Source organism: Watersipora subatra, chromosome 3 (genome assembly GCF_963576615.1).
Source record: "Watersipora subatra chromosome 3, tzWatSuba1.1, whole genome shotgun sequence".
Taxonomy (NCBI): Eukaryota; Metazoa; Bryozoa; class Gymnolaemata; order Cheilostomatida; family Watersiporidae; genus Watersipora; species Watersipora subatra.
This window is the reverse complement of record NC_088710.1, coordinates 11,950,123-12,227,127: the sequence shown is the minus strand read 5'-3', so window position 1 is coordinate 12,227,127 and position 277,005 is coordinate 11,950,123. Positions and strand designations below refer to the sequence as shown.

At 38.1% G+C, this 277,005-nt stretch overlaps 3 protein-coding genes and 158 non-coding genes across 161 annotated transcripts; 160 read left to right on the top strand and 1 right to left on the bottom strand.

The window, feature by feature from the left end:
- The first annotated feature begins 52,652 nt into the window (after positions 1 to 52,652).
- LOC137390349 (octapeptide-repeat protein T2-like) lies at positions 52,653 to 53,216 on the top strand. The gene has a single exon (XM_068076683.1). The coding sequence runs from the start codon at positions 52,653 to 52,655 to the stop codon at positions 53,214 to 53,216; it is 564 nt and encodes a 187-aa protein (XP_067932784.1).
- A 1,937-nt stretch (positions 53,217 to 55,153) lies between these two features.
- Trnag-gcc (transfer RNA glycine (anticodon GCC)) lies at positions 55,154 to 55,224 on the top strand. Its single transcript has one exon. It is a non-coding gene; the product is annotated as a tRNA-Gly (tRNA).
- A 3,800-nt stretch (positions 55,225 to 59,024) lies between these two features.
- Trnag-gcc (transfer RNA glycine (anticodon GCC)) lies at positions 59,025 to 59,095 on the top strand. The gene has a single exon. It is a non-coding gene; the product is annotated as a tRNA-Gly (tRNA).
- Positions 59,096 to 59,800: 705 nt separating this feature from the next.
- Positions 59,801 to 59,871, top strand: Trnag-gcc (transfer RNA glycine (anticodon GCC)). Its single transcript has one exon. It is a non-coding gene; the product is annotated as a tRNA-Gly (tRNA).
- A 704-nt stretch (positions 59,872 to 60,575) lies between these two features.
- Trnag-gcc (transfer RNA glycine (anticodon GCC)) lies at positions 60,576 to 60,646 on the top strand. Its single transcript has one exon. It is a non-coding gene; the product is annotated as a tRNA-Gly (tRNA).
- Positions 60,647 to 60,962: 316 nt separating this feature from the next.
- Trnag-gcc (transfer RNA glycine (anticodon GCC)) lies at positions 60,963 to 61,033 on the top strand. The gene has a single exon. It is a non-coding gene; the product is annotated as a tRNA-Gly (tRNA).
- Positions 61,034 to 61,737: 704 nt separating this feature from the next.
- Positions 61,738 to 61,808, top strand: Trnag-gcc (transfer RNA glycine (anticodon GCC)). Its single transcript has one exon. It is a non-coding gene; the product is annotated as a tRNA-Gly (tRNA).
- Positions 61,809 to 62,124: 316 nt separating this feature from the next.
- Trnag-gcc (transfer RNA glycine (anticodon GCC)) lies at positions 62,125 to 62,195 on the top strand. Its single transcript has one exon. It is a non-coding gene; the product is annotated as a tRNA-Gly (tRNA).
- Positions 62,196 to 62,512: 317 nt separating this feature from the next.
- Positions 62,513 to 62,583, top strand: Trnag-gcc (transfer RNA glycine (anticodon GCC)). The gene has a single exon. It is a non-coding gene; the product is annotated as a tRNA-Gly (tRNA).
- Positions 62,584 to 62,901: 318 nt separating this feature from the next.
- On the top strand, positions 62,902 to 62,972 carry Trnag-gcc (transfer RNA glycine (anticodon GCC)). The gene has a single exon. It is a non-coding gene; the product is annotated as a tRNA-Gly (tRNA).
- Positions 62,973 to 63,289: 317 nt separating this feature from the next.
- On the top strand, positions 63,290 to 63,360 carry Trnag-gcc (transfer RNA glycine (anticodon GCC)). The gene has a single exon. It is a non-coding gene; the product is annotated as a tRNA-Gly (tRNA).
- Positions 63,361 to 63,677: 317 nt separating this feature from the next.
- Positions 63,678 to 63,748, top strand: Trnag-gcc (transfer RNA glycine (anticodon GCC)). Its single transcript has one exon. It is a non-coding gene; the product is annotated as a tRNA-Gly (tRNA).
- Positions 63,749 to 64,064: 316 nt separating this feature from the next.
- Trnag-gcc (transfer RNA glycine (anticodon GCC)) lies at positions 64,065 to 64,135 on the top strand. Its single transcript has one exon. It is a non-coding gene; the product is annotated as a tRNA-Gly (tRNA).
- Positions 64,136 to 64,451: 316 nt separating this feature from the next.
- Trnag-gcc (transfer RNA glycine (anticodon GCC)) lies at positions 64,452 to 64,522 on the top strand. The gene has a single exon. It is a non-coding gene; the product is annotated as a tRNA-Gly (tRNA).
- A 702-nt stretch (positions 64,523 to 65,224) lies between these two features.
- Positions 65,225 to 65,295, top strand: Trnag-gcc (transfer RNA glycine (anticodon GCC)). Its single transcript has one exon. It is a non-coding gene; the product is annotated as a tRNA-Gly (tRNA).
- Positions 65,296 to 65,611: 316 nt separating this feature from the next.
- Positions 65,612 to 65,682, top strand: Trnag-gcc (transfer RNA glycine (anticodon GCC)). The gene has a single exon. It is a non-coding gene; the product is annotated as a tRNA-Gly (tRNA).
- A 1,093-nt stretch (positions 65,683 to 66,775) lies between these two features.
- On the top strand, positions 66,776 to 66,846 carry Trnag-acc (transfer RNA glycine (anticodon ACC)). Its single transcript has one exon. It is a non-coding gene; the product is annotated as a tRNA-Gly (tRNA).
- A 1,474-nt stretch (positions 66,847 to 68,320) lies between these two features.
- Trnag-gcc (transfer RNA glycine (anticodon GCC)) lies at positions 68,321 to 68,391 on the top strand. Its single transcript has one exon. It is a non-coding gene; the product is annotated as a tRNA-Gly (tRNA).
- A 1,864-nt stretch (positions 68,392 to 70,255) lies between these two features.
- On the top strand, positions 70,256 to 70,326 carry Trnag-gcc (transfer RNA glycine (anticodon GCC)). Its single transcript has one exon. It is a non-coding gene; the product is annotated as a tRNA-Gly (tRNA).
- Positions 70,327 to 70,642: 316 nt separating this feature from the next.
- Trnag-gcc (transfer RNA glycine (anticodon GCC)) lies at positions 70,643 to 70,713 on the top strand. The gene has a single exon. It is a non-coding gene; the product is annotated as a tRNA-Gly (tRNA).
- A 1,091-nt stretch (positions 70,714 to 71,804) lies between these two features.
- On the top strand, positions 71,805 to 71,875 carry Trnag-gcc (transfer RNA glycine (anticodon GCC)). Its single transcript has one exon. It is a non-coding gene; the product is annotated as a tRNA-Gly (tRNA).
- Positions 71,876 to 72,966: 1,091 nt separating this feature from the next.
- On the top strand, positions 72,967 to 73,037 carry Trnag-gcc (transfer RNA glycine (anticodon GCC)). The gene has a single exon. It is a non-coding gene; the product is annotated as a tRNA-Gly (tRNA).
- A 317-nt stretch (positions 73,038 to 73,354) lies between these two features.
- Trnag-gcc (transfer RNA glycine (anticodon GCC)) lies at positions 73,355 to 73,425 on the top strand. Its single transcript has one exon. It is a non-coding gene; the product is annotated as a tRNA-Gly (tRNA).
- A 318-nt stretch (positions 73,426 to 73,743) lies between these two features.
- Trnag-gcc (transfer RNA glycine (anticodon GCC)) lies at positions 73,744 to 73,814 on the top strand. The gene has a single exon. It is a non-coding gene; the product is annotated as a tRNA-Gly (tRNA).
- Positions 73,815 to 74,131: 317 nt separating this feature from the next.
- Positions 74,132 to 74,202, top strand: Trnag-gcc (transfer RNA glycine (anticodon GCC)). Its single transcript has one exon. It is a non-coding gene; the product is annotated as a tRNA-Gly (tRNA).
- A 317-nt stretch (positions 74,203 to 74,519) lies between these two features.
- Trnag-gcc (transfer RNA glycine (anticodon GCC)) lies at positions 74,520 to 74,590 on the top strand. The gene has a single exon. It is a non-coding gene; the product is annotated as a tRNA-Gly (tRNA).
- Positions 74,591 to 74,906: 316 nt separating this feature from the next.
- On the top strand, positions 74,907 to 74,977 carry Trnag-gcc (transfer RNA glycine (anticodon GCC)). Its single transcript has one exon. It is a non-coding gene; the product is annotated as a tRNA-Gly (tRNA).
- Positions 74,978 to 75,293: 316 nt separating this feature from the next.
- Positions 75,294 to 75,364, top strand: Trnag-gcc (transfer RNA glycine (anticodon GCC)). Its single transcript has one exon. It is a non-coding gene; the product is annotated as a tRNA-Gly (tRNA).
- A 702-nt stretch (positions 75,365 to 76,066) lies between these two features.
- Positions 76,067 to 76,137, top strand: Trnag-gcc (transfer RNA glycine (anticodon GCC)). The gene has a single exon. It is a non-coding gene; the product is annotated as a tRNA-Gly (tRNA).
- Positions 76,138 to 76,453: 316 nt separating this feature from the next.
- Trnag-gcc (transfer RNA glycine (anticodon GCC)) lies at positions 76,454 to 76,524 on the top strand. Its single transcript has one exon. It is a non-coding gene; the product is annotated as a tRNA-Gly (tRNA).
- Positions 76,525 to 77,617: 1,093 nt separating this feature from the next.
- Trnag-acc (transfer RNA glycine (anticodon ACC)) lies at positions 77,618 to 77,688 on the top strand. The gene has a single exon. It is a non-coding gene; the product is annotated as a tRNA-Gly (tRNA).
- Positions 77,689 to 79,162: 1,474 nt separating this feature from the next.
- Trnag-gcc (transfer RNA glycine (anticodon GCC)) lies at positions 79,163 to 79,233 on the top strand. The gene has a single exon. It is a non-coding gene; the product is annotated as a tRNA-Gly (tRNA).
- A 1,864-nt stretch (positions 79,234 to 81,097) lies between these two features.
- On the top strand, positions 81,098 to 81,168 carry Trnag-gcc (transfer RNA glycine (anticodon GCC)). The gene has a single exon. It is a non-coding gene; the product is annotated as a tRNA-Gly (tRNA).
- Positions 81,169 to 81,484: 316 nt separating this feature from the next.
- Positions 81,485 to 81,555, top strand: Trnag-gcc (transfer RNA glycine (anticodon GCC)). The gene has a single exon. It is a non-coding gene; the product is annotated as a tRNA-Gly (tRNA).
- A 1,478-nt stretch (positions 81,556 to 83,033) lies between these two features.
- On the top strand, positions 83,034 to 83,104 carry Trnag-gcc (transfer RNA glycine (anticodon GCC)). The gene has a single exon. It is a non-coding gene; the product is annotated as a tRNA-Gly (tRNA).
- Positions 83,105 to 83,420: 316 nt separating this feature from the next.
- On the top strand, positions 83,421 to 83,491 carry Trnad-guc (transfer RNA aspartic acid (anticodon GUC)). The gene has a single exon. It is a non-coding gene; the product is annotated as a tRNA-Asp (tRNA).
- Positions 83,492 to 83,809: 318 nt separating this feature from the next.
- Positions 83,810 to 83,880, top strand: Trnag-gcc (transfer RNA glycine (anticodon GCC)). Its single transcript has one exon. It is a non-coding gene; the product is annotated as a tRNA-Gly (tRNA).
- A 316-nt stretch (positions 83,881 to 84,196) lies between these two features.
- Trnag-gcc (transfer RNA glycine (anticodon GCC)) lies at positions 84,197 to 84,267 on the top strand. Its single transcript has one exon. It is a non-coding gene; the product is annotated as a tRNA-Gly (tRNA).
- Positions 84,268 to 84,583: 316 nt separating this feature from the next.
- Trnag-gcc (transfer RNA glycine (anticodon GCC)) lies at positions 84,584 to 84,654 on the top strand. Its single transcript has one exon. It is a non-coding gene; the product is annotated as a tRNA-Gly (tRNA).
- Positions 84,655 to 84,970: 316 nt separating this feature from the next.
- Trnas-gcu (transfer RNA serine (anticodon GCU)) lies at positions 84,971 to 85,041 on the top strand. Its single transcript has one exon. It is a non-coding gene; the product is annotated as a tRNA-Ser (tRNA).
- Positions 85,042 to 85,743: 702 nt separating this feature from the next.
- On the top strand, positions 85,744 to 85,814 carry Trnag-gcc (transfer RNA glycine (anticodon GCC)). Its single transcript has one exon. It is a non-coding gene; the product is annotated as a tRNA-Gly (tRNA).
- A 316-nt stretch (positions 85,815 to 86,130) lies between these two features.
- Positions 86,131 to 86,201, top strand: Trnag-gcc (transfer RNA glycine (anticodon GCC)). Its single transcript has one exon. It is a non-coding gene; the product is annotated as a tRNA-Gly (tRNA).
- Positions 86,202 to 87,289: 1,088 nt separating this feature from the next.
- On the top strand, positions 87,290 to 87,360 carry Trnag-gcc (transfer RNA glycine (anticodon GCC)). Its single transcript has one exon. It is a non-coding gene; the product is annotated as a tRNA-Gly (tRNA).
- Positions 87,361 to 88,062: 702 nt separating this feature from the next.
- Positions 88,063 to 88,133, top strand: Trnag-gcc (transfer RNA glycine (anticodon GCC)). Its single transcript has one exon. It is a non-coding gene; the product is annotated as a tRNA-Gly (tRNA).
- A 317-nt stretch (positions 88,134 to 88,450) lies between these two features.
- Positions 88,451 to 88,521, top strand: Trnag-gcc (transfer RNA glycine (anticodon GCC)). Its single transcript has one exon. It is a non-coding gene; the product is annotated as a tRNA-Gly (tRNA).
- A 316-nt stretch (positions 88,522 to 88,837) lies between these two features.
- On the top strand, positions 88,838 to 88,908 carry Trnag-gcc (transfer RNA glycine (anticodon GCC)). The gene has a single exon. It is a non-coding gene; the product is annotated as a tRNA-Gly (tRNA).
- Positions 88,909 to 89,223: 315 nt separating this feature from the next.
- On the top strand, positions 89,224 to 89,294 carry Trnag-gcc (transfer RNA glycine (anticodon GCC)). Its single transcript has one exon. It is a non-coding gene; the product is annotated as a tRNA-Gly (tRNA).
- A 316-nt stretch (positions 89,295 to 89,610) lies between these two features.
- Trnag-gcc (transfer RNA glycine (anticodon GCC)) lies at positions 89,611 to 89,681 on the top strand. Its single transcript has one exon. It is a non-coding gene; the product is annotated as a tRNA-Gly (tRNA).
- Positions 89,682 to 90,383: 702 nt separating this feature from the next.
- On the top strand, positions 90,384 to 90,454 carry Trnag-gcc (transfer RNA glycine (anticodon GCC)). The gene has a single exon. It is a non-coding gene; the product is annotated as a tRNA-Gly (tRNA).
- Positions 90,455 to 90,770: 316 nt separating this feature from the next.
- Trnag-gcc (transfer RNA glycine (anticodon GCC)) lies at positions 90,771 to 90,841 on the top strand. Its single transcript has one exon. It is a non-coding gene; the product is annotated as a tRNA-Gly (tRNA).
- A 1,088-nt stretch (positions 90,842 to 91,929) lies between these two features.
- On the top strand, positions 91,930 to 92,000 carry Trnag-gcc (transfer RNA glycine (anticodon GCC)). Its single transcript has one exon. It is a non-coding gene; the product is annotated as a tRNA-Gly (tRNA).
- Positions 92,001 to 92,702: 702 nt separating this feature from the next.
- On the top strand, positions 92,703 to 92,773 carry Trnag-gcc (transfer RNA glycine (anticodon GCC)). The gene has a single exon. It is a non-coding gene; the product is annotated as a tRNA-Gly (tRNA).
- A 704-nt stretch (positions 92,774 to 93,477) lies between these two features.
- Positions 93,478 to 93,548, top strand: Trnag-gcc (transfer RNA glycine (anticodon GCC)). The gene has a single exon. It is a non-coding gene; the product is annotated as a tRNA-Gly (tRNA).
- Positions 93,549 to 93,863: 315 nt separating this feature from the next.
- Positions 93,864 to 93,934, top strand: Trnag-gcc (transfer RNA glycine (anticodon GCC)). Its single transcript has one exon. It is a non-coding gene; the product is annotated as a tRNA-Gly (tRNA).
- Positions 93,935 to 94,250: 316 nt separating this feature from the next.
- Trnag-gcc (transfer RNA glycine (anticodon GCC)) lies at positions 94,251 to 94,321 on the top strand. Its single transcript has one exon. It is a non-coding gene; the product is annotated as a tRNA-Gly (tRNA).
- Positions 94,322 to 95,795: 1,474 nt separating this feature from the next.
- On the top strand, positions 95,796 to 95,866 carry Trnag-gcc (transfer RNA glycine (anticodon GCC)). Its single transcript has one exon. It is a non-coding gene; the product is annotated as a tRNA-Gly (tRNA).
- A 1,864-nt stretch (positions 95,867 to 97,730) lies between these two features.
- On the top strand, positions 97,731 to 97,801 carry Trnag-gcc (transfer RNA glycine (anticodon GCC)). Its single transcript has one exon. It is a non-coding gene; the product is annotated as a tRNA-Gly (tRNA).
- Positions 97,802 to 98,117: 316 nt separating this feature from the next.
- Positions 98,118 to 98,188, top strand: Trnag-gcc (transfer RNA glycine (anticodon GCC)). The gene has a single exon. It is a non-coding gene; the product is annotated as a tRNA-Gly (tRNA).
- Positions 98,189 to 100,439: 2,251 nt separating this feature from the next.
- Positions 100,440 to 100,510, top strand: Trnag-gcc (transfer RNA glycine (anticodon GCC)). Its single transcript has one exon. It is a non-coding gene; the product is annotated as a tRNA-Gly (tRNA).
- A 1,864-nt stretch (positions 100,511 to 102,374) lies between these two features.
- On the top strand, positions 102,375 to 102,445 carry Trnag-gcc (transfer RNA glycine (anticodon GCC)). Its single transcript has one exon. It is a non-coding gene; the product is annotated as a tRNA-Gly (tRNA).
- Positions 102,446 to 102,761: 316 nt separating this feature from the next.
- On the top strand, positions 102,762 to 102,832 carry Trnag-gcc (transfer RNA glycine (anticodon GCC)). Its single transcript has one exon. It is a non-coding gene; the product is annotated as a tRNA-Gly (tRNA).
- Positions 102,833 to 104,310: 1,478 nt separating this feature from the next.
- On the top strand, positions 104,311 to 104,381 carry Trnag-gcc (transfer RNA glycine (anticodon GCC)). The gene has a single exon. It is a non-coding gene; the product is annotated as a tRNA-Gly (tRNA).
- A 704-nt stretch (positions 104,382 to 105,085) lies between these two features.
- Positions 105,086 to 105,156, top strand: Trnad-guc (transfer RNA aspartic acid (anticodon GUC)). Its single transcript has one exon. It is a non-coding gene; the product is annotated as a tRNA-Asp (tRNA).
- A 706-nt stretch (positions 105,157 to 105,862) lies between these two features.
- On the top strand, positions 105,863 to 105,933 carry Trnas-gcu (transfer RNA serine (anticodon GCU)). Its single transcript has one exon. It is a non-coding gene; the product is annotated as a tRNA-Ser (tRNA).
- A 701-nt stretch (positions 105,934 to 106,634) lies between these two features.
- Positions 106,635 to 106,705, top strand: Trnag-gcc (transfer RNA glycine (anticodon GCC)). Its single transcript has one exon. It is a non-coding gene; the product is annotated as a tRNA-Gly (tRNA).
- Positions 106,706 to 107,021: 316 nt separating this feature from the next.
- Positions 107,022 to 107,092, top strand: Trnag-gcc (transfer RNA glycine (anticodon GCC)). The gene has a single exon. It is a non-coding gene; the product is annotated as a tRNA-Gly (tRNA).
- Positions 107,093 to 107,408: 316 nt separating this feature from the next.
- Positions 107,409 to 107,479, top strand: Trnas-gcu (transfer RNA serine (anticodon GCU)). The gene has a single exon. It is a non-coding gene; the product is annotated as a tRNA-Ser (tRNA).
- A 702-nt stretch (positions 107,480 to 108,181) lies between these two features.
- On the top strand, positions 108,182 to 108,252 carry Trnag-gcc (transfer RNA glycine (anticodon GCC)). The gene has a single exon. It is a non-coding gene; the product is annotated as a tRNA-Gly (tRNA).
- A 316-nt stretch (positions 108,253 to 108,568) lies between these two features.
- Trnag-gcc (transfer RNA glycine (anticodon GCC)) lies at positions 108,569 to 108,639 on the top strand. Its single transcript has one exon. It is a non-coding gene; the product is annotated as a tRNA-Gly (tRNA).
- Positions 108,640 to 109,727: 1,088 nt separating this feature from the next.
- Trnag-gcc (transfer RNA glycine (anticodon GCC)) lies at positions 109,728 to 109,798 on the top strand. Its single transcript has one exon. It is a non-coding gene; the product is annotated as a tRNA-Gly (tRNA).
- Positions 109,799 to 110,500: 702 nt separating this feature from the next.
- On the top strand, positions 110,501 to 110,571 carry Trnag-gcc (transfer RNA glycine (anticodon GCC)). Its single transcript has one exon. It is a non-coding gene; the product is annotated as a tRNA-Gly (tRNA).
- Positions 110,572 to 110,888: 317 nt separating this feature from the next.
- On the top strand, positions 110,889 to 110,959 carry Trnag-gcc (transfer RNA glycine (anticodon GCC)). Its single transcript has one exon. It is a non-coding gene; the product is annotated as a tRNA-Gly (tRNA).
- A 317-nt stretch (positions 110,960 to 111,276) lies between these two features.
- Positions 111,277 to 111,347, top strand: Trnag-gcc (transfer RNA glycine (anticodon GCC)). Its single transcript has one exon. It is a non-coding gene; the product is annotated as a tRNA-Gly (tRNA).
- Positions 111,348 to 111,663: 316 nt separating this feature from the next.
- On the top strand, positions 111,664 to 111,734 carry Trnag-gcc (transfer RNA glycine (anticodon GCC)). The gene has a single exon. It is a non-coding gene; the product is annotated as a tRNA-Gly (tRNA).
- Positions 111,735 to 112,436: 702 nt separating this feature from the next.
- Positions 112,437 to 112,507, top strand: Trnag-gcc (transfer RNA glycine (anticodon GCC)). Its single transcript has one exon. It is a non-coding gene; the product is annotated as a tRNA-Gly (tRNA).
- Positions 112,508 to 112,824: 317 nt separating this feature from the next.
- On the top strand, positions 112,825 to 112,895 carry Trnag-gcc (transfer RNA glycine (anticodon GCC)). The gene has a single exon. It is a non-coding gene; the product is annotated as a tRNA-Gly (tRNA).
- Positions 112,896 to 113,597: 702 nt separating this feature from the next.
- Trnag-gcc (transfer RNA glycine (anticodon GCC)) lies at positions 113,598 to 113,668 on the top strand. Its single transcript has one exon. It is a non-coding gene; the product is annotated as a tRNA-Gly (tRNA).
- A 702-nt stretch (positions 113,669 to 114,370) lies between these two features.
- On the top strand, positions 114,371 to 114,441 carry Trnag-gcc (transfer RNA glycine (anticodon GCC)). Its single transcript has one exon. It is a non-coding gene; the product is annotated as a tRNA-Gly (tRNA).
- A 702-nt stretch (positions 114,442 to 115,143) lies between these two features.
- On the top strand, positions 115,144 to 115,214 carry Trnag-gcc (transfer RNA glycine (anticodon GCC)). Its single transcript has one exon. It is a non-coding gene; the product is annotated as a tRNA-Gly (tRNA).
- A 702-nt stretch (positions 115,215 to 115,916) lies between these two features.
- Trnag-gcc (transfer RNA glycine (anticodon GCC)) lies at positions 115,917 to 115,987 on the top strand. Its single transcript has one exon. It is a non-coding gene; the product is annotated as a tRNA-Gly (tRNA).
- Positions 115,988 to 116,303: 316 nt separating this feature from the next.
- Trnag-gcc (transfer RNA glycine (anticodon GCC)) lies at positions 116,304 to 116,374 on the top strand. Its single transcript has one exon. It is a non-coding gene; the product is annotated as a tRNA-Gly (tRNA).
- Positions 116,375 to 116,691: 317 nt separating this feature from the next.
- On the top strand, positions 116,692 to 116,762 carry Trnag-gcc (transfer RNA glycine (anticodon GCC)). Its single transcript has one exon. It is a non-coding gene; the product is annotated as a tRNA-Gly (tRNA).
- A 316-nt stretch (positions 116,763 to 117,078) lies between these two features.
- Positions 117,079 to 117,149, top strand: Trnag-gcc (transfer RNA glycine (anticodon GCC)). The gene has a single exon. It is a non-coding gene; the product is annotated as a tRNA-Gly (tRNA).
- Positions 117,150 to 117,464: 315 nt separating this feature from the next.
- Positions 117,465 to 117,535, top strand: Trnag-gcc (transfer RNA glycine (anticodon GCC)). Its single transcript has one exon. It is a non-coding gene; the product is annotated as a tRNA-Gly (tRNA).
- A 316-nt stretch (positions 117,536 to 117,851) lies between these two features.
- Positions 117,852 to 117,922, top strand: Trnag-gcc (transfer RNA glycine (anticodon GCC)). The gene has a single exon. It is a non-coding gene; the product is annotated as a tRNA-Gly (tRNA).
- Positions 117,923 to 119,397: 1,475 nt separating this feature from the next.
- Positions 119,398 to 119,468, top strand: Trnag-gcc (transfer RNA glycine (anticodon GCC)). Its single transcript has one exon. It is a non-coding gene; the product is annotated as a tRNA-Gly (tRNA).
- A 701-nt stretch (positions 119,469 to 120,169) lies between these two features.
- On the top strand, positions 120,170 to 120,240 carry Trnag-gcc (transfer RNA glycine (anticodon GCC)). The gene has a single exon. It is a non-coding gene; the product is annotated as a tRNA-Gly (tRNA).
- A 702-nt stretch (positions 120,241 to 120,942) lies between these two features.
- Positions 120,943 to 121,013, top strand: Trnag-gcc (transfer RNA glycine (anticodon GCC)). The gene has a single exon. It is a non-coding gene; the product is annotated as a tRNA-Gly (tRNA).
- A 316-nt stretch (positions 121,014 to 121,329) lies between these two features.
- Trnag-gcc (transfer RNA glycine (anticodon GCC)) lies at positions 121,330 to 121,400 on the top strand. Its single transcript has one exon. It is a non-coding gene; the product is annotated as a tRNA-Gly (tRNA).
- Positions 121,401 to 121,717: 317 nt separating this feature from the next.
- Positions 121,718 to 121,788, top strand: Trnag-gcc (transfer RNA glycine (anticodon GCC)). Its single transcript has one exon. It is a non-coding gene; the product is annotated as a tRNA-Gly (tRNA).
- A 316-nt stretch (positions 121,789 to 122,104) lies between these two features.
- Positions 122,105 to 122,175, top strand: Trnag-gcc (transfer RNA glycine (anticodon GCC)). The gene has a single exon. It is a non-coding gene; the product is annotated as a tRNA-Gly (tRNA).
- Positions 122,176 to 122,490: 315 nt separating this feature from the next.
- Trnag-gcc (transfer RNA glycine (anticodon GCC)) lies at positions 122,491 to 122,561 on the top strand. Its single transcript has one exon. It is a non-coding gene; the product is annotated as a tRNA-Gly (tRNA).
- Positions 122,562 to 122,877: 316 nt separating this feature from the next.
- Positions 122,878 to 122,948, top strand: Trnag-gcc (transfer RNA glycine (anticodon GCC)). The gene has a single exon. It is a non-coding gene; the product is annotated as a tRNA-Gly (tRNA).
- Positions 122,949 to 123,650: 702 nt separating this feature from the next.
- Trnag-gcc (transfer RNA glycine (anticodon GCC)) lies at positions 123,651 to 123,721 on the top strand. Its single transcript has one exon. It is a non-coding gene; the product is annotated as a tRNA-Gly (tRNA).
- A 702-nt stretch (positions 123,722 to 124,423) lies between these two features.
- Positions 124,424 to 124,494, top strand: Trnag-gcc (transfer RNA glycine (anticodon GCC)). The gene has a single exon. It is a non-coding gene; the product is annotated as a tRNA-Gly (tRNA).
- Positions 124,495 to 125,195: 701 nt separating this feature from the next.
- On the top strand, positions 125,196 to 125,266 carry Trnad-guc (transfer RNA aspartic acid (anticodon GUC)). Its single transcript has one exon. It is a non-coding gene; the product is annotated as a tRNA-Asp (tRNA).
- Positions 125,267 to 125,968: 702 nt separating this feature from the next.
- On the top strand, positions 125,969 to 126,039 carry Trnag-gcc (transfer RNA glycine (anticodon GCC)). The gene has a single exon. It is a non-coding gene; the product is annotated as a tRNA-Gly (tRNA).
- A 316-nt stretch (positions 126,040 to 126,355) lies between these two features.
- On the top strand, positions 126,356 to 126,426 carry Trnag-gcc (transfer RNA glycine (anticodon GCC)). The gene has a single exon. It is a non-coding gene; the product is annotated as a tRNA-Gly (tRNA).
- Positions 126,427 to 127,131: 705 nt separating this feature from the next.
- Trnag-gcc (transfer RNA glycine (anticodon GCC)) lies at positions 127,132 to 127,202 on the top strand. Its single transcript has one exon. It is a non-coding gene; the product is annotated as a tRNA-Gly (tRNA).
- Positions 127,203 to 127,519: 317 nt separating this feature from the next.
- Trnag-gcc (transfer RNA glycine (anticodon GCC)) lies at positions 127,520 to 127,590 on the top strand. The gene has a single exon. It is a non-coding gene; the product is annotated as a tRNA-Gly (tRNA).
- Positions 127,591 to 127,905: 315 nt separating this feature from the next.
- Trnag-gcc (transfer RNA glycine (anticodon GCC)) lies at positions 127,906 to 127,976 on the top strand. The gene has a single exon. It is a non-coding gene; the product is annotated as a tRNA-Gly (tRNA).
- A 316-nt stretch (positions 127,977 to 128,292) lies between these two features.
- Positions 128,293 to 128,363, top strand: Trnag-gcc (transfer RNA glycine (anticodon GCC)). Its single transcript has one exon. It is a non-coding gene; the product is annotated as a tRNA-Gly (tRNA).
- A 702-nt stretch (positions 128,364 to 129,065) lies between these two features.
- On the top strand, positions 129,066 to 129,136 carry Trnag-gcc (transfer RNA glycine (anticodon GCC)). The gene has a single exon. It is a non-coding gene; the product is annotated as a tRNA-Gly (tRNA).
- Positions 129,137 to 129,838: 702 nt separating this feature from the next.
- Positions 129,839 to 129,909, top strand: Trnag-gcc (transfer RNA glycine (anticodon GCC)). Its single transcript has one exon. It is a non-coding gene; the product is annotated as a tRNA-Gly (tRNA).
- A 701-nt stretch (positions 129,910 to 130,610) lies between these two features.
- Trnad-guc (transfer RNA aspartic acid (anticodon GUC)) lies at positions 130,611 to 130,681 on the top strand. Its single transcript has one exon. It is a non-coding gene; the product is annotated as a tRNA-Asp (tRNA).
- Positions 130,682 to 130,997: 316 nt separating this feature from the next.
- Positions 130,998 to 131,068, top strand: Trnag-gcc (transfer RNA glycine (anticodon GCC)). Its single transcript has one exon. It is a non-coding gene; the product is annotated as a tRNA-Gly (tRNA).
- Positions 131,069 to 131,773: 705 nt separating this feature from the next.
- Trnag-gcc (transfer RNA glycine (anticodon GCC)) lies at positions 131,774 to 131,844 on the top strand. The gene has a single exon. It is a non-coding gene; the product is annotated as a tRNA-Gly (tRNA).
- A 317-nt stretch (positions 131,845 to 132,161) lies between these two features.
- Trnag-gcc (transfer RNA glycine (anticodon GCC)) lies at positions 132,162 to 132,232 on the top strand. Its single transcript has one exon. It is a non-coding gene; the product is annotated as a tRNA-Gly (tRNA).
- A 702-nt stretch (positions 132,233 to 132,934) lies between these two features.
- On the top strand, positions 132,935 to 133,005 carry Trnag-gcc (transfer RNA glycine (anticodon GCC)). The gene has a single exon. It is a non-coding gene; the product is annotated as a tRNA-Gly (tRNA).
- A 315-nt stretch (positions 133,006 to 133,320) lies between these two features.
- On the top strand, positions 133,321 to 133,391 carry Trnag-gcc (transfer RNA glycine (anticodon GCC)). The gene has a single exon. It is a non-coding gene; the product is annotated as a tRNA-Gly (tRNA).
- Positions 133,392 to 133,707: 316 nt separating this feature from the next.
- On the top strand, positions 133,708 to 133,778 carry Trnag-gcc (transfer RNA glycine (anticodon GCC)). Its single transcript has one exon. It is a non-coding gene; the product is annotated as a tRNA-Gly (tRNA).
- Positions 133,779 to 134,094: 316 nt separating this feature from the next.
- On the top strand, positions 134,095 to 134,165 carry Trnag-gcc (transfer RNA glycine (anticodon GCC)). Its single transcript has one exon. It is a non-coding gene; the product is annotated as a tRNA-Gly (tRNA).
- A 702-nt stretch (positions 134,166 to 134,867) lies between these two features.
- Trnag-gcc (transfer RNA glycine (anticodon GCC)) lies at positions 134,868 to 134,938 on the top strand. Its single transcript has one exon. It is a non-coding gene; the product is annotated as a tRNA-Gly (tRNA).
- A 707-nt stretch (positions 134,939 to 135,645) lies between these two features.
- Trnag-gcc (transfer RNA glycine (anticodon GCC)) lies at positions 135,646 to 135,716 on the top strand. Its single transcript has one exon. It is a non-coding gene; the product is annotated as a tRNA-Gly (tRNA).
- A 316-nt stretch (positions 135,717 to 136,032) lies between these two features.
- On the top strand, positions 136,033 to 136,103 carry Trnag-gcc (transfer RNA glycine (anticodon GCC)). The gene has a single exon. It is a non-coding gene; the product is annotated as a tRNA-Gly (tRNA).
- A 1,480-nt stretch (positions 136,104 to 137,583) lies between these two features.
- Trnag-gcc (transfer RNA glycine (anticodon GCC)) lies at positions 137,584 to 137,654 on the top strand. The gene has a single exon. It is a non-coding gene; the product is annotated as a tRNA-Gly (tRNA).
- Positions 137,655 to 139,517: 1,863 nt separating this feature from the next.
- Positions 139,518 to 139,588, top strand: Trnag-gcc (transfer RNA glycine (anticodon GCC)). Its single transcript has one exon. It is a non-coding gene; the product is annotated as a tRNA-Gly (tRNA).
- Positions 139,589 to 140,295: 707 nt separating this feature from the next.
- Trnag-gcc (transfer RNA glycine (anticodon GCC)) lies at positions 140,296 to 140,366 on the top strand. The gene has a single exon. It is a non-coding gene; the product is annotated as a tRNA-Gly (tRNA).
- A 316-nt stretch (positions 140,367 to 140,682) lies between these two features.
- On the top strand, positions 140,683 to 140,753 carry Trnag-gcc (transfer RNA glycine (anticodon GCC)). Its single transcript has one exon. It is a non-coding gene; the product is annotated as a tRNA-Gly (tRNA).
- Positions 140,754 to 141,845: 1,092 nt separating this feature from the next.
- On the top strand, positions 141,846 to 141,916 carry Trnag-gcc (transfer RNA glycine (anticodon GCC)). Its single transcript has one exon. It is a non-coding gene; the product is annotated as a tRNA-Gly (tRNA).
- Positions 141,917 to 143,006: 1,090 nt separating this feature from the next.
- On the top strand, positions 143,007 to 143,077 carry Trnag-gcc (transfer RNA glycine (anticodon GCC)). Its single transcript has one exon. It is a non-coding gene; the product is annotated as a tRNA-Gly (tRNA).
- Positions 143,078 to 144,167: 1,090 nt separating this feature from the next.
- Positions 144,168 to 144,238, top strand: Trnag-gcc (transfer RNA glycine (anticodon GCC)). Its single transcript has one exon. It is a non-coding gene; the product is annotated as a tRNA-Gly (tRNA).
- A 317-nt stretch (positions 144,239 to 144,555) lies between these two features.
- Trnag-gcc (transfer RNA glycine (anticodon GCC)) lies at positions 144,556 to 144,626 on the top strand. Its single transcript has one exon. It is a non-coding gene; the product is annotated as a tRNA-Gly (tRNA).
- A 702-nt stretch (positions 144,627 to 145,328) lies between these two features.
- Positions 145,329 to 145,399, top strand: Trnag-gcc (transfer RNA glycine (anticodon GCC)). Its single transcript has one exon. It is a non-coding gene; the product is annotated as a tRNA-Gly (tRNA).
- A 316-nt stretch (positions 145,400 to 145,715) lies between these two features.
- Positions 145,716 to 145,786, top strand: Trnag-gcc (transfer RNA glycine (anticodon GCC)). The gene has a single exon. It is a non-coding gene; the product is annotated as a tRNA-Gly (tRNA).
- A 316-nt stretch (positions 145,787 to 146,102) lies between these two features.
- Trnag-gcc (transfer RNA glycine (anticodon GCC)) lies at positions 146,103 to 146,173 on the top strand. The gene has a single exon. It is a non-coding gene; the product is annotated as a tRNA-Gly (tRNA).
- Positions 146,174 to 146,490: 317 nt separating this feature from the next.
- On the top strand, positions 146,491 to 146,561 carry Trnag-gcc (transfer RNA glycine (anticodon GCC)). The gene has a single exon. It is a non-coding gene; the product is annotated as a tRNA-Gly (tRNA).
- Positions 146,562 to 148,038: 1,477 nt separating this feature from the next.
- On the top strand, positions 148,039 to 148,109 carry Trnas-gcu (transfer RNA serine (anticodon GCU)). The gene has a single exon. It is a non-coding gene; the product is annotated as a tRNA-Ser (tRNA).
- Positions 148,110 to 148,425: 316 nt separating this feature from the next.
- Trnag-gcc (transfer RNA glycine (anticodon GCC)) lies at positions 148,426 to 148,496 on the top strand. The gene has a single exon. It is a non-coding gene; the product is annotated as a tRNA-Gly (tRNA).
- Positions 148,497 to 148,813: 317 nt separating this feature from the next.
- Positions 148,814 to 148,884, top strand: Trnag-gcc (transfer RNA glycine (anticodon GCC)). The gene has a single exon. It is a non-coding gene; the product is annotated as a tRNA-Gly (tRNA).
- Positions 148,885 to 150,361: 1,477 nt separating this feature from the next.
- Positions 150,362 to 150,432, top strand: Trnas-gcu (transfer RNA serine (anticodon GCU)). The gene has a single exon. It is a non-coding gene; the product is annotated as a tRNA-Ser (tRNA).
- Positions 150,433 to 150,748: 316 nt separating this feature from the next.
- Trnag-gcc (transfer RNA glycine (anticodon GCC)) lies at positions 150,749 to 150,819 on the top strand. Its single transcript has one exon. It is a non-coding gene; the product is annotated as a tRNA-Gly (tRNA).
- A 705-nt stretch (positions 150,820 to 151,524) lies between these two features.
- On the top strand, positions 151,525 to 151,595 carry Trnag-gcc (transfer RNA glycine (anticodon GCC)). The gene has a single exon. It is a non-coding gene; the product is annotated as a tRNA-Gly (tRNA).
- A 316-nt stretch (positions 151,596 to 151,911) lies between these two features.
- Positions 151,912 to 151,982, top strand: Trnag-gcc (transfer RNA glycine (anticodon GCC)). Its single transcript has one exon. It is a non-coding gene; the product is annotated as a tRNA-Gly (tRNA).
- Positions 151,983 to 152,299: 317 nt separating this feature from the next.
- On the top strand, positions 152,300 to 152,370 carry Trnag-gcc (transfer RNA glycine (anticodon GCC)). Its single transcript has one exon. It is a non-coding gene; the product is annotated as a tRNA-Gly (tRNA).
- A 315-nt stretch (positions 152,371 to 152,685) lies between these two features.
- Positions 152,686 to 152,756, top strand: Trnag-gcc (transfer RNA glycine (anticodon GCC)). The gene has a single exon. It is a non-coding gene; the product is annotated as a tRNA-Gly (tRNA).
- A 318-nt stretch (positions 152,757 to 153,074) lies between these two features.
- Positions 153,075 to 153,145, top strand: Trnag-gcc (transfer RNA glycine (anticodon GCC)). Its single transcript has one exon. It is a non-coding gene; the product is annotated as a tRNA-Gly (tRNA).
- Positions 153,146 to 153,847: 702 nt separating this feature from the next.
- Positions 153,848 to 153,918, top strand: Trnag-gcc (transfer RNA glycine (anticodon GCC)). The gene has a single exon. It is a non-coding gene; the product is annotated as a tRNA-Gly (tRNA).
- A 316-nt stretch (positions 153,919 to 154,234) lies between these two features.
- Trnag-gcc (transfer RNA glycine (anticodon GCC)) lies at positions 154,235 to 154,305 on the top strand. Its single transcript has one exon. It is a non-coding gene; the product is annotated as a tRNA-Gly (tRNA).
- A 316-nt stretch (positions 154,306 to 154,621) lies between these two features.
- On the top strand, positions 154,622 to 154,692 carry Trnag-gcc (transfer RNA glycine (anticodon GCC)). The gene has a single exon. It is a non-coding gene; the product is annotated as a tRNA-Gly (tRNA).
- A 317-nt stretch (positions 154,693 to 155,009) lies between these two features.
- On the top strand, positions 155,010 to 155,080 carry Trnag-gcc (transfer RNA glycine (anticodon GCC)). The gene has a single exon. It is a non-coding gene; the product is annotated as a tRNA-Gly (tRNA).
- Positions 155,081 to 155,398: 318 nt separating this feature from the next.
- Trnag-gcc (transfer RNA glycine (anticodon GCC)) lies at positions 155,399 to 155,469 on the top strand. The gene has a single exon. It is a non-coding gene; the product is annotated as a tRNA-Gly (tRNA).
- Positions 155,470 to 156,558: 1,089 nt separating this feature from the next.
- On the top strand, positions 156,559 to 156,629 carry Trnag-gcc (transfer RNA glycine (anticodon GCC)). Its single transcript has one exon. It is a non-coding gene; the product is annotated as a tRNA-Gly (tRNA).
- A 318-nt stretch (positions 156,630 to 156,947) lies between these two features.
- Positions 156,948 to 157,018, top strand: Trnag-gcc (transfer RNA glycine (anticodon GCC)). The gene has a single exon. It is a non-coding gene; the product is annotated as a tRNA-Gly (tRNA).
- Positions 157,019 to 157,720: 702 nt separating this feature from the next.
- Trnag-gcc (transfer RNA glycine (anticodon GCC)) lies at positions 157,721 to 157,791 on the top strand. The gene has a single exon. It is a non-coding gene; the product is annotated as a tRNA-Gly (tRNA).
- A 316-nt stretch (positions 157,792 to 158,107) lies between these two features.
- On the top strand, positions 158,108 to 158,178 carry Trnag-gcc (transfer RNA glycine (anticodon GCC)). Its single transcript has one exon. It is a non-coding gene; the product is annotated as a tRNA-Gly (tRNA).
- Positions 158,179 to 159,654: 1,476 nt separating this feature from the next.
- Positions 159,655 to 159,725, top strand: Trnas-gcu (transfer RNA serine (anticodon GCU)). Its single transcript has one exon. It is a non-coding gene; the product is annotated as a tRNA-Ser (tRNA).
- A 316-nt stretch (positions 159,726 to 160,041) lies between these two features.
- Trnag-gcc (transfer RNA glycine (anticodon GCC)) lies at positions 160,042 to 160,112 on the top strand. The gene has a single exon. It is a non-coding gene; the product is annotated as a tRNA-Gly (tRNA).
- A 316-nt stretch (positions 160,113 to 160,428) lies between these two features.
- Trnag-gcc (transfer RNA glycine (anticodon GCC)) lies at positions 160,429 to 160,499 on the top strand. Its single transcript has one exon. It is a non-coding gene; the product is annotated as a tRNA-Gly (tRNA).
- Positions 160,500 to 160,815: 316 nt separating this feature from the next.
- Trnag-gcc (transfer RNA glycine (anticodon GCC)) lies at positions 160,816 to 160,886 on the top strand. The gene has a single exon. It is a non-coding gene; the product is annotated as a tRNA-Gly (tRNA).
- A 2,636-nt stretch (positions 160,887 to 163,522) lies between these two features.
- On the top strand, positions 163,523 to 163,593 carry Trnas-gcu (transfer RNA serine (anticodon GCU)). The gene has a single exon. It is a non-coding gene; the product is annotated as a tRNA-Ser (tRNA).
- A 316-nt stretch (positions 163,594 to 163,909) lies between these two features.
- Trnag-gcc (transfer RNA glycine (anticodon GCC)) lies at positions 163,910 to 163,980 on the top strand. Its single transcript has one exon. It is a non-coding gene; the product is annotated as a tRNA-Gly (tRNA).
- A 316-nt stretch (positions 163,981 to 164,296) lies between these two features.
- Trnag-gcc (transfer RNA glycine (anticodon GCC)) lies at positions 164,297 to 164,367 on the top strand. Its single transcript has one exon. It is a non-coding gene; the product is annotated as a tRNA-Gly (tRNA).
- Positions 164,368 to 164,683: 316 nt separating this feature from the next.
- Positions 164,684 to 164,754, top strand: Trnag-gcc (transfer RNA glycine (anticodon GCC)). The gene has a single exon. It is a non-coding gene; the product is annotated as a tRNA-Gly (tRNA).
- Positions 164,755 to 166,230: 1,476 nt separating this feature from the next.
- On the top strand, positions 166,231 to 166,301 carry Trnag-gcc (transfer RNA glycine (anticodon GCC)). The gene has a single exon. It is a non-coding gene; the product is annotated as a tRNA-Gly (tRNA).
- A 318-nt stretch (positions 166,302 to 166,619) lies between these two features.
- On the top strand, positions 166,620 to 166,690 carry Trnag-gcc (transfer RNA glycine (anticodon GCC)). Its single transcript has one exon. It is a non-coding gene; the product is annotated as a tRNA-Gly (tRNA).
- Positions 166,691 to 167,007: 317 nt separating this feature from the next.
- Positions 167,008 to 167,078, top strand: Trnag-gcc (transfer RNA glycine (anticodon GCC)). Its single transcript has one exon. It is a non-coding gene; the product is annotated as a tRNA-Gly (tRNA).
- Positions 167,079 to 167,395: 317 nt separating this feature from the next.
- On the top strand, positions 167,396 to 167,466 carry Trnag-gcc (transfer RNA glycine (anticodon GCC)). The gene has a single exon. It is a non-coding gene; the product is annotated as a tRNA-Gly (tRNA).
- A 317-nt stretch (positions 167,467 to 167,783) lies between these two features.
- Trnag-gcc (transfer RNA glycine (anticodon GCC)) lies at positions 167,784 to 167,854 on the top strand. The gene has a single exon. It is a non-coding gene; the product is annotated as a tRNA-Gly (tRNA).
- Positions 167,855 to 203,660: 35,806 nt separating this feature from the next.
- On the top strand, positions 203,661 to 204,398 carry LOC137390348 (probable ethanolamine permease EutH). The gene has a single exon (XM_068076682.1). The coding sequence runs from the start codon at positions 203,661 to 203,663 to the stop codon at positions 204,396 to 204,398; it is 738 nt and encodes a 245-aa protein (XP_067932783.1).
- Positions 204,399 to 256,684: 52,286 nt separating this feature from the next.
- On the bottom strand, positions 256,685 to 257,110 carry LOC137390347 (octapeptide-repeat protein T2-like). Its single transcript, XM_068076681.1, has one exon. It carries the CDS (start codon positions 257,108 to 257,110, stop codon positions 256,685 to 256,687), a length of 426 nt encoding a protein of 141 aa, XP_067932782.1.
- Positions 257,111 to 277,005: the final 19,895 nt, after the last annotated feature.

Here is a 277,005-nt window from a genome sequence, read left to right as displayed (position 1 = left end):
TAAACATATAATCTTTTCTTTCATTATTGCTGTTTGTTGTATATAATAACACCCACACCCAGTACATTACAGCTACCATTGCAGTTATCCTATTGCACTGCAGTGTCATTTGACTGCTAATATTGCATTTCTCAACCATCAGTACCCTTTCTTTTTTCCAATATCACTTTGGTCGTGGGCTGTATGACAGTGGAATTTCTAGTATGTAATATATTCATATATACATGTATATAATATATTCATGTTTTCAATATTCCTGCTTTGGTGAACCAATTCTGTATCGTAGCCCTCTGTGACGGCTACAGAAAGTGCCTGTATATCCGTGAAAGCTGCTAGCAATAGAGTCAAACCTTCACTTGCGTATATCTCATGTTTAGGTTTCTATTTAGCTAAGAATTTTATTTCAATCATGCTAAGCTATACATTTTTGGCTTCATACAGAGGTTTTCATGACTGTTCATCAATTTGGAGGTCTTTGGTGAACCAAAAACTTGCGGTAAGTCATGAAAACTTATGGTAAGTTTTTCAACGTAAATAACTGCAGGGGATTTTTTTCAATGATGATGCCGTGCCGAAATCCAAATAACTTGTGACAAGCTTGAACATTTTTATAAAGAAGTAATGCATTGGCCATTGGGTTAACTCAAAGACCCGGCAATGATTTTTTAAAACTTTGGAACTCGGCTATGTTTACTACTTCTGCCTAGCGACTAGTTTTTAATTTGAGGGAGTAGTTATTTTCCTTTGTGTTAAAAAAAAACAATTGTTTGCGGATTTGATAATTTGTGGAGTCATCTGTTCATGAAATCGTAAATTATTAAATATATCAAATATTTTCATCCTGTAAGGTATTTTGCGTCGGTTAAATTCAGCTAATATTTAACCAATGTTAGCATTTAAAATATTTAGATATAACTAAATATTTATATAACACCTTTATATCTATTTAAACATATTTAGATTGATAGATATGTCTTAATTAAATATTGGGATATAAGTAAATGTAATATTGAATTCATAATATTGAAACAATCGTTAAGCGAAATAACACAATAATAATCTAGTGAGGCATAAGTATACTTTGAAGAGAGATCTATTTACTTTGAAGAGACACCGATTTTATCACCAGGGTAATACAACTGTCAAAATTTTTTAGCATAGTATGGCATGCCATTTATTACATGATCCACAGTTGAGAAAACTAATTTTGATATGTAGTGTCAGAAGAATCAACTTGACTTGCAGAATCATCAGAAGACTTGCAACAACAAGTATGCAACCCATATTGTTTGTTTAGGACTGCCTTTATTGCTTGTTACAGCAGCAGGTTCTGCTGTTTCAACGATCATCTAAACATTATCAAGCCACAGCTGTTATATATATATAACATAAATATAATAATTATGTTACTCATATAATACTATTATATTACATTTAAAAATACATGTATTTAGGTTTATATATACACTATTTGAAACATTTAAAATCTATACATAAATTTATATCTCTTTGGCTGCAGGGTTGTTGGGGCCTGCCCCAGCTTCTCCGGACAGGTATGGTAGGGCTTAATCCTTGCTTCGCTCTGAATCGAGGACTTGCCCTGCCTCTCTGCCAGATATGTGTAGTTACTCCAGGCCCTGAGGACCTGGTATGGTCCCATAAACCTCGCCTGTAGCTTGGGGTTTTTCTCCCGCCGCCGGCGCTTGTTTGAGAGCCATACCCAGTCGCCTGATTTAGACTAGAAATAGAACTTGTTGCCCTTCGGGCTGAATTCCGCCCCACCCAGCTTGCAAAGACTCATGGAGCGTGTCTTGCACGGTCTTTATTGGAGGACGCTGCTGTAATACTTCGACGACATTATAGTCATCGGACCAAACTTTGAAACACACCTGCACCGCCTCGAGGAGGTCTTCTAGATACTCCACAAAGCCGGACTAAAATTGAAGCCCTTGAAATGCAAGCTACTACAACCCCAGGTACGTTACTTGGGCCATATAGTAAAACACAACAGGGGTTCTACGGATCCCGCAAAAGTGCAGGCAGTCATGGAATGGCCGAACCCACATGGGGTCAAAGAGCTTCCGGAATTTCTCGGGACAGTCGGTTACTACCGGCAGTATATTTTGGAGTTTGCTACAATAGCACACCCTCTACACTGACTGACGGCAAAAACAGAGACCTGGAGATGGACAGAGAACGAGCAGACCGCTTTCAACCGGCTGAAAGAAAGCATCAGGTCGGCTCTGGTCTTAGGTTATCTGGACCCCCAGAAATAATACATTCTGGATACCGATGCCGGTGGATACGGTGTAAGAGTCATGCTGTTTCAGATGCAAGAGGGCGGCAAGAGAGTCATTGCATACTACAGCAAAACTCTCATTCCCTCAGAGCACCATGACTATGTCACCAGAAGGGAACTGCTTGCAATTATCAAGGCTTTGAAGCATTTCCAGCCCTACCTGTATAAACAGGAGTTCCTTCTTTGGACAGATCATGCCAATCTCTCATGGCTGTGCAGAAGAAGGGAACCCTCAAACCAGGTAACTCGATGGCTTGAAATTTTGGCAGAATTCCGGTACACATTGGAACACTGGTCGAGAGTCCGGCTTGGGAACGCAGATGGCCTAAGTAGGCAAATCTGTGAGGACTGCCGGCAGTGCACGAGCATTGAACAGAAAGATGGAGGTCCTTCAAGGAAGGAATTGGTCAAAGAACGGGGGCTGTCAGCTACATGGGTACTGACCAGTTTCCTGAATGGGACTCTCACCCTTGACAAGGGGAGAACTTAACCTGGGCAACAATGCATACCCCGAAATGATGATCAGTAGTTCGACTGGGACTCCTGCTTCAACTAGGGTGGGATTGAACCTGGGCACACACGACGGCTCCAGAGGGCTGTCAGTCCCCTCCCTAGGCAAATTCAGGACACACGGAATCTTGAAACTAATGGCGACACAAATGACATCCGGAAAGCCGAACCATAAGGGTGAGCTAGCAATGCTACAGGCTGCTGGAAACAGGTCAGTAGCTGTCATATATCAGGTCGTCGCCATAGGGAATGAAGTGCTGACTGAACTCCTGAAAGTAGGGAGCAGAGAACTGGATGTACTGCACAGCATGCAAGGCTTTCTCCGAATTTGGCAGGACGGTGTTTTGGACGCATGTGTGGCCCCTCAGAACTGTGCGAGATGGTGTGCAATTTGCTCACCAGCTATGCGGGAAACCACTGAATGGCAAACACACAACCTGGCCCATACAGCGGTGGGAAGGACAATAAGCCGCCTCCAACTGACCTGGTACTGGCTAAGACTGACATCTACTGTCAGACGGCCTGTAAAGAGTTGCGAGGTGTGCCAAGCAGTGGAGCATGGAGATACTAGGACAGCTGGAGAAAAACAGAGGTTTTACGCAAGTAGGCCCTGACACAAAGTAGCCGTGGATCTGGTTGGCCTACTCCCTACCAAGCTGAGAGGGAACAAACGGGTACTGGTCCTCACATATCACTTTACCTGGTGGCAAGATGCGCTGGCACTGCCCGGAACAACAACATCGGGGGTAGAAAACACCCTGGATGAGCAGGTATTCTGTTACTTAGGGTTGTTGGAGCAGATCCACATGGACCAGGAGGCACAGTTCATATGCCAGCTGATGGCAGAACTTCTAAGTCTGGAAGATGGGGAAAACATCTACCACTCCGTATCAACCAAAGAAAACGGATTAGTGGAAAGGAATCATCATGGACTGGGAGACTCGCTATAGGCACTACTGCTAGCCCATGGACAGGATGACTGGGATGTGCTACTTTCAAACCTGATGAGAGCATACCGAGCTGTCCCCCACTCCGCAACCTGAGAAATAACCATTATGATAATGCTTGGACATGAGCTAAGGTTGCCAGACCAGCTAGAAAACCAATATCTGCCGGCCGAGTTCTTTCCAACTCACAAACATGCACTAATAGCACAAAAGAGACTGGCAATGGTATATAAAGCCCTGCGGCAAACTCAGATAGAAATTCAGCAAGAAGACAAAGAGGAGTCTTTGCTACACACCTGGCAACTGAATATGACTTGGAACCAAGCGCAGGCAATGATGAGTAAACCTAAAGTTGGAAGCGAAGTTCGTTGGGCCGTACCAGGTCTTCAAAGCTTGGAGCAATCACACGTACTTGGTAGAAAAGCAAAGCCAGTCATCAATACAAAGCGAGGCAAGATTAAATCCTTACCACGCCTGCCCAGAAAAGTAAAGACGGGCCAATTCAGCTTGGAGCTGAAAAAGGACTTTAACTTGAAAGGGGCCAGATAAGACAGCCTGAAAAGAATCTGGTGGAGGCTGTAAGATAATTCCTGCTAATGCTATGACCCACCAACTGAGAGAAACTGCTCATGAAAGCCGCAAAAAACCGTGAGCAAAGGACAACTCCTGCAGAAAGAGTAGCCAGGCCGAGAAAAGAAAATAGTCAAGAACCGAGCTCGGCAGAAGATCTGGCCGGACCCAAGACGACTCCAGAAAAACCTGTACATCTCCAGCTGAATTGGGAAAAGTACCGACTAAAATAGCTCCATCGAAACAAGTCCGGCACCACACTAGGCCGGCCCGAGCCACTAGGAGACCGGATCGCTACAGAGTTGGGATATGCTATTCAGTAGAGTAACCAAAAATGATCTAGAGATCGAAACGGAAAGCGGTAAAATGGCTCACTCAGCTGCTACCAAGGCCTTCCTATTAAAGAATTTGCTTACTCCGGTGGCTATCAGTATACTGGAAAACATGGACAACACCTGTGAGACCTCTCTCTAAGAACTATTGACTTTGGTCACAAAAGTTCTGGAAGATGTGGAGGAAATGATAAGTGGACCAAAACCAGCAAATATCATAGCCTATAAAGGAAATGGAGGGGAAGAGGAAACCATAATCAAAGCTAACATAGGCTGCTCTGAGTCAGTCGTTCTGGAAGTAAACGATGGGGGCTCGGAGGCACTACATTGGAGGAAAAATAAACTGAAGGAGTGGACGACGTTTGCTGAGTGGCGCCATGAGCACTGCAAAAAAACGAATAGAGCCACCATCACCGGGTCTGCCCTCATCTTCCCCTGCCAAAGCACTCTGAGCAAGCACTCTCATCAGAGAGGGTTGGCAGACAGAGAGCTACCCCTCAAGGAAGCCAATTGTCAGAATGGTTAAATACTTGTCTGCACGCACCTCGGCACGAGTAGAGGAACAAGCCACGGGAAGGAGCTGTCAGGTCTGCCAACTTGTGACCAGTCACTGGCGTAGTAAGTGTGCTACGACACCACATGTGCTACGACACCACGCCGTATTCGTTTGCTCCTGTGATTGGCAGCACATTTTTCTATACCAGGTGCTGCAACATCAAGCCACTTACTAGGTGGGGAAGTCAACCCCCATAGTGTACCTAGTGAATAGAACAATGGGGGGGGGGCAATTCTGCCTGGAGCAAGAACGAGGCTCTTTGCAAATGATTGCCTGTACCCTTACCACTAGAAAAAAGACACGGCACAGCCCAAAAAGAGAGGTACCCCACTCTACCCCAATACGCCGCCCGTCTGCCAGGACACGCCTTGCCCTTCCCACAGTAACCAAGTTGTGGAACTGGCCAAATGCTCACACTTTGGCTGAAGTTGCGGAGCACGAGCCAGCTAGCCAGGCACTACAGCAGATCGAATGTAGTCAAGCACAGTTGCTGGTTCAAGATGCCAAGGATTAGGAGAAGGCGGCCGAGGCTATGCAGACTTGGCTGCAGAAGGAAATATTGAGGAACAACGATCAACAACTCCTCTGAGAAGAAATAGACTGCCTCTACTGTGGTGCTCGCCAACACAAGGCTCTGGCCCAGTTGAATCTTCTACAGGACATGAATTGGAGACCATAGTCGCCAATGGAGGGGAGTATGTTGTAGACTGTACGAGTCATTCTGAGCCAGACTTATTCAGAGCTAAGCTAAACTGAGCCGAGTCAGGCCAAACCAGCCGAGTTTAGTCAGGTGGAGCGGGAGGCGGGTGCCTCACACTACATAAGAGCACGCGCTCTGATCAGAAGGAAGAGCTGTTCTGCCCCTGTAAATTACCTGTTGTATGCTTTCTTTTGTAACCCTTTATAAACAAAGCACACAAATATATGAATAAACTCTTTGCACTGAGTCTTGTACTTGTGGAGCAGTGAAGGTAGCGCAAGAAACCTTTACAGTATGTTATGTTGTGAATCGCTTATCAAAAACAAAGTAAGGCTCTCATCAGAGCACTTCAATACAGTTCGTGGTAATCTGAATTTACTGTAGCAATTGCTGTAAAATGTTACCTTTTCTTCAAATATGGTTATTTAACTAGGAAATGAGTTTGCAGAAGTCAGCACAATAAGAATACAACAACTCATAACTAAAAATTTTAAATTAGCAAGAATGAGTGTCTTTTGCCAAAAGGCCAAGTTTAAACTTAGAGACGTGGAAGGTTTGCTTCGTAAAATTATCAGCACCCACCATAACAAAAGCCACAATAATAGGCTCTTTGATTGATTATATTATTAGGGAATTTGCAAGATAGTGTATGCCTAGAAACTGGCTTACCAGAGCATTGCCTATCTTATATTCTGCAGCGACACAGTTCTACTGTCTTTATAACACTGTAAAACATTTAAACTTCATCAAATTACCCATAAATTAAAATCAAAATTGAGTGAAAATTAAGTGTTTGCACGATCCAAAATGTTTTTCGCATATTTCTTACAGTAATAGATTAAATTTAGACTCTTTTGAGTCAAGCACTGTTGAACTTGCGAGAAGATTATTTAAATATTTTTAACGCATGGAAGCATGAAGTTCACATGTTAACACTTCTTTACAGCACATCACACAGTAATTGAGCGTAATGGGAAACTTATTGCTCAGTGCCAAGTGCTCAGGGGAATATTAATACCTGGACTAACCTATGAAGCAAAAGCTAGGACAAAAGCAAAGGCTGTTCGGGGCAAAAAGAGTTTATTTAGTAATACAACATATACCGGGACAGGTAAGTTTATTAGATATTATATAATAGTTGCGTGGCTTGTTGAGTGATTACATCGTCATAAAAACTCTGTAATGAATAGTTGGGTTTTCATAATTAGCATAATTATTCGCTTGTAGCTTCAAAAAAACCAAGAATAGAAATGATAACTTTAAGTCCTTATTCAAGTGGAGACTCAACATTTCAAGTTAATTTACTGATAAGGTACCCGGCTAACTCATTTCACAATACAGTACATCTGAGCTGCTACACCGTACCTCTGAATCTTTCCTGCGCTAGAGCTAATTATCAAATTTTAACACACCGTCTAAAACTTCGATCTACTGGTAAGTTTGCTTGCATATTTACTGCTAATCTATTAGGCCGTTTATTATTTATGCTAACAATAAAGTGATACTAAAAAAACAGCCATAAATGAATTGTAAAAAATGACAGCTAATCTCCCCGTCGGACGACGACACAGCCAATCGCAAAGCGCACAGAGCCAAAAAAATCAGCCAGCTGGCAGTAAGGATTGGAGGGAACTGGTCCAATTCTACTGGACTGAACAAAGGGAAGATCTGCTCGGCCGAGAGCATGAACTGCCAGCTATCGGTCGGCGATGAGATGACTGATCAGTTACCAAGTCGCACTGAGAAAACAGTCTGACCCAAAAAAAGAAGGTGGGGCTTGGCCTATATATAAGGTGGTGCAATGAGAAAGTGGGGGCATAGGAAGGAAAAGCCTCATTCTATGCAGTTAATTGTCTGCAAAAACTATTGACTGTATATTATATATTTATTACCTGTACGACCTGGCATCGCCCGGGTAATAAAAAAGTTTTTGAACAGAAAACATTTTTGCATTTAACATATAACAAAATTTGCCATTTTAACTTCTAAACTACATATCATGAGAAAAGTGTTCTGTGTAGTTGAAATAAATTAGGAAAGAAAATAAAAACAGCTGTAAAAATCTTCAAACTTTGCCAAACATTTTTTAAACTTCATATCATGAAGAAAATATTTTGTGCATGTCAAATAATTTAAAAAAAACAGATTGACTATAAAAAGGTTTAGATATAAATGTGAAATAGTTAACAAGCAATGGCTAAATTGAATCGGTTTCGCGATGATTTCAATAAAAGTTGATTCCGTAATGATGCAATTAATACAAACTGAGAAAAGAAAAATATGAGAATGAATATATGTGGAATTATTAATAACAATTTTTGCATAGAATTGTGTGTGAGACTGTGAGTATAAAAAGGTTACCGTTTTACCCAAAGCTATCCATCAAAACTTTGTGTATGACGATACTGGTACCTCTAGATATCGGTACAAGTGAAAAATGAGATATCGTAATGTCTTTGTCTGACCAAACAGAGAGATAATTTTGAGGTTTTCCCATGAAGACAACATAATTGTCCGCATGAGAAGAATTGGCCTGAACCTCAGATAAATTATTTGAACTTTACGAAAAATATTTCCTAACAGGGCATAAATAACGTGTGGGCGAATTACTAAAATAATTAACGCGCGCGATAGTTATAGCTATAGCCAAAGCAACGCACACATATTTTGAGAAATATATATCTAAATTAAATAATATATACTTTATACTAAAAATAATTGCTTGTTCTAAGCAGAGCAGCAAAAGTTCACGACAAATTCTTTACACTGATGGCAGCAGTGGAATCTATTGAATTCGGGTAGGGGCAGTATTGCCTACGTGTAGGATGGGGCAAAAAGAGTGATTGCTTACTTCAGCTTACTACAGCTTACTTCGCTTACTTCGTGCCTGCAGAAAAAGGCTACTGTGTTACCCAGATAAAGTTGCTGGCCGCAGTTAAATCTGTTAAGTGCTTCTAACCTCACTTGTATGGCTGGCAGTTTCTGATCCAAACCAACCATTCCTCACTCTGCAGACTGTGCAGAAAGAAGGAGCCATTCAACCAGGTAAATTCGCTGTTGGAGATAGTGATAGAGGTTGGAGGGAACTCAGAAGAAGTTGAGTTTTGGGTTGCCAGGAACACGCGTGAGATGACCGGTCATTTTGATCAAGACACTACTTTCAAAGTTGCAGCCCGCAGCATACTCGAACAGTGCGGCTGCCTCTAAGTGGAGCAAATAAAGGATCACAGCGAATTCTTTACAGTATTTTATTTTTTGCAAAAATTGCATCACTCTGCTTATAGATTTATATGTTTTTGCAAAGTGGTCAGGTTTTCGTACGTAAATAGTGCAGTATTTACATAATTATAAAATTGAACTTTTTAATAATAATCTCTCAAGTTTTTGCACAGAGTAATACTTTTGGTATCCGCAATTTAAGTCACTGTTCTACTTCATGTTTTGATCTTTGATGTTTTGTCTAAGTACCTTCATGTGAATATGATAACACTTCATTAATATTTAGAAAAACCTCTGCTTGTGGCAACACACCTGTGCTGGTTCTCTTTGTGCTCTTAATCTTTCCACTCTACGTTGATTAACAAAGTTTGTTGTTCTTATTGATCTTGTGTCCAGTTGTTTAAATAAAGTTCCGTGAGGAAATTGTCGATACAGTAATGGTTTTTTAAGCTAATGCTTTAAATGAAAACTTGATAAACCTTTAAACTGTTAGACCAGATCCTCACACAAGGAAAATTGTTCTTGTGTCGCTATTCAGTCAGCCTGGCGCTTTAGCCGAATCAAAAACATCCAAGTTGATTTCTTTAAATATTATGCGAGATATCTTACTAAATTATGGTTTTTTTACAATTTAAATAAGTTTGCATTTGCAGCAAGAAAGACTGCAAGTTTCTGTGATGCGAAATTTCTCTTATCAACTGTTTTAGAAATAACTGGAAAATGGAGCATGCCTTTAATTATCTCTGCTAAACAAATTTTAGACCTGATGCCGATAGTTTATACATTGTTGTGTATTTTTAATTAGTTCTAACTCAAATGTTACAATAGACACCGATTGTGCAGTTATTAACAGGGCTAGCCGCTTAGCTTCTCACTTTGTGTAGATTATTATCTTGGCCAAGATGGCTTTTTAATAATGACTAGACTTTTCTTCTTCTAGCATGTTTTTTTCATCCCAAGTAATATATGTGAGCAAATTGCATGCAAATTCTAACAGTATCACCACTACCTTTTTTGCAACGCTTTACTTGATATTCACTACCTTAACTGAAAAGTGCATTGTACAAGTTAAATTTATGCTCTATGCCAAACCTTATATTTGACTTGATTGACTAACTGTTGGCCTTCTTTATCATTCTTTATAAAGGAAATCTTAGAAAAAATTTCTGTCTGAATTGAAATTTTTACAAATAAATTAAAAAAAAGGACTTAAGAAAAGTCCTTTCGGCAATCTTATCATTGGGCTAAAATTACTAAATCTACGTAGTTGAATTGTGTGACACAGTTTCGTTAAGTATAATCAACTTTCTTCTTTAGCTTTAAGACAATATGTTGACTGGCAGAAAGCTTCATGTGGTGCATTTTCAAATTTAGGGTAAAAATTGTGCTTTGCAGTTGAGTCTGTCATATCTGTGAGTCATATTCATTAAAATAGAATAATGATAAAATAACAGAGTTGTTTTGTCTATTTACTCTAGAGCAGTTCAGAACAGTCTACGATATTCAAGGATCAGAAGGTAATAATTACACAATAGCAGTAAGACTCAGCACTAGTGATGTTGTTTCACCTGGTGATGACACTAAAAGACGCTACTCAGAATTTGCATCGCAAAGTTTCTACATACCCCGTAAGTTTTGATAAAATACATCATTGGATGTGTAGACCCTTTGTTTAATCCACTAGCATCACAGCTAAATTTTTCAGTCCTTTATTTTCTAGAATCTTTGTGATTTCTTATTAAAAGAAAAATTTAAAATCTCATATCTATAAAATTTCATATTAAAAGCCTACTTATATAAAATGTGCAATCTTTGCGTATCATGAAGGCATTATAGCTGAGTTGTTCTGCAATTTACTTTGAGCTTAATTTAATTTTTTATACATTCATTACTTTCCAATTGAATATGTGCATTTTAGAGGCACCGCTATTTAATACGTGTGAAAATGAATCAAACTAAATATGTGAGAATAGCAAAAAGTGTGCTTCACCCTGTTTTTACGCCAGTAAAACAAAAACCTAACAAAACAAATTGTTACTATGCTCAAACGCAGGCTATTTTTAGCACCATTATTTTCAGTAAACAATGCATGTCAACTGCGTCTCTCCTTTCTAGAACTCCTTTTATTCCTTCGTGTTGTCATACTGTATTCACTCTATTATATTTATATCTCATATCACTACTATCCTTGGCTCTATAATTCCCAAAGATAATATCTCACACTCTAATAAACCTTCCTTTGTTGATAACTTGACCAACATGCTTTCCCTACAGCTTCACTTAGAGATTATTGCTACTATACTAACACATTGTAGTACTATGTCTGTCATACTTACTTTAATGTCCTCTACTATGAATCACAGCCGCACACCTATACATGCATTTTTTATACATGTCATGTCTGTTCACAAAAAAGCATTTAATGAAAAAAAATCTTTGCATTTATGACCATTATCCTTTTACTTGTAGTCAATTTTTTTCTTACTATGTTCCTTAATTTCCGCTAAAATTTTAAGGGCTCTTCTTTATTATCTGTTTACCTCTTTTCACTGTATCTTTTCTTACCTAGAAACATTTCTCTCACCACTATTATCTCTACTGTTCTTTCTACCTTTTCGTGAACAATCTTTTAAACAATACTGACAAGCCAAAAATAGGAGAGTTAAACTTCATCCTTACTAAATGTACCTCTCACTATTAGTCAAAACCTAACAATATCTCTTCACAAATAATTAATAGATTATAATAGCTTGCCTCAGCTCTACTTCTTTTACACCGAAGTTTATTTTACACTTCCTGTTACCTTGAACCCACCTTTGCTGCTTGCCTTTTGAACAACACCTAAAATGCTATTCCTTAACAAGTATCAACACTTATACTCATTACTTACTGATTGCAAAAATAGTTAGACTTTTTAAATTGCTCTATTTTTGTATAAAGTAATATGCCCTTGTTACATATATGGTACATGTGTAAAGAAAAACAGCCATATATTTTTACTATTTTCTCATATACCACATAATACTAATACACCAGTAACTTCTTGCTACTGTTGTAAATACTTACATTTTGGTTCCCTCAGACACCAATCTAGCTTGAGCTTCACAACAAAAATTATATAACAAACCTACCATCTGATATAAGATTAATAGCTTTAATTATATTATTCAAAACTGACAAAAAGATTATCGAGCTTGAGATCGCAAACTAGATAAAAAAACAGCACATCACTTGCATGCTTCTGAGTAGACTCTAAGAACGATGTTAGATAATAACTGGCTTTTCAAAATCTAATGACTGACAATCAAATATACTAAAAACTGCAAAATGATTTTGTCAAGAGTTGAATTTAATGTGTGAATTTGTGAAACCTTTTTCTGTATGGTAATGCCAAAGTTTATAATGATAAAATTAATTGTAATATTATTATGCAAGCTTTAAATTAAATTATGTTCTATTGTTTTTTTGCAACTAATATTATCTACAGTGATGGACAATTAGATATAATATTGAAAATGATTGAAACTTTAGCTGATGTTAACTATTGGATTTATGAGAAAATTATCGTTTTCTAGCTGTTGGGTCTTAAGTTTTACTGAAAACCTTGAGGTTTCATGACAATTAACTTTCTAATTTGATGTTAATAATTTTTAAGACAAGTCCACACATTTTACTAGCCCTACTACAAAACCTTCTAATGCATTCATCTTTACAAATGATAAGAAATGGCTTTATTGCAAAAATGTTTTTATAAATAAACTCTCTGCATTACCAACCTACAAGAACAGATTCACATGCAGCATAAGGTTTATTGAGAGTTGTCTTTCATACTGTAAAACAACTCCAATAATGCAGTCTACTGAAATTGTTGTCCTGATCAGTGTATGCATACACATAATATGTGTATGCATACACTGATCAGGTTATGCAAACCTATGTTTCTGCACATCTAGAAAATGCAGTAGCTATTCTGTTTTGTTGTAGGCGTAGCTGTGTTTGCTCTGCAGTTTCTGCACTTCTAGCAGCTGCAGTAGCAGTTCTGTTTTGTTGTGGGCGTAGCTGTGTTTGCTCTGCAGTTTCTGCTCATCTAGCTGCTGCTTTGAGAATTCGATCTCTTTCTCTACCGGAATCAATCTGTTCTTGTGTTTGGGCAGTAGGCTTTTTGGGAAGCATTGTACTTCTTCAAGTGTTTCTAAAGGTGAATGAGGTGGTGTGATTTTTGTAATATACGCTGCTCGCTTTCTTTTTACCGTTGCCTATCACAACGCTTGAAGTGCCCGTGCAAGTTCTGTAGTAGCTGTAGTTCTGTGGTACTCGTAGCTAAAAAAAAGTAAAAGTAAGTCAGCTGTGGAAGGAAATGAACATGTTTACTATCACTAACGGTTACAAATCCAACATTGTGAGTAGTGGAGGTGTGGCAATTCATAGACAATAGAACATTGAATAAGAAAGACTAACCTTTTCGATGTAGAAATTTAGTAGGTAAAACGCAGTAGCAGTACCCGTGCAAGTTCTGTAGTAGCTATAGTTCTGTAGTACCCGTAGCTGGAAAAAAGTAAAAGTACCTCAGCTGCGGAAGGAAATGAACATGTTTACTTACTATCACAAACAGTGGCAAATCCAACATTTTCAACCCTTTCACTGAAGTCGACTCATGCGTTTTTTTATGGTCGACCGCTGTAGACACATTTTTGCGACTTTCCCAGCAATTGCTAGTAACTGAATTTTATTATCCGTTGATAACATAACCAACTATCTTTGAGACTTTTATGGTAGTGACAGCGTTGTCCTAAAATTTATTTATAAAATTAGCCTAAAATTTAATTTTAAATCTTTGTTCGCGAATTTCCAACTTGAAAACAACCATTTTTTGTGCAAGTTCATTAATTGTGTCCTAGTTAGAAAAAAAAACTACTTATGTTGATGACATTATAGCCGATTCAGATTTTTGTGATTACACAGATAATTAAAATAGCAATAGCATCCCTTACTCTGATGGCGATGAAGGTAATGGTTTTGTAAAAATAAGGAACATTGTAGAGGATCGTTTTAGCTTTGTAGCTTAACATCGTAATATCAATGCACAAATTATAGGTACAACAAATTTTTTGCATAACAGTGCTTGTTAACATGTTGGCAAAATGAAATATATAACCAAAACAAACGTTCTAGATAGAGTTTAAAATTGAAAAAATATTGTATACATATGAAGCAATATTGGCAAAATGGCTGGCAGTAGGCCGATAGCTAAATTTGTACATGGACACAAGTGATAGGGTTATGTATTGGAAGTGTGGCAATTCATAGACAATACAACATTGAATAAGATGTACTTACCTTTTTGATGTGTAAATCTAGTAGGTGAGAACTGCGTTTTTTCCAGTGACCGCAAGAAACAAACGTTTACGTGACCTTCTCGGTAAACAATTGACAGTAAATATTAATCGCATGTAAATTACTACTCATTAATTTATTGTATTTAATGAGTAGTACATTTGTATAGCTGTATAGACACTTTTGTATAGGCCGCAGAACTCAGGATGGTGCTTTTTAGCACGGCAGCAACTTTGCTTTGTAAAATTTTGTAAAGAAGAGTGCTAACCCGAAATCACGCGATTTTTGTGCAAAAACGATGAATAGCTTATGTATAGAGGCGCACTAACCGGAGATTCCTGTTAATGCGCCCTAGCGATGAAAGAATAAACCCCCGAATGGTACAGTACTTTATAAGGCGGACACACAATTACACACACAGACAACGATTGCCATTTATATAGTACATGCTGTCTCTTTGACTAATATTTTAATAGTTACTTCAGTAATGTACAACCAAGTATGTGTACATGTACGTTCACCAAATTTATTCAAGAGTCATAAAAATTATTTGCATGAAACCAATCCGATCAGAGGAGTGAGATGATTTAGTGTTATAAGGCTAGCTCTGTAGTGTATCATGTAATTTAACTGTGTTAACTTTAGGGCTAATGCAGCATTTTAGAATAAGTCTTTAAACCAATACATTGCAAGCTAGTTTTAAAACACCCAATTTAAAGCACAAAATAACAAAACTAACTAAAAACTACAAGGTTCTGAGTTGTTAATCTGTTTACCCGAAACAACACAAAACTAGATTAACAACTATTGTAAAATATATTTTGTATTAAATTTATCATAGCAACAGCAAACCAGAAACTATATTGATGCCAAGACTTCCTCGACATACTGTGGAAAAAAGTGATCAAGTTGTGAATATACTCGTTTATCAAATTATTACCTGGTAGTTATCTTAAGCCTCAATATAACGTAGAGTGACTATACAACTAAGAATACTGACGCTTTTCTTTAATTATATCTTTGGATATCAGAAGTTGTAGTTGAAAAGTTTAATTTTCAATTACGATTGTAAGCTCACCTTCCTAATATAATCTTCTAGTAAAACCTCTACAGCACTTTTATAAATATAATGCTTCTTATCTAAACATAAATCTAACCTTTTCTACTACTAACAATGACTATCATCAATATCAACCTCTGCACGGCTTGACACTTCTGTACTACTACACCCAACAGCTCTCAGTTGTGACACTAACTGACCTCTAACCTTTATAATAAGTCATTTATTAACGCATACACTTTCATCACATTCTCTCTTAAGTTCACTCTTGATGCACAACTTGATCTCTTCTACTAACTTTTTCTTACAAAACAATGCCATGCTGCCTCAAACAAGGTCTGGATAACCAAACTCCATCTCGCTTAACTGCACCTGCCATTTCTCGTAACAATCCAAACTAATATACACTTCCTCCCAATTTTCTTCTTTTTCTATTTCATTTTTTTAACTATGTACAAATAATACACAAATCTGAATAGTTTGCCTCACCCACCCTTTCCTTACACCACACCTACACCTTACATCACCTCATGTTCATGTCTCTGCTTCAGCTCAAGTCATCTCTTTTGAACGGTTATGAAAAGTTGCCAAAAACTTTAAATGAGCTCCTCAGTGTTGATAATCACTAATCAAAAGTTTCAATAAAGCTTCAATGCAAAATATTTTAATTAAAAAGTTATAAAATTAATGGGACTTTTTATTCTGCACTGGCACTGCATTATACCAATGACGGAACAGGCAGTTGAGCCTGAGGCACCTACTGTTAATTTTAAAACCATGAATGAAAATGATAACAACAACATCAATAATGTTATACTGATATTGTTGTATGCCATATTGTATTAAAAATATTTTTAATAGAAAATTTGCTTTTGAAAAATGTTGCAAACACTCATAGTCTTGTGTTCCTAAGGACTTGACCAAGCAGCAAGTTAACTACTATAGCAGCAGGACATCTGATCTTAAACCGCTATCTCGGCAGAATCACAAGAAATATTAGTTTATTGTAGCTACCTTGAAGATGGGCTATTGAAAGGTCTTTTGCATCAAAAGGGTGTGAGATAAGTGAGCAACGTAAAGAGCAGACAATTCATAAAGTATGGCACTCAACTTGTCTACATAGGCTTACATGTATGCTGCAGTACAATAAACTGAGCATTTCTACATTTGAATCTCCCATTTTTCACAGGTTTTTAGTTTAAAGATCAACTTGAACAGCATTTTAGTAGAGTTTATTAGAAAGTATCAGTATCTCTCTATGATTTGAAATGGTTTTTGATGTGTGAGGTGACTTAACTGCTAGGTTTAACTTGACTTGACTGCTAAAAAGTTTAAAGTTGAAAAGATTTGATTGTGGTTAAAATGCTCAAAAAAAGAATTACATGCAAAGTTATGTCACTAGTTGTTATCGTTGGTATAATTAATATCGGCAATTGCATTCCAGTTGCATCACCATCTTTTCTGTTGGTCTCTTTAAAATTATAGACATCATAATCACACTTTTGCTTGATTTGAGCATTTCAACTGACACTAAGCTTTGTCAATTTTAATTGACAAAACTTGAAACACTCTAACACTCAAATCACCTCAAACATCAAAAACAATCGCAAATGATAGAAAGATTTTGATACTTTCTGATAAAATCTACTAAAATTTTGTGTAAATTATTTTTTAAGATAGACACACAATAAAAAATTAGAAAAATTAAAAATAGGGCGTCAGTCTTGCTATTCAGATTTTTCATTGATCTATTTTTGCAATGAAAGCATCATTTCGTTTTACACAATTTTCACTACTTCGCTATATGCGGTTTATTGATTGTATTATTTTTATATCAAATCCATATCCTTAAAAATATTTAATCCTCCTTGTTTTGTACAAAAAATCACTCTACCAACATATTTCTATGAAAAACACACTTATTTCTGTACATGTATATAGATTTCCATGTCAACATATACAGTGATACTCTATAGCCCTGTTTCTACTATTTGAACATCACTTTTGTTTCTATTCTAGTTCTCCAGTGACTAGTCTGTCAATATATGTATGTCTAAACCATAGAGTTATCTCCCCCTAGAGTGATAACTGTGAATTCAACAACACGAGAGTTTCCGGTGCCAACAAGGAGCGTTTAGGCCACGCCCATTTTTTGTGCTAGTCACTCGTAGTGATTGACAGAACAATAACATCAGCCATGAGAATGATCATGAATTTGCACAGTTAAGATATTAATTATTGCTCATATTAAAAAGATGATGATTATAGTTTATTACTCTAATATACGCTTACTATTTAAAGCAATTCAATACTTAGATGACTTGCAAAGACACTGAATAGATAGTGTTAAGTAAGTGAGTTAATGAAATCAGTAGATAGATGCTCAGATACTGCATCCCGATACATCATATATATATATATATATTACTGGTGTTTATAAATTATTAGTCGTGAGAGAACTGATCTTTCCTTCCCCTTCCCTCCCTCTACAATCAGCCTGTTGTGCTTTGTGATGTAGTGCTTTATCCTGATGTCAATATATTTGCTGGCTACCATTCTCACAAGCTGGAGCCTATGTTCCAACTCCATCTCAACCAGCTCACATTGGTGTGTAAAAAGCCTGGCTGGTTGATCCTCCATCAGACTTTTGAACACCAATGCTTCTAGCTTAGCGACTACACACCTTTGAGTCAAAAACATAGGGTCCAGGAATGTGAGAATGACCTGCTCACACCGCTGCGGAATGGTTGTTACTGGCTGTGACGGAATGATAAGACCCCCTATCTTTCATCTTGATAAGGCGATAATGGCTATCAATGATAGCAAAAAATCCATCATCACAATGTGTGGGTGGTTTGAGGTAGGTTAGAGCAGAAGCACAGGTATCACATTTGACTCTACCACTCAGTGATCTTACAATATAACCTCATATGTATACAATAATGTTTTCCCTGTGAGTGTTTGACCGGGAAACAAGAGTGCTGAGTCGGTCAACTAAATCTTGAGAAAGCTGGCAATCTTGGTTTGGTAGGGGAGCAGACCATTTGCTCCATTCAAGGGAAAAAACCCCAGATGTTGACCCGCAATCAACAACACAGGCTGCTTTGGAGGCTTTGATGGATTGATTGCACAACAGCTTGCGCAGTGCAGTCTTGAAGTGTTGAGCTGAAGGATTGGAGTTATGGCCACCCATTCTCCTAACCTTGCTGAAAAGGGTTTCAACAAAATCTTGACTTATCCTAAATGTAGGAAAATAACCTAGACCTTTAGCAAACATTTCCTCCGTCAAAATTAACACTGCCTTGAATGTACAAAGGAAACCAACAACAAAAGTTTTCCTTCTTGAAGTGTGAAGTGGCTGCCCTTCGATTGTTTTCAGACCCAGTAAGTAATTTTTGAATCTATCGTAGAACTGCTTCGTGGACTCTAGATTAGATGGTGTGAGAGGTTCCTTGGTCTACTTTCCATAAACACTCTTTGAATTGAGACAGTCAAATGCCTGATCAATCTACAAAAATATATTAGTGTTGAATCAATGGTGAACAAAATGTATGAGAAAAATTTCTTGAGCTTGGATGAGCTGAGTAGGTTATAGCTGGGTGGATTAAAAGTTAGAGGAAGAATAGTGAGTCAGGTTCAAAACAAAGAGGGATAGATAAATATTTAGGTTCATAGCTAGAATCAGTGAGTGGATAAACACTTACAGAGGGTAAAGTCAGTTAGATTTGTAGTTTGGTAGGCATAAAGCAGATTGTAAGTTGGTACAAAAAAATAGGCTTCTGACCTGTTTGGTAAACTTGATAGTAGGGCCACAATCCAAAAATCCTTCAATCTTGCTATCCTGTAGATACTGTAGAGCATCAGCCACAGACTGACTAAATGTTTGGGCCGCTAGCTTGACCTTCATCTTCTGTTTCCTCCAAGATATATGGCAAGAGTTGAGCTTGTTTCCTAGGTGGAGGCATATGTTATCCTGAAGCTCTGACAGACTGGCGAAGTAGCTCCAACAAATCTTCTCATCACCACACTCAAAAGATCCTGCATCAGCTAGAGCATTCCTGGCAAGCTTTAACATGTGACATATATCTAATGTACAATATATGTTGTAGTTTAATATAGGGTGCATGAAGTAGGGTTTAGGGTTGAGGGGATCTAGATTGGCACCAAGCTTGGCCAACATAGACTGATTAGCTGCAGCACCATCACATGTAATGTTACGGATTTTGATGCCTTTCTCTGCTGTTATACTGAGCAAAGTGTTTACAAGTTCAAGTTGGACTTGAGCATTAACCTTATCAACTAAAAAGTAGCCAATAGGATACTGCATCCGACTGGAGTGCAATGGAACTAGCAGGAAAACAAGAGCTTCTGTGGCAAGATTGACGCTGTCTTCACCTACCAGCCCACCATAATCACAATAACCTGTGAAATTTCCATTCGAGTATAAGGTGCCTTTTATAAGGGACATGCTGTCTACTACATGCGAGAAATCCTTACAGGTGGACTGAGAATAAACTTCAACAACATTTGCAAAAAAACCTGGCTCACAATCAATGTTACTGAGCCAGTTGCGCAAGGATGAAGAGTGGGGTAAGGATAGGATGGAGCGGCAATACTCATATGCCTGAGGACTATAGTAGTAAAGGGTCATAGCAAATTGTTTTACTTGCTGTGAATACCTCCTTCCCTTCAGAGCTTTACAGGTGTTGTTGAGCTCACTCTTGACCAAATCCAAAATATCTCCATCAAATGCATTCTCAATGACTGATGCTTGCTCCATTTCAACCAGATTCTTTTTTTTGAGCTCCAACATCAAGTCTTTAAGCTTCGTGAGTGTTTGGCTTTGCCTTCTGATTTTGTTGGAAAGTGTCTTAGCCTTCTTAGTAAGTTTTTCTTTTGACATTTTCAGCTTCAGGAGAGATTCATCTGAAATTACAGTCAGTTGTATCCAAACAGACTCGCATATTAATAATAATAACCTTTATACAAAATAGATTTACTGCCACGTAACTTTCATGATGATGGATTATATTTCTTCCAACTAATATTTGTTGGGCAGGATGACTCCGACAAGTAACATAAATGAAGACTTTTGTCATGCGTCTAATTGGTCATGGTATGATGACTACTGCAATAGTGATTTTGCAAACCTTTATCAGCAAAGTAGTCATGTTCTGATGCTATAGAGGGAGATGGGTCAATAAAGCTAGCTGTTGCGGAGTCTTCTACTGTCTCATCACCGGAGCTCGAGAGTGGTCTCTTCTTCCTTGGTTAAGATTTCTTCGGACATAAACATTGTATTAAACTAATACTATGTAATTTGCGTCTTGGGCAATCAATATTGAAAATTATGTTGATAATTCCGTGATAATTCATGGGTCTCCACCTGGTATGGATACACTACAAGAATACCAAAGATTTAAGCCAAATCGAGTGCATACATAAAAGCATTTATAAAGAATCAAGAAGCTTTACATGCACAGTCTATTTTGGAAGTTGTGTTCTGGGAAGTTGAAGATAGTAGGAACAGCAGTTGGAAACAATCTTGATTGTTTTGGAGGATCTGTGTAGTCGGCATCTGTGAAATGATCTGAGCACAGTTTGGTTGACGGAGTAAGTTTTTAATTTACTCTCTTGGTTGCAAGAACCCATCTATTTGCCATCTTCTCATTCTTCAGCGGAAATCTGTATACATTATAAAAAATGAACTGAATAGTGAATGAGTGACAAATGAAGGAGGGTCAGTCGCATTAGGTCATATATAACACAAACTAACAGTAATCAACTCTAGTGGCTGGTAGTGGAAGGACACAGACAAAGGGTAGTGAGGGTTCAGAATCAAACAAGTAACTGACTTGCTTGCATACCTACTACACCATGATTGATAGAACAAGGGACATGATTCAAATCAATCATCTCTCTAGGTACACCTCTGATCATTCATTTCAGTTGTTGATACAGCTAAATCAAGCCTTTTTAATTTCAACTACTGATGATATTATTGTGTGAATATAAAATATACCGGAAAAAATGAATGAGTAACTTGACAAAACTAAACTACAACGACTCACCCATGGAATTTTCTGTCTGGTGTCTTGCTACTAGAATTGGAGCAGCCAAAGGCTTCACAAAGACTACCATTTGGCATACTGTTAATGTGATGATCACAGTCATAGAATAAGCAAAGCAAACGTAGAAGAAATAACAGTACTAAAGAACAGGCCCGTCTTCTCTGGAACGGCTGGGCGGCTGAGCCGCCCCAACTTTTTAGTGATTGTCGGCGGCTATGTATTAAGAATTACGTTCTAAGCTCATTCACTTGGGATTTCCAAGTTGGAAATTCCAAGACCGGTTGGAAATTCCCATAACTAATCTATTAGCTACTAGCATTCTACTACTAATGTCTCCGTGGTGATTTCGCCAAATGAGTGATCTTGTAAGACTTTGTTAAGACTTATAAACTGAACTTTATTGCTTTTAATTTGGGAGAAGGGGTGTGAAAACCCCAAACTTGCATTTTCACTAATTTCCAGGCTCACTAATCTAGTATTGGTTTTGACTGCCAGTAATGTAGTGAGTGAGAGATCCTTTTCTGCATTGAAGCGAATCAAAACATCGACGAGGAGCACCATGGAGCAGGCTCGCTAAATAATCTTCTAATATTTTACATATATAAAGATGTTGAAAGAGATACAGAATCAGTTATGAAATATTTGTGTCATCGACACATTGACAGAACTAGAGCTATTGCAATAAATAAGTAATAGCTCTTGTTCTGTCAATGTCCCTTACAGAAATCTGTGATGTCATGAGTTTTATATTGGTCGTTGAATAAAAAAAAACGTTTTGCCTACTATGAACCATAAACAATATATTTATATAGATTTTGATACAATTGATTGCCTTTATGCATACTTTGAGGGTTGTTGATGCTTAAAAGGTCTAGAGCTTCGGGGCGCTGCCCCGAACCCCATTGGGGACTGCCACCGCCCCCAAACCCCCAGGTGTTCATAACGAGTTGCCTAACATTTACAGTTCCAACTTGCAGCCAGGGAATACAGTTCAAAAGTTAGAATGGTAAATGTTGTATACAGTATGTTATAATATGTAAAAATAAATTTTATGTCCAAAGACTTCTTTATTACTCGGGGAACGCCGGATAGTACAGCTCATGGTTGATAGCAGTCAATTAGCTTTCCATCACACTAATGTAATACAACCCCAGTATGACCATCTATCATATCTATGAGTAACTGATTGCATTAACTCACTTACTTAACACTGTCTATTCAGTGTCTTTGCAAGTTATGTGAGTATTGAATTGCTTTAAATGATAAGCATATATTAGAGTAATATACGGTAATCATCATCTCTTTAATATGAGCAATAATTAATATCTTAACTGTGCAAATTCATGATCAATCTCATGGCTGATGTTATTGTTCTGTCAATCACTACGAGTGACTAGCACAAAAAATGGGCATGGCCTAAACGCTCCTTGATGGCACCGGAAACGCTAGGGTAGTTATCACTCTAGGGGGAGATAACTCTATGGTCTAAACAGTTGTAAAAGGTCTAAGCCCTCGTTTAGTAAAAATACAGACAAGAGAACTGTATTTAGAGTTTAGTTTGTGATTCTCTAACAAATACCAAAAAAGCTTTTATTTCTGAAACTGTAAGTTTATATTTAAAAATGTTCTCATCAAGAATTGACTTCAATGTTGTACAAAATTTCAAACTTTTAGCTATAGTATAATGGTGAAGTTTATAATGATATAACTTTAATTATATTAATTAAATAATTTGAAATTCTAATGGTTGAAAACTGTAAAGATGACAACATGCAAAATGATCCTGTCAAGAATTGAATTGAATGTGTGCAAAATGATCCCGTCAAGAGTTGAATTGAATGTGTAACATAGTGAAACTAATCAATGTGTGTACGTGTGAAGCCTCTAGCTGTAAGGTAATGCTGAAGTTTATAATGATAAAACTCATTCTGAAATTCATATTCAAGTTCTTAACCAAGTTACGTTTTATTATTTCCTTGAAATTAAACATATATACAACTGTTAAAAATTAGATGCAGTATTTAAATTAAGATAGAATTTAGTTGGATTGAACTAAAATACTTTTTCAATATATTTCTGAGCAATCTATTCTTTTGTAGCCATTGGGCTTTGAGTTCTTGCAAAAAACTGAGTTGCCCTGACAATTAATTTTCTATTTTAATGATAAACTTAATTTTTAATTTTTAATTTTTTAATACAATTTTTAATAATAAACTTTTTAAGGAAAGCCTACTACAACCCCTACCATAACACTAACCACAACACTAACCACAATGGCTACAATAACGCCAACCACAACGCCAACCACAATGCCTACCGCAACACCTACCACAATGCCTGCCACAACGCCTACCACAACACCCACTGCTACACCTACCACAATATCTATGGCAACGCCTATCAATACGGCTACCACAATGCCTACCACAATGCCTACTACAATGCCTACTACAGCGTCCACCCTAACGCCTACCACAACACCCAACACGATGCTTTCCAGAATGCCCACTAAAACACCCACCACGACGCCCACCACAACGCCAGCTGCAATGCCCACTGCTACGCTTACCACAAGACCTACCACTACGCCTTCCACAATGCCTACCACAACGCCTTCTACAACACCTATCACGACATCTATTATAATGCCTACCACATCATCTACCACAACACCCACCACGACGCCCACCGCAATGCTCGCTACAATGCCCACTGCAACGCCTACCACAACACCTTCAACAACACCTTCCACAATGCCCACCACAATGCCCGCTGCAATGCCCACTGCTACGCTAACCACAAAACCTACCACTACGCCTTCCACAATGCCTACCACAACGCCTTCCACAACGCCTACCACGACATCTATAATAATGCCTACCACAGCATCTACCACAACACCTACCACAATGCCTGTCATAAGACCCACCTCAACACTCACCGCTAAACCTACTTTTACACCAACCACTTTCATAATGAAGTTTATGAAAACTACCACAGCATCTACCACAACACCTACCACAATGCCTGTCATAAGACCCACCTCAACACTCACCGCTAAACCTACTTTTACACCAACCACTTTCATAATGAAGTTTACATCAGGTATGTATTATGAATGGTAAGAATGGGCATTATATGTGAGCGTAGTTTTGATAAGTATACACTGTCTCATCCCTGACCAATATTCTATTAATCTATAATTATTTAATTAATCTATATTAATCTATATTAATCTAGTATAGATTTTTCAAAGTTGTTGTGTGTGTATTTTTCATTTTGATTATCTAGCTATAGCTATTATTAGAATAGCATAGCTGAACAACAATGCTGAAGCAATGTTATGGCCTACCGGCATTAGAAGTTTACCATATTAACTAGCTTAGTGGAATTTACCATTGGCAATGTGCCAGGCCACTTGGCAATAGCCTGCCACTTGCTGGAAAGTTGCCTGCCAGCAAATGGGAGACAACTTTCATTACTTCTCATTGTTTATAAACTGATTGTTAATACAAATTCTGTTGGCAATGTGCCAGGCTAATAGCAGGTGGTAAGCAACTTCCATGACTTCTCATTGTTTATAAGCCGATTTTAATACCTGGAAAATGCCGGGAAGCACAGCTAGTTCATTAAGTATAATCAAGTACTCGAATGTTGACCAGTTCTCACCCAATTTCACTCTGGAGTCATAAACTCTTTTTGTACAGAACCATTCTGACTAGAAGCGCGAGGATGATCCTTCTAAGATTGAAAAACTAAATGGATTTTTACGGTAGGTTTGAGATATCAGTACTCAAATGACAGGATTACAATTATGATGAAACAGACGCGTAAGGACAATAGACATGGTTTTATTGAATGCGTGAAGTGTATTTGTGAGAATGTTTCGACGAATAAGGTTGCATGAATGTGTAAAAAGAAGCCATCTTGTTCAGTTATGCCCCATTCCTGCCGTTTTAAAAAGGGATTCTAATATATGACAGTTTTGTCATGGCGGCGCTTAACTGTTCGTTTTTGAGCTTTTAAGAGCTTGTAATCACATTTTCACATATTTTGCACCTACAACACAGCAGAGTTAGACATGGTAAATCTTTTGATACCAAATAAATGTGATTTGAATTTTGTTGCAAGCCAACCTTTAAAGAAATATCCACACTAAAATATAAAGCAAACTTTGGAAAAACAATTTCCTATTTAAAAGTTTGATGATATTAACAAATATCGTTTCATGGAATTAAACTGACCAATCAAACAGAGAGTGTTCCTATTACTAAAGTTTAGTAATTATGGTTGGAGTAGACTTGTAATACCTTTAGATCATTTGCTAAATGTAACACATTGTAACTGTAGCAACGATGTTATAGTTTGCTACTGTATCAATGGCTTCTTTTTGAAAATAAATTGATGACAAATTGGTCGGTGAACTAATTCATCAGGGTATCGAGAATAGTGTTCAATCCTGTTTCTATTGCCCATATAAGTTTGCTTTGTTACTAGCTTTTTCAGTTTTATGCCATAAAACATATACAGTAATAACAATGGCAGTTTAATTCTTTTTTGGTTTTCTATGCAATGATTTTTAAATACACTAAATATATTCTGTTAGGATATTATGAATGGAAAAAAAAAGTTAAAACGCTGAAGTTCTCCATAAATGCTAAAGCAAACTTATGCAGTTTTAATTTCTATTTTGCTTAAAATTGTGGTCTCTGTCCTTTTGTTGATTTAGTTGAAGCCTGTTAAACTTCTACGCTAAATAGTCTGGTAAACGCTGTGAAATAACTCCAACTATTTTAATTTATCAGACAATCATGGATACAACTGAAATTTTTGATGAAGTTGTTTGGAAATCATAACCTTTACTAGAGATATAAAACATAGTTTTTTGCAGAGAACTCAATAAATTGGCTGGTATTAATTGCAGAGGATGAATTTCTTGTCACAAATTCGGATCAGCAACCAAGTAGCACTTTATTAAGACTGGCGTTAGTATGTGGAACCTTGACCCTGCTCAATGTACTTATTGCAACTTCTTGGTTTCTAAGATGGACAGGTTAGTCACATGTTATTAGGTTGCGTTCTCATAAGTCTTTTACTCACACTAAGAATTTGAGAGCAAGGCATGCAGTAGGATGCATGTTAGTTTTGAGTGACCTTTAAAGTAATCTGATAATACGTTAGCTGACAGTTGTTAGTTTGTTACAATAACAAACCAATCACTTTTCAGCAGTGCTTATAAATTTTGTTTGCATCAAAGATGCAGAGTCAAATAATTAAGCTCTTGTTAATAATGTCTAAGCATCTAAGCTACTGAGACAACTAATCAAGCACCTGCCAATAGAGTCCAAGCATCTGAACAGCCAAGTCTAATAATCGAGTACCTGTAAGTGGTGCCCAAGCATCTAAACGACTGAGTCAAATAATCAAGCACCTGCTACTAGTGCCTTGGCATCTAGGCTATGTAGTAAATCACTCTATGAAACTGAATATTTATATAAGAGATAAAACAACTAGTCAACATACTTCTTTAAGATTAGAATATGGTATAGAGCTTGCTTTAATCATTTGTTTTGTCCTTATAAAATAGTATAATTGTTCTTAATATCTTAATTATGAATTTTTCTGCTTGTTTGTAGTTAGAGATATTGACACGGCTGATATGACTTCAAACAGTATTAATAATCCTAACTAAACCTATGGCACTAGCTACTGTTAAATATCATCATAACTGCTACAACTACAGTTTCTGGTTTATTTTCACAATTCTGTATTTTAGTAGAACTATGATAAAACTGACAAGATGCGTAACTAGCTTTAGAAGAGTATGGTTAAGCTCTCTCTCTCTTCTCACTTTTTTACATATCCTTCTGAAGCTATCCTTCATTAAGCATGGAGCTCCTTGTCTACTATATAAATGGCAATCGTTGTCTGTCTGCGTGTTTGATTGAGTGTCCGCCTTATAGAGTACCGTACCTTTCGGACTATCAGCGGCTACTAGGTATCTAGGGCGCATTAACGGGTATCTCCGGTTAGTACACACCTCTTTAGTCTATACAACCTATTCATCGTTTTTACACAGAACACGTCATATCTGGTTAGCGCGCCTCTTTATGGCGCCCAACAACATTGGTGCATTTGAAACAGAAAAATTGCTGCGGTGTTAGAAAGCAACGTCTTGAGTTCGGCGGCCTATACAGCTATACAAATGTACTAATCATTAAATAAAATAAATTTATGAATAGTAATTTACATGCGATAAATATTTACTGCCAACGTGTACCAAGAAGGTCACGCGAACGTTGGTTTCTTGCGGCCACTGGAAAACGCAGTTCTCACCTGTTACATTTCTACATGAAAAAGGTAAGTATTACTTAATCAACGTTGTATTGTCTATGAATTGCCACACTTCCACTACATAAACCTTTCACTTGTGTCCGTGTACAAATTTCGGCCTACTGCCAGCCATTTTGCCGATATTGCTTAATATGTATACGATATTTTTTCAATTTCAAACTCCATCTATAACGTTTGTTTTGATTATATATTTCATTTTGCCAACATGTTAACAAGCACTGCTATACAAAAAATTTGTTGTATCTATACTTTGTGCATTTTAATTATCTGTGTAATCACAAAAATCTGAAATGGCTATAGTGTCATCAACATAAGTAGTTATTTGATTTTTAACTCGGACGCATTTAATGAACTCGCATAAAAAATCTTTGTTTTTAAGTTGGAAATTCTCAAACGAAGATTTAAAATTAAATTTTAGGCTAATTTTATAGAGAAATCTTTGGACAACACTGTCGCTACTATAAAAGTCTTAAAGATCGTTGGTTATGTTATCAACGATTAATAAAATTTAGTTGCTAGCAATTGCTGGGAAAGTGGCAACAATGTGTTTACGGCGGTCGACCATGGAAAGCTCATGAATGAGTCTACTTCAGTGAAAGGGTTGAAAGCGTTGGATTTGCCACTGTTTGTGATAGTAAACATGTTCATTTCCTTCCGCAGCTGAGTTAGTTTTACTTTTTTTCCAGCTACAAGTACTACACAAGTACTTGCACGGGCACTCCGAGCGTTGCGATAGGCGACGGTGAGAAGAAAGCGAGCACTGTATATTACAAAAAAACACACCATCTCATTCAATTTTAGAAATGCTTGAAGCCGTACAATGCCTTCCAAAAAGCCTACTGTCCAAACGCAAGAACAGATTGATTCCCGTAGAGAAAGAGACCGAGTTCGCAAAGCAGCAGCTAGATGAGCAGAAACTGCAGAGCAAACACAGCTACGCCCGCAACGAAGCGGAACTGCTACTGCATCTGCTAGAAGTGCAGAAACTGCAGAGCAAACACAGCTACGCCTACAATGAAACAGAATAGAAGCTGCTAGAAAAGCAGAAACCGCTGAACAAACACAGGTACATCGAGAGCAGGCCAGAATAGATGCTGCAGCCGCTAAAAGTGCAGAGACTACTGAACCGACTCAGCAGCGACTCAAACGGCTCAGAGCAGCCGCTACATTGGCCAGACATGCAGAAACCTCCAAGCAGAAGCAGCGGCAACAAGAACATGATGCACTAGCTACAACAGCTGTTGGTGAGCTGAATTTTCTGAGCAGATGAAACGACGACAACAGCGGAATGCACTAACTACAGCAGCTGCTACCAGGCGCCGTGTATGGACAGAAAACTTTGCACTTGACTACAGTCCTGCAACATAGTATAGGGTCAAATTTTTCTATGGGATGAATGTCCAAAAATGCTCCAGATGTAATGCCTTACGTTGAAAAGGCCAGAGACCATATATGTAGTTTATATAGTAGATTTTATTGATAATAAATTTTATCAACACGACCACATTACTGCGGCACAGTTTGTATATACCATGTCAAAACACAGGCTATAGTCGAAGAACTGGTGAGTCATGATTAGTGTTTCAAGCGTGTAGAAGTCTCAATTCAATAAATACTGGTGATAGCTAAGCAGTGCAATAGGAAAATATTTTCTAGAATTTCTTAAAATATGTAATTTAAAATATGTAAAACTTTTCAATACTGCCAGTTTGAAGAACGTCAGTTTGCCTAGCAATGTCAATTTCTTTATCAGTTCTGTGTACAAAATTAGGACAATTCCGATTTGAGTGGTTCGAGACTGATGCATTGTAGACTAGCTGTAAAACACATTGCATATTTCCATTGGTCTCTCTCCAACATTATTGACATGTGCAACTGCATATGTGTATGCAGTCAGATCAGCACAAAAATTTCAGTAGATTGCATATTTGGAGCTGTTTTACAGTATGAAAAACAACTCTCAATAAAACTATTGCTTTACGTAAATCTGTTCCCGAACACGGGTAATGCAGCTAGTGTCAACATAAGTAGTTGTTCATAGAGTTGAACCCCAACATGTCACACACTCTAGACCATTTGACCAAGCTTTCTCTCAATTTTAAGAACTGGTTTTCAAGCAGTTACCCAATATAGTTTTATCAAATTTTGAAAAAAGATTGCGAAGTGTATCAGTCGGGAATTAAACTAAGACCTCTCAATTGGCAAGATAATTAATAATCAGCCAAGCATTACATACCTAAAAGATCAAGTTTTATAATAATCTTATGAAAGGGTAATAGCAGAAAAGGATAAAGAGTAATTAAATGAGACTGCTTGAGAGCTAGCAGAAAAAATAATTCCCTTCTCAATAGGCTTTGAAGTGTAAATTGACTTATTGCAAAATATTTACCGTGAATCCTTTTCTTCTTCACTTAGAATCAATCGCTTTGTTTGGGTGTAAAGTATATATTTGTATTGAGCATACATATGTAATATAGTTAATAGCTGGTGCATACATATAATTACACAGGTAAGGCTTTTTCTTGCTCTGTCTCTCTTCTGTTTGGACACCACTTTTTATGTGCTAGACTCTGCAATTCTCTTTTAAGGGTCGACTGCTTTTTTCAATGTTGGTCCCGGAGTAGGCAGTTTTCCTGGGCACCAGCCCGGTACATGGCCAGTAGCTCCTTCCTTGGCTGACAGCCAGCCGGCCATACCTTCATCATCTGGAAACTAACTGGTTGTACTCTTGGCTGGCTTGGTCTTCTTTTGGCTAGACCTAATAAGACCATACATGGCTGACTTCCTCTCAGCATGGTTTGGCCGAGCCATTCTGCCAGCTGGCTTGTGTGTTGCCGGCTGGCTGTGTTGCTAGCAATCGGTTGATTACTGCGATAGGTTAGGGTTAAACAAGTGTCTAGGTAAAGTTTTAGCAATCATCTATGACACTATTTTAGATAGAAGCAAACAAACACTCCTATTATTGAAAACATGATATATTCTCATGTTTTCAATGTTTTCTCATGTTTTATATTTCTCATATAAAACATGTTCTCATTTTAGTTTAATTCGTATCCTTTCTAATCTCTCTCTCTCTTTCACTCTCTCTCTCTCACTCTCTCTCTCTCTCTCTTTCACTCTCTCACTCTCTCACTCTCTCACTCTCTCACTCTCTCACTCTCTCACTCTCTCACTCTCTCTCTCACTCTCTCACTCTCTCACTCTCTCACTCTCTCACTCTCTCACTCTCTCACTCTCTCACTCTCTCACTCTCTCACTCTCTATCTCTCTCTCTCTTTCTCTCTCTCTCTCTCTCTCTCTCTCTCTCTCTCTCTCTCTTGCAGTCAGTCAAAGCGGGTAAGACCGTATTATGGCTTTGGCTTTGTGTTGATTGAGGCTCTCCAGGACAGTCTGTTGTCTGCTGTTGTTTGCCAACATGTTATCTGAGTGTTTCTCCGTGACATATTCCAATTCGCTATGTCCTCGAGTGTAGGCTTTTCCTGATTTTGTTCTCCTCTCACAGCGCTGTGAGTATAGCAGCTGTCTAGTGAGTATGTTTTCTTTTTATTGTTTACATAGCTAAGCCAACGACGGTTCCTTTTGACCAGGATGTTAGTCATTGAATATAGACTACCACAATTAAGAACTTCTTTGTTTGTATCCTTGGTGTATCACTTTATCCTCATAATTTCTCTCAGTTGTCTAATCATGTACGCATGTAGTTTCTTAATCTGAGTTCTGTATACTATCCAGCTTTATGATCCATAGAGTAAAGTTGATAGTATCATCGCTCTATAGATTTTACACTTTGGTTTTATGGAAACATTGGTGTTATTCCAAACCTTTCCCGGGTTTGCCAAAAGCTCCACTTACTTTTCCCATTCTGTTACAAAACTACTGGTCAATTCCGGAGTAGCTTAAACAGTGCTGCTTTGATAGATGAAGTCCGTTGTATGAACAGCCAAAAACTTTTGTAAAATCTATAAATACAGCATACAATTCCATGTTCCATTCTGGACATTTTTCTTGAGTTTGTCTGCGTCTGAAACCCATGATGATAGTAATCAAGTAGCTTTTGAAACTAATTTGCGTCTCAAGGAAATGTTTTATGGGATCTTCGCATTTAGTTTTTTATATATTATACGAGTCATTATCCTTCCTGGAACCGATAAGAGTGAGATGCCTTTATAGTTCTCACATTTTTCTACTACCTTTTTTTGAAAATAGGCACAATGTTAGCATTCTTCAAGTCTTGAGGCATTTGCTTTGACTTTCAGGTGTCAACAATCAGTTTGTTCAGTTGCTTTTGCACATTCAAACCACCATATTTCCATACTTCAGCAGTGAATCCACACCTTGCTTTCTTTAGCCTGGTTTTCTTTAGCTGTGGCTATTGCCACTAAAACTTCCTCACGACTAAGTATGTTATCCAAGCTTATATCGGTCAGTATGTTTGGCAAGTTGTCCAGTGCTGTTTAATTGATCCGCAGTTCCAGGTACATTTAGGAGCTGTTCGAAGTGTTCTGTACATCTCTCCAAGATTTCATATCTTTTAATATTGTATTCCGATCCTGTGAAGTAAGTTGAGCGGTTCCTTTTTTCTGTTGTTCATACGCCTTTCTCAGGTCATTGTAGAATGCTTGCATATCACCTTTGTCCTTGTCCTTGTAAATCTTCTGCTTTCTTCTTCACCATTTAGACTTCATATCTCAATTGTATTTCTGGCAATCACTTCTAGCCTTGGTAAGATTGTGAAAGTCGATTTGTGAAATCGACTTTCAAGGACATTTGTAAACGCCACTCTACTGAGCTAAGCAGCTGCATATGGAACCTTAAAGAAAGCAGCACTGACTACCACATTACCTGAAAGATTTTATCACACGCCAAGCCTTACTCTAAAAACAGCAGAAATTGCAAATTATGTACTTTGGAAAAATATTTCACGTCATTTACCGACATGAAAAGGCAACTCTAAACAAACGTAGTGAACTAATATCTACGTGTAGACATTCTAAGAAACATCTTTTACGAAATAGCGTTACATAATAGACCCTATTCATCTAGCTTTTAATACCTGAGCTTTTATTTCTGTTTACCAGCTAATGCAGAATTTTGTGTATAGTCCTCAGTAAGAATTTTATCTGATGAGTGTTACACATCTTTTGTGTAATATGAAACTTTTAGTAATTTTTATGCTTAGTCAAATTTTAATCAATTTCTTACCAAATTTATATGTAATATTATATATATAATATATATATGTATATATAATTTATTAAAACTAATATTATATAGTGATATCAATAAACAAATATAATAATTATATTATTGAAATATATAGATTTATATATATATATATATATCTCTATATATATATTATATATATATATATATCTCTATATATAAATATATGTTAATATATACCAATTCCTATAATGACCCTTTTTTATATTTTTAGGTAGACGTCGACTAATTCGTGCAGAGATTGAAGCAATGACCAAGGTAATAACTCTACAATAACGTTTCTAAATTACCTTTAAAACAATTTAATGCATTATTATTATTATTATGCTTTATGAACTAAACTCAACAGTCAAGTTGGAATATTTTTCTCAATTATTTCTTATATGTTGAAAGTGTTTGGATGCAACATGTTTTAGTCTTGCTGATCATACTAAAAGAAAAGCACTGCTAACTTGGTACCTCAATTTTTTATGACTTTTACAAATCTATTTCTATTACTCACAGTCATCAAATTAACAAACTGAATTAATATAGTAATATAATTCTATTTTATGAAGGAAAATGAAAAAAAGTTGACAACTAGCAAAGATAAACTGTCTGAAAAGACTGTTAACAATACTTTGGAAGTCATCAGCAAAACTTAGAAGAAAGCAAAGGTACAAACTGAATGTAAGACAATCTACCTAATGGTTCCATTATAACGATTAAATATGAACATCCACAAAAACTTTCTTTGAAATTTTTGAGTGTAAAGTTTAACATTTACTATTGGTTTTGGTGTTTCAGGTGATTTCAATGCCAGGATGTTTTAAGATAAAAATCAATAAACTTGATCATTACTAAAAGGCCATCAATTGAAAGTGTGATTATGGCGTCTGTAATAGAAAACAATTGGCAGAACAAAGACGCGTAACGCTGCAACTTGAACACAATATTATAGCCAATAAGCTTTCGCAACAGCAACAACTAGTGACATTTTTTGCGTAGAGTTGTCTTCTGAGCGCTTCATTCATACTCAAGTTTTGCTGATTTTAATCTAGAAACATCCTAAAATTCATATCACCTCAAACACAAAAAAGATTGCAAACAATGTTAAATTATCGTTATTTCTGATCTAAATTATAAAATCTATAAGAATTTGTGTATGTTCTTTTCTAAGACTAATGTTGTAATTATCCGTATAGTTACACATGCCATTTTGTATAACAAACAGATTTTGAGGCGCCAAACGAGCGCCTGTCCTTGACACCTGTCCTTGGCACCTGTACTGAGCTACTCCAACCTGAACCAGCCATGCATTCTGGAAATAAATTCCAGCGACTGCTGCATAGGTGCCATGCTGTCAGAATTACAAGATAGGACTGAAAGGGCCATTGCTTTCCTTAGCCAGACTCGGACACCGGCAGAGAAAAAATATTTGTCACACGGAAAGAGCTGCTGGCCGTGTTCAAGGTTGTAAAGCACTTCCATCTGTGCCTTTGCAGACAACAGTTTCTTCTCCGCACCGACTTTGCCTCTTTCCAAATGGCTGTGCTAGAGGCAACAGTTTTCAAATCAGGTAGCAAATTGGCTAAAGATTTTAGCTGAGTTCCAGTACACTATGGAGCACCAAGCCAGACTATGTCACATGCATGCCAAATGTCTCAGTAGACAGATGAGCTCAAGCGAGCTCATAAAACTGAAGGAAGGTAGACCAACTAGAGTCTCTCGAGTTCACCCAATAAGGCCAAGCTTTGTTGGGTGGACTTGAGAGAAGTCAATCAGCATTGTCAATGATTGCCAAGACTGAGCACAAGGCGGTTAGTCGCATCGGCAAGCCCGTTGCCATCATGACAGTCAGAGGAAAGGGGTCAATGAGGCCACTCTGAAACTTTGTAACACGTCTCAGACGATGATTCAAGAGGATAGTGATCAAGAACCAGCCTAATTGCAAGCAACTTACCACGGACGAGTGGCCACCCTGTACTGCACTATCACTTGCGCAGAGGAACGTAGCAAGGATCAGCTGGAGCTAGGAGATCAAAAGCTTTAAACAGCAACAAAGGATCTGGCCATTTCTCCAGCTTTGACCAAACGAAGTATTAAAGGCTTGGGCATCCCTCGTGGCCAACCTCGTGGTTTGCAGTCTGCTAGCCATCTATCAGAGAAACAACTGTTTGGCAAACCTAGACCCTTGCCTATTCTGGGGCAGGTAAAACAATCAGCCGGCTCTGATTGATCTTGTAATTGCCAAGGTTGACAGTTATGGTAAGAAGACTGGTAAAGTGCTGAGAAGTTTGGCAGGCAGAAAGACACCCATACACAAAGATGGCTGGCTGCAAACAAAAGGTATGCGTAGCAGGGCTTTAGCAAAAAGCAGCCATAGATCTGGGAAGATTGAGTTTAGAAAAACACCTTGAGGAAGCAAAAAATCTTGATATTGACAGGTATGTGCTTCAGAAGGCAGGATGATTTAGCCTTCATGGAAGCCATGGCTCTAATAGTGGCCAATGCGTTAAACGAAGAGATTTTTGTTACATGGGCCTGCTAAACCAAATCTTTAGCAACCAAAGAACAAGTTTAAGAAGCAACTAATGACCAAGCTGTGTTGGCACTGGCAGGTCAGGAAGACACATACCACACTCTCTACCACGTGTAGTTCAACAACATAGTAGAGCACAACAACTGACAGCTAGATGGCTCCCTCTGAGCAATGCTGCTGACACAAAACCAAAAACATTAGAACACACTGCTTCCTTAACTGATGAGAAAATACCAAGGTACACCCTACTTGACAACAAGAGAGAGTGTCAATTTACTGATTTTTGACCAATAATTGTGTCAGGAAGATCAGCTTAAATTTTATCTACCATATAAAAAATCTCACCCAATGCAAAAGTAAATGATAGAGTTAGTCAAGATGCTAGAAGAGGTACACCCAACTTTAAGGAAAGGACAGAAAGGAACGACCACTCTACACTTGGGGAAACTGGTTTTGGCTGCTGAACAAAAAGCGCAAAAGAAAACACAACCCAAAGTTTTAAGCAAAGTTTGTAGGGTCTTACATGGCCAATAAAACTTTGCCAAACTATATTTGAGTGATTGACCATTGAGGATAAACTTTAGTACAAAGTGATAGCTTACTCAAAACATTCCAAACTTGCTTGGAAAAAAATCGATTTAACACCAGCTATGACAGAACTTGCAGAAACACTAATATATAAGGGTCCAGGGCCATGAAGCAAAAAGCCTGGGCTGAGCTGAGAGCCAAGTTGAAATTCACAAAATTGAAAGCCTAGGCTCCCAAGAACTCTTTGTTCCAAAAAGAACTCAATGCTTGGTTGAAGAAATTTTGGAAACAATTAAATAAGCTGGGATTCAATGCTCTGAAGGAACCAGCTTGTCCTCAGAGCCAAGAGCCAACAATACATACAAATATATATAAAACAAAATTGTTTTCTCACCCTGGATACTCCGTATGGGTGGTAATTTCTGCTTTAACTCGGGTCTCCTACCAGAGACCTGGGAGTTTGAGCACTTGCCTCAAGATCTTAGCTGTTCCCAATAGCGCACTTTTCTGCAACTCACCTGAGTTGATTGCTGTTAGTATTTGGGCAAGCCATATACAGTGCAACCTCAATATACGATGTTAATCCGTTCCAAGGATGGCAACGTATGGCGAAAAATCGTATGTCGGGGTATAGAAACAATTGTAATTATACAATACAATGGAAAAATGCAAGGTAAAAATCATCCAAAATTTTATGAAAATGCGGTACATATTGAAAATTAGTAACAAAATAGTATGTTAATTTGTGTTTTAGCATGTACTCTGAGTTAGTTTACTGAATTTCAGCTTATTATCACGAAATTTTATCCTTCATAAGTTTCTGTCTTTACTTTCATTATAAAATTTAGCGTGTCTGGTTGAAATATTTTCAACCAGAATTCAATAAGTAAGGCCGAGCAATGCAGTTATCGAAAGCGACCTCTCACACACTTGAAAAATGTGAAAATGCGGTACATATTGAAAATTAGTAACAAAATAGTATGTTAATTTGTGTTTTAGCATGTACTCTGAATTAGTTTACTGAATTTCAGCTTATTATCACGAAATTTTATCCTTCATAAGTTTCTGTCTTCACTTTCATTATAAAATTTAGCGTCTGGTTGAAATATTTTCAACCAGAATTCAATAAGAAAGGCCAAACGATGCAGTTATCGAAAGCGGCCTCTCACACACTTGACCATTTAATGGCTACCAAAAAGAAAAATGAAATTTTATTTACTATTATACAGGACGTACATACCTTTGGAGTAACGTGACTTTAGCTGGTACATGTAGCGAATACATCAGAGAGGAGGTAAAAACGTATCAATGTTAATTATGGTGCTGTACACTTGAAGGTTGATTTAATACGTAAAGAAATGGAATTTTTATCATGCGAAAGAAAGTTGTCTAGTCCTGTCCAATTTTTCTTCTGATTTAAAAAAAAAAAAAGCTCGTGAAATGCATAAAACTACTAGCTAGCTATTGCTTGTAGAAGGATCCAGAAAAGGTGCTACAGTAGTTTTTCTTGTATGAAACGTGCACAAGAATCAATGTAACCGTACGTATTTATACACTAGAGGACAAGGCTTTAACAAGTTTTAAAAAGTAATGTGAACGCATCAACTATCTTGAGTAGCTAGTTATACGAGTTACATACATACGATGAATTGTATTCGCAAAGGAGATAACAAGCCCATCTGCAAAGAGATGGTTAAACAAGAAAATAAAACAAAATCAAAAGGAAACAAATAAAATGAGTAATATATGAAAAACGTGCCACACAAGAGATAAATAATATTTATTATACATGTATTGTTTTAATGTACCATTGCACATCAGTAAATTAAACACTTGAAACATTTCTGCCGATGTGGGAGTTTTCTTTATCTTCCACCTCCTCGCCCTTACTAATTGGTTGCTCCTTTTGAATGCTGATCGCGTGCATGGCAGCTTCTTCTTGTGCTTGCTTTAATGGAGTTCTAGTTCTGATGATAATTGCAAATGCTGATTGGTTGCAATCATATTCCTTGACAATGTTAATAATACAGGTGCCTTCTTCTTATTTACGACATTCAACTTTGTTGACATAGAAATCATTTTTCCTTCGTTTTGTATCAGTCTCAGATTCCATAGCTAACGAATTAAATGTAGATACTCGTAGTTATATACGTATGCTGACTAAAAGTTTATAGTAAAAAATATTATAACGCTACAAATGAGTATTTCCTCTGCCTTGAATATTTTACACAAAATTTCCAACGCGGAATTCTGACATGAGAAAAGTCGGTCATCGTGTTTCTTCTAAACGTTCTGAAAATGTTTTCGGCACAATATGTTTCGGTGTCTTTTTTTTATTTTGACATGCATTATGAGCACACCGACCGCCAAATTTTAACTCGGGCAAAACTTTTCTCACAATCGTATGGTGAAATAAAATTCGTATAGCGAGGTAAAGATCTCACAATGTTTGACTTCGTAAGGTGAAAAAATCTTACATCAGGGTAATCGTATCTCGAGGGTACACTGTATATATATGTATATATATATGTATATATATATATTTATATATATATATATATATATATAAATATATATATATATATATATATTTATACTTATAATAATTTATATAAATATACATATTCATATATTAATTTATATATATATTATAAATACATATATATATATATATATAATTTATATATTTATATATAAGGTGTATATACACAGTATATATATATATATATATATATATATATATATTGTATACATACATACTACTGTGGTGGATTTTACCGTGCCAATTTCACTGTTCCCACAAGCTGAGTAATCACGAAGACCGAGTTTTTATCTGAGCATACAATGTATATTCACATAATAAATATAGTTGTATTATTATAAAAATGTCATGCATACATAAATATTACACAGTATAGGGATAAAATGTCTCTTGTATGCAGAGAGCTGCGCTGCTCTCCTTGCTTCTCCATCGCGTCTGTTCTTTTATCTGCTTCGTATGTTTGGTGGTTACGTGACCCGCGTTACTCCTGCCTTATCGCCAGCTCAGCCTCCAGGCGAGAGAGCAGGAGGTCTGGGCTGTCACTTGGTCGTCACGCTAGCACCGGCTCTGCTCGCGATGCGTTTTCCTCACACTCTCTCCCCCAGGACTGGCCATGGGGGCCATCCGACCGACGCCGGAGGGAGAGAGCACTTGGGCCCAGAGCCGGTGCTGTCGAGCTTTTTTTTCTTACTGAGAGATCGTGTCCTCTAGGAACAGGGCATCCTGGTCTCAATGTTGGGCACCCTTAACGAGTCCTCGAGCCCGGATGGCCATCCAATGCCAACGGCGACCATCCTCTTGTAACCGGTCACAGTGGCCCTCTTGCAGTTGGAAGTGGAAGTCGGTCCACTCTGATGGGTAGGGTTAGCACCGGCGGAGAGTTTTGCTTTTCCTTATAGGAGCGGGAAGGCCATCTGTCTGCGGGTCCAACCTTCTCTTCCCTAGGTGCAGGTCGCTTTCGTCCTGGCTTCTCTTGTCGTGGCTCCTTCCGGTGGTGGTTGTTTTTTGCCCAAATGGTCGAAGCCCTGGCCAGCCTTTTTGGTAGGGTGAGTGTGGGCTAACACTCCTGCATGGGCAGATTTGCCGGCCATCCGCGTAGGCACAAAAAAGACTGCCTGCGGACAGTCTTCACCGTCTTCGGAGGTCTTCCTGTGTGACATCAGCGGGTTGGCAGGGGTACGCAAAGACAGCGAAGTGTTGCATGACATGCTGCCGGATCCTCCGCGTGCTTGTCTCGATCTGGCAGAGGTTACAGGACCTGGGTGCTAAAATGGCAGCCCGTGTCTTCTCCCAAGTGGTCCCGTTCATGAAACGTTCGGTCCTTACGATTGGCTTTCTGCTGGGCTTGGAAAATGCCGGCGACTGATTAGACTTGTTCTCTAAAATGTATGAGACCCGAGCCGCCTCAGCCGTCTTGACCACATCAATCTCGGCCACCCAATCCAGCCTCTCGTGTATCTTGAGTACTTCCTTGGTAGACGCTGTTGAGTCGATCGTGTCCGAGTTACCGGTGTAATCCTGGCTGTTGGAGATAGATTTGAAACCAAATATCTCCGCAGGTCGAGACTGGCCGATGACTGGCAGAGTGTCAACCAGGTGTGACTCAACTCGAGCAGAGCTCGAGGAAGCAGCCTGGCCAGAGCACTGCGTCACTCGGTCGCTGGATGCACCTACCGGCTTGTCAGAAACAGTTTAGCTCGAGAGTGCAAACTCCTCCTTCTCTGGGGCCAACAAGTCCACCAGCCTTGCTTCCTTGTCGTTTTCCATGGGTTCGGACGGGTAAGGCTCGGTAGATAGCAAACTAGCGAGCCCACCTGTTTTAGCCATGTTGATAAGAGTGTTCGTAGTAGTAGCAGTGAAAAGATCCTAGAAACTGTCTGTGTAGCTGCAGGGTGTAAACGTAAGTGACCCCTGTTTTACTCCCATCTTGGCTCCTCTACATGCCTGTTTGCTGTCTGAAGGCAGGCTTGGATTGACTACTAATCGTTGGAGCCACACCCACTCGCCATACCTGTCCGGTGGCCCAGTAGCTCGTGTCGGCCGGAGGTTATGTCATACGGCTCCCTAGTCTCTTACCCATGGTGAGCTGGGGAAGAGCACTCAGTCCGAGCTGGGTTGATTGATAGATCTGCTAAGTCCTCACTAATCGACTCTTCTGTGGTCGGCTCTGAGTTACCATCAGCTATTATCTCTTGATTGGATTGGAGGAGCTGCTCTGCCTGCTATCGAGCCAACTCTGACTGGCTTTCCTTTTTACTGCTTAGTGTCCTTCACTGTTAAATTTCTTCTGCTTGCCTTTTTGCCAGCTCGAGCTGGAAGTCCCTCTTTTGCCTTTTTGCGCGGGCCCCTTTCATGTTTAGACCGTGTCACGGCTCTAGTGTAGCTGGTGCTTGGCCTAGCTTTTCCTCGCAGGCATAGTAAGGCTTGAGCCGGCCTTCATTTTGGATAGAGGACTGGCCCTGTCTCTCGATCAAATAGGTATGGTTTGCCCAAGCCTTTATGCCTTTAAAAGGGCCTACGTATTTAGCCTGTAATTTGGGGTTTATCCCTTTTGCCGGCGCTTGTTCCGAAGCCACACCCACTTTCTTGACGTGTATAGGGGTGGCTATTCCTGGTCCTCCTGTCTCACCACCTGTTGGGCCTCTCTCAGTATCTCGTGAGCCGCTTTTAACCTCTTCTGTGTTGCCTGCACGTACTGGTGGGAAGGCCTCTCCTCCAGCGGAGGCGGGCTGATTTCCAACAGGTCAGGGAGGCGTAACTCTCGGCCGAACATCAGCAGGTTTGCTGTTTTGCCCGTAACAGAGTGTGGCATACCTCTGAAAGGCTGCATCAGCTGGGGCAGCAGTCTGTTTCACTCCTCCTGTCCTTGTGTTAGCAGAAACGCTCGTAGCGAGTCTTCCAGTCGCCGGTTGTTTCTCTCCACAATGCCGTTAGCCTGAAGGTGGTATGGTGTGGTGCGCGTTTTTTCCACTCGCCATAGCAGGCACAGTTCTTCCATCAGTTGGCTCTCAAACTGTGCCCCTTTGGTCCATATGTATTTGCTCCGGCAAGCCAATGTACCAAAATACCTGCTCGTCCAGTGCATTGGCAGCTGCAGGTGCCATGGCAACCGGGAGGGCCAGTGCATCCTGCCACCGAGTGAAATGGTCTGTTAGCACCAGGATCCACTGGTTCCCTCTCGGTGTCTCTGGCATGGGTCTAACTAAGTCCACTGCCACCTTTTGCTTGGGGCGACCTGCGTATAACCTCTGCCGGCTACCTGCTCTCTTGTTGCCACTGTGCTTAGGTGCCTGGCAGACCTCACAGCACCTCACCATTTTCCTTACCATGGCCGTCATACCTGGCCAATAGCAGGTCAGTCGGATCCTGCTGACCTTTCTACTCACCCCAGAGTGGGCCAGGGCGTGAGTCTGCCAAATCGCTGTTTTTCGGACTGGTTGGTGACAGACCGAGCACCACCTTGGCTGGCCCTGTGGAACAGTATGCGCCTCCAGTACCTCGCTCTGCAGCCAGAGGATTGGGCAAATGCGGTGTAGCTGCCGCAGTTCAAATCCGCCCAATTTCAATTGCTCGGGAGTTAATTCCGTTGCCTGCTGCATAGAGAAGTACATGGAGGCCACTGGTCCACGTCCGGCAGCCTGCACGCGTACCAACTCTCCTGTGGCGGTTTCTCTAGTGCTTATCCGAGCTGTCCCACAGAGCTTCGGGGTGGCCTTGACTGACCTCGAGCTGATCCCCAATGCCTTTAGTGGCAGTGGCGAGCTCGAACGATTGGCCGTTTTGCGCTCCGTTCCGGAGACTTTCGGGTCAAGACTCGGGTGCTTTCCTGGTTGGTTCTCCAGGGCCAACTCCTTGTGGGTTGGTCCTCCATCCCGTAATTCAATCAGCTCGCACTGTCGACAATCTTTGCAGGTCTGTCGGCTGAGCCCATCTGCGTTGCCGTGTCGGAGGCCAGCCCTGTGTTCTAGGGTAAGCCGGAATTTGGCAAGGATCTCCAACCATCTGGCCACCTAGTTGGAAGGCTCCTTGCATCAACACAGCCATTGGAGGGACAGCCCATAGAGGTAAGGCCGGAAGAGCTTTACGGCCCTCACCACGGTGAAAAGTTTCCTTCGAGTCACACAGTACCTCCGCTCCGCTGGATGCAGTGTTTTGCTGAAATATGCGATGACTCTCTCAACTCCTCCTTGTACCTGAGACAACACTGCACCGATTCCGCAATTACTAGCGTCCGTGTCCAGTATATATGGCTTAGTTGGGCCTGCGTAACCCAGTACAGGAGCTGAGGAAAGCACCTCTTTCAGCTTATCGAAGGCCTCTCGCTCCTTTTGGCCCCAAGACCAGGCCTCTCCCTTGCTTGTGAGTCGGTTCAGCTGATGGGCTGTGTCAGCGAAGTCGGGCACGTACTGCCGGTAGTAACCCACGGTTCCCAGGAAGCCTTGTAGCTTGCGGAGACCTCTTGGATTCGGCCATTGCCAGACTGAAAAGGTCTTTTCAGGGTCAGTGGCTACCCCTTCCTTGCTGACTACATGTCCTAAGTACCGAACTCGTGGCTGCAGGAGCTCGCACTTAGAAGGCTTGAGCTTTAGTCCAGCTCCCTTCAAGTGCTGCAATACCTCCTCCAGCCGTTGCAAGTGGGTATCAAAGTCCAGGGTGACGGTGAAGATGTCATCTAGGCATAGCAAAAGTGTCTTCCAGTGCAGCCCGCGCAGGACCCGCTCCATAAGCCACTGGAACGTGGCCGGTGCCGAGGTCAGACCAGATGGCAGCACCTTCCATTTCCAGAGCCCAGATTGGGTTGTGAAAGCAGACTTTTCCTGCGCGTCTGCGTCCAGGGGGTACCTGCCAATACCTGCTCACCAGGTCGAGTGTGCTAAAATAATGGCTGCCGGAGAGGGAATCGAGGCTGTCGTCGATCGCGGGAAGGAGGAATGCAATCTGTGTGGTCAAAGCGTTAAGTCGCCGGTAGCTGACACAGAACCGCCATTTCCCATCTTTTTTCGAACTAATACTACCGGGGAGCTCCAAGCTCCCCCAGATGGCTCGATTAACCCCCTGCCCAGCACCTCCTGTACCTGCCGCTCGGCCTCTGCCTCTTTTTTTGGCCCCAGCCAATGGGGTGGCTGTCGGTTGGGGTGAGTACTTTCCTTCAGTGGAATGGAGTGCTCCACCTCGGAGGTATGACCAACATCTTCGTCTCCCCTGTTAAAGGTGTACTGATAACGCACCAGTAGCTGCCCCAGCCGTGCCAGCTGGTCTGGCCCTTGGCAGTTCTTCTCGCCAGATGCGTAAAGATCCTTCAAGTGTGCTGGCACCTTTACACCCGGCATCGATTTCACGCCTCCTAAGGCGAGCACGGATTCGGGGGAAGGTGGTTCGTCGTCCACCTAACGGTCCTCTACTCCCGTGTAGCTGCCGACGACCAACCCTGCCTGCAAGTGATAGAGTTGGTTTGTGAGGTTGAGACACCTAGCTGTCACGCCTTCCTTCGACCCAGGCCGGTTCAAACTGGCGGCCAGGGGCAGTCCACCGGGGAAGACTCTCTATTAATCCAAGTGGGCAGTGGTTCTCCATGGTGACTCGGCAAGGCACTGTCATCTCCGTCTTGGTGGGTACTAAAACATCGCAAAATATGTGAACTTTACTCAGGAGCAACCGGCCCTGTCGGTCTGTGCAGGTCAAAAGATGACCTCGCACGGTCACGACGGGGTGCTCGAAGTTCATTGCGCACTGGTGAGCCACCAGGAAGGGCATCTCTAAGATAGCGTCCACGCTGATCTGACTCCCCACAAAGAGCTCTTCGGTCTTTAGGTCCCGCAGTCATACTGGCAGGCGTACAACCCCGTAGAATATCAGCAGGGTCCCATCAGCCATGAAACTCTCACTGTCACTCTCTTCCAACAAGCTCCTCATGGCCGGAGAGAGCTTATCAAACATCTGTTTGCTCAGGAGGCTCGTGGTGCACCAAGTGTTGATCAGAAACTGGGCGGGCTTCCCCTCCACCTTCCTTGTAAGGAAGTAGCTCGTGGAGTGATGCTGGCTCAGTGCCTGGGCTCTGATCAGCTCAGCGCCAGTACAGGTACCTGCAACAGACCCGGATACTCCTGGGCCCGAGCCCTTTGCTGGGGGTCAGCCCTGCCGCCTTTAAGGCGGGCTTCTCACCGGGTAAAGGGGGTCTCTTCCTTTGATCCACCCTACAGGGCTGTCCGAGGTCCCTCAGGTGGGAACTCGTTCTTGTGTCTTTCCACCGGGTTGCAGGAATACCAACAGGTTCAGCTAGCTGCTTCTCCTGTCTCCCTGGGTTCCTCGGTTTTCGACCTCCCCGGTGTCTGGGTGCACTGGGGTATGTCTCTTCTTCTTTGTGGACATGAGTTTGGTCCAATCCTCCCAAATACTCACAGTAGTTCTGAAGAGGGACAAGTCCGGGTTGGTCTAGCTATGAGGGTAGCACAGCACGACCCTGCCTGTCCTGTCTTTGCTGTCTTGGAGTCGGTCCCTCTTCCTGTCGACTTTTAAGGGCCGAGGCTCGACCAGAGGGGCCAGGTCTCGCCTGCTGGTATTTTCCGGGTGGTGGAGACTTTGGGGCTTTGGTGCAGGCAGTAGTTGGCCCTACTGCTGCGGCCCCTTCCCGTTTTCCGAAACAGTGGGTCTACCCCGAGGGCACCCATTTCGGACAAGCCCTATATTCCCAAACCCTTAACATTGCAGGGGTCGCTTTATGGGAACATATTCCCAGGGTGTGTGTTCCTCCGTAATCTTCTGTACTTGTTGGGTGAGGAGTTGGACCAATTGAGTTAGATGGTTTAGTGTGGCATCCTGGATCACCGCGGCCTAGTCTCCGGTGGGCTCCTCGACGCTTCGCACTTCCGGCTGGTTTCTCCTTTCCGGCCGGATCTGCAAAAATTCCCAGCCAGATTGCACAGCGTCTGTTAAAGTCACCGTTGGCACAGCCAACAGATGCGGCTGTAGATTGGTGTCATTAGACAAATTGCAAAATTTTTTTTTGGCCATATCGGCCTAGGAAGGTACTGGCAATTCCCCATAGGCCACCTTAACTAGGCCTTTTACTTGACAGGTGTGCTCCGGTAGCGAGGCGGTCGCTGTTTTCCGAAGGCTGTTTAGCCGAGTCCTTGCCTGTCGAGGGAAAAGTCTGAACCGAGCCCGGAGCATCTCAAAGATGGCTCCCACCTCGCCTGCATCTCCGCAGTTCTCAGCATCCTCTTGGAGCGCCTCTCTTAGATGCAACAGGCTGGCTCCATTCGTCGATCGGTTGGCCTCCGTCACCTCTCGGAACCGGCGGATGAAATACTACACGTTGCCGGTCCCGTTGTACTGAGGCGCCTTGAACTGTGGCCAGGGGGCCTCAGTACGTGGGGCCATTGCTAGGTGCTCTAGTACTTCGGCCAATCGGTCAGTGCCGCTCTCTGCGCTCCGCGCTTTGTGCTCTCCTTTGCATCTTGTTCGAGAGTATGCCTGTTTACTGGGGGCCGACTGCGTGCCTCAGCATAGTCTGCCTGTAGCAAGGAATAACGTCTCGTTGTTCTTTCCTAGCCGAGAGTATGCCTGTTATTGGGAATCGACTGCGTGCATCAGCAGGGTTGGCCAATAGCAGGAAGTACCGTCTCGGTAATTTCTTATTATTCTGAGGCCTTCACCAATCCGGTGTGTCCGAGCAATGCTACAGCAAAGTCGGCAGCCAAATCCGGTGTGCTTTTTTCCATTCGAGTGCTGGCTAACCTCGGTGTACTCAATCAATGCTTGTAAGCAAGGTTGGCAGCGGAAATCAGGTTTGCTCATCGTAGTGCTTACTCGGTTGTTGTGGATTCGGGCTAAGTACCCCATTTCTGCCATCAGTGTGGTGGATTTTACCGTGCCACTTTCACTGTTTCCCACAAGCCAAGTAGTCACGAAGACCAAGTTGTTATCTGAGCATACAATGTATATTTACAAAATACTTGTAAATATAGTTGTATTAATATAACAACGTCGTGCATATATAAATATTACACAGTATAGGGATAAAGTGTCTCTTGTATGCAGGGAGCTGCGCTGCTCTCCCTGCTCTACCATCGCGTCTGTTCTTTTATCTGCTTCGTTCTTGTTGGCTCCGCCCACTTGCGGTTTCGCTTCCCGCCATATGTTTGGTGGCTACGTGAGCCGTGTTACTCCTGCCTTATCGCCGGCCCAGCCTCCGGGCAAGAGGGGGGAGGCCTGACTGGCCTGTCACTTGGCCGACGTGATGCGTTTCCTTCGCACTACAATATATATATATATATATATGTATGTATATATACATACATGCTACAGACAGTACTTTTTCGGCTATTGAAGCGTCATCAGTGCAGCTCAGAGCTTAGGCAAGGGACACAAATCCCATTACCAATAAGAGTTGACTTCCTGCCATGAAACAACTATGTTGCCTCACAGACTTTAAGAAAGTCAATGTGCTGGTACCAGAGTGCTCAAATCACAAAGGTGATGAGCTTTTCACAAAGGCTAATAGTGCCGCACCTCTCACAGAGTGCTCAACCAAACCGAAGTAAGGGAGCATATACTCAAGCTACAGACAGTACTGTTTCGGCTATTGAAGCCTCATCAGTGCATCTCAGAGCTTAGGCAAGGGACACAAATCCCTTACCCATGAGAGTTGACTTCCTTCAAATATATATATATATATATTTACATATATATATATTTGATAAAATATACGTATATAACTTGAAATATAATTTTATTGCCTTGCACTCAATGGTTTGTTTCCTTGTGGAGTAGTAAGGAGAATTTTTTAGGAACCTTTACCGAGCGACGCCCAATTCTGAAACATTATGAAGTTTGATATTTTTCATTTATTCATCTATGCCAGTGGTTCTTTACCAGTGAGGGGAATCCCCCCAAGAGGGAATTTTGGGATTTTAAGGGGGGAATTTGGCAGTTTGCCAAAGGGGATATCTGTGGCACCAGGTTTTCTCATATTAAGGGCAGCGAGGCATGAATGAATTTCAGTAGTTTCAACAAAGCCAAAATCTAAAACTGTGGAAAAGGTAAGGATTGCTACACTACATGCATATACATACTTGCAATATTAATTGTTCAGTTACCGATTTGGTTTGCATAAACGTATAACATTTTGACAATTTGCTCTGTAGCCTAACATATGTATGATGTTTTGCTCATGTAGATATTGAACATATTCAAATATTTTGATTTCATATCCCATATTGTAGGTGTTAGAAATGTCAAAAAAAGGGCGAACATATGATGATTCTTACGGTAACTATTGAATCACTTGAATGATTAAAAGCGGCATCAAAGTAGCACAATGTGTTTTGTGAATGAAATTGCTCACTAACGACTCCATGAAACCACATCAACTTAAGCAACACTTAAGAAATAAACATGCAGAACACATGGATAAACGCATGGATATTCTTTAGCTTCTTTGAAGCTAAAGAAATATAACTCAAGCGGACAAAACTGGATTCCACTGGCAGCTTTCATATCCAGGCACAGGCAATTACCGAGGCATCCTATGCTCTGTCTTACCGTATCACCAGAGATAAGAAGCCACACACCATTGGTGAAACATTAGTTAAACCTTGTCTGCTGGAGTGTACTAAGCTTATTCTTAGAGACACATCTGCTCAAAAGATAGCTGATTTATCCCTCTCAGACAGCACAGTGAAATCGAGGATCGATGATATGTCTGTGGACATAAAGAGGCAAGTAATTGAAAAGATCAAGTCATCTCTCTTGTTCGCCATTCAACCTGTTGAGTCCACTGATGTTGCTAGCATTTCACAACTGATGGTGATTGCACGCCATGTACACAGAGAGAAAATTGAGGAAAAATTTCTGTTCTGTATTCCTTTAACAGAGACCACCACAGCTGCTGATGTTATGTACCTGGTTTCTGACTTCTTCAGCAAAGAACATCTGGACTGAGGCAAACTAATTCGAGTTTGCACTGATGGTGCTTGAGCCATGCTTGGCTGTCATGCTGGATTTGCACAGTTGGTAAGAGAAAAAAGTCCTTTAGTGGTGAGTACCCATTGCTTCATTCACAGACAAGCGCTAGCAGCAAAAACTCTTCACAAAAGATTGCAGTAGCACTTTTCTTCAGTGATTAAAGTAGTAAACTTTATCAAAGGCTCTGCCTTGAAAACACGTTTCTTCCACAAGTTATGCAAAGGTATGGATGCTGTGCACTCATCACTATTGTTCCAAACCAAAATTCGATGGTTATCAAAGGGTAACATGCTTCTGCGTTTCTTCAATCTACAAGTACAGATCAATGATTTCTTGAAAACTCATAACAAACCCAAACTACTGGCTTCAATGCAGGTGGAAGGTTTCCATCAGTGTTTTGTTATCTGGTTGACATAGTTGGTACAATCAATGAAGTGAACACAAATATGCAAGGTAGCGACAGAAATGTGTTGAATGTAACTGATAGTATCAAGGCATTCAAGAACAAGCTCAAACTCTGGGTGGAAAGACTGGCTACTGGGAATGTAAGAGTTTTATTTCCAGTTCTGCATTCATTAGTTGACAAGAAAGCTCCTTCCGCTTCTTTGCTAACCGACATAAAACATCTCTTGAACAGCTTGATGGCAGAGTGTGAGAGATATTTTTCAAAGTTAGATCCTAGGACAGAGCAATTGATGAGCCGGACCCGAGACCCTTTCAGGCGCAATGTCCACGAGATTTCTGAACAACTTCAGGAAAAGTTTTTGGAGCTGACCAACCACTCTGCATTAAACGATGACTTCAAGGAGCTATCAATAAAGCACTTTTAGGTTCAGGCCTAAAGATAGTATCTCAACATAAGCCTGGCCGCTTTCAAGATGCTCATACAATTTGCTTCCACATATCTTTGCGGCTCAGCATTTTCAGCAATGCTAACCATAAAGAGCAAATCTAGAAACCTTCTGGAAGTATAAGCTGACCTACAGTGTGCCCTATCTACAACAACTCCTAACATCAAAATTCTGGTCAGCTCAAAACAAACACAGATATCGCACTAGTCTGCTGACTGTCTTACAATGATAGATATATTGAGTTTCAATATACATTCATTTTTAATATTCAATGTAAATATGACTGTAATAAATGCATATATACATGTATATATATGTATATAGGTTATATATGTAAATAAAGTTCACTATCTAGTTGCAGTGCATTATTTGAAGGAGTTGGGAAGGGAGAATTTCTGTCTTCAGGTTTGGAAAAGGGGGAATGGGGCAAAAAAGGTTAGGAACCACTGATCAATGCAGTATCCTCCACAATACTTGCATATATTTGGGGTTGTAATATATTGCTATGCGGGTCTCATCGCACCATACTAGACATTTTCCATGATAATTGACTATAATTGACTGAGATCATGACTCTCATGGGTCTGCATTGTTTTGTCAAACAGTTCAAGTTCCTAATTAAGGTCCACATCACCCCGATATGGAATTGCTAGCACTTCATTTCATATAATTGTAAGCAACACATAGCGATTCTCCCACCACATAGTGCCAACCAGTTTACGACACAATAAAATGCAACACTTTCTGCTATGCAATGCTGACTCATACTACTAAATATGTGCTCACCTATATTGCTGCCTACCGCTTTAAACGCCAAAACATGAGCATCTATGAATATCGTCCATCCTTTGGTAACTAAGTCCTACTTCGAAATGTCTAAGAATTTTTCTACATTCCCAAATAGGTTCATATACTGGAATATCATAATATTATTTATCCGCACCAGGGTATACCTATATGCCAGAAACCAAAACTCTGCAAAAACCTTGGTCATTGTTTAAGGTGCAGCATTTAACCCAAATCCCATACCTATCATGACATCAATATGTAATCTCCCATTACGCTTTTCTACCTGAAATCTTTACAGATCTTCACTGACATGAAATTGCAAATACACTTTACTTGAGCCTAGCATAAATATTGTAACAAATGTAGATAACCGGGTTCAAAGCCAAGTATAGTAAACCCAAGTAATTCCATAAATAATAAATAATTCCTGATGATTATAATTCACTTTTCAGCTTCTACTAATCTAATACTTAAGTTTGTTTTCAAATACAGTATATTCCACATAATTATTGCCTAATTCTGTATCAATACTTTTCCATCCTAATTCACAACCTATTTTCTTTCTACCATCAAAATGAGCTTTGACATACTTATTTTCTTTTCCCATTGTTTTGTATTTTTGACAACCTTTGTCACACCAAATTTTATGGTTGCCCAAAATTTAACTTTTAGAGCTAGGCTCACACAAACTTCACTCAAACATCTCATTAGGTTTATTTTTAAAAAGGTTTTAAGAGTTGTTAGGCAACTAAAAACACATAGATACATGATTTCTGTCATTAATCTAAGTCGGTCGTTGTAAAAAATTATACATAACAATTTTTCTTTTCCATTCAGCATTTTAATTTCTTTTGTGGCATTTATGGCTGCAGACAAAAATTCATTTCTACATAAATTCTTTTTAGACTTCGTCTGCTCATATTCAGTATCTGTAAAAACTTTAAAACTATTGTTATCTGTTTTTACTGTTACAGTTGGAAGCATCAAACTTATTACTGTACAGAGGCAATTACCTGTGTTAAGGGTCTTCTCTGTTGGTTTCTGTGTTTGTTTTGACGCCGCTAAGCTAAATGACTTTCATCAACGCAAGAATAACACATTCGAGATTTTTGTGGATAACCAATACCCAGATGCTTCTGAGATGCCAAGACATTAAAAGAATGGCTATGACTTCAATAGAACTAACCAATGTTCATACTTCTCTAGCCCGTCACACACAAAATACATGTATATTATTGAAAAAACTTATACTCTTAGCTTTGGCTACTGAAGAGCTCAGATTGTGCAATTCTCCTGAGCTTATATACTTTCACATGCGATGAGGTTATTGATGGTAAATCTGTCTGTGAAAGCGTGCTTGATCAATTGTTCAAGTGATTTTTGTTGATCAATGTCAATAACTTTTTTAAGTCAAACAAATACACATCTACAAGTTCTCCTTTTCATTACATTTCCTATTAAACCAGATTAAATGCTAAATAACTGTCAGTACAAAAAACATTGAAAAAAAAAAGTTTCAATTTGGTATAGTTGTTTCTTTTTTCTGTCGACAATGGTTTGTATACAACAAATGCTAGCCCACTTAAAAAGAGCAATAAAAATGATATCAAATCAGTTATTCTTTCAAGTTTGACAATGAAATGTAACTTTTCATAATATTGCGCTAAATCTGAAAATATACATGTAGGTTCATTAATTTACTCTGCATATATGTTTGATAATTTGCCATACTACCCATGGCGCTAGCCAGGGTTTTTGATATGCCACAATAGCTTGTAATTATAATTTTTTGTTATTCCCTTCTAAAACTGTACCACTTCTAACCTGGCATAACCCTCTTAACAAAAAAGGTTATGAATGGAACACAGATGACTATTTAATCGTTAATAGGATAGCCCAAACTATATAGTTTTAGTGGGAGAAGCAAAAAGCAGGGAGCTGTGAGTACAAAAAAATAATTAGTCATATTACAAAGTTTTTCTATAAACATCTTTTGAATGTCTGTTACTTTACTAACACTTACACATGATTACTTATGTGCATGCTGCAAATTACCTTAAAACTACAATAAAAGAAAACTTTACAGTTGCTTCTGATCTTTTATATGTAGGCTGCAATGTGTTGTATATGATTAAAAAAAAGAGAGAGAGAGACAGAGAGAGAAGGAGAGGGAGAAAGAGAGGGAAAGAGAGAGAGAGAGAGAGAGAGAGAAAGAGAGAGAGAGAGAGAGAGAGAGAGAGAGAGAGAGAGAGAGAGAGAAGGAGAGGTGCAGAGGGGGAAATGAGGAAAGGGGAAGAAGAGAAGAGGGGAAGAGGGGAAGAGGGGAAAAGAGGAAAAAGAGAAAGGGGAAAAGGCGAAGAGGGGAAGAGGGGAAAGGGGAAGAGAGGAAAGATGGGAGATTGGGAGAGGGAGAGAAAGAGAGAAGGAAAAAGGGGGAAAGGGGAGGAGGGGAAGAAGGGGAGAGGAGAAGAGGGGAAGAGGGAAAGAGGACGAGAGAAGAAGAGGAAAAAGGGGAAGAGGGGAAGAGGGGAAAAAGAGAAAAGGAGTAGAGGGAAAAAGGGGAATATGGGTATAGGAGAAGAGGGGAAAAGGGGAAATAGGAAAGAAGGGGAGATGAGAGCGATAGGAGAAGGAGAGAAGGGAACAGGAGAAGAGGGGAAGAGGGGAAGAAGGGAAGAAGTGAAAAGGGGAAAAGGAGAAGAAGGGAAGAGGGGGAGAGGGGAAAAGGGGAAGAGGGGAAGAAGGAAGAGAGGAAAAGGGGATGAAGGGAAGAGGGAAAAAGGGGAAGAGGGGAAGAGGGGAAAATGGGAAAATGGGAAAAAGGGAAAAGGGGAAGAGGAGTAGAGGGAAGGAGGGGAAGGGGTAGAAGGAAAGAAAGGAAACGGGAAAAAAGGGGAGATGGGAGAGATGGGAAAAAGGGGGAGGGGAGAAACAAAGAGGGTAAGAGGGTAAGCGGGTAAGAGGGTAAAAGGGTAAAAGGGTAAGAGGGTAAGAGGGTAAGAGGGCAAGAGGGTAAGAGGGTAAGAGGGTAAGAGGGTGAGAGGGTAAGAGGGTAAAAGGGTAGGAGGGTAAGAGGGTAAGAGGGTGAAAGGGTAAGAAGGTTACAGGGTAAGAGGGTAAGAGGGTATGAGGGTATGAGGGTATGAGGGTATGAGGGAATGAGGGTATGAGGGTATGAGGGTATGAGGGTATGAGGGTATGAGGGTATGAGGGTATGAGGGTATGAGGGTATGAGGGTATGAGGGTATGAGGGGATGAAGGTATGAGGGTATGAGGGTAAGAGGGTAAGAGGGTAAGAAAGTAAGAGGGTAAGAGGGTAAGAAAGTAAGAGGGTAAAAGGGTAAGAGGGTAAGAAGGTAAGAGGGTAAGAAGGTAAGAGGGTAAGAGGGTAAGAGAGTAAGAGGGTAAGAGGGTAAGAGGGTAAGAGGGTAAGAGGGTACGAGAGTAAGAGGGTAAGAGGGTAAGAGGGTAAAAGGCTAAGAAGGTAAGAGGTAAGAGGGTAAGAGGGTAAGAAGGTAAGAAGAGAAGAGGGGAAGAGGAGTAAAAGGGAACAAGGGGAAGAGGGGAGATGGGAGAGATGGGGAGAGGGGGAGAAGGGGAAAGATGGATAGAGGGAAGGATGGAGAGCGGGAGAGGGGGAGAGGGGGAGAGGGGGAAAGGGGGAGAGAGAGGGAAAAAGAGGGAGATGCAGAAAGAGTTGCTTGATCAGCCATTGACCATGCCATGACCACCAAGTGAGTATACAAAAAGTGATTATGTAATTTCTATGATTATGCTTTCGGTAAAACATCAATTCGCATTATGAAACTGGCAGGAAAACTTTCCAAGCAAATATACTTCTGCCGTTGGGATAAATAATGAGCTGTTGTGTTGATGTGATTGGGTGAAAAAGTTGCTGACTAGTGTGAGGACATCTCGAAGTGGTGGCTGGGTAACTGAAATCATGGGTTTTTATCATACTAAAATCATACGCAATGGCAAAAACGTTTTAGTTTTGTTACGAAACAGCATCGGTTGTTCAGTGGCAGAATTCTCGCCTGCCACGCGGGAGGCCCGGGTTCGATTCCCGGCTGATGTATTTTGTTGCCTAATTAGCCAATGACAATGCCTTGACCACCAAATGAGATTGCAAAAAGGTGTATATGAAATTTGTATTATTATGCTTTCGTTGAAACATTAGTCTGCATTACGAAAATGTCAGGGTAAATTACAGAGCTCATATTCTTCCACCGTTGGGATAACAAATGAACTCTTGTTTAAAAGCGATAACAGAAAACATTTGGCGATGACTCGTGAAATAGCTCGACGCGGTGGCTGTGGAACTGGATTCATCTGATTTTATTCCATGGTTACTACACAAAAAAACTAGTATATTTTTGCTTTGCCATAAAACAGCAATGGGGGCTTGGTAGTACAACTCTTGCGTGCCACACATGAAGCCGCGTTCGCATCCCGATTTATGAATTTTAATGCTTACTTAGCTATTGACAACGCCGTGACCACCTAGTTGGCATCGAAATGATTGTTTTTCTTAATGGTATGATTGTGCTGTTTTTAAAATATCAGTCTGCATTACAAAACCGACAGTAAAACTTTCCAAGCAGTTATGCTTCCGTTGTTGGGACAATTGATGAACTGTTGTTTGAATGCATTCGGGTGAAAAAATTGGTGATAAGTCTGAAAACATCTCGGGGAGGTGGCTGCGTAACTGAAATCATTGGGTTTCATCATCTTAAAAATTATACGCAATAGCAAAAACATTTTAGTTTTGTCATGAAACAGCATCGGTGGTTCAGTGGTAGAATTCTCGCCTGCCACGCGGGAGGCCCGGGTTCGATTCCCGGCCGATGCATTTTAGTGCCTAATTAGCCAATGAAAACGCTGTGACCACCGATTGAGTATACAAAAAATGTTTATGTAGTTAGTATGATTATGCTTTCGTTAAAACATCAATTCACATTATGAAACTGGCAGGAAAACCTTCCAAACAAAGATTCTTCTGCCGTTTGGATAAATAATGAACTGTTGTATCAATGTGATTGGGCAAAAAAGTTGCTGATAAGTCCAAAAAACATCTCGGGGTGGTGGCTGCGTAACTGAAATCATTGGGTTTTATCATCTTAAAATTTATACGCAATAGCAAAAACATTTTAGTTTTGTCATGAAACAGCATCGGTGGTTCAGTGGTAGAATTCTCGCCTGCCACGTGGGAGGCCCGGGTTTGATTCCCGGCCGATGGACTTCGTTGCCTAATTAGGCAATGAAAACGCTGTGACCACCAAGTGAGTATACAAAGAGATGTTTATGTAGTTTGTATGATTATGCTTTCGTTAAAACATCAAGCCGCATTATGTAACTAGCAGGAAAACTTTCCAAGCAAATATGCTTCTACCGTTGGGATAACTAATGGACTGTTGTATTAATGTGATTGGGCGAAAAAGTTGCTGATGAGTCTGAAAACATCTCGAGGTTGTGGCGGTGTAACCAAAATCATTGTTTTTCTTATTGCAGAACACATTCAATAGCAAATCCATTTTTGTGATGTCACAAGACAGCATCAGTTGTTCGGTAGTAGAACTTTCGCCTGCCACGTGGGAGGCCCAAGATTGAATCCCGGCCTATGCATTTTTTTGCCTAATGAGCCAATGACAACGCCGTGACCTCCAAGTGGGTATGCAAAAAATATGTTTATATAGTTTGTATGATTATTCTTTCGTTAAAATATCAATTCGGATTATGAAACTGGCAGGAAAACATTCCAAGCAAATATGCTGCTGCCATTGGGATAAATAATGAACTGTTGTGTTAATGTGATTGGGAGAAAAGTTGCTGATCAGTCTGAAAAAATCTCGAGGTGGTGGCTGTGTAACAAAATTTATTTGTTTTTATTATACTAAAAATTATACGCAATGGCAAAAACATTTTAGTTTTGTCATGAAACAGCATCGGTGGTTCAGTGGTAGAATTCTCCCTTGCCACGCAGGAAGCTTGGGTTCGATTCTCGGCCGACGCATTTTGTTGCCTAAATAGCCAATGAAAACGCTGTGACCACCAAGTGAGTATACAAAAAATTTTTATGTAGTTAGAATGATTATGCTTTCGTTAAAACATCAATTCACATTATGAAACTGGCAGGAAAACCTTCCAAGCAAAGATTCTTCTGCCGTTGGGATATATAATGAACTGTTGTATCAATGTGATTGGACAAAAAAGTTGCTGATAAGTCTAAAAACATCTCGGGGTTGTGGCTGTGTAACCAAAATCATTGGGTTTTATCATAGTAAAAATTATACGCAATGGCAAAAACATTTTAATTTGGTCATGAAACAGCATCGGTGGTTTGGTGGTAGAATTCTCACCTGCCAGGCGGGAGGCCTGGGTTCGATTCCCGGCCGATGCATTTTGTTGCCTAACTAGCCAATGAAAACGCTGTGACCACCAAGTGAGTATACAAAAAGATGTTTATGTAGTTTGTATGATTATGCTTTCGTTAAAACATCAAATCGCATTATGGAACTAGCAGGGAAACTTTTCAAGCAAATATGCTTTTGCCGTTGGGATAAATAATGATTTGTTGTATTAATGTGATTGGGCGAAAAAGTTGCTGATAAGTCTGAAAACATCTCGAGGTGGTGGCTGTGTAATTAAAATCATTGGTTTTATTATACTAAAACTTATACGCAATGGCAAAAACATTTTAATTTTGTCATGAAACAGCATCGGTGGTTCAGTGGTAGAATTCTCCCTTGCCAAGCAGGAAGCTTGGGTTCGATTCTCGGCCAACGCATTTTGTTGCCTAAATAGCCAATGAAAACACTGTGACCACCAAGTGAGTATACAAAAAGATGTTTATGTAGTTTGTATGATTACGCTTTTGTTAAAACGTCAATTCGCATTTTGAAACTAGCAGGAAAACCTTCCAAGCAAAGATTGTTCGGCCGGTGGGATATATAATGAACTGTTGTATCAATGTGATATGGCAAAAAAGTTGCTGATAAGTCCAAAAACATCTCGGGGTGGTGGCTGCGTAACTGAAATCATTGGGTTTTATCATCTTAAAAATTATACGCAATAGCAAAAACATTTTAGTTTTGTCATGAAACAGCATCGGTGGTTCAGGCGTAGAATTCTCGCCTGCCACGCGGGAGGCCCGGGTTCGATTCACAGCCGGTGGAGTTTGTTGCCTAATTAGGCAATGAAAACGCTGTGACCACCAAGTGAGTATACAAAAAGATGTTTATGTAGTTTGTATGATTATGCTTTCGTTAAAACATCAAGTCGCATTATGTAACTAGCAGAAAAACTTTCCAAGCAAATATGCTTCTACCGTTGGGATAACTAATGGACTGTTGTATTAATGTGATTGGGCGAAAAAGTTGCTGATGAGTCTGAAAACATCTCGAGGTTGTGGCTGTGTAACCAAAATCATTGTTTTTCTTATTGCAGAACACATTCAATAGCAAATCCATTTTTGTGATGTCACGAGACAGCATCAGTTGTTCCGTAGTAGAACTCTCGCCTGCCACGTAGGAGGCCCAAGATTGAATCCCGGCCTATGCATTTTTTTGCCTAATGAGCCAATGACAACGCCGTGACCTCCAAGTGGGTATGCAAAAAATATGTTTATATAGTTTGTATGATTATTCTTTCGTTAAAATATCAATTCGGATTATGAAACTGGCAGGAAAACATTCCAAGCAAATATGCTGCTGCCATTGGGATAAATAATGAACTGTTGTGTTAATGTGATTGGGAGAAAAGTTGCTGATCAGTCTGAAAAAATCTCGAGGTGGTGGCTGTGTAATAAAAATTATTTGTTTTTCTTATATTAAAACTTATACGCAATGGCAAAACATTTTAGTTTTGTCATGAAACAGCATCGGTGGTTCAGTGGTAGAATTCTCTCTTGCCACGCAGGAAGCTTGGGTTCGATTCTCGGCCGACGCATTTTGTTGCCAAAATAGCCAATGAAAACGCTGTGACCACACAGTGAGTATACAAAAAGATGTTTATGTAGTTTGTATGATTACGTTTTTGTTAAAACATCAATTCGCATTTTGAAACTAGCAGGAAAACCTTCCAAGCAAAGATTGTTCGGCCGTTGGGATAAATAATGAACTGTTGTATCAATGTGATTGGGCAAAAACGTTGTTGATAAGTCCGAAAACATCTTGAGGTGGTGGCTGTGTAACTGAAATCATTGTGTTTTATCATACTAAAAATTATACGCAATGGCAAAAACATTTTAATTTGGTCATGAAACAGCATCGGTGGTTCACTGGTAGAATTCTCGCCTGCCACGCGGGAGGCCTGGGTTCGATTCCTGGCCGATGCATTTTGTTGCCTAACTAGCCAATGAAAACGCTGTGACCACCAAGAGAGTATACAAAAAGATGTTTATGTAGTTTGTATGATTACGTTTTTGTTAAAACATCAATTCGCATTTTGAAACTAGCAGGGAAACATTCCAAGCAAATGTGCTGTTGCCGTTGGGATAAATAATGAACTGTTGTATCAATGTGATTGGGCAAAAAAGTTGCTGATAAGTCTGAAAACATCTCGGGGAGGTGGCTGCGTAACTGAAATCATTGGGTTTCATCATCTTAAAAATTATACGCAATAGCAAAAACATTTTAGTTTTGTCATGAAACAGCATCGGTGGTTCAGTGGTAGAATTCTCGCCTGCCACGCGGGAGGCCCGGGTTCGATTCCCGGCCGATGCATTTTAGTGCCTAATTAGCCAATGAAAACGCTGTGACCACCGATTGAGTATACAAAAAATGTTTATGTAGTTAGTATGATTATGCTTTCGTTAAAACATCAATTCACATTATGAAACTGGCAGGAAAACCTTCCAAGCAAAGATTCTTCTGCCGTTTGGATAAATAATGAACTGTTGTATCAATGTGATTGGGCAAAAAAGTTGCTGATAAGTCCAAAAAACATCTCGGGGTGGTGGCTGCGTAACTGAAATCATTGGGTTTTATCATCTTAAAATTTATACGCAATAGCAAAAACATTTTAGTTTTGTCATGAAACAGCATCGGTGGTTCAGTGGTAGAATTCTCGCCTGCCACGTGGGAGGCCCGGGTTTGATTCCCGGCCGATGGACTTCGTTGCCTAACTAGCCAATGAAAACGCTGTGACCACCAAGAGAGTATACAAAAAGATGTTTATGTAGTTTGTATGATTACGTTTTTGTTAAAACATCAATTCGCATTTTGAAACTAGCAGGAAAACCTTCCAAGCAAAGATTGTTCGGCCGTTGGGATAAATAATGAACTGTTGTATGAATGTGATTGGGCAAAAACGTTGTTGATAAGTCCGAAAACATCTTGAGGTGGTGGCTGTGTAACTGAAATCATTGTGTTTTATCATACTAAAAATTATACGCAATGGCAAAAACATTTTAATTTGGTCATGAAACAGCATTGGTGGTTCAGTGGTAGAATTCTCGCCTGCCACGCGGGAGGCCTGGGTTCGATTCCTGGCCGATGCATTTTGTTGCCTAACTATCCAATAAAAACGCTGTGACCACCAAGTGAGTATACAAAAAGATGTTTATGTAGTTTGTATGATTACGTTTTTGTTAAAACATCAATTCGCATTTTGAAACTAGCAGGGAAACTTTCCAAGCAAATATGCTTTTGCCGTTGGGATAAATAATGATCTGGTGTATTAATGTGATTGGGCGAAAAAGTTGCTGATAAGTCAGAAAACATCTCGAGGTGGTGGCTGTGTAACTAAAATCATTGGTTTTTATTATACTAAATATTATCCGTAATGGCAAAAACATTTTAGTTTTGTCATGAAACAGCATCGGTGGTTCGTTGGTAGAATTCTCGCCTGCCACGCGGGAGGCCCGGGTTTGATTCCCGGCCGATGCATTTTGTTGCCTAATTAGGCAATAAAAACGCTGTGACCACCGAGTGAGTATACAAAAAATGTTTATGTAGTTAGAATGATTATGCTTTCGTTAAAACATCAATTCACATTATGAAACTGGCAGGAAAACCTTCCAAGCAAAGATTCTTCTGCCGTTGGGATATATAATGAACTGTTGTATCAATGTGATTGGAAAAAAAAGTTGCTGATAAGTCTAAAAACATCTCGGGGTTGTGGCTGTGTAACCAAAATCATTGGGTTTTATCATAGTAAAAATTATACGCAATGGCAAAAACATTTTAATTTGGTCATGAAACAGCATCGGTGGTTCAGTGATAGAATTCTCGCCTGCCACGCGGGAGGCCCGGGTTCGATTCCCGGCCGATGCATTTTAGTGCCTAATTAAGCAATGAAAACGCTGTGACCACCGAGTGAGTATACAAAAAATGTTTATGTAGTTAGTATTATTATGCTTTCGTTAAAACATCAATTCACATTATGAAACTGGCAGGAAAACCTTCCAAGCAAAGATTCTTCTGCCGTTGGGATATATAATGAACTGTTGTATCAATGTGATTGGACAAAAAAGTTGCTGATAAGTCTAAAAACATCTCGGGGTTGTGGCTGTGTAACCAAAATCATTGGGTTTTATCATACTAAAAATTATACGCAATGGCAAAAACATTTTAATTTGGTCATGAAACAGCATCGGTGGTTCAGTGGTAGAATTCTCGCCTGCCACGCGGGAGGCCTGGGTTCGATTCCCGGCTGATGCATTTTGTTGCCTAACTAGCCAATGAAAACGCTGTGACCACCAATTGAAAATACAAAAAGATGTTTATGTAGTTTGTATGATTATGCTTTCGTTAAAACATCAAATCGCATTATGGAACTGGCAGGGAAACTTTCCAAGCAAATATGCTTTTGCCGTTGGGATAAATAATGATCTGTTGTATTAATGTGATTGGGCGAAAAAGTTGCTGATAAGTCTGAAAACATCTCGAGGTGGTGGCTGTGTAACAAAAATTATTTGTTTTTATTATAGTAAAACTTATACGCAATGACAAAAACATTTTAATTTTGTCATGAAACAGCATCGGTGGTTCAGTTGTAGAAGTCTCCCTTGCCACGCAGGAAGCTTGGGTTCGATTCTCGGCCGACGCATTTTGTTGCCTAAATAGCCAATGAAAACGCTGTGACCACCGAGTGAGTATACGAAAAATGTTTATGTAGTTAGTATGATTATGCTTTCGTTAAAACATCAATTCACATTATGAAAGTGGTAGGAAAACCTTCCAAGCAAAGATTGTTCTGCCGTTGGGATAAATAATGAACTGTTGTATCAATGTGATTGGGCAAAAAAGTTGCTGATAAGTCCTAAAACATCTCGGGGACGTGGTTGCGTAACTGAAATCATTGGGTTTTATCATCTTAAAAATTATACGCAATAGCAAAAACATTTTAGTTTTGTCATGAAACAGCATCGGTGGTTCAGTGATAGAATTCTCGCCTGCCACGCGGGAGGCCCGGGTTCAATTCCCGGCCGATGCATTTTAGTGCCTAATTAGGCAATGAAAACGCTGTGACCACCGCGTGAGTATACAAAAAATGTTTATGTAGTTAGTATTATTATGCTTTCGTTAAAACATCAATTCACATTATGAAAATGGCAGGAAAACATTCCAAGCAAAGATTCTTCTGCCGTTGGGATATATAATGAACTGTTGTATCAATGTGATTGGACAAAAAAGTTGCTGATAAGTCCGAAAACATCTCGGGGTGGTGGCTGCGTAACTGAAATCATTAGGTTTTATCATCTTAAAAATTATACGCAATAGCAAAAACATTTTAGTTTTGTCATAAAACAGCATCGGTGGTTCAGTGGTAGAATTCTCGCCTGCCACGCGGGAAGCCCGGGTTCGATTCCCGGCCGATGGATTTTGTTGCTTAATTAGGCAATAAAAACGCTGTGACCACCGAGTGAGTATACAAAAAGATGTTTATGTAGTTTGTATGATTATGTTTTCGTTAAAACATCAAGTCGCATTATGTAACTAGCAGGAAAACTTTCCATGCAAGTATGCTTCTACCGTTGGGATAACTAATGGACTGTTGTATTAATGTGATTGGGCGAAAAAGTTGCTGATGAGTCTGAAAACATCTCGAGATGGTGGCTGTGTAACCAAAATCATTGGGTTTTATCATACTAAAAATTATACGCAATGGCAAAAACATTTTAGTTTTGTCATGAAGCGGCATCGGTGGTTCAGTGGTAGAATTCTCGCCTGCCACGCAGGAGGCCTGGGTTCGATTCCCGGCCGATGCATTTTGTTGCCTAATCAGCCAATGAAAACGCTGTGACCATCAAGTTAGTATACAAAAAGATGTTTTATGTAGATTGTATGATTATGCTTTCGTTAAAACATCACTTCGCATTATGAAACTGGCAGAAAAACCTTCCAAGCAAAGAATCTTCTGCCGTTGGGATAAATAATGAACTGTTGTATCAATATGATTAGGCAAAAAAGTTGCTGATAAGTCCGAAAACATTTCGAGGTGGTGGCTGTGTAACTGAAATCATTGGGTTTTATCATACTAAAAAATATACGCAATGGCAAAAACATTTAAATTTGGTCATGAAACAGCATCGGTGGTTCAGTGGTAGAATTCTCGCCTGCCACGCGGGAGGCCTGGGTTCGATTCCTGGCCGATGCATTTTGTTGCCTAACTAGTCAATGAAAACGCTGTGACCACCAAGTGAGTATACAAAAAGATGTTTATGTAGTTTGTATGATTATGCTTTCGTTAAAACATCAAATCGCATTATGGAACTGGCAGGGAAACTTTCCAAGCAAATATGCTTTTGCCGTTGGGATAAATAATGATCTGGTGTATTAATGTGATTGGGCGAAAAAGTTGCTGATAAGTCTGAAAACATCTCGAGGTGGTGGCTGTGTAACTGAAATCATTGGTTTTTATTATACTAAAAATTATCCGTAATGACAAAAACATTTTAGTTTTGTCATGAAACAGCATCGGTGGTTCAGTGGTAGAACTCTCGCCTGCCACGCGGGAGGCCCGGGTTCGATTCCCGGCCGATGGATTTTGTTGCTTAATTAGGCAATGAAAACGCTGTGACCACCAAATGAGTATACAAAAAGATGTTTATGTAGTTTGTATGATTATGCTTTCGTTAAAACATCAAGTCGCATTATGTAACTAGCAAGAAAACTTTCCAAGCAAATATGCTTCTACCGTTGGGATAACTAATGGACTGTTGTATTAATGTGATTGGGCGAAAAAGTTGCTGATGAGTCTGAAAACATCTCGAGGAGGAGGCTGCGTAACTGAAATCATTGGGTTTTATCATCTTAAAAATTATACGCAATGGCAAAAACATTTTAGTTTTGTCATGAAACAGCATCGGTGGTTCAGTGGTAGAATTCTCGCCTGCCACGTGGGATGCCCGGGTTCGATTCCCGGCCGATGCATTTTGTTGCCTATTTAGGCAATAAAAACGCTGTGACGACCGAGTGAGTATACAAAAAATGTTTATGTAGTTAGAATGATTATGCTTTCGTTAAAACATCAATTCACATTATGAAAGTGGTAGGAAAACCTTCCAAGCAAAGATTTTTCTGCCGTTGGGATAAATAATGAACTGTTGTATCAATGTGATTGGGCAAAAAAGTTGCTGATAAGTCCTAAAACATCTCGGGGAGGTGGCTGCGTAACTGAAATCATTGGGTTTTATCATCTTAAAAATTATACGCAATAGCAAAAACATTTTAGTTTTGTCATGAAACAGCATCGGTGGTTCAGTGGTAGAATTCTCGCCTGCCACGCGGGAGGCCCGGGTTCGATTCCCGGCCGATGCATTTTAGTGCCTAATTAGCCAATGAAAACGCTGTGACCACCGAGTGAGTATACGAAAAATGTTTATGTAGTTAGTATGATTATGCTTTCGTTAAAACATCAATTCACATTATGAAAGCGGTAGGAAAACCTTCCAAGCAAAGATTGTTCTGCCGTTGGGATAAATAATGAACTGTTGTATCAATGTGATTAGGCAAAAAAGTTGCTGATAAGTCCCAAAACATCTCGGGGAGGAGGCTGCGTAACTGAAATCATTGGGTTTTATCATCTTAAAAATTATACGCAATAGCAAAAACGTTTTAGTTTTGTCATGAAACAGCATCGGTGGTTCAGTGGTAGAATTCTCACCTGCCACGCGGGAGGCCCGGGTTCGATTCCCGGCCGATGCATTTTAGTGCCTAATTAGCCAATGAAAACGCTGTGACCACCAAGTGAGTATACAAAAAGATGTTTATGTAGTTTGTATGATTATGCTTTCGTTAAAACATCAAGTCGCATTATGTAACTAGAAGGAAAACTTTCCAAGCAAATATGCTTCTACCGTCGGGATAACTAATGGACTGTTGTATTAATGTGATTGGGCGAAAAAGTTGCTGATGAGTCTGAAAACATCTCGAGGTTGTGGCTGTGTAACCAAAATCATTGTTTTTCTTATTGCAGAACACATTCAATAGCAAATCCATTTTTGTGATGTCACGAGACAGCATCAGTGGTTCCGTAGTAGTATTCTCGCCTGCCACGTGGGAGGCCCAAGATTAAATCCCGGCCTATGCATTTTTTTGCCTAATGAGCCAATGACAACGCCGTGACCATCAAGTGGGTATGCAAAAAATATGTTTATATAGTTTGTATGATTATTCTTTCGTTAAATTATCAATTCGGATTATGAAACTGGCAGGAAAACATTCCAAGCAAATATGCTGCTGTCATTTGGATAAATAATGAACTGTTGTGTTAATGTGATTGGGCGAAAAGTTGCTGATCAGTCTGAAAAAATCTCGAGGTGGTGGCTGTGTAACAAAATTTATTTGTTTTTATTATACTAAAACTTATACGCAATGGCAAAAACATTTTAATTTTGTCATGAAACAGCATCGGTGGTTCAGTGGTAGAATTCTCGCCTGCCACGCGGGAGGCCCGGGTTCGATTCCCGGCCGATGCATTTTAGTGCCTAATTAGCCAATGAAAACGCTGTGACCACCGAGTGAGTATACGAAAAATGTTTATGTAGTTAGTATGATTATGCTTTCGTTAAAACATCAATTCACGTTATGAAAGTGGTAGGAAAACCTTCCAAGCAAAGATTATTCTGCCGTTGGGATAAATAATGAACTGTTGTATCAATGTGATTAGGCAAAAAAGTTGCTGATAAGTCACAAAACATCTCGGGGAGGTGGCTGCGTAACTGAAATCATTGGGTTTTATCATCTTAAAAATTATACGCAATGGCAAAAACATTTTTGTTCTGTCATTAAACAGCATCGGTGGTTCAGTGGTAGAATTCTCGCCTGCCACGCAGGAGGCCCGGGTTCGATTCCCGGCCGATGCATTTTGTTGCCTAATTAGGCAATAAAAACGCTGTGACCACCGCGTGAGTATACAAAAAATGTTTATGTAGTTAGTATTATTATGCTTTCGTTGAAACATCAATTCACATTATGAAAATGGCAGGAAAACCTTCCAAGCAAAGATTCTTCTGCTGTTGGGATATATAATGAACTGTTGTATCAATGTGATTGGACAAAAAAGTTGCTGATAAGTCCAAAAACATCTCGGGGTGGTGGCTGCGTAACTGAAATCGTTAGGTTTTATCATCTTAAAAATTATACGCAATAGCAAAAACATTTTAGTTTTGTCATGAAACAGCATCGGTGGTTCAGTGATAGAATTCTCGCCTGCCACGCGGGAAGCCCGGGTTCGATTCCCGGCCGATGGATTTTGTTGCTTAATTAGGCAATAAAAACGCTGTGACCACCGAGTGAGTATACAAAAAGATGTTTATGTAGTTTGTATGATTATGCTTTCGTTACAACATCAAGTCGCATTTTGTAACTAGCAGGAAAACTTTCCAAGCAAGTATGCTTCTACCGTTGGGATAACTAATGGACTGTTGTATTAATGTGATTGGGCGAAAAAGTTGCTGATAAGTCTGAAAACATCTCGAGGTGGTGGCTGTGTAACTAAAATCATTGGTTTTATTATACTAAAAATCATACGCAATGGCAAAAACATTTTAGTTTTGTCATGAATTTGCATCGGTGGTTCAGTGGTAGAATTTTCGCCTGCCACGCAGTAGGCCTGGGTTCGATTCCCGGCCGATGCATTTTGTTGCCTAATCAGCCAATGAAAACGCTGTGACCATCAAGTTAGTATACAAAAAGATGTTTTATGTAGATTGTATGATTATGCTTTCGTTAAAACATCAATTCACATTATGAAACTGGCAGGAAAACCTTCCAAGCAAAGATTCTTCTGCCGTTTGGATAAATAATGAACTGTTGTATCAATGTGATTGGGCAAAAAAGTTGCTGATAAGTCCAAAAAACATCTCGGGGTGGTGGCTGCGTAACTGAAATCATTGGGTTTTATCATCTTAAAATTTATACGCAATAGCAAAAACATTTTAGTTTTGTCATGAAACAGCATCGGTGGTTCAGTGGTAGAATTCTCGCCTACCACGTGGGAGGCCCGGGTTCGATTCCTGGCCGATGGACTTTGTTGCCTAATTAGGCAATGAAAACGCTGTGACCACCAAGTGAGTATACAAAGAGATGTTTATGTAGTTTGTATGATTATGCTTTCGTTAAAACATCAAGCCGCATTATGTAACTAGCAGGAAAACTTTCCAAGCAAATATGCTTTTGCCGTTGGGATAACTAATGGACTGTTGTATTAATGTGATTGGGCGAAAAAGTTGCTGATGAGTCTGAAAACATCTCGAGGTTGTGGCGGTGTAACCAAAATCATTGTTTTTCTTATTGCAGAACACATTCAATAGCAAATCCATTTTTGTGATGTCACAAGACAGCTTCAGTTGTTCGGTAGTAGAACTTTCGCCTGCCACGTGGGAGGCCCAAGATTGAATCCCGGCCTATGCATTTTTTTGCCTAATGAGCCAATGACAACGCCGTGACCTCCAAGTGGGTATGCAAAAAATATGTTTATATAGTTTGTATGATTATTCTTTCGTTAAAATATCAATTCGGATTATGAAACTGGCAGGAAAACATTCCAAGCAAATATGCTGCTGCCATTGGGATAAATAATGAACTGTTGTGTTAATGTGATTGGGAGAAAAGTTGCTGATCAGTCTGAAAAAATCTCGAGGTGGTGGCTGTGTAACAAAATTTATTTGTTTTTATTATACTAAAAATTATACGCAATGGCAAAAACATTTTAGTTTTGTCATGAAACAGCATCGGTGGTTCAGTGGTAGAATTCTCCCTTGCCACGCAGGAAGCTTGGGTTCGATTCTCGGCCGACGCATTTTGTTGCCTAAATAGCCAATGAAAACGCTGTGACCACCAAGTGAGTATACAAAAAGATGTTTATGTAGTTTGTATGATTATGCTTTCGTTAAAACATCAATCGCTTATGGAACTGGCAGGTAAACTTTCCAAGCAAATATGCTTTTGCCGTTGGGATAAATAATGATCTGTTGTATTAATGTGATTGGGCGAAAAAGTTGCTGATAAGTCTGAAACATCTCGAGGTGGTGGCTGTGTAACTAAAATCATTGGTTTTTATTATACTAAAAATTATCCGTAATGGCAAAAACATTTTCGTTTGGTCAGGAAACAGCATTGGTGGTTCGGTGGTAGAATTCTCGCCTGCCACGCGGGAGGCCCGGGTTCGACTTCCGGCCGATGCATTTTGTTGCCTAATTAGGGAATAAAAACGCTGTGACCACCGAGTGAGTATACAAAAAATGTTTATGTAGTTAGAATGATTATGCTTTCGTTAAAACATCAATTCACATTATGAAAGTGGTAGGAAAACCTTCCAAGCAAAGATTGTTCTGCCGTTGGGATAAACAATGAACTGTTGTATCAATGTGATTGGGCAAAAAAGTTGCTGATAAGTCTTAAAACATCTCGGGGAGGTGGCTGCGTAACTGAAATCATTGGGTTTTATCATCTTAAAAATTATACGCAATAGCAAAAACATTTTAGTTTTGTCATGAAACAGCATCGGTGGTTCAGTGGTAGAATTCTCGCCTGCCACGCGGGAGGCCCGGGTTCGATTCCCGGCCGATGCATTTTAGTGCCTAACTAGCCAATGAAAACGCTGTGACCACCGATTGAGTATACAAAAAATGTTTATGTAGTTAGTATGATTATGCTTTCGTTAAAACATCAATTCACATTATGAAACTGGCAGGAAAACCTTCCAAGCAAAGATTCTTCTGCCGTTTGGATAAATAATGAACTGTTGTATCAATGTGATTGGGCAAAAAAGTTGCTGATAAGTCCAAAAACATCTCGGGGAGGTGGCTGCGTAACTGAAATCATTGGGTTTTATCATCTTAAAAATTATAAGCAATAGCAAAAACATTTTAGTTTTGTCATGAAACAACGTCAGTGGTTCAGTGGTAGAATTCTCGCCTGCCACGTGGGAGGCCCGGGTTCGATTCCCAGCCGATGCATTTTGTTGCCTAACTAGCCAATGAAAACGCTGTGACCACTGAGTGAGTATACAAAAAATGTTTATGTAGTTAGAATGATTATGCTTTCGTTAAAACATCAATTCACATTATGAAACTGGCAGGAAAACCTTCCAAGCAAAGATTCTTCTGCCGTTGGGATATATAATGAACTGTTGTATCAATGTGATTGGAAAAAAAAGTTGCTGATAAGTCTAAAAACATCTCGGGGTTGTGGCTGTGTAACCAAAATCATTGGGTTTTATCATAGTAAAAATTATACGCAATGGCAAAAACATTTTAATTTGGTCATGAAACAGCATCGGTGGTTTGGTGGTAGAATTCTCACCTGCCAGGCGGGAGGCCTGGGTTCGATTCACAGCCGGTGGAGTTTGTTGCCTAATTAGGCAATGAAAACGCTGTGACCACCAAGTGAGTATACAAAAAGATGTTTATGTAGTTTGTATGATTACGTTTTTGTTAAAACATCAATTCGCATTTTGAAACTAGCAGGAAAACTTTCCAAGCAAATATGCTTCTACCGTTGGGATAACTAATGGACTGTTGTATTAATGTGATTGGGCGAAAAAGTTGCTGATGAGTCTGAAAACATCTTGAGGTTGTGGCTGTGTAACCAGAATCATTGTTTTTCTTATTGCAGAACACATTCAATAGCAAATCCATTTTTGTGATGTCACGAGACAGCATCAGTTGTTCCGTAGTAGAACTCTCGCCTGCCACGTAGGAGGCCCAAGATTGAATCCCGGCCTATGCATTTTTTTGCCTAATGAGCCAATGACAACGCCGTGACCTCCAAGTGGGTATGCAAAAAATATGTTTATATAGTTTGTATGATTATTCTTTCGTTAAAATATCAATTCGGATTATGAAACTGGCAGGAAAACATTCCAAGCAAATATGCTGCTGCCATTGGGATAAATAATGAACTGTTGTGTTAATGTGATTGGGAGAAAAGTTGCTGATCAGTCTGAAAAAATCTCGAGGTGGTGGCTGTGTAACAAAAATTATTTGTTTTTCTTATATTAAAACTTATACGCAATGGCAAAAACATTTTAGTTTTGTCATGAAACAGCATCGGTGGTTCAGTGGTAGAATTCTCTCTTGCCACGCAGGAAGCTTGGGTTCGATTCTCGGCCGACGCATTTTGTTGCCAAAATAGCCAATGAAAACGCTGTGACCACCAAGTGAGTATACAAAAAGATGTTTATGTAGTTTGTATGATTACGTTTTTGTTAAAACATCAATTCGCATTTTGAAACTAGCAGGGAAACTTTCCAAGCAAATATGCTTTTGCCGTTGGGATAAATAATGATCTGGTGTATTAATGTGATTGGGCGAAAAAGTTGCTGATAAGTCAGAAAACATCTCGAGGTGGTGGCTGTGTAACTAAAATCATTGGTTTTTATTATACTAAATATTATCCGTAATGGCAAAAACATTTTAGTTTTGTCATGAAACAGCATCGGTGGTTCGTTGGTAGAATTCTCGCCTGCCACGCGGGAGGCCCGGGTTCGATTCCCGGCCGATGCATTTTGTTGCCTAATTAGGCAATAAAAACGCTGTGACCACCGAGTGAGTATACAAAAAATGTTTATGTAGTTAGAATGATTATGCTTTCGTTAAAACATCAATTCACATTATGAAAGTGGTAGGAAAACCTTCCAAGCAAAGATTGTTCTGCCGTTGGGATAAATAATGAACTGTTGTATCAATGTGATTGGGCAAAAAAGTTGCTGATAAGTCCTAAAACATCTCGGGGAGGTGGCTGCGTAACTGAAATCATTGGGTTTTATCATCTTAAAAATTATACGCAATAGCAAAAACATTTTAGTTTTGTCATGAAACAGCATCGGTGGTTCAGTGGTAGATTTCTCGCCTGCCACGCGGGAGGCCTGGGTTCGATTCCCGGCCGATGCATTTTGTTGCCTAACTAGCCAATGAAAACGCTGTGACCACCAATTGAGTATACAAAAAATGTTTATGTAGTTTGTATGATTATGCTTTCGTTAAAACATCAAATCGCATTATGGAACTGGGAGGGAAACTTTCCAAGCAAATATGCTTTTGCCGTTGGGATAAATAATGATCTGTTGTATTAATGTGATTGGGCGAAAAAGTTGCTGATAAGTCTGAAAACATCTCGAGGTGGTGGCTGTGTAACAAAAATTATTTGTTTTTATTATAGTAAAACTTATACGCAATAGCAAAAACATTTTAGTTTTGTCATGAAACAGCATCGGTGGTTCATTGATAGAATTCTCGCCTGCCACGCGGGAGGCCCGGGTTCAATTCCCGGCTGATGCATTTTAGTGCCTAATTAGGCAATGAAAACGCTGTGACCACCGCGTGAGTATACAAAAAATGTTTATGTAGTTAGTATTATTATGCTTTCGTTAAAACATCAATTCACATTATGAAAATGGCAGGAAAACCTTCCAAGCAAAGATTCTTCTGCCGTTGGGATATATAATGAACTGTTGTATCAATGTGATTGGGCAAAAAAGTTGCTGATAAGTCCTAAAACATCTCGGGGAGGTGGCTGCGTAACTGAAATCATTGAGTTTTATCATCTTAAAAATTATACGCAATAGCAAAAACATTTTAGTTTTGTCATGAAACAGCATCGGTGGTTCAGTGGTAGATTTCTCGCCTGCCACGCGGGAAGCCCGGGTTCGATTCCCGGCCGATGGATTTTGTTGCTTAATTAGGCAATAAAAACGCTGTGACCACCGAGTGAGTATACAAAAAGATGTTTATGTAGTTTGTATGATTATGTTTTCGTTAAAACATCAAGTCGCATTATGTAACTAGCAGGAAAACTTTCCAAGCAAGTATGCTTCTACCGTTGGGATAACTAATGGACTGTTGTATTAATGTGATTGGGCGAAAAAGTTGCTGATGAGTCTGAAAACATCTCGAGGTTGTGGCTGTGTAACCAAAATCATTGGGTTTTATCATACTAAAAATTATACGCAATGGCAAAAACATTTTAATTTGGTCATGAAACAGCATCGGTGGTTCAGTGGTAGAATTCTCGCCTGCCACGCGGGAGGCCTGGGTTCGATTCCCGGCCGATGCATTTTGTTGCCTAACTAGCCAATGAAAACGCTGTGACCACCAATTGAAAATACAAAAAGATGTTTATGTAGTTTGTATGATTATGCTTTCGTTAAAACATCAAATCGCATTATGGAACTGGCAGGGAAACTTTCCAAGCAAATATGCTTTTGCCGTTGGGATAAATAATGATCTGTTGTATTAATGTGATTGGGCGAAAAAGTTGCTGATAAGTCTGAAAACATCTCGAGGTGGTGGCTGTGTAACAAAAATTATTTGTTTTTATTATAGTAAAACTTATACGCAATGACAAAAACATTTTAATTTTGTCATGAAACAGCATCGGTGGTTCAGTTGTAGAAGTCTCCCTTGCCACGCAGGAAGCTTGGGTTCGATTCTCGGCCGACGCATTTTGTTGCCTAAATAGCCAATGAAAACGCTGTGACCACCGAGTGAGTATACGAAAAATGTTTATGTAGTTAGTATGATTATGCTTTCGTTAAAACATCAATTCACATTATGAAAGTGGTAGGAAAACCTTCCAAGCAAAGATTGTTCTGCCGTTGGGATAAATAATGAACTGTTGTATCAATGTGATTGGGCAAAAAAGTTGCTGATAAGTCCTAAAACATCTCGGGGACGTGGTTGCGTAACTGAAATCATTGGGTTTTATCATCTTAAAAATTATACGCAATAGCAAAAACATTTTAGTTTTGTCATGAAACAGCATCGGTGGTTCAGTGATAGAATTCTCGCCTGCCACGCGGGAGGCCCGGGTTCAATTACCGGCCGATGCATTTTAGTGCCTAATTAGGCAATGAAAACGCTGTGACCACCGCGTGAGTATACAAAAAATGTTTATGTAGTTAGTATTATTATGCTTTCGTTAAAACATCAATTCACATTATGAAAATGGCAGGAAAACATTCCAAGCAAAGATTCTTCTGCCGTTGGGATATATAATGAACTGTTGTATCAATGTGATTGGACAAAAAAGTTGCTGATAAGTCCGAAAACATCTCGGGGTGGTGGCTGCGTAACTGAAATCATTAGGTTTTATCATCTTAAAAATTATACGCAATAGCAAAAACATTTTAGTTTTGTCATAAAACAGCATCGGTGGTTCAGTGGTAGAATTCTCGCCTGCCACGCGGGAAGCCCGGGTTCGATTCCCGGCCGATGGATTTTGTTGCTTAATTAGGCAATAAAAACGCTGTGACCACCGAGTGAGTATACAAAAAGATGTTTATGTAGTTTGTATGATTATGTTTTCGTTAAAACATCAAGTCGCATTATGTAACTAGCAGGAAAACTTTCCATGCAAGTATGCTTCTACCGTTGGGATAACTAATGGACTGTTGTATTAATGTGATTGGGCGAAAAAGTTGCTGATGAGTCTGAAAACATCTCGAGATGGTGGCTGTGTAACCAAAATCATTGGGTTTTATCATACTAAAAATTATACGCAATGGCAAAAACATTTTAGTTTTGTCATGAAGCGGCATCGGTGGTTCAGTGGTAGAATTCTCGCCTGCCACGCAGGAGGCCTGGGTTCGATTCCCGGCCGATGCATTTTGTTGCCTAATCAGCCAATGAAAACGCTGTGACCATCAAGTTAGTATACAAAAAGACGTTTTATGTAGATTGTATGATTATGCTTTCGTTAAAACATCACTTCGCATTATGAAACTGGCAGAAAAACCTTCCAAGCAAAGAATCTTCTGCCGTTGGGATAAATAATGAACTGTTGTATCAATATGATTAGGCAAAAAAGTTGCTGATAAGTCCGAAAACATTTCGAGGTGGTGGCTGTGTAACTGAAATCATTGGGTTTTATCATACTAAAAAATATACGCAATGGCAAAAACATTTAAATTTGGTCATGAAACAGCATCGGTGGTTCAGTGGTAGAATTCTCGCCTGCCACGCGGGAGGCCTGGGTTCGATTCCTGGCCGATGCATTTTGTTGCCTAACTAGTCAATGAAAACGCTGTGACCACCAAGTGAGTATACAAAAAGATGTTTATGTAGTTTGTATGATTATGCTTTCGTTAAAACATCAAATCGCATTATGGAACTGGCAGGGAAACTTTCCAAGCAAATATGCTTTTGCCGTTGGGATAAATAATGATCTGGTGTATTAATGTGATTGGGCGAAAAAGTTGCTGATAAGTCTGAAAACATCTCGAGGTGGTGGCTGTGTAACTGAAATCATTGGTTTTTATTATACTAAAAATTATCCGTAATGACAAAAACATTTTAGTTTTGTCATGAAACAGCATCGGTGGTTCAGTGGTAGAACTCTCGCCTGCCACGCGGGAGGCCCGGGTTCGATTCCCGGCCGATGGATTTTGTTGCTTAATTAGGCAATGAAAACGCTGTGACCACCAAATGAGTATACAAAAAGATGTTTATGTAGTTTGTATGATTATGCTTTCGTTAAAACATCAAGTCGCATTATGTAACTAGCAAGAAAACTTTCCAAGCAAATATGCTTCTACCGTTGGGATAACTAATGGACTGTTGTATTAATGTGATTGGGCGAAAAAGTTGCTGATGAGTCTGAAAACATCTCGAGGAGGAGGCTGCGTAACTGAAATCATTGGGTTTTATCATCTTAAAAATTATACGCAATGGCAAAAACATTTTAGTTTTGTCATGAAACAGCATCGGTGGTTCAGTGGTAGAATTCTCGCCTGCCACGTGGGATGCCCGGGTTCGATTCCCGGCCGATGCATTTTGTTGCCTATTTAGGCAATAAAAACGCTGTGACGACCGAGTGAGTATACAAAAAATGTTTATGTAGTTAGAATGATTATGCTTTCGTTAAAACATCAATTCACATTATGAAAGTGGTAGGAAAACCTTCCAAGCAAAGATTTTTCTGCCGTTGGGATAAATAATGAACTGTTGTATCAATGTGATTGGGCAAAAAAGTTGCTGATAAGTCCTAAAACATCTCGGGGAGGTGGCTGCGTAACTGAAATCATTGGGTTTTATCATCTTAAAAATTATACGCAATAGCAAAAACATTTTAGTTTTGTCATGAAACAGCATCGGTGGTTCAGTGGTAGAATTCTCGCCTGCCACGCGGGAGGCCCGGGTTCGATTCCCGGCCGATGCATTTTAGTGCCTAATTAGCCAATGAAAACGCTGTGACCACCGAGTGAGTATACGAAAAATGTTTATGTAGTTAGTATGATTATGCTTTCGTTAAAACATCAATTCACATTATGAAAGCGGTAGGAAAACCTTCCAAGCAAAGATTGTTCTGCCGTTGGGATAAATAATGAACTGTTGTATCAATGTGATTAGGCAAAAAAGTTGCTGATAAGTCCCAAAACATCTCGGGGAGGAGGCTGCGTAACTGAAATCATTGGGTTTTATCATCTTAAAAATTATACGCAATAGCAAAAACGTTTTAGTTTTGTCATGAAACAGCATCGGTGGTTCAGTGGTAGAATTCTCACCTGCCACGCGGGAGGCCCGGGTTCGATTCCCGGCCGATGCATTTTAGTGCCTAATTAGCCAATGAAAACGCTGTGACCACCAAGTGAGTATACAAAAAGATGTTTATGTAGTTTGTATGATTATGCTTTCGTTAAAACATCAAGTCGCATTATGTAACTAGAAGGAAAACTTTCCAAGCAAATATGCTTCTACCGTCGGGATAACTAATGGACTGTTGTATTAATGTGATTGGGCGAAAAAGTTGCTGATGAGTCTGAAAACATCTCGAGGTTGTGGCTGTGTAACCAAAATCATTGTTTTTCTTATTGCAGAACACATTCAATAGCAAATCCATTTTTGTGATGTCACGAGACAGCATCAGTGGTTCCGTAGTAGTATTCTCGCCTGCCACGTGGGAGGCCCAAGATTAAATCCCGGCCTATGCATTTTTTTGCCTAATGAGCCAATGACAACGCCGTGACCATCAAGTGGGTATGCAAAAAATATGTTTATATAGTTTGTATGATTATTCTTTCGTTAAATTATCAATTCGGATTATGAAACTGGCAGGAAAACATTCCAAGCAAATATGCTGCTGTCATTTGGATAAATAATGAACTGTTGTGTTAATGTGATTGGGCGAAAAGTTGCTGATCAGTCTGAAAAAATCTCGAGGTGGTGGCTGTGTAACAAAATTTATTTGTTTTTATTATACTAAAACTTATACGCAATGGCAAAAACATTTTAATTTTGTCATGAAACAGCATCGGTGGTTCAGTGGTAGAATTCTCGCCTGCCACGCGGGAGGCCCGGGTTCGATTCCCGGCCGATGCATTTTAGTGCCTAATTAGCCAATGAAAACGCTGTGACCACCGAGTGAGTATACGAAAAATGTTTATGTAGTTAGTATGATTATGCTTTCGTTAAAACATCAATTCACGTTATGAAAGTGGTAGGAAAACCTTCCAAGCAAAGATTATTCTGCCGTTGGGATAAATAATGAACTGTTGTATCAATGTGATTAGGCAAAAAAGTTGCTGATAAGTCACAAAACATCTCGGGGAGGTGGCTGCGTAACTGAAATCATTGGGTTTTATCATCTTAAAAATTATACGCAATGGCAAAAACATTTTTGTTCTGTCATTAAACAGCATCGGTGGTTCAGTGGTAGAATTCTCGCCTGCCACGCAGGAGGCCCGGGTTCGATTCCCGGCCGATGCATTTTGTTGCCTAATTAGGCAATAAAAACGCTGTGACCACCGCGTGAGTATACAAAAAATGTTTATGTAGTTAGTATTATTATGCTTTCGTTGAAACATCAATTCACATTATGAAAATGGCAGGAAAACCTTCCAAGCAAAGATTCTTCTGCTGTTGGGATATATAATGAACTGTTGTATCAATGTGATTGGACAAAAAAGTTGCTGATAAGTCCAAAAACATCTCGGGGTGGTGGCTGCGTAACTGAAATCGTTAGGTTTTATCATCTTAAAAATTATACGCAATAGCAAAAACATTTTAGTTTTGTCATGAAACAGCATCGGTGGTTCAGTGATAGAATTCTCGCCTGCCACGCGGGAAGCCCGGGTTCGATTCCCGGCTGATGGATTTTGTTGCTTAATTAGGCAATAAAAACGCTGTGACCACCGAGTGAGTATACAAAAAGATGTTTATGTAGTTTGAATGATTATGCTTTCGTTACAACATCAAGTCGCATTTTGTAACTAGCAGGAAAACTTTCCAAGCAAGTATGCTTCTACCGTTGGGATAACTAATGGACTGTTGTATTAATGTGATTGGGCGAAAAAGTTGCTGATAAGTCTGAAAACATCTCGAGGTGGTGGCTGTGTAACTAAAATCATTGGTTTTATTATACTAAAAATCATACGCAATGGCAAAAACATTTTAGTTTTGTCATGAATTTGCATCGGTGGTTCAGTGGTAGAATTCTCGCCTGCCACGCAGTAGGCCTGGGTTCGATTCCCGGCCGATGCATTTTGTTGCCTAATCAGCCAATGAAAACGCTGTGACCATCAAGTTAGTATACAAAAAGATGTTTTATGTAGATTGTATGATTATGCTTTCGTTAAAACATCAATTCACATTATGAAACTGGCAGGAAAACCTTCCAAGCAAAGATTCTTCTGCCGTTTGGATAAATAATGAACTGTTGTATCAATGTGATTGGGCAAAAAAGTTGCTGATAAGTCCAAAAAACATCTCGGGGTGGTGGCTGCGTAACTGAAATCATTGGGTTTTATCATCTTAAAATTTATACGCAATAGCAAAAACATTTTAGTTTTGTCATGAAACAGCATCGGTGGTTCAGTGGTAGAATTCTCGCCTACCACGTGGGAGGCCCGGGTTCGATTCCTGGCCGATGGACTTTGTTGCCTAATTAGGCAATGAAAACGCTGTGACCACCAAGTGAGTATACAAAGAGATGTTTATGTAGTTTGTATGATTATGCTTTCGTTAAAACATCAAGCCGCATTATGTAACTAGCAGGAAAACTTTCCAAGCAAATATGCTTTTGCCGTTGGGATAACTAATGGACTGTTGTATTAATGTGATTGGGCGAAAAAGTTGCTGATGAGTCTGAAAACATCTCGAGGTTGTGGCGGTGTAACCAAAATCATTGTTTTTCTTATTGCAGAACACATTCAATAGCAAATCCATTTTTGTGATGTCACAAGACAGCTTCAGTTGTTCGGTAGTAGAACTTTCGCCTGCCACGTGGGAGGCCCAAGATTGAATCCCGGCCTATGCATTTTTTTGCCTAATGAGCCAATGACAACGCCGTGACCTCCAAGTGGGTATGCAAAAAATATGTTTATATAGTTTGTATGATTATTCTTTCGTTAAAATATCAATTCGGATTATGAAACTGGCAGGAAAACATTCCAAGCAAATATGCTGCTGCCATTGGGATAAATAATGAACTGTTGTGTTAATGTGATTGGGAGAAAAGTTGCTGATCAGTCTGAAAAAATCTCGAGGTGGTGGCTGTGTAACAAAATTTATTTGTTTTTATTATACTAAAAATTATACGCAATGGCAAAAACATTTTAGTTTTGTCATGAAACAGCATCGGTGGTTCAGTGGTAGAATTCTCCCTTGCCACGCAGGAAGCTTGGGTTCGATTCTCGGCCGACGCATTTTGTTGCCTAAATAGCCAATGAAAACGCTGTGACCACCAAGTGAGTATACAAAAAGATGTTTATGTAGTTTGTATGATTATGCTTTCGTTAAAACATCAATCGCTTATGGAACTGGCAGGTAAACTTTCCAAGCAAATATGCTTTTGCCGTTGGGATAAATAATGATCTGTTGTATTAATGTGATTGGGCGAAAAAGTTGCTGATAAGTCTGAAACATCTCGAGGTGGTGGCTGTGTAACTAAAATCATTGGTTTTTATTATACTAAAAATTATCCGTAATGGCAAAAACATTTTCGTTTGGTCAGGAAACAGCATTGGTGGTTCGGTGGTAGAATTCTCGCCTGCCACGCGGGAGGCCCGGGTTCGACTTCCGGCCGATGCATTTTGTTGCCTAATTAGGGAATAAAAACGCTGTGACCACCGAGTGAGTATACAAAAAATGTTTATGTAGTTAGAATGATTATGCTTTCGTTAAAACATCAATTCACATTATGAAAGTGGTAGGAAAACCTTCCAAGCAAAGATTGTTCTGCCGTTGGGATAAACAATGAACTGTTGTATCAATGTGATTGGGCAAAAAAGTTGCTGATAAGTCTTAAAACATCTCGGGGAGGTGGCTGCGTAACTGAAATCATTGGGTTTTATCATCTTAAAAATTATACGCAATAGCAAAAACATTTTAGTTTTGTCATGAAACAGCATCGGTGGTTCAGTGGTAGAATTCTCGCCTGCCACGCGGGAGGCCCGGGTTCGATTCCCGGCCGATGCATTTTAGTGCCTAACTAGCCAATGAAAACGCTGTGACCACCGATTGAGTATACAAAAAATGTTTATGTAGTTAGTATGATTATGCTTTCGTTAAAACATCAATTCACATTATGAAACTGGCAGGAAAACCTTCCAAGCAAAGATTCTTCTGCCGTTTGGATAAATAATGAACTGTTGTATCAATGTGATTGGGCAAAAAAGTTGCTGATAAGTCCAAAAACATCTCGGGGAGGTGGCTGCGTAACTGAAATCATTGGGTTTTATCATCTTAAAAATTATAAGCAATAGCAAAAACATTTTAGTTTTGTCATGAAACAACGTCAGTGGTTCAGTGGTAGAATTCTCGCCTGCCACGTGGGAGGCCCGGGTTCGATTCCCAGCCGATGCATTTTGTTGCCTAACTAGCCAATGAAAACGCTGTGACCACTGAGTGAGTATACAAAAAATGTTTATGTAGTTAGAATGATTATGCTTTCGTTAAAACATCAATTCACATTATGAAACTGGCAGGAAAACCTTCCAAGCAAAGATTCTTCTGCCGTTGGGATATATAATGAACTGTTGTATCAATGTGATTGGAAAAAAAAGTTGCTGATAAGTCTAAAAACATCTCGGGGTTGTGGCTGTGTAACCAAAATCATTGGGTTTTATCATAGTAAAAATTATACGCAATGGCAAAAACATTTTAATTTGGTCATGAAACAGCATCGGTGGTTTGGTGGTAGAATTCTCACCTGCCAGGCGGGAGGCCTGGGTTCGATTCACAGCCGGTGGAGTTTGTTGCCTAATTAGGCAATGAAAACGCTGTGACCACCAAGTGAGTATACAAAAAGATGTTTATGTAGTTTGTATGATTACGTTTTTGTTAAAACATCAATTCGCATTTTGAAACTAGCAGGAAAACTTTCCAAGCAAATATGCTTCTACCGTTGGGATAACTAATGGACTGTTGTATTAATGTGATTGGGCGAAAAAGTTGCTGATGAGTCTGAAAACATCTTGAGGTTGTGGCTGTGTAACCAGAATCATTGTTTTTCTTATTGCAGAACACATTCAATAGCAAATCCATTTTTGTGATGTCACGAGACAGCATCAGTTGTTCCGTAGTAGAACTCTCGCCTGCCACGTAGGAGGCCCAAGATTGAATCCCGGCCTATGCATTTTTTTGCCTAATGAGCCAATGACAACGCCGTGACCTCCAAGTGGGTATGCAAAAAATATGTTTATATAGTTTGTATGATTATTCTTTCGTTAAAATATCAATTCGGATTATGAAACTGGCAGGAAAACATTCCAAGCAAATATGCTGCTGCCATTGGGATAAATAATGAACTGTTGTGTTAATGTGATTGGGAGAAAAGTTGCTGATCAGTCTGAAAAAATCTCGAGGTGGTGGCTGTGTAACAAAAATTATTTGTTTTTCTTATATTAAAACTTATACGCAATGGCAAAAACATTTTAGTTTTGTCATGAAACAGCATCGGTGGTTCAGTGGTAGAATTCTCTCTTGCCACGCAGGAAGCTTGGGTTCGATTCTCGGCCGACGCATTTTGTTGCCAAAATAGCCAATGAAAACGCTGTGACCACCAAGTGAGTATACAAAAAGATGTTTATGTAGTTTGTATGATTACGTTTTTGTTAAAACATCAATTCGCATTTTGAAACTAGCAGGGAAACTTTCCAAGCAAATATGCTTTTGCCGTTGGGATAAATAATGATCTGGTGTATTAATGTGATTGGGCGAAAAAGTTGCTGATAAGTCAGAAAACATCTCGAGGTGGTGGCTGTGTAACTAAAATCATTGGTTTTTATTATACTAAATATTATCCGTAATGGCAAAAACATTTTAGTTTTGTCATGAAACAGCATCGGTGGTTCGTTGGTAGAATTCTCGCCTGCCACGCGGGAGGCCCGGGTTCGATTCCCGGCCGATGCATTTTGTTGCCTAATTAGGCAATAAAAACGCTGTGACCACCGAGTGAGTATACAAAAAATGTTTATGTAGTTAGAATGATTATGCTTTCGTTAAAACATCAATTCACATTATGAAAGTGGTAGGAAAACCTTCCAAGCAAAGATTGTTCTGCCGTTGGGATAAATAATGAACTGTTGTATCAATGTGATTGGGCAAAAAAGTTGCTGATAAGTCCTAAAACATCTCGGGGAGGTGGCTGCGTAACTGAAATCATTGGGTTTTATCATCTTAAAAATTATACGCAATAGCAAAAACATTTTAGTTTTGTCATGAAACAGCATCGGTGGTTCAGTGGTAGAATTCTCGCCTGCCACGCGGGAGGCCTGGGTTCGATTCCCGGCCGATGCATTTTGTTGCCTAACTAGCCAATGAAAACGCTGTGACCACCAATTGAGTATACAAAAAATGTTTATGTAGTTTGTATGATTATGCTTTCGTTAAAACATCAAATCGCATTATGGAACTGGGAGGGAAACTTTCCAAGCAAATATGCTTTTGCCGTTGGGATAAATAATGATCTGTTGTATTAATGTGATTGGGCGAAAAAGTTGCTGATAAGTCTGAAAACATCTCGAGGTGGTGGCTGTGTAACAAAAATTATTTGTTTTTATTATAGTAAAACTTATACGCAATGACAAAAACATTTTAATTTTGTCATGAAACAGCATCGGTGGTTCAGTGGTAGAATTCTCCCTTGCCACGCAGGAAGCTTGGGTTCGATTCTCGGCCGACGCATTTTGTTGCCTCAATAGCCAATGAAAATGCTGTGACCACCGAGTGAGTATACGAAAAATGTTTATGTAGTTAGTATGATTATGCTTTCGTTAAAACATCAATTCACATTATGAAAGTGGTAGGAAAACCTTCCAAGCAAAGATTGTTCTGCCGTTGGGATAAATAATGAACTGTTGTATCAATGTGATTGGGCAAAAAAGTTGCTGATAAGTCCTAAAACATCTCGGGGAGGTGGCTGCGTAACTGAAATCATTGGGTTTTATCATCTTAAAAATTATACGCAATAGCAAAAACATTTTAGTTTTGTCATGAAACAGCATCGGTGGTTCATTGATAGAATTCTCGCCTGCCACGCGGGAGGCCCGGGTTCAATTCCCGGCTGATGCATTTTAGTGCCTAATTAGGCAATGAAAACGCTGTGACCACCGCGTGAGTATACAAAAAATGTTTATGTAGTTAGTATTATTATGCTTTCGTTAAAACATCAATTCACATTATGAAAATGGCAGGAAAACCTTCCAAGCAAAGATTCTTCTGCCGTTGGGATATATAATGAACTGTTGTATCAATGTGATTGGGCAAAAAAGTTGCTGATAAGTCCTAAAACATCTCGGGGAGGTGGCTGCGTAACTGAAATCATTGAGTTTTATCATCTTAAAAATTATACGCAATAGCAAAAACATTTTAGTTTTGTCATGAAACAGCATCGGTGGTTCAGTGGTAGATTTCTCGCCTGCCACGCGGGAAGCCCGGGTTCGATTCCCGGCCGATGGATTTTGTTGCTTAATTAGGCAATAAAAACGCTGTGACCACCGAGTGAGTATACAAAAAGATGTTTATGTAGTTTGTATGATTATGTTTTCGTTAAAACATCAAGTCGCATTATGTAACTAGCAGGAAAACTTTCCAAGCAAGTATGCTTCTACCGTTGGGATAACTAATGGACTGTTGTATTAATGTGATTGGGCGAAAAAGTTGCTGATGAGTCTGAAAACATCTCGAGGTTGTGGCTGTGTAACCAAAATCATTGGGTTTTATCATACTAAAAATTATACGCAATGGCAAAAACATTTTAAGTTGGTCATGAAACAGCATCGGTGGTTCAGTGGTAGAATTCTCGCCTGCCACGCGGGAGGCCTGGGTTCGATTCCCGGCCGATGCATTTTGTTGCCTAACTAGCCAATGAAAACGCTGTGACCACCAATTGAGTATACAAAAAATGTTTATGTAGTTAGTATTATTATGCTTTCGTTAAAACATCAATTCACATTATGAAAATGGCAGGAAAACCTTCCAAGCAAAGACTCTTCTGCCGTTGGGATATATAATGAACTTTTGTATCAATGTGATTGGACAAAAAAGTTGCTGATAAGTCCAAAAACATCTCGGGGTGGTGGCTGCGTAACTGAAATCATTAGGTTTTATCATCTTAAAAATTATACGCAATAGCAAAAACATTTTAGTTTTGTCATGAAGTGGCATCGGTGGTTCAGTGGTAGAATTCTCGCCTGTCACGCAGGAGGCCTGGGTTCGATTCCCGGCCGATGCATTTTGTTGCCTACTCAGCCAATGAAAACGCTGTGACCATCAAGTTAGTATACAAAAAGATGTTTTATGTAGATTGTATGATTATGCTTTCGTTAAAACATCACTTCGCATTATGAAACTGGCAGAAAAACCTTCCAAGCAAAGATTCTTCTGCCGTTGGAATAAATAATGAACCGTTGTATCAATGTGATTAGGCAAAAAAGTTGCTGATAAGTCCGAAAACATTTCGAGGTGGTGGCTGTGTAACTGAAACCATTGGGTTTTATCATACTAAAAAATATACGCAATGGCAAAAACATTTTAATTTGGTCATGAAAGAGCATCGGTGGTTCAGTGGTAGAATTCTCGCCTGCCACGCGGGAGGCCTGGGTTCGATTCCCGGCCGATGCATTTTAGTGCCTAATTAGCCAATGAAAACGCTGTGACCACCGAGTGAGTATACGAAAAATGTTTATGTAGTTTGTATGATTATGCTTTCGTTAAAACATCAATTCACATTATGAAAGTGGTAGGAAAACCTTTCAAGCAAAGATTGTTCTGCCGTTGGGATAAATAATGAACTGTTGTATCAATGTGATATGGCAAAAAAGTTGCTGATAAGTCCCAAAACATCTCGGGGAGGAGGCTGCGTAACTGAAATCATTGGGTTTTATCATCTTAAAAATTATACGCAATGGCAAAAACATTTTAGTTTTGTCATGAAACAGCATCGGTGGTTCAGTGGTAGAATTCTCGCCTGCCACGCGGGAGGCCCGGGTTCGATTCCCGGCCGATGCATTTTGTTGCCTAATTAGGCAATAAAAACGCTGTGACCACCAAGTGAGTATACAAAAAATGTTTATGTAGTTAGAATGATTATGCTTTCGTTTAAACATCAATTCACATTATGAAAGTGGTAGGAAAACCTTCCAAGCAAAGATTTTTCTGCCGTTGGGATAAATAATGAACTGTTGTATCAATGTGATTGGGCAAAAAAGTTGCTGATAAGTCCTAAAACATCTCGGGGAGGTGGCTGCGTAACTGAAATCATTGGGTTTTATCATCTTAAAAAATATACGCAATAGCAAAAACATTTTAGTTTTGTCATGAAACAGCATCGGTGGTTCAGTGGTAGAATTCTCGCCTGCCACGCGGGAGGCCCGGGTTCGATTCCCGGCCGATGCATTTTAGTGCCTAATTAGCCAATGAAAACGCTGTGACCACCGAGTGAGTATACGAAAAATGTTTATGTAGTTAGTATGATTATGCTTTCGTTAAAACATCAATTCACATTATGAAAGTGGTAGGAAAACCTTCCAAGCAAAGATTGTTCTGCCGTTGGGATAAATAATGAACTGTTGTATCAATGTGATTAGGCAAAAAAGTTGCTGATAAGTCCCAAAACATCTCGGGGAGGAGGCTGCGTAACTGAAATCATTGGGTTTTATCATCTTAAAAATTATACGCAATGGCAAAAACATTTTAGTTTTGTCATGAAACAGCATCGGTGGTTCAGTGGTAGAATTCTCGCCTGCTACGCGGGAGGCCCGGGTTCGATTCCCGGCTGATGCATTTTGTTGCCTAACTAGCCAATGAAAACGCTGTGACCACCAAGTGAGTATACAAAAAGATATTTATGTAGTTTGTATGATTATGCTTTCGTTAAAACATCAATTCACATTATGGAACTGGCAGGGAAACTTTCCAAGCAAATATGCTTTTGCCGTTGGGATAAATAATGAACTGTTGTATTAATGTGATTGGGCGAAAAAGTTGCTTATAAGTCTGAAAACATCTCGAGGTTGTGGCTGTGTAACCAAAATCATTGTTTTTCTTATTGCAGAACACATTCAATAGCAAATCCATTTTTGTGATGACACGAGACAGCATCAGTGGTTCCGTAGTAGTATTCTCGCCTGCCACGTGGGAGGCCCAAGATTGAATCCCGGCCTATGCATTTTTTTGCCTAATGAGCCAATGACAACGCCGTGACCATCAAGTGGGTATGCAAAAAATATGTTTATATAGTTTGTATGATTATTCTTTCGTTAAATTATCAATTCGGATTATGACACTGGCAGGAAAACATTCCAAGCAAATATGCCACTGCCATTTGGATAAATAATGAACTGTTGTGTTAATGTGATTGGGCGAAAAGTTGCTGATCAGTCTGAAAAAATCTCGAGGTGGTGGCTGTGTAACAAAATTTATTTGTTTTTATTATACTAAAACTTATACGCAATGGCAAAAACATTTTAATTTTGTCATGAAACAGCATCGGTGGTTCAGTGGTAGAATTCTCGCCTGCCACGCGGGAGGCCCGGGTTCGATTCCCGGCCGATGCATTTTAGTGCCTAATTAGCCAATGAAAACGCTGTGACCACCGAGTGAGTATACGAAAAATGTTTATGTAGTTAGTATGATTATGCTTTCGTTAAAACATCAATTCACATTATGAAAGTGGTAGGAAAACCTTCCAAGCAAAGATTGTTCTGCCGTTGGGATAAATAATGAACTGTTGTATCAATGTGATTAGGCAAAAAAGTTGCTGATAAGTCCCAAAACATCTCGGGGAGGAGGCTGCGTAACTGAAATCATTGGGTTTTATCATCTTAAAAATTATACGCAATGGCAAAAACATTTTAGTTTTGTCATGAAACAGCATTGGTGGTTCAGTGGTAGAATTCTCGCCTGCCACGTGGGAGGCCCGGGTTCGATTCCCGGCCGATGCATTTTGTTGCCTATTTAGGCAATAAAAACGCTGTGACCACCGAGTGAGTATACAAAAAATGTTTATGTAGTTAGAATGATTATGCTTTCGTTTAAACATCAATTCACATTATGAAAGTGGTAGGAAAACCTTCAAAGCAAAGATTTTTCTGCCGTTGGGATAAATAATGAACTGTTGTGTTAATGTGATTGGGCGAAAAGTTGCTGATCAGTCTGAAAAAATCTCGAGGTGGTGGCTGTGTAACAAAATTTATTTGTTTTTATTTTACTAAAACTTATACGCAATGGCAAAAACATTTTAGTTTTGTCATGAAACAGCATCCGTGGTTCAGTGGTAGCATTCTCGCCTGCCACGCGGGAGGCCCGGGTTCGATTCCTGGTCGATGCATTTTAGTGCCTAACTAGCCAATGAAAACGCTGTGACCACCAAGTGAGTATACAAAAAGATGTTTATGTAGTTTGTATGATTATGCTTTCGTTGAAACATCAAGTCGCATTATGTAACTAGAAGGAAAACTTTCCAAGCAAATATGCTTCTACCGTTGGGATAACTAATGGACTGTTGTATTAATGTGATTGGGCGAAAAAGTTGCTGATGAGTCTGAAAACATCTCGAGGTTGTGGCTGTGTAACCAAAATCATTGTTTTTCTTATTGCAGAACACATTCAATAGCAAATCCATTTTTGTGATGTCACGAGACAGCATCAGTGGTTCCGTAGTAGTATTCTCGCCTGCCACGTGGGAGGCCCAAGATTAAATCCCGGCCTATGCATTTTTTTGCCTAATGAGCCAATGACAACGCCGTGACCATCAAGTGGGTATGCAAAAAATATGTTTATATAGTTTGTATGATTATTCTTTCGTTAAATTATCAATTCGGATTATGAAACTGGCAGGAAAACATTCCAAGCAAATATGCTGCTGCCATTTGGATAAATAATGAACTGTTGTGTTAATGTGATTGGGCGAAAAGTTGCTGATCAGCCTGAAAAAATCTCGAGGTGGTGGCTGTGTAACAAAATTTATTTGTTTTTATTATACTAAAACTTATACGCAATGGCAAAAACATTTTAATTTTGTCATGAAACAGCATCGGTGGTTCAGTGGTAGAATTCTCGCCTGCCACGCGGGAGGCACGGGTTCGATTCCCGGCCGATGCATTTTAGTGCCTAACTAGCCAATGAAAACGCTGTGACCACCGAGTGAGTATACAAAAAGATGTTTGTGTAGTTTGTATGATTATGCTTTCGTTAAAACATCAAATCACATTATGGAACTGGCAGGGAAACTTTCCAAGCAAATATGCTTTTGCCGTTTGGATAAATAATGAACTGTTGTATTAATGTGATTGGGCGAAAAAGTTGCTGATAAGTCTGAAAACATCTCGAGGTTGTGGTTGTGTAACCAAAATCATTGTTTTTCTTATTGCAGAACACATTCAATAGCAAATCCATTTTTGTGATGTCACGAGACAGCATCAGTGGTTCCGTAGTAGTATTCTCGCCTGCCACGTGGGAGGCCCAAAATTAAATCCCGGCCTACGCATTTTTTTGCCTAATGAGCCAATGACAACGCCGTGACCATCAAGTGGGTATGCAAAAAATATGTTTATATAGTTTGTATGATTATTCTTTCGTTAAATTATCAATTCGGATTATGAAACTGGCAGGAAAACATTCCAAGCAAATATGCTGCTGCCATTTGGATAAATAATGAACTGTTGTGTTAATGTGATTGGGCGAAAAGTTGCTGATCAGTCTGAAAAAATCTCGAGGTGGTGGCTGTGTAACCAAAATCATTGGGTTTTATCATACTAAAAATTATACGCAATGGCAAAAACATTTTAGTTTTGTCATGAAGTGGCATCGGTGGTTCAGTGGTAGAATTCTCGCCTGCCACGCAGGAGGCCTGGGTTCGATTCCCGGCCGATGCATTTTGTTGCCTAACTAGTCAATGAAAACGCTGTGACCACCAAGTGAGTATACAAAAAGATGTTTATGTAGTTTGTATGATTATGCTTTCGTTAAAACATCAAATCGCATTATGGAACTGGCAGGGAAACTTTCCAAGCAAATATGCTTTTGCCGTTGGGATAAATAATGATCTGGTGTATTAATGTGATTGGGCGAAAAAGTTGCTGATAAGTCTGAAAACATCTCGAGGTGGTGGCTGTGTAACTAAAATCATTGGTTTTTATTATACTAAAAATTATCCGTAATGACAAAAACATTTTAGTTTTGTCATGAAACAGCATCGGTGGTTCAGTGGTAGAACTCTCGCCTGCCACGTGGGAGGCCCGGGTTCGATTCCCGGCTGATGGATTTTGTTGCCTAATTAGGCAATGAAAACGCTGTGACCACCAAGTGAGTATACAAAAAGATGTTTATGTAGTTAGAATGATTATGCTTTCGTTTAAACATCAATTCACATTATGAAAGTGGTAGGAAAACCTACCAAGCAAAGATTTTTCTGCCGTTGGGATAAATAATGAACTGTTGTATCAATGTGATTAGGCAAAAAAGTTGCTGATAAGTCCCAAAACATCTCGGGGAGGAGGCTGCGTAACTGAAATCATTGGGTTTTATCATCTTAAAAATTATACGCAATGGCAAAACATTTTAGTTTTGTCATGAAACAGCATCGGTGGTTCAGTGGTAGAATTCTTGCCTGCCACGTGGGAGGCCCGGGTTCGATTCCCGGCCGATGCATTTTGTTGCCTATTTAGGCAATAAAAACGCTGTGACCACCGAGTGAGTATACAAAAAATGTTTATGTAGTTAGAATGATTATGCTTTCGTTTAAACATCAATTCACATTATGAAAGTGGTAGGAAAACCTTCCAAGCAAAGATTTTTCTGCCGTTGGGATAAATAATGAACTGTTGTGTTAATGTGATTGGGCGAAAAGTTGCTGATCAGTCTGAAAAAATCTCGAGGTGGTGGCTGTGTAACAAAATTTATTTGTTTTTATTTTACTAAAACTTATACGCAATGGCAAAAACATTTTAATTTTGTCATGAAACAGCATCGGTGGTTCAGTGGTAGAATTCTCGCCTGCCACGCGGGAGGCCCGGGTTCGATTCCCGGCCGATGCATTTTAGTGCCTAATTAACCAATGAAAACGCTGTGACCACCAAGTGAGTATACGAAAAATGTTTATGTAGTTAGTATGATTATGCTTTCGTTAAAACATCAATTCACATTATGAAAGTGGTAGGAAAACTTTCCAAGCAAAGATTGTTCTGCCGTTGGGATAAATAATGAACTGTTGTATCAATGTGATATGGCAAAAAAGTTGCTGATAAGTCCAAAAACATCTCGGGGTGGTGGCTGCGTAACTGAAATCATTGGGTTTTATCATCTTAAAAATTATACGCAATAGCAAAAACGTTTTAGTTTTGTCATGAAACAGCATCGGTGGTTCAGTGGTAGAATTCTCGCCTGCCACGCGGGAGGCCCGGGTTCGATTCCCGGCCGATGCATTTTAGTGCCTAACTAGCCAATGAAAACGCTGTGACCACCAAGTAAGTATACAAAAAGATATTTATGTAGTTTGTATGATTATGCTTTCGTTAAAACATCAATTCACATTATGGAACTGGCAGGGAGACTTTCCAAGCAAATATGCTTTTGCCGTTGGGATAAATAATGAACTGTTGTATTAATGTGATTGGGCGAAAAAGTTGCTTATAAGTCTGAAAACATCTCGAGGTTGTGGCTGTGTAACCAAAATCATTGTTTTTCTTATTGCAGAACACATTCAATAGCAAATCCATTTTTGTGATGACACGAGACAGCATCAGTGGTTCCGTAGTAGTATTCTCGCCTGCCACGTGGGAGGCCCAAGATTGAATCCCGGCCTATGCATTTTTTTGCCTAATGAGCCAATGACAACGCCGTGACCATCAAGTGGGTATGCAAAAAATATGTTTATATAGTTTGTATGATTATTCTTTCGTTAAATTATCAATTCGGATTATGACACTGGCAGGAAAACATTCCAAGCAAATATGCCACTGCCATTTGGATAAATAATGAACTGTTGTGTTAATGTGATTGGGCGAAAAGTTGCTGATCAGTCTGAAAAAATCTCGAGGTGGTGGCTGTGTAACAAAATTTATTTGTTTTTATTATACTAAAACTTATACGCAATGGCAAAAACATTTTAATTTTGTCATGAAACAGCATCGGTGGTTCAGTGGTAGAATTCTCGCCTGCCACGCGGGAGGCCCGGGTTCGATTCCCGGCCGATGCATTTTAGTGCCTAATTAGCCAATGAAAACGCTGTGACCACCGAGTGAGTATACGAAAAATGTTTATGTAGTTAGTATGATTATGCTTTCGTTAAAACATCAATTCACATTATGAAAGTGGTAGGAAAACCTTCCAAGCAAAGATTGTTCTGCCGTTGGGATAAATAATGAACTGTTGTATCAATGTGATTAGGCAAAAAAGTTGCTGATAAGTCCCAAAACATCTCGGGGAGGAGGCTGCGTAACTGAAATCATTGGGTTTTATCATCTTAAAAATTATACGCAATGGCAAAAACATTTTAGTTTTGTCATGAAACAGCATTGGTGGTTCAGTGGTAGAATTCTCGCCTGCCACGTGGGAGGCCCGGGTTCGATTCCCGGCCGATGCATTTTGTTGCCTATTTAGGCAATAAAAACGCTGTGACCACCGAGTGAGTATACAAAAAATGTTTATGTAGTTAGAATGATTATGCTTTCGTTTAAACATCAATTCACATTATGAAAGTGGTAGGAAAACCTTCAAAGCAAAGATTTTTCTGCCGTTGGGATAAATAATGAACTGTTGTGTTAATGTGATTGGGCGAAAAGTTGCTGATCAGTCTGAAAAAATCTCGAGGTGGTGGCTGTGTAACAAAATTTATTTGTTTTTATTTTACTAAAACTTATACGCAATGGCAAAAACATTTTAGTTTTGTCATGAAACAGCATCCGTGGTTCAGTGGTAGCATTCTCGCCTGCCACGCGGGAGGCCCGGGTTCGATTCCTGGTCGATGCATTTTAGTGCCTAACTAGCCAATGAAAACGCTGTGACCACCAAGTGAGTATACAAAAAGATGTTTATGTAGTTTGTATGATTATGCTTTCGTTAAAACATCAAGTCGCATTATGTAACTAGAAGGAAAACTTTCCAAGCAAATATGCTTCTACCGTTGGGATAACTAATGGACTGTTGTATTAATGTGATTGGGCGAAAAAGTTGCTGATGAGTCTGAAAACATCTCGAGGTTGTGGCTGTGTAACCAAAATCATTGTTTTTCTTATTGCAGAACACATTCAATAGCAAATCCATTTTTGTGATGTCACGAGACAGCATCAGTGGTTCCGTAGTAGTATTCTCGCCTGCCACGTGGGAGGCCCAAGATTAAATCCCGGCCTATGCATTTTTTTGCCTAATGAGCCAATGACAACGCCGTGACCATCAAGTGGGTATGCAAAAAATATGTTTATATAGTTTGTATGATTATTCTTTCGTTAAATTATCAATTCGGATTATGAAACTGGCAGGAAAACATTCCAAGCAAATATGCTGCTGCCATTTGGATAAATAATGAACTGTTGTGTTAATGTGATTGGGCGAAAAGTTGCTGATCAGCCTGAAAAAATCTCCAGGTGGTGGCTGTGTAACAAAATTTATTTGTTTTTATTATACTAAAACTTATACGCAATGGCAAAAACATTTTAATTTTGTCATGAAACAGCATCGGTGGTTCAGTGGTAGAATTCTCGCCTGCCACGCGGGAGGCACGGGTTCGATTCCCGGCCGATGCATTTTAGTGCCTAACTAGCCAATGAAAACGCTGTGACCACCGAGTGAGTATACAAAAAGATGTTTGTGTAGTTTGTATGATTATGCTTTCGTTAAAACATCAAATCACATTATGGAACTGGCAGGGAAACTTTCCAAGCAAATATGCTTTTGCCGTTGGGATAAATAATGAACTGTTGTATTAATGTGATTGGGCGAAAAAGTTGCTGATAAGTCTGAAAACATCTCGAGGTTGTGGTTGTGTAACCAAAATCATTGTTTTTCTTATTGCAGAACACATTCAATAGCAAATCCATTTTTGTGATGTCACGAGACAGCATCAGTGGTTCCGTAGTAGTATTCTCGCCTGCCACGTGGGAGGCCCAAAATTAAATCCCGGCCTATGCATTTTTTTGCCTAATGAGCCAATGACAACGCCGTGACCATCAAGTGGGTATGCAAAAAATATGTTTATATAGTTTGTATGATTATTCTTTCGTTAAATTATCAATTCGGATTATGAAACTGGCAGGAAAACATTCCAAGCAAATATGCTGCTGCCATTTGGATAAATAATGAACTGTTGTGTTAATGTGATTGGGCGAAAAGTTGCTGATCAGTCTGAAAAAATCTCGAGGTGGTGGCTGTGTAACCAAAATCATTGGGTTTTATCATACTAAAAATTATACGCAATGGCAAAAACATTTTAGTTTTGTCATGAAGTGGCATCGGTGGTTCAGTGGTAGAATTCTCGCCTGCCACGCAGGAGGCCTGGGTTCGATTCCCGGCCGATGCATTTTGTTGCCTAACTAGTCAATGAAAACGCTGTGACCACCAAGTGAGTATACAAAAAGATGTTTATGTAGTTTGTATGATTATGCTTTCGTTAAAACATCAAATCGCATTATGGAACTGGCAGGGAAACTTTCCAAGCAAATATGCTTTTGCCGTTGGGATAAATAATGATCTGGTGTATTAATGTGATTGGGCGAAAAAGTTGCTGATAAGTCTGAAAACATCTCGAGGTGGTGGCTGTGTAACTAAAATCATTGGTTTTTATTATACTAAAAATTATCCGTAATGACAAAAACATTTTAGTTTTGTCATGAAACAGCATCGGTGGTTCAGTGGTAGAACTCTCGCCTGCCACGTGGGAGGCCCGGGTTTGATTCCCGGCTGATGGATTTTGTTGCCTAATTAGGCAATGAAAACGCTGTGACCACCAAGTGAGTATACAAAAAGATGTTTATGTAGTTAGAATGATTATGCTTTCGTTTAAACATCAATTCACATTATGAAAGTGGTAGGAAAACCTACCAAGCAAAGATTTTTCTGCCGTTGGGATAAATAATGAACTGTTGTATCAATGTGATTAGGCAAAAAAGTTGCTGATAAGTCCCAAAACATCTCGGGGAGGAGGCTGCGTAACTGAAATCATTGGGTTTTATCATCTTAAAAATTATACGCAATGGCAAAACATTTTAGTTTTGTCATGAAACAGCATCGGTGGTTCAGTGGTAGAATTCTTGCCTGCCACGTGGGAGGCCCGGGTTCGATTCCCGGCCGATGCATTTTGTTGCCTATTTAGGCAATAAAAACGCTGTGACCACCGAGTGAGTATACAAAAAATGTTTATGTAGTTAGAATGATTATGCTTTCGTTTAAACATCAATTCACATTATGAAAGTGGTAGGAAAACCTTCCAAGCAAAGATTTTTCTGCCGTTGGGATAAATAATGAACTGTTGTGTTAATGTGATTGGGCGAAAAGTTGCTGATCAGTCTGAAAAAATCTCGAGGTGGTGGCTGTGTAACAAAATTTATTTGTTTTTATTTTACTAAAACTTATACGCAATGGCAAAAACATTTTAATTTTGTCATGAAACAGCATCGGTGGTTCAGTGGTAGAATTCTCGCCTGCCACGCGGGAGGCCCGGGTTCGATTCCCGGCCGATGCATTTTAGTGCCTAATTAACCAATGAAAACGCTGTGACCACCAAGTGAGTATACGAAAAATGTTTATGTAGTTAGTATGATTATGCTTTCGTTAAAACATCAATTCACATTATGAAAGTGGTAGGAAAACTTTCCAAGCAAAGATTGTTCTGCCGTTGGGATAAATAATGAACTGTTGTATCAATGTGATATGGCAAAAAAGTTGCTGATAAGTCCAAAAACATCTCGGGGTGGTGGCTGCGTAACTGAAATCATTGGGTTTTATCATCTTAAAAATTATACGCAATAGCAAAAACGTTTTAGTTTTGTCATGAAACAGCATCGGTGGTTCAGTGGTAGAATTCTCGCCTGCCACGCGGGAGGCCCGGGTTCGATTCCCGGCCGATGCATTTTAGTGCCTAACTAGCCAATGAAAACGCTGTGACCACCAAGTGAGTATACAAAAAGATATTTATGTAGTTTGTATGATTATGCTTTCGTTAAAACATCAATTCACATTATGGAACTGGCAGGGAAACTTTCCAAGCAAATATGCTTTTGCCGTTGGGATAAATAATGAACTGTTGTGTTAATGTGATTGGGCGAAAAAGTTGCTGATGAGTCTGAAAACATCTCGAGGTTGTGGCGGTGTAACCAAAATCATTGTTTTTCTTATTGCAGAACACATTCAATAGCAAATCCATTTTTGTGATGTCACAAGACAGCTTCAGTTGTTCGGTAGTAGAACTTTCGCCTGCCACGTGGGAGGCCCAAGATTGAATCCCGGCCTATGCATTTTTTTGCCTAATGAGCCAATGACAACGCCGTGACCTCCAAGTGGGTATGCAAAAAATATGTTTATATAGTTTGTATGATTATTCTTTCGTTAAAATATCAATTCGGATTATGAAACTGGCAGGAAAACATTCCAAGCAAATATGCTGCTGCCATTGGGATAAATAATGAACTGTTGTGTTAATGTGATTGGGAGAAAAGTTGCTGATCAGTCTGAAAAAATCTCGAGGTGGTGGCTGTGTAACAAAATTTATTTGTTTTTATTATACTAAAAATTATACGCAATGGCAAAAACATTTTAGTTTTGTCATGAAACAGCATCGGTGGTTCAGTGGTAGAATTCTCCCTTGCCACGCAGGAAGCTTGGGTTCGATTCTCGGCCGACGCATTTTGTTGCCTAAATAGCCAATGAAAACGCTGTGACCACCAAGTGAGTATACAAAAAGATGTTTATGTAGTTTGTATGATTATGCTTTCGTTAAAACATCAATCGCTTATGGAACTGGCAGGTAAACTTTCCAAGCAAATATGCTTTTGCCGTTGGGATAAATAATGATCTGTTGTATTAATGTGATTGGGCGAAAAAGTTGCTGATAAGTCTGAAACATCTCGAGGTGGTGGCTGTGTAACTAAAATCATTGGTTTTTATTATACTAAAAATTATCCGTAATGGCAAAAACATTTTCGTTTGGTCAGGAAACAGCATTGGTGGTTCGGTGGTAGAATTCTCGCCTGCCACGCGGGAGGCCCGGGTTCGACTTCCGGCCGATGCATTTTGTTGCCTAATTAGGGAATAAAAACGCTGTGACCACCGAGTGAGTATACAAAAAATGTTTATGTAGTTAGAATGATTATGCTTTCGTTAAAACATCAATTCACATTATGAAAGTGGTAGGAAAACCTTCCAAGCAAAGATTGTTCTGCCGTTGGGATAAACAATGAACTGTTGTATCAATGTGATTGGGCAAAAAAGTTGCTGATAAGTCTTAAAACATCTCGGGGAGGTGGCTGCGTAACTGAAATCATTGGGTTTTATCATCTTAAAAATTATACGCAATAGCAAAAACATTTTAGTTTTGTCATGAAACAGCATCGGTGGTTCAGTGGTAGAATTCTCGCCTGCCACGCGGGAGGCCCGGGTTCGATTCCCGGCCGATGCATTTTAGTGCCTAACTAGCCAATGAAAACGCTGTGACCACCGTTTGAGTATACAAAAAATGTTTATGTAGTTAGTATGATTATGCTTTCGTTAAAACATCAATTCACATTATGAAACTGGCAGGAAAACCTTCCAAGCAAAGATTCTTCTGCCGTTTGGATAAATAATGAACTGTTGTATCAATGTGATTGGGCAAAAAAGTTGCTGATAAGTCCAAAAACATCTCGGGGAGGTGGCTGCGTAACTGAAATCATTGGGTTTTATCATCTTAAAAATTATAAGCAATAGCAAAAACATTTTAGTTTTGTCATGAAACAACGTCAGTGGTTCAGTGGTAGAATTCTCGCCTGCCACGTGGGAGGCCCGGGTTCGATTCCCAGCCGATGCATTTTGTTGCCTAACTAGCCAATGAAAACGCTGTGACCACTGAGTGAGTATACAAAAAATGTTTATGTAGTTAGAATGATTATGCTTTCGTTAAAACATCAATTCACATTATGAAACTGGCAGGAAAACCTTCCAAGCAAAGATTCTTCTGCCGTTGGGATATATAATGAACTGTTGTATCAATGTGATTGGAAAAAAAAGTTGCTGATAAGTCTAAAAACATCTCGGGGTTGTGGCTGTGTAACCAAAATCATTGGGTTTTATCATAGTAAAAATTATACGCAATGGCAAAAACATTTTAATTTGGTCATGAAACAGCATCGGTGGTTTGGTGGTAGAATTCTCACCTGCCAGGCGGGAGGCCTGGGTTCGATTCACAGCCGGTGGAGTTTGTTGCCTAATTAGGCAATGAAAACGCTGTGACCACCAAGTGAGTATACAAAAAGATGTTTATGTAGTTTGTATGATTACGTTTTTGTTAAAACATCAATTCGCACTTTGAAACTAGCAGGAAAACTTTCCAAGCAAATATGCTTCTACCGTTGGGATAACTAATGGACTGTTGTATTAATGTGATTGGGCGAAAAAGTTGCTGATGAGTCTGAAAACATCTTGAGGTTGTGGCTGTGTAACCAGAATCATTGTTTTTCTTTTTGCAGAACACATTCAATAGCAAATCCATTTTTGTGATGTCACGAGACAGCATCAGTTGTTCCGTAGTAGAACTCTCGCCTGCCACGTAGGAGGCCCAAGATTGAATCCCGGCCTATGCATTTTTTTGCCTAATGAGCCAATGACAACGCCGTGACCTCCAAGTGGGTATGCAAAAAATATGTTTATATAGTTTGTATGATTATTCTTTCGTTAAAATATCAATTCGGACTATGAAACTGGCAGGAAAACATTCCAAGCAAATATGCTGCTGCCGTTGGGATAAATAATGAACTGTTGTGTTAATGTGATTGGGAGAAAAGTTGCTGATCAGTCTGAAAAAATCTCGAGGTGGTGGCTGTGTAACAAAAATTATTTGTTTTTCTTATATTAAAACTTATACGCAATGGCAAAAACATTTTAGTTTTGTCATGAAACAGCATCGGTGGTTCAGTGGTAGAATTCTCTCTTGCCACGCAGGAAGCTTGGGTTCGATTCTCGGCCGACGCATTTTGTTGCCAAAATAGCCAATGAAAACGCTGTGACCACCAAGTGAGTATACAAAAAGATGTTTATGTAGTTTGTATGATTACGTTTTTGTTAAAACATCAATTCGCATTTTGAAATTAGCAGGGAAACTTTCCAAGCAAATATGCTTTTGCCGTTGGGATAAATAATGATCTGGTGTATTAATGTGATTGGGCGAAAAAGTTGCTGATAAGTCAGAAAACATCTCGAGGTGGTGGATGTGTAACTAAAATCATTGGTTTTTATTTTACTAAAACTTATACGCAATGGCAAAAACATTTTAATTTTGTCATGAAACAGCATCGGTGGTTCAGTGGTAGAATTCTCGCCTGCCACGCGGGAGGCCCGGGTTCGATTCCCGGCCGATGCATTTTAGTGCCTAATTAACCAATGAAAACGCTGTGACCACCAAGTGAGTATACGAAAAATGTTTATGTAGTTAGTATGATTATGCTTTCGTTAAAACATCAATTCACATTATGAAAGTGGTAGGAAAACTTTCCAAGCAAAGATTGTTCTGCCGTTGGGATAAATAATGAACTGTTGTATCAATGTGATATGGCAAAAAAGTTGCTGATAAGTCCAAAAACATCTCGGGGTGGTGGCTGCGTAACTGAAATCATTGGGTTTTATCATCTTAAAAATTATACGCAATAGCAAAAACGTTTTAGTTTTGTCATGAAACAGCATCGGTGGTTCAGTGGTAGAATTCTCGCCTGCCACGCGGGAGGCCCGGGTTCGATTCCCGGCCGATGCATTTTAGTGCCTAATTAGCCAATGAAAACGCTGTGACCACCGAGTGAGTATACAAAAAGATGTTTATGTAGTTTGTATGATTATGCTTTCGTTAAAACATCAAGTCACATTATGTAACTAGAAGGAAAACTTTCCAAGCAAATATGCTTCTACCGTTGGGATAACTAATGGACTGTTGTATTAATGTGATTGGGCGAAAAAGTTGCTGATAAGTCTGAAAACATCTCGAGGTGGTGGCTGTGTAACTAAAATCATTGGTTTTATTATACTAAAAATCATACGCAATGGCAAAAACATTTTAGTTTTGTCATGAATTTGCATCGGTGGTTCAGTGGTAGAATTCTCGCCTGCCACGCAGTAGGCCTGGGTTCGATTCCCGGCCGATGCATTTTGTTGCCTAATCAGCCAATGAAAACGCTGTGACCATCAAGTTAGTATACAAAAAGATGTTTTATGTAGATTGTATGATTATGCTTTCGTTAAAACATCAATTCACATTATGAAACTGGCAGGAAAACCTTCCAAGCAAAGATTCTTCTGCCGTTTGGATAAATAATGAACTGTTGTATCAATGTGATTGGGCAAAAAAGTTGCTGATAAGTCCAAAAAACATCTCGGGGTGGTGGCTGCGTAACTGAAATCATTGGGTTTTATCATCTTAAAATTTATACGCAATAGCAAAAACATTTTAGTTTTGTCATGAAACAGCATCGGTGGTTCAGTGGTAGAATTCTCGCCTGCCACGTGGGAGGCCCGGGTTCGATTCCTGGCCGATGGACTTTGTTGCCTAATTAGGCAATGAAAACGCTGTGACCACCAAGTGAGTATACAAAGAGATGTTTATGTAGTTTGTATGATTATGCTTTCGTTAAAACATCAAGCCGCATTATGTAACTAGCAGGAAAACTTTCCAAGCAAATATGCTTCTACCGTTGGGATAACTAATGGACTGTTGTATTAATGTGATTGGGCGAAAAAGTTGCTGATGAGTCTGAAAACATCTCGAGGTTGTGGCGGTGTAACCAAAATCATTGTTTTTCTTATTGCAGAACACATTCAATAGCAAATCCATTTTTGTGATGTCACAAGACAGCTTCAGTTGTTCGGTAGTAGAACTTTCGCCTGCCACGTGGGAGGCCCAAGATTGAATCCCGGCCTATGCATTTTTTTGCCTAATGAGCCAATGACAACGCCGTGACCTCCAAGTGGGTATGCAAAAAATATGTTTATATAGTTTGTATGATTATTCTTTCGTTAAAATATCAATTCGGATTATGAAACTGGCAGGAAAACATTCCAAGCAAATATGCTGCTGCCATTGGGATAAATAATGAACTGTTGTGTTAATGTGATTGGGAGAAAAGTTGCTGATCAGTCTGAAAAAATCTCGAGGTGGTGGCTGTGTAACAAAATTTATTTGTTTTTATTATACTAAAAATTATACGCAATGGCAAAAACATTTTAGTTTTGTCATGAAACAGCATCGGTGGTTCAGTGGTAGAATTCTCCCTTGCCACGCAGGAAGCTTGGGTTCGATTCTCGGCCGACGCATTTTGTTGCCTAAATAGCCAATGAAAACGCTGTGACCACCAAGTGAGTATACAAAAAGATGTTTATGTAGTTTGTATGATTATGCTTTCGTTAAAACATCAATCGCTTATGGAACTGGCAGGTAAACTTTCCAAGCAAATATGCTTTTGCCGTTGGGATAAATAATGATCTGTTGTATTAATGTGATTGGGCGAAAAAGTTGCTGATAAGTCTGAAACATCTCGAGGTGGTGGCTGTGTAACTAAAATCATTGGTTTTTATTATACTAAAAATTATCCGTAATGGCAAAAACATTTTCGTTTGGTCAGGAAACAGCATTGGTGGTTCGGTGGTAGAATTCTCGCCTGCCACGCGGGAGGCCCGGGTTCGACTTCCGGCCGATGCATTTTGTTGCCTAATTAGGGAATAAAAACGCTGTGACCACCGAGTGAGTATACAAAAAATGTTTATGTAGTTAGAATGATTATGCTTTCGTTAAAACATCAATTCACATTATGAAAGTGGTAGGAAAACCTTCCAAGCAAAGATTGTTCTGCCGTTGGGATAAACAATGAACTGTTGTATCAATGTGATTGGGCAAAAAAGTTGCTGATAAGTCTTAAAACATCTCGGGGAGGTGGCTGCGTAACTGAAATCATTGGGTTTTATCATCTTAAAAATTATACGCAATAGCAAAAACATTTTAGTTTTGTCATGAAACAGCATCGGTGGTTCAGTGGTAGAATTCTCGCCTGCCACGCGGGAGGCCCGGGTTCGATTCCCGGCCGATGCATTTTAGTGCCTAACTAGCCAATGAAAACGCTGTGACCACCGTTTGAGTATACAAAAAATGTTTATGTAGTTAGTATGATTATGCTTTCGTTAAAACATCAATTCACATTATGAAACTGGCAGGAAAACCTTCCAAGCAAAGATTCTTCTGCCGTTTGGATAAATAATGAACTGTTGTATCAATGTGATTGGGCAAAAAAGTTGCTGATAAGTCCAAAAACATCTCGGGGAGGTGGCTGCGTAACTGAAATCATTGGGTTTTATCATCTTAAAAATTATAAGCAATAGCAAAAACATTTTAGTTTTGTCATGAAACAACGTCAGTGGTTCAGTGGTAGAATTCTCGCCTGCCACGTGGGAGGCCCGGGTTCGATTCCCAGCCGATGCATTTTGTTGCCTAACTAGCCAATGAAAACGCTGTGACCACTGAGTGAGTATACAAAAAATGTTTATGTAGTTAGAATGATTATGCTTTCGTTAAAACATCAATTCACATTATGAAACTGGCAGGAAAACCTTCCAAGCAAAGATTCTTCTGCCGTTGGGATATATAATGAACTGTTGTATCAATGTGATTGGAAAAAAAAGTTGCTGATAAGTCTAAAAACATCTCGGGGTTGTGGCTGTGTAACCAAAATCATTGGGTTTTATCATAGTAAAAATTATACGCAATGGCAAAAACATTTTAATTTGGTCATGAAACAGCATCGGTGGTTTGGTGGTAGAATTCTCACCTGCCAGGCGGGAGGCCTGGGTTCGATTCACAGCCGGTGGAGTTTGTTGCCTAATTAGGCAATGAAAACGCTGTGACCACCAAGTGAGTATACAAAAAGATGTTTATGTAGTTTGTATGATTACGTTTTTGTTAAAACATCAATTCGCACTTTGAAACTAGCAGGAAAACTTTCCAAGCAAATATGCTTCTACCGTTGGGATAACTAATGGACTGTTGTATTAATGTGATTGGGCGAAAAAGTTGCTGATGAGTCTGAAAACATCTTGAGGTTGTGGCTGTGTAACCAGAATCATTGTTTTTCTTTTTGCAGAACACATTCAATAGCAAATCCATTTTTGTGATGTCACGAGACAGCATCAGTTGTTCCGTAGTAGAACTCTCGCCTGCCACGTAGGAGGCCCAAGATTGAATCCCGGCCTATGCATTTTTTTGCCTAATGAGCCAATGACAACGCCGTGACCTCCAAGTGGGTATGCAAAAAATATGTTTATATAGTTTGTATGATTATTCTTTCGTTAAAATATCAATTCGGACTATGAAACTGGCAGGAAAACATTCCAAGCAAATATGCTGCTGCCGTTGGGATAAATAATGAACTGTTGTGTTAATGTGATTGGGAGAAAAGTTGCTGATCAGTCTGAAAAAATCTCGAGGTGGTGGCTGTGTAACAAAAATTATTTGTTTTTCTTATATTAAAACTTATACGCAATGGCAAAAACATTTTAGTTTTGTCATGAAACAGCATCGGTGGTTCAGTGGTAGAATTCTCTCTTGCCACGCAGGAAGCTTGGGTTCGATTCTCGGCCGACGCATTTTGTTGCCAAAATAGCCAATGAAAACGCTGTGACCACCAAGTGAGTATACAAAAAGATGTTTATGTAGTTTGTATGATTACGTTTTTGTTAAAACATCAATTCGCATTTTGAAATTAGCAGGGAAACTTTCCAAGCAAATATGCTTTTGCCGTTGGGATAAATAATGATCTGGTGTATTAATGTGATTGGGCGAAAAAGTTGCTGATAAGTCAGAAAACATCTCGAGGTGGTGGATGTGTAACTAAAATCATTGGTTTTTATTATACTAAATATTATCCGTAATGGCAAAAACATTTTAGTTTTGTCATGAAACAGCATCGGTGGTTCGTTGGTAGAATTCTCGCCTGCCACGCGGGAGGCCCGGGTTCGATTCCCGGCCGATGCATTTTGTTGCCTAATTAGGCAATAAAAACGCTGTGACCACCGAGTGAGTATACAAAAAATGTTTATGTAGTTAGAATGATTATGCTTTCGTTAAAACATCAATTCACATTATGAAAGTGGTAGGAAAACCTTCCAAGCAAAGATTGTTCTGCCGTTGGGATAAATAATGAACTGTTGTATCAATGTGATTGGGCAAAAAAGTTGCTGATAAGTCCTAAAACATCTCGGGGAGGTGGCTGCGTAACTGAAATCATTGGGTTTTATCATCTTAAAAATTATACGCAATAGCAAAAACATTTTAGTTTTGTCATGAAACAGCATCGGTGGTTCAGTGGTAGAATTCTCGCCTGCCACGCGGGAGGCCTGGGTTCGATTCCTGGCCGATGCATTTTGTTGCCTAACTAGCCAATGAAAACGCTGTGACCACCAATTGAGTATACAAAAAATGTTTATGTAGTTTGTATGATTATGCTTTCGTTAAAACATCAAATCGCATTATGGAACTGGCAGGGAAACTTTCCAAGCAAATATGCTTTTGCCGTTGGGATAAATAATGATCTGTTGTATTAATGTGATTGGGCGAAAAAGTTGCTGATAAGTCTGAAAACATCTCGAGGTGGTGGCTGTGTAACAAAAATTATTTGTTTTTATTATAGTAAAACTTATACGCAATGACAAAAACATTTTAATTTTGTCATGAAACAGCATCGGTGGTTCAGTGGTAGAATTCTCCCTTGCCACGCAGGAAGCTTGGGTTCGATTCTCGGCCGACGCATTTTGTTGCCTCAATAGCCAATGAAAATGCTGTGACCACCGAGTGAGTATACGAAAAATGTTTATGTAGTTAGTATGATTATGCTTTCGTTAAAACATCAATTCACATTATGAAAGTGGTAGGAAAACCTTCCAAGCAAAGATTGTTCTGCCGTTGGGATAAATAATGAACTGTTGTATCAATGTGATTGGGCAAAAAAGTTGCTGATAAGTCCTAAAACATCTCGGGGAGGTGGCTGCGTAACTGAAATCATTGGGTTTTATCATCTTAAAAATTATACGCAATAGCAAAAACATTTTAGTTTTGTCATGAAACAGCATCGGTGGTTCATTGATAGAATTCTCGCCTGCCACGCGGGAGGCCCGGGTTCAATTCCCGGCTGATGCATTTTAGTGCCTAATTAGGCATTGAAAACGCTGTGACCACCGCGTGAGTATACAAAAAATGTTTATGTAGTTAGTATTATTATGCTTTCGTTAAAACATCAATTCACATTATGAAAATGGCAGGAAAACCTTCCAAGCAAAGATTCTTCTGCCGTTGGGATATATAATGAACTGTTGTATCAATGTGATTGGGCAAAAAAGTTGCTGATAAGTCCTAAAACATCTCGGGGAGGTGGCTGCGTAACTGAAATCATTGAGTTTTATCATCTTAAAAATTATACGCAATAGCAAAAACATTTTAGTTTTGTCATGAAACAGCATCGGTGGTTCAGTGGTAGATTTCTCGCCTGCCACGCGGGAAGCCCGGGTTCGATTCCCGGCCGATGGATTTTGTTGCTTAATTTGGCAATAAAAACGCTGTGACCACCGAGTGAGTATACAAAAAGATGTTTATGTAGTTTGTATGATTATGTTTTCGTTAAAACATCAAGTCGCATTATGTAACTAGCAGGAAAACTTTCCAAGCAAGTATGCTTCTACCGTTGGGATAACTAAAGGACTGTTGTATTAATGTGATTGGGCGAAAAAGTTGCTGATGAGTCTGAAAACATCTCGAGGTTGTGGCTGTGTAACCAAAATCATTGGGTTTTATCATACTAAAAATTATACGCAATGGCAAAAACATTTTAAGTTGGTCATGAAACAGCATCGGTGGTTCAGTGGTAGAATTCTCGCCTGCCACGCGGGAGGCCTGGGTTCGATTCCCGGCCGATGCATTTTGTTGCCTAACTAGCCAATGAAAACGCTGTGACCACCAATTGAGTATACAAAAAATGTTTATGTAGTTAGTATTATTATGCTTTCGTTAAAACATCAATTCACATTATGAAAATGGCAGGAAAACCTTCCAAGCAAAGACTCTTCTGCCGTTGGGATATATAATGAACTTTTGTATCAATGTGATTGGACAAAAAAGTTGCTGATAAGTCCAAAAACATCTCGGGGTGGTGGCTGCGTAACTGAAATCATTAGGTTTTATCATCTTAAAAATTATACGCAATAGCAAAAACATTTTAGTTTTGTCATAAAACAGCATCGGTGGTTCAGTGGTAGAATTCTCGCCTGCCATGCGGGAAGCCCGGTTTCGATTCCCGGCCGATGGATTTTGTTGCTTAATTAGGCAATAAAAACACTGTGACCACCGAGTGAGTATACAAAAAAATGTTTATGTAGTTTGTATGATTATGTTTTCGTTAAAACATCAAGTCGCATTATGTAACTAGCAGGAAAACTTTCCAAGCAAGTATGCTTCTACCGTTGGGATAACTAATGGACTGTTGTATTAATGTGACTGGGCGAAAAAGTTGCTGATGAGTCTGAAAACATCTCGAGGTGGTGGCTGTGTAACCAAAATCATTGGGTTTTATCATACTAAAAATTATACGCAATGGCAAAAACATTTTAGTTTTGTCATGAAGTGGCATCGGTGGTTCAGTGGTAGAATTCTCGCCTGTCATGCAGGAGGCCTGGGTTCGATTCCCGGCCGATGCATTTTGTTGCCTACTCAGCCAATGAAAACGCTGTGACCATCAAGTTAGTATACAAAAAGATGTTTTATGTAGATTGTATGATTATGCTTTCGTTAAAACATCACTTCGCATTATGAAACTGGCAGAAAAACCTTCCAAGCAAAGATTCTTCTGCCGTTGGAATAAATAATGAACCGTTGTATCAATGTGATTAGGCAAAAAAGTTGCTGATAAGTCCGAAAACATTTCGAGGTGGTGGCTGTGTAACTGAAACCATTGGGTTTTATCATACTAAAAAATATACGCAATGGCAAAAACATTTTAATTTGGTCATGAAAGAGCATCGGTGGTTCAGTGGTAGAATTCTCGCCTGCCACGCGGGAGGCCTGGGTTCGATTCCTGGATGATGCATTTTGTTGCCTAACTAGTCAATGAAAATGCTGTGACCACCAAGTGAGTATACAAAAAGATGTTTATGTAGTTTGTATGATTATGCTTTCGTTAAAACATCAAATCGCATTATGGAACTGGCAGGGAAACTTTCCAAGCAAATATGCTTTTGCCGTTGGGATAAATAATGATCTGGTGTATTAATGTGATTGGGCGAAAAAGTTGCTGATAAGTCTGAAAACATCTCGAGGTGGTGGCTGTGTAACTAAAATCATTGGTTTTTATTATACTAAAAATTATCCGTAATGACAAAAACATTTTAGTTTTGTCATGAAACAGCATCGGTGGTTCAGTGGTAGAACTCTCGCCTGCTACGCGGGAGGCCCGGGTTCGATTCCCGGCCGATGGATTTTGTTGCCTAATTAGGCAATGAAAACGCTGTGACCACCAAGTGAGTATACAAAAAGATGTTTATGTAGTTTGTATGATTATGCTTTCGTTAAAACATCAAGTTGCATTATGTAACTAGCAGGAAAACTTTCCAAGCAAATATGCTTCTACCGTTGGGATAACTAATGCACTGTTGTATTAATGTGATTGGGCGAAAAAGTTGCTGATGAGTCTGAAAACATCTCGAGGTTGTGGCTGTGTAACCAAAATCATTGTTTTTCTTATTGCAGAACACATTCAATAGCAAATCCATTTTTGTGATGACACGAGACAGCATCAGTGGTTCCGTAGTAGTATTCTCGCCTGCCACGTGGGAGGCCCAAGATTGAATCCCGGCCTATGCATTTTTTTGCCTAATGAGCCAATGACAACGCCGTGACCATCAAGTGGGTATGCAAAAAATATGTTTATATAGTTTGTATGATTATTCTTTCGTTAAATTATCAATTCGGATTATGAAACTGGCAGGAAAACATTCCAAGCAAATATGCTGCTGCCATTTGGATAAATAATGAACTGTTGTGTTAATGTGATTGGGCGAAAAGTTGCTGATCAGTCTGAAAAATCTCGAGGTGGTGGCTGTGTAACAAAATTTATTTGTTTTTATTATACTGAAACTTATACGCAATGGCAAAAACATTTTAATTTTGTCATGAAACAGCATCGGTGGTTCAGTGGTAGAATTCTCGCCTGCCACGCGGGAGGCCCGGGTTCGATTCCCGGCCGATGCATTTTAGTGCCTAATTAGCCAATGAAAACGCTGTGACCACCGAGTGAGTGTACGAAAAATGTTTATGTAGTTAGTATGATTATGCTTTCGTTAAAACATCAATTCACATTATGAAAGTGGTAGGAAAACCTTTCAAGCAAAGATTGTTCTGCCGTTGGGATAAATAATGAACTGTTGTATCAATGTGATATGGCAAAAAAGTTGCTGATAAGTCCCAAAACATCTCGGGGAGGAGGCTGCGTAACTGAAATCATTGGGTTTTATCATCTTAAAAATTATACGCAATGGCAAAAACATTTTAGTTTTGTCATGAAACAGCATCGGTGGTTCAGTGGTAGAATTCTCGCCTGCCACGCGGGAGGCCCGGGTTCGATTCCCGGCCGATGCATTTTGTTGCCTATTTAGGCAATAAAAACGCTGTGACCACCGAGTGAGTATACAAAAAATGTTTATGTAGTTAGAATGATTATGCTTTCGTTTAAACATCAATTCACATTATGAAAGTGGTAGGAAAACCTTCCAAGCAAAGATTTTTCTGCCGTTGGGATAAATAATGAACTGTTGTATCAATGTGATTGGGCAAAAAAGTTGCTGATAAGTCCTAAAACATCTCGGGGAGGTGGCTGCGTAACTGAAATCATTGGGTTTTATCATCTTAAAAATTATACGCAATGGCAAAAACATTTTAGTTTTGTCATGAAACAGCATCGGTGGTTCAGTGGTAGAATTCTCGCCTGCTACGCGGGAGGCCCGGGTTCGATTCCCGGCTGATGCATTTTGTTGCCTAACTAGCCAATGAAAACGCTGTGACCACCAAGTGAGTATACAAAAAGATATTTATGTAGTTTGTATGATTATGCTTTCGTTAAAACATCAATTCACATTATGGAACTGGCAGGGAAACTTTCCAAGCAAATATGCTTTTGCCGTTGGGATAAATAATGAACTGTTGTATTAATGTGATTGGGCGAAAAAGTTGCTTATAAGTCTGAAAACATCTCGAGGTTGTGGCTGTGTAACCAAAATCATTGTTTTTCTTATTGCAGAACACATTCAATAGCAAATCCATTTTTGTGATGACACGAGACAGCATCAGTGGTTCCGTAGTAGTATTCTCGCCTGCCACGTGGGAGGCCCAAGATTGAATCCCGGCCTATGCATTTTTTTGCCTAATGAGCCAATGAAAACGCCGTGACCATCAAGTGGGTATGCAAAAAATATGTTTATATAGTTTGTATGATTATTCTTTCGTTAAATTATCATATCGGATTATGACACTGGCAGGAAAACATTCCAAGCAAATATGCTGCTGCCATTTGGATAAATAATGAACTGTTGTGTTAATGTGATTGGGCGAAAAGTTGCTGATCAGTCTGAAAAAATCTCGAGGTGGTGGCTGTGTAACAAAATTTATTTGTTTTTATTATACTAAAACTTATACGCAATGGCAAAAACATTTTAATTTTGTCATGAAACAGCATCGGTGGTTCAGTGGTAGAATTCTCGCCTGCCACGCGGGAGGCCCGGGTTCGATTCCCGGCCGATGCATTTTAGTGCCTAATTAGCCAATGAAAACGCTGTGACCACCGAGTGAGTATACGAAAAATGTTTATGTAGTTAGTATGATTATGCTTTCGTTAAAACATCAATTCACATTATGAAAGTGGTAGGAAAACCTTCCAAGCAAAGATTGTTCTGCCGTTGGGATAAATAATGAACTGTTGTATCAATGTGATTAGGCAAAAAAGTTGCTGATAAGTCCCAAAACATCTCGGGGAGGAGGCTGCGTAACTGAAATCATTGGGTTTTATCATCTTAAAAATTATACGCAATGGCAAAAACATTTTAGTTTTGTCATGAAACAGTATTGGTGGTTCAGTGGTAGAATTCTCGCCTGCCACGTGGGAGGCCCGGGTTCGATTCCCGGCCGATGCATTTTGTTGCCTATTTAGGCAATAAAAACGCTGTGACCACCGAGTGAGTATACAAAAAATGTTTATGTAGTTAGAATGATTATGCTTTCGTTTAAACATCAATTCACATTATGAAAGTGGTAGGAAAACCTTCAAAGCAAAGATTTTTCTGCCGTTGGGATAAATAATGAACTGTTGTGTTAATGTGATTGGGCGAAAACTTGCTGATCAGTCTGAAAAAATCTCGAGGTGGTGGCTGTGTAACAAAATTTATTTGTTTTTATTTTACTAAAACTTATACGCAATGGCAAAAACATTTTAGTTTTGTCATGAAACAGCATCCGTGGTTCAGTGGTAGCATTCTCGCCTGCCACGCGGGAGGCCCGGGTTCGATTCCTGGCCGATGCATTTTAGTGCCTAACTAGCCAATGAAAACGCTGTGACCACCAAGTGAGTATACAAAAAGATGTTTATGTAGTTTGTATGATTATGCTTTCATTAAAACATCAAGTCGCATTATGTAACTAGAAGGAAAACTTTCCAAGCAAATATGCTTCTACGGTTGGGATAACTAATGGACTGTTGTATTAATGTGATTGGGCGAAAAAGTTGCTGATGAGTCTGAAAACATCTCGAGGTTGTGGCTGTGAAACCAAAATCATTGTTTTTCTTATTGCAGAACACATTCAATAGCAAATCCATTTTTGTGATGTCACGAGACAGCATCAGTGGTTCCGTAGTAGTATTCTCGCCTGCCACGTGGGAGGCCCAAGATTAAATCCCGGCCTATGCATTTTTTTGCCTAATGAGCCAATGACAACGCCGTGACCATCAAGTGGGTATGCAAAAAATATGTTTATATAGTTTGTATGATTATTCTTTCGTTAAATTATCAATTCGGATTATGAAACTGGCAGGAAAACATTCCAAGCAAATATGCTGCTGCCATTTGGATAAATAATGAACTGTTGTGTTAATGTGATTGGGCGAAAAGTTGCTGATCAGCCTGAAAAAATCTCCAGGTGGTGGCTGTGTAACAAAATTTATTTGTTTTTATTATACTAAAACTTATACGCAATGGCAAAAACATTTTAATTTTGTCATGAAACAGCATCGGTGGTTCAGTGGTAGAATTCTCGCCTGCCACGCGGGAGGCACGGGTTCGATTCCCGGCCGATGCATTTTAGTGCCTAACTAGCCAATGAAAACGCTGTGACCACCGAGTGAGTATACAAAAAGATGTTTATGTAGTTTGTATGATTATGCTTTCGTTAAAACATCAAATCACATTATGGAACTGGCAGGGAAACTTTCCAAGCAAATATGCTTTTGCCGTTGGGATAAATAATGAACTGTTGTATTAATGTGATTGGGCGAAAAAGTTGCTGATAAGTCTGAAAACATCTCGAGGTTGTGGTTGTGTAACCAAAATCATTGTTTTTCTTATTGCAGAACACATTCAATAGCAAATCCATTTTTGTGATGTCACGAGACAGCATCAGTGGTTCCGTAGTAGTATTCTCGCCTGCCACGTGGGAGGCCCAAAATTAAATCCCGGCCTATGCATTTTTTTGCCTAATGAGCCAATGACAACGCCGTGACCATCAAGTGGGTATGCAAAAAATATGTTTATATAGTTTGTATGATTATTCTTTCGTTAAATTATCAATTCGGATTATGAAACTGGCAGGAAAACATTCCAAGCAAATATGCTGCTGCCATTTGGATAAATAATGAACTGTTGTGTTAATGTGATTGGGCGAAAAGTTGCTGATCAGTCTGAAAAAATCTCGAGGTGGTGGCTGTGTAACCAAAATCATTGGGTTTTATCATACTAAAAATTATACGCAATGGCAAAAACATTTTAGTTTTGTCATGAAGTGGCATCGGTGGTTCAGTGGTAGAATTCTCGCCTGCCACGCAGGAGGCCTGGGTTCGATTCCCGGCCGATGCATTTTGTTGCCTAACTAGTCAATGAAAACGCTGTGACCACCAAGTGAGTATACAAAAAGATGTTTATGTAGTTTGTATGATTATGCTTTCGTTAAAACATCAAATCGCATTATGGAACTGGCAGGGAAACTTTCCAAGCAAATATGCTTTTGCCGTTGGGATAAATAATGATCTGGTGTATTAATGTGATTGGGCGAAAAAATTGCTGATAAGTCTGAAAACATCTCGAGGTGGTGGCTGTGTAACTAAAATCATTGGTTTTTATTATACTAAAAATTATCCGTAATGACAAAAACATTTTAGTTTTGTCATGAAACAGCATCGGTGGTTCAGTGGTAGAACTCTCGCCTGCCACGTGGGAGGCCCGGGTTCGATTCCCGGCTGATGGATTTTGTTGCCTAATTAGGCAATGAAAACGCTGTGACCACCAAGTGAGTATACAAAAAGATGTTTATGTAGTTAGAATGATTATGCTTTCGTTTAAACATCAATTCACATTATGAAAGTGGTAGGAAAACCTACCAAGCAAAGATTTTTCTGCCGTTGGGATAAATAATGAACTGTTGTATCAATGTGATATGGCAAAAAAGTTGCTGATAAGTCCAAAAACATCTCGGGGTGGTGGCTGCGTAACTGAAATCATTGGGTTTTATCATCTTAAAAATTATACGCAATAGCAAAAACGTTTTAGTTTTGTCATGAAACAGCATCGGTGGTTCAGTGGTAGAATTCTCGCCTGCCACGCGGGAGGCCCGGGTTCGATTCCCGGCCGATGCATTTTAGTGCCTAATTAACCAATGAAAACGCTGTGACCACCAAGTGAGTATACGAAAAATGTTTATGTAGTTTGTATGATTATGCTTTCGTTAAAACATCAATTCACATTATGAAAGTGGTAGGAAAACTTTCCAAGCAAAGATTGTTCTGCCGTTGGGATAAATAATGAACTGTTGTATCAATGTGATATGGCAAAAAAGTTGCTGATAAGTCCAAAAACATCTCGGGGTGGTGGCTGCGTAACTGAAATCATTGGGTTTTATCATCTTAAAAATTATACGCAATAGCAAAAACGTTTTAGTTTTGTCATGAAACAGCATCGGTGGTTCAGTGGTAGAATTCTCGCCTGCCACGCGGGAGGCCCGGGTTCGATTCCCGGCCGATGCATTTTAGTGCCTAATTAGCCAATGAAAACGCTGTGACCACCGAGTGAGTATACAAAAAGATGTTTATGTAGTTTGTATGATTATGCTTTCGTTAAAACATCAAGTCACATTATGTAACTAGAAGGAAAACTTTCCAAGCAAATATGCTTCTACCGTTGGGATAACTAATGGACTGTTGTATTAATGTGATTGGGCGAAAAAGTTGCTGATGAGTCTGAAAACATCTCGAGGTTGTGGTTGTGTAACCAAAATCATTGTTTTTCTTATTGCAGAACACATTCAATAGCAAATCCATTTTTGTGATGTCACGAGACAGCATCAGTGGTTCCGTAGTAGTATTCTCGCCTGCCACGTGGGAGGCCCAAGATTAAATCCCGGCCAATGCATTTTTTTGCCTAATGAGCCAATGACAACGCCGTGACCATCAAGTGGGTATGCAAAAAATATGTTTATATAGTTTGTATGATTATTCTTTCGTTAAATTATCAATTCGGATTATGAAACTGGCAGGAAAACATTCCAAGCAAATATGCTGCTGCCATTTGGATAAATAATGAACTGTTGTGTTAATGTGATGGGGCGAAAAGTTGCTGATCAGTCTGAAAAAATCTCGAGGTGGTGGCTGTGTAACAAAATTTATTTGTTTTTATTATACTAAAACTTATACGCAATGGCAAAAACATTTTAATTTTGTCATGAAACAGCATCGGTGGTTCAGTGGTAGAATTCTCGCCTGCCACGCGGGAGGCACGGGTTCGATTCCCGGCCGATGCATTTTAGTGCCTAACTAGCCAATGAAAACGCTGTGACCACCGAGTGAGTATACAAAAAGATCTTTATGTAGTTTGTATGATTATGCTTTCGTTAAAACATCAATTCGCATTATGAAAGTGGTAGGAAAACTTTCCAAGCAAAGATTGTTCTGCCGTTGGGATAAATAATGAACTGTTGTATCAATGTGATATGGCAAAAAAGTTGCTGATAAGTCCAAAAACATCTCGGGGTGGTGGCTGCGTAACTGAAATCATTGGGTTTTATCATCTTAAAAATTATACGCAATAGCAAAAACGTTTTAGTTTTGTCATGAAACAGCATCGGTGGTTCAGTGGTAGAATTCTCGCCTGCCACGCGGGAGGCCCGGGTTCGATTCCCGGCCGATGCATTTTAGTGCCTAATTAGCCAATGAAAACGCTGTGACCACCGAGTGAGTATACAAAAAGATGTTTATGTAGTTTGTATGATTATGCTTTCGTTAAAACATCAAGTCACATTATGTAACTAGAAGGAAAACTTTCCAAGCAAATATGCTTCTACCGTTGGGATAACTAATGGACTGTTGTATTAATGTGATTGGGCGAAAAAGTTGCTGATGAGTCTGAAAACATCTCGAGGTTGTGGTTGTGTAACCAAAATCATTGTTTTTCTTATTGCAGAACACATTCAATAGCAAATCCATTTTTGTGATGTCACGAGACAGCATCAGTGGTTCCGTAGTAGTATTCTCGCCTGCCACGTGGGAGGCCCAAGATTAAATCCCGGCCAATGCATTTTTTTGCCTAATGAGCCAATGACAACGCCGTGACCATCAAGTGGGTATGCAAAAAATATGTTTATATAGTTTGTATGATTATTCTTTCGTTAAATTATCAATTCGGATTATGAAACTGGCAGGAAAACATTCCAAGCAAATATGCTGCTGCCATTTGGATAAATAATGAACTGTTGTGTTAATGTGATGGGGCGAAAAGTTGCTGATCAGTCTGAAAAAATCTCGAGGTGGTGGCTGTGTAACAAAATTTATTTGTTTTTATTTTACTAAAACTTATACGCAATGGCAAAAACATTTTAATTTTGTCATGAAACAGCATCGGTGGTTCAGTGGTAGAATTCTCGCCTGCCACGCGGGAGGCACGGGTTCGATTCCCGGCCGATGCATTTTAGTGCCTAACTAGCCAATGAAAACGCTGTGACCACCGAGTGAGTATACAAAAAGATCTTTATGTAGTTTGTATGATTATGCTTTCGTTAAAACATCAAATCGCATTTTGGAACTGGCAGGGAAACTTTCCAAGCAAATATGCTTTTGCCGTTGGGATAAATAATGAACTGTTGTATCAATGTGATTGGGCGAAAAAGTCGCTGATAAGTCTGAAAACATCTCGAGGTTGTGGTTGTGTAACCAAAATCATTGTTTTTCTTATTGCAGAACACATTCATTAGCAAATCCAGTTTTGTGATGTCACGAGACAGCATCAGTGGTTCCGTAGTAGTATTCTCGCCTGCCACGTGGGAGGCCCAAAATTAAATCCCGGCCTATGCATTTTTTTGCCTAATGAGCCAATGACAACGCCGTGACCATCAAGTGGGTATGCAAAAAATATGTTTATATAGTTTGTATGATTATTCTTTCGTTAAATTATCAATTCGGATTATGAAACTGGCAGGAAAACATTCCAAGCAAATATGCTGCTGCCATTTGGATAAATAATGAACTGTTGTGTTAATGTGATTGGGCGAAAAGTTGCTGATCAGTCTGAAAAAATCTCGAGGTGGTGGCTGTGTAACAAAATTTATTTGTTTTTATTATACTAAAACTTATACGCAATGGCAAAAACATTTTAATTTTGTCATGAAACAGCATCGGTGGTTCAGTGGTAGAATTCTCGCCTGCCACGCGGGAGGCCCGGGTTCGATTCCCGGCCGATGCATTTTAGTGCCTAATTAGCCAATGAAAACGCTGTGACCACCGAGTGAGTATACAAAAAGATGTTTATGTAGTTTGTATGATTATGCTTTCGTTAAAACATCAAGTCACATTATGTAACTAGAAGGAAAACTTTCCAAGCAAATATGCTTCTACCGTTGGGATAACTAATGGACTGTTGTATTAATGTGATTGGGCGAAAAAGTTGCTGATGAGTCTGAAAACATCTCGAGGTTGTGGTTGTGTAACCAAAATCATTGTTTTTCTTATTGCAGAACACATTCAATAGCAAATCCATTTTTGTGATGTCACGAGACAGCATCAGTGGTTCCGTAGTAGTATTCTCGCCTGCCACGTGGGAGGCCCAAGATTAAATCCCGGCCAATGCATTTTTTTGCCTAATGAGCCAATGACAACGCCGTGACCATCAAGTGGGTATGCAAAAAATATGTTTATATAGTTTGTATGATTATTCTTTCGTTAAATTATCAATTCGGATTATGAAACTGGCAGGAAAACATTCCAAGCAAATATGCTGCTGCCATTTGGATAAATAATGAACTGTTGTGTTAATGTGATGGGGCGAAAAGTTGCTGATCAGTCTGAAAAAATCTCGAGGTGGTGGCTGTGTAACAAAATTTATTTGTTTTTATTATACTAAAACTTATACGCAATGGCAAAAACATTTTAATTTTGTCATGAAACAGCATCGGTGGTTCAGTGGTAGAATTCTCGCCTGCCACGCGGGAGGCATGGGTTCGATTCCCGGCCGATGCATTTTAGTGCCTAACTAGCCAATGAAAACGCTGTGACCACCGAGTGAGTATACAAAAAGATCTTTATGTAGTTTGTATGATTATGCTTTCGTTAAAACATCAAATCACATTTTGGAACTGGCAGGGAAACTTTCCAAGCAAATATGCTTTTGCCGTTGGGATAAATAATGAACTGTTGTATCAATGTGATTGGGCGAAAAAGTCGCTGATAAGTCTGAAAACATCTCGAGGTTGTGGTTGTGTAACCAAAATCATTGTTTTTCTTATTGCAGAACACATTCATTAGCAAATCCAGTTTTGTGATGTCACGAGACAGCATCAGTGGTTCCGTAGTAGTATTCTCGCCTGCCACGTGGGAGGCCCAAAATTAAATCCCGGCCTATGCATTTTTTTGCCTAATGAGCCAATGACAACGCCGTGACCATCAAGTGGGTATGCAAAAAATATGTTTATATAGTTTGTATGATTATTCTTTCGTTAAATTATCAATTCGGATTATGAAACTGGCAGGAAAACATTCCAAGCAAATATGCTGCTGCCATTTGGATAAATAATGAACTGTTGTGTTAATGTGATTGGGCGAAAAGTTGCTGATCAGTCTGAAAAAATCTCGAGGTGGTGGCTGTGTAACAAAATTTATTTGTTTTTATTATACTAAAACTTATACGCAATGGCAAAAACATTTTAATTTTGTCATGAAACAGCATCGGTGGTTCAGTGGTAGAATTCTCGCCTGCCACGCGGGAGGCCCGGGTTCGATTCCCGGCCGATGCATTTTAGTGCCTAATTAGCCAATGAAAACGCTGTGACCACCAAGTGAGTATACGAAAAATGTTTATGTGGTTAGTATGATTATGCTTTCGTTAAAACATCAATTCACATTATGAAAGTGGTAGGAAAACTTTCCAAGCACAGATTGTTCTGCCGTTGGGATAAATAATGAACTGTTGTATCAATGTGATATGGCAAAAAAGTTGCTGATAAGTCCAAAAACATCTCGGGGTGGTGGCTGCGTAACTGAAATCATTGGGTTTTATCATCTTAAAAATTATACGCATTAGCAAAAACGTTTTAGTTTTGTCATGAAACAGCATCGGTGGTTCAGTGGTAGAATTCTCGCCTGCCACACGGGAGGCCCGGGTTCCATTCCCGGCCGATGCATTTTAGTGCCTAATTAGCCAATGAAAACGCTGTGACCACCAAGTGAGTATACAAAAAGATGTTTATGTAGTTAGTATGATTATGCTTTCGTTAAAACATCAATTCACATTATGAAAGTGGTAGGAAAACCTTCCAAGCAAAGATTCTTCTTCCGTTGGGATAAATAATGAACTGTTGTATCAATGTGATTAGGCAAAAAAGTTGCTGATAAGTCCGAAAACATTTCGAGGTGGTGGCTGTGTAACTGAAACCATTGGGTTTTATCATCTTAAAAATTATACGCAATGGCAAAAACATTTTAGTTTTGTCATGAAACAGCATCGGTGGTTCAGTGGTAGAATTCTTGCCTGCCACGTGGGAGGCCCGGGTTCGATTCCCGGCCGATGCATTTTGTTGCCTATTTAGGCAATAAAAACGCTGTGACCACCGAGTGAGTATACAAAAAATGTTTATGTAGTTAGAATGATTATGCTTTCGTTTAAACATCAATTCACATTATGAAAGTGGTAGGAAAACCTTCCAAGCAAAGATTTTTCTGCCGTTGGGATAAATAATGAACTGTTGTATCAATGTGATTAGGCAAAAAAGTTGCTGATAATTCCGAAAACATTTCGAGGTGGTGGCTGTGTAACTGAAACCATTGGGTTTTATCATCTTAAAAATTATACGCAATGGCAAAAACATTTTAGTTTTGTCATGAAACAGCATCGGTGGTTCAGTGGTAGAATTCTTGCCTGCCACGTGGGAGGCCCGGGTTCGATTCCCGGCCGATGCATTTTGTTGCCTATTTAGGCAATAAAAACGCTGTGACCACCGAGTGAGTATACAAAAAATGTTTATGTAGTTAGAATGATTATGCTTTCGTTTAAACATCAATTCACATTATGAAAGTGGTAGGAAAACCTTCCAAGCAAAGATTTTTCTGCCGTTGGGATAAATAATGAACTGTTGTGTTAATGTGATTGGGCGAAAAGTTGCTGATCAGTCTGAAAAAATCTCGAGGTGGTGGCTGTGTAACAAAATTTATTTGTTTTTATTTTACTAAAACTTATACGCAATGGCAAAAACATTTTAATTTTGTCATGAAACAGCATCGGTGGTTCAGTGGTAGAATTCTCGCCTGCCACGCGGGAGGCCCGGGTTCGATTCCCGGCCGATGCATTTTAGTGCCTAATTAACCAATGAAAACGCTGTGACCACCAAGTGAGTATACGAAAAATGTTTATGTAGTTAGTATGATTATGCTTTCGTTAAAACATCAATTCACATTATGAAAGTGGTAGGAAAACCTTCCAAGCAAAGATTCTTCTGCCGTTGGGATAAATAATGAACTGTTGTATCAATGTGATATGGCAAAAAAGTTGCTGATAAGTCCAAAAACATCTCGGGGTGGTGGCTGCGTAACTGAAATCATTGGGTTTTATCATCTTAGAAATTATACGCAATAGCAAAAACGTTTTAGTTTTGTCATGAAACAGCATCGGTGGTTCAGTGGTAGAATTCTCGCCTGCCACGCGGGAGGCCCGGGTTCGATTCCCGGCCGATGCATTTTAGTGCCTAATTAGCCAATGAAAACGCTGTGACCACCAAGTGAGTATACAAAAAGATGTTTATGTAGTTTGTATGATTATGCTTTCGTTAAAACATTAAGTCGCATTATGTAACTAGAAGGAAAACTTTCCAAGCAAATATGCTTCTACCGTTGGGATAACTAATGGACTGTTGTATTAATGTGATTGGGCGAAAAAGTTGCTGATGAGTCTGAAAACATCTCGAGGTTGTGGTTGTGTAACCAAAATCATTGTTTTTCTTATTGCAGAACACATTCAATAGCAAATCCATTTTTGTGATGTCACGAGACAGCATCAGTGGTTCCGTAGTAGTATTCTCGCCTGCCACGTGGGAGGCCCAAGATTAAATCCAGGCCTATGCATTTTTTTGCCTAATGAGCCAATGACAACGCCGTGACCATCAAGTGGGTATGCAAAAAATATGTTTATATAGTTTGTATGATTATTCTTTCGTTAAATTATCAATTCGGATTATGAAACTGGCAGGAAAACATTCCAAGCAAATATGCTGCTGCCAATTGGATAAATAATGAACTGTTGTGTTAATGTGATGGGGCGAAAAGTTGCTGATCAGTCTGAAAAAATCTCGAAGTGGTGGCTGTGTAACAAAATTTATTTGTTTTTATTATACTAAAACTTATACGCAATGGCAAAAACATTTTAATTTTGTCATGAAACAGCATCGGTGGTTCAGTGGTAGAATTCTCGCCTGCCACGCGGGAGGCACGGGCTCGATTCCCGGCCGATGCATTTTAGTGCCTAACTAGCCAATGAAAACGCTGTGACCACCGAGTGAGTATACAAAAAGATGTTTATGTAGTTTGTATGATTATGCTTTCGTTAAAACATCAAATCACATTATGGAACTGGCAGGGAAACTTTCCAAGCAAATATGCTTTTGCCGTTGGGATAAATAATGAACTGTTGTATTAATGTGATTGGGCGAAAAAGTTGCTGATAAGTCTGAAAACATCTCGAGGTTGTGGTTGTGTAACCAAAATCATTGTTTTTCTTATTGCAGAACACATTCATTAGCAAATCCATTTTTGTGATGTCACGAGACAGCATCAGTGGTTCCGTAGTAGTATTCTCGCCTGCCACGCGGGAGGCCCAAGATTAAATCCCGGCCTATGCATTTTTTTGCCTAATGAGCCAATGACAACGATGTGACCATCAAGTGGGTATGCAAAAAATATGTTTATATAGTTTGTATGATTATTCTTTCGTTAAATTATCAATTCGGATTATGAAACTGGCAGGAAAACATTCCAAGCAAATATGCTGCTGCCATTTGGATAAATAATGAACTGTTGTGTTAATGTGATTGGGCGAAAAGTTGCTGATCAGTCTGAAAAAATCTCGAGGTGGTGGCTGTGTAACAAAATTTATTTGTTTTTATTATACTAAAACTTATACGCAATTGCAAAAACATTTTAATTTTGTCATGAAACAGCATCGGTGGTTCAGTGGTAGAATTCTCGCCTGCCACGCGGGAGGCACGGGTTCGATTCCCGGCCGATGCATTTTAGTGCCTAACTAGCCAATGAAAACGCTGTGACCACCGAGTGAGTATACAAAAAGATGTTTATTAGTTTGTATGATTATGCTTTCGTTAAAACATCAAATCACATTATGGAACTGGCAGGGAAACTTTCCAAGCAAATATGCTTTTGCCGTTGGGATAAATAATGGACTGTTGTATTAATGTGATTGGGCGAAAAAGTTGCTGATAAGTCTGAAAACATCTCGAGGTTGTGGTTGTGTAACCAAAATCATTGTTATTCTTATTGCAGAACACATTCAATAGCAAATCCATTTTTGAGATGTCACGAGACAGCATCAGTGGTTCCGTAGTAGTATTCTCGCCTGCCACGTGGGAGGCCCAAGATTAAATCCCGGCCTATGCATTTTTTTGCCTAATGAGCCAATGACAACGCCGTGACCATCAAGTGGGTATGCAAAAAATATGTTTATATAGTTTGTATGATTATTCTTTCGTTAAATTATCAATTCGGATTATGAAACTGGCAGGAAAACATTCCAAGCAAATATGCTGCTGCCATTTGGATAAATAATGAACTGTTGTGTTAATGTGATGGGGCGAAAAGTTGCTGATCAGTCTGAAAAAATCTCGAGGTGGTGGCTGTGTAACAAAATTTATTTGTTTTTATTATACTAAAACTTATACGCAATGGCAAAAACATTTTAATTTTGTCATGAAACAGCATCGGTGGTTCAGTGGTAGAATTCTCGCCTGCCACGCGGGAGGCACGGGTTCGATTCCCGGCCGATGCATTTTAGTGCCTAACTAGCCAATGAAAACGCTGTGACCACCGAGTGAGTATACAAAAAGATCTTTATGTAGTTTGTATGATTATGCTTTCGTTAAAACATCAAATCACATTTTGGAACTGGCAGGGAAACTTTCCAAGCAAATATGCTTTTGCCGTTGGGATAAATAATGAACTGTTGTATCAATGTGATTGGGCGAAAAAGTCGCTGATAAGTCTGAAAACATCTCGAGGTTGTGGTTGTGTAACCAAAATCATTGTTTTTCTTATTGCAGAACACATTCATTAGCAAATCCAGTTTTGTGATGTCACGAGACAGCATCAGTGGTTCCGTAGTAGTATTCTCGCCTGCCACGTGGGAGGCCCAAAATTAAATCCCGGCCTATGCATTTTTTTGCCTAATGAGCCAATGACAACGCCGTGACCATCAAGTGGGTATGCAAAAAATATGTTTATATAGTTTGTATGATTATTCTTTCGTTAAATTATCAATTCGGATTATGAAACTGGCAGGAAAACATTCCAAGCAAATATGCTGCTGCCATTTGGATAAATAATGAACTGTTGTGTTAATGTGATTGGGCGAAAAGTTGCTGATCAGTCTGAAAAAATCTCGAGGTGGTGGCTGTGTAACAAAATTTATTTGTTTTTATTATACTAAAACTTATACGCAATGGCAAAAACATTTTAATTTTGTCATGAAACAGCATCGGTGGTTCAGTGGTAGAATTCTCGCCTGCCACGCGGGAGGCCCGGGTTCGATTCCCGGCCGATGCATTTTAGTGCCTAATTAGCCAATGAAAACGCTGTGACCACCAAGTGAGTATACGAAAAATGTTTATGTGGTTAGTATGATTATGCTTTCGTTAAAACATCAATTCACATTATGAAAGTGGTAGGAAAACTTTCCAAGCACAGATTGTTCTGCCGTTGGGATAAATAATGAACTGTTGTATCAATGTGATATGGCAAAAAAGTTGCTGATAAGTCCAAAAACATCTCGGGGTGGTGGCTGCGTAACTGAAATCATTGGGTTTTATCATCTTAAAAATTATACGCATTAGCAAAAACGTTTTAGTTTTGTCATGAAACAGCATCGGTGGTTCAGTGGTAGAATTCTCGCCTGCCACACGGGAGGCCCGGGTTCCATTCCCGGCCGATGCATTTTAGTGCCTAATTAGCCAATGAAAACGCTGTGACCACCAAGTGAGTATACAAAAAGATGTTTATGTAGTTAGTATGATTATGCTTTCGTTAAAACATCAATTCACATTATGAAAGTGGTAGGAAAACCTTCCAAGCAAAGATTCTTCTTCCGTTGGGATAAATAATGAACTGTTGTATCAATGTGATTAGGCAAAAAAGTTGCTGATAAGTCCGAAAACATTTCGAGGTGGTGGCTGTGTAACTGAAACCATTGGGTTTTATCATCTTAAAAATTATACGCAATGGCAAAAACATTTTAGTTTTGTCATGAAACAGCATCGGTGGTTCAGTGGTAGAATTCTTGCCTGCCACGTGGGAGGCCCGGGTTCGATTCCCGGCCGATGCATTTTGTTGCCTATTTAGGCAATAAAAACGCTGTGACCACCGAGTGAGTATACAAAAAATGTTTATGTAGTTAGAATGATTATGCTTTCGTTTAAACATCAATTCACATTATGAAAGTGGTAGGAAAACCTTCCAAGCAAAGATTTTTCTGCCGTTGGGATAAATAATGAACTGTTGTATCAATGTGATTAGGCAAAAAAGTTGCTGATAATTCCGAAAACATTTCGAGGTGGTGGCTGTGTAACTGAAACCATTGGGTTTTATCATCTTAAAAATTATACGCAATGGCAAAAACATTTTAGTTTTGTCATGAAACAGCATCGGTGGTTCAGTGGTAGAATTCTTGCCTGCCACGTGGGAGGCCCGGGTTCGATTCCCGGCCGATGCATTTTGTTGCCTATTTAGGCAATAAAAACGCTGTGACCACCGAGTGAGTATACAAAAAATGTTTATGTAGTTAGAATGATTATGCTTTCGTTTAAACATCAATTCACATTATGAAAGTGGTAGGAAAACCTTCCAAGCAAAGATTTTTCTGCCGTTGGGATAAATAATGAACTGTTGTGTTAATGTGATTGGGCGAAAAGTTGCTGATCAGTCTGAAAAAATCTCGAGGTGGTGGCTGTGTAACAAAATTTATTTGTTTTTATTTTACTAAAACTTATACGCAATGGCAAAAACATTTTAATTTTGTCATGAAACAGCATCGGTGGTTCAGTGGTAGAATTCTCGCCTGCCACGCGGGAGGCCCGGGTTCGATTCCCGGCCGATGCATTTTAGTGCCTAATTAACCAATGAAAACGCTGTGACCACCAAGTGAGTATACGAAAAATGTTTATGTAGTTAGTATGATTATGCTTTCGTTAAAACATCAATTCACATTATGAAAGTGGTAGGAAAACCTTCCAAGCAAAGATTCTTCTGCCGTTGGGATAAATAATGAACTGTTGTATCAATGTGATATGGCAAAAAAGTTGCTGATAAGTCCAAAAACATCTCGGGGTGGTGGCTGCGTAACTGAAATCATTGGGTTTTATCATCTTAGAAATTATACGCAATAGCAAAAACGTTTTAGTTTTGTCATGAAACAGCATCGGTGGTTCAGTGGTAGAATTCTCGCCTGCCACGCGGGAGGCCCGGGTTCGATTCCCGGCCGATGCATTTTAGTGCCTAATTAGCCAATGAAAACGCTGTGACCACCAAGTGAGTATACAAAAAGATGTTTATGTAGTTTGTATGATTATGCTTTCGTTAAAACATTAAGTCGCATTATGTAACTAGAAGGAAAACTTTCCAAGCAAATATGCTTCTACCGTTGGGATAACTAATGGACTGTTGTATTAATGTGATTGGGCGAAAAAGTTGCTGATGAGTCTGAAAACATCTCGAGGTTGTGGTTGTGTAACCAAAATCATTGTTTTTCTTATTGCAGAACACATTCAATAGCAAATCCATTTTTGTGATGTCACGAGACAGCATCAGTGGTTCCGTAGTAGTATTCTCGCCTGCCACGTGGGAGGCCCAAGATTAAATCCAGGCCTATGCATTTTTTTGCCTAATGAGCCAATGACAACGCCGTGACCATCAAGTGGGTATGCAAAAAATATGTTTATATAGTTTGTATGATTATTCTTTCGTTAAATTATCAATTCGGATTATGAAACTGGCAGGAAAACATTCCAAGCAAATATGCTGCTGCCATTTGGATAAATAATGAACTGTTGTGTTAATGTGATGGGGCGAAAAGTTGCTGATCAGTCTGAAAAAATCTCGAAGTGGTGGCTGTGTAACAAAATTTATTTGTTTTTATTATACTAAAACTTATACGCAATGGCAAAAACATTTTAATTTTGTCATGAAACAGCATCGGTGGTTCAGTGGTAGAATTCTCGCCTGCCACGCGGGAGGCACGGGCTCGATTCCCGGCCGATGCATTTTAGTGCCTAACTAGCCAATGAAAACGCTGTGACCACCGAGTGAGTATACAAAAAGATGTTTATGTAGTTTGTATGATTATGCTTTCGTTAAAACATCAAATCACATTATGGAACTGGCAGGGAAACTTTCCAAGCAAATATGCTTTTGCCGTTGGGATAAATAATGAACTGTTGTATTAATGTGATTGGGCGAAAAAGTTGCTGATAAGTCTGAAAACATCTCGAGGTTGTGGTTGTGTAACCAAAATCATTGTTTTTCTTATTGCAGAACACATTCATTAGCAAATCCATTTTTGTGATGTCACGAGACAGCATCAGTGGTTCCGTAGTAGTATTCTCGCCTGCCACGCGGGAGGCCCAAGATTAAATCCCGGCCTATGCATTTTTTTGCCTAATGAGCCAATGACAACGATGTGACCATCAAGTGGGTATGCAAAAAATATGTTTATATAGTTTGTATGATTATTCTTTCGTTAAATTATCAATTCGGATTATGAAACTGGCAGGAAAACATTCCAAGCAAATATGCTGCTGCCATTTGGATAAATAATGAACTGTTGTGTTAATGTGATTGGGCGAAAAGTTGCTGATCAGTCTGAAAAAATCTCGAGGTGGTGGCTGTGTAACAAAATTTATTTGTTTTTATTATACTAAAACTTATACGCAATTGCAAAAACATTTTAATTTTGTCATGAAACAGCATCGGTGGTTCAGTGGTAGAATTCTCGCCTGCCACGCGGGAGGCACGGGTTCGATTCCCGGCCGATGCATTTTAGTGCCTAACTAGCCAATGAAAACGCTGTGACCACCGAGTGAGTATACAAAAAGATGTTTATTAGTTTGTATGATTATGCTTTCGTTAAAACATCAAATCACATTATGGAACTGGCAGGGAAACTTTCCAAGCAAATATGCTTTTGCCGTTGGGATAAATAATGGACTGTTGTATTAATGTGATTGGGCGAAAAAGTTGCTGATAAGTCTGAAAACATCTCGAGGTTGTGGTTGTGTAACCAAAATCATTGTTATTCTTATTGCAGAACACATTCAATAGCAAATCCATTTTTGAGATGTCACGAGACAGCATCAGTGGTTCCGTAGTAGTATTCTCGCCTGCCACGTGGGAGGCCCAAGATTAAATCCCGGCCTATGCATTTTTTTGCCTAATGAGCCAATGACAACGCCGTGACCATCAAGTGGGTATGCAAAAAATATGTTTATATAGTTTGTATGATTATTCTTTCGTTAAATTATCAATTCGGATTATGAAACTGGCAGGAAAACATTCCAAGCAAATATGCTGCTGCCATTTGGATAAATAATGAACTGTTGTGTTAATGTGATTGGGCGAAAAGTTGCTGATCAGTCTGAAAAAATCTCGAGGTGGTGGCTGTGTAACAAAATTTATTTGTTTTTATTATACTCAAACTTATACGCAATGGCAAAAACATTTTAATTTTGTCATGAAACAGCATCGGTGGTTCAGTGGTAGAATTCTCGCCTGTCACGCGGGAGGCCCGGGTTCGATTCCCGGCCGATGCATTTTAGTGCCTAATTAGCCAATGAAAACGCTGTGACCACCAAGTGAGTATACAAAAAGATGTTTATGTAGTTTGTATGATTATGCTTTCGTTAAAACATCAAGTCGCATTATGTAACTAGAAGGAAAACTTTCCAAGCAAATATGCTTCTACCGTCGGGATAACTAATGGACTGTTGTATTAATGTGATTGGGCGAAAAAGTTGCTAATGAGTCTGAAAACATCTCGAGGTTGTGGCTGTGTAACCAAAATCATTGTTTTTCTTATTGCAGAACACATTCAATAGCAAATCCATTTTTGTGATGTCACGAGACAGCATCAGTGGTTCCGTAGTAGTATTCTCGCCTGCCACGTGGGAGGCCCAAGATTAAATCCCGGCCTATGCATTTTTTTGCCTAATGAGCCAATGACAACGCCGTGACCATCAAGTGGGTATGCAAAAAATATGTTTATATAGTTTGTATGATTATTCTTTCGTTAAATTATCAATTCGGATTATGAAACTGGCAGGAAAACATTCCAAGCAAATATGCTGCTGTCATTTGGATAAATAATGAACTGTTGTGTTAATGTGATTGGGCGAAAAGTTGCTGATCAGTCTGAAAAAATCTCGAGGTGGTGGCTGTGTAACAAAATTTATTTGTTTTTATTATACTAAAACTTATACGCAATGGCAAAAACATTTTCATTTTGTCATGAAACAGCATCGGTGGTTCAGTGGTAGAACTCTCGCCTGCCACGCGGGAGGCCCGGGTTCGATTCCCGGCCGATGCATTTTAGTGCCTAATTAGCCAATGAAAACGCTGTGACCACCGAGTGAGTAAACGAAAAATGTTTATGTAGTTAGTATGATTATGCTTTTGTTAAAACATCAATTCACATTATGAAAGTGGTAGGAAAACCTTCCAAGCAAAGATTATTCTGCCGTGGGGATAAATAATGAACTGTTGTATCAATGTGATTAGGCAAAAAAGTTGCTGATAAGTCACAAAACATCTCGGGGAGGTGGCTGCGTAACTGAAATCATTGGGTTTTATCATCTTAAAAATTATACGCAATGGCAAAAACATTTTTGTTCTGCCATGAAACAGCATCGGTGGTTCAGTGGTAGAATTCTCGCCTGCCACGCAGGAGGCCCGGGTTCGATTCCCGGCCGATACATTTTGTTGCCTAATTAGGCAATAAAAACACTGTGAACACCGCGTGAGTATACAAAAAATGTTTATGTAGTTAGTATTATTATGCTTTCGTTAAAACATCAATTCACATTATGAAAATGGCAGGAAAACCTTCCAAGCAAAGATTCTTCTGCCGTTGGGATATATAATGAACTGTTGTATCAATGTGATTGGACAAAAAAGTTGCTGATCAGTCTGAAAAAATCTCGAGGTGGTGGCTGTGTAACAAAATTTATTTGTTTTTATTATACTAAAAATCATACGCAATGGCAAAAACATTTTAGTTTTGTCATGAATTGGCATCGGTGGTTCAGTGGTAGAATTCTCGCCTGCCACGCAGGAGGCTTGGGTTCGATTCCCGGCCGATGCATTTTGTTGCCTAATCAGCCAATGAAAACGCTGTGACCATCAAGTTAGTATACAAAAAGATGTTTTATGTAGATTGTATGATTATGCTTTCGTTAAAACATCACTTCGCATTATGAAACTGGCAGAAAAACCTTCCAAGCAAAGATTCTTCTGCCGTTGGGATAAATAATGAACTGTTGTATCAATGTGATATGGCAAAAAAGTTGCTGACAAGTCCGAAAACATTTCGAGGTGGTGGCTTTGTAACTGAAACCATTGGGTTTTATCATACTAAAAAATATACGCAATGGCAAAAACATTTTAATTTGGTCATGAAGCAGCATCGGTGGTTCAGTGGTAGAATTCTCGCCTGCCACGCGGGAGGCCTGGGTTCGATTCCCGGCCGATGCATTTTGTTGCCTAACTAGCCAATGAAAACGCTGTGACCACCAAGTGAGTATACAAAAAGATGTTTATGTAGTTTGTATGATTATGCTTTCGTTAAAACATCAAATCGCATTATGGAACTGGCAGGGAAACTTTCCAAGCAAATATGCTTTTGCCGTTGGGATAAATAAGGAACTGTTGTATCAATGTGATATGGCAAAAAAGTTGCTGATAAGTCCAAAAACATCTCGGGGTGGTGGCTGCGTAACTGAAATCATTGGGTTTTATCATCTTAAAAATTATACGCAATAGCAAAAACGTTTTAGTTTTGTCATGAAACAGCATCGGTGGTTCAGTGGTAGAATTCTCGCCTGCCACGCGGGAGGCCCGGGTTCGATTCCCGGCCGATGCATTTTGTTGCCTATTTAGGCAATAAAAACGCTGTGACCACCGAGTGAGTATACAAAAAATGTTTATGTAGTTAGAATGATTATGCTTTCGTTTAAACATCAATTCACATTATGAAAGTGGTAGGAAAACCTTCCAAGCAAAGATTTTTCTGCCGTTGGGATAAATAATGAACTGTTGTGTTAATGTGATTGGGCGAAAAGTTGCTGATCAGTCTGAAAAAATCTCGAGGGGGTGGCTGTGTAACAAAATTTATTTGTTTTTATTTTACTAAAACTTATACGCAATGGCAAAAACATTTTAATTTTGTCATGAAACAGCATCGGTGGTTCAGTGGTAGAATTCTCGCCTGCCACGCGGGAGGCCCGGGTTCGATTCCCGGCCGATGCATTTTAGTGCCTAATTAACCAATGAAAACGCTGTGACCACCAAGTGAGTATACGAAAAATGTTTATGTAGTTAGTATGATTATGCTTTCGTTAAAACATCAATTCACATTATGAAAGTGGTAGGAAAACCTTCCAAGCAAAGATTCTTCTGCCGTTGGGATAAATAATGAACTGTTGTATCAATGTGATATGGCAAAAAAGTTGCTGATAAGTCCAAAAACATCTCGGGGTGGTGGCTGCGTAACTGAAATCATTGGGTTTTATCATCTTAGAAATTATACGCAATAGCAAAAACGTTTTAGTTTTGTCATGAAACAGCATCGGTGGTTCAGTGGTAGAATTCTCGCCTGCCACGCGGGAGGCCCGGGTTCGATTCCCGGCCGATGCATTTTAGTGCCTAATTAGCCAATGAAAACGCTGTGACCACCAAGTGAGTATACAAAAAGATGTTTATGTAGTTTGTATGATTATGCTTTCGTTAAAACATTAAGTCGCATTATGTAACTAGAAGGAAAACTTTCCAAGCAAATATGCTTCTACCGTTGGGATAACTAATGGACTGTTGTATTAATGTGATTGGGCGAAAAAGTTGCTGATGAGTCTGAAAACATCTCGAGGTTGTGGTTGTGTAACCAAAATCATTGTTTTTCTTATTGCAGAACACATTCAATAGCAAATCCATTTTTGTGATGTCACGAGACAGCATCAGTGGTTCCGTAGTAGTATTCTCGCCTGCCACGTGGGAGGCCCAAGATTAAATCCAGGCCTATGCATTTTTTTGCCTAATGAGCCAATGACAACGCCGTGACCATCAAGTGGGTATGCAAAAAATATGTTTATATAGTTTGTATGATTATTCTTTCGTTAAATTATCAATTCGGATTATGAAACTGGCAGGAAAACATTCCAAGCAAATATGCTGCTGCCATTTGGATAAATAATGAACTGTTGTGTTAATGTGATGGGGCGAAAAGTTGCTGATCAGTCTGAAAAAATCTCGAAGTGGTGGCTGTGTAACAAAATTTATTTGTTTTTATTATACTAAAACTTATACGCAATGGCAAAAACATTTTAATTTTGTCATGAAACAGCATCGGTGGTTCAGTGGTAGAATTCTCGCCTGCCACGCGGGAGGCACGGGCTCGATTCCCGGCCGATGCATTTTAGTGCCTAACTAGCCAATGAAAACGCTGTGACCACCGAGTGAGTATACAAAAAGATGTTTATGTAGTTTGTATGATTATGCTTTCGTTAAAACATCAAATCACATTATGGAACTGGCAGGGAAACTTTCCAAGCAAATATGCTTTTGCCGTTGGGATAAATAATGAACTGTTGTATTAATGTGATTGGGCGAAAAAGTTGCTGATAAGTCTGAAAACATCTCGAGGTTGTGGTTGTGTAACCAAAATCATTGTTTTTCTTATTGCAGAACACATTCATTAGCAAATCCATTTTTGTGATGTCACGAGACAGCATCAGTGGTTCCGTAGTAGTATTCTCGCCTGCCACGCGGGAGGCCCAAGATTAAATCCCGGCCTATGCATTTTTTTGCCTAATGAGCCAATGACAACGATGTGACCATCAAGTGGGTATGCAAAAAATATGTTTATATAGTTTGTATGATTATTCTTTCGTTAAATTATCAATTCGGATTATGAAACTGGCAGGAAAACATTCCAAGCAAATATGCTGCTGCCATTTGGATAAATAATGAACTGTTGTGTTAATGTGATTGGGCGAAAAGTTGCTGATCAGTCTGAAAAAATCTCGAGGTGGTGGCTGTGTAACAAAATTTATTTGTTTTTATTATACTAAAACTTATACGCAATTGCAAAAACATTTTAATTTTGTCATGAAACAGCATCGGTGGTTCAGTGGTAGAATTCTCGCCTGCCACGCGGGAGGCACGGGTTCGATTCCCGGCCGATGCATTTTAGTGCCTAACTAGCCAATGAAAACGCTGTGACCACCGAGTGAGTATACAAAAAGATGTTTATTAGTTTGTATGATTATGCTTTCGTTAAAACATCAAATCACATTATGGAACTGGCAGGGAAACTTTCCAAGCAAATATGCTTTTGCCGTTGGGATAAATAATGGACTGTTGTATTAATGTGATTGGGCGAAAAAGTTGCTGATAAGTCTGAAAACATCTCGAGGTTGTGGTTGTGTAACCAAAATCATTGTTATTCTTATTGCAGAACACATTCAATAGCAAATCCATTTTTGAGATGTCACGAGACAGCATCAGTGGTTCCGTAGTAGTATTCTCGCCTGCCACGTGGGAGGCCCAAGATTAAATCCCGGCCTATGCATTTTTTTGCCTAATGAGCCAATGACAACGCCGTGACCATCAAGTGGGTATGCAAAAAATATGTTTATATAGTTTGTATGATTATTCTTTCGTTAAATTATCAATTCGGATTATGAAACTGGCAGGAAAACATTCCAAGCAAATATGCTGCTGCCATTTGGATAAATAATGAACTGTTGTGTTAATGTGATTGGGCGAAAAGTTGCTGATCAGTCTGAAAAAATCTCGAGGTGGTGGCTGTGTAACAAAATTTATTTGTTTTTATTATACTCAAACTTATACGCAATGGCAAAAACATTTTAATTTTGTCATGAAACAGCATCGGTGGTTCAGTGGTAGAATTCTCGCCTGTCACGCGGGAGGCCCGGGTTCGATTCCCGGCCGATGCATTTTAGTGCCTAATTAGCCAATGAAAACGCTGTGACCACCGAGTGAGTAAACGAAAAATGTTTATGTAGTTAGTATGATTATGCTTTTGTTAAAACATCAATTCACATTATGAAAGTGGTAGGAAAACCTTCCAAGCAAAGATTATTCTGCCGTGGGGATAAATAATGAACTGTTGTATCAATGTGATTAGGCAAAAAAGTTGCTGATAAGTCACAAAACATCTCGGGGAGGTGGCTGCGTAACTGAAATCATTGGGTTTTATCATCTTAAAAATTATACGCAATGGCAAAAACATTTTTGTTCTGCCATGAAACAGCATCGGTGGTTCAGTGGTAGAATTCTCGCCTGCCACGCAGGAGGCCCGGGTTCGATTCCCGGCCGATACATTTTGTTGCCTAATTAGGCAATAAAAACGCTGTGAACACCGCGTGAGTATACAAAAAATGTTTATGTAGTTAGTATTATTATGCTTTCGTTAAAACATCAATTCACATTATGAAAATGGCAGGAAAACCTTCCAAGCAAAGATTCTTCTGCCGTTGGGATATATAATGAACTGTTGTATCAATGTGATTGGACAAAAAAGTTGCTGATCAGTCTGAAAAAATCTCGAGGTGGTGGCTGTGTAACAAAATTTATTTGTTTTTATTATACTAAAAATCATACGCAATGGCAAAAACATTTTAGTTTTGTCATGAATTGGCATCGGTGGTTCAGTGGTAGAATTCTCGCCTGCCACGCAGGAGGCTTGGGTTCGATTCCCGGCCGATGCATTTTGTTGCCTAATCAGCCAATGAAAACGCTGTGACCATCAAGTTAGTATACAAAAAGATGTTTTATGTAGATTGTATGATTATGCTTTCGTTAAAACATCACTTCGCATTATGAAACTGGCAGAAAAACCTTCCAAGGAAAGATTCTTCTGCCGTTGGGATAAATAATGAACTGTTGTATCAATGTGATATGGCAAAAAAGTTGCTGACAAGTCCGAAAACATTTCGAGGTGGTGGCTTTGTAACTGAAACCATTGGGTTTTATCATACTAAAAAATATACGCAATGGCAAAAACATTTTAATTTGGTCATGAAGCAGCATCGGTGGTTCAGTGGTAGAATTCTCGCCTGCCACGCGGGAGGCCTGGGTTCGATTCCCGGCCGATGCATTTTGTTGCCTAACTAGCCAATGAAAACGCTGTGACCACCAAGTGAGTATACAAAAAGATGTTTATGTAGTTTGTATGATTATGCTTTCGTTAAAACATCAAATCGCATTATGGAACTGGCAGGGAAACTTTCCAAGCAAATATGCTTTTGCCGTTGGGATAAATAAGGAACTGTTGTATCAATGTGATATGGCAAAAAAGTTGCTGATAAGTCCAAAAACATCTCGGGGTGGTGGCTGCGTAACTGAAATCATTGGGTTTTATCATCTTAAAAATTATACGCAATAGCAAAAACGTTTTAGTTTTGTCATGAAACAGCATCGGTGGTTCAGTGGTAGAATTCTCGCCTGCCACGCGGGAGGCCCGGGTTCGATTCCCGGCCGATGCATTTTAGTGCCTAATTAGCCAATGAAAACGCTGTGACCACCAAGTGAGTATACAAAAAGATTTTTATGTAGTTTGTATGATTATGCTTTCGTTAAAACATCACTTCGCATTATGTAACTAGAAGGAAAACTTTCCAAGCAAATATGCTTCTACCGTTGGGATAACTAATGGACTGTTGTATTAATGTGATTGGGCGAAAAAGTTGCTGATGAGTCTGAAAACATCTCGAGGTTGTGGCTGTGTAACCAAAATCATTGTTTTTCTTATTGCAGAACACATTCAATAGCAAATCCATTTTTGTGATGTCACGAGACAGCATCAGTGGTTCCGTAGTAGTATTCTCGCCTGCCACGTGGGAGGCCCAAGATTAAATCCCGGCCTATGCATTTTTTTGCCTAATGAGCCAATGACAACGCCGTGACCATCAAGTGGGTATGCAAAAAATATGTTTATATAGTTTGTATGATTATTCTTTCGTTAAATTATCAATTCGGATTATGAAACTGGCAGGAAAACATTCCAAGCAAATATGCTGCTGCCATTTGGATAAATAATGAACTGTTGTGTTAATGTGATTGGGCGAAAAGTTGCTGATCAGTCTGAAAAAATCTCGAGGTGGTGGCTGTGTAACAAAATTTATTTGTTTTTATTATACTAAAACTTATACGCAATGGCAAAAACATTTTAATTTTGTCATGAAACAGCATCGGTGGTTCAGTGGTAGAATTCTCGACTGCCACGCGGGAGGCACGGGTTCGATTCCCGGCCGATGCATTTTGTTGCCTATTTAGGCAATAAAAACGCTGTGACCACCGAGTGAGTATACAAAAAATGTTTATGTAGTTAGAATGATTATGCTTTCGTTTAAACATCAATTCACATTATGAAAGTGGTAGGAAAACCTTCCAAGCAAAGATTTTTCTGCCGTTGGGATAAATAATGAACTGTTGTGTTAATGTGATTGGGCGAAAAGTTGCTGATCAGTCTGAAAAAATCTCGAGGTGGTGGCTGTGTAACAAAATTTATTTGTTTTTATTATACTAAAACTTATACGCAATGGCAAAAACATTTTAATTTTGTCATGAAACAGCATCGGTGGTTCAGTGGTAGAATTCTCGCCTGCCACGCGGGAGGCCCGGGTTCGATTCCCGGCCGATGCATTTTAGTGCCTAATTAGCCAATGAAAACGCTGTGACCACCAAATGAGTATACGAAAAATGTTTATGTAGTTAGCATGATTATGCTTTCGTTAAAACATCAATTCACATTATGAAAGTGGTAGGAAAACTTTCCAAGCAAAGATTGTTCTGCCGTTGGGATAAATAATGAACTGTTGTATCAATGTGATATGGCAAAAAAGTTGCTGATAAGTCCAAAAACATCTCGGGGAGGAGGCTGCGTAACTGAAATCATTGGGTTTTATCATCTTAAAAATTATACGCAATAGCAAAAACGTTTTAGTTTCGTCATGAAACAGCATCGGTGGTTCAGTGGTAGAATTCTCGCCTGCCACGCGGGAGGCCCGGGTTCGATTCCCGGCCGATGCATTTTAGTGCCTAATTAGCCAATGAAAACGCTGTGACCACCAAATGAGTATACGAAAAATGTTTATGTAGTTAGTATGATTATGCTTTCGTTAAAACATCAATTCACATTATGAAAGTGGTAGGAAAACTTTCCAAGCAAAGATTGTTCTGCCGTTGGGATAAATAATGAACTGTTGTATCAATGTGATATGGCAAAAAAGTTGCTGATAAGTCCAAAAACATCTCGGGGAGGAGGCTGCGTAACTGAAATCATTGGGTTTTATCATCTTAAAAATTATACGCAATAGCAAAAACGTTTTAGTTTCGTCATGAAACAGCATCGGTGGTTCAGTGGTAGAATTCTCGCCTGCCACGCGGGAGGCCCGGGTTCGATTCCCGGCCGATGAATTTTAGTGCCTAATTAGCCAATGAAAACGCTGTGACCACCAAGTGAGTATACAAAAAGATGTTTATGTAGTTTGTATGATTATGCTTTCGTTAAAACATCAAGTCGCATTATGTAACTAGAAGGAAAACTTTCCAAGCAAATATGCTTTTGCCGTTGGGATAAATAATGAACTGTTGTATTAATGTGATTGGGCGAAAAAGTTGCTGATAAGTCTGAAAACATCTCGAGGTTGCGGTTGTGTAACCAAAATCATTGTTTTTCTTATTGCAGAACACATTCAATAGCAAATCCATTTTTGTGATGTCACGAGACAGCATCAGTGGTTCCGTAGTAGAATTCTCGCCTGCCACGTGCGAGGCCCAAGATTGAATCCCGGCCTATGCATTTTTTTGCCTAATGAGCCAATGACAACGCCGTGACCATCAAGTGGGTATGCAAAAAATATGTTTATATAGTTTGTATGATTATTCTTTCGTTAAATTATCAATTCGGATTATGAAACTGGCAGGAAAACATTCCAAGCAAATATGCTGCTGCCATTTGGATAAATAATGAACTGTTGTGTTAATGTGATTGGGCGAAAAGTTGCTGATCAGTCTGAAAAAATCTCGAGGTGGTGGCTGTGTAACAAAATTTATTTGTTTTTTTTATACTCAAACTTATACGCAATGGCAAAAACATTTTAATTTTGTCATGAAACAGCATCGGTGGTTCAGTGGTAGAATTCTCGCCTGCCACGCGGGAGGCCCGGGTTCGATTCCCGGCCGATGCATTTTAGTGCCTAATTAGCCAATGAAAACGCTGTGACCACCAAGTGAGTATACGAAAAATGTTTATGTACATGTAGTTTGTATGATTATGCTTTCGTTAAAACATCAAGTCACATTATGTAACTAGAAGGAAAACTTTCCAAGCAAATATGCTTCTACCGTCGGGATAACTAATGGACTGTTGTATTAATGTGATTGGGCGAAAAAGTTGCTGATGAGTCTGAAAACATCTCGAGGTTGTGGCTGTGAAACCAAAATCATTGTTTTTCTTATTGCAGAACACATTCAATAGCAAATCCACTTTTGTGATGTCACGAGACAGCATCAGTGGTTCCGTAGTAGTATTCTCGCCTGCCACGTGGGAGGCCCAAGATTAAATCCCGGCCTATGCATTTTTTTGCCTAATGAGCCAATGACAACGCCGTGACCATCAAGTGGGTATGCAAAAAATATGTTTATATAGTTTGTATGATTATTCTTTCGTTAAATTATCAATTCGGATTATGAAACTGGCAGGAAAACATTCCAAGCAAATATGCTGCTGTCATTTGGATAAATAATGAACTGTTGTGTTAATGTGATTGGGCGAAAAGTTGCTGATCAGTCTGAAAAAATCTCGAGGTGGTGGCTGTGTAACAAAATTTATTTGTTTTTATTATACTAAAACTTATACGCAATGGCAAAAACATTTTAATTTTGTCATGAAACAGCATCGGTGGTTCAGTGGTAGAATTCTCGCCTGCCACGCGGGAGGCCCGGGTTCGATTCCCGGCCGATGCATTTTAGTGCCTAATTAGCCAATGAAAACGCTGTGACCACCGAGTGAGTATACGAAAAATGTTTATGTAGTTAGTATGATTATGCTTTCGTTAAAACATCAATTCACATTATGAAAGTGGTAGGAAAACCTTCCAAGCAAAGATTATTCTGCCGTGGGGATAAATAATGAACTGTTGTATCAATGTGATTAGGCAAAAAAGTTGCTGATAAGTCACAAAACATCTCGGGGAGGTGGCTGCGTAACTGAAATCATTGGGTTTTATCATCTTAAAAATTATACGCAATGGCAAAAACATTTTTGTTCTGTCATGAAACAGCATCGGTGGTTCAGTGGTAGAACTCTCGCCTGCCACGCAGGAGGCCCGGGTTCGATTCCCGGCCGATGCATTTTGTTGCCTCATTAGGCAATAAAAACGCTGTGAACACCGCGTGAGTATACAAACAATGTTTATGTAGTTAGTATTATTATGCTTTCGTTAAAACATCAATTCACATTATGAAAATGGCAGGAAAACCTTCCAAGCAAAGATTCTTCTGCCGTTGGGATATATAATGAACTGTTGTATCAATGTGATTGGACAAAAAAGTTGCTGATAAGTCCAAAAACATCTCGGGGTGGTGGCTGCGTAACTGAAATCGTTAGGTTTTATCATCTTAAAAATTATACGCAATAGCAAAAACATTTTAGTTTTGTCATAAAACAGCATCGGTGGTTCAGTGATAGAATTCTCGCCTGCCACGCGGGAAGCCCGGGTTCGATTCCCGGCCGATGGATTTTGTTGCTTAATTAGGCAATAAAAACGCTGTGACCACCGAGTGAGTATACAAAAAGATGTTTATGTAGTTTGTATGATTATGCTTTCGTTAAAACATCAAATCACATTATGGAACTGGCAGGGAAACTTTCCAAGCAAATATGCTTTTGCCGTTGGGATAAATAATGAACTGTTGTATTATTATGATTGGGCGAAAAAGTTGCTGATAAGTCTGAAAACATCTCGAGGTGGTGGCTGTGTAACTGAAATCATTGGTTTTATTATACTAAAAATCATACGCAATGGCAAAAACATTTTAGTTTTGTCATGAATTTGCATCGGTGGTTCAGTGGTAGAATTCTCGCCTGCCACGCAGGAGGCTTGGGTTCGATTCCCGGCCGATGCATTTTGTTGCCTAATCAGCCAATGAAAACGCTGTGACCATCAAGTTAGTATACAAAAAGATGTTTTATGTAGATTGTATGATTATGCTTTCGTTAAAACATCACTTCGCATTATGAAACTGGCAGAAAAACCTTCCAAGCAAAGATTCTTCTGCCGTTGGGATAAATAATGAACTGTTGTATCTATGTGATATGGCAAAAAAGTTGCTGACAAGTTCGAAAACATTTCGAGGTGGTGGCTGTGTAACTGAAACCATTGGGTTTTATCATACTAAAAAATATACGCAAGGGCAAAAACATTTTAATTTGGTCATGAAACAGCATCGGTGGTTCAGTGGTAGAATTCTCGCCTGCCACGCGGGAGGCCTGGGTTCGATTCTTGGCCGATGCATTTTGTTGCCTAACTAGCCAATGAAAACGCTGTGACCACCAAGTGAGTATACAAAAAGATGTTTATGTAGTTTGTATGATTATGCTTTCGTTAAAACATCAAATCGCATTATGGAACTGGCAGGGAAACTTTCCAAGCAAATATGCTTTTGCCGTTGGGATAAATAATGAACTGTTGTATCAATGTGATTGGGCAAAAAAGTTGCTGATAAGTCCTAAAACATCTCGGGGAGGTGGCTGCGTAACTGAAATCATTGGGTTTTATCATCTTAAAAATTATACGCAATAGCAAAAACGTTTTAGTTTTGTCATGAAACAGCATCGGTGGTTCAGTGGTAGAATTCTCGCCTGCCACGCGGGAGGCCCGGGTTCGATTCCCGGCCAATGCATTTTAGTGCCTAATTAGCCAATGAAAACGCTCTGACCACCGATTGAGTATACAAAAAGATGTTTATGTAGTTTGTATGATTATGCTTTCGTTAAAACATCAAATCGCATTATGGAACTGGCAGGGAAACTTTCCAAGCAAATATGCTTTTGCCGTTGGGATAAATAATGAACTGTTGTATTATTGTGATTGGGCGAAAAAGTTGCTGATAAGTCTGAAAACATCTCGAGGTTGTGGCTGTGTAACCAAAATCATTGTTTTTTTTATTGCAGAACACATTCAATAGCAAATCCATTTTTGTGATGTCACGAGACAGCATCAGTGGTTCCGTAGTAGAATTCTCGCCTGCCACGTGCGAGGCCCAAGATTGAATCCCGGCCTACGCATTTTTTTGCCTAATGAGCCAATGACAACGCCGTGACCATCAAGTGGGTATGCAAAAAATATGTTTATATAGTTTGTATGATTATTCTTTCGTTAAAATATCAATTCGGATTATGAAACTGGCAGAAAAACATTCCAAGCAAATATGCTGCTGCCATTTGGATAAATAATGAACTGTTGTGTTATTGTGATTGGGCGGAAAGTTGCTGATCAGTCTGAAAAAAACTCGAGGTGGTGGCTGTGTAACAAAGATCATTTGTTTTTATTATACTAAAACTTATACGCAATGGCAAAAACATTTTAATTTTGTCATGAAACAGCATCGGTGGTTCAGTGGTAGAATTCTCCCTTGCCAAGCAGGAAGCTTGGGTTCGATTCTCGGCCAACGCATTTTGTTGCCTAAATAGCCAATGAAAACACTGTGACCACCAAGTGAGTATACAAAAAGATGTTTATGTAGTTTGTATGATTACGCTTTTGTTAAAACGTCAATTCGCATTTTGAAACTAGCAGGAAAACCTTCCAAGCAAAGATTGTTCGGCCGGTGGGATATATAATGAACTGTTGTATCAATGTGATATGGCAAAAAAGTTGCTGATAAGTCCAAAAACATCTCGGGGTGGTGGCTGCGTAACTGAAATCATTGGGTTTTATCATCTTAAAATTTATACGCAATAGCAAAAACATTTTAGTTTTGTCATGAAACAGCATCGGTGGTTCAGTGGTAGAATTCTCGCCTGCCACGCGGGAGGCCCGGGTTCGATTCCTGGCCGATGGATTTTGTTGCCTAATTAGGCAATGAAAACGCTGTGACCACCAAGTGAGTATACAAAGAGATGTTTATGTAGTTTGTATGATTATGCTTTCGTTAAAACATCAAGTCGAATTATGTAACTAGCAGTAAAACTTTCCAAGCAAATATGCTTCTACCGTTGGGATAACTAATGGACTGTTGTATTAATGTGATTGGGCGAAAAAGTTGCTGATGAGTCTGAAAACATCTCGAGGTTGTGGCTGTGTAACCAAAATCATTGTTTTTTTTATTGCAGAACACATTCAATAGCAAATCCATTTTTGTGATGTCACGAGACAGCATCAGTGGTTCCGTAGTAGAATTCTCGCCTGCCACGTGCGAGGCCCAAGATTGAATCCCGGCCTATGCATTTTTTTGCCTAATGAGCCAATGACAACGCCGTGACCATCAAGTGGGTATGCAAAAAATATGTTTATATAGTTTGTATGATTATTCTTTCGTTAAATTATCAATTCGGATTATGAAACTGGCAGGAAAACATTCCAAGCAAATATGCTGCTGCCATTTGGATAAATAATGAACTGTTGTGTTAATGTGATTGGGCGAAAAGTTGCTGATCAGTCTGAAAAAATCTCGAGGTGGTGGCTGTGTAACAAAATTTATTTGTTTTTATTATACTCAAACTTATACGCAATGGCAAAAACATTTTAATTTTGTCATGAAACAGCATCGGTGGTTCAGTGGTAGAATTCTCGCCTGCCACGCGGGAGGCCCGGGTTCGATTCCCGGCCGATGCATTTTAGTGCCTAATTAGCCAATGAAAACGCTGTGACCACCAAGTGAGTATACGAAAAATGTTCATGTACATGTAGTTTGTATGATTATGCTTTCGTTAAAACATCAAGTCACATTATGTAACTAGAAGGAAAACTTTCCAAGCAGATATGCTTCTACCGTCGGGATAACTAATGGACTGTTGTATTAATGTGATTGGGCGAAAAAGTTGCTGATGAGTCTGAAAACATCTCGAGGTTGTGGCTGTGTAACCAAAATCATTGTTTTTCTTATTGCAGAACACATTCAATAGCAAATCCACTTTTGTGATGTCACGAGACAGCATCAGTGGTTCCGTAGTAGTATTCTCGCCTGCCACGTGGGAGGCCCAAGATTAAATCCCGGCCTATGCATTTTTTTGCCTAATGAGCCAATGACAACGCCGTGACCATCAAGTGGGTATGCAAAAAATATGTTTATATAGTTTGTATGATTATTCTTTCGTTAAATTATCAATTCGGATTATGAAACTGGCAGGAAAACATTCCAAGCAAATATGCTGCTGTCATTTGGATAAATAATGAACTGTTGTGTTAATGTGATTGGGCGAAAAGTTGCTGATCAGTCTGAAAAAATCTCGAGGTGGTGGCTGTGTAACAAAATTTATTTGTTTTTATTATACTAAAACTTATACGCAATGGCAAAAACATTTTAATTTTGTCATGAAACAGCATCGGTGGTTCAGTGGTAGAATTCTCGCCTGCCACGCGGGAGGCCCGGGTTCGATTCCCGGCCGATGCATTTTAGTGCCTAATTAGCCAATGAAAACGCTGTGACCACCGAGTGAGTATACGAAAAATGTTTATGTAGTTAGTATGATTATGCTTTCGTTAAAACATCAATTCACATTATGAAAGTGGTAGGAAAACCTTCCAAGCAAAGATTATTCTGCCGTGGGGATAAATAATGAACTGTTGTATCAATGTGATTAGGCAAAAAAGTTGCTGATAAGTCACAAAACATCTCGGGGAGGTGGCTGCGTAACTGAAATCATTGGGTTTTATCATCTTAAAAATTATACGCAATGGCAAAAACATTTTTGTTCTGTCATGAAACAGCATCGGTGGTTCAGTGGTAGAACTCTCGCCTGCCACGCAGGAGGCCCGGGTTCGATTCACGGCCGATGCATTTTGTTGCCTAATTAGGCAATAAAAACGCTGTGAACACCGCGTGAGTATACAAACAATGTTTATGTAGTTAGTATTATTATGCTTTCGTTAAAACATCAATTCACATTATGAAAATGGCAGGAAAACCTTCCAAGCAAAGATTCTTCTGCCGTTGGGATATATAATGAACTGTTGTATCAATGTGATTGGACAAAAAAGTTGCTGATAAGTCCAAAAACATCTCGGGGTGGTGGCTGCGTAACTGAAATCGTTAGGTTTTATCATCTTAAAAATTATACGCAATAGCAAAAACATTTTAGTTTTGTCATAAAACAGCATCGGTGGTTCAGTGATAGAATTCTCGCCTGCCACGCGGGAAGCCCGGGTTCGATTCCCGGCCGATGGATTTTGTTGCTTAATTAGGCAATAAAAACGCTGTGACCACCGAGTGAGTATACAAAAAGATGTTTATGTAGTTTGTATGATTATGCTTTCGTTAAAACATCAAATCACATTATGGAACTGGCAGGGAAACTTTCCAAGCAAATATGCTTTTGCCGTTGGGATAAATAATGAACTGTTGTATTATTATGATTGGGCGAAAAAGTTGCTGATAAGTCTGAAAACATCTCGAGGTGGTGGCTGTGTAACTGAAATCATTGGTTTTATTATACTAAAAATCATACGCAATGGCAAAAACATTTTAGTTTTGTCATGAATTTGCATCGGTGGTTCAGTGGTAGAATTCTCGCCTGCCACGCAGGAGGCTTGGGTTCGATTCCCGGCCGATGCATTTTGTTGCCTAATCAGCCAATGAAAACGCTGTGACCATCAAGTTAGTATACAAAAAGATGTTTTATGTAGATTGTATGATTATGCTTTCGTTAAAACATCACTTCGCATTATGAAACTGGCAGAAAAACCTTCCAAGCAAAGATTCTTCAGCCGTTGGGATAAATAATGAACTGTTGTATCTATGTGATATGGCAAAAAAGTTGCTGACAAGTCCGAAAACATTTCGAGGTGGTGGCTGTGTAACTGAAACCATTGGGTTTTATCATACTAAAAAATATACGCAAGGGCAAAAACATTTTAATTTGGTCATGAAACAGCATCGGTGGTTCAGTGGTAGAATTCTCGACTGCCACGCGGGAGGCCTGGGTTCGATTCCCGGCCGATGCATTTTGTTGCCTAACTAGCCAATGAAAACGCTGTGACCACCAAGTGAGTATACAAAAAGATGTTTATGTAGTTTGTATGATTATGCTTTCGTTAAAACATCAAATCGCATTATGGAACTGGCAGGGAAACTTTCCAAGCAAATATGCTTTTGCCGTTGGGATAAATAATGAACTGTTGTATTATTGTGATTGGGCGAAAAAGTTGCTGATAAGTCTGAAAACATCTCGAGGTTGTGGCTGTGTAACCAAAATCATTGTTTTTTTTATTGCAGAACACATTCAATAGCAAATCCATTTTTGTGATGTCACGAGACAGCATCAGTGGTTCCGTAGTAGAATTCTCGCCTGCCACGTGCGAGGCCCAAGTTTGAATCCCGGCCTACGCATTTTCTTGCCTAATGAGCCAATGACAACGCCGTGACCATCAAGTGGGTATGCAAAAAATATGTTTATATAGTTTGTATGATTATTCTTTCGTTAAAATATCAATTCGGATTATGAAACTGGCAGAAAAACATTCCAAGCAAATATGCTGCTGCCATTTGGATAAATAATGAACTGTTGTGTTATTGTGATTGGGCGGAAAGTTGCTGATCAGTCTGAAAAAAACTCGAGGTGGTGGCTGTGTAACAAAGATCATTTGTTTTTATTATACTAAAACTTATACGCAATGGCAAAAACATTTTAATTTTGTCATGAAACAGCATCGGTGGTTCAGTGGTAGAATTCTCCCTTGCCAAGCAGGAAGCTTGGGTTCGATTCTCGGCCAACGCATTTTGTTGCCTAAATAGCCAATGAAAACACTGTGACCACCAAGTGAGTATACAAAAAGATGTTTATGTAGTTTGTATGATTACGCTTTTGTTAAAACGTCAATTCGCATTTTGAAACTAGCAGGAAAACCTTCCAAGCAAAGATTGTTCGGCCGGTGGGATATATAATGAACTGTTTTATCAATGTGATATGGCAAAAAAGTTGCTGATAAGTCCAAAAACATCTCGGGGTGGTGGCTGCGTAACTGAAATCATTGGGTTTTATCATCTTAAAATTTATACGCAATAGCAAAAACGTTTTAGTTTTGTCATGAAACAGCATCGGTGGTTCAGTGGTAGAATTCTCGCCTGCCACGCGGGAGGCCCGGGTTCGATTCCCGGCCGATGCATTTTAGTGCCTAATTAGCCAATGAAAACGCTCTGACCACCGATTGAGTATACAAAAAGATGTTTATGTAGTTTGTATGATTATGCTTTCGTTAAAACATCAAATCGCATTATGGAACTGGCAGGGAAACTTTCCAAGCAAATATGCTTTTGCCGTTGGGATAAATAATGAACTGTTGTATTATTGTGATTGGGCGAAAAAGTTGCTGATAAGTCTGAAAACATCTCGAGGTTGTGGCTGTGTAACCAAAATCATTGTTTTTTTTATTGCAGAACACATTCAATAGCAAATCCATTTTTGTGATGTCACGAGACAGCATCAGTGGTTCCGTAGTAGAATTCTCGCCTGCCACGTGCGAGGCCCAAGATTGAATCCCGGCCTACGCATTTTCTTGCCTAATGAGCCAATGACAACGCCGTGACCATCAAGTGGGTATGCAAAAAATATGTTTATATAGTTTGTATGATTATTCTTTCGTTAAAATATCAATTCGGATTATGAAACTGGCAGAAAAACATTCCAAGCAAATATGCTGCTGCCATTTGGATAAATAATGAACTGTTGTGTTATTGTGATTGGGCGGAAAGTTGCTGATCAGTCTGAAAAAAACTCGAGGTGGTGGCTGTGTAACAAAGATCATTTGTTTTTATTATACTAAAACTTATACGCAATGGCAAAAACATTTTAATTTTGTCATGAAACAGCATCGGTGGTTCAGTGGTAGAATTCTCCCTTGCCAAGCAGGAAGCTTGGGTTCGATTCTCGGCCAACGCATTTTGTTGCCTAAATAGCCAATGAAAACACTGTGACCACCAAGTGAGTATACAAAAAGATGTTTATGTAGTTTGTATGATTACGCTTTTGTTAAAACGTCAATTCGCATTTTGAAACTAGCAGGAAAACCTTCCAAGCAAAGATTGTTCGGCCAGTGGGATATATAATGAACTGTTGTATCAATGTGATATGGCAAAAAAGTTGCTGATAAGTCCAAAAACATCTCGGGGTGGTGGCTGCGTAACTGAAATCATTGGGTTTTATCATCTTAAAATTTATACGCAATAGCAAAAACATTTTAGTTTTGTCATGAAACAGCATCGGTGGTTCAGTGGTAGAATTCTCGCCTGCCACGCGGGAGGCCCGGGTTCGATTCCCGGCCGATGGATTTTGTTGCCTAATTAGGCAATGAAAACGCTGTGACCACCAAGTGAGTATACAAAGAGATGTTTATGTAGTTTGTATGATTATGCTTTCGTTAAAACATCACTTCGCATTATGAAACTGGCAGAAAAACCTTCCAAGCAAAGATTCTTCTGCCGTTGGGATAAATAATGAACTGTTGTATCAATGTGATATGGCAAAAAAGTTGCTGATAAGTCCAAAAACATCTCGGGGTGGTGGCTGCGTAACTGAAATCATTGGGTTTTATCATCTTGAAAATTATACGCAATAGCAAAAACGTTTTAGTTTTGTCATGAAACAGCATCGGTGGTTCAGTGGTAGAATTCTCGCCTGCCACGCGGGAGGCCCGGGTTCGATTCCCGGCCGATGCATTTTAGTGCCTAATTAGCCAATGAAAACGCTGTGACCACCAAGTGAGTATACAAAAAGATGTTTATGTAGTTTGTATGATTATACTTTCGTCAAAACATCAAGTCGCATTAGCTAACTAGAAGGAAAACTTTCCAAGCAAATATGCTTCTACCGTTGGGATAACTAATGGACTGTTGTATTAATGTGATTGGGCGAAAAAGTTGCTGATGAGTCTGAAAACATCTCGAGGTTGTGGCTGTGTAACCAAAATCATTGTTTTTCTTATTGCAGAACACATTCAATAGCAAATCCATTTTTGTGATGACACGAGACAGCATCAGTGGTTCCGTAGTAGTATTCTCGCCTGCCACGTGGGAGGCCCAAGATTATATCCCGGCCTATGCATTTTTTTGCCTAATGAGCCAATGACAACGCCGTGACCATCAAGTGGGTATGCAAAAAATATGTTTATATAGTTTGTATGATTATTCTTTCGTTAAATTATCAATTCGGATTATGAAACTGGCAGGAAAACATTCCAAGCAAATAAGCTGCTGCCATTTGGATAAATAACGAACTGTTGTGTTAATGTGATTGGGCGAAAAGTTGCTGATCAGTCTGAAAAAATCTCGAGGTGGTGGCTGTGTAACAAAATTTATTTGTTTTTATTATACTAAAACTTATACGCAATGGCAAAAACATTTTAATTTTGTCATGAAACAGCATCGGTGGTTCAGTGGTAGAATTCTCGCCTGCCACGCGGGAGGCCCGGGTTCGATTCTCGGCCGATGCATTTTAGTGCCTAATTAGCCAATGAAAATGCTGTGACCACCGAGCGAGTATACGAAAAATGTTTATGTAGTTAGTATGATTATGCTTTCGTTAAAACATCAATTCACATTATGAAAGTGGTAGGAAAACCTTCCAAGCAAAGATTGTTCTGCCGTTGGGATAAATAATGAACTGTTGTATCAATGTGATTAGGCAAAAAAGTTGCTGATAAGTCCCAAAACATCTCGGGGAGGAGGCTGCGTAACTGAAATCATTGGGTTTTATCATCTTAAAAATTATACGCAATGGCAAAAACATTTTAGTTTTGTCATGAAACAGCATCGGTGGTTCAGTGGTAGAATTCTCGCCTGCCACGTGGGAGGCCCGGGTTCGATTCCCGGCCGATGCATTTTGTTGCCTATTTAGGCAATAAAAACGCTGTGACGACCGAGTGAGTATACAAAAAATGTTTATGTAGTTAGAATGATTATGCTTTCGTTAAAACATCAATTCACATTATGAAAGTGGTAGGAAAACCTTCCAAGCAAAGATTTTTCTGCCGTTGGGATAAATAATGAACTGTTGTATCAATGTGATTGGGCAAAAAAGTTGCTGATAAGTCCTAAAACATCTCGAGGAGGTGGCTGCGTAACTGAAATCATTGGGTTTTATCATCTTAAAAATTATACGCAATAGCAAAAACATTTTAGTTTTGTCATGAAACAGCATCGGTGGTTCAGTGGTAGAATTCTCGCCTGCCACGCGGGAGGCCTGGGTTCGATTCCCGGCCGATGCGTTTTGTTGCCTAACTAGCCAATGAAAACGCTGTGACCACCAAGTGAGTATACAAAAAGATGTTTATGTAGTTTGTATGATTATGCTTTCGTTAAAACATCAAATCGCATTATGGAACTGGCAGGGAAACTTTCCAAGCAAATATGCTTTTGCCGTTGGGATAAATAATGAACTGTTGTATCAATGTGATTGGGCAAAAAAGTTGCTGATAAGTCCTAAAACATCTCGGGGAGGTGGCTGCGTAACTGAAATCATTGGGTTTTATCATTTTAAAAATTATACGCAATAGCAAAAACGTTTTAGTTTTGTCATGAAACAGCATCGGTGGTTCAGTGGTAGAATTCTCGCCTGCCACGCGGGAGGCCCGGGTTCGATTCCCGGCCGATGCATTTTAGTGCCTAATTAGCCAATGAAAACGCTCTGACCACCGATTGAGTATACAAAAAATGTTTATGTAGTTAGTATGATTATGCTTTCGTTAAAATATCAATTCACATTATGAAACTGGCAGGAAAACTTTCCAAGCAAAGATTCTTCTGCTGTTTGGATAAATAATGAACTGTTGTATCAATGTAATATGGCAAAAAAGTTGCTGATAAATCCAAAAACATCTCGGGGTGGTGGCTGCGTAACTGAAATCATTGGGTTTTATCATCTTAAAAATTATACGCAATAGCAAAAACGTTTTAGTTTTGTCATGAAACAGCATCGGTGGTTCAGTGGTAGAATTCTCGCCTGCCACGCGGGAGGCCCGGGTTCGATTCCCGACCGATGGATTTTCTTGCCTAATTAGGCAATGAAATCGCTCTGACCACCAAGTGAGTATACAAAAAGATGTTTATGTAGTTTGTATGATTATGCTTTCGTTAAAACATCAAGTCGCATTATGTAACTAGCAGGAAACCTTTCCAAGCAAATATGCTTCTACCGTTGGGATAACTAATGGACTGTTGTATTAATGTGATTGGGCGAAAAAGTTGCTGATGAGTCTGAAAACATCTCGAGGTTGTGGCTGTGCAACCAAAATCATTGTTTTTTTTATTGCAGAACACATTCATTAGCAAATCCATGTTTGTGATGTCACGAGACAGCATCAGTGGTTCCGTAGTAGAATTCTCGCCTGCCACGTGGGAGGCCCAAGATTGAATCCCGGCCTACGCATTTTTTTGCCTAATGAGCCAATGACAACGCCGAGACCATCAAGTGGATATGCAAAAAATATGTTTATATAGTTTGTATGATTATTCTTTCGTTAAAATATCAATTCGGATTATGAAACTGGCAGGAAAACATTCCAAGCAAATATGCTGCTGCCATTTGGATAAATAATGAACTGTTGTGTTAATGTGATTGGGCGAAAAGTTGCTGATCAGTCTGAAAAAATCTCGAGGTGGTGGCTGTGAAAAAAAAAATTATTTGTTTTTATTATACCAAAACTTATACGCAATGGCAAAAACATTTTAATTTTGTCATGAAACAGCATCAGTGGTTCAGTGGTAGAATTCTCCCTTGCCACGCAGGAAGCTTGGGTTCGATTCTCGGCCGACGCATTTTGTTGCCTAAATAGCCAATGAAAACGCTGTGACCACCGAGCGAGTATACGAAAAATGTTTATGTAGTTAGTATGATTATGCTTTCGTTAAAACATCAATTCACATTATGAAAGTGGTAGGAAAACCTTCCAAGCAAAGATTGTTCTGCCGTTGGGATAAATAATGAACTGTTGTATCAATGTGATTGGGCAAAAAAGTTGCTGATAAGTCCTAAAACATCTCGGGGAGGTGGCTGCGTAACTGAAATCATTGGGTTTTATCATCTTAAAAATTATACGCAACAGCAAAAACATTTTAGTTTTGTCATGAAACAGCATCGGTGGTTCAGTGATAGAATTCTCGCCTGCTACGCGGGAGGCCCAGGTTCGATTCCCGGCCGATGCATTTTAGTGCCTAATTAGGCAATGAAAACGCTGTGACCACCGCGTGAGTATACAAAAAATGTTTATGTAGTTAGTATTATTATGCTTTCGTTAAAACATCAATTCACATTATGAAAATGGCAGGAAAACCTTCCAAGCAAAGATTCTTCTGCCGTTGGGATATATAATGAACTGTTGCATTAATGTGATTGGGCGAAAAAGTTGCTGATGAGTCTGAAAACATCTCGAGGTTGTGGCTGTGTAACCAAAATCATTGGGTTTTATCATACTAAAAATTATACGCAATGGCAAAAACATTTTAATTTGGTCATGAAACAGCATCGGTGGTTCGGTGGTAGAATTCTCGCCTGCCACGCGGGAGGCCCGGGTTCGATTCCCGGCCGATGCATTTTGTTGCCTAACTAGCCAATGAAAACGCTGTGACCACCAAGTGAGTATACAAAAAGATGTTTATGTAGTTTGTATGATTATGCTTTCGTTAAAACATCAAATCGCATTATGGAACTGGCAGGGAAACTTTCCAAGCAAATATGCTTTTGCCGTTGGGATAAATAATGAACTGTTGTATCAATGTGATTGGGCAAAAAAGTTGCTGATAAGTCCTAAAACATCTCGGGGAGGTGGCTGCGTAACTGAAATCATTGGGTTTTATCATCTTAAAAATTATACGCATTAGCAAAAACGTTTTAGTTTTGTCATGAAACAGCATCGGTGGTTCAGTGGTAGAATTCTCGCCTGCCACGCGGGAGGCCCGGGTTCGATTCCCGGCCGATGCATTTTAGTGCCTAATTAGCCAATGAAAACGCTCTGACCACCGATTGAGTATACAAAAAATGTTTATGTAGTTAGTATGATTATGCTTTCGTTAAAATATCAATTCACATTATGAAACTGGCAGGAAAACTTTCCAAGCAAAGATTCTTCTGCTGTTTGGATAAATAATGAACTGTTGTATCAATGTAATATGGCAAAAAAGTTGCTGATAAATCCAAAAACATCTCGGGGTGGTGGCTGCGTAACTGAAATCATTGGGTTTTATCATCTTAAAAATTATACGCAATAGCAAAAACGTTTTAGTTTTGTCATGAAACAGCATCGGTGGTTCAGTGGTAGAATTCTCGCCTGCCACGCGGGAGGCCCGGGTTCGATTCCCGACCGATGGATTTTCTTGCCTAATTAGGCAATGAAATCGCTCTGACCACCAAGTGAGTATACAAAAAGATGTTTATGTAGTTTGTATGATTATGCTTTCGTTAAAACATCAAGTCGCATTATGTAACTAGCAGGAAACCTTTCCAAGCAAATATGCTTCTACCGTTGGGATAACTAATGGACTGTTGTATTAATGTGATTGGGCGAAAAAGTTGCTGATGAGTCTGAAAACATCTCGAGGTTGTGGCTGTGCAACCAAAATCATTGTTTTTTTTATTGCAGAACACATTCATTAGCAAATCCATGTTTGTGATGTCACGAGACAGCATCAGTGGTTTCGTAGTAGAATTCTCGCCTGCCACGTGGGAGGCCCAAGATTGAATCCCGGCCTACGCATTTTTTTGCCTAATGAGCCAATGACAACGCCGTGACCATCAAGTGGATATGCAAAAAATATGTTTATATAGTTTGTATGATTATTCTTTCGTTAAAATATCAATTCGGATTATGAAACTGGCAGGAAAACATTCCAAGCAAATATGCTGCTGCCATTTGGATAAATAATGAACTGTTGTGTTAATGTGATTGGGCAAAAAGTTGCTGATCAGTCTGAAAAAATCTCGAGGTGGTGGCTGTGAAAAAAAAAATTATTTGTTTTTATTATACCAAAACTTATACGCAATGGCAAAAACATTTTAATTTTGTCATGAAACAGCATCAGTGGTTCAGTGGTAGAATTCTCCCTTGCCACGCAGGAAGCTTGGGTTCGATTCTCGGCCGACGCATTTTGTTGCCTAAATAGCCAATGAAAACGCTGTGACCACCGAGCGAGTATACGAAAAATGTTTATGTAGTTAGTATGATTATGCTTTCGTTAAAACATCAATTCACATTATGAAAGTGGTAGGAAAACCTTCCAAGCAAAGATTCTTCTGCCGTTGGCATAAATAATGAACTGTTGTATCAATGTGATTGGGCAAAAAAGTTGCTGATAAGTCCTAAAACATCTCGGGGAGGTGGCTGCGTAACTGAAATCATTGGGTTTTATCATCTTAAAAATTATACGCAACAGCAAAAACATTTTAGTTTTGTCATGAAACAGCATCGGTGGTTCAGTGATAGAATTCTCGCCTGCTACGCGGGAGGCCCAGGTTCGATTCCCGGCCGATGCATTTTAGTGCCTAATTAGGCAATGAAAACGCTGTGACCACCGCGTGAGTATACAAAAAATGTTTATGTAGTTAGTATTATTATGCTTTCGTTAAAACATCAATTCACATTATGAAAATGGCAGGAAAACCTTCCAAGCAAAGATTCTTCTGCCGTTGGGATATATAATGAACTGTTGCATTAATGTGATTGGGCGAAAAAGTTGCTGATGAGTCTGAAAACATCTCGAGGTTGTGGCTGTGTAACCAAAATCATTGGGTTTTATCATACTAAAAATTATACGCAATGGCAAAAACATTTTAATTTGGTCATGAAACAGCATCGGTGGTTCGGTGGTAGAATTCTCGCCTGCCACGCGGGAGGCCCGGGTTCGATTCCCGGCCGATGCATTTTGTTGCCTAACTAGCCAATGAAAACGCTGTGACCACCAAGTGAGTATACAAAAAGATGTTTATGTAGTTTGTATGATTATGCTTTCGTTAAAACATCAAATCACATTATGGAACTGGCAGGGAAACTTTCCAAGCAAATATGCTTTTGCCGTTGGGATAAATAATGAACTGTTGTATTAATGTGATTGGGCGAAAAAGTTGCTGATAAGTCTGAAAACATTTCGAGGTGGTGGCTGTGTAACTAAAATCATTGATTTTATTATACTAAAAATCATACGCAATGGCAAAAACATTTTAGTTTTGTCATGAAACGGCATCGGTGGTTCAGTGGTAGAATTCTCGCCTGCCACGCAGGAGGCCTGGGTTCGATTCCAGGCCGATGCATTTTGTTGCCTAATCAGCCAATGAAAACGCTGTGACCATCAAGTTAGTATACAAAAAGATGTTTTATGTAGATTGTATGATTATGCTTTCGTTAAAACATCACTTCGCATTATGAAACTGGCAGAAAAACCTTCCAAACAAAGATTGTTCTGCCGTTGGGATAAATAATGAACTGTTGTATCAATGTGATTAGGCAAAAAAGTTGCTGATAAGTCCCAAAACATCTCGGGGAGGAGGCTGCGTAACTGAAATCATTGGGTTTTATCATCTTAAAAATTATACGCAATGGCAAAAACATTTTAGTTTTGTCATGAAACAGCATCGGTGGTTCAGTGGTAGAATTCTCGCCTGCCACGTGGGAGGCCCGGGTTCGATTCCCGGCCGATGCATTTTGTTGCCTATTTAGGCAATAAAAACGCTGTGACGACCGAGTGAGTATACAAAAAATGTTTATGTAGTTAGAATGATTATGCTTTCGTTAAAACATCAATTCACATTATGAAAGTGGTAGGAAAACCTTCCAAGCAAAGATTTTTCTGCCGTTGGGATAAATAATGAACTGTTGTATCAATGTGATTGGACAAAAAAGTTGCTGATAAGTCCAAAAACATCTCGGGGTGGTGGCTGCGTAACTGAAATCAATAGGTTTTATCATCTTAAAAGTTATACGCAATAGCAAAAACATTTTAGTTTTGTCATAAAACAGCATCGGTGGTTCAGTGGTAGAATTCTCGCCTGCCACGCGGGAGGCCCGGGTTCGATTCCCGGCCGATGGATTTTGTTGCTTAATTAGGCAATAAAAACGCTGTGACCACCGAGTGAGTATACAAAAAGATGTTTATGTAGTTTGTATGATTATGCTTTCGTTAAAACATCAAGCCGCATTATGTAACTAGCAGGAAAACTTTCCAAGCAAGTATGCTTCTACCGTTGGGATAACTAATGGACTGTTGTATTAATGTGATTGGGCGAAAAAGTTGCTGATGAGTCTGAAAACATCTCGAGGTTGTGGCTGCGTAACCAAAATCATTGGGTTTTATCATACTAAAAATTATACGCAATGGCAAAAACATTTTAATTTGGTCATGAAACAGCATTGGTGGTTCGGTGGTAGAATTCTCGCCTGCCACGCGGGAGGCCCGGGTTCGATTCCCGGCCGATGCATTTTGTTGCCTAATTAGGCAATGAAAACGCTGTGACCATCAAGTGAGTATACAAAAAGATGTTTATGTAGTTTGTATGATTATGCTTTCGTTAAAACATCAAATCACATTATGGAACTGGCAGGGAAACTTTCCAAGCAAATATGCTTTTGCCGTTGGGATAAATAATGAACTGTTGTAATAATGTGATTGGGCGAAAAGTTGCTGATAAGTCTGAAAACATCTCGAGGTGGTGGCTGTGTAACTAAAATCATTGATTTTATTATACTAAAAATCATACGCAATGGCAAAAACATTTTAGTTTTGTCATGAAACGGCATCGGTGGTTCAGTGGTAGAATTCTCGCCTGCCACGCAGGAGGCCTGGGTTCGATTCCCGGCCGATGCATTTTGTTGCCTAATCAGCCAATGAAAACGCTGTGACCATCAAGTTAGTATACAAAAAGATGTTTTATGTAGATTGTATGATTATGCTTTCGTTAAAACATCACTTCGCATTATGAAACTGGCAGAAAAACCTTCCAAGCAAAGATTCTTCTGCCGTTGGGATAAATAATGAACTGTTGTATCAATGTGATATGGCAAAAAAGTTGCTGATAAGTCCAAAAACATCTCGGGGTGGTGGCTGCGTAACTGAAATCATTGGGTTTTATCATCTTGAAAATTATACGCAATAGCAAAAACGTTTTAGTTTTGTCATGAAACAGCATCGGTGGTTCAGTGGTAGAATTCTCGCCTGCCACGCGGGAGGCCCGGGTTCGATTCCCGGCCGATGCATTTTAGTGCCTAATTAGCCAATGAAAACGCTGTGACCACCAAGTGAGTATACAAAAAGATGTTTATGTAGTTTGTATGATTATACTTTCGTTAAAACATCAAGTCGCATTAGCTAACTAGAAGGAAAACTTTCCAAGCAAATATGCTTCTACAGTTGGGATAACTAATGGACTGTTGTATTAATGTGATTGGGCGAAAAAGTTGCTGATGAGTCTGAAAACATCTCGAGGTTGTGGCTGTGTAACCAAAATCATTGTTTTTCTTATTGCAGAACACATTCAATAGCAAATCCATTTTTGTGATGACACGAGACAGCATCAGTGGTTCCGTAGTAGTATTCTCGCCTGCCACGTGGGAGGCCCAAGATTAAATCCCGGCCTATGCATTTTTTTGCCTAATGAGCCAATGACAACGCCGTGACCATCAAGTGGGTATGCAAAAAATATGTTTATATAGTTTGTATGATTATTCTTTCGTTAAATTATCAATTCGGATTATGAAACTGGCAGGAAAACATTCCAAGCAAATAAGCTGCTGCCATTTGGATAAATAATGAACTGTTGTGTTAATGTGATTGGGCGAAAAGTTGCTGATCAGTCTGAAAAAATCTCGAGGTGGTGGCTGTGTAACAAAATTTATTTGTTTTTATTATACTAAAACTTATACGCAATGGCAAAAACATTTTAATTTTGTCATGAAACAGCATCGGTGGTTCAGTGGTAGAATTCTCGCCTGCCACGCGGGAGGCCCGGGTTCGATTCTCGGCCGATGCATTTTAGTGCCTAATTAGCCAATGAAAATGCTGTGACCACCGAGCGAGTATACGAAAAATGTTTATATAGTTAGTATGATTATGCTTTCGTTAAAACATCAATTCACATTATGAAAGTGGTAGGAAAACCTTCCAAGCAAAGATTGTTCTGCCGTTGGGATAAATAATGAACTGTTGTATCAATGTGATTAGGCAAAAAAGTTGCTGATAAGTCCCAAAACATCTCGGGGAGGAGGCTGCGTAACTGAAATCATTGGGTTTTATCATCTTAAAAATTATACGCAATGGCAAAAACATTTTAGTTTTGTCATGAAACAGCATCGGTGGTTCAGTGGTAGAATTCTCGCCTGCCACGTGGGAGGCCCGGGTTCGATTCCCGGCCGATGCATTTTGTTGCCTATTTAGGCAATAAAAACGCTGTGACGACCGAGTGAGTATACAAAAAATGTTTATGTAGTTAGAATGATTATGCTTTCGTTAAAACATCAATTCACATTATGAAAGTGGTAGGAAAACCTTCCAAGCAAAGATTTTTCTGCCGTTGGGATAAATAATGAACTGTTGTATCAATGTGATTGGGCAAAAAAGTTGCTGATAAGTCCTAAAACATCTCGGGGAGGTGGCTGCGTAACTGAAATCATTGGGTTTTATCATCTTAAAAATTATACGCAATAGCAAAAACATTTTAGTTTTGTCATGAAACAGCATCGGTGGTTCAGTGGTAGAATTCTCGCCTGCCACGCGGGAGGCCTGGGTTCGATTCCCGGCCGATGCGTTTTGTTGCCTAACTAGCCAATGAAAACGCTGTGACCACCAAGTGAGTATACAAAAAGATGTTTATGTAGTTTGTATGATTATGCTTTCGTTAAAACATCAAATCGCATTATGGAACTGGCAGGGAAACTTTCCAAGCAAATATGCTTTTGCCGTTGGGATAAATAATGAACTGTTGTATCAATGTGATTGGGCAAAAAAGTTGCTGATAAGTCCTAAAACATCTCGGGGAGGTGGCTGCGTAACTGAAATCATTGGGTTTTATCATCTTAAAAATTATACGCAATAGCAAAAACGTTTTAGTTTTGTCATGAAACGGCATCGGTGGTTCAGTGGTAGAATTCTCGCCTGCCACGCAGGAGGCCCGGGTTCGATTCCCGGCCGATGCATTTTGTTGCCTAATCAGCCAATGAAAACGCTGTGACCATCAAGTTAGTATACAAAAAGATGTTTTATGTAGATTGTATGATTATGCTTTCGTTAAAACATCACTTCGCATTATGAAACTGGCAGAAAAACCTTCCAAGCAAAGATTCTTCTGCCGTTGGGATAAATAATGAACTGTTGTATCAATGTGATATGGCAAAAAAGTTGCTGATAAGTCCAAAAACATCTCGGGGTGGTGGCTGCGTAACTGAAATCATTGGGTTTTATCATCTTGAAAATTATACGCAATAGCAAAAACGTTTTAGTTTTGTCATGAAACAGCATCGGTGGTTCAGTGGTAGAATTCTCGCCTGCCACGCGGGAGGCCCGGGTTCGATTCCCGGCCGATGCATTTTAGTGCCTAATTAGCCAATGAAAACGCTGTGACCACCAAGTGAGTATACAAAAAGATGTTTATGTAGTTTGTATGATTATACTTTCGTTAAAACATCAAGTCGCATTAGCTAACTAGAAGGAAAACTTTCCAAGCAAATATGCTTCTACAGTTGGGATAACTAATGGACTGTTGTATTAATGTGATTGGGCGAAAAAGTTGCTGATGAGTCTGAAAACATCTCGAGGTTGTGGCTGTGCAACCAAAATCATTGTTTTTTTTATTGCAGAACACATTCAATAGCAAATCCATGTTTGTGATGTCACGAGACAGCATCAGTGGTTCCGTAGTAGAATTCTCGCCTGCCACGTGGGAGGCCCAAGATTGAATCCCGGCCTACGCATTTTTTTGCCTAATTAGCCAATGACAACGCCGTGACCATCAAGTGGATATGCAAAAATATGTTTATATAGTTTGTATGATTATTCTTTCGTTAAAATATCAATTCGGATTATGAAACTGGCAGGAAAACATTCCAAGCAAATATGCTGCTGCCATTTGGATAAATAATGAACTGTTGTGTTAATGTGATTGGGCAAAAAGTTGCTGATCAGTCTGAAAAAATCTCGAGGTGGTGGCTGTGAAAAAAAAAATTATTTGTTTTTATTATACCAAAACTTATACGCAATGGCAAAAACATTTTAATTTTGTCATGAAACAGCATCAGTGGTTCAGTGGTAGAATTCTCCCTTGCCACGCAGGAAGCTTGGGTTCGATTCTCGGCCGACGCATTTTGTTGCCTAAATAGCCAATGAAAACGCTGTGACCACCGAGCGAGTATACGAAAAATGTTTATGTAGTTAGTATGATTATGCTTTCGTTAAAACATCAATTCACATTATGAAAGTGGTAGGAAAACCTTCCAAGCAAAGATTCTTCTGCCGTTGGGATATATAATGAACTGTTGTATCAATGTGATTAGGCAAAAAAGTTGCTGATAAGTCCGAAAACATTTCGAGGTGGTGGCTGTGTAACTGAAACCATTGGGTTTTATCATCTTAAAATTTATACGCAATAGCAAAAACATTTTAGTTTTGTCATGAAACAGCATCGGTGGTTCAGTTGTAGAATTCTCGCCTGCCACGCGGGAGGCCCGGGTTCGATTCCCGGCCGATGCATTTTGTTGCCTAATCAGCCAATGAAAACGCTGTGACCATCAAGTTAGTATACAAAAAGATGTTTTATGTAGATTGTAAGATTATGCTTTCGTTAAAACATCACTTCGCATTATGAAACTGGCAGAAAAATCTTCCAAGCAAAGATTCTTCTGCCGTTGGGATAAATAATGAACTGTTGTATCAATGTGATATGGCAAAAAAGTTGCTGATAAGTCCAAAAACATCTCGGGGTGGTGGCTGCGTAACTGAAATCATTGGGTTTTATCATCTTAAAACTTATACGCAATAGCAAAAATGTTTTAGTTTTGTCATGAAACAGCATCGGTGGTTCAGTGGTAGAATTCTCGCCTGCCACGCGGGAGGCCCGGGTTCGATTCCCGGCCGATGCATTTTAGTGCCTAATTAGCCAATGAAAACGCTGTGACCACCAAGTGAGTAAACAAAAAGATGTTTATGTAGTTTGTATGATTATGCTTTCGTTAAAACATCAAGTCGCATTATGTAACTAGAAGGAAAACTTTCCAAGCAAATATGCTTCTACCGTTGGGATAACTAATGGACTGTTGTATTAATGTGATTGGGCGAAAAAGTTGCTGATGAGTCTGAAAACATCTCGAGGTTGTGGCGGTGTAACCAAAATCATTGTTTTTCTTATTGCAGAACACATTCAATAGCAAATCCATTTTTGCGATGTCACGAGACAGCATCAGTGGTTCCGTAGTAGTATTCTCGCCTGCCACGTGGGAGGCCCAAGATTAAATCCCGGCCTATGCATTTTTTTGCCTAATGAGCCAATGACAACGCCGTGACCATCAAGTGGGTATGCAAAAAATATGTTTATATAGTTTGTATGATTATTCTTTCGTTAAGTTATCAATTCGGATTATGAAACTGGCAGGAAAACATTCCAAGCAAATATGCTGCTGCCATTTGGATAAATAATGAACTGTTGTGTTAATGTGATTGGGCGAAAAGTTGCTGATCAGTCTGAAAAAATCTCGAGGTGGTGGCTGTGTAACAAAATTTATTTGTTTTTATTATACTAAAACTTATACGCAATGGCAAAAACATTTTAATTTTGTCATGAAACAGCATCGGTGGTTCAGTGGTAGAATTCTTGCCTGCCACGCGGGACGCCCGGGTTCGATTCCCGGCCGATGCATTTTAGTGCCTAATTAGCCAATGAAAACGCTGTGACCACCGAGTGAGTATGCGAAAAATGTTTATGTAGTTTGTATGATTACGCTTTTGTTAAAACGTCAATTCGCATTTTGAAACTAGCAGGAAAACCTTCCAAGCAAAGATTGTTCGGCCGGTGGGATATATAATGAACTGTTGTATCAATGTGATTAGGCAAAAAAGTTGCTGATAAGTCCGAAAACATTTCGAGGTGGTGGCTGTGTAACTGAAACCATTGGGTTTTATCATCTTAAAATTTATACGCAATAGCAAAAACATTTTAGTTTTGTCATGAAACAGCATCGGTGGTTCAGTTGTAGAATTCTCGCCTGCCACGCGGGAGGCCCGGGTTCGATTCCCGGCCGATGCATTTTGTTGCCTAATTAGGCAATAAAAACGCTGTGACCACCGAGTGAGTATACAAAAAATGTTTATGTAGTTAGAATGATTATGCTTTCGTTAAAACATCAATTCACATTATGAAAGTGGTAGGAAAACCTTCCAAGCAAAGACTCTTCTGCCGTTGGGATAAATAATGAACTGTTGTATCAATGTGATTGGGCAAAAAAGTTGCTGATAAGTCCTAAAACATCTCGGGGTGGTGGCTGCGTAACTGAAATCATTGGGTTTTATCATCTTAAAAATTATACGCAATAGCAAAAACGTTTTAGTTTTGTCATGAAACAGCATCGGTGGTTCAGTGGTAGAATTCTCGCCTGCCATGCGGGAGGCCCGGGTTCGATTCCCGACCGATGGATTTTCTTGCCTAATTAGGCAATGAAATCGCTCTGACCACCAAGTGAGTATACAAAAAGATGTTTATGTAGTTTGTATGATTATGCTTTCGTTAAAACATCAAGTCGCATTATGTAACTAGCAGGAAAACTTTCCAAGCAAATATGCTTCTACCGTTGGGATAACTAATGGACTGTTGTATTAATGTGATTGGGCGAAAAAGTTGCTGATGAGTCTGAAAACATCTCGAGGTTGTGGCTGTGCAACCAAAATCATTGTTTTTTTTATTGCAGAACACATTCAATAGCAAATCCATGTTTGTGATGTCACGAGACAGCATCAGTGGTTCCGTAGTAGAATTCTCGCCTGCCACGTGGGAGGCCCAAGATTGAATCCCGGCCTACGCATTTTTTTGCCTAATGAGCCAATGACAACGCCGTGACCATCAAGTGGATATGCAAAAATATGTTTATATAGTTTGTATGATTATTCTTTCGTTAAAATATCAATTCGGATTATGAAACTGGCAGGAAAACATTCCAAGCAAATATGCTGCTGCCATTTGGATAAATAATGAACTGTTGTGTTAATGTGATTGGGCAAAAAGTTGCTGATCAGTCTGAAAAAATCTCGAGGTGGTGGCTGCGAAAAAAAAAATTATTTGTTTTTATTATACCAAAACTTATACGCAATGGCAAAAACATTTTAATTTTGTCATGAAACAGCATCAGTGGTTCAGTGGTAGAATTCTCCCTTGCCACGCAGGAAGCTTGGGTTCGATTCTCGGCCGACGCATTTTGTTGCCTAAATAGCCAATGAAAACGCTGTGACCACCGAGCGAGTATACGAAAAATGTTTATGTAGTTAGTATGATTATGCTTTCGTTAAAACATCAATTCACATTATGAAAGAGGTAGGAAAACCTTCCAAGCAAAGATTCTTCTGCCGTTGGCATAAATAATGAACTGTTGTATCAATGTGATTGGGCAAAAAAGTTGCTGATAAGCCCTAAAACATCTCGGGGAGGTGGCTGCGTAACTGAAATCATTGGGTTTTATCATCTTAAAAATTATACGCAACAGCAAAAACATTTTAGTTTTGCCATGAAACAGCATCGGTGGTTCAGTGATAGAATTCTCGCCTGCTACGCGGGAGGCCCAGGTTCGATTTCCGGCCGATGCATTTTAGTGCCTAATTAGGCAATGAAAACGCTGTGACCACCGCGTGAGTATACAAAATATGTTTATGTAGTTAGTATTATTATGCTTTCGTTAAAACATCAATTCACATTATGAAAATGGCAGGAAAACCTTCCAAGCAAAGATTCTTCTGCCGTTGGGATAAATAATGAACTGTTGTATCAATGTGATTAGGCAAAAAAGTTGCTGATAAGTCCCAAAACATCTCGGGGAGGAGGCTGCGTAACTGAAATCATTGGGTTTTATCATCTTAAAAATTATACGCAATGGCAAAAACATTTTAGTTTTGTCATGAAACAGCATCGGTGGTTCAGTGGTAGAATTCTCGCCTGCCACGTGGGAGGCCCGGGTTCGATTCCCGGCCGATGCATTTTGTTGCCTATTTAGGCAATAAAAACGCTGTGACGACCGAGTGAGTATACGAAAAATGTTTATATAGTTAGTATGATTATGCTTTCGTTAAAACATCAATTCACATTATGAAAGTGGTAGGAAAACCTTTCAAGCAAAGATTGTTCTGCCGTTGGGATAAATAATGAACTGTTGTATCAATGTGATTAGGCAAAAAAGTTGCTGATAAGTCCCAAAACATCTCGGGGAGGAGGCTGCGTAACTGAAATCATTGGGTTTTATCATCTTAAAAATTATACGCAATGGCAAAAACATTTTAGTTTTGTCATGAAACAGCATCGGTGGTTCAGTGGTAGAATTCTCGCCTGCCACGTGGGATGCCCGGGTTCGATTCCCGGCCGATGCATTTTGTTGCCTATTTAGGCAATAAAAACGCTGTTACGACCGAGTGAGTATACAAAAAATGTTTATGTAGTTAGAATGATTATGCTTTCGTTAAAACATCAATTCACATTATGAAAGTGGTAGGAAAACCTTCCAAGCAAAGATTTTTCTGCCGTTGGGATAAATAATGAACTGTTGTATCAATGTGATTGGGCAAAAAAGTTGCTGATAAGTCCTAAAACATCTCGGGGAGGTGGCTGCGTAACTGAAATCATTGGGTTTTATCATCTTAAAAATTATACGCAATAGCAAAAACATTTTAGTTTTGTCATGAAACAGCATCGGTGGTTCAGTGGTAGAATTCTCGCCTGCCACGCGGGAGGCCCGGGTTCGAATCCCGGCCGATGCATTTTAGTGCCTAATTAGCCAATGAAAACGCTCTGACCACCGATTGAGTATACAAAAAATGTTTATGTAGTTAGTATGATTATGCTTTCGTTAAAATATCAATTCACATTATGAAACTGGCAGGAAAACTTTCCAAGCAAAGATTCTTCTGCTGTTTGGATAAATAATGAACTGTTGTATCAATGTAATATGGCAAAAAAGTTGCTGATAAATCCAAAAACATCTCGGGGTGGTGGCTGCGTAACTGAAATCATTGGGTTTTATCATCTTAAAAATTATACGCAATAGCAAAAACGTTTTAGTTTTGTCATGAAACAGCATCGGTGGTTCAGTGGTAGAATTCTCGCCTGCCACGCGGGAAGCCCGGGTTCGATTCCCGACCGATGGATTTTCTTGCCTAATTAGGCAATGAAATCGCTCTGACCACCAAGTGAGTATACAAAAAGATGTTTATGTAGTTTGTATGATTATGCTTTCGTTAAAACATCAAGTCGCATTATGTAACTAGCAGGAAAACTTTCCAAGCAAATATGCTTCTACCGTTGGGATAACTAATGGACTGTTGTATTAATGTGATTGGGCGAAAAAGTTGCTGATGAGTCTGAAAACATCTCGAGGTTGTGGCTGTGCAACCAAAATCATTGTTTTTTTTATTGCAGAACACATTCAATAGCAAATCCATGTTTGTGATGTCACGAGACAGCATCAGTGGTTCCGTAGTAGAATTCTCGCCTGCCACGTGGGAGGCCCAAGATTGAATCCCGGCCTACGCATTTTTTTGCCTAATTAGCCAATGACAACGCCGTGACCATCAAGTGGATATGCAAAAATATGTTTATATAGTTTGTATGATTATTCTTTCGTTAAAATATCAATTCGGATTATGAAACTGGCAGGAAAACATTCCAAGCAAATATGCTGCTGCCATTTGGATAAATAATGAACTGTTGTGTTAATGTGATTGGGCAAAAAGTTGCTGATCAGTCTGAAAAAATCTCGAGGTGGTGGCTGTGAAAAAAAAAATTATTTGTTTTTATTATACCAAAACTTATACGCAATGGCAAAAACATTTTAATTTTGTCATGAAACAGCATCAGTGGTTCAGTGGTAGAATTCTCCCTTGCCACGCAGGAAGCTTGGGTTCGATTCTCGGCCGACGCATTTTGTTGCCTAAATAGCCAATGAAAACGCTGTGACCACCGAGCGAGTATACGAAAAATGTTTATGTAGTTAGAATGATTATGCTTTCGTTAAAACATCAATTCACATTATGAAAGTGGTAGGAAAACCTTCCAAGCAAAGACTCTTCTGCCGTTGGGATAAATAATGAACTGTTGTATCAATGTGATTGGGCAAAAAAGTTGCTGATAAGTCCTAAAACATCTCGGGGTGGTGGCTGCGTAACTGAAATCATTGGGTTTTATCATCTTAAAAATTATACGCAATAGCAAAAACGTTTTAGTTTTGTCATGAAACAGCATCGGTGGTTCAGTGGTAGAATTCTCGCCTGCCATGCGGGAGGCCCGGGTTCGATTCCCGACCGATGGATTTTCTTGCCTAATTAGGCAATGAAATCGCTCTGACCACCAAGTGAGTATACAAAAAGATGTTTATGTAGTTTGTATGATTATGCTTTCGTTAAAACATCAAGTCGCATTATGTAACTAGCAGGAAAACTTTCCAAGCAAATATGCTTCTACCGTTGGGATAACTAATGGACTGTTGTATTAATGTGATTGGGCGCAAAAGTTGCTGATGAGTCTGAAAACATCTCGAGGTTGTGGCTGTGCAACCAAAATCATTGTTTTTTTTATTGCAGAACACATTCAATAGCAAATCCATGTTTGTGATGTCACGAGACAGCATCAGTGGTTCCGTAGTAGAATTCTCGCCTGCCACGTGGGAGGCCCAAGATTGAATCCCGGCCTACGCATTTTTTTGCCTAATGAGCCAATGACAACGCCGTGACCATCAAGTGGATATGCAAAAATATGTTTATATAGTTTGTATGATTATTCTTTCGTTAAAATATCAATTCGGATTATGAAACTGGCAGGAAAACATTCCAAGCAAATATGCTGCTGCCATTTGGATAAATAATGAACTGTTGTGTTAATGTGATTGGGCAAAAAGTTGCTGATCAGTCTGAAAAAATCTCGAGGTGGTGGCTGTGAAAAAAAAAATTATTTGTTTTTATTATACCAAAACTTATACGCAATGGCAAAAACATTTTAATTTTGTCATGAAACAGCATCAGTGGTTCAGTGGTAGAATTCTCCCTTGCCACGCAGGAAGCTTGGGTTCGATTCTCGGCCGACGCATTTTGTTGCCTAAATAGCCAATGAAAACGCTGTGACCACCGAGCGAGTATACGAAAAATGTTTATGTAGTTAGTATGATTATGCTTTCGTTAAAACATCAATTCACATTATGAAAGAGGTAGGAAAACCTTCCAAGCAAAGATTCTTCTGCCGTTGGCATAAATAATGAACTGTTGTATCAATGTGATTGGGCAAAAAAGTTGCTGATAAGTCCTAAAACATCTCGGGGAGGTGGCTGCGTAACTGAAATCATTGGGTTTTATCATCTTAAAAATTATACGCAACAGCAAAAACATTTTAGTTTTGCCATGAAACAGCATCGGTGGTTCAGTGATAGAATTCTCGCCTGCTACGCGGGAGGCCCAGGTTCGATTTCCGGCCGATGCATTTTAGTGCCTAATTAGGCAATGAAAACGCTGTGACCACCGCGTGAGTATACAAAATATGTTTATGTAGTTAGTATTATTATGCTTTCGTTAAAACATCAATTCACATTATGAAAATGGCAGGAAAACCTTCCAAGCAAAGATTCTTCTGCCGTTGGGATAAATAATGAACTGTTGTATCAATGTGATTAGGCAAAAAAGTTGCTGATAAGTCCCAAAACATCTCGGGGAGGAGGCTGCGTAACTGAAATCATTGGGTTTTATCATCTTAAAAATTATACGCAATGGCAAAAACATTTTAGTTTTGTCATGAAACAGCATCGGTGGTTCAGTGGTAGAATTCTCGCCTGCCACGTGGGAGGCCCGGGTTCGATTCCCGGCCGATGCATTTTGTTGCCTATTTAGGCAATAAAAACGCTGTGACGACCGAGTGAGTATACGAAAAATGTTTATATAGTTAGTATGATTATGCTTTCGTTAAAACATCAATTCACATTATGAAAGTGGTAGGAAAACCTTCCAAGCAAAGATTGTTCTGCCGTTGGGATAAATAATGAACTGTTGTATCAATGTGATTAGGCAAAAAAGTTGCTGATAAGTCCCAAAACATCTCGGGGAGGAGGCTGCGTAACTGAAATCATTGGGTTTTATCATCTTAAAAATTATACGCAATGGCAAAAACATTTTAGTTTTGTCATGAAACAGCATCGGTGGTTCAGTGGTAGAATTCTCGCCTGCCACGTGGGATGCCCGGGTTCGATTCCCGGCCGATGCATTTTGTTGCCTATTTAGGCAATAAAAACGCTGTGACGACCGAGTGAGTATACAAAAAATGTTTATGTAGTTAGAATGATTATGCTTTCGTTAAAACATCAATTCACATTATGAAAGTGGTAGGAAAACCTTCCAAGCAAAGATTTTTCTGCCGTTGGGATAAATAATGAACTGTTGTATCAATGTGATTGGGCAAAAAAGTTGCTGATAAGTCCTAAAACATCTCGGGGAGGTGGCTGCGTAACTGAAATCATTGGGTTTTATCATCTTAAAAATTATACGCAATAGCAAAAACATTTTAGTTTTGTCATGAAACAGCATCGGTGGTTCAGTGGTAGAATTCTCGCCTGCCACGCGGGAGGCCCGGGTTCGATTCCCGGCCGATGCATTTTAGTGCCTAATTAGCCAATGAAAACGCTCTGACCACCGATTGAGTATACAAAAAATGTTTATGTAGTTAGTATGATTATGCTTTCGTTAAAATATCAATTCACATTATGAAACTGGCAGGAAAACTTTCCAAGCAAAGATTCTTCTGCTGTTTGGATAAATAATGAACTGTTGTATCAATGTAATATGGCAAAAAAGTTGCTGATAAATCCAAAAACATCTCGGGGTGGTGGCTGCGTAACTGAAATCATTGGGTTTTATCATCTTAAAAATTATACGCAATAGCAAAAACGTTTTAGTTTTGTCATGAAACAGCATCGGTGGTTCAGTGGTAGAATTCTCGCCTGCCACGCGGGAAGCCCGGGTTCGATTCCCGACAGATGGATTTTCTTGCCTAATTAGGCAATGAAATCGCTCTGACCACCAAGTGAGTATACAAAAAGATGTTTATGTAGTTTGTATGATTATGCTTTCGTTAAAACATCAAGTCGCATTATGTAACTAGCAGGAAAACTTTCCAAGCAAATATGCTTCTACCGTTGGGATAACTAATGGACTGTTGTATTAATGTGATTGGGCGAAAAAGTTGCTGATGAGTCTGAAAACATCTCGAGGTTGTGGCTGTGCAACCAAAATCATTGTTTTTTTTATTGCAGAACACATTCAATAGCAAATCCATGTTTGTGATGTCACGAGACAGCATCAGTGGTTCCGTAGTAGAATTCTCGCCTGCCACGTGGGAGGCCCAAGATTGAATCCCGGCCTACGCATTTTTTTGCCTAATTAGCCAATGACAACGCCGTGACCATCAAGTGGATATGCAAAAATATGTTTATATAGTTTGTATGATTATTCTTTCGTTAAAATATCAATTCGGATTATGAAACTGGCAGGAAAACATTCCAAGCAAATATGCTGCTGCCATTTGGATAAATAATGAACTGTTGTGTTAATGTGATTGGGCAAAAAGTTGCTGATCAGTCTGAAAAAATCTCGAGGTGGTGGCTGTGAAAAAAAAAATTATTTGTTTTTATTATACCAAAACTTATACGCAATGGCAAAAACATTTTAATTTTGTCATGAAACAGCATCAGTGGTTCAGTGGTAGAATTCTCCCTTGCCACGCAGGAAGCTTGGGTTCGATTCTCTGCCGACGCATTTTGTTGCCTAAATAGCCAATGAAAACGCTGTGACCACCGAGCGAGTATACGAAAAATGTTTATGTAGTTAGTATGATTATGCTTTCGTTAAAACATCAATTCACATTATGAAAGTGGTAGGAAAACCTTCCAAGCAAAGATTCTTCTGCCGTTGGGATATATAATGAACTGTTGTATCAATGTGATTAGGCAAAAAAGTTGCTGATAAGTCCGAAAACATTTCGAGGTGGTGGCTGTGTAACTGAAACCATTGGGTTTTATCATCTTAAAATTTATACGCAATAGCAAAAACATTTTAGTTTTGTCATGAAACAGCATCGGTGGTTCAGTTGTAGAATTCTCGCCTGCCACGCGGGAGGCCCGGGTTCGATTCCCGGCCGATGCATTTTGTTGCCTAATCAGCCAATGAAAACGCTGTGATCATCAAGTTAGTATACAAAAAGATGTTTTATGTAGATTGTAAGATTATGCTTTCGTTAAAACATCACTTCGCATTATGAAACTGGCAGAAAAATCTTCCAAGCAAAGATTCTTCTGCCGTTGGGATAAATAATGAACTGTTGTATCAATGTGATATGGCAAAAAAGTTGCTGATAAGTCCAAAAACATCTCGGGGTGGTGGCTGCGTAACTGAAATCATTGGGTTTTATCATCTTAAAACTTATACGCAATAGCAAAAACGTTTTAGTTTTGTCATGAAACAGCATCGGTGGTTCAGTGGTAGAATTCTCGCCTGCCACGCGGGAGGCCCGGGTTCGATTCCCAGCCGATGCATTTTAGTGCCTAATTAGCCAATGAAAACGCTGTGAACACCGATTGAGTATACAAAAAGATGTTTATGTAGTTTGTATGATTATGCTTTCGTTAAAACATCAAGTCGCATTATGTAACTAGAAGGAAAACTTTCCAAGCAAATATGCTTCTACCGTTGGGATAACTAATGGACTGTTGTATTAATGTGATTGGGCAAAAAAGGTGCTGATAAGTCTGAAAACATATCGAGGTTGTGGCTGTGTAACTGAAATTATTGGTTTTTATCATACTAAAAATTATATGGAATGGCAAAAACATTTTAGTTTTTTCACGAAACAGCATCGGTGGTTCAGTGGTAGAATTCTTGCCTGCCACGCGGGAGGCCTGGGTTTGATTCCCGGCCGATGCATTTTGTTGCCTAATTAGCCAATGAAAGTGCTGTGACCAACAAGTGAGTATTCCAAAAGATGTTTATGTAGATTGTATGATTATGCTTTCGTTAAAACATCAATTCACAATACGAAACTAGCAGGAAAACTTTCCAAGCAAATATGCTTTTGCCGTTGGGATAAATAATGATCTGGTGTGTTAATGTGATTGGGCGAAAAAGTTGCTGATAAGTCTGAAAACATCTCGAGGTGGTGGCTGTGTAACTAAAATCATTGGTTTTTATTATACTAAATATTATCCGTAATGGCAAAAACATTTTAGTTTTGTCATGAAACAGCATCGGTGGTTCAGTGGTAGAATTCTCGCCTGCCATGCGGAAGGCCTGGGTTCGATTCCCGGCCGATGCATTTTGTTGCCTAATTAGCCAATGAAAACGCAGTGACCACCAAGTGAGTATACAAAAAGATATTTATGTAGTTTGTATGATTATGCTTTCGTTAAAACATCAATTCGCATTATGAAACTGGCAGGAAAACTTTCTAAGCAAATATACTTCTGCCGTTGGTAGAATTAATGAACTGTTGTATTAATGTGATTGGGCAAAAAAGGTGCTGATAAGTCTGAAAACATATCGAGGTTGTGGCTGTGTAACTGAAATTATTGGTTTTTATCATACTAAAAATTATATGGAATGGCAAAAACATTTTAGTTTTTTCACGAAACAGCATCGGTGGTTCAGTGGTAGAATTCTTGCCTGCCACGCGGGAGGCCTGGGTTTGATTCCCGGCCGATGCATTTTGTTGCCTAATTAGCCAATGAAAGTGCTGTGACCAACAAGTGAGTATTCCAAAAGATGTTTATGTAGATTGTATGATTATGCTTTCGTTAAAACATCAATTCACAATACGAAACTAGCAGGAAAACTTTCCAAGCAAATATGCTTCTGCCGTTGGGATAAATAATGAACTCTTGTTTTAATTGATCGGGTGAAAAAATTGTTGATAAGTCTGAAAACAGTTCGACGTGGTGGCTGTGTAACTGAAATCTTTTGAGTTTTTTATTGGAAAACTCATTAGATAGCAAAAAGATTTTGGTTATGTCATGAAACAGCCTTGGTGCTTCAGTGGTAAATTTCTCACCTGCCACACAGGAGGCCCGGGGTTGATTCCCAGTCGATGCATTTTGTGTCTCAATTAGCCATTGACAACGCCGTGATCAAGCTAACATCAAAAAATTGTTTCCTCAATGGTTTGATTATGCTTTCTTTAAAACATCAGTCTGCATTACAAATTTTCCAGGAGAACTTTCCGAGAAAATCTGTTGCTACTGTCGGAACAAACCAGAGACTGTTGTTCTAAAGCGATAGTGCAAAAAAGTTGCTCATGAGTCCAAAGATAGCTCGGCGTGGTGACTTTGTAACTGAAATCATTTGTTTCTTTCTTTTGGATAACACATTCGACAGCAAATTTATTTTGACGTTCTCATGAAACAGCATCGGTGATTTAGTGGTAGAATTATCATCTGCCACGTGGGAGCCACAGGTTCGATTTTTGGTTGATGCATTTTGTTGCTAAAATAGCCATTGAAAACACTATGATGACCACCAAATGAATGAACCAAAAAGTGAGATTTTCATATGTATGAATATGCTTTGTTAAAACATTAATCTGCATTACGAAACTATCAGAAAAATTTTCCAAGCAAAAATGCTTCCGGTGTTGGGGCAAATGATGAAATGTGAAATTATGCTTTCGTTAAAACATCGATTCGCATTATGAAACTGGCAGGAAAATGTTGTGGTGAACAAAGAGCACGTGAAAAATCAGCTGTCTCAGATACCGTCAAACACTCAGCGAGTTCTGACACTGCCCTCTCTGCTGAGAGAAAATATGTCAGACGTGAATGTTATAACTGTAACTCTAATCAGTATCTCATCAGAGACTATCTGAAACCTAGACCAAGTTATGGTTGACGGGGAATGAGTCATGGACGCGTCCCACAATACTCACACAGAGCAAAGTATGTAGCAGAAGTTGATAACAACTATCACAGTGATGAATCTGCTTTCCCAGCTGGCTACAGTAGTGATCTTGTACAAGAATGGCTAATGGACTCAGGAGCAACGCGTCACATGACAAGTCATCCATTAAGTCCTATACACTACTAGACAAACCGGAAAAAGTGATGATTGCTGATGGACTCGCCGTTGATGCTATAGCTATTGGTAATGTACACATCACAGTGCGAGTAAATAAGCGTGTGACTGGAAAAGCCGTTCTCTATAACGTACTTCACGTACCTGATCTGAAGAAAAATCTATTCTCGGTCAGGTTTAGAACAGATAAAGGTATGATCGTTCAATTTGGCCATAGCAGAGCCTGGGTGAAAACTAAGATTGGTCAGACACACGCTATAGGCACACGTGTTGGTAAAGTATACTATATAAAACTTGAATCATCCAATCATCGCGCAAGTCTGGCATCATGTACCACTCTATGGCATCAAGGCCTAGCTCATTTAAATCAGTCAACTATTCATCAGATGAACCGAGAATCATTAGTAACTGATGCCGATCTATCCAATGTATCAGTAGGTCAATGCGAGCCATGTATCAGAGGTAATATAGCGCATAAACCGTTAAAGTCTACCGGTGATATCAAATCTAAGAGGGTATTAGAGCTTGTACATAGTGATGTTTGTAGTTCCATTCGAAATCAGTCTATTGTTAACAGTAAATATTTTGTTACCTTTATTGATGATTACAGTAGGTTTGTACATGTGTATTTTATTCGAGATAAATCTGATGTGTTTTCAGTTTTTTAGGATTATGGAGCTTTAGTTACAAATCAAACCGGTCAAACAATCAGAACGTTACGCTCTGACAGAGGTGGGGAATATATATCTGAACAGCTTGAACAACACCTTTGTTCTCATGGTATTCAGCATCAGCTGACAACTCATTACTCATTTCCAACAAAATGGCGTAGAATTATTTAATCAGACGGTATGTGAAACCGCCCGAGCGATGATCATTGAATCGGAGCTGAAGCCATTAGTACAGCCATATATGTACGCAAGGGAGTGTCAACCAATGCTCACAATTGAGTGCACAACTCCATACAAAATGTGATATGGAAATAAATCAGCTTTAAACCATCTTCGCACATTTTGCTGCATTGCTAACGCCCATGTTTCAAATGAATTGAGGCAAACACTGGATGATAAAGCTGAAACGATGATCCACTTTGGATATAGCCTTAGATTCAAAAATATGCTTATACGACCCCGTAAGTCAGAATGTTGTTGTGCGCAAAGATGTTGTTTTGGTTATTCAAAACTGGGCCTGCCAAAAAAACACGTTGATTGTGTGAGAACACACAACTCCAGTGATCAACTCAAGATCGAACCAGCATACAACCAAAGTCACGATCACGGACCGGAGTTAGCATTAAATCGAAGTGCTTGCAATTCTACCCAGCCCAGGAGATATGATATACATGATTGCATTAGTAAGGGACATGCCGCCAATTGTGTAATCGATCTGAAAGAACCAAAATCCTTCAAGGCAGCCCAGTCAAGCCCCCAGTCTGATGAGTGGTTGAAATCGGCCCAGAAACATTATGAGGCTCAAATGGAGAATAAAAAATGGACGCTGGTAGAGTTACTGCCAAATCTAGAAGGCATTGGTTACAGGTGGGTCTTTAAAGTAAAGTACAATACTGATGGCAACGTTGCAAAATACAAAGCTAGACTCGTCGCGAGGGTTTCGCTCAACAGCACGGATTAGTCTACGATGATACTTTTGCTCCAATCGTTCAGCGATCATCTCTTCATTCCCTGCTCTCATATAGAGTAAGCCGTGACATGATCATCTACCAAATGGACATTGTTACAGCCTTTCTCAACGGTGATCTCTCAGAGGAAATTTATATGAGACATTCTGAAGAATTGGTCCTTCCTGATAAAGAAAACTTTGTGTGTAAGTTGCAACGGTCTCTACACAAACTCAAACAAGCTTCACTCTGTTGGAATCAAGTGTGGGACCAGTTTCTTAAATTCACAGACCTCACCCAGTCAAGCAGAGATCAACGTGTGTGTATAAGCCAGCATGATAATATCCAGGCCATTATAGCAGTGTATGTAGATGACTTAGTTCTAATCTGTGACAATCAGTCAGTCCTAGATTAAATTAAATTGGCCCTTAGCGCTTGTTTTCAGATGAAGGATTTGGAAAAACTTAAGTTCTGCTTGGGCATTCAATCAGCATTCACTTTGACTTCTCTGAAGCGGCACCAAAAACAATACATTCAACAAATTCTGCAGAAATACAATTTGGCGGACTGCAAAACTGCCACTACCCCCATGGCTGCAGACTTCAAGCTAATGAGGAACAATGAAAGTAAACATGTATACCAAGTATTGTATCAATCCATAATTGGTAGCCTTCGCTAGGCTGCCACTTCCACCAGTCCAGACATACAATACGCAGTGGGAGTGTGGTCTAAATTGAACACTGCCCCAACTAAAACCCACCTTACAGGGGTGAAAAGAGTTCTACGCTACTTCAAAGCAACGCCAGAGCTTGGCATTTGTTACAAGAAAGCATATCAGCAGCCAATTGTCTACTCTGATGCTAGTTGGAAAGAAAATGAGAGTCAGCACTCCACTTCAGGTGTACTGTTTAAGCATTGTGGTGGCTCCATTAGTTGGATGAGCAAACAGCAAAATGTTGTTGCCTTATAAAAAGCCGAGGCCGAGTACATTGCAGCTCATGAAGCAACAAAAGAAGCCTCCTGGCTACGCCAACTTTACCTGTGCATCGACAACACACCGATGCAACCAATCAAGCTCAACATCGACAATCTGTCTGCTATAAACATTGCAAACAAAACCGAAACAAGCAAACGCTTCAAACACATATTCATTAAGTATCACTACGTACGCCAAGAGATCATGAGCAACTGTGTTCGAACTAAGCACTGCTACACCGATCATATGGTTGCGGAGATTTTCATGATTCAGGAAACTCAGAGATATGCTAGGTGTAGCGTAGGTTGTTAGACGTTTTGGTCGGTTAGGTAGGTTAGTTAGCCAGATCTTACTTTGTTATCAGTCTGTATTCCTTGATTAAAATTTTACAACTAAAGGGGAGTATTGTCAATAATAGTTTTTGATTTTTTGTACAATGGCTTTGTTTGTTTTGTTTTTGGAATTGCCCTACCTTATCTTGTCATCGATACCTTCCCATAATTCACTGTAATGTTCGCTTCCCCTCACCATGCTATCAGCTTTTAAGTAATAAAAGTATTGTTGCTTTCAATTCAATTAATAAAATAATTTCTTGAATTAGCCCTATTACATTTATCACACAAATAGGTTATTTTGAGCTCTATGGTCACATGTCTCGAACCTACAAAACTAGGTGCTTTTACAAATTAACTAGTAAAAGCTTACTTTAAGCAACCTTTTTATGTTATTTAAAATATTACTTGATAAAGGCATAGTGAACAAGGGCTGAAAAAACACAACAATGAATTATTCATTTGAAGAAAAAATAAGCATTTCTGATTTGGCTCTTCTAATGGGTTAAAGCTATCACATTATTTAAAGTATAATACTTGCGCTGTTTATCACGGTTTCCACAAACTTACTCTAAAGTATCGTATAGTTATGTATAGTATATCGTATCTCTGCAATAAAGCTCAACAAGTTCTAACCATCAGAGGATTAGAAAAAGTGAAAACACCTGCGACTACATCTACACAATCACAGCATTTGCTATGTTGCCATAAATTTATCTTGTCAATTTTTGTTTGTTTTAAATGTTGTTGTATTTCAGTTTTTATTTGTAACAATTTTTTTAAGCTTTGTGGTGTCTTTTTATAGAAAATGTGTGTCACACATATGGTGATGATATGGTATGGTACATTCAGGTGTTCACGCACTTCAATCTTTAAACAAAATGTTTTATAATCAGATCAAAACATTTGAATTAGTTTTTTAGTCTGAGAATAGTGATGCAGTTCAACTTTAAAGGTTGACTTGCAACAAAATTCACATTACAGTTATTTGGTATCAAAAGATTCGCCATGTCTTACTCTGTTGTGTTGTAGGTGTCAAATATGTGGAAATGTGATTACAAGCTCTTAAGAGTTCAAAAACGAAAAGCCGCCGTAGATTGGAATCTCTTGATTTTGATGACGTATCCGCCGAGTTTGGTGGTTGTCTTGTCACGTTATGTTCTCGCGTGAATTGAAAGGCCAATAAATAGCTCAATATAAAACTTATCGTAGCGATAGTTTAAAAGAAACACTTCGGGTTTTACCTAAGACTCCGTATCAAATATAGATGCTCGCTACTTTACAGTTTCAGCTTAGCCATTCCGTCCAACGATTCAACGTACGTGTACATGTCTGAGTTGCGATCATAAAAAATGTCAAAATGCGAACAGTTAAGACCCTGGCGTTTTGAGCCTGACGCTTTAACTGAAGAAGATCCTCAACAGAATCAAGCCTCCCAGCAAGTAAGCACCGCCACTAGCCAGCTCTTATGTGCCAAGGTAGCTAGTAGTAATAGTTTTAGCTAGAGAGTGATAGAACGAATATTATATATATATATATATATATATACATTGTATATATATATATGATTTAAGTAATGATAATTATCGCTTCATATTGCAAAAAAATAATTACAGATTTTTCTCGAATGACAACATTAACAATTTTAATATTTAAATCTAGTGCTGCACTGATATACTGTTAGATAACATAGACCTGATGTATTAGCTATGGTTGCATTGACATATCTGTTCATTTCTTTAGGAGCTAATACCACCGGCTACAGAGTGGTGTGTCTGCAAGCGCTGTCAAGACATGCCATCTCTTCCTGAATGTTTGTGCTGCCATGATGCTGAGTTTGTGCATCGTCTCCAAGACCGCGGGGAGCATGAATGCCTGTGTATGCATCCTGGTGTGGATGAACTTGTAGCGCCTGCACCCCTTGAGTTTGGGTAGAATAATTACCTGCGATATCATAGTGAGTTGGATTTTTATTTAATGCCAACAACACCAAATCTATGCTAATGTGTCATGCATTATCTACAATTCTTGTGTCACACATTCAATGCATCGGTTGAACACACATATTCTGAACTCGTGGAACACAAGGAGAATTGTTATATTTGGCTTGTACACTTACTACAGTAGAGTGTATTAGTTTTATCATTTTATTATATAAAGATCGAGATTATTTTGATGATCAGCAATTATTGTTTTTTAATGATTGTTTTGGTAGATAATCTATTTCCATTTGGAGAGCCATCGCCAAATGCTCGGAAAAGGTTGAGCGCATACCGCAATTTTGTGTTTTGGCTAATGCCGCAAATCTTGTTTGCTAGTCTGCAAACTCTTCTTCATTATCCGTTGGTGGGAAAAGAGCCCGAATCTTAAACACCAAGCAGGCAGGTAGAGGCCGTCGCTCACCGCGACGAATTTGCGGCATAAGCCAAAACACAAGCTTGCGGTATGCACACAACCTTTGTAACAACATCCATTGTAATGAACCTCACTCTCAGGCTGTGGGAAATTAGATTGGACTGGCGTTGCTTGAAGCCTTCCAGCTCCATAGCATTAGAGCTGGTGGTCTCTGTTGACTGCCAAGTAAAGAAAGTTACAACCAACAATCCCTTTCACATTATTTGAATGAATTATTTAGCTAGATCAGCAACTTCATGTTCATGTATTCATAACTACTAAAAAATTTGGGCTTTTGTCAGGCTGTGAAGTAAAAACTGTCAAAGTTTTACCTTGACAAGATGGCTGCTGACTATTAAACCGCAACTCTGATCCATCATAGTGTAGGCCCTGTATACTGTGCAATGCCCCGGACTATCGCATCTACTGTCACCTGCCAAATCAAGCTCCCAATCAATTGCTGCCATCAATCCCTCGTTATGCAGGATGTACCGCTCAGCAATACACTGTAAAATATTGTAAAAATTCATTATTTTCCTATATTAATTTGAATTATTATCATTAGTCTAAGAATGTAGAATCCTCTTCCCCTTATTTGTGCTATATTATGATGAAGAATCAGAATTTTAAATTATAATATATTTCGCTTGAAGGATGACATATTTTCATTCCAAGAAAAAAATTGATTCTGAATGTCGTTATTCAATTTGTTTGCCAAGCTTTTACTCACATTTTCCAAGTTTATGGGTAAATATTAACACTCACACCATGTAAGTATTCTCTTTGTTGATAGAGACAAACGCTGTGGCTTGGTATCGCGATGTTCAGGAGCGACAGAAAACGGAGGTTCTGCGTAAGGCATCCGCCAGAAAAGAGTGATGCAGCTGCCAGCAGGGGGTTGATGACGTGAGCTCTGTTCACCCTGGCAATTGTTTCCCAAGTGTACGATTGGTGACAGGAGGCACATGTAACCTTGAACTCTACCCATCCGCCTTCTCGCACCATTGTGAATGAGCAGGAAAGGGCGCAGGCGTGACAGTGAAATAGTCGCTGGAGTGCTGTCACACTTACTATAATATTTTCCTCTTTGAAGGAAGATTCGGGTCTGAAATCACAACACAATAGTTGACTTGCAATAAGATTTGTAAAAGATCATTTTCTGTTATTATATCATATTTTCTTGATCAGAAAAAGAATAAATATACAGCCATGCAATCATGACATAGATTTTACCAAACCTTATCAGAATCCATGATGTTGTAAACATAAAATGTGAGTAAAAACTCTATAGATATTTTTTATAATTTGTCAAGTTTGGTTAAGTTCAGCTTTATCTTACATGTAATTGGAGAGCATTTGACGCTGGCCAACATAGCGCTCAAACTCTTCCCAGTTTTCAGTGGTTGGCACAAACTCTTTATCTAATGATAATAATAATCATCTAATAATATTAATATGATATTAACGATGATACCAGAAAATGACAATAACTATTTTATATAACATATCTATAAGCGAGTGGGGTTAAGAAATTTGGCGAAATTAATCGTGAAACTTATAACATTATTTTATCAATTGTAGATTAATATATTACGTTTTACAGATAGATATGCAGTATGAATTAGTTTTGTTATTATAATAAAAATAATACACGTAATTAAAAATATAAATTACTAATAGTATCATATTACAATTAAATGACATTAATATTGTTATATTAAATCTAGATTAATACAGTAGTATTAGGAGAATACTAAAAAACAACCCGAGTTACAACTATTAATACAAGTAGTTCATAAAATAAATTACTGACGTGCTTTGGTGACATGTGGAGTATGCAAACAGGTTAGAAAACATGTTGTCTTTGAAATGGCGAAACAAAGGTAAGAGTAAGCAGGTGAATAAATAAAGTTTGTCACATCCAGCTTCACCCAGTTGCTCTACGCCCGGTGAAGGTCTGGTCTTTTCTCTGCTCTTGGCAAAAAAAGGTGCTTCTCAGCTTGGCAGCTGCACAAACACGATGTGACGCGTTAGACATTATGACGAATTGAAATTAACAAGTTTAATATGAAGAAGCGTGTTTTCTATTCGCGATAGATCAAACTTGAACTGAAACTAACATTATCTGATCATGTGACTTACAATTCCCGCCATATGGAACGAACAATTTTACAGCATAATTTATTACAGCATTTTTCGACCATCATAGCGGACCAAAAAGCTCATCATTTTCATCAGAAGATGATATGCAATCGTTAAAACAAAGTTTAAAAAATTAAACATATTTTTATGCTCAGTTTTGAGATATCAGTGTTCAAAGTTGCAGCATTACGATGCCAATAAAATAGACGCATAAGAACAATAGACATAGTTTTTATTGCAAGCGTGAAGTATATTTGTTAAAATATTTTGACGAATAAGGATGCATGAAAGTGCAAACATAAACCATCTCACACACATACGTCACATTTTAGCCGTTTTGGAAAACGAATCCAAACTACTGTTCGTTTTTGAGCTTTTGAGCTTTTAATCACATTCCCACATATTTGGCACCTACAACACAACAGAGTAAGACATGGCGAATCTTTTGATACCAAATAACTGTAATGTGAATTTTATTGCAAGTCAGCCTTTAACACAAGTCTCTGTCAATATATTTTCAAAGTTTGATTGTGTACTTTTACATTTTATACAAAGAATATGATCTCAAGGAAGATGACATCTATTTAATAGCTTATGACAATAACTTCCCTTGTTGAAACTTTGGCTTAAAACCATTCTATTTGTTTTTTGGCAGTTTACTCTGATCACAGTATCCAAAGCAACTATTAAATAAAATGGTGAGTAGCAACTGTTTTTAATTTGAGTGAACTGAAATTTTTTTAAACTTAACATGACTTAGTTAGTTAGCTATGTATCCTGTACCCATTAAGATAATTACTGCTAAAGAAGGTGTTTTACTAAAGCTCGTACTCAGGTTGTTAAGCTCAATATTAGGTGCTGTGTGCATGAGAACTGTAGTTTCAGTACAAAACTGAAGATACAGAAACTTCTGAAAGTTTTCTTGTCTGCTTGGCCAGTGAGCGAAAAAATTTTTTTTATCTTTACCTGGTGTTAAAAAAATGATACAAAAATTTATGGACTTTATGCACTTGCAAACTGTTAATCCTTTGATTGGTGTTAAAATCATCAATTATAGGTTAAATAATTTAACAGGCATGTTGTTTCTGCACAAATTATATTTGATGCAAAATAAGCATTTTGCTAATTTATGCAATAATAGTTTTTATACATTTATACAGCTCTTAAAATATCTTTGTTTTTAACAATCTGGTGATTTAAAAAAAAATTGTTGTACAACTTGTAAGCCTTTCTCCCGGCTCCAACAAACCAGTGTAATCATATTGCATCAATAATTGTCATAAATTAAAAACAGTTTTGTTCAGAAAATTTGACACTAATTAAGACACTAAAGGCAGAATCAAATTGACACCAGCCATGTACACCTGAGTATGTTGAAAAATGACCAACGATACACTAGATGACCACATCGCCTATAGAAAGTAAAAGTTTGCCAATGTTCATAACTCGTTCTGTCTAATATTAACTACACAACCTTTCAGTTTTAAAACAAGTAATTGTCTCACTATTGATATTTTCTAGTTTCTAAAATTATGAAAAAGGCACAGAGCCTATAGCAAGCAGAAACCATAATTATCATTAAAACTAGTAAAAATGAGTAATTATGTTATTTTAAACTCAAATAGCTGTACTACATATTTTAATAATTTTTAGAAAACTATTGAACAATTTACAATGATTCTTTCTACATTCGTGCTTATTTAGTAACCGACAAATAATTAAATGAACTTTCAAGCTTCTTCAGATTTATTACAAGGACCTGTCAACGAGACAGAGTGTTCAATACATAGTTGTTATGTTTGTAAATGCATTTGGAATACCAGATACCGCATGTCTTAGTCGTATATGAGCAAAGGTTGCATGAGGGTTCATTCATAAGATTTTATATGAGTATTTTACTTTTACAAAAATATAGATATATATTTAGTTATGAGACAGCATTGGTAAGAGTGAAGATTTTATCTGAAAAAGAGAAGTAGTATTTGCTCACTTGATTGGCTCTGATCAATAACATCAGGATTGAATTTTACTGTCTCATAAATTGTAGATCAGAAAAAATGATTCTAAATGTAACAGCACTGACAAGGTTATACAGTGTCAGCGCAACCAGGAGCATATGTCAGCATTGAGTGCATATATGTAGCAGTTAACAATAGCTGATAAGTATGCAGGATGATATCTGGCAAGCTGTGAGATTCATTCCTACTATTCTAACTCAATAATAACTGTAAGGTAAACTATCTGTTCTTTAGACATTTCTTGTTACATCTTTAGACATCAACTTTTAATACAAGCTGAAAAAAATTCTGACTATTTTGAATTAATAACTAGAAATTCCACTGTCATACAGCCCACGACCAAAGTGATATTGGAAAAATGAAAGGGTACTGATGGTTGAGAAATACAATATTAGCAGCAAATGACACTGCAGTGCAATAGGATAACTGCAATGGTAGCTGTAATGTACTGGGTTTGGGTGTTATTATATACAACAAACAGCAATAATGAAAGAAAAGGTTATATATTTATATCTCTCCCCCGCAATAGGAGAAATGCAATAGTAGAAGTAAAATGCACTGATATTATTAGAATAACATATATTATTAATATAGTAATACAGTAATAATAGAAAACCAATGCGCAATTTTGTTTACATTTCAAAATGTCATAGCTAACAATATCAAGAAGTATCAAGAAGAATACCCAAACTTATAATTAAGTATCGTAATCTCATAAAAATCGTTAGAAAAAATATCATCGTCATATCCTTTACTTACACTGCGTTGGATATCAGTTAGAATACCAAAGTACTCAAATGTGTCTGAAATGTCAGTTAATTTGAAATCAGCAAAAATGAAACGATTTCAGTACTCCTATGTTAATCACCAAAACCTTCGACACTGCTATAGACTGGTGAAAAGTGCATGTTATATTTTCATGAAATGCGCAAGACTTAATCCTTCTATTCTTTGTCGCTTGGCGTTTCAATTTCCGGTCTCAACTTTTATAAAAATGAGGCGTAGCAAGTTTTAATAACAATTTTCGTCCAAATAAATCTGTCTATTTGTGTATAATCCGATTAGATGGGTAAGTTTTAAGATAATGCCGACGACTTACAAAAACTTGGTAACATATTTAAATAGGTTTGTATGTGTTTTGTATCGTTATTATACTTTAACTAATCTACAAAACGATGGGTAAATTTGTTGATGAAATTTTGATACAAGGGTATCGTCTCATTGTTGATGAATAATTTTGGGGAGTTGTGTGCACATGTGCATTTATTATAAATCTCCCAACCAATCGCTTCGCTCTGTTTGGTCATGGGATAACAATTCTTGCATAGAAGTGTGCGTGTGTGTGTGCGTGCGTGCATGCGTGCACGGGTGGGATGGGTGGGGTGGCTGTTGTGTGGGAATAGGTGTGGGTGTTGGTGTGGTTGTGGGTGTTGGTGTGGGTGTGAGTTTGGGCGTGAGCGTGGGTGTGGGTGTGTGTGTGAGTCTGTGTAAAAGAGGTTATTGTTCCACCAGAAGTATCCATCAAAAATTGGAATACGACGATCTGGTATTTCTCGATAGTGGTACAAATGTAAAAATGAAATATCGTACTGTTTTCATCTGACCGAAAGGAGAGAAAATGTAGAAGCTCTCCCTATAAATATCCATGTGAAAAACATTGGCTTTGACACCATATATAGCAATTGAACATTATGAAAAATATTTCTTAACAGAGTCATCGAAACGTGTGGAGCAGTGCTAAAATAATTAGCGTGTGGCTAGTATGTCAAATATGTACTTTGACGGCACATTCTCTATATCTAGTAGTGAATTTTAATCACTTAATTTGAATTTACGCATGAATGACATTGTAAAAACAGAAACTGTTTTTTGGCATAAATCAAAGTTCAACAGATCACTCTATATAAAATGTCATCACTTTTTCTGTACAAACTCTTTTTCAAATTATGACAATTATTGGTGCTATATGATTATACCGGTTTTTTGTGGACGCGAGAAAGGCTTACAAAATTTGTAACAATATTTTTATAAATCACCAGATTGTTAAAAACAAAGATATTTTAAGAGCTGTATAAATGTATTGAAACTATTATTGCATAAATTAGCAAAGTTCTCATTTGCATCAAATATAATTTGTGTAGAAACAACATCGTTCAACTTGCATGCTTATTGCAATTATTTTATCTATAACCTACGGTTTCAACATCAATCAAAGAATCAACAATTTGATAGTGTATAAAGTTCATGAAAATCTTATGTCGTTCTTTTTTAACATCATCTAAACATAAAATAAGTTTTTTTTCTCACTGGCCATGCAAACAAAAAATTTCAGAAGTTTCTTTATCTTCCGTTCTGTACTGAAGCTACAGTTCTCATGCACACAGCACCTAATATTGAGATCAACAACCCAAGTAACAGATTTAGTAACACTAAAGCTGGAGCAATAGTTATCCTAATGGATTGAAATGATTCGTGATACAGGATACATAGATCAGGATACACACATGTAGATAACTAAATAGGTCATTTTAGGTCCTGAAAAAATCAGTTGTTCTAATAAAAAACAGTTGCTACTCACCATTTTATGTAATTGTTGCTATGGATACTGTGATCAGAGTAAACTGCCAAAGACAAATAGAGTGTTTTAGGCCGAGGTTTTCCACAATAAAAATAAAATGAACAATGAAATGACACTGAATAGATGTCATAGCCCTTGAGATGATTCATGCCCTTTGCATAAAATGTAAAAGTTCATAATCAAACTTTGAAAATATATTGACAGAGACTTGTGCTATAGCTGATCTGCATCATTATCCTCAGGCTAGAAAACTATTTAAAATGTGATGATACGGTTATACAACATTTTGTTTGAAAATTGAAGTGCGTGAACAACTGAATGTACTATATCATTGCAGACTTGTGTGACACACATTTTTTCTAAGACGCCCAAAAGCTTTAAAAATATTCTTGCTAATAAAAACTAAAATACTTTGCAACATTTGAAATAGGCAACCATTGGAAAAAGAATTTACAGCAACATAGCAAACGCTGCTATTTTGGTAGGCCCTTAGATGTAGTTGCAGGTTTTTCTACTTTTCTAATTCTCTGGGAGCCAAAGCTGGTTGAGTTTTATTGCATAAATACCAAAAATATGATTTCGAGCAAGTTTGAGGACACCGTGATAGACAGCGCAAGTGTTATACTTTAAATAAGGTGATGGCTTCATCCCGTTAGAACGTATGCCATATTAGAAATCCTCTTTTTTTCTCCAAATTCGTGGTACTTTGTTCAGTCCTTGTTCACTATGTCTTTTCCAAGTAATGTTTTAAATAACTTGGAAAATAGACACGCTTTTGATAGTTATCATGTCGAGTTAGCTAATTAGTAACTTATTTTGTAGGTACGAGACATAATTATAACCATAACGCTCAAAATGACTCACTGGTGTGATGAATATAGGGCTAATCCATGAAATGGGATAGCAATTCCAATAAAACACTTTTTCTAGCTAGTAACCCAAGTCATAGTTTACCACAGGTTAGAGTTTGCCTACTATCAGTTGTTTATGGTATTAACTTGGCACTAAGCTATTGCATGCAAGAGCAACATACGCTTACAAGTAAAGGTGGACCCTGTTGACCATAAGCAAAATAGCTTTAATATAGTATTGAGTTTGCCATTCAAATTCAATTACGTTACGTAATGCCGTTCAAATACATCCTAGCATTGCTAAGCAACAGACTGAAGCATAAAAACTAATTTGTGGCTGATAATTGCTTATAGCAGAAATATAGCGCAGAGTTTTTTTGCCTAGTAGAAACCATAAATTAATTAGTATCTGGTAATTATGCTTGAAATCAACCACTGCCTGCTATTAAAATCTATTTGAGTGGAATCATTTGTTACCTTCGCACTTGATGACTGTATTTTTCAAGATTATTTTTTATTAACAAATATCATTTGTTGGCCCAATCTGCTCTAGCATATCAGAAAAGAGAAATTGGAGTAAATAAGGTTTTTAACATATCAATGTTCGCCATAAACATCAAACTTTTATTGTTAAAATTTTCAGACAAATATAGTCGTTTTTAGGATAAATCTTGTCCATCGGTGTTTGAGATAAAAATGTGCGTATCTAAATTGCATTTTGTATAAAATTTATAATTTTAATATTAATGTATTTTACTTGATTATTGATGAACAAATAATTGCTTTAGAAAGAAAAATATTGCAATATTATTAAACCTTAGTATTTATTCAGCAGGAAATCTGCAAACTGTATGCCAACAGAAATGCAACTGATATTCTGCATGTGCAGGGCTGACACCAAAATACTAGTAATGAAGGCGACTTCTTATTTGTGTTGAGAATAAGGAATCACCTGAACTACTATTGTTTGAAACATTGGAAACATCCTTATTGCTGTGGCCCAATTAGACTGCGCTTGTGGATTATAGATATATCCAGCGTACTAGTTGAATCAGAACTGTATGAAGTTTACATTTTCAACAAATCGCTGATGATATACCTAAACTTCCTTTAACAAAAACTCACATAATGAAATAACTAGAAAAAAATAACATCAGTACAGCGTTGTCAGATCAGAGCATATTTGTATTGTAACGTGATAAACTTGTTCAAAGACCAGTACCGACAGTATCAGGTTGAAGTGAATGTGTCGGATAAACCAAGTCCGTCACTGCAAGCCTCACTTTGTTTTTTGATAGATCTTTTTGAAATAATTTTATTCTTTAGAAATTTGTCATATAAAAGCTTAATTATTATATTGACTAACTATGATACAATCTATACTACTGCTTTAAGGCTGCACTTAACATGTAATTGCAACCTGAGCACACTTGAAAATGTCAGCTGCGCTCAGCGACCATTTTAGATGCCGCTGAATGTAAAAGGCATTCCAAAAAGGTTTTCTTTTATTACGCAAAAAAAATTCAAAATAGCTACAAGAAAAAACCATTGCTCTGCTAAGAAAATTGGAAAAAGAACAAAAATGAAAAATTACAAAAAGATAAACTTGGCCGACGACTCAATATTGGCCACACGCTTAAGTAACGTTGAATGACTGGTTTATATTTTCATGATGGTATGGAAAAGCTATCACAATGGTAACAATAATAAATATAGTGCATGATGTTAACTTAAAGAGGCATTATTGGTTAGGGATATCTGCCTCAGTCATATCTGAATTGAATTTTATTAGCAAAGTTAATATGCTTTGAGCAAATTGAAAGAGAAATTCCGAAGTATGCTGGAAGTACAAGTGAGAAAAAGTGATAATTACTAAACATAGTTTCAGCATTTTAGCAGCCACTCTGTAAATCTAACTGGTCCTCAACACATATAAATGCAAAGTTTGGTGATAATACCCGGATAAAATATGTTACATAATGCTTTGATTTTTTTTAGTAATACTTCATATTTTTACACGTTTTGTAACTATTGTTTTGAAACCATTTTAATTTTGAGCCACTTGTAATGTTTTTGAATTACATTGCATTTTTGTTTGAATTTTTTGTTGCTATTGCAGCTCAGAATTATTTTTATTAAGCAATAACAATACGCTAAACATGATAAAGCAGCAGATATAAATTCTAAATATTGCTAATAATAGTCAAGATTGATGACTGTAAAGTAGCACTAGCAGTATTGTCAGCCTCAGAACAACAGGCTGTAAAGAACTTCTATCCTTGGTGTGTTCTACTACCATAGTCTATTATGATCGCCTGGCAATAAATAAAGATACCCCATCGGGTTTTGGCCACTAATGAATGACATGAATGGTATCAAGATACTTTTATTGCAAAGGTTAGGAACTTTAAATAACTTACCTTACAAGATGAGATTAGCAAAATTTGTGGGTAGAATTAGTAAAATCTGTGAAGAATTAGAGTTGTTGACTTTTTTTTCAAAAAAGGGGAGAACAACTACTACATTAAATTAAAAACTAGTCTCTAGTTGTAGTCAGCTAACATAGCTGATTTCCAAACTAGTTCGTAAGCGTTGTCCGGGGTTAGGATTAATTAAACAGAATTATTCAAGGTTGTCACAATTGCTTCGGAATTAAGCATGTCATTGTCAAAAGTTGCTTTTGCAGTTTTTTACTGTGAAATCACCTCCAACAACCTTTAATACTGAAGTTGATAAAGTCGACAATTATGATTTAGATATTATGGTATGTATATAATTAAATTTGCTGATACGATTACATATCAAATAAAAAACCATACTTATAGTTAAAAACATGCTATACTCGTGTAAAGGTCTGCACTCTAATGCTAGCCGAATTCAAAAACTAGTTTATTCGTGAATGCGTTTTTTCACAAATAAAATCGTTCCCTAAAATGCATGAAAAGAAAAATTTTGAAAAAATTAAATTGGTGAACAATATTGTCATGTAGAGTATATCTGATTAAAGGCTTGATAAGGATTTCTAGTTATGTTCACAACTTGTGAATTTCTAGAATTGAAATTAAATCCCTGATTACGAGAAGACATGTTAGTGCTGTATTGAATCACCAGTGATACTGGGAAATCTATCGCTTGACTATCAAATTTACAATAATTTCTTTCACCACTATATAAGAATAATGATTTCATGAAAAAACCCTGACACTAACCTTTTGCCATCTTTAAAAACAGTCAGAGCTAATTTATGCAATCCAATGAAACAAAATAACAGAATAACATGAAATTCTGGTCCCGTTATAGTTGATCAATCTAACGCTGTGTGTTGAATGCTCGAATTCAACAGGCGCACTGAACAGGTGAACTGGAGCTAGTTATTTCAAATTTTTACTGGTTCATTTTGCTCAAACGATAACTTCCAGACTATCTATCTTCAGACTAGAACGACTAAAACCTCAACGTTAGACTTCAAGACTAATATTCGTCAAGTCTGAAATAAACTCTTGCAAAATATATAATTAAAAACATACTCTGAATTGCAATGAATTCAAGTTACCATGTTTAGTGTGCGTGTACACGTAGTTAAATTATAAAAGAAACAGATAATATTATTAAGAAAGAAACATATTTCAGCTCCTCAAATAATAACCAATTTACTAGTAGCCACTATTTGCGTTGTTAAAAATCGTTATAGTCATTTCTTTAAACTATTTCCTTAGCCAGCAATAAAAAACCAGCCCTATAAGCTGAGGGATGTACTGCTATAAGGGATGAACATATAAGCTGCAGTGTCCGCTCAGCCGATAAAACGTTGCGTTCTATGCAGGGGCTTCTCTAACAAATTTTCGGCATCCACACAACAAGCATTTCATATTGGGCACAGTCACTTGTACTATAGTATTTTACCGGACGCACTGACAAGCTTGGGTGGAGAACAAATACTGCAAGTATAAAACTTATCGAAACGCAAGCCTGACTAGCAATGATGGCCTGATACTATGCTCTAAACAACTATCACCATAGCCGACTATACCACACATGAAATCAATCACTATTGCTGCCTCTTCAACACGAAAACACCTCTTCTTTGAGTAGCAAAGGACAATGACACTGGTGAGTAATATGCAGAAAAGGCTGTTTGGGTTTGCTTACACCGCATCCAATTATAAACTTTAATTAGCTTTACACTTCTGCTACTTTCTCTTCATAATCAAAAGCCATTATTTTTTCTACATTTTTTATTTTATATCTGGTAAATACAAATAAAATTTTATATTCTGGTGCACTAGCAGTATTGCTAAAGTTCTATTCTAATAGAAAGCTTAAAATTCCAAAGCCCTATTCGCACTACAATAAAAAATAAGAAATAAGATGACTATCTATAAGTTTCGCTACTAGACAACATGATGCAGGAGTTGTAAGTAGGAATTATCTATGCTCCTGAAAGTTGTACTAGTTTCTTAATAAAATTTCAAAGATAGATTGGTTCTCCAACTTCTGCCCATTTTTGTACAAGTTATGATTTATGTGACTTCCTATGCACCAAACCATCCATACCCAATTGCATGACTTTTATGCTTCGGTCGCTCATTAATTGCTTTGCTTTCGCCCTCCACATATTTGTAGCACCAACAAAGTTCTATCATTTTCAGAGGAGAGCCTTGTCACTGAGCTCCGTGAGCCATTGAAATAATGGAGTTTATTGGAAAAAAACACCAGTAGTTAGGTCATCCAGTATCTCAGTATTTAGGAAATCCATGGTATACACAAATTGGAAAGCCATTGCACACTTTTTCAATTCTCTCTTTTATATTTAACTGTGGAAAGGCCAAAACAATCAATCACTGCGGTTGTGAAAAATGGTGCACAGCTGGTTCTGTCTTGAGATAACTCAGCCATCTACTGTCTCATAGGTCTTCTTTTCATCTTCCTGTGTGTCACACACTGACTTAGTTGTTTCTTTACTGTTTCTATACCTGATATGAGCCAGAAGCCCTTGTTACCTTGATTGGTTTTAATTCAGTTGTTACCAGTCATTGTATGCATAACACTGTCTTTTTAGACAGAATTTATTTTTACCTGTACCGCAAAATGACTTATTGTAAAAATTAGTGGCTGATACTCACATAAATGACACTAAGAGTATGTGATAGAGAGCAAGAAAACAAAAAGTTGGAATGCCCTTGTCTTTCTAAAGACAGAGAATAGATTTGGAAGGATCAAAAAAGCAAATGGAATAAGTTAATGTGCCTAACCTTAATATCACAGGTCATCAAAAAAAGTAAAAAATAAACTTCTAAAATCCATAACTAAAACTTACGCTTACACTGATGAGGCTCTGTTGCAAAGTTGCAAAACTTCTTGCTGAGATATTTTTTTGGCCTATGATGCATAAAGAGGAGTTTGGGAGAAAAGAAATTTAAGTCACTGATAATTCAACTATAGCACACCTCACTGGCACTGCAGTCAGTCTGCTTTTGGGTGCTCACCAAAGCTTAAATAGGTGGCGCCTTTCTAATAGCCAAGTCAGGATAAATATTAAGCACCAATTAAAGATCTAGTGCTGTGCGATGTCACCGAAAGAACAACTCTACTTATATATTGAGGCGCAATGAATAAACATTAAGATATATTTCATAAAACATTTACTTGTTAGTATTTTGTATTTTATTGGTATGTTCAGAAACTCTGGAATACAAATTCATTGGATATTCAGCTACTTGCCAGTTTGTAGCATAGCTAAGACTTTGTCATCTTGAGACACAGAGAGTCGTCTTTGCGTATGTGATAATTAGTTCTTAAAACTATATTTCATATATTTGGCTCTGGTAGGCCGTTATTGACAAAATCGAGCTCTGGATATAATTGCACGCATTGGCACTAAACACTCTCTCTCCTTCCCTCCCTTTCTCCCTCTCTCTCTCTCTCTTTCTCTCCCTCTTCCTCTCTCATTTTTTCTCTGACCTTCTCTCCCTCTCTCTCTCTCTCTTTCTCTTCCTCTCTCTCTCTCTCTCTCTCTCTCTCTCTCTCTCTCTCTCTTTCTCTCTCTCTCTCTCTCTCTCTCTCTCTGTCCACCTCCCTCCTTCCCTCTCTCTTCATCTCTCTTTTTTGCTGTCTCACTCTCTCTCACTCTCACTCTCTCTCTCTCTTTTCATCTCTCTTTTTTTCTCTCTCTTCATCTCTCCTTCTCTTTCTCTCACTTTCCCTCTCTCACTCTCTCTCTCCCTCTCTTTTCATCTCTCTTTTTCTCTTTCACTATCTCTCTCTTCATCTCTATTTTTCTTACTCTCTATTTCTCTGCCTCTCTCTCGCATTCCAGCCGACATATAAAAGATCAGAAGCAGCTGTAAAAGTTTTATTTAAATGAAAAAAAGAAATATAATATGCAAGGTGCACATATGCAAATATATGCAAGTATTAGTAAAGTAACAGACATCCAAAACATGTTTGACAAACCATTTTGTAAAATGACTAATTTAGTTGGTGTATTTCCGGTTCTCTTGATTTCTTGCTTCTCTTATTCACCATATACAGTATAGCTCAAGCTTTTTATTTACGATTAAAGAAGCCTCTCTCTTCCATTTATAACCTTTGTCATTGGGAAGCTTATGCCAGGTTAAAGATGGTAACGTTTTAGAGGTGTCTAACAACAATGTATAGTTACAAGCTATTGTGGCATATCATTGAGCTTGATTAGCATCATAGGCAGTAGGGCAAACTATCGGACATAATTGTAATGTATATAGATTAATCTGCTTTTGCAGATGTAGCGCAATAAATTGAAAAGTTATAATTTGTTGTCTAACTTGAAACAATAACTGGCTTGAATTCATTTTACCACTTTTCTGGATTGAGCTAGCATTTGTGGTATGCAAACCATTATTGAACAAACAAAGTATGCATTTTATGCATACTACTAATGCGCATTTTTCACAACTTGAAACTGCATGTGTACTACAACTGGGCGTTGCTATAAAGTTGGTACTGTGAACCAGCTGAAGTGGTTGACTTTCTAAGCATCTGCAGTCTGACCTGCATTGTGCAAAATTTTCCAATACTATTGCAGTACTCCTGAGCTTGTCCTCTAAATCTCATATAATTTTGTAATAGGAAGTCAGGCATTCTCAATATTCTGATGAAATTGGAGCTGGGTTATTCTCATTAACAAGAAATATTAGAATCATAGGGATTTTTTTAGTCCAGTCAGATACAATAGGCTAGTCATGATCAATTTGTTTGCCCACTTAAGTTCAAGATTAAATAGCATTCACATCTTGCAGTCGTGCCTGATTGTCACTACCATACTTTATTTTATAATGAATTTTCACAAAACTGTGTGGTGTACGTGACATGTAGTAATGAAGTTTTGGTTAAACATGCAGGATAGTCTGTTAAAAAGCTTTAGACAACAAACATTCAGAAAAAAACTGAATGTTTATCAATCCCAAAAACCTCCAACTACGGAGTCATAATTATCCATATCAAGGATCATCAATCCAACAAAAAGCTTATGTAGTCCCTCTAACTTTTCCATATTTCCATCTGATGAATCTACAAAAAACATTTTATAAATGAAGCAGCAAGCAGTTTCAGTGAATGACGTTTTATATCTGCAGGGGTTATCCCTATTAGCATGGTTATGATTTACATATTTAGCTAGAAAAAAGAGTAGCGTGGGATTTTCGATTTTATGAGTTATTGAGTTTACATTTTATAACCAGGATGCATGATTGGTAGCTAAATGAAGGAGATTGATGTCATAATATAAAAAAATAAATAGAAATAGTGTAAATTCTGATGTTTTAGTAGATGCTGTGATGCTGACATAGCAGTTTTTACCACATTTCATACTATTGTACCAATGATAGTGACAATATACCACTGCGCTAGGTCAATGTAGCACGAAGAAAATTATTTTGTACAATGTACAAATGTACTTTGTAAAAAGTGATTTTTTAATGCAATACAGCTTTCTAATACAAGGATGCATTTACTGCTACCGCAAATGTGCTGCTACTGCAAACTACCCCTGCAATCTACTGCACATGTTCCTCCTGGATGAATGCCCTGAAATCCGGCAGTTCATGCAAACTATAAATGGGAGTTTTCAAAGTTTAAAACTGAATGTTTACTGCAACTAGGCATTAGTCTGGAGTTTGTACTATGAACCAACTGACACTACAGGCTTACCAGACACCATACATGATTGTCAGAAGCTATGTTGAACAAAATCATCAACTCTGGGTCAAGCTACCATTTCAATTCTGAATCAGTAATAAAGTAGTATCACCAATCCAATCAATGCAATCAGGGGTCTCAGTAATGGGTTCTCATCAACATTATTGGTATAGCTATACTACATTCTCATTTTAACAATATACAACATGTCGGAATTTGTATCGTCCATTTGTTTGCTTGCTCGTTCTCAAGTTTGAACAGCATACACTTCTTTCTATTCTGTTGTGATTGCATCAAAGTCCACTCAACACTGTGCGCTCCCCAGTTACTATGACCCTGTTTTTCGATTCTTTTACTCTGAAATATACAACACACTGATTTGTGTCCCTTTCCATATGAAATATTTTTCACTATAGGAAATTACGAAAAAGATTTTATGCGAGTTGAAATTAGGCAGTCAGTGTACTGATTACCTCAGAAAAGCAGCTACGCTGATATGCCGTTTGCTGCAATCCTTATAACAACAAATGAAATAGATACTATGCTCGGTCTTGCTCAATTGGTGTTAATTGTTATAAGTTATTGTGCAAAAAAAGCCAGAAACAGATAGGTGATAAACTTCTAGCGGTAAAAATTTGAAGTTCAGTAAAATAATTAAAAATATATACTAAATCTTAGCTTTAAGTATATTATTAGTAAGCTACATTCATTTAAGTTAAATTCAGCGTTTACTGTATGTTATACACCTGCTTTAAAAGTAATGAACTCCTTTGGTACGCACTGCACATATTACATAGTGATGTTACATTTCATGGCAGATAATAACTACTGAATGCACTAAATTACTGCAAGTAACTATAATAGTTAACATATGGTTAACATATTATTTTACTATTTGGTGGCCACTGGGCGCCCGTAAGTTGCCTGCGATTGGGAAAGCTTTCGGTCAGCGTCACCTTGAGTCATCACCTGAGACGTGTCACAAAGTCCCAGGGTGGCCTGGGTAACCTCACTTCTCAACTGCCGTGATAGCGGCGAGTTTGCCCAATGGACTAACCGCCTCGCGTGCAGTCTTGGCGACCATTGAAAATGCCGATCGGCTTTCCTCGAGTCCACCCAGCAAAGCCTGGCTTTTTTATGGCAAGCTCCTTTTAAGTCAGTTCACTTTCTCTCAGCTTTATGAGCTTGCATGAGCTCATCTGTGTACTGAGCCAACTAGCATTCTCGTTATACAGACTGGCAAGGTGCTCCATAGTGTACTGGAACTCAGCTAGAATCTTTAGCCACTTTGCTACCTGATTCAAAGGCTCTTGCCTCTAGCACAGCCATTGGAGAGAAGCATAGCCGGTGTAGAGAAGGACTTGCCATCTGTAGAGGTAGGGCTGGGAGTGCTTGACGGTCTTGAACGCAGTCATCAGCTCTCTTCGTGTGACACAGCAATTCTTCTCCACCGGTTTCAGAGTCTTGCTGAAAACAGCAATGACCTTTTCGGCTCTAACCTGTACTTGCGACAGCCTGCAAGGACTGCAAGACTGCCAGCACCTGTGCCAAGGACAGGTGCTTGTTTGGCTCCTTAAAGGCTGTCTATTATACAAAATGGCATTTGTCACTACAGATAATTACAATATTAGTATTAAAAATAAACATACATAAGGGTTTGTAAATTTTAAATTTTAGATCAGAAATAGCAGTGTTTTTATATTATTTGTGACTGTTTTTTGATGTTTAAGGTGATCTAAATGCTAGGATTAAAATCTGTTTTAAGATTAAAATTGACAAAAATTGATTGTGAGTAAAACGCTCAGAAGAGAAATACGTGCAAAATGATGTCACTAGTTGTTATTGTTACGATAGTGATATTGGCTATTGCGTTTAAGTTGCAGTGTTCCGCGTCTTTCTTCTGTCAATGTCTTTGCAATAATAGACGTCATAATTACACTTTCAATTGATCTAAGTCTTTTAGTCATGATCAAGTTTATTAATTGTTTATATTGAAACATCCTGACGATCAAATCACCTGAAACATCAAAAGCAATGGTAAACAATACAATTTTACACGACAAAACATTACACAAATTGTTTGTGTATGTTCTTATTTAAGGTTATAATAGAACCTTTAGAGTTTCTTACATTCAGTTTGTACCTTTGCTTTTTTCTAAGGTTTGCTGAAGACTTCCGAAGTATTGTTAGCAATCTTTTCAGACAGTTTATCTTTGCTAGCTTTCAACTTGTTTTCATATCCCTTGATAAAAGAGAATTATATTACTATAATAATTTAGTTCCACCATTCCTTCATTTGATGACTGCAGGTTACAGCAATAGATTTGTAAAAGCTATAAAGATTAGAGGCACCAAGTTAGCAAAGCTTTGCTATCGGTATGATCGCAAAGATTAAAACATGTTACACCAAAACACTTTCAACAGATAAAAAATAATTGAAAAAACATTCCAAATTGGCTGACGATTTTGGTCCATAAAGCATGATAATAATAATGCATTAAATTGAGTTTTAAGCTTAATTTAGAAACGTTGTTGCTGAGTCATTACCTTGTTCATTGCTTCAACTTCTGCTCGAACTTGTCTACGTTTACCTGGAAGTATAATTTCAAGGTCATTACATGAAGTGGTATATATTAATATATATATAAAAAATATTGATAATATAAAAATTATAATTATTTACTGATATTAATATAAACTATAAGCTGATATTAATAAATAGTTAAATAATGAATTATTAATAATATTAACATATATTCAAAGTATCTAGTTTACTAACAAGTTATGTCATATATCAGCTTGATTCTCATTAAGCCAACTTTAATGTTCTCTTATCTGATGTCATAATAATACTTGCGCTCTGTTTTTTACTATTTAGTGTAAGTCAATTCATTTTCGGCTCAGTCTACAGCCGCTATCTCCAAAGTCCGGCCCAGGAGCCAAATGCAGCCCGTGATAAATTTTCATCTGACCCGCAGCCTTCATCACAGAATCAATAATATCTGGCCCACATGCAGAATTAATAAGTGATAAGTTCAAAGTGCTGCTATCCCTAAATGACGGTTTTCCCGCATTCACTTGGCTTTGTTTACAAAAGCCGTTTCTAAGTAACTGTGTAAACCAATCAAATAATTAATTCTTGCTCAGGATGTCAGACTAGAAATTTCCCTTCCATTTGTAACAGTTTCAAATACCTTTACTCGTTTCCTTAGTTTAAATAACAACTCTTATTAGAGCATGTTCATTTGTTAGTACATTGTAGGTGCATTGATTGTGATGCAAATTAATATTTTAAATGATACTAACTATATTTTTCCAGTATATTTTGAGTCGTAAAATGATGATAAACGAGTGCTCAATGGATAGGATGCTACTGTAAATGTTTCTACAATTTTTTTAAAATATTGCAAGCTTTTATAGTTTTAGCCTGAATAATGGTGAAGTACTGTTTTTTTCTTTCTGTTTTGTGACATTTGTCGTGGGTTGTCCCACTTTTTACTAGTATTTTGTCAAATATCATCGAATTTTGAGCCCGTTTAGGTTATTTAATAAAAGTTAAAAAACTTTGGATGGTTAGACAAATTGCCAAAGGTTACTAACAGGCATTGACAAAGAATGCCAGCATTTCGTGGCTTAGCTGGCAAGACAGAACTCTCTCTATCATAGCTTATGCTGAAATGTGAGACGGTTACAGAGTGCTACAAATTACATTATATTGTTATATCTCATTATTTACTGGTAGAGCAATCAATGTACAGGTGGTCTGTTGTCATTTGGAATAGCAGGTAGCATTGAGACAAGATTAGCGCTTTTCATTTCAAACTTCTGATGAGTTTACTCAAGATATTGCATCAGATTGTGATAGATTTGTCATCCTTATCTACGGAATTTCTCAGGCAGTAAAAGAAAAGTCTGAGATTTTTTGTGGTAACCTGGCTCATATAAGATCAGTTAAATCCACACTTCTGTGTCTCAGTATCTGTTATAATAACTAGATCAGCAATGTACACAGACTTGGGAATGTGCTAATGGTGAATGATTTTTCTATAAAGCTGTAATCATACCAGGGCATCCACTACTGCAGCTGATGTTGCTGACGTTGAGCATGTAACATTTGAATTTTATATCACATCCTCATCACCTATTGTGGGGCTGACTGTTGACTTTTAACTCCACATAACAATCACAAGCTGCCATGCTATTGTGGTAAATGGCGTCCACCTGCAGTAAAGCCAAGCGGAGCCTAGCCAAAGCCGAGCCGAGTCAAGCCGAGCCAAAGCCGAGACGAGCCGGGCAGAGCTGAGCCCAACCAAGGAAAACGAGAGACGGGGCCTACCCGCTATATAAACTTGAAAATTTTTAGTAGAAAGTGTAGCTGTTCTGGGCCTGTTCATTGCATGTGCTAGACTATTTTTGTACTTTTATGAACAAAGTGAAAACCCATGTATGAACTTATGCATCGAGTCTTATACTGGTGGAGCAAGTAAGGGTGGCAGATAAACTTCGCACTGGTGGCAGTGGTGGGAGTTCTGAGGACCCCAAAGAACTCCACCACGAGACTCTTACTGGATCACTGGATATTTGGATGAACTTTCTGCTGCCTTAAAAGTGGCAGTAGGAAAAAGCCCAGACGACACGGGAAAACGGGAAAAGGACTGCCTGAAAAACAGCAGCATTGCTCCAACTGGAGGAAATCTCTGGCAACAGAAAGAAACTCAGAGAGAGTTGTGTAAAACCCTGCAGCAACAGACCCATTAGATGCACTGCTCTAAGAGCAAAAACTTACTAAAGGCTCTGACAGGACTTACCTGAGAAGGCAGCACTGCTTCTACTGGAAGAACTTCCTGGCAAAGGAAAGAAACCCAGAAAAGAGCCGACGGCCGCGGACTCAGTAAATGTAATGTTCTAGGAAAGGAGCAGAAATCTACTGAAAGCCCCAAGCATGGCCAGTAGAAGGGCACGAAGCACCGATCTGGAATCCGACCGACTAGTCGAAGCATCAGAACGGGTGCTACTGGTGCCAAGCGCCCAGGAACCAGCACCACACTTCAAGACTCCCCAGTGCACAGGAAAAGGAGTTGTGGAATATTTTGTTGTCCGCTTTCTGGAGGTGGCCGACGCCAACCAGTGAACAAAAGGAGCAATGCTGTTGCACCTCCTAAAGGCACTTCAACCAAGTGATACTATCGCAACCAACCGACAACACACAAGCCAGCCAGCAAGATGGCTCGGCCTAACCATGCAGAAAGGAAGTAACCAATGTATGGTCATACTGGGTCAAACCAAAAGAAAAGCCAGCCAGCCGAGAGTACAGCCAGTTGGTTTTCAGATGATGAGGGTATGACCGGCTGGCTACCAGTCGAGGAAGGAGATACTGGCCATGTACCGAGCTGGTGCCTAGGAAAGCTGCCTACTACAGGACCAACATTGAAAGGACTAGTCAACCCCTGAAAGAGAATTGCAGATCCTAGCACATAAAAAGAGGTGTCTAAACAGAGGATAGCCAGAGCAAGTACATGTAAAAGCCCTATCAGTGCAGTTATATGTAATGATTCACTGTAAACATTTTGCAATAAGTCAATTTACACTTAAAAGCCTGCTGAAAAGAGAATGATTTTTTTTGCTAGCTCTCAAGCATTCTCATTTAATTACTTGCTTATTCTCTTCTGCTATCACCCTTTCATAAGGTTATTGTAAAACTTCGTCTTTCAGGTAATGCTTGCTTGATTCTTAATTCTCCTGCCAATTGAAAAGTCTTAGTTTAATTGCCGACTGCTACACTTTGCAATTTTTTTCACACTTTGATAAAACTGTCTTAGGTAACTGCTTGAACACCAGTTCTTAAAATTGAGAAAAGACATGGCCGAGTGGTCTAGAGTGTGTGACTTGTTGGGGTTCAACTCCTTGAACAACTACTGGTGTTGACAGAAGAGGCTTTATGCTAAATGAAGGATAGCTTCAGAAAGAAATGTAAACAAGAGAGAAATGAGCTAGCTTAACACTACTGTTCTAAAGCTAGTTACGCACCTTGCCAGTTTTATCACAGTTCTATTAAAATACAGAATTGTGAAAATAAACCAGCAACTTTAGTTGTAGCAGTTATGATGACATTTAACAGTACCTAGTGACATAGGGCCAGTTGTGTGGAGCCATATCAGTCGTATCAATATTCCTAACTACAAACAAGCAAAAGCATTCATCATTAAGATATTAAGGGCAGTTATACTATTTTATAAGTGCAAACCATATAACAAAAGCAAGCTCTGTATTTTATGTTTAGTTACTTCTATGGTAATCTTGAAAAGTAGGTTTACTAAATGCTTTATCTCTTATGGCAGTTGGTTGCTAAATAATCAGTTTTATAAAGTGATTTACTATATAGCTTAGATGCCAAGGCACTAATAGCAGGTGTTTGATTATTTGACTCAGTGGCTTAGATGCTTGGGCACTACTAACAGTTGCTTGACTATTTGACTTGACATCTTAGATGCCAAAAAAATCATAAGCACTGCAGAAAAGTGATTGATTATTATTGTAACAAACTAAAAACCTGCACCAAAATTCTTATTAAATTATTTTAAAGGTCAGTAAAGACTATTACACATTCTACTGCATGCCTTATTCTCTAAGATTCTTAGTGGGAGTAAAGAACTTATGAAAATACAACCTAATAACATGTGACTAACCTTTCCATCTTAGAAACCAAGAAACTGCAATAAGTACAATGAACAGCGCCAAGGTTCCACACACTAACACCAGTCCATATGCAGTGCCACCCGGTGAGTCATCTATATTTGTGACAATAAATTCATCCTCTGCAATTAATACCAGCCTATTTATTGATTTCCCTGTAGAAAACTATGTTTTCAATCTTTAGTAAAGGTTATGGTTTTAAGCAACTTCATGATTGCCTGATGAATTAAAATATTTGAAAAAGTCTTACAGTCTTTACAAAACTATTTTGTGTAGAGGCTAAACAAACTTCAACCAACTCAACAAAAGTGCAGAGATCCCACTTTTAGGTAAAAAAAAACAATTAAAAATACATAAGTTTGCTCTAGCAAGTATTAAGAGCTTCCACATACTAGCAATTTTATTTTATTTTATTCATAATATCCTAACAGAATATATTTAGTGTATCTAAAATTCATTGCATAAAAAACCAAAAAAGATTTAAACAGCCTTTGTTACTACTATATATGTTTTACGTCATAAACTGAAAAAGCTAGTAACAAAGCAAACTCATATGGGCAATAGAAACAGGATAGAACACTATCATCGATACCCTGATAAATTATTTCACAGATCAATTTGTCATCAATTTATTTTCAAAGAAAGCCATAGATACAGTAGCAAAATATAACATCGTTGCTACAGCTGCAATGCGTTAGACTTATCAAATGATTTACAAGTCTGCTACAACCATGAATATTAAACTTTAGTAATAAAAAAACTCTGTGTTTAAATCATGTTTTTAAGTCCATGAAACAATATTTGTTAATATCATCAAACTTTTAAATGCAAAATTATTTCCCAAAGTCTGTTCTAAATATCAGAGTAAATATCAATTAAAACTAAAACTAGAATATTTTTATATTGATCAACAGCCTCTACCAAAAGATCGAAGAGGTCAGAGTTGGTTGTTGAGCCAAAACTGAAAAGGTGAAAGATGCCACAAATAGGCCTAGCCCTGACTCTGCAGAGGAGACAACCGCCAGTAATACATTTAGCCGGTCGAAGGTCGGCTGCCGGGATGACCTTGCTACTAAGGGCAGAGCCAGTTGAGAAGCGAGAGTATCAAGGCAGCAACTGAAACAATGAAGATCTGAGCACGCAGGAATCTCAGCCTATGCAGTTTATTTATCATATACTCTTGATCGTCCCATGACCAAACAAGCGGAGCGAATGTTTGAGAGTTTTATGATAAATGCATGTGCACACAACTTACAAAAGTTATTCACCAACAACGTTGCTAACACTTGTACCCAAATCTCATCAACAAATTTAACCATTTTTCTGTGGAGTCGTTTAAGTATAATAACGATACAAAACACATACACGTATAAACCTATTTAAATATATTACCAAGTCTTTGAAACGTGTCGACAGTATCTTAAAACTTACCCATCTGAACGAACTATAAACAAATAGACAGATTAATTTGGCCGAAAAATCATTATTAAAACTTGCTAAGCCTTATTTTTATCAAAATTAAGACTGCAATTAAAACGCCGAGCGACAGAGAATAGAACGATTAAGTCTTGCGCATTTCACGAAACCATAATGTGTGCATTTCACCGGTCTATAGCATTGTCGAATTGTTGAAGGTTTCTGTAATTAACGTAGAAGTACTGAAATATCATCGTTTCTTTTTTGCCAATTTCAAATTAACTGACATTTTAGGCACTTTTGGGTACTTTGGTATTCTAACTGATGTCCAACGCAGTCAAAGTAAAGGAAATGACAATGATATTATTTCTAATGATTCTTATGAGATTATTACAATATTTAATTATAAGTTTGGATGACTATTGAAGTGTTCTAGTCACACTAACAACATCGCTGAAGGCCAGTATGTTACTGTTATTATTTTTTCGACTTAGTTTTGTTAAATAGATTTTCTAAAAATCAATATAAATATCATAACTTCTTGCTATTGTTAGCTATGACGTTTTGAAATGAAATCAAGATTGCGCATTAGTTTTATATTATTACTATATTACTATGTTAATAATATTGGTTATTCTAATAATATCAGTGCATTTTACTTCCAATATTGCATTTATTCTATTGCAGGGAGAGAGATATAAACATATAATCCTTTCATTATTGCTGTTTGTTGCACATAATAACACCCACACCCAGTACATTACAGCTACCATTGCAGTTATCTTATTGCACTGCGGTGCCATTTGACTGCTAATATTGCATTTCTCAACCATCAGTAACCTCTTTTTTCTAATATTATTTTAGTCGTGGGCTGTATGACAGGGGAATTTCTAGTATTACATATTTCAGAAGCGTATAGATTTGTTGCTTTGCAGTCGAGTGATTTGTTTTTTGGTGGATCAAGTAGAGGAACTCGATCAAGTCTTTTACAAGCCCAACAAACTTATGATTCTTCTTATATAAATACTGCAAGTAATAATTACATAGCCTTACAGCAAATGCATTTAATTAAACTATGTTAGGATTACCTGTAACAAAGTAAATTAATAATTAATGTAAGTCGAACAAAAATTTAGAGGTGTTTAGATAAAGAAGACACAAAGAAAACTAAAAAAAAAATAATGTTGACTATACAATGCTTTTAGAAAACTTTTAAAGGAAAAACATACAGAAAAAGCAAGATTAGTTAATAATAAAAGGTATATAATGCTTTTGGCCTGTATCTTGCAATTGTGACTAGAATAACTTTTTAAAAACGAAATAATTTTTTTTTCTTACAAAAAGTGGTAACACAACTCTGATATAGCAAAAGAAAGATGAAATATTTTAATATAGCATTTTAATAACCCATTGTTTTTTTTTGCAGTTGAGGTATTTTAATCAATCCTTATTATGTGTAGATACACACAAAAATTGCAAAAATTTTATGTTAAATACATGTATATAGGTGTTAACATTAACTTTAGGTTACCAAAGTAAATTAGTAAATTGATGATCAATAAAAGACCATTTTTAGTGTTTCTGTATTTTAAAAACAGACCCACACAAAAAGGACCAAACATTTTGTTGGTTTAAAAATAGAAGTAGTGGTAGAGATCTGTGGCTTAATTTATGCCAATTTGCTTTAGATAGGTTAAAAGTGAATTTCCTTAGTTGTTTTATAATTATATTTATTTTCAGTGATTGTTTCATATTTTTAACATAGTTCTCTTTTCGGTATGTATTTACAAAACTGAAATAGTTTGAGTTTTATAACTTTGAGTGTTTTCTAGCATTCAAAACTATATATTACTTGCGGTGGAGAGTTAAATGCTCATCTGAATATTGGGCTATATTTTAAGAAATTCATATTTTAAGGACATTGTAAGAAAAGTTATGAGTAGATTTGTGTCCAAAAACAATTTTTAGTGAATAAGCAAATTTTTACAGCGAAAACATGTTTCAACTCATTGTAAGCTCTGAAACTTTAAGTAATATTAAATATGTATTTAGTATTATCTAGTTTTCAAGAATGTTGGGTATTCCGAATCAACTTACATTGCAGTACAAAATACATGAGAGCTACATGTATGATGCCTCAAGTCAATATGTCAATAGCTAGTAAAATGATTGCTACATAATTTACTTACGCTGTAGTAACTAGAAAAGTACTTTAAATTTTATAGGAAAGAATCAAAATAACAAAACTTCCCAAAAAGGTTTTTTGCAAAAATAGAAATGAAATTCCAAAAGTATGTTTCACATACTTCTTTTAATCGTGACTCAAAATAAAGTTCTGAATTTTTTTTTGAATAACAAAAGTCTTGGTCAGAGAAGCCTGATTTTTTTCAGATTTTTATGTAGTAAGTAACTAATATAATAACTACAATAATATTAACTGGTGCCACCCATATCAACATTTAATATTTTAAGTAGCCTGATGATCTCTTGCAGCACACTGATTTACCAAAATACTAGTCTAATGATAACAAGTGGTGGAACAATTTAGTTCCCTCATGTAAGATTTTAGCAGCATAATTTACCACGAGTAGAATGATCCCAGATTCCTCTTTTCTTCTTTGAAGAATCTCCAATGTTTTGTCAGAGTCAATAAACAAGACACAGTATTATGTATGTCATTTTACAAATGAAGTAAAACTATTACATGACCTTTTTGTTATACCCAATAATCATACTTCATGTGGTTAGTATACACTGTAAGTACACATTACAATAGCTTAAATTATGTATTAGCCTTACACAAACTTTTACACTTGAGGAAGACATTATACAAAGTGAAACTACAAATTCATACAAATTGTGATATCGAAACATCAGAAACATAACAAAGAATTGATAAGAATGCAGAGTTATAGTCAATTAGCGATGTCTATTAAAAACTGCATTAATATATTGATTAAATTTAAAATTTAATAAATATTTGTTTTAAAAAAAAGTTTTAAACGGAAGAAAACTTACAAGTGTTAATTCAAAGTTTTATTAAAAATGCAGTTTTTATGGAAATAATTTATTAATTGACTTATTAAAATATTTTTTAAATGCTTGCTTGATAATTTAGAGACTAACTCAGCTTGTAAAATTAATCTATTAATTTGATTATAAATAGGCTCAATTGACAAACTAATTTTGTAATTTAATGCATAATTCAGCTTAATCAGGGTTTGATTTATTAATATAATAATTGATGTATTAATTTTAGAGCCCAAATTATTAACTTTCATACCTAATTTAATTCATACCAAAGTTAGTTTGTTATTTCAGCAATTAATGCAACTTTAAAAACCTAAATCTAATTTGTTTTAATTATTGATCAAATTTTAAATTACTTTTTAAATAGTTGCTCAACGTATTTGCAGTTAATGTCATCGATCCAATCCTGTAAAAATGTCACGTAATAATTATTTTGACTAAGCAGTTTAACTACGGTCTAGTCTTGTATGAAGTCCCATCTTATGCGACTCTGATTAACATGTTACATTATTTAGTTATATAGTAACTTATTTGTCTAAAAGTGTTTGTTTTACCACAGATTAAAACTTAAGCGGTTTCAAAATTTGGGAAAAAGGTAAGAAATCTGAAGAAAGAAGTTAATGATGATTACAACAATTTTTTATTATGATAGCAGCTTTGCTTTAGAAGGCAGGCAATACTTTTAAGGTGTGATTATATTGTATTTTGAGTTATATGAGCTAAATTTAAAATTACCGTGGACTTGCTGAACTACTCTTTAAATATGAACACAAATCACAAAGCTCAAAATTATATAATATAATTAATAAATTATAATAATTAATTAATAAATTATAATAATTAATTAATAAATAATAATTTATTATTAAATAATAATTTTAAAAAATAATAATTATAATAATATTATAATTTATTAATAATAATTAATAAATTATATTATATAATTAATGAAAAGCGTGACTACTGTTCTTTTTATAGTCACAGTACACTATATTGAAGATAAATATAAGTAATAATAAGACAGGCAAGTACAATAACAACATGATTGCTTTTTCACACAGCGAGTAGAGCAGATCTCACAGTATCTTTGAGTAGGATCAACATAGTTTCTGAAGAGTCATCACAGATTTCTGTGCTGCTGCTATGGTAAGTTTAACAGAAATACATTTCACTAAATTTATTAACCTATTTTCGTCTTATTTCTTAGTTTAAATAAATTCTCATTTTTAAGAGATTAACAACTCTAAACTTTGTAGTTTTAATTTAGTTCTACTATCATGTACTTTAGACAGAATATGTTAAGGCTAGCTTAAAATGTAATAATGATCCATACTTACTTTAAATTGCTGCACGATATAACAGAAAGTTGAGAAAAATAAGTTAACAAACAATTAAAACACAATGCACACTCCAGAGAGAACACTGTAGCATTTTACCATATCCCACTTCTGCTCAGAATGGTTTTGTATAAAAGAATTTTATGACTCCTAAATGAAATCAAATGAAAACTAGTAAATATACATGTACTTGACTCTACTCAATGTATTATTAAAATATTAGTCAGAAAAGAGACGGTAGCTATTTATAAAAAAATCTAATCGCACAGATAATGTCAATTCTTACCGATCGATCATAATACATACCTGGTGTAAATGTTGTTTTGGAAATGGTCGATGTATTGGTAAGTGTTGCAGTGAGTGTTGTAGTAGGCGTTGTGGTAGGCATTATGATTTGTGTTGTGGTAGGTTTACCTTAAACAGTAAAATCATTTAAATTTTAAATCATCAACTTTAAAATGCTGCTTTATATAATTTATCCCTTGTGAAGAATAAGTTAACAACCATCTAAAATACATAACACATTTCAGAGACAATGCTGCAACACTTAACCATCTCACATTTCTAATCAGAATAGTTTTGTACAAAAAGATTTTAAGACTCTAGAATGAAATTGGGTAAAAACTGGTGGACATTTGAGTACTTGATTATACCTAATAAATTAATAGAATATTCGTCAGGAAAGAGACAGTACCTATTTATCAAAACTGCTCTTTAAGATAATGTCCATTCATATCACGTACCCGGTGTAAATTTGATTACAAAAGTGGTTGGTGTAAAGATAAGTGTGGCGGTAGGTGTTGAGGTGGGTTTTGTGGTAGACATTGTGGTAAGCGTTGTGGTAGGCATTGTGGTAGACATTGTGGTAGGCGCTGTTGTAAGCGTTATGGTAGGCATTGTGGTAGGTGTTGTGAATGGCTTTGTGGTGGGCGATGTGGTATGCGTTGTAGTAGGTGCTGTGGTAGACACTGTGGTAGGCATTATGGTAGACATTGAGGTGGGCGTTGTTGTAGGTGTTGTGGCAGGCGTTGTAGAAGATGTTGTGGGAAGGGTTGTCATAGGCGTTGTATTAGGTGTTGTAGTGGGCGTTGTTGTGGACATGGTGGTAGGCGTTGTAGTAGGCGTTATGGTAGGCGTTGGGGTGAGCGTTAGAGTTGGCCTTGTGGTAGGCATTGTAGTAAGGGTTGTGATGGGCTCTGTACTGGGCGTTTTGGTAGGCGTTGTATTAGGTTTTGTGGCAGACGGTGTGGTAGGCATTATAGTAAACATTGAGGTGAGCGTTTTTGTAGGTGTTGTGAAAAACGTTGTAGAAGATGTTGTGGTAGGGGTTGTGGTAGGTGTTCTATTGGGTGTTGCAGTGGTCGTTGTGGTGGCCGTTGTGGTGGGAATTTTTGTGAGCATTGTGGTGGGTGTTGTGGTAGGTATATTGGTGGGCTTTGTAGTAGGCATGTTGGTTGGTGTTGCGGTAGGTGTTGTTGTAGGCGTTGTAATGGGTGTTGCGGTAGGCGTTGTGGTAGGCGCTGTGGCTGGCATTGTGGTAGGCATTGGGGTTGACGTTGTGGTTGGCGTTGTGGTTTGCGTTGTGATTGGCGTTGTGGTTGGCGTTGTGGTTGACTTGCCTTAAACATTAAAACTACTAACGATGAAATAGAAAACTTATTGTCAGGGCAACTTAGTTTTTTTGCTAGAACTCAAGGCCCAATAGCTACAAAAGAACAGATTGCTCATAAATACATCGGGAAAGTATGTTTTGTTTAATCCAACTAATTTCCTTTTTACAGTAAATATTGTAATTGGTTTTTATAGTTGTATATATGTTTACTTGCAAGGAAATAATAAAACATAACTTGGTTAAGAGCTTGAATATGAGTTTTAGAATGAGTTCTATTCTTATAAACTTCAGCATTACAACTAAAGGTTTTACGGGGTCATACATTAAATAGTTCTACTATTTTACACATTCAACTCAACTCTTGACAGGGTCATTTTGCATGTTTTATTTTATGCAGTTTTAATCATTAGAAATTTGAATTATTTAATTAATATCAATTGAATTAATATCATTATAAACTTCAGTACCATAGCTAAAAGTTTTTTATATTGTACAACATTGAATTCAATTATTGACAAGATTTCTAACAAAATCTTTTGCAACAAAACTTTTATAACATTTCTAAGTATAAACTTACAGTTTCAGAAATATTTTTCAGTAGGCAACAGAACAAACTGAAGCTTTATTGGTATTTGTTAGAAAATCACAAACTAAACTTTAAATACAGCTCTCTTGTCTGTAGCTTTACTAAAGGAGAGCCTAAACCTTTTACAACTGTTTAAATCTTTTACTATATTTTAACACCAAAAGAGTTAGTCTTGAAATATCAATAAGTTAAAATAGACATATATTGACAGACTTGAGAAATATATGAAACGAAAAATGATGTTCATATAGTAGACATATGGTGACATGGAAATTTATATACATGTACAATAATAAGTTTTCTTGTAGTAGAAATAGGTTAGTAGAGTGATTGTTTACACAAAACAATAAAAATTAAATATTTTTGTTATGTTTTATATTATAAAATAATATAATCAATAAACTGCATACAGCAAAGTTGGGAAAAATATATAAAAGTAAATTATGCTTTTATTGCAAAAATAGATCGATGAAAAGGCTGAATAGAAAAAATATATCCTATTTTTACTTTTTCTAATTTTTTATTCCGTGTCTATTTGCAAAATGCACTTACATAAAGTTTTAGTAAAATTTATCAGAAAGTATTTTAGGATTTTTCTATCATTCGCAATATTTTGTGATATCTGAGGTGATTTGGCTGTTAGAGTGTCTTGAGTTTTGCTAATTAAAATTGACAAAACTTTGTTGCAATTAACATGCTCAGATCAAGCAAAATTGTGATGGCTATAGTTTCTATAAAAAAAGCGTGTAATGATGTAACTTGAATGCAATAACTGGCATCAATACACCAACGATAGCAATTAGTGATGTCACTTTGCATGTGTTTTTCTCTGTGCATTTCAACCACAACCAATTTCTTTCAATTTAAGTCTTTAAACATTATAGCAGTCAAGTCACCTCAAACATCAAAGACAATTGCAAATCATGAAAAAATACTGATACTTTGTAAAAAAATCTACCAAAGTGTTTTGCTAGTTGATCGTTAAACTAACAACCTGTGAAAAATAATGGATTCAAATTTATAATACTCAGTTCATAGCACTGCAGCATACGTGTAAATCTATGTAAACGAGTCGGGTGCCTTTTTTTATTACTTGCCTACGCTTTACGTTGCTCACTTATTTCAAACCCTCTCGACCTTTAAAGACTTTTCAATAGCCCATACTCAAAGTAGCTAAAATAAATTAATATTTCTCTAGTACTGCTGAAAGAGCTGTTTATGATCAGGTGTCTTGTTGCTATAGTAGTTAACTTGTTGTTGCTTAGTCAGGCCCTTTAGAACACAAGACTATCAGTGTTCCCAACATTTTTTAAACATCAATTTTTATTATATTTTTAAATACATTATGATATACAACAACATCAATATAACATTATTGATGTGGTTGTTATCCTCTTCACAAAAGGTTTTTAAAATTAATAGTAGGTGTCTCAGGCTCAACTGCTTGTTTCCTCATCGGTTTAATGCAGTGCCAGTGCAAAAAATAAGTCCCTTTACTTTTATAACTTTTTAATTAAACTATTTTGCATCAAAGCTTTATTGAAACTTTTGACTAGTGTTTATTAACACTGAAGAACAAATTTAAAGTTTTTGGCAACTTTTAATAACCGTTCAAAAGAGGTGACTTGAGATGAAGCAGAAAAATGCACATGAGGTTATGTAAAGGGTAGATGTTGTGTAAGAAAAAGGTGGGTAAAATATTCAGGTTTCTGTATTATGTGTAGAGAGGTAAAAGAAAATGAAATAGATAAAGAAGAAAAATGGGAGGAAGTGTACATTAGTTTGGATTGGTATGAGAAATGGCAGGAGCAGTTAATTATGATAGAATTTGGCTATCCAGACATTGTTGTTAGGCAGCATAGCATTGGTTTGTAAGAAAGGTTAGTAGAAAAGATCAAGTTGTGCATCAATAGTGAACTTGAAAGATAATGCTATAAAAGTTCATGTGTTAATAAGTGACTTATTATAAAAGTTAGAGATAAGTCAGTGCTGCTACTGAGAGCTGTTGGGTGTAGTAGTACAGAAGTGTCAAGACGTGCAGAGTTTGATATTGATGATAGTCATTGGTAGTGGTAGAAAAGGTTTGATTTACGAGTAGATAAGAGGCATTATATTTATAAAAGTGCTATAGAGGTTTTACTAAAGTATTATATTAGGAAGGTGAGCTTAAAACTGTAATTGAAAGTTGAACATTCCAAAGACAACTTCTGATATGCAATGATATAATTGAAGTAAAGTGTAAATACCTTCATTCGTATAGTCACCCTACATTATATTGAGGCTAGAGATAACTTATAATATGACAGACAAGTATATTAACAACTTCATCACTTTTTACACAGCAAGCAGAGCAGGCCTTGGGATCAATATAGTTTATAGGTAATCTTCATAGCTTTCAGTGGTGTTGCTATGATAAGTTTAACACTGAAGGGATTTCATTAAAATTGTTAACCGAGTTCTGTCTTGTTTTGGGTTAACAGATTAACAATTAGCGGAGGCCTTTAGCAATACTCCAGGGTTTCCAAACATTGTGGAAAATGTTTAATTGTTACCAAAAGACCTGCAGTTTCAGTTTTGCAGTGTTAGTGAGGAATACGTTAAGGATTTGTTGCTTGAGGTGAATGCAAATAAAACTACAGGATTAGATTCAATTCTAGCAATCTGGTGAAAATTGCAGCACCTGCTTTAGCTTATTCTCTAGCTCATACATGTAATTATTACTAGAAATTCCCGTCATACAGCCCGTGACCTGACATGACCTCTTTCCATTCCCTCTGTCTTACATGACATTTTCTGACATGACCTCTGAACCCAAAATGGCCACCAAGCGGAAGACGGAATATTGACATTGTAGGATTATGCTAAGCAATGAGTAACTGTTCTATAAGGGTAAGAGAAGATAAAAAATCAACAGATGGACCTTGGTCCATGTTGTTGGCTGCACTAAATTTATTAACCGTGTCAGGTCTAACTTGTTGGCATGTATTGCATTGTTGTGGTTTAGCATAGTATGTAATGAAACTTTTCTCATTACATTCAGTACATGTGAGCTGTGATATGTTGTTGTCAAGTCTGCCTAGAAAGTTGTTACGAAGTTCTTAAAAATCAGGAAAATCTAAAGATTGAAAATGAGGAATGTGATGAAGGGGGCAGCATTAAAAGGGGCAATACTGTTTTGTGCAACATTTTCAGGGTCTATGATCTCCATAAAATCATGATCATCATCTGGAAACAAAAGGACTGCCAAGTCTATGTCATTTACCTTGCCTACAACATCTACTAAAGAATTCTCTGAATCAGATGAGTTGTTGTTATTAATTTGAGTAGCGTGGTGTTGAACATTAGCATTTGATGTAGATGGTTGCTCTGAGGACCTTGTGTTTATCCTATTATTGAGCTGTAATGAATGAGAGACATGTGGACGGCCACTGCGTCGGCCACGGCTTGGTGTTCTGGGAAGTTGTATGTCCAGGATAGTTGACAAGTTGTTTTGAAGTTAAATTCAAAGTCAATTATGCAAAACAGAAGGTTGTAAAAATTCACCCCTAATCTACTACTATTTCATTTGTTCTACTCATATTTTATTTGTTCTACAACAATAAAATGAATATTAATTAAAGCTGTAGGCCTAACCTACTGTAATGTATGTAGTTTAACAACAGCAATAAGGAAATATATTTAGTATATCTTGGAAATGCAATATTAGCAGTAAAATGGCAAGCTGCTGTGTAATATACACAGTTTGAAAGTTGGTTGTGTTAAATGTAGAATAGTTTTGACGGCGATCTAGCAGAAAGCAAGTATGAGCGTTCAAGCGTCTAGAAGTTTTCTGCAAACTGGAGCAAAATAAAAAAATCTTTTCGTCATTAAGGGGCGTTGTAGTTTGGCCCTAGCTTGTACATAAGATGTAAAGAACTTTGGCTAACGTTTTAAATAAGTTAATGAAACCTTCGGCAATTGGACAAAAAACATAGGCTGATAAACTGTGTACCACAATTTCGTACCTGTAAATCGGTCTACGCCTCAAACGGTCTCTGTTTATTACAGAAGCCTTCGGATAAATTCAAATAATTACTCTAATAATTAAATCATATAATAATCATAATCATAGCCTTTTTTTATAATTAAATACTTTTGCAAGATATTAAAAACGGAAAAATATTAGAAACCTTCGGCAATTCGACAATACAAGAGACTGGTAAAATTGGAACGGTTTTTTATGTGAAATGCGCATGACTTAATTGTTCTATTCTCTGTCCCTCGGCGTTTTGTTTGCCGGTCTTAAATTTGATAGAAATAAGGCTTTTCAAGTTTTAATAACGATTTTCGGCAGAATTAATCTGTCTATTTGTGTATAATCCAATCAGATTGGTAAGTTTTAGGATATTGTCGATTATCTCATTAGGTCTAATGAAAATCTGGCTTTTCATGAAAAAAAATCCAGCTTAAAGCAAGGAAAAGCCAGGGGACTATCTAACGGGTCTCGCTGTATAAACTGACACAAATCAGATGTTTGGGAGAAGGCTCAGCAAGAAGGCAAGTGAGCTGATCATCTATATTGCTGTTAAGCGTTAGATTCTGCTAGGTTTTCTTGGCTAATCGGTATTATTTAAGAGATGGTTGAAGAGTCGCTTCAAAGACTCGGTAACATATTTAAATAGGTTTATATGTGTTTTGTATCGTTATTATACTTAAACGACTTCATTGAAAAATGGTTAAATCTTTTGATGGGATTTTGAAACGAGGGTTGCGACGTTGTCAATGAATAATTTTCATGAGTTGTGTGCACATGCATCATAAATCTCTCAAACACTCCGCTCGTGTTTGGTTGTAGGAGTAAACCCTCACTAACTTAATCTCGGTCCCTGTTTATTCAGCTGTTTGTGTTGCCCGTTGACAAACTTTACCAGTATAAAATTCTTTTGATAGCTCATTCAAAAATTTATTGAAGTGAGAAAGAAACCAAAAAAGATTCCACTATAACACCAAATTTTTAAAACCAAATCAATTTTTACCATTATTTTATACTGTTTCAGGTCCAAAAACAGTCAAATACAGAATACCATCACAATAGAACAGTCCTCCAAAAGACATACGCAAAACCTCTGCATTTAATAGTTTTAGAGTTAATGTTAAAGTCATTTGGTAAGTCTAGATTAATTCAGACCTGCTGTTTGAGTTTGCCAATTCTTGTGGGCCCAGCACCTTGACTAGCTGCAGTGTTAATGCGCATGTGGACCTCATGCTTCAACGAGTAGGAACTAAGCTTCATTTATTTTGTTTGACAATCAATATTATAACTGCATCTACACTTTTACATAATGTTATATTACAAGAAATTTTTCAAGAGATTATCAAAAGAATATTACAAGAGATATTTCAAGAAAAAGTAGAAAGAACAGTAGAGATAATAGTGGTGAGAGAAATGTTTCTAGGTAAGGAAAGCTACAGTGAAAAAAGGTAAACAGATAATAAAAAAGAGCCCTCAAAATTTTAGCGGAAATTAAGGAACATAGTAAGAAAGAAATTGACTACAAGTAAAAAGATAATGGTCATGAAATGCAAAGATTTTTTTTCATTAAATGCTTTTTTTGTGAACAAACATGACGTGTATAAAAAATCATGTATAGGTATGCAGCTGCGATTCATATTAGAGGGTTTTAAAGTAAGTATGACAGACATAGTACTACAATGTGGTAGTATAGTAGCAATAATCTCTAAGTGAAGCTGTAGGGAAAGTTTGTTGGTCAAGTTGTCAACAAAGGAAGGTTTATTAAAGTGTGAGGTATTATCTTTGGAAAATATAGGGACAAGGATAATAGTGATATGAGATATAAAATTAATAGATTGAGTGAATACAGTTGGACAACAAACAAAAAAATTCTCGAAGGGAGAGAAGCAGTTGACATGCACTGTTTACTGAAATTATTTGTGCCAAAAATAGCCTGAGCTTGAGCATAGCAGCAGTTTGTTTAGTTACTTTTCAGTTTTACTGGCGTAAACACAGGTGAAGCATACTTTTTTGCTATTTTCACATATTTAGTTTGATTCATTTTCACACATATTAAATAGTGATGCCTCTAAAATACACATATTCAATTGAAAAGTAATGAATGAATAAAAGATTAAATTAAGCTCCAAGTAATTTGCAGAACATTTCAGCTATAATGCCTTCATGATGCACAAAGATTGCGCATTTTAAATAAGTAGGCTTTTAATATTAATTTTTTAATCACAAAGATTCTGAAACATAACAGGCTAAATTTTTAGCTGTGACACTAGTGGGTTAAAGAAAAGGTCTAAACATGCAACAATTTCTTTTATCAAACTTACGAGGTATGTAGAAACTCTGCGATGTAAATTTGGAGTAGCGTCTTTCTGTGTCGTCACCAGGTGAAACAACATCACTAGTACTGAGTCTTACTGCTATTGTGTAATTATTACCTTCTGATCCTTGAATATCGTAGACTGTTCTGAACTGCTCTAGAGTAAATAGACAAAACAACTCTGCTATTTTATCATTATTCTATTTTAATGAATGTGACTCATAACTATGACAGACTCAACTGCAAAGTACAATTTTTACTCTAAATTTGAAAATGCGCCACATGAAGCTTTTTGCCAGTCAACATATTGTCTTAAAGCTGAAGAAGAAACTTGATTATACTTGAAATCTGTGCTACACAATTCACCTGTGTAGTTTTAGTATTTTTTTGCAATTTGCTCACATACATTACTTGGGCGGAAAAAAACATGCTAGAAGAAAAGTCTAGTCATTATTAAAAAGCCATCCTGGTTAAAATAATAATATATAGAAAGTGAGAAGCTAAGCGGCTAGCCCTATTAATAACCCCGCAGTTGGTGTCTATTGTAACATTTGAGTTAGAACCAATTAAAAATACACAACAATGTATAAACTATCGGCATCAGATCAAAAATTTATTAAGAAACAATAAGGCATGCTCCATTTGTCAATTATTTCTAAAAAAGTTGATAAGAGAAAATTTTGATTCACAGAAACTTGCAGTCTTTCTTGCTGCAGGTGCAAACTTATGTAAATTGTAAGAAGAAACAATATTTTAGTAAAGCTAACCAGCATAATATTTAAAAAAATCAACTTGGATGTTTTTGATTTGGCAAAAATGTCGTGCTGACTGAATAGTGACACAAAAATAACTTGCCTTGAGTTAGGATCTGGCCTAACAGTTTGATAGGTTTAGCACAAGTTTTCGTTCAAAGCAGTAGCTTTAAAAAAAATTACTGTATCGATAATTTCAATGCAGGATTTTATTTAAACAACTGGACACAAGTTCAAATGAGAATAACAAACTTTGTTAATCATCGTAAAGTGGAAAATTAGGAGCACAAAGAGAACTAGCACAGGTGTGTTGCTACAAGCAGAGGTTTTTCTAAATACTAATGAAGTGTTATCATATTCACATGAAGGTAATTAGACAAAACATCAAAGATCAACCATGAAGTAGAACAGTGACAAATTAAAAACTCCAAAAATATTACTCTGTGCAAAAACTTGAAGTTTTTTTTATTAAAAAGTTCTATTTTATAATGAAATACTGCACCGTTTTTGTACTAAAACCTGGCCACTTTGCAAAAACATGTAAATTTATAAGCAAAGCTATGCAATTTTTGCCAAAAATAACAAACTGGAAATAATTTGCTGTGAACGTTTATTGATCCACTTAAAACCAGCCGCCTTATTCAATTATGCTGCATGATGCAACTTTAAAGTAGTGGCCTGACCAAAATGACTGGCCAATTCACATGTGTTTCTGTCAACCCGAAACTCAACTTCTGAGTTCCTTCCAACCTCCATCACAATCTCCAACAGCACAACTACTTGGTTAGATGACTCCTTCCTTCCGCACAGCCTACAGAGTAAGGAGGGGTCGGTTTGGAGCGGAAACTGCCTGTTATATAAGTGAGGTTAGAAGCCTTCAACAGCCTTAACCGCTGCCGGCAACTGTCTTGGGGTAACACAGTAGCTTCTTTTTGCAGACACAGAGTTCTGCTGAAGTGAGCAGTCACTCTTTTTGCCCCATCCTATACGTTGGGCAATACTGCCCTTACCCAAATTCTAAAGATTCCACTGCTGCCGCCAGCGTAAAGATTTTGTTGTGAACTTTTGCTGCTCTGCTTAGAACAAGCAGTTTTGTTTGAGTATAAAGTAAATATTATTTAATTTATATAAATACATATATACATGTATACATATTTCTCAAAGTATGTGTGTGTTGCTACGGCTAGAGCTATAGCTATAATAGTGCACTGATTATTTTACCAATGCACCCATGCGTTATGATGCTTCTGATAGAAAATGGTTTTCGTAAAGTTTAACTACATTATCTGGGGTACAGGCCAGTTCATCTTATGCAGATAATTATATTGTCTCCGTGGAAATGCCTCAAAATTATCTCTCCATTTGGTCAGACGAGGACGGAACGATGTCTCATATTTACAGTTGTACCGATATCTAGAGGTACCAGTACCGTCGTACTGGTAATACCGTAGTTTGGATGGAGAATTTCTGGTGAAACAGTAACCTTTTTTATACTCACACACAATTATATGCAAAAAATTTTATTAATAATTCTACATATTCATGTTATTTTTTTCCTCAGTTTGTATTAATTGTATGATTACGTAATCAACTTTTGTTATAATCATCGCAAAACCGATTCAAATTAGCTATTGCTTGCTAATTGTTTCCCATTTACATCTAAAAATTTTTATAGTCAATTTATTTTTTCTAATTTAGACTGTATTTGACCTGCAAGAAACATTTTCTTCATGATATGAAGGTCATAAGTTGTTTGGCAAATTTTGAAAACTTTTACAGCTGTTTTTATTTTCTTTCTTAATTTATTTCAACTATGCATAACACTTTTCTCGTGGTATGTAGTTGAAAGTTAGATTGGCAAACGTTGTTATATGGTAAATGCAACTAAGTTTTCTGTCCAAAGACTTTTTTATTACCTGAGCAGTGCCGGGTTGTACAGCTAATAAATATATGAATTAAAATCAATAGTTTTTGCAGACAATTAACTGCATAGGATGAGGCTTTTTCTTCCTATGCCCCCACTTGCTCATCACACCTCCTTATATATATACTAAGCCCGTGCTATTTTTGTGGGTCAGACTGTTTTCTCAGTGTGGCCTGGTAGCTGATCAGTTGTCTCATCGCTGACCGGTGGCTGGCAGTTTATGCTCTTGGCCGAGCAGGTCTTCCCTTTGTTCAGCCTAGTAGAGTTGAGCCAGTTCCATTGAAATCCTACTGCCAGCTGGCTGGTGCTTTTGGCTGTCTGCGCTTTGCGATTGGCTGTGTCGTCGCCCGGCGGGGAGATTGGCTGCCATATTTTACAATTCATTTATGGCAGTTTTTTATTATCACTTTATTTATATCACTATAAATAATAAGTTTCTTAATAGATAAACAGTAAATATGCAAGCAAACTTACCAACAGACTGAATCTTTAAACGTCGCGTTAAAATTTGATAATCAACTCTAGCGCAGGGAAAATTCAGAGGTCCGGTGTAGCAGCCCAAGTGTACTGTATTGTGAAATGAGTTAGCTGGGTACCTTATCAGTAAATTAACTTGAAATGTTGAATCTCCACTTGAATAAGGACTTAAAGTTATCGTTTTTATGCTTGGTTTTTTTGGAGCTACAAGCGAATAGTCATAGTAATTATGAGAACCACACGATTCATTACAAAATTTTCCTAACAATGTAATCACTCAACAAGCCTCGCAACTATTATATAAGATCTAATAAACTTACCAGTTCCAATATATGTTGTATTACTAAATACACTTCTTGGGATCCCAACAGCCTTTGCTCTTGCCTTAGCTTTTGCTTCATAGGTTAGTCCAGGTATTAATATTCCACTGGGCACTGGGCACTGAGCAATAAGTTTCCCATTACGCTCAATTAGTGTGTGGTCTGCTGTGAAGAAGTGTTGACATGTCAACTTCATGCTTCCATGCGTTTTAAGTATTTAAACAATTTTCTCAGAAGTTCAACAGTGCTTGAATGAAAACAGTCTAACTTTAATCTATTACTGTAAAAAATATGTGATAAAGAATTTGGATCGAGTAAGCACTCAATTTTCACCTAAGTTTTATCTCAATTTATGGGTAATTCGATGAGGTTTTAATGTTTTACTGTGTTATAAAGATAGTAGAACTGTGTCGCTGTAGAATATAAAATAGACAATGCTCGGGTAAGCCAGTTTCTAGGTGTACAGTTTTTCTGTGAATTCCCTAATAATACGATCAATCAAAGAGCGTTTCATTGTGGATTTTGATATGGTAGGTGCTGATAATTTACCAAACAAACCTTTCACAGTTTGTAGCCTAAACTTAGCTATTCGGCAAAAGACACTCTTTTTCGGTAATTTGCAATTTTAGTTATGAGTTGCTGTACTCTTATTGGATTGACTTCTGCAAACTCATTTTCTAGTTAAATACTTGTATTTGAAGAAAAGGAAACATTTCACAGCAATTGCTACGGTAAGTTCAGATTACCACGACCTGTATTGAAATGCATGAATGAGAGCCTTATTTTGTGTGTAATAAGCGACTCGCAACATAACATACTGTAAAGGTTTTTTGCCCTACCTTCACTGCTCCACAAGTACAAGACTCAGTTCAAAGAGTTAATTCATATATTTGTCTATATATTTGTTTATATATTTTTCTATATATTTGTCTATATATTTGTCTATATTTGTCTATTTGTATTATAGAAAACCTACAACATGTAATGAACAGGCGTATAACAGCTCTTCCTTCTGATCAGGGCGCGTGTTCTTTTGTAGCAGGAGTCCCCCGCCTTTCCCTCCACCTGGCTAGACTCGGCTAGTTTGGCTTGGTTTGGCTCAGATCGGCTTCGGTCGGCTTGGCCCTGACCAAGTCTGTATCAGTATGACTTGTACAGTTCACAACACAATTTTCTCCCCTGGCGACTACGCTCTCCAATTAATGTCTTGAGGAAAATCTTGGCCAGAGCCTCGTGTTAGCGGGTGCCACAGTGGAGGCGCTCTATTTTTTTCAGAGGAGTTTTTGATCGTTGTTCCCTAATATTTCCTTCCGCAGCCGGGTCTGCATGGCCTCGACCGCTTTTTCCCAATCCTTAGCATCTTGCACCAGCAATCGTGTTTGACTGCGTTGGATCCGCTGCAGTGCATGACTAGCTTGCTCGCGTTCTATCACTTCAGCCAAATCGCGAGCATCTGGCTAGTTCGTAGACGCTTCGCTTACTGCGAGCAGGGCAAGGCAGTTTTTGGCAGGCGAGTGGCGTTTTGGCGTAGAGTAGATACTTCTCTTTGTGGGCTGTGGCGTGTCTTCCTTGTAGTGATAGGGATACAGGCAATCATTTGCAGAGAGCCTCGTTCTGGCTGTGGTAGAATTGCCCTTGCACCTCTCTATTCATTAGATACACTATGGGATAGGATAGACCTTCCCCACCTGGTGAGTAGCTTGATGTTACAACACCAGGTTTCGAGAAATGTGCTGCCAATCACAGGAGCAAACAACTACCATGTGGTGTTGTAGCACATGAGACTTAATCTGCCGGTGGCCGGTCACAAATCGGCAGACCTGACAGCTCTTTCCCTTGGCTTGTTTCTCCACTTGTGCTGAGGTGCGTGCAGACAAATATTTACCCCTCCGGCGATTGGCTTCCTCGAGGGGTGACTCTCTGTCTGTCGTGCTTCTCTGATGGAAGTGCTTGCACAGAGTGCCTTGGCAGAGGGAGATAAGGGCAGGCCCGGTGAAGGTGGCTCTATTGTTTTTTTTCGCAGTGCTCATGACGCTACTCGAAAGATCTTGTCCGCTCATTCAGTTAAGGTTACCTCCAAGAGTGCCTCCAAGTCCTTATTGTTTACTTCCAGAATGACTGACTCGGAGCGGCTTATGTTAGCTTTGTTCGTGGTCTCCTCTTCTTCTCCATTTTCTTTATAGGCTATGATATTTGCCGGCTTTGGTCCACTTAGCATTTCATCCGCCTCTTCCAAGGCTTTTTGTGACCAAAGTCAATAGTTTTTGAAAAGAGGTCTCGCAGGCGTTGTAAATGTTTTTCAGTAATCTGATAGTGTCCTGAGTAAGGGAGTGCTTTATTAGGAGGGCATTAGTAGCTGCTGTGAGAGCCGTTTTATCGCTTTCCCGTTCCAATTCCGAATCATTTTTGGTGACTCTATTAAATAGCATATTTCATCTCCGTACCTATCCGGCTTCATTGTGGTTCGGGCCGGCCTAGGGTGATGCTGGATCAGTTCCGATGGGGCTATTTCAGCCAGTACTTTTTCCAATTCAGCTTGAGATGTCACGAGTTTTGCCGGTGCTGTCTTGGGTCCGGCCGAATCTTCTGCTAGACTTGGTTCTTGACTATTTTCTTTCCCAAGCCTGGCTACTCTTTTTTCATAGTTGTCCTCTGCTCACGGTGTTTCCGGCTTCCATGAGCAGTTTCTCCTAGTTTATTGGTCCTAGCATTGGCAGTGGTTATCTCTTAGCCTCAACCAGACTTTTTTCCGGCCTGTCTGATCTGGCCCCTTTCATTTTCTGGCCCTTTGTTGGCTCTAAGGTTGCTGGAGCCTATCCTAACTTTTCTGGGCAGGTGAAGTAAGGCTTTAGTCTTACCTCATTTTATATCGATGATTGGCATTGCCTCTCCTCCAAATACGTGTGATTGCTCTAGGCTTTAAAGACTTGGTATGGTCATACAAACTTTGCTTGCAACTTGGAGTTTTCTCCCCGCTGCTTGCACTTGTTCGTGTGCCATGGTCAGTTGCCAGGTGTGTATAGCGGAGGCTCTTCCTTGTCTTCTTGCTGGATTTCTATCTGGTTTTGCCGCAGGGCTTCATGTACTGTTTCCAGTTTCCTTTGTGCTATTAGTGTGTGTTTGTGATTTGGGAATAACTCGGTCGGCGGATGTTGGTTTTCCAGCTGGTCTTGCAACTTTAACTCGCACCCTAGCATCAGCATAATTACTGTTTCTCCAGCTACGGAGTGGTGGACGGCTAAAAATCCTCTTGTCGGCTGGGGAAATGGCACATCCCATTCATCCTTTCCTTGAGCTAGCAGTAGTGTATGTAGCAAGTCTCCCAGTCCACAGTTGTTCCTTTCCACTATTCCGTTTGCTTTGAGTGGTACGGAGCGGTGTGAGTTTCACCCACATTCCAGATTTGGCCCTGTTCTGCTATCAGCTGGCTTTTGAACTGTGCCCATCGGTCCATGTGGATCTGCTCCAGCGACCCAAAGCAACAAAATACCTGCTCATCCAAGGTGCTTGCTTCCATTGATGTTGTTGTGCCGGGCAGTGCCAGTCCATCTTGCCAGCAGGTAAAGTGATCTGTGAGGACCAGTACCCATTTGTTCCTTCTCAGCGTGATAGGGAGTTGTCCAACTAGGTCAACGACTATCATTTTGCAAGGTCTGCTAACATATAGCCTCAACCTTTCTCTGACTATTGCGGTTCCTTTTTTTGCGGCTTGGCACACCTCACAACTTTTTACTAGCCATCTGACAGTAGAAGTCAGGCCTGGCCAGTACCAGGTTAACTGGATTGGGCTCGTTGTTCTTCCAACTCTAGAGTGTGCAGAGCGTGTGTTTGCCACACAAAAGTCTCCCTCATGGCTGGCGGACAAATGGTGCACTATCTGGCATGGTTCTGTGAGGCAACCTGTACCTCCAACACACCGTCCCGCTAAATACAAAATGATCATCACATGCGGCTCAGCATGACCAGTTCTCTGCTTTCTTTTTCCACTTGTTTGGCTGGCACTTCGTTTCCTGTAGCAACTGCCTGGTACATTACGGTCACTCGCCCGTTTACAGTGGCCGCTAGTTTTGCCAATTCGCCCTTTCGACTCAGCTCTTTATATGTCATCTGCACTGTCATGGTTGTCGGGCTTCCTAGTGTCCAAAATTTGGCTGGAGGGCAGGCCACCCCCCCCATACTGCTAATGGTGCCCAGGTTCAATCTCGCCATATTTGGCAAGGAAGTCTCTTTCAAACTACTGATCAACCTTCCGGGGTATGCGATGCTGCCCAGGTTCAATCCCACCTTGTCAAAGGCAAGAATCCCATTCAAGCAACTGGTCAGTACCTACTTGGTTGACAGCCCCGTTCTTTAGCCAGTTTTTTCCTTGAGAGGCCTTCGTCCAACTGTACAATGTTCGCGCATTGCCGGCAGTCCTCGCAGGTTTGCCTACTTGGGCCGTCTGTGTTGCCGTGCTTTGGGCCTGATCTGTGCTCCAGCGAATACCGATCTTGAGCCATCGAGCTACTTGATTTGATGGCTCATTTTTTGGCATAGCCATCAAAGAGAGGCATTGTTAGTTTGAAGGAAGAATTCCTGGCTGTACAGGTAAGGCTGGAAGTGCTTTACGGCCGTGATGACCGCTAGCAGTTCCCGTCGGATGACGCAGCGATTGCGCTCTGAGAAGGTTAAACCTTTGCTGTAGAATGCAAAGATTCTTTCTCGACCCTATTGCACGTGAGACAGTATGGTTTTGACCCCGTGTTCACTTGCATCAGTATTTCGAATATAATGTTTTTGGGGATCCAGATAACTCAGGACATGTGCAGAGCTGATGCTGTTCTTCAGCTGATTGGAAACAGTCTGTTCATAGCTGGTCCATATTCACGGTTTCTTCTAGGCCTTGAACCACTGCAGGGGTGGGCTATTGTGGCCAACTTTGAGATATATTGTCGGTAGTAGGTGAAGGTCCCCAGAAATCTCTCAAGTTCCTTAATCCCGCATGGGTTTGACCACTCTGTAACCGCCTGCACTTTTGCTGAGTCTGTGGATAGCCCATCCTGGCTAACCATGTGGCCAAGTATCATACCTGGGATTGCAACAGCTCACACTTCGAGAGCTTTAGCTTTAGTTCGGCCTTGTGTAGTCTCTGAAAAATCCCCTCAAGACATTGGAGGTGAGTATCAAAGTCTGGTGCAATAACTATAACGTCATCAAGATACAACAATAGTGTTCTCCAGTGCAGGACATGCAGGATGCGTTCTATTAGCCTTTGGAAGATGGCATAGACGGAGTTCAATGCCAAGGACAACACATTCTACTTATCCGAGCTAGTCCTAGTTGAGAAGGCTAATTTTTTCTGTGGGTCTGCCTCTAGCATCATTTTCTATTACCTGCTGACCAGGTCGAGAGTGCTGAAATATCAATCCTAGGGAGGGAAATGCGTTCGGTTCGGTAACAGTGTTTAGTCACCGGTCTTTCTTCTTTTTAAACAAGACTACAGAGGAGCTTTAAGCTCCGCCGGCTGGCTCAATTAGGCCTTTCTTAAGAAGGTTTTCCACCTATCATTCAGCTTCCGTCTCATCCTTCGGCGCTAGCCTGTGGGGGTTGTTGGATCAGCTGAGTCCTTTTGTAGAAAGGTATCGAGTGTAGTTTTGGGTGGTGATATGGCAGTGGATGTCTCTGTGCAGGTCAATGCAGGTTTTTGTCTGACCTGGTACCATGACCTCCCTGATTACTTGCACTATCCTTTGGAGCAGCCGTCCATGCATGTGGGTGCACACCAGTGCTTTTTTGTCCACCCGAACCACTAACTGCTCGAATTCCAGAGAACATTGGTGTGCCACTAAGAACGGCATGCCTTAGATGGCATCTTCATTTAGTCGGCTGACCACAAAAGAACTTGGTCTTAACCTCTCTTAATCAAATCGGCAGTTGAATAACTCCAAAGAATGGAAGTTTAGTTCCATCAGCTACCAGGCCAACATTGTTGTTTTTCTTGAGCCGTTCTTGTACGACTCCTGGCAGTCGGTCCAATACTTGCTCGTTCAACAGGTTGGTGGTGCAACGCTTATCAAAAAAAACTGTATGGGTCAACCTTCTACTCTTTCGGGAATGAAGTAACTATGTGAGTGGAGTGGGCGGAGGGCTTGCACCATGGCCACCATGTCCTCTAGAAAGCCACTCAAGGGGTTTTCGACTATGTAACTGGGCAAAGCCGGTTTTTGGGTCCGCCCTTTTCCAAAGTCGACCTGTGGTTCCATCAGATGCTGTTCCTGAAAGCAGGAAAAGGAAGCAATACTTTTAAAGCAGGCTGTCAACTGTCCTGCTGATTTGGTGGTCACTCTCCTACATTTTTAACTACGTTTCTGTCGTTTGCACGAAGGGACGTAGGCTGTGTCCAAGACCGGGAAAGGGTGGGAGCTGGCCTCACTCATAAACGAATAGTATTTTCGTGTTTTCAAAGGTTTTTCATGTGCACAAAACTCCCTCAGCTTAGTATTTGCTGGGTGAGACCATCTGTCAGTGTTTCCTTGGTTTCGGGTGACTTTTTCAGGTTTCCGGGGATTTTCGGCCTTAGCACAATCACCAACCGCAGCTACCGCTGTGGCCTTCCTTCGTTTCCCAAAGCTGGTTTTGGGTCACGGAGGCAGTTCTTTTGAACAAGCCCCCATTGGTCACACTCCCAGCAAAGGGTGGACTGTGGGCTCTTCCTCTCTTATCGAGATAGAACTCGATTCTGTAGCTGATTCACCTTTTGTGTGAGAGATCAGATTAATCTTGCTAATTTGCCAATAAGTTTGGTCTTTGCCGAGTTCGCTCAGTTTGGGGGCCGTCTTTTCACGGCTGGCACAGAAGAGCCAGCAGGCTTGCACTCTCTTCACTGTATTTAGAGGTAGACATTTTTGACCTGCAAGTCATCGGCTAGCATGGTTGTTGGTACCCCCAAAAGGTGTCGTTGCAGAGCAGGGTCGCTCAGTGAGCTGCAGAACGCCTCCATGGTCATTTTGTTCATGTAAGGGTTCGGGATATTTCCGTACACAATGCAGAGCAACTTCTTCGCTGCTATGGCATGCTCCTAGAATGGCGTATTCCTTCCTCTTCTGAGAGCATTGAGCTGGCTCAATGTCTGCCTAACGTATAGCCTAAACCTTGCTTGAAGAGCTTTAAACACAGCCTCGGTGCCCTGGCTGTCCACAGACGTCGGCTTGTTTGCTCAGCGCCTCTTGGAGGTGTAGCAGAGTTTTTGCTTCTATACAGCGATTGGACTCGGCCACCTCCAGAAAGTTTGCAATAAAGTATTCCACGTCTCTTTTTTCGTGTTTTGAGGAGTCTTAAATTGCCGCGCTGGCTCTTGAGGTCCCGGCATCAGCAATATCCATTCCTGAAACGCGACTAACTGGTTGGGACCTGGATCGGCACTCCTTGCCCTTCTGTTAGCAGTGTGTTCAGTGAAAGGCCTCGAAGCAGTCATATGCCACTTCTATGGCAGTGATTCTACTGTCCTTTCTCACTTGTCGGCTGCAGCCTCAAAAGGCAGCTTAGTTAGTAGGGGTATCCCAGCAGGTTTCCCAGTATGGTCTTTTTTTCCGCCTTGTGTCGGTTTCTTGCTGCTGTTTTGCAGGCAGGACTTACACCGCTCTCCTTGGGTTTTTTCTTAATGCCACTTTGAAGGCAGCAATAAGTTCTTTTAGTAGAAGCTGCGCTGTCATTTTCAGGTTAGCCCTAATCCGTGATTTCTTGGTTTTGTTCTACTGCCACTTTGAAGGCGTCAGAAATTCCTTCCAGTATGCCCCTTGAGGTAGAGCATGTTGGGAACACCTTATTCCACCGTTGCCACTAGTGTAAAGGTTTTGTGCACTAAATTTACTGCTCCTCAAGTAATAGATTCAGTGCAAAGAGTTTAGACATGTATTTGTCTGCTTCGTTCATGTAGGGTTACAATAGAAACCAAGCAACATGTAATGAACAGGCGCAGAAAAACTTAGCTCAGCCTTTTGATTGGGGCACGTGTTTTTTTAATGAGAAGCTCCACCTTCTGCTCCACCTGGCTAGCACTTGACTGACTTGGCTAGGCTCGGCTTTGCTCAGCTCGCCCGGGCTTGACTCAGCTTGGTTCTGACCGAGTTTGGCTCAGTATGACTTGTTCAGTCGACAACGATACTAACTCTTAGAGATTTTCCGACATTTTAAAATGTCAACAAAGCTTCTCAAAGACTAACAGCATATTAGAATAACACAACTTTTGTAAAGAACATTGATCAAATCAGAAGATTTCCAGTTTGCTTTCAGTAAGTTATCATGACTTGTGCTTGAAAACCGACGAAATAAAGATGCGTAACACAATATATAGAATGCAATAGCTGATATCAACTACCGCAACCATAACTTTTAGTGATGTAATTTTGCACATAATTTTCTTATGAGCATTTTAACCGCAATCATGTTTTGTTGATTTTAATCTTAGAACACCCTGACAGTCAGATCTCAAGCATCAAACACCATAGCGAATGATAGAAAAATATTGATACTTTCTGATAAAATCTACACAAATTTTGTGTAGGCCCATCTTAAACTTGTATCAATGAGTTGCCACATATTTGATTTATTGCAGACCTAAAATTAAGGATGTGAAGATTTTTGTAAAATAATGAAGTATCCAGTAAATCTAGGGGTGTGGGCAAAATTTACAAAAATATCTTTTGCGAGATTTGGTTTTGAACCAGAGAAACTGACTCTGCATAGGCTGTTTTTGTTGTATGGCTAATGAGTTAGATACTAATCAGTAGATGGGGGCCTTTGCAGAGTTCTCTTAAAGCACATCAACTACATAAGTACTGTTTTAGCTTATTCATGTTCTTCAATATCTTGGCTTTCAAATGAGAAATTGTTTGACATAGTGAGACAAACATTGGTTGGTGTTTATAAGATTTCCCCAGAGCTTTAGCACAAAAATGTTATATGGTATAGGTTGGAAAGTTGTGTGCCACAATTTTCATATTTGGTGTTGTGTTCTCTTATCGCTTATTTTATTGCTTACCGCTTATATTTATCAACTACGATAATCACGCTAGTGGCAGGCGAAGGTAGGACAACTCTGGCAAACCAATGAAGATGACAAAAACTCAGTGTCATTAGCTCTCTATGTAAATATTATTCCTATTAAAAATACCTGAGATTCCAAGCGCCATACTATGTTTTCCAATGATATTATGCACTAGTCTTCTCTTTTTATTGTGATGTTCAGTGGCAGGACTGAGACCAATTAATTTTAAGCATTGCATAATCTCACGAAAGTGCAATTGATATATAGCCCTATGGCCACACTACTGCAGGTTACAATTCAATCGCTGTGATTTCATTACCTTTATCATTGACAGTATATTTATTGAAGCATAATTAATTAACCCAAAAAAATGTGTTTGTATTGGTCGAGCGTTAGCACCATCCCGGGCATTGTTGATTATTTAGGATTCTGCTTTATTATTAGCGCTCTTTGGGTTTAATAGAACCAATTGTCACAGAAGAGCGCAGCCTTAATAGCAGCGAAGAGATTGATGACCTAAGGCTAAATAAAAATTATGCCATCACATTGTGGAAACCTCAATCAAGTGTTTTTTTATTGCAGGACATACTTTTGACTTCCTGTTTTTATAGCTCTGTTATTCTTTGTGTATTGAATATAACAAAATATATTGAAATATTATATGATAAAAGCACTTACGTATTTTCTGTGCTTTAAAGGGCAGCTAAGTTGGGTTTTAAGAAAGTAAGGCAATAGACTCACTGATTTGAGCATTAGAGAAACTTGGTGGGAGACGCAATAGTGTTAAAAAAGTGAAACATCGGTAGTTACATTATCATATGGTTTATTGCAGTGTCTTTTACATTAGTATGAGATGATTATTTTGTAAAAATGCTCCATATCTTAATGAGAAAATGGATAATTATTCCACAAACAGTCCTTGGGGTGTTGTAAACACCAAAACGTGAAAATGGCTTGAATACTTTAAATATGCTCAAACAATATCAACTTTTTAACTGTTGTAAGAGTACATGTACATAGCTGATGTTACAAAAAACGCTGAAATACTTATGAAAAATAATTTGGATAAAATATTACTGACACGATCAAACTAGGCTTGTTTAAATTCATACGTTGATTTATTGCTTATTGTGAAAAGAAGTTGCTTAGTCAAGTGGTGTGTGTTTGCCAGCTGTTTTTTAAATATTTTTATGCATATACGTACATGTGCACAGCTATAGCTTTTTTATATCTGTATATGTATATAGCTTTTAAGTTTACTAGAAATACTAGAAATTCTCTCTCATACAGCCCACGACCAAAGTGATAAGGAAAAAAGAAAGGGTACTGATGGTTGAGAAATGCAATATTAGCAGTCAAATGGCACTGCGGTGCAATAAGAGAACTACAATGGTAGCTGCAATGGTAGCTGTAACGTATTGGGTGTTATTACGTACAACAACAGCAATAATGAAAGGAAAAAATTATGTTTTATATTTCCCCTGCAATATTAGAAATGCAATATTACAAGTAAAATGGCCAGCTGCTATGTAATATACGCAGTTTGAAAGTTGGTAGTGTTAAGTGTAGAATGGTTTTGACAGCAATATGTAATCAAAGTGAAAAAATTGGCCGTGATCACTGAAACCATGGTTAGGTCGGGTGTGTAAGATTTAGAGTTACCTACATTAGCAGAAGGAAAAATTCTCAGTTATTTTGCCAAAAAAGTTGATTCCAGCTTAATTACAGCAGATTTTATGGTCAATAAACTGAATGCATGTTTACCATTAATGCATTAGTGCGAAAACATAGTTCTGAGAAAACTTGTGTTAAAGTTTGATAAAGGAAAACCGATGCACAATTTTGTTTACATTTTAAAACGTCATAGCAACCATTATCAAAAAGTTTTGATCTAGGTTTTTGCGTTTATATGCAAAAAATTATGGGGATTTTAAAAATCTAAACATATTTTAGTTGGTTGTCATAGGAATATCTTTATATATATATATATATATATATATATATATATATATATATATATATATATATAGTATATATATATGAGTATATGCCCCCTTACTTCGGTTTGGTTGAGCACTCTGTGAGAGGTGCGGCACTATTAGCCTTTGTGCAAAGCTCATCACTTTTGTGATTTGAGCACTCTGGTGCCAGCACATTGACTTTCTTAAAGTCTGCAAGGCAACTTAGTTGTTTCGTGGCAGGAAGTCAACTCTCATTGGTAATGGGATTTGTGTCCCTTGCCTAAGCTCTGAGCTGCACTGATGAGGCTTCAATAGCCGAAACAGTACTGTCTGTAGCATGAGTATATATATATATATATATATATATATATATATATATATATATATATATAAAGCTATTCCTATGACAACCAACTAAAATCTGTTTAGATTTTTAAATATATAAAAAAGTGTAGGCCTATAACTTAATTTTGCAGATATTATAAACGGCTTGGCAATACCACGATTTTGGGCACAACTGTAGTGTCATCAACAAAATCTTAAAAAAAATAATAACCGTAACATATTGCACACCATCGGTGACTCTAAACTTTGATCTAGTAAATTTGAATACTTATTTTTATAATTAAATCTGACAATATTTTTATAAAATCGAATAATTATTCTTATAATTAAATATTGTAATAAACTTAGAAAAATCATCTATCACCTATCATCATCAATTTCTTTACTTTCATTGCTTTGGACATCAGTTGGAATACCACAGTACTCATCATAAGTGTCCAAAATGTCCTAGTTGACTTTAAAAACAGCAAAAAAGAAATGATTACTTTTCGGTACTTCTACGTTAAGTACAAAAACCTTCGGCACTTGGACAATGGAATAGACTGGTGAAATTTGCACGTTTTTCTCGTAAAAAGCGCATGAATTATTGGTTCTACTCTCTGTCGCACGGCTTTATTGGCGTTTCATTGGCCAGTCTTAAACTTGATTAATAAAGATTTGTCAGGGTTTAATGGCGATTTTAGGCCAAAAATCTGTCTATTTATGTATAATCCGATCAGATGGGTAAGTTAAAGGATATTGCCTACAAATGATAAAGACTTGGTAACATATTTAAATAGGTATATATGTGTTTTGTATCGTTATTATACTTAAACGACTCCATTGAAAAGTGGTTAACTTTGTTGATGAGATTTCGGTACATGAATTTGGGACAGCCGTTGATGAATAATTTTCGTGAGTTGTGTGCGCATATGCATTTATCATAAATCTCCCAAACACTCGCTTCGCTCATGTTTGGTTGTGGGAAAATAGTATATACATGTATATAAATTTAAACACATGTGTCTATATATATATTTTTCAAAGTCTGTCCGCGTGTCGTCGTATGTCGTGTGTCTGTCGGGTCTTTCGGCTATAATCTTAAAATCTTGGTTTTCTGCATTCTGATGGATCTGAACTCTTGGTGATATTTTAATCAACGAGCGTTTACTCCTGATGTTCTGCCACTGAGATAAAACGCCATAGCGTTTAGAGATGTTTTCATATAAAGTAGGGGTGTGCAACATGCTTCTTTTGAGGGCCACTTTTCAATATTTGAACAACACCTAGGGCCAGCAACCCAAAGTAATGTAATCTAATAGAAAATTGTTTGGCGATTTGAGGAGACTGAGAAAATATTATAATATAAATACGTACATTTCTTGCAAACAATAAATACAAACTTTTATTAGAATAAATATGTAATATTTGACCAAGAAATTGAGACAAACAAATATAGGGCATATCAGAAAATTAGTGTGAAACTTGGTATTTTACGTTTTTATGCAACTTTTTAATGTCCGCTTTTACTGATGTAGTAGCAACTCGAAGTTGACTGGTCAGGTGTTCATCGGTGAGTTGACTGTGGTACCTGTCTTTAGTGAACTTCATTTTTGAAAAAAAACTGTTCGCAACAATACGTACTGCCAAAAAGTGATAACATGTTTCTAGCATGCAGCTCTAGATTTGGATACTTTCCAAATACATATTTCTCATAAAAAGTTACTAAATCATTATTAGTATATGCTCTCCTCAAATCAGCATCTGATTGTATTTCTATCATCTTCATTTGATAGTGGTCAGTACTGTCTTTAGGTACCATGTCAAAGGGCTGAGACAATAGTTTGAACTTACATGTAGGTTCACATTTCCTAAAATCAGCAAACCTCGTTGAAAATTCAGAATGCAACTTGTCAAGTTGCTCAGTATATTTGGAGCAATTCTGTTGGCAATTCTGCTTTTCTGACTGCTAAACAAGGAAAATGAGTAAGTTGTGTTTTACTCAGTTGATTCCGAAACAGTTGAAGCTTCTTTTCAAAGGAACATATGTGTTCAAACATCTTGTTCACCAACTGAAATTTTTCTTGTAGTTTAAAATTTAAGTCTGGAAGATGTTGTGTGATGTCAGTTAAAAAGGCAAGGTCATTTAACGAGTCATCATCAGGTAAACAAGCAACATCCTGCTGCTTATTAACCATGAAAGTCATAATCTCCTTTCTCAGATTCCAAAATCTTTTTAGCGTACTAGCTCGGCCCAACCAATGCACTGCAGAGATGTACACAACATCTGGGTAATCTGAATGCCTTGAACCGGCAATTATTGAGTCCTCGAGCACGAATTTAGTTCACACATTTAATCACACTTTTCATTACATCAGTAAAACCAAGAATTTTTGTGCACAAATTTTCCTGATGTATAATACAGTGATTCACCACAACCTCTGGCAAACCTATGGCATCTAAGAATTTTTTGATAAATCTATTAGTTTTCCCTGTCATCGAAGGTGCCCCATCAGTTGTTAGGCCAGCGAGCCTAGAAGGGTCCGGTTCAAACTTATCCATCAGCTTCACTACTTGGTCACAAATGTCTTGTCCAGTGGTTGTTGAAGACATACTGGTCATGTCTAAAAATTATTCAATTATTTCAAAATTATCTGTGATGTCTCGTATGAAAACAACCAATTTGGCAGTGTCACTAACATCTGTGCTTTTATCAAGAGCTAAGCTACATGTATATGTATGATGTGCATCGCTTTATTCGTTTTTTCAGTCTCTTCAATGTTATCCGAAAGCTGGTTAATCCTGCGTGCCACAGCAAAACGAGACAAAGTGGCTTGTTGCAATAAATTTTTTTTCAGGACAGGCGAAATCAGTGAATATACCCAAAGCAACTTGTTACGAATTCTCCATCACGAAATGGTTTCCCTTTTCCTGCAAGTAACTCACAGACTTTAAACCAAGCTAAGCTTGGTTACAAGCTCAGAGTTTTTCTTATATGGAGTAATCACCCCTTGTTGCTGCTTAATTGCCGTGGTCATCTGTTCCAGTTTGTCTAATCTAACTTGGCCTAACGAGGTATCGTACGAGGCTGACTGTATTGAGGTGTAATGTCGTTTGATGTTGTATTCCTTCAATACAGCAATTTTAGCTTGGCAGATTGCACATATATAACCGTCGCTGTGCTCAACAACAAAATATTTGCTACTCCAATCTTTATTGAAAACTCTTCCTTCAACGTCAACTTTTTTTTTTAGTAGCGGACATGTTTAGCTACAAAAAACAAATTTCTTTGACTGTTGTATTACCATTGCAAAAACAGCATTAATGAGTATAATCAGCTAACACAGAAGTGGGTAGAGTCAATAAATTTCATTTAAATTTGGGATATAAGTTGAAGAAAATATTTTTAAAATATCTTAAGAAAAATATATTGGAGGAAAATTCTAGCCCAGAATGTTCAACTTAACCAAAAAAATTATTTTCATTTTGGTTAGCACTTACCAGTAATAATCTTTCCCAATCTTATTTTATAAATAAAGGGTGTACTGTCCTTACAGGGTTAAAGAACTGAGTCCAACTGATTTAGGTTTATATTGTTTATTAGGACCCCAAACCGTGAAAACTAAAATAAAAACATTGCATAATGACATAAAACATTTTGACATGGGTTTATATAAGCGTATATAAGTAGGCAATTTGCACAATTCTAAGCAATATAAAATCAATAAAATATATCAGTTGTATAATATGCAAATGCTACAACAATTACATGAATGATTGCTAATAATATTAATCGCATACCTCTTTGGTCTTCTACCCAGGTAAGGCGGTAAAAAGACTTGATCACTTGTACAGTATGTCAAGCTATGACTGTTTATAAAGCGTAAATATTAAAAACTACATGCTGCCAACTAGCAGAGTAGCTTAGTATAAAATGGCTTGGCACAAATCAGCAGAGTTTATATATTGTTGGTTTTAACATAAACAAAAATACATTTTATTGCAAAATGGCAATGCAAAAGCTATGAATCTTTCTAGCTTAGCTAAAAATACACAAAAAAGAATTACAATGGTCAATTTGATTTATAGGCAGCATCAGTGCAATCTACAATCGTAGGTTATATAAACAAACATCACTAAGCTATTATATTGTTATTAATAAGATGATGATCTCATGGCTATTCCGTAGGCGCTAGGTGAATGAGAGTTTGTTTACTACTCTAAAACACCAGGGGCCAAAAATGCAGGGGCCACATTATCTTAGCCTGTGGGCCGGATTGTGACCCGTGGGCCGCCTGTTGCACACCCCTGATATAAAGTATACAGCACACACGTGATAATTATTTTAGCTTTAGGTTTTTCATCAAAAGTTTTGAGATTTGTTTGCCTTGGACATTGAACATAAATTCGGTTCTCAACTAAACTGAAGCATGCGCATTGCAATTAGAAAAGCTCCAAAAACGCTTGGAAATGAATAAGCATTTCACGCTTTGTAGACTATTTACAAAAAGAGAAGAAACATGCGGGACAACCCCTCCTCTACCGAAAAAATTTGCTAGGGAGTTAACCCATCCAGTCAAGTTACCCTAAATTGTTTTGGAGAATGAGTCTCTTGTAAAGATGTAAAGTAAACAGGCCATTGCTATTTATATTTTATTTTTTCTTCGAGTTTTAATTTAACTATCTGTTGCATTTCTTTGCTATTTCATTATCTATTTTTGTTGCAATTTTTTGTATTGTATTTTAACGTTTAATGCTTTAGACGTTGTAAAAGCCAAACATACAAAATGTTTACTTTTGCTTTCTTTTTCCATGATCATAAATATAAAACATTTTATTAAAATTTAACACGATCTATATATACCCGTTTCTTTTTATACCATGCAGTATACAGTACAGGTTATGGTGTAAAATGTTGAAAACATACTTTACCGAAGTATATCTCCGAATTTACCTAAGTTTTTCTCATTTTGGAACGATTTAAAATCTACATCACTTTATTTTAAGGGGAAAAATTGTTTCGGATCTTGAAAAACTTGGTCAGCAATGCTAGAACAATCTAACACATAACCTAACCTAACGGGTAACACGTAACAACCTTCTGGAACGGATTATGTTTGAGAACCAAGGTTCGTTTACTAAAAGTATTGTACTTTACTAAAAGCTATACCTACATCGCTAAAGATTATGAACTCTAAAATTTACAGTAATTTGAAAACATTCACAGTTGTTTTATTTATTTTTAATTTAGTTGTCTAGCGTAAAACATTTTCTTCATGACATAAAGTTTGAAAGGTACTGTTGTTAAGTAAAGATGTAAAGTTGTTAAGTTAAAGATGCATAGTAAACAGGCCATTGCTGTTTATATTTCCTTTTTTTCATGATTTTTGCTGCAACTTTTTGTTGCATTTTGGCTGTTTCCTTATCCGTTTTTGCAATTTTTAGTACTGTATTTTAACCTTTAATGCTTTGGATGTTTTAAAAGCCAAACATGTAAAATCTTTACGCTTGCTTTCTTTTTCCATCGTCATAAATATAAAACAATTTATTAAAATTATACATGATCTATATATACACGTTTCTATTTATAGTATGCAGTATACAGTACAGCTTATGGCGTAAAATGTTAAAATAATAATTTACCAAAGTATATCTCCGAATTTACCCAAGTTTTTCTCATCTTGAAACGAATTAAAATCTACATAAGTTTTTTTTATGGGAAAAATTGTTTCAGGTTTTGAAAAACTTGGTTAGCAACGCTAAAACAGGTCCGCTAGAATAGGTTGAACTGTGCGTTATTAAAAGCTATACGTCGCTGAACGTTATGAACTTCTAATTTTACAGTGGTTCGATAACCTTTCCCTCATGATATGAAATTTGAAAGTTACAGTGGTTTGAAAAAGTTTGAAAACCTTAACAGTTCTTTTGATTTTGTTAAATTTTATTCATTTTGTTAATTATCGTTTATTTTAATAGCGACTTAGTATAGTAACAAGCGCTATTTCCTTTCCTCAACTGCTAAATGACTGAATTTGACAGCTGTATCACCCTGGTAATGAAATCTGTGTCTCTTCAAAGTAAAGTGATGTCTCACTGGAGTGTTAGTGCATCATTTCGCTTAACGATTGTTTCAATATCATTAATTCAATATCAGATTTACTTATATCACAATAATTAGATTAAGACACATACACCGTATATAAATCTAAATATATGTATGCAAATGTAAATGTATTATATAAATAATTAGTTATATATAAATATTTTAAATGCTAACATTGGTAAAAATTGATATTAGCTGAAGTTATTCGACGCAAAATATCTTACAAGATAAAAATATTCAATGAATTTAATTATTTACGATTTCGCAAACAGACGATTCCGCAAGTTATTCAACTTTGCAAATAATTAGTTCTATTTTTAAACACAGGAGAGAATAACTACTGCCTCAATATAAAAACTAGTCGCATTGCAGAAGTAGTAAACATTAGGGTTAACTACATGTAAAAGCCCAAGCAAAAGGGCAAAGCCCATTGATTACCCCTTTTTACCAATGCATGACTTCTTTACAAAATAATTCAAGGTTGTCACAAGTTATTCGGATTTCGACACGCCATCATCATTGAAAAAATTGTCCTGCAGTTTTTTACGTTGGAAAAACTCATAACTTACAACAGGTTAATGGTTCGTAAAATGCCTCCAAATTGATGGACGCTCATGAAAACCTCTGGATTAAACCAAAACTTTATAGCTTGGCATGATCAACATAAAATTCTTAGCTAAACATAAACCTAAACATGTGGTATACGCAAGTGAATGTTTTACTTTACTGCTAGCAGCTTTCCTGGATTTACAGGCACTTTCTGTTACCATCACAGAAGGCTACAATACAGAATGAGTTCACGAACGCAGGAATATTGGAAAGAGAATTATAAAATGTATATTCATATGTAGAGAGAACAGGTATATATATATACATGTACATGTATACATAAAAAAAATTGTTTCCTCTCCTCGGGTACCCCGTATGGGTGGTAAATTCTGCTCTAACTCGGGTCTCCTACCAGAGACCTGGGAGTTGGAGCACTCGCCTCAAGATCTTAGCTATTTTCCAATAGCGCACTTTTCTGCAACTCACCTGAGTTTATTGTTGTTGGTATTTGGGCAAGCCACATTTTATGCGCCGGTGTTATTGCGCCCAGTGCCCCAATGACTACTGGGATTACAGTTGTTCTTACATTCCAGCATTTTTTCAATCTCTTCTCCAAGAAGGAGATATTTATCTACCTTTTCTTTTTCTTTGCTGGCTATATTGTAGTCATTGGGTACTGCTATATCTATTATAGTAGCTCTCTTGTTCTCCTTGTCTGCTACCACTATATCTGGTGGGTTCGCTAGGACATGCTTGTCAGTTCGGATGTAGAAGTCCCAGAGGATCTTAGCGCGGTCATTTTCATTGACTTTACCAGGAGCTTCCCACCAGTGTTGTGGTTTATTAAGGCCATACTCATCACATAGACTTCTATACACAACACCTGCAACATGATTATGCCGCTCAGTGTATGCGTTTCCTGCTAGCTGCTTGCATTTACTGATGATGTGTTGGATGGTCTCAGGTGCATATTTGCACAGTCTGCATCTAGGATCGTCTCTAGTGTGATAGATTTTTGTTTGGAGTTGCCTTGTTGGGAGCTTTTGCTCCTGGGCTGCCATGATTAGCGACTCTGTATTGGCAGTTAGGTCTCCTTTGTTCAGCCACATATATGTCTGGTGAAGATCGCCAACCTTAGATATTTGTTGGGGGTAAGCTCCATAAAGAGGTTTCGTGTGCCAGTAAATTTCCTCATCATCAGGGCGTAGGTCCGTTGTAAGAGCAGCCGATTGAAATTCGGCTAGCAACTTATCTGAAATGGCCATGGAGGCTGCATATGCTTTGATGCTTTGCTCCTCCTCTTTTAATGTCCGCTGTACACTTTTGAGTCCCCTACCGCCATCTTTCCTATCAAGATACAATTTAGTAATATCAGATTTTGGGTGAAGTGCTCCATGCATGGTCAGCAGTTTACGAGTTGCTATATCTGTTCCTTTGATGGCTTCCTCAGTCCACTTTATTATGCCTGCTGGATATCTTATTACTGGCAGTGCATAGGTATTTATTGCCATGACTTGGTTCTTGGCATTGCTCTGGCTTCGTAAGACCTGCTGAAGGCGTTTTTTGTATTCGGTAATGGCTTTGCGACGTACCTCGGCTTCGTGGTTTATGTTGCTTTGCATAATCCCCAAGTACTTGTACCCTTCTTCTATATCTTTGATGGTACCATTTGGCATTCTTAGGCCATCTGTGAGCATAGAATAGCCTTTCTTAAGAATTAGCCTTCCACATTTCTCAATACCGAAGGTCATTCCGATGTCCTTGCTGCATACCTGAGTGATGTGTATTAGCGAATCAATGTCCCTTTCTTTGTTAGCGTACAGCTTGATGTCATCCATGTAGAAGAGGTTGTTTGTCTTGGTGCCACTCTTAAACTGGTACCCATATTGAGTCTCCGCCAGCATATTGCTTAGAGGGTTTAGGCATATGCAGAAGAGCAGTGGTGATAAGGAGTCACCTTGATAGATGCCTCGCCTAATTTTTACACTCGCCAGCTTTTTGCCATTTGCCTCCAGTTCCGTCTTCCGTTTGGTCATTGACATCTTGATTAATGTCACAAGAGCAGGGTGAACATTTTACATACTGAGGCACTCAAGTATCCAATTTTGGGAAATTGAGTCATAAGCCTTTTTGTAGTCAATCCAAGCCAAGGAAAGATTGGTTTGCTTTCTCCTGCTGTCTTGACAGATCGTCTGATCCACCAGTAACTGATGTTTGGCTCCTCGGGTGTTGCTCCCAATTCCTTTCTGAGCACTGGTCATATAGTGACTCATGTGCTCTTCCAGTTTGTCTGCAACTAATCCTGAGAGCAGTTTTCAAGTGGTGGGCAAGCACGTTATTGATCGATAGTTTTTGGGAATTGGCCCCTGCTTTGAATCTTTTATCAGAAGTACAGTTCGTCCTTTGGTCAGCCATTCTGGATGGTCACCTTGTTCTATTAGGCATTCAATCTGCTTAGCCATTCTAGTATGAAGTGATGTCAATTTCTTTAACATTATATATATATATAAATATATAAATATATATATATATATAGAATATATATATATATATATAGAATAGAATGTCAGTTCAAAACTTTTCTAACATAGTGCTCACTTACTAATAGCAAGAGCTGAAATATAGCGAAGTGAGAGTTGACTAAAAAACCTTTATAACTATTAGTTTCATATACATAGTAAAATTTACAATTCTCAGATAAAACTCATTTACTAGTGACAAACAGGTAAGATGTACCTTGAACAACCCCACTATAGGATTAAAACATAATTATATGAAAGCCATGTTGTTAAGTATATGGCTAGGTTATATTACTGGATAATAAGAATTTTCTACAGTGGCGACATGTAGAAATGAGTTATTGTCTCTTATTTAGACTGGCCTTATCTGAATTCATATTTACATAATATTTTTCTAACAAAAATAGTCTGCATATTTCTGAGGAGTTGTCATATGCTTTAGCTTGTTTTACTGCATTCCATTTGATGGTATATCCTGTGTTGCTCCTTTTCAGCTCCAAAATATAATTGCTGAGCGTTGTTGCGTGTCTTTTTTTGCTGTTGTTGAATGATGCCTTATGATTGGTGAGTCTAGCCTTGAAAGTGGTTTCACACAGCCCAACATATGTTTGGCTGTTTTGCTGGTGATCTGTAACTAATGCCTAGTATATTAGGTTTTTGGTTAGGTACCATCCTTCTAGTTGGCATTCTTCTGGCTTTCTGCAGTTGCAGGTTCGATCGCTGGTGTTGTCTTTCTTCTTTTCCGTGTTTAGTAGCTTTTTATTATGGTCTTCTATAATGCTCTTTACATTTTCCACACAGCTGTAACTTAGCTTGAGTGTATTCTGGTTAAATATTTTTTTAAGCGGGTAGAATTTGTTGAATATTCTTTTAATCATTATGATGAAAGCTCGTCCTACATGTATGTTGGTACTGGCAGCTGCATTATATGGGGGGTTGTACCATAATATGTTTCTTTTTCTGCGGTCTGGTCTTTTCTTATCATCATCATTCTGTGGTTTGTATATCAGCTTGTGTTGGTATTTGCTATCATTTAGAGCATCCTGATATATTTTAGTTGCATTGTTTAAGATGGTTTTGCCTGACGATAGTTTGTTAAGGCGCCTGTTGATAGAGTCTGGTATGTTTGCAATTATTTGCGGTGGGTGATTGGATTGCGTGTGAATGTAGCGTCGTATGTTGTTTGGCTTGTTGAAGGGCTTGTACGAGTTTTGGTTTAGGTCAAGTGTTATATCCAGAAAGTTGACAACTTTCAAGTTGGCTTTTATAGTGATATTTAAATCATATTTGCTGAAGATGGTAAAAAGGCCTTTCGTGATTGTTTCTGTTTTCCTAGGTGTGCTCCTAACAATTCCTAGTACGTCATCTCGGTCTAATCCAAAAATGTGATTATATTTCTCCTGAATCTTGTGTAGCATAAACATGCTAGTGTGTAATGGTCTCTCTGACTAGTTTTTTGGCAATAGCACCGCTATATCGTTGTCACTGTCTTGGGTAGATGTTAAAGGCAATTTTTTCGCTACTACACAGCTGGTAAAGATGTTATCATCCAAATTTTCGTTGTGGCTTACTACTGCAGTGTTCTTCCGATAGGCCAAAGATTTGTCATTGTAAAGGCGTTATTGTTAATGTTTAAAAAATTATATTCTCCCGATTAGCAGCTGAGGTCACTTCTACCTCAATTTCAAGACTTTCCTTGATGATTGGTGATCTTCTCAAAATGACATCCACCACCCTTGCAGTCATTGTGCCTCTGTGTATGATTAAAAAGCTGCTTACTCTATTTATTTCATGGGTAGATGACCAAGTGTTGCACAGTCTGTGTTAAGTAGCTTTACTTCAAATGGGTCATGCAGGTTATAGAGCTCCTTTCTCACACTACAACGAATCACTAAGCGGAATGGATAAAAAAATAAATAATGCGTTTTACCATTGAGCCAAACTAAAATTCAATTATTATTTTAGTGAATACTTTTGAAAAAACTCATTACTTACCACAGGTTGTTGGTTCATCAAAGGCCTCCAAAGCGATGAATATTTGTGAGAACTCCTGGACGCAGCAATTAATTTATAGCTTAGCATGATCGACTGGTAGTTGTCAGTTAAATAGAAACAGAAACACATGGTGTATTCATGCAAAAGGTTAACTCTATTGATAGCTGCAATAGAATTAAATCTTAATAGAGAGTGATTATGTTCATCCACAAATAAATTAGTCAGCGAATATGCATGAAAAAGGCATTTTGCGCAAAACATAACTCCTCGAATATTTTCAACCTGTAGGGTACTGCTACTACAAAAATTATCAGATGTAAACTGGTAAAGTAAATCTCAAGGATTAAAAGAAGAAGACAATATTAACTTACTGAACACCATTACTTCTTCAAAGACCAATGTATTTCCGCGAATGCCAATGTGTTGCGCTTTAATAGTCGGATTGAAACTTTCTATTCCTACCGATGCAAATGGTAGGGCAAGCCTGAAAACCTCAATCCACCCAAAATTAGTTTCTAACGGAACCAGGTCAGGTGTTGAAACTATGCTCCTTAGCAACACTCCAGAGGTCCATTGGTAGCTGATTCCTGCAAGAAAAATTAAAAATACTTAGTTGAAATACAAACAAGAAAAAATGTGAACAGAAATAATAATTTGGCATGCACAAAGAATGTTAAGAAAGTAATACTTAGGCTGCTGCAGTTGGAACAAATTACATTAAACAAATATGAACTATTACAGTGCATATTTTTCTTCCCAAATTTGAATAATTACGGATGTACTCATAAATTTATGCTAGAGTTACGAACACACCCCTTATTCTTATTTGTGGGTTCTGGTCTGATCAGTCCACTTTATCAAAGATTTTAAATTAAAAAATATATACCTTTTTTATTTTTTTACACGCATGATCTTTGCACAGTCGGCCCAACGACTCGCTAGCCTACTTGCAGATTTTTTATATGCAAAAGATATTAAAAAAATTGTTTAAACTAAGCCTTCACTTTTGGTGACGTCTATTTATCATTGTTCACTATCTTTGCAGACAACTTTTATCTTTGAAAACATATGGCTTCTGAAATTAATTTTTGCGAATGATGCTTTTGTTGGAAATTTTTTTATTATGATATCAAAACAACACAGAAACAAAATATTGGACAAGAGAATGACGACTTTTTCTACAAATATGGCAGCATTATTGCAAACCAGCGCCTGTACAAACGAGTTGAGGAGCTCAAAAAGTGATAGATTAATATGAGTTTTTACAGCAAAAAGATATGAGTTGTTACAGTAAACATATATGAGTTTTTACAGTAAACAGGTATGAGTTATTACAGTACACAGAAATGAGTTATTACAGTAAACAGATATGAGTTATTACAGTAAACAGATATGAGTTATTACAGTAAACAGATATGAGTTATTACAGTAAACAGATATGAGTTATTACAGTAAACAGATATGAGTTATTACAGTAAACAGATATGAGTTATTACAGTAAACAGATAAGAGCTATTACAGTAAACAGATATGAGTTATTACAGTAAACAGATATGAGTTATTACCGTAAACAGATATGAGTTATTACAGTAAACAGATATGAGTTATTACAGTAAGCAGATATGAGTTATTACAGTAAACAGATATGAGTTATTACAGTAAACATAGGTGAATTATTATATTAAACATATATGAGTTATTACAGTAAACAGATATGAGTTATTATAGTAAACAGATATGAGTTATTATAGTAAAACAGATATGGGTTATTAAAGTAAACAAATATGAGATATTACAGTAAACAGATATTGGTTTTTACCGCAAACAGATATTAACTATTACAGTAAACAGATATGAGTTACTGCAGTAAACAGATATGAGTTGTTACAGTAAACAAATATGGGTTATTAAAGTAAACAGATATGAGGTATTACAGTAAAGAGATATGAGCTATTACAATGAACAGATATGAGTTATTACAGTTCACATACATCAGGTATTACAGTAAACCGATATGAACTATTCCAGTACATACTTTTCTTCACAAATTTGCATAAGTACAGATGTACTCATACTAGAGTTACAAACACACCCCTTAATATTATTTGTTTTTAGACCATGCCAGTTTGCTGTCTGTAGAATTTAACTGGGCTCACTTTACTTTTGCTCGTTCTGGTCATTTTAGCCAACTTTATCAAATATTTAAAAAAAGAAAGATATACATTTTTCATTTTCTGAAGATCACTCATGATCTCTGCACAAACTGCCCTATGATCGGTTAGCCTGCTTGCTGGTTTTTCAAACGAGCAAAATGATAAAAAAACACAAATTTAAACTACTCGCCTATGGGCCAAGGCAGTTTATCTTGCATTTCCGTTGACGCCACTCTTCACCATTATTTTTTGCCAAAACTAAATAGATCTGATTGTGTAGAATCCATATCCAATGAGTAGCTATGTGTACAGTTCCTACTAGTGGAAAATCGTTCACCTTTTAGGTTTTGTACAGTTTAACAAGTTGTCTTTTTTCGCACGAGACTGTAATCGGCACTTTGCGGAGCTCTCTACTTTACCACTCAAAACTTTAAGGTGAGATAATGGCGCTGTTAATAGTTTCGTATAATGAGTATACTGTAGTTTAATTGCATAAGAATAATTTTTTAAATGGTGATTATCATTAAGATGAGAGGAATGGTGACATGGTTATCTGTACAAACCAGTGGCTACTAATCCAGATGATTGTATTCATTTTGAAAAATGACTAAACTTCAATACAGTCAGGCATTAGCCATTAGTCTTGCTCTTGTTAATGATATAAACAAAGTAGTCATGTATTCACTCTGGCTTATTGGTCTAAGCTGACTAAGTGGTAGAGATTTCCTCAATGAATGTTGTCCTGGCATTCATTTGGCCACATGAAAAAAGTCAGAAACTTGCTATCCATGATACACCTTGTCAAGATTAAGATGAGCCGCTAATGAGAATCGCAATATCTAATTCGGCTGTTTATTTCTGAACATAAAGACTGACCCTTGAGCATGGATGTGTGATTTATGAAAAAAATGTGGTAATATTCACACAAATCAACTGCTCACAATGTTGTCCTTCATGCAGCCAAAGCTGTGTCTGCTGGTATGTCTTTATATTACGTAAATTGACTCGAAACATGATTTTTTTAGTTGCTTTGATTATGATAAATAACTTCTAAGTGCTGTTTTGGATTGCTTTGCAGTCCAGCTTGTACTGGTATGGTACCAATGATTTTATCACAGCTAGTTTACACTTATATCGACATGTTCAAGCACGGTCGTAGGTACAGATCTTGCTAATTTTGCGAGCAGTTCATTGGCCTCTGTATGCAGGTGGATTGAAAAATGCTGCTACCATCAAACAGGAGGAGCGTGTACTCCATAAAACTTCGATCAAAGTGCATTGTTTTAGACTTGGCCTATCATAGCAAGTAATATGATGACTATATTTGTGTCATGCTCAATACAAGACTGATTAGGTGGTGAAAATATTGATCAATATTGCCTCGGTAGAATCAATTAAGCAGGTCGTTTAACACTTACCTATGGTACCTTGAAAATATTTTTCATGTAGATTAACAAGTAGTGAGCAGTGCTTCTAACTGTAGTTTTTGAATATTACAATCAAGGTTCCTTGATGGCAACTGAGCTAGAAACCTTTTACAGAGGACCAGCTCACATATATCGCAGACACAATCAAACTACTATAAACTCAGTGACTTCCAGCTATTGAAGATGTAAGGTCATCCTTGTAAATGACCATCCTTTTGCTTGCCAGTGCTACTCCTTCAACAGTCCATCAACATTCTGATACCATTTTCGATGTGCTTATCGCTCATGTCAAGAACGACAACGCTGCTTACATGGGTTTTCTGATTGGCAACTACTACATGAAGATAATCCAGGTGAGTGAGCAAAGCTAAAGGTTGTTAGAAACTAGAAAAGCAATCATCACATTAGTAATAAATCTTTGTGAAGATATCAAACTGATAAGCCTCTGTGGAGTTTGTACCGGAGGCAAATGTTGGGATTCATTTTTTCACACTGCAAGACTGCAGTCAAACATGATTCCCTCATATCATCCACAACAACAGCAAGATTAGGCTACCAGCTTAGTATCAACTCTTTAGACTGGTTCACGCTGTATAGCTGTATCGCTGTATCTCGGTGTTGGCATTTGTGCTTTAGACATCGATTATGTGAACCGTAAATTGATGTCATCGACACAGCATCACATACACGTCGGAAAAGTTTGCAGCTGTCAAATTTTCCTGATGCTTCACAGAGCATCGACAACCGCTTATCAAATGTGAACCATTTTGGTAAGATGTGGTCATGGATAGCGTGATCTATTCACATCCGTTTATGACAGTCGCTGTGGGACTATTTTGTTATTCCCACATGTAAAAACAAAGAGGTTTCTTTGTGAAAATATAAAAAGATAATTGGCACAGAGTATTTCATGATGCAAATGCAGCTTGGTAGGTGATAGTGTAAACATGATCATCATCGACGATTGTCGAAGTATTGTGGCCTCAACGCTGAAATATGGCGATATAGTGTGAAACAGCCTTTATGCTCAACCCACCACTATAGAAGAAGCTACTTCAGCTTGCAATTACAGAGGCAGACACACATCTCGCACTGCAGGCATGCCACTATGCTGATGACTATTTACAGGCAAATCTTGTGACACAGCAACTGATATCATGGCACTTGCCCATGGTGCGCATGTAAATTGCCGACTCTGTTTCTTCTTATTGGACAGCGATGCTTGAATTGGCTATAATGTGTCAGCGCAATGGCCTATAGGCTTGAGATAATTTGCCAATTGGAAAGTCTAATAGATTGCATGGTTTTTCTGGTTGTGATACATTTTTTTCCTTTTCCGGCAAAAGAAAATGTAGTCACTAAAAACTCATCCAAATCAATTTTGACTGTCAGCAGGCAATGAAAGAACTTGGAAAATTATTTCAGTTTTGGGCAACTTCATTTTTTCTGTGCGATTTACACATGCAGACTTTTTGTCCAAAAAAGGCAACCTTGGAAAATTCACTGACTGCAAATGAATAAGGTACAGGCTATTTGTGTCCTGGTATTGGGGAAGTCAGTTTCCCCCTTCCTACCAACAATGGCCGAAAAAACCTGTTCATTATTTAAACTCTGTGGCAGCTACCTACACATGTATAAGAAGAGGCAAAAACACAACTTAGCAATGCACCATTTCTTTACCTTGATGGATATTGGATAGAGAAAACGATGAGTATGCAGTAAAGTGTTTATAACCTTAAAGCTGTGACTACCAGATATGAATAAGACACCAGAACTATCACTCTACCCAATATTTCACAAGCAGTTTCATGTGAGTGTTGAAAATCAAGCCATCAAGGGTACAGATGTGCCAGTATCATGGCAAACTACCTTACACAGAGCTTTGCATATGCGTTCACTTCAGCAAAACTGAAACAACAGTGGCAGAGAATGCCAGTGATGGGACAATGACATGCAATATTTTGAAGTAACTAAGCTCATTTTGTGAGACTGTTGATATTAGCATTACTACTTTTAATCCCCATGTTTACAGTGCTTGCAGCTTTCTTGTTATTTTCTGTGATTCATCAGTGTCAAGTTATAAAATATAATTGTAGTATTGTGAATTTGTTTTTGGAAAATAAAGCTATTAAACCATGTATATACATGTACTAGCTGTGTTAGCTGTTGCTGCCCGAGTATTAAAAATCAGCTTATAAACGATGAAAGGTAAAAAAGTTGCCTACCGCTTGCTATTAGCCCGGCATAATTTCAATAAATAGTTTGAGTAGGCTTAGTACTAAAAGTTACCCTTCTCTGTGACATTACACCGTGACTTTGCTTTGCGGCTAAAAGCACTAACTATTTTTTCCTAGCGAAGCTATCAAGCTTGTGTGGCATAGCTAGTAAGGCGTTGTACTGGCAAATGGGTGTCCCAAAGTCAAACTTTTTGCTTTACAAATTTTTCATTTCAAGATTTTAATAACTATAGCTAGACACATACAACAGCGACAAACTTTGGGAAATATATAGATATACTTGTACATGTGTACCTTTTCTAAATGACATACTATTTGGAACTCTATGAACTTTTTCGTATTCTCTTGAAATTCAGTTTTTTGTTTTTCATAATGCTCATTTGCCATATTGCAATCAAGGCCAATTCTTTTTACACAAACGCTTGTATTATCTCCAAAGGAAGAGCCTTTACATTATCCCTCTGTTTGGTAAGACAAAGACAGTACGATATCTCATTTTTTTCATTTGTACCAGTATTGTCGTATTCAAAGTTTGATAGATAGCTTTTGGTGAAACAGTAACCTTTTTTATACAAACACACTTCCATGCAAAAACTTTTACTGTTGATTCAACATATTCAAAATTTTATTTCGTTTTATCACCTTGTATTAATTGTATCATTATCGAATGATGTTTTATTGCAATCGCAACAAAGCAGACTTAGTTTAGCTATTACTTGCTAATTATTTCACATTTACATCTAAACCCTTTTATAGTTGTTTTATTTTTATAATTTATTTGAGCTGCACAAAACTTTTTCTTCATAATATAAAACTAGGAAGTTGCAGTTGTTTGACAAAGTTTTAAAACTTTTACAGTTGTTTTTCTTTTCTCTCTTAACTTATTTCAACTTCACCAAAAACTTTTTATGCTTTGAAGTTTGAACGATAAAACGACAAGCGTTGTTATAAGTTAAATACTAATAAATTTTCTCTTCTAATAATTTTTATTGCTTGGGCGATGCCTAGCATTCACCTAGTCTATGTATATATATTTCTCAGTTTGTCCGTCTGAAGGATTGATTGTCCGGCTATAGCATTTATTAGAATAGTTGTAGCTGGACAACAATGCAGACGCAAAGTCATGGCTTACTGCCATTAAAAGCTTATCTTATTAAGCAGTTTACTAGAATTTTTCATTGGTAATGTGCCTGGCTAACAGCTTGAAAGTTACAGTTGTTTGACAAAGTTTTAAAACCTTTACAGTTTTTTTTTATTCTATCTCCTAATTTATTTCAACTACGCAAAATGCTCCTTTCAAGATATGTAGGCTACTTTAAAATTACAATTGCAAATGTTGTTATAGGTTAAATACAAATCAAATGTTCTGTGTAAAGCCTTTTTAATTATCTGGGCAACGCAGGGTAGCGCAGCTAGTACCTGTATATAGTGTACATGTGCGTGCAACAATTAAAGGATATGAAGTGTTGCAAATTAGATAGATCAATTTTGACTTTAACACTTACATCTTAAAGCACCGCAAGATAATTATAAAAACAAGTTGCAAATTTGATGCTTCTATAAAAAGCATCTTATTGACAGGAAAGATAAATCGTAAAATCATTTTATCAAGATTCTCACCTAAACGGGAAACACAGCTGTAGCACCTTTTCAGTTTTCAATTCTGTATACCCAAATTAGTCAAAATCACCAAAAAAATTGCTACTAAAAGGAATTCCAACAGAATTTCATTTCTAGAGCTTTTTTGCGTGCTCAGCCCACAGCCTATAACTCAAGTTTTCAAACATAGTACAGTTCTAAAAATCAATTTATTTCTAAAAATAAAAAAAGCATTGCAGCAAAAAATTAGTTTTTAAATCGATATTCAAAATATATTGAAAAAATATATATATTGAAAAAATTAAAATTTTAATCAAGTCTGTTTTTCACAACTACTTTTCATTTTATGTGTCTTTCCCACTTGGAGCCTTTAGTTAGCAAGAAAAATAACAGCACCTAGACACAATCATATGTAATGAGAAGTTCTACAAATGGTTCTATACTGAGAGTGAGTTCTAACTACAAGTGAGTTTTACTACAAGTCATAGCATATAAACAGAACTATTATTTCAACGTACTTGTATGCTTCAAAATGTAAAATTTAATTCTTCGAACTTCGTGAAGTTTTCGTAAATTGACTGCCCACCAAGACTGATTAGCTGTAGACCTTGCAAAGTCACAATAGTTCCTCACTCCACCGTTAAGCGCAAGCTGTGCTGTTTGGCCAAATTTTAAGTGTCTCTTTTTTGGCTTCCCTTGCGCAACGTTTCCAAATTCTGTAATTTCATAAGTTAGGCAAGTGCTAATATCAACTGTATTGAGCAAGAGAAATGGGAAAGTGAGAGTTTTGTGAGTAGACATACAAGAAGTACAAATAATCCAGTTTGTACTATTATTTACAGCTGTCTTGCAATTTAATATTGCATATCTAATCAAAAAATAATGATAGTACCAAAGAATGACAACTGATGATATACACCAATATCTGAGCCCTACCATTTGATTTATCGTCACCTTCAACAAAATGTGTACAGCTAATGTAAACTTTTATTTTGGTGGTTAACTGATAAGTGAGTTTCTCATGTTAATCTAGCTATAGGATGTCCTCTCATCATCTTTGAAAAACGTCTGTTCAGTAGTGTAGTCAACCATATGGTAAGATAACAACATTGTGAGAGCATAACATGTAATGGATTTTTGTAAGTATTTAGTATATTTATTAATAATGACATAAGTTTGTTATTTAATAATTCAAGTTTTCATAATATAGCTATTTTATTTGAAAACAAAAAATGTTTTAGCAGGTGAAAAGCAGCAATTGATGCAGATTTTACATGTAATTAACATTTCTAAGTCTAACAGTTGACTTATTACTGAGTTAGATTTATTATTCTAAATATTGCGTGGTAACTTTCTTTTTAGACTACTCATCTCTCATGCTCTGTTCATTACTTAGAACAATTATTGTATGGCTGGTCTGTCAGTCCAAATAAAAACCAAAACACTGCACTAGGACACAGAATAATGTAAGTGAGAAAAACTCAACTAGTTAACCCGCCTCAATTTTCATCACTTTTAAAATATTACCATTTGAAGCTACCTTCAGGTTGGTCCTATTTTTAGTTTTAAATTATTTATTTCAGTTCTGGTTAAAAAATAAAATTATATTGCTAATACATTTTTACCCAAATTTTACAAAAGAAAATAAAGTATTAGGAAAATTTGTACACAAAGATTTTCATAAAACTACACAATTAGTTTGCAAATTCAACCAAACAGAATTCAAATAAATGTCTGGAACTTGTAGCTATTTATGTTATGCTATTATAAACTATCCCAATTAGTAAACAAACCATATGTACCCTTAATTAACTTTATAACTAAGAATAGCCACACTGCCATGATTTATGACTCTCCTAGATACACCTATGTATGCTAGCAGTAACATAAGTATTCTATGACAGTAACTTACTGTAGTACAATGGATAATACTTTTTATCATTAGCTCTATGTGTAATCCAACATCTTTTAACATACTGTATGTGTCACAGATTATCACACATACCACAGAATTCTTTGATAGTGATATTAGGCTCCTCCACTGCAGACAGGTATATTTCAAATGTATCATAGTTGATGCCAAAACCTGCATCTTCGACTTCAAAAACGAGTGAGCGATTATTTTTTTCCAGAGAGAGGCGAGCTGGTGGGGCTAGCGCTAAAATATGTGTAGCCGTGAATATTTGTAAAGATTGAATTTATTTTATTTTATAGAAGTCTTTTCTATCCCCAAACAACTAGATATTCATATATATTCAAAATATATGAATATGTATAATATACATATATTCAATATATTCAAATATATTGGGTAAGTCTGTCGGTCTAAAAAATATATGAGGTCAATTAAAAAACTTATTTGATTTTTTAATGTAGAAAACAAAGAGCTAATTTTGGTCTCTCAAGCATTTTATCATTTTTTGCACATGATTTTCTAGTAGATCAGGTAAATAAATGTAAGATGTGAATAATAAAACTACAAGTTCTAAAATTATTTTCATTCAATAGATCAGGCTACATTTTACTGCTAAAATAATAGTGGTGAAATACCTACAATGTTGAGAGTATTTTACCTCAACTAGAAACCAGAGTAGATTTAGATACACTGGTGAGATTATGATACTATATAAATTATTTAATAAGTTCCACTAAGTAAAACGAATCAAACCTTTTTCAAAGTCTTTGGTTATATATACAGAGTATGAAAGGAACTTCGAGATTTATCCATAGTATGTTATGTTATAATGTTATGAAAGTTATTTTTGATTAGTAAACTATATTGATAAATGACTACTACCTTCGTTACTCGATAGCTTGAATTTAAACTTGAAAACAAAATCCTATTGTTACAGATTAATTATAGCTGACATTCCAAGCCAATAAATTTGAAAGCAGATAAAAACAAATTCTGCGTTTCATGTAGCTGATGAAAATTAGATTCTCACATGGTTGTCGGATGCATTTCAGTCTTTGAGTACCAGAGTCATATGCTTTATTATAAGAACCGCATGGCTCATTCACATTCATATTATGATAAAGTTTTTCTGTTCTGTAGAAAATCTGCAAAAAAGCGCAAAAACAAATATGCTTACTTGTAAAAGACAAAGTTGTACTATTTAACAAAGGTTACACAAACATCTAATATTTTTGTGATGTAAGTCCGGTGAATGTTATGCTATCCCTAAAAATTGGGAATATCTACAATGGCCAGATAAAATAAAGACGTTGTCAGCACACTTAGCACAAACTTTATGGGTTTTTCTGCCCCAGCAAGGGATATGACTTTCAATCTATCTTGAATTATCATTGGTGCAAAAAAAATTCATTGAGGTCTCCATCAATTGTCTGGGAGTTTCAATATCAGAATTATAATGCATTATAATATTGTACTTTATGCATCATAATATATTATGATGCATAAGGGTAGTAGCTAACAAAATGGGCTTCTACAAAGCTATATAAAAATCCCCTGAAACTGAAACAAATCTGTATATATATTTCTCAAAGTATGTCTGTTGTCGACGTCGTCGTATGTGACTCTGTGCGAATTCCGCCTATATATATAGCTATAGCGCATGCTGCTTATTTTCCAATGCAGATACGTATTAGGATGCCTTTGAGAAGTTTTTTCTGAAGGGTCAATGACTATATCGGGAGTCAAGGCCAATTCTTCTCAGGTGGGCAATTATATCGTCTTCTTTAGAAGCCTTGACATTCTTTCTCCTTCCGGTCAGACAAAATATGATATTTAAGTTTTACAACTGTACCAGTATCGAGAGGTAATAGTATCGTCATATTCGAAGTTTTGATGGGTAGCTTCTGGTGGAACAGTAACCTTTTATATGCCCCTTCACTGCATTTATGCATTTTCTATGGTCGACTGTTGTGTTGACTAAACCAGCAGTTGGGTAGTAAGTCAATTTTATTATTCCTTGACAATATAACCAACGATATTTAGAACTTTCATAGAATTGACAAAGATATCTTTATAAAATTAGCCTAAAATAAAATTAAAAACAATTAATAGATTTAAAAGTTAAAAAATTCCAACCTGAAAACGAAAAATTTTTGTGTAAGTTCTGTAAGTAGCTCCCGAGTTAGAAAACAGATAAATGCTTTTGTTGATGAAATTATAGCTAATTCAGATATAGACCTTTGTGAGTAAACAGGTAATTAACTTAAAAGCACTGACTCTGATGATGATGAAAAATATAGTTTTGTAAGAGTAAGGAGCATTGCAGAGGATCATTCTAGCTTTGTAGCAGTTGTAGTTTTACATAGCTTTAGCAACCACAAAGTATAGATATATTGAATTTTTTGCGTAGGAATATTTTTTAATATGCTGGAAAAATAAAATATATATAAAAAAAGTGTTTTAAATAGAGTTTGAAGTTGAAAAAATTGTATGCATATCAAGAAGCAAAATCGGCAATTTTCGGTAAAATGGCTGGCAGTAGGCCAATAAGTAGTTTGTTTATAGACGATTTTGAAAGAGTTAAACACACTCAGTTTTATACAGGAATTTTTTGTATCAATTAAGTGAATTCAGGATTTTTATTTGGTTTTTTTCATTTAGTATTAATTGTATTATTACTAAATCATCCTTTATTGTAATCGTAGTAAAACCGACTTAATTTAGCTATTACTCGCTAATTACTTCTTTTGTATTTTGATTTTTTGTAGTAGTTTAGTTGTTTTGCACAATACCATTTCTTCATGATATGAATTCTGAAAGTCACAGTTGTTTGACAAAGTCTTAAAACCTTCACAGTGGTTTTCATTTTCTCTCTTAATTTATTTTAACTACACAAAACACTTCTTTCATGATATGTAGTCTAGAAGTTATTTCCACAAACGTTGTTTTATGTTAAATACAAATAAATTTTCTGTCCAAAGACATTATTATTACTTGGGAAACGCAGGGTAGCGCAGCTAGTTTTGATATGGTTGTGTTCTCATTGTAATTTTCTTTCATCCAGTACTTAGTTTACAATGAACTGGTAAAAGACATCCCAAGTATATATATGTATAGAGAGCTGTTATAGCAAAAATATTATCCTTAAATTATACATTGGGCAAGAAAATTAAATATGTAATTGTTCAATAAATAACCAACTATGTATATTATTATAATGGCATAATAAATTTCAATCACAATGTAATGCACTAAATGTCCATAGTAATATCCAAACACCCCCATGCTAGCTTGAAGTTGTATGGGTGAAGTCCGCGATTAGATTGTCTCTTTGAGCGTCTGGGATTGTCCTTGGTGTATTCATTGCCATCAGGTAATCTTAGATTTCATCTTTTTAGATGACTGCTTGGAGTGGTTGGTATTTTGGCAGGCGGTTTGGCATCTTTTGGTGAAGCATGTCTAGGACAACGCTGTTCTACATGCCTTTTCCAGGTTAGTCCTCTGGGAAGTTTTCTAACATTGACTGTTCTGCTGCCAAATATTTTGATAACAACAGCCTCCACCCATTTAGGCTGCTTATGTCTTCTGGGTCAACATTATACAGCAAAACATGGTGTTCCCACTGTGTAATGATGAACTGTTTTAATTGATCGGTTATCTTGCATCTTTTTGCTCTGAGCTAATTGAGCTGGTGATGGCAGTAATGTATCGATCTTTATTCTGATTTTTTCTCATTCAGCAGTTCTTCTTCCTTTCTTTTTCTGTTTATGGGTAAGTAACCAAAAACAGTGGCATTCTCCTATTAATACATGATCAATAATTCTTTCAAAGCAGACTGGGCTGAGAGACCCGACTTTTTGAGTGTTTGATTGAAGGGTTGAACTACCCTTTCTGCAGGTCTAGTGGTGGCTGGATGGTATGGTGCTGCTGTCAGGTGAATGGTTGTCCAATTTTTGCAGCATTTTTGAAATTCCTTGGAAGTAAACGTAGTTCCATTTTCAGACACTAAGGTATGTGAATATCCACACGAGCAAAGTCTTTCTTGAGTAAATCTGTAATACATGTAGCTTCGGTCGATACTGAAGTGGTAGCATGTATACATAGATACTTTGCAATGGCATCAACTAACACCAATAAGTTGGTTCCCATGAAGTTATGTTGGCATCATCCAAAGGTGATTTAGTAGATGATCCGGTTTGTTTTGAAGCTCATTGCATGAAGTCCATTGGTGTGAAGTGTATGCGATGTCTTGATCCATCTTGAGCCAGTAAACAACAGTTCTAGCAAGTTGCTTCATTCTCTTCATGCCAAAGTGTCCCATGATGTAAAATTTGAAGAACTTGCCTTTGTAGAAATAGTGGTATGACAACTTTTGTTCCATACATCAAGCATCTGCTAACAGCTGCCATGAAATTTCAAGTTTCTTGAAGTCTTTTACAGAATAGCCTTCAGTCATGGTTTTAGCTTGGTTGCCGTCATGCTCTTCAGACCATTCATTCTACAAATATATTATTACTGTGCAGAGTACAGGATTCTTAACAGTCTCTTTTTTTAGAATACTAGCATCTGTTGAATTCAGCTGATTTCCAATGTGTTTGATTTTGCAGACAGTGTCAATATTTTTGACTTCTTTCTAACCATCAAACTTGTCATCATGTTCAATGGGTAACCGACTGAGTGCATATGTGTTTCAATGTTTAGAGGTTTTCTAAATTCAATCATATAGTCATATTGGTTGAGAGTAAGAGCCTATTTTGCCAGTCTGTTTGCTGTCATAGCAGATGTTGCTTTAGTTGTCCAAACAGCGCTAGTAAAGGTTGTGACCTGTCATCAAGATGAAATTCCTCCTATAAATAAACTGGTGAAACTTGTTTAGTGCATAGATGATAGATAGAGCTTCCTTTTGAATTTGACTGTATCTTCTCTGAGTATCGGTCAGTGTTTTGCTAGCATGATAAATTATTCTTTCACTGCCATCTTTGTATTGGTGAATGAGTACTGCTCCTAGTCCAACGCCTGATGCATCACAAGAAATCCCAATATCCAATGAGGGGTCAAAGTGTGCCAACACTGTGTTGTTGCATAGCATCTCCTTCAACTTCAAATATGCAGTCTGTTGTTTTGTATTTTATTGCCATTGTTCTCCTTTGTTGAGTAACTTCTAGAGAGGCAGAATAATTGTAACTAGATCTGGTAGAAATATGCGGTAAAACTGTATCGATCTTAGGAAAGATTTGAGAGTAGCCACATCGGTAGGTGCTGGCATCTTCTTTAAAGGTTCTACTTTAGCTCCCATGGCTATTCCTTTGTTAGAAAGTTGATGTCCCATGTAATCCACAGTTTCTTGTGCAAATGTACATTTCTCCAGTCTACATAATAGTTCTGTGTCTTAAAGTTTTTTGTAGAGTTCTACAAAATCCCATGGTAATTTTCAGCTGTGTTTCCCCTTACTAGAATGTCATCAAAATAAACCACAATTTCTGGAAAGTCCTGAGTTAGTTGTTCCACAATTTGTTGAAAGTGTATTTTGGCAGAACTAATCCCAAATATTAATCTCTTCTGTAGTAGAACTTCTTTGTGCGTGCTGAGAGCTAATCTCTTTTGACTTTCAGGCGTCAGAGTAATCCGATTATACACATCAGTCAAGTCAATTTTAGTCAAACCATGTCCTCCTCCCAGTTTTCTCATCAGATCTACTAGAAGTGGAACAGGTTGTCTGTGTGATTCCAACTGATGATTCACTCTTACAGAGTAGTCGCTACATACTCGAAGTTTTATCTTGGTTTTTCCAGGCAGCACTACCTTTTTTAATTGGTACCACTGGTGTCCCATAAGATGTGAATTGAACTGGTTCACATAATCTTCTTGCAATTTCGGTATCATAGGCTGCAGCGAGATCCTCTTGAATGGCAAAAGGTACTGGTCTGGCTTTGAAGAATATGAGTTGTGCATCTTCTTTAAGCGTATATCCAATTCAAAATCCTTTAGGGAATTCCAATCTTTTCTTGAAAAGATAAGGAAACTCCAAAGTAAGTATTTTATTTGCTGCTCGTAGATTTCCATCAAATTTGATTCACTTAATCTCCTGCAATTGACATTAGTTGATTAATCCATTAACTAAAATTCCAAGTTGTCAAATACCACTTTTTCCTCAAAAGTTGAGATTTGGTATTTTGCTTACAACAAAATGTAATTGCTTCTCATTTTGATGTGAATCTAGTTTTCTTTTGACAAGACAGACTCCTAGTATTTTGATATTGTCCTTTGTTGTTGACTAATAATAATAAACTTCTGAAGATTTGAGTGTAGGGCTCCCTATTTTCCTCCAGTTGTCCAGAGATATGAAATCGTCTCCCGCTCCAGTGTCTACTTCCATGGGCATCGTGTGACACTGTAAATCAAGGTTGACATGTCGCTGTAGAATGGTGTTGATGTTTTGATAGCTTTCAATAAGTTTAAAAGCTTAGCACCTTTCTGCTTTTTACGGCAGGCAACTTCTAGATGTCCTGTAAGTATACAGTTTTTGCAGATAGGTTTTCTTATATCTGCACCCGGTAGATTTGTAGTTAGATTATCCACACCGGTAGCATTTCTCTTGATCTGCAGATGTTGACGGTTTTGAATTTTTCGTCTTCTTGTTTATCCCCTTGACAGGATTTGCTGCACCATAGACTGTTTACTTTGCCACTTTTGCTGCTTCCTCCATTTTCATAGAATATTCGATAGCTCTGACAAAATTGAGGTCTTCATCTTTCAGTTTGAATAATGCCTTAAGTATTGCTGTATTCCTGACTGAGCAGATTAACCTGGTACATAAAGCTTCATCTTGTGCATCGGTAATACTTGCAAAATCACAAGTTGTATTATCATGTCTTATTCTTGCTACTAACTCTTGAATTGCCTTTCCTGGATTTTTTTCCTGTCGCCCCAGTAACAATATATTTCTTTAATGATGAAAGCTCTATAGTTAATTGAGTCATCATGTAGTCCTCAATATTTTCCATTGTCAGTTGGTTGACTTCTTTCTTGGGAGTTTGTTGATCTGACCAATCAGTTAAATGTTTGTAAAAAAAAATTTTTTGATTGGTTAGAAACATTTGTTGGACTCTGTCTTCAGTAATATAATTGGCTTTTATGGATGTCTTAAAGCGCAGTAAATAGTCTGTCCACAGCTCTGTATTTGGGTCAAAAGCAGTAAAATTAAGAGTAGCTCCTCCTGCTTTAAATTTTGTCTTCTGCCTTAAAAGTTTGATTAGCCATCTATTTTCTTTTTTTCTGCTGCTCTAGCTGCACTATTTGTTGCTCCAACTGCTCTCCCTGCTGTTTTCTTTGCTGTTCCACATGCTGCTTCTGTTGTTCCATTTGTTCTCTTTGAAGAGCCATCTGTTGAAACAGCAGTTGAATCAGTTGCTCAGTTTGAGTAGAAATTGTAGGAAAAATCTAGAGTAGAGTTGAAGTGTAGAATGTCCAGCTGAAGAGTGTTCTTGTCTTCATTTATATGTTGTGTTCTCACTGTAATGTTCCTTAATTCAGTATTAATTTTACAATGATCTAGTAAAAGACATCCCAAGTACATAAGTATAACGAGCTGTTATGGCAAAAGTATTATCCCTGAATTATACATTAAGCAAGTAAATTTATCATGTAATTATTTAATAAATAACCAGCTATGTATAATACTATAATGAAATAGTAAAATTCATTCACATTGAAATGCATTGAGATTGTCCATTGTAATGTCCTAAGATGTATATAATCATATTAGCATCACTCATACTGGAAGGTTCTAAATAGTTGGTCTTTGACTTTAAACTCACTGAAAGGATAATATTATTATTGTGATATTTACTATAATTAAAACAATCCTTATCTGTCTGTCTGAAACCAACCTAAGACAATTAAGAAAAAGATTACCCCACAAGGAAGGTGAACACCCGGCACCAGATTAACTTGCAAGAGTACTACCACAACACCACTCAAGCAGGGGGTGATTTTCCGGAGTGATTTTTTATATATTAACTACTCATGATGAGAGTAACTAGTATAATACAATCACATTTCATCTATTGAAGTTTCTAAATAGTCAAACTTTTACCTATGATATCTCCAAATTATTTCTTTTTTTCATGCTATGTAAAACTTGTGCACAATATGGTTTAACATTAAAAGCATTGTCTCACATTCAAAATCTGAAGTTTCTCAAAATGTGGCAGTTTTGTAAGTCAGCATGTGTATATACAGTCTTCCCTTGCATTACTTGGTTGCGCAGTGCTAAATAATTTTAAAGGTTAACTGACAGTACAACACAATAATGTTTTAATATTAGAGGATACTGTTACAGATTAAAGTTATAATAATATTTTTGTGATATGCTATCCAGGTTCTAGTCATGACAATGGTCAGAAATGTTAGCAATTTTTGCAAATATTGACCGAAAACAACTTTATATTATTAAAATCGCTAATTTTTATTTGGTTTGTTTAAAAATTATCGATCAGAAATTTCTATTCATAAAAGAAGAGTGTGCGTTGAAAAAATTAAAATAGATTATTTGCAGGATTAGCTTGTTTTGGTAGACAAATTTTTTATGTTTCGCTGGTGTACTTCACAATGTGCTATTTCTTGACCGGTTGGTATAATTCTTTAATCAGCACTCTACAATTAATTTAGGATGTGTAAATGCAAGACACACTTGTTTGGAACTTGCGAAATTTGCTTTGACCTTAAATTAGGGTTAACTGTTGTTTTGGGTCTCATCGGCTAATCGTCAATATTGACAATTGTCAAAACTACATATGTACTAGGATGTAGTAGTACTAGTTGAACTACTTTAAAAAAATCAACTTGTAACCAATGGTAGGTAATTTAGTTCCCTTCCACTTGCCATTAGCTAGGCACATTGCCGATGGTTAATTTGAGCAAGCTAGTATTCGTATTGATACACCTACTATTACTACCAGACTTTTGACATGATAGGTGTTTTAGTGCTTTAACATTATGTCATAATTGAACTTAGTTAAGCGACATGATAAAAGTCACAACAATCGTGCTTTAAGAAATATATCAACATTTTGCCTCTTTTATTTAAACATTGTTTTGGTCTTGACATGTTCGAGTACAGATCTGGCTAGACATCTGAGCTAGACATTTACTATGTTTCCATGGCACCTCCGATGCACAATTTGAGTCAATATGTAAGTTAGTCACACCAGTTAACACATATATTCACAAGCCAAGCAGGTTTATGTTTTATGAAATCCATCTTGTTTGCAAATGATGAAAACAGCACTAGCGAATGATGCACATTAAAATATCTGCGAAGGCTCTTTCATTGTAAACACTTTCCCACATTCAGTCAGTTTTATTTCAATTTGAGCAGTGTTAATTTGTCAATGTCTCAAACAAATGCTGTTCAGCTCAGCATGACAAGGCTGTGTAGCGATTTATAGGGTCACTAATTAGGTTAGTATTTGACCTATGGGGTCAAGCGCCTGTGTTAAATGCTCATCAGGCAGATGTTCATTAAAACACTTAATTTCAAAGTAACTCAACCTGGGAACAGCTCCAAATGGCATCGTGCCAAGTCATGGAAACATAGTAGATTACTCTTAACTAAACAAACTTGTATCTTCTTGTAAAATGTCTTTGCACTTATTCTCATGAACCCAAAACATCAACTATGTTTTCAAGGCAGAAGGAAGTTACATGCGGGTAGTAGATGCTTCTTCATGTTTTAACCAGCTTAACAAAGTGATTTGTTGGAAAATCTTTATTTCCTTTGTGTTGTAGAACAGTATCATAGTATATTCCATCACAATCATTCTCTCGTTTCATCAAATTGCTGAAAAGTTCACTTTTGAAGTGAAACGATTAGCCATGCAACGGCACAAAGTTGGACTGTAAACTTATGGTATAGTGTATAAATATATATGATACTTGTAATTTAGTTGGTCTACAAGGTCAAATAACTTTCATTCTACCTTCATTCGAGCTTAAATATTCAGTTTTATTGCACAGTTGGAACTCTCCTAATCTATCTCTCCATCCTTTTCTTCCTCTCTCCCTCTCTCTCTCTCTCTCTCACTTCCTCTTTCAAAACTCACACACTATCTCTCCCGCTCTCTCCCTTTCCATCTCTTTTTATCTTTTTCTCTCCATCTCTCTTTCTGTCTGATCCTCTCTCTATAGCCCTCTTTCTCTCCTTCTCCCTTTCTCCCCCTCTGTCTCTTTCTCTCCCTCCCTTTCTCACCCTTTCCTTCTTCCTTCCTTTCTCCATCTCTTTTCCTCTCCTTCTCTCTCTTCTTCCCTCTCCCTCCCTCTCTCTCCCTCTCCCTTTCTCCCCCTCTGTCTCTTTCTCTCCTTCCCTTTCTCACCCTTTCCTTCTTCCTTCCTTCCTTTCTCCATCTCTTTTCCTCTCCTTCTCTCTCTTCTTCCCTCTCCCTCCCTCTCTCTCCCTCTCCCTTTCTCCCCCTCCGTCTCTTTCTCTCCTTCCCTTTCTCACCCTTTCCTTCTTCCTTCCTTCCTTTCTCCATCTCTTTTCCTCTCCTTCTCTCTCTTCTTCCCTCTCCCTCCCTCTCTCTCTCTCTCCCTTTCTATCCCTCTCCCTATTCCTCTCCCGATGAGTATCTACCTCCCTCTCTTTCTCTGTTTATCTCCCTTTCTCTCTTCCTCTCCCTTTCTCTCTCCTTCTGTTTATTTCCCGCTCTCTCCCTCTGAATTTCTTTATCTTCCTCTCTCTGTTCTTCTCTTTCCTCTCTCACCTTCTTTCTATTTCTTTCCCTCTCTCTCATTTCCTTTCCCTCCATATATTTCTCCCTCTCTCTCTCTCTCTCTCTCTCTCTCTTTCTCTCTCTCTCTCTCTCTCTCTCTCTCTTTCTCTCTCTCTTTCTCTCTCTCTCTCTCTCTCTCTCTCTCTTCCTTCCTCTCTCTCGCTCTCTCTTTTTTTCCTTTTCTTTTCTCTTTTTTTTCTCTCTCTCTCAAAACAGCTCTTTCAACAGAATATTTATTGTGGGCTCATTGTTTACGTGTAAACTAACCAGGTTTTAATCAAATACCTCATAGCATGGTGGAGGCTGACTCCGTCCAGCAACAATATTTCTAGCAGAGTTAAAAACATCATAGCATGAATTGTGGTAATACAAAGCATGGTAAAATTTCTCATTGTTGTCACCAACTGTCTGAATCACTTGACAGCTCAGGTTTAAAGAGTTGCAGCTTTGCCTGAAGGCTGAAACCGCTTGATACCATGAAGCATTTTGATTCCATGTTGCAGGGTAGCGAACTCCGCGCCTTTGAAGCCTGAAATTAGTATTAAAGTTTAGCTTTATAACTGCAATATACTCAGCTAAGTTGTGGATTTTGTATTTTGATGTCACCAGACATCGCTACTCATGGTCTTCAACTCAAGTTTGTGAACAAATAAAATTAACATTTTAATAAAAGTTTTGCTATTGATTTTGCTGTTGTCATATCAAAAACTATTCAGTTTTGAACTGTTTTAAGCTATTGGTAAAGCAGACGTATTTGTTTAATTAAGATTTTTGCATATCAAACATAGCATAATCAAAACCAAACATTAGACAATGCTGAGTTACTCCATCCTGGTTCACAATAGTACTAGCAGTTCGAATCCCCTATTGTTTCAGAAGTCAGACAATAAACAATTTAAAATATCATAATAGCAAGAAGCTGATGCATGTAATATACACGTAACTGTATGTTTATTATTATACAGTTATTATTATACATGTATATTATATACATGCATATATATATATATAGATATATATATATCTATATATACATATATATATATATATATATTTACATATATATATATATAGGACAGATAGCGCAGTTGGTAAGGTATCGGGACCGTGATCATTAGGTCCTCGGTTCAAACCCCAACAACTGCACTTTTCTGGTGGTCCTTGGACAAGACCCTTGCTTGTATAATGTCTACAACCTCTATGATGAGTGCAATAACTATAGCCATGCCGGCTCGGACGTCGCCCGGTCAAACAAGGTCCGCGCTGCCTGTAGCTGAACCAGGACAAGGCAGTGAAAAATGGGCTACTGGTTCAAAACGGATGAAATGGACTCGGATTGATAACACGGACCTCATGCAGTGCTACTTTATGAGTGAACCTCAAAAGTGGGGCTATATGGGAAAGATGCGGCAACTGTGGATAAACATGCGCCCTGAATTGCCACTAACCGCTAAGCAACTTGTAGCTCAGAGGAGTAACATAATCAAGCGGCACCTCATATCGGAACTTGAGGTAGATGAAATTAGGAAACAGTTCACCCAAGTAACCTCAACCAACGAGGAGTGCATATCAACACACACTGTCGTGCATACACGATCATGTGTTGACTCACGGGCTGAAGAAGACATGCCACTTGGAGGTCCAAGTGGCCGCAAGCTCTTTGACCCAAGGGTGAAAGAGCTTGCGGAAAATATCATCAACAAGATGTCAGCTGCTAATGATTATGGAAGCAGGGTACCACTACGAAGAGTTAGCAAGGCCATACCTAAGAAGCTGTTAGAAGACATTAACATGGCACTGGAGTCGATCTCAACTTGATCAATCAGTGAGACTAATGCCTTAATCTACAGTACAGCAACCGTCATCTTGGAGGAGATGGATATTAAGCCAATGCCAACAAGGCTTCAAGCCATTCCATCCTGGCAGCTGAGGCTACAAAATAAGATCAAGGACTTGCGCAAGAAAGTTAGTAGGCTCAGTGAGAGATCTAACCACAGTTTGGAGCGTCCAAAAAGGGAAGCCACAATAGAAGCTCTAGAATCTGCCAAACAGCGGCTAGTAGCACTCTCGGCACGACTGAAGCGGTACACCTAAGAGCGAGATAACAAGAGAATGAACAAAATGTTCATCAATAACCCATCTAGAGTGTATTCCCAGTTCAAAGGTGAACTGCAGAGGCCAATCTCTGAGCCTCCCCGATCTAGCACTTCAAAGTTCTGGAAGGACATCTAGGAGAAAGAGACCACTCATAACACCACTGCAAATTGGCTGAAGAGGCTTAAAGAGAACCATCAACACACTGTGGCTCAGCAAGGACTCACCATCAGCAAAGACGACATTAAGTGCAGAGTGCAGCGTATGAAGAACTGGGCAGCACCTGGCCATGACATGATTCAAGCCTTCTGGTTAAAGAAATTGACATCACTTCACACTAGAATGGCTAAGCAGATGGAATACCTAATAGAACAAGGCGACCATCCAGAAAGGCTGACCAAAGGACGAACTGTGCTTCTGATAAAAGATCCAAAGCAGGGGCCGATTCCCAAAAACTATCGACCAATAACGTGGTTGCCCACCACTTGGAAACTGCTCTCAGGAATAGTTGCAGACAAACTGGAAGAGCACATGAGTCACTATATGACCAGTGCTCAGAAAGGAATTGGGCGCAATACCCGAGGAGCTAAACATCAGTTACTGGTGGATCGGACGGTCTGTCAAGACAGCAGGAGAAGGCAAACCAATCTTGCCATGGCTTGGATTGACTACAGAAAGGCCTATGACTCAATTCCCCATAGTTGGATACTTGAGTGCCTCAGTATGTACAATGTTCACCCTGCTCTTGTGGCATTCATCAAGATATCAATGACCAAATGGAAGACAGAACTGGAGGCTAATGGCAAAAAGCTGGCGAGTGTACAAATTAAGCGAGGCATCTATCAAGGTGACTCCTTATCACCGCTGCTCTTCTGCATATGCCTAAACCCTCGAAGCAATATGCTGGAGGAGACTCAATATGGGTACCAGTTTAAGAGTGGCACCAAGATAAACCACCTCTTTTACATGGATGACATCAAGCTGTATGCTAACAAAGAAAGGGACATTGATTCGCTAATACACCTCACTCAGGTATACAGCAAGGACATCGGAATGACCTTCGGTATTAAGAAATGTGGAAGGCTAATTCTTAAGAAAGGCCATTCTATGCTCACAGATGGCCTAAGAATGCCAAATGGTACCATCAAAGATATAGAAGAAGGGTACAAGTACTTGGGGATTATGCAAAGCAACATCAACCACGAAGCCGAGGTACGTCACAAAGCCATTACCGAATACAAGAAACGCCTTCGGCAGGTCTTACGGAGCCAGCTCAATGCCAAGAACCAAATCATGGCAATAAATACCTACGCGCTGCCAGTAATAAGATATCCAGCAGGAATAATAAAGTGGACTGAGGAAGCCATCAAAGAAACAGATATAGCAACTCGTAAACTGCTGACCATGCATGGAGCACTCCACCCAAAATCTGATACTATTAGATTGTATCTTGATAGGAAAGATGGCGGTAGGGGACTCAAAAGTGTACAGCAGACAGTGAAAGAGGAGGAGCAAAGCATCAAAGCATATGCAGCCTCCATGGTCATCTCAGATAATTTGCTAGCTGAATTTCAATCGGCTGCTCTCACAACGGACCTACACCCTGATGATGAGGAAATTGACTGGCATACGAAACCTCTTCATGGTGCTTACCACCAACAAATATCTAAGGTTGGCGATCTTCACCAGACATATATGTGGCTGAACAAAGGAAACCTAACGGCCAATACAGAGTCGCTAATCATGGCAGCCCAGGAGCAAGTGCTCCCAACAAGGCAACTCCAAACAAAAATCTATCACACTAGAGACGATCCTAGATGCAGACTGTGCAAAGATGCACCTGAGACCATCCAACACATCATCAGTGGATGCCGACAGCTAGCAGGGAACGCATACACTGAGCGGCATAATCATGTCGCAGGTATTGTGTATAGAAGTCTATGTGATGAGTATGGCCTTAATAAACCACAACACTGGTGGGAAGCTCCTGGTAAGGTCAATGAAAATGACCGCGCTAAGATCCTCTGGGACTTCTACATCCAAACTGACAAGCATGTCCTAGCAAACCAATCAGACATAGTGGTGGTAGACAAAGAGAACAAGAGGGCTACTATGATAGATATAGCAGTACCCAATGACTACAATATAGACAGCAAAGAAAAAGAAAAGGTAGAGAAATATTTTCCTCTTGGAGAAGAAATTGAAAAATGCTGGAATGTAAGAACAACTGTAATCCCAGTAGTCATTGGGGCACTTGGCGCAATAACACCGGCGCATAAAATGTGGCTTGCCCAAATACCAACAACAATCAACTAATGTGAGTTGCAGAAAAGTGCGCTATTGGGAACAGCTAAGATCTTGAGACGAGTGCTCAAACTCCCAGGTCTCTGGTAGGAGACCCGAGTTAGAGCAGAATTTACCACCCATACGGGATATCCGGGGTGAGGAAACAATTTATATATATATATATATATATCTATGAATTTCAATCGACTGCTCTTACAACGGACCTACGCCCTGATGATTAGGAAATTGACTAGCACACGAAACCTCTTCATGGTGCTTACCACCAACAAATATTTAAGGTTGGCAATCTTCACCAGACATATATGTGGCTGAACAAAGGAAACCTATTGGCCAATACAGAGTCGCTAATCATGGCAGCCCAGAAGCAAGTGCTCCCAACAAGGCAACTCCAAACGAAAATCTATCACACTAGAGACTATCCTAGATGCAGACTGTGCAAAGATGCACCTGAGACCATCCAACACATAATCAGTGGATGCAAGCAGCTAGCAGGGAACGCATACACTGAGCTGCATAATCATGTCGCAGGTGTTGTGTATAGAATTCTATGTGATAAGTATGGCCTTAATAAACTACAACACTGGTGGGAAGCTCCTGGTAAGGTGAATGAAAATGACCGCGCTAAGATCCTCTGGGACTTCTACATCCAAACTGACAAGCATGTCCTAGCAAACCAATCAGACATAGTGGTGGTAGACAAGGAGAACAAGAGGGCTACTATGATAGATATAGCAGTACCCAATGACTACAATATAGACAGCAAAGAAAAAGAAAAGGTAGAGAAATATTTTCCTCTTGGAGAAGAAATTGAAAAATGCTGGAATGTAAGAACAACTGTAATCCCAGTAGTCATTGGGGCACTTGGCGCAATAACACCGGCACATAAAATGTGGCTTGCCCAAATACCAACAGCAATCAATTCAGGTGATTTGCAGAAAAGTGCGCTATTGGGAACAGCTAAGATCTTGAGGCGAGTGCTCAAACTCCCAGGTCTTTGGTAGGAGACCCGAGTTAGAGCAGAATTTACCACCTATACGGGGTATCCGGGGTGAAAAAACAATTTTTTATAAATATTTATACGTATGTATGTATGTATGTATGTACCTATATGTATACATATATATATATATATATACATGTAAGTATGTATATACATATATATGTATACATACATTTATATAAATTTATGTAGACTCATGTGTGCGTGCTGCGTGTGCACATGTGCCTGTGTGCGCGTGTTTGGGTATGTGTGTACATGTGCGTGCATATGTCTGCATGTGTGTGCTCAAATGCATGATTGTGCATGCATGTGTGCATGTGTGTCGGCCCGTGTGAGTGCATGTGTGTTTCTGCGTGTGCGTGCCTTTGAGCGTGCATGTGTGTGTAATATATAATAGAGTATAGTTGGAAAGATTAAAGGCATTGAAGTTGAAAGAGGAAAAAAATACATTGATAGTTAGATAAAAAGAAAATAGTGGAGGAATTCCCTAATTGATAGAAAGAATTAAAGAGTCTGGTTGTTAAAATAATAAGGGAGGTAATGGTCATATCATCCAGGAAAAAAAACAAAATTAATTTCAAAGAATAATGTGAAGCTAATCTAGCAGCGTAAAAAAAATTAAATTCAGTCAGTATCTGTTGAGTTGCATCACAACAAGCAATGTAAAAAATTTAACAGTGAAAACCCAACTCCAGCGACACCCAAGAACGGAATAAACATTACTGAAAAAAGTCACAAAAAACTTACAGTCTTCTGCCGATTGCAACAATATGAATATATTTTATTACGGTCCCAGATAAGTATATGGTCTACAGAAAAGAGCAACAGTTTATCTAAAACAAATCCATGAAAAACAGTCCTACAGGATAAAAGTCAGTTTCTGGATTGCTTTGCCGAGCATCGCAACAGGCTCCTACATGTTCCAGGAATGATAGAGCAGTGTGCTTTAAGCTGCCTCACTCAAGGACCCGTTATGAGCTGTTTGGAGCATCACTGCATCTCTATAAAGAATATAGGTGGTGAAAGAGGGCCCAACCTAGAGCCGGTGCCCTGATCAGCTTGATCCTTACACTGAAAAATGAAATTGTTGGAACCAGACATTCCTGAATCTGCCGGAGCACACTTTTGGTACGTCGGTTTGGCTTCTGACCCAGTCTTTCCGGATCGGTGTCCGAGTACACTCTTTGCAACTCCGCTGGGTGTGGCCTATTTAGGTTCCAACTGCGATTTTCTTTGCCAGTCTGGGAATCTAGATATATGGACCCAGCTTTCAAAGGCCTCATAGTCATCTTGGAGAACTATGTCGGAAGTCTTTCGCGTCACCTCCTTGACCTGAATACATACGTCAGGATACCTTTACATTACTTTTTCGCTCAATTAGATAAGACAGAAGGTGATTGCAGTTCTGCCCCGTTTTACTTGGATTTGGCAGAGAGCCTCCGCATCACTCTTTTTTCCAACTTTTATTGAGGCTTTTTCTTTTGCGTTCAACTGAGATCTGCAATTCTGGTCAATTAGCCAAAAGTCCTTTTGCCATAGCTTGAACAATTTGAGGCCAGCATTTTGTAATACAAATGTGTGAAGTAATGCTAATAGTTGGAACTACTGTTGCATCCCTTGGTCGGTTTTTTTTTGTTTGACTGCTTTTCACAAGGACAGTGCCTTGGAATTCGTGTCTGCCCCCCAAAGCTTCAACACTGAAGGAGTTTGACCAGCATTGTCTCTTTAGGACCGCACCATTTTTCCTTTAGCTGTAAAACTTGCTTTGTCAGCTGCTGCACAACAAGTGAAACTTGGCTGACAGTCTGATCCTAAACATTTCTGTTTGCTCGACTGGCCACTTATCCATGAATGCAGTCTGCTGATATTCTCTAGACCGTATCTGAAAAAACTTGGTGCCAGCTTTGACCGTGTCAGTTAATGTAGTTTTAGCATACCCAGTACACACCATTGCTGGTTGAGACTCTGTTCAGCGCACTGCCAAACATTTGCTTTGCCATATTGGCCTAATGGCAGACTGACAGGTCACCGTAGGCCACTGGGTTCAGTTGCTCTACCTAAACAACATGCTCGTAAAAGGAGGTTCTTGTGGCACTTTTCAGGATATTTCGTTTACTTAGCTCAGACTGAGCATGTCAAGGAGAATGACCAAACTGAGCTTACTATGCGTAAAATATGGCTACTAACTGGTTGGCACATCTACGATGGTCTTCCTCCTCTCTCAGAGCTTTTTAATGATGCGACAGACTGGCTGCCTCAGTTCAGTTTTTACCGCGGCTATTTCCTAGAAGCGACTTATAAGGTATTCAACATCTTCTGAGCATGTGTACTAAAATAACGTAACCTTTTCACTACCATTCATTTACAAATTTACAAATACAAAATTACAAATACTGCCAACCACTTTCCTGAAAACTGCCAATTATCCTTTGTGATATGTATAACATTTGTTTTCCACTTCAAACTCTATCTAGAACACTTGCGTTATATATTTTATTTTGCCAACATTTTAAAAATTAGTGCTTTATAAAAAATTAATGTGTTTATTCTTTGTGCATTGCTAAAGCTATGGAAAGCTATGATTGATGCAAAGCTAAAACGATCCTCTACAATATTCCTTACTTATACAAAACTATTACTTCCACAACAATTTTTAGGGTAAATTTATAAAATAATTTTTGGACAACACTGTTCACACCATAAAATTCGTAAAGATCAATGGTTATGTTGTCAACAAATAATAAAATTACTTTACTACACAATTGCTGAGAAAGTCACAAAAATGCGTCTATGGCAGTCGACCATAAAAAGGCATAAATGCGTTTACGGCAGGTAAAGGGTTAAACTGGTGAGCTGGAACAAATGCCTGAGCTCAAGGCACAACCATCAATCTCTCAAGTACATTTGCCAAATGATCCGTAGTTATAATCTTCGTTTTGTGCACACCTGGTAGCCATTCCTATGCCTTCTTTTACAAGAGAGACTTTTTGGATCTGAAAAGACAGGCTGCCATATTTATGGTAGCTATTGTAAGTGCTTCTTAATCCTGGGAGTGTTTTATCTTGAGATACTAATTCTCCCTGAGTAACTCGTTTTACTACCACTAGGGTGGCTTTGGTGAGTTCATGTAAGGGTTCACTGGTTTCAGTGGATTCATATACATGTATCTAAAATCCCACTTATGCTACCATTGCAAAGGAATCCACTGTCACCCTTCACTACTTTACAAAGAACCACACCACTTTGACTACATAGAACAAATACATATTTCCCAAATGTTATATATAACAAATACAGTGAAAAGTTCATATTCGATCAACTGGGTAGAAGTAAACTCCATTGTGCTGAGGCTTGCTAGAGTTATTCAGGCTCTTTTTATATGATTGTTTTGATAAGTGCTACCTCCTTGCTGGAGAGGCTGATTAGATAATAGCTCAGTCCTTCATTTGCTGTTTAGTCAGGTAGTCTAGGTATATATAGTAATCTATGTGAGCATGTATTACTTTTACAAGCTTATATCATATATTATTGTGTACTGCATGTAATACTATCACTATTACTCAAAAATTGTAACTAGAGCTCGAGCAATTCTCATTTCAATTTTAGCTGTGCCTTATGTATGCAGTGCTGCTACCTGTGACAAACGTAATCAACCAGCAAAATGTGTTCCATGCTATGCTAGTACCGCTTTTGAACACATATCAAGATCTTGTCATGCAGGAATAAAAATCAAATTTTTTTCAGTAAGCTAACCCATGGTTACAACTGTAATAATATCGGACATGTAAGCAAAAACTGCACAGCTAAGAGGCACCAGGGAAACAGGAATGGGAAGCATCAGCGCAGCATGCTCTTCCCAACAACCAAAATTAGAGGCAACGCTGCCAATTATATCTGGGAGGCTTCATAGACCGTCTATAAAAACTCTAATTGATAGTGGATGTCAGCAGTCGGTAATTTCAGTAAGTGTTGCTTGTAAAATAGGTCTTGGCATAGGAGGGCAACAAAAGACAGTAAAGATGTTACATGGAAATAACACGCATTGCTGTAGAGAAGCGGGCGTCAAGTTAGCTATAGACCATTGTGACACTATTCAGTTACGTCACTTGGTAGTACCTGAGTTATTAGGTGGGTGAAAGTTGATTCTTGGTGTAAAAGGAATCTACAAACTTGAAAGTATAAAAATACGTGCAAGAGACAAGGTAACATTTGGTTGTTCATCACAACCTGTAGTTGCTATGTTATATGAAGATAACTTCGAGTTGAAAAATTCTGAGACAGACGGTTTGACTATCGAAGATACTGACTTTAAAGCTGTATTCGATGGAATTAAGTGGATGGTAGTATGGAAATGGAAAATCCATGGACAAGAGTTTTAAAATCAATGCGCTGAGTATGCTATAAACACAGACTATAAAGAACAATACAGCTGTGAGATTGAGCAGTGGATCTCTAATATCTAATGGCTGGAGCCACATGATGTGAAGATTCATGGCAACTGAATGGCATGATTCCAATGATGGCAGTCTTTCAGTAAAACAAAGGTAGAAAGGTGAGACCAGTTATAAATTATAGCAGTGAGTTATACAAGCATGTGAACAGCAATCCTGGAAATGACGAAACGAATGACATAACCCCTAGCTACACTATTAACATAATGACATAACTACTAGTATTAGTATTCCATGCAGTACACAAGAGTAAACGATATAGGCTTATAAAATAATACATGCTCGCATAGGTTACGATATATACATAGACTACCGGTCGCAAGTTGGTCTTTCATTTGTCCAATTATTCGTTGGTCGCCAGTTATCTCTGCAAGCTTTATGGTGCCTCTAGCTGTTTTACCAGCTAACGACTAACCAGCTGTAATCCGGCCGAATCAAAGGTCTGTCTAACAGCTCAGTGGAGCTAAGCCGGCCCCGTTGCCTCAGCACCACCAAACAGTCATGATGGCTCCCTTTAGCCCTGGGCCCTGTCATTACTTGTCGTTACAAGGGTTACATCTTAACCCAATTGCGTATTAATATTATTTTTATGTATTTTTTCTCTTTTATAATTAACACCTTTTAAATCAATTTCTAACTATGTACAAGTAGCAGCGATACACTTGAATTTTATAACATTTTAATGCTTTTAATTCTAAATGCTACAGAAAGGTTATTTTATGTAGCTGGAAAAATTTGTAACCATTACAAATATATTACAAACTAAAAAATTAAGACATACTCACGTGCAACTGAAGTTATTTGTTGTGGCTGAGATGTCAGTGAACAGAACAAGAGCAAACGAAGCAAAGTTGTGCAAATATAGATACATGATTGCTCCCACTGCTTTATGCAAAGATTTGAAAAATGAAACATATGAACACATAATGACAGCTATGTAAAAAATTCCATTTATGTAATGGTTTTGGTTTATATTTTTCTTGATGTAAAGGTTTCATTTCAAATAAATCAATAATGATAAAAGTCACAGCCAGGTTTACTAAAGTTTGCTTTCCATCTACTTGAAAACAAAAATTGAATAAACCTAGTGTGTGAGGCAGCAGCTGCCATGTGTTTTGGAGCATATCTGCACAATTTTCTTGGTTTATTTAGGTTAAAAAGTTGAGATATCGCTGCTTTTCAATAAGACACCCTGAGTTATTATGAATATAGCCAATAATTATAATTCCTACTAAGTCAATAAGATAACTATCTGTCAATATATAATAATGTTTATTTTTGTATTTTTTCTTATCAAAATGTTAAATAACCTGATTGAATAAATTGTAAAGTATGATTGATTTGTACTTTGGAGCACTGTCTGTTTAGCAACCAAAATAAATTTCTAGATAACTGTTGAAGAGACTTGTGCATTTCACATCAATTAAACAATCATGAAAACCCTCAATGAGTCATGCAATGGTCATGTACAGAGCATAATTATTTGAATAAACTAACCAGTAGTCACTGCAAACCATACATATTAACAACAAGCATCTCAAAGTGCTAACCACACACAGTAATTTTATCAGAAACAAAAACAGGGTGCATAATAATAAAACTAAATATATATCTACTAAAAATGTACAGCTACTGTAACAGATAAACCTAAAACTTGTGTCAACAAGTAACAATAGAGCACAGACTACAAACTGATTTGATTTTATGTCTCTTTATTATAACTGGTTTCACTAATTTTCTTCATTGCTCTTAGTGTCTCAAATTACCTGAACTACAAAATGAAAGTCAGTTTCAGTTACACGCCTTTTTAATAAAATACTTAAAATAATTTTTTTATCAAACTTTCACCTTTAAAGCATTCAAAAAGACTTAATATTGTGAAAAAGCTTTGCTGGCTAGTTTTTGAGAAACTAAATTGACAAATTACGGCTATTATGTTGGTATTTTTAAAACATTTTGATTACAGCTTCGTTTCTCACTTAAACTGTACTAAGTTTTATGGTGGTTGTTTGTTTACATCAACTACTTACACAGATAGAGAAATGTAAGCAAATTAGTGACTTATCAGTGGAAATCTAATTGAGCCAGTCAATACCAAATTATGGGCCAAAAATAATTCATGAGCATATAGTTTTAAAGAGGTTACAATAGAATAATTGTCACTTTTATAGAGATGAATGAGTATAATTAACAAAACATATACTAAATATATAAGTTTTTTCTTGCTCAAAAACATTTCAAGAGTTAAATCATTTATCAATAATCGATGTATCACTAAGTTTATTGCTAGCTTTAGATCATGCCATAAATGTATAAAAGTCATAGGCTTATGCCAGCAATTTCACTGTCCTCTCATATATAAGACAGTGTAAAGGATCCGCTGTCAACCCTTTACTGCTCCCAACTGAACAAAAAGCCCTTTTGAGTATAAAAGAAAATATACATTTGTGTAGATATATAAAAACATAGTCAATGTGTGCACCACAAGTAACTTCATATAAGACAGCTTTCATCTGCTCTGCAAAATCTGCTTTCAGCAGATTTTGCAGATTTTCAGCAGATTCTGCCCCTGCTTCTTTGGGAAGGCTGACTCAACACTAAGTCTATTCAGTGCCGACTTGGTGACAGATTGGTCTTTCATCTGCCTGGTTGATCGTAGGTCATTTTTTATCTGCCGGCTCAGTGATCGACCCAGTTGTTTTTACTGATCAATGGCGGGCCAAGGGCCAGCTTAGTCTCATTTTGCCTCAGTCCGGAGGAGCCTGTTTGAGTTTCTAGTAGCTTGAAGAGACCGAGCTGTCTTTTTGGCCTTGATACGGTTGTCCAGTCGTTACATCGTTCCCTGCTAGGTCATCTGGCATCATAGTATTACTAAATGATCGGTTTAGATGCCACCACTAATATCACTTATTAGCAATTATTATTAGTACCACTCATGAGGTGGTTTCATTAGCATCACTCATGAAAAGATAATTATCTTGAGGATATATTATAAATTGTCTAGAAAGGAGCAACATAATTATAGCATTGTCTAAAACCGCTCAATCAATGATATTAGTTGAGTACCACTTTCGGTGTGGTAGCAGTAAAAACCACTGAAGCAGTGGTATTAGTTTAGTACCACCACTTGTGGTGTGGTAGCAGTGAAAACCCAAACCAAAGCTGTACTGGCTTGGCAGTCACTGCAGTTAATCTATGGCTATAGCATTTTAATAGACTTGTCATTTCATGGTAACGCATCATGTTTTACACGAAATGAGCGCAAGTGTGAAAAAGTTTGCAGAACAGAAAGACATATAGTATCGTAATGATATATTATAATAATATTATAAACTCCCCTGTCATACAGCCCACGACCAAAGCGATAATGGAAAAAGAAAGGGTCCTGCTGGTTGAGAAATGCAATATTTGCAGTCAAATGGCACTGCAATAAGAAAACTGTAATGGTAGCTGCAATGGTAGCTGAAATGTAGTGGGTGTTATGATGTGCAACAAACAGCAATAATGAAAGGAAAATATTATATGTTTATATCTCTCCCTGCTATAGGAAAAGTGCAATGCTAGAAGTAAAATGGCAAGCTGTTGTGTAATATACATACATACATACGTACATACATACAAACATACATACATACATACATATATATATATATATATATATATATATATATATATATATATATATGTATATATATGTATATATACATATACATGTATATACATATATATATATATATATATATATATATATATATATATATATATATATATATATATACATATGTATATATCGGTGAAGTCTCAACCATTATCTGTAAATACGCTCCTACCTTTGTTGAGCACTATTAGAGAGTGAACTGACTATAGAAACAGTTAGATTTGAATACTCTACCAAGAATATACCGATCGCATCTAGAAGATATTACATTACCAAACTAATATACATGACTGAAAAAATTTTTTCCGTCTTTGTACTTATACAGGTAACTCTTCATTTTGGTGTTCTTAGTGTATTCTTGGTTTTGTGTTTGTGTCATGCAATTTTTTATCTGGAGATTGGTGCAAACATAACATCATTTTGCATCATGAAACTTTAAGTAATAAACTGTTGCTAAAATCTTTTTCCGTATTTGTACTTATATATATATATATATATTAACTAAAAGCAAATGCAAAAGCATATAAAAAGAGAACTCTACACTAAAAACTTAAAAGATTATTAGTGGAGCATGAAACATTTGAAAAATTATTGCGAAAAAAGTAAACTTTTAGTATTTGCGTTACAAATTTGTTTCGTGCAAAGCACTCCTCAGACGCAATTGTACTAAAAAAAAAAAATATATATATATATATTTAGATATAGCGGTACCCAATGACTACAATATAGCCAGCAAAGAGAAAGAAATGGTAGAAAAGTATCTCCCTTCTAGAGAAGAAATTGAAAAACGCTGGAATGTAAGAACAACTGTAATCCCAGTAGTCATTGGGGCACTGGGTGCAATAACACCGGCGCATAAAATGTGGCTTGCCCAAAAAACCAACAGCAATCAACTCAGGTGAGTTGCAGAAAAGTGCACTATTGGGAACAGCTAAGATCTTGAGGCGAGTGCTCAAACTCCCAGGTCTCTGGTAGGAGACCCAAGTTAGAGCAGAATTTACCACCCATACGGGTATCCGGGGTGAGGAAACAATTTTTTATATATATATATATATATATTGCTACATATATATTGCTATATATATATATATATTGCTATATATATATATTGCTATTTATATATATATTGCTATATATATATATATATATATAAATTCTTTCCTCACCCCGGATACTCCGTATGGGTGGTAAATTCTGCTCTAACTCGGGTCTCCTACCAGAGACTTGGGAGTTTGAGCACTCGCCTCAAGATCTTAGCTGTTCCCAATAGTGCACTTTTTTGCAACTCACCTGAGTTGATTGTTGTTGGTATTTGGGCAAGCCACATTTTATGCGCCGGTGTTATTGCGCCCAGTGCCCCGATGACTATTGGGATTACAGTTGTTCTTACATTCCAGCATTTTTCAATCTCTTCTAAAAGAGGGAGATATTTCTCTACCTTTTCTTTTTCTTTGCTGGCTATATTGTAGTCATTGGGTACTGCTATATCTATTATAGTAGCTCTCTTGTTCTCCTTGTCTACCACCACTATATCTGGTTGGTTTGCTAGGACATGCTATATGTATATATATTGCTATATATATATATATCTATAAATATATATATATATTAATATATCTATATATATTAACTAAAAGCAAGTGCAAAAGCATATAAAAAGAGAACTCTACATTAAAAACCTAAAAGACTAATAGTGGAGTATGAAATATTTGAAAAATTATTGCGAAAAAAGTAAACTTTTAGTATTTGCGTTACAAATTTGTTTCGTGCGAAGCACTCCTCAGACGCAATTGTACTAAAATGAAAAGCTTTACCGACATTCGGTAAAGCTTTTTATTTTAGTACAGAAGATATATATATATATAGATATATAAACTGCGCTATCTGACAGGACAGATAGCGCAGTTGGTAAGGTATCGGGACCGTGATCATTAGGTCCTCGGTTCAAACCCCAACAACTGCACTTTTCTGGTGGTCCTTGGACAAGACCCTTGCTTGTATAATGTCTACAACCTCTATGTCTACAACCTCTATGATGAGTGCAATAACCAAAGCCATGCTGGCTCGGACGTCGCCCGGTCAAACAAGGTCCGCGCTGCCTGTAGTTGAACCAGGACAAGGCAGTGAAAAATGGGCTACTGGTTCAAAACGGATGAAATGGACTCGGACTGATAACACGGACCTCATGCAGTGCTACTTTATGAGTGAACCTCAAAAGTGGGGCTATATGGGAAGGATGCGGCAGCTGTGGATAAACATGCGCCCTGAATTGCCACTAACCGCTAAGCAACTTGTAGCTCAGAGGAGTAACATAATCAAGCGGCACCTCATATCGGAACTTGAGGTAGATGAAATTAGAGAACAGTTCACCCAAGTAACCTGAACCAATGAGGAGTGCATATCAACTGTCATGCATACACAATCATGTGTTGACTCACAGGATGAAGAAGACACGCACTTGGACCTTGACCCAAGGGTGAGAGAGTTTGTGGAAAATATCATCAACAAGATGGTCAGCTGCTAATGATTATGGAAGCAGGGTACCACTACGAAGAGTTAGCAAGGCCATACCTAAGAAGCTGTTAGAAGACATTAACATGGCACTGGAGTCGATCTCAACTTGATCAATCAGTGAGACTAATGCCTTAATCTACAGTACAGCAACCGTCATCTTGGAGGAGATGGATATTAAGCCAATGCCAACAAGGCTTCAAGCCATTCCATCTTGGCAGCTGAGGCTACAAAATAAGATCAAGGACTTGCGCAAGAAAGTTAGTAGGCTCAGTGAAAGCTGGCAAGTGTACAAATTAAGCGAGGCATCTATCAAGGTGACTCCTTATCACCGCTGCTCTTCTGCATATGCCTAAACCCTCTAAGCAATATGATGGAAGAGACTCAATATGGGTACCAGTTTAAGAGTGGCACCAAGATAAACCACCTCTTCTACATGGATGACATCAAGCTGTATGCTAACAAAGAAAGGGACATTGATTCGCTAATACACCTCACTCAGGTATACAGCAAGGACATCGGAATGACCTTCGGTATTGAGAAATGTGGAAGGCTAATTCTTAAGAAAGGCCACTCTATGCTCACAGATGGCCTAAGAATGCCAAATGGTACCATCAAAGATATAGAAGAAGGGTATAAGTACGTGGGGATTATGCAAAGCAACATCAACCACGAAGCCGAGGTACGTCACAAAGCCATTACCGAATACAAGAAACGCCTTCGGCAGGTCTTACAGAGCCAGCTCAATGCCAAGAACCAAATCACAGCAATAAATACCTATGCACTGCCAGTAATAAGATATCCAGCAGGCATAATAAAGTGGACTGAGGAAGCCATCAAAGAAACAGATATAGCAACTCGTAAACTGCTGACCATGCATGGAGCACTCCACCCAAAATGTGATACTACTAGATTGTATCTTGATAGGAAAGATGGCGGTAGGGGACTCAAAAGTGTACAGCAGACAGTGAAAGAGGAGGAGCAAAGCATCAAAGCATATGCAGCCTCCATGGCCATTTCAGATAAGTTGCTAGCTGAATTTCAATCGGCTTTTACAACGGACCTACGCCCTGATGATGAGGAAATTGACTGACACACGAAACCTCTTCATGGTGCTTACCACCAACAAATACCTAAGGTTGGCGATTTTCACCAGACATATATGTGGCTGAACAAAGGAAACCTAACGGCCAATACAGAGTCGCTAATCATGGCAGCCCAGGAGCAAGTGCTCTCAACAAGGCAACTCCAAACGAAAATCTATCACACTAGAGACTATCCTAGATGCAGACTGTGCAAAGATGCACCTGAGACCATCCAGCACATCATCAGTGGATGCAGGCAGCTAGCAGGGAACGCATACACTGAGCGACATAATCATGTCGCAGGTATTGTGTATAGAAGTCTATGTGATGAGTATGGCCTTAATAAACCACAACACTGGTGGGAAGCTCCTGGTAAGGTGAATGAAAATGACCGCGCTAAGATCCTCTGGGACTTGTACATCCAAACTGACAAGCATGTCCTAGCAAACCAACCAGATATAGTGGTGGTAGACAAGGAGAACAAGAGGGCTACTATAATAGATATAGCAGTACCCAATGACTACAATATAGCCAGCAAAGAAAAAGAAAAGGTAGAGAAATATCTTCTTCTTGGAGATGAAATTGAAAAATGTTGGAATGTAAGAACAACTGTAATCCCAGTAGTCATTGGGGCACTGGGCGCAATAACACCGGCGCTTAAAATGTGGCTTGCCCAAATACCAACAACAATCAACTCAGGTGAGTTGCAGAAAAGTTCGCTATTGGGAACAGCTAAGATCTTGAGGCGAGTGCTCAAAATCCCAGGTCTCTGGTAGGAGACCCGAGTTAGAGCAGAATTTACCACCCATACGGGGTATCCGGAGTGAGGAAACAAATTTTTTTTTTTTTAAATATATATATATATAGCAGTACCCAATAACTACAATATAGCCAGCAAAGAGAAAGAAAAGGTAGAAAAATATCTCCCTCTTTGAGAAGAAATTGAAAAATGCTGGAATGTAAGAACAACTGTAATCCCAGTAGTCATTGGGGCACTGGGTGCAATAACACCGGCGCATAAAATGTGGCTTACCCAAATACCAACAGCAATCAACTCAGGTGAGTTGCAGAAAAGTGCACTATTGGAAACAGCTAAGATCTTGAGGCGAGTCCTCAAACTCCCAGGTCTCTGGTAGGAGACCCGAGTTAGAGCAGAATTTACCACCCATACGGGTATCCGGGGTGAGGAAATAATTTTATATATATATATTGCTATATATATATATATATATATTGCTATATATATATATATATATACAAGTATGTATATATAAAATATGTGAAAGTACAGGTAATTTTATAGTTCATAAATATTATAGCTCTTTATAGCTACAATATACATGTATATAAAAGTATTTATATCTAATAAATCTAAAGGATTATGCTGAAATTAAAAATCTAAACAGATGTTAGCTGGTTGTCATAGAAATAGATGTATATCTAGAAGAAAATGTAGGCCTATTACTTAATTTTGCAGATATTTTAAAAACGGCTTGGCAGTACCTCAATATTGAGCATAGCCGTAGTACCATCAACAAAATCTTTAGAAAATAATAACAGCAACATATTGCACATCATCAGTCACTATATACTTCAATCTTGTAGATTTTAATGATTCTTCTTATAACTAAATCTTATAAAATCAAATTATTATTCTTACAATTAAATACTTTAAAAATCTTAAAAGAATTTCTTTTTAAATATCATCTTCATTTCCTTTACTTTCACTGCTTTGGACATCATTTGGACTACTAAAGTACGCATTATAAGTGTCCAAAATTTCAGAGTCTGGTAGAATTGGCAAAAAAGAAACGATTACTTTTCAGCACTTTTACGCTTATTACAGAAACCTTTGGCAATTGGAGGATTTTATAGACTGGTGAAATGTGCACGTTTCTCTCGTGAAAGGCGCCCGACTTAATGGTTCTACTCTTTGTCACACGGCATTATTGACATTTCATTTGCCAGTCTTATTTTGATTAGAAAAAGTTTGCCAAGTTTTTATCGCAGTTTTAAGCCAAATTAATCTGTCTATTTATGTATAATCCGATCAGAAGGGTTAGTTTTATGGTATTACCAAAAGTTTTCAAAGACTTGGTAACACATTGTTGTGGAATGTGATCCACCGAGAGCTGAGGGCAAAGCTAAGCCGAGCTCGGCTGTGCTCAATCTGGTAGAATGACGAGGTCGGAGTTTAGCCAAGCCAGAGCCATGGCAAGTCAAGACCGAGCTGAGCCGAGCCATGCCGGGTCCGGCCAAGTAGAACGGAGGCAGAGCTTACTAGCTATATAAGCTCAAACATTTGTGTAGAAGATCAGAGCTGTTTTGGGCTTGTTCAATGCCTGTTACTTTATCATTTTTGTACAACTTATAAACTAAGCAGAAACCCACTAAAGGGTCTGACAGGACTTACCTGAGGAGGCAGCGTGCTCCTACTGGAAAAACTTCCTACGGAAATAAACCCAGTGGGAGCTGTAGAAAAACCCTGCAGTATCGGACCCAGTGGATGTACTGCTCCGGCAGCAGCAACCTATTAAAGGCTCCGACAGAAC

What these genes read in the sequence shown, in the direction of transcription:
- LOC137390349 (XM_068076683.1), top strand. Translation starts at nt 52,653, where the DNA reads ATGAGGAAAGGGGAAGAAGAGAAGAGGGGAAGAGGGGAAGAGGGGAAA.
- LOC137390348 (XM_068076682.1), top strand. Translation starts at nt 203,661, where the DNA reads ATGGTAGGCATTGTGGTAGGTGTTGTGAATGGCTTTGTGGTGGGCGAT.
- LOC137390347 (XM_068076681.1), bottom strand. Translation starts at nt 257,110, where the DNA reads ATGGAGAAAGGAAGGAAGGAAGAAGGAAAGGGTGAGAAAGGGAAGGAG.